Here is a 268,640-nt window from a genome sequence, read left to right as displayed (position 1 = left end):
TCAGGAAATAAGTCACACAAATGATCAGATTAGATATCAGATAAGATTATAGTATGTTTTATCTAAAACCTAAAATATAAATCTCATGATGTCACAAGGGGATCAGCAAAAACAGCAGGATTCACTTGTGGCTGTCATGAATGTCTCCATCAATGTTCTAGGCCATGAATCTAGATAACCAAAGCTTTATATGTACAGCATTTCTATGCCATCCAACAGCTGTTGAGATATTTTAGTCATATCCAATCTCCCCACCTGGCTCTGGGTTTTAAATGTTTTCTACTCAGACAAATACAAATTGTTGCCTTAACCTGCAAGCTCCAATGCTAATAATACATTTCAGCAATCATAGAGTCGTATTAAATGTGTTCCCGGTTGGCCACTGGACAAGCTCCAGAAAATCACTATGAAAACATCATGCCCAATTGCACATAAGCTAAATTGATTCAAAACATGACATTGATAAGGAAGACCACATCCGATGCAGACTACTGTACATGCCCCTTTTGTTTACCTTAAGAAATCCATCCCCCATCTGCTGTAGAGGATAACTACATTCTCATAATGTAGTTACAGTAGATGGAGATACCAGTGAAAGGCCAGTCTGGGTATCTGAAAAGCACCATGTTGAGGAGACAACTCAGTGACCCTCTGGCCAAACCAAGTGACCATGAAGTGAAAGTCTGCCAGCAGGAGGTGACTCCACCGGTTGAAAAAAATTAGTCCAAAAATCTATAGAAGTCAATGAGAAAATGAATATTCTCCTCCTTTGATTTGTAACCTGGCCGGCAGGTGCAAACGCGGAACAACGGCCAAAAACGCATACATAAGCAGGAAACAGCTGCAAATAATGAAATGAAAAACAAACAAACCCTGAAAACAAATACAACAAAAAAACGCTGCAATTACAGAACTGATGCAAACTAAATACAACACACAAACCCCGAAAATAAACGCAACAGAAAAACGCTGCAAATACAAAAACGATATACAAAGTCAAAAACACATACAAACCCCAAAACACATACAAACCTCAAAACACACAGTGCTCCAGGCCTCTAGGGGGCGCGTTACGTGGAACAGATTGATGTCTGATCAGACATAGAGAGAACGAACGAGAGTGATGGAAATTGAAGCCGGAGGAAACAAAGTTGATCGAAGTGGACAAAGTCGATATATAAGAAGGTATAGTTTTGTTTTGTTTTTATACAAAGAGCGTCATATTTACGCAGCTAGCATTAGCGTGCCTACAGTAACTACTACACCAGCTGAGGAGAGGAGAGCTTCACGTGAAGAGAAGATAAAGTGAGGGAAGAACATTGTTAAAAGAGATGACAGATCGAGTGCAGGTAAATAACACGGGCCACAGTAAGTTCACTTTTTTTTGTATTGTATCTGTTTCAAATGCAAGAAATAAGGATTCAACACACTACTCTGTTTAGAATACTAATTGGCAGATGCATGTTTATCAGCATGAAGGACACATTTTTTCACTGTCTGTTTATGTGAAATATGTAGAAGCCATCATTAAATTGTAGACCAATGAATGATTCAATACACAAAACAGCTTATATTATACATTAATAATTGTGTATTAGTTCTATCTTTATAGAGAAAATTATATATTTAGAATCAGATTTTGAGACAGTGAGCGGCTGGGAAAGTCACATCGCCATGGGGCACAAACAGTTGCTATGACATGTTTTCTTCGCATTCTCAGGCATTCCATAAGGAGGGTCAGGAATTCACGCTTGGGACCACCAGTGTCCACTCCATCCTCAGTTTGTCCCTCATCATCAGTGAACTTAACTGACATCTCATGAGAGGGGTCGAATGAGGCACCTTTGAGGCCGCGGATTGCTCCATCCCATACATTAGCCGCGTTCACACCTTGCCGTATTTAGTGCCGGCACTCAGAGCCCCGGCGCTTATGACCCCAGGGCATTTAGTACAGATCGCGTTCACACCGGAGTACTTTTCCCTGAGGGAAGATTACGCAAATGAGCCGCTGACGTCACTTCGTCTTCTTCTGCTTTGGGTTTACTGGCAGGCCGCAAACAACTTCACGGCGTATACTGCCACCCGGAGTCCCCGGCCGGAAGTCCCCGGAGTTGGGGAAGGCTTCAGTTGAAGCTGCTGGGACTCCCAGCAGCTTCAACTGAAGCCTTCCGAGTAAATCGCCAGAACGCCGACACCTCCTCATCTCCACCGCTCCCATGTTTTTTTTTGTGTTGCCATAAGTTAGTCTCTCTGCGTTTGTGCGCTGGGCGAATGCTAATAATGCTAATGCGAGGATAATAAAATGGCGGCTCTACAAAACATTTCAGAGTTGTATGGGGCATGGTTTGCAATTTGCCCAGCCAATCAGAACTGGGGCACTTTTTTCCCCCAGGAAAGTACGATCTCTCAGCAGGCACTAAAAATGGGGGTAAAAGTTCCCGAGATTAAGTGCTCTTTTTAGTGTGAACGCGACATAAGGAGTACTAACGGAACTAAACGCGAAAAGTACGGGGAAAAGTACTCCGGTGTGAACGCGGCTATTGGCTCTATTAATATTGAACCTGCTGCAAGATGTATTTGTTATTTTTGCAGAGAGTTCTGCAACAATGTCCTCCGCAGTCAGGTATTCTGTGCTGGGAAAGACACACTGATGTATTGTAATATTAAATGATGAAGCTAGTAATAAGATTTACAGTATAGAATAGAAAAATTAAGTGGTAATAGTAACAATTAATACCTTTCCTCTGCAGTTTGCTCCATTTTGTCATCTGGCTCAGGCTGGCTATCAATAATGATAGGTGCATTGTGTAGTTGCTGCAGTAAGAAGACAGATGAATAATTACTTTCAAATACATAATATATGCATGACAGTCATTGGTTATGTGCGCGTTCGTGTGTGTTGGAGGAGGGGCTCTATAAGGAAGTGGCAGATTTTCTCCGGTTGTGTATTTTCAAATTCTAGCGATCTCGAGCCGGTTTCTCAAACTTACCTACACTACCTTTAATATATAGCACAGGCAATAGAACATTTTTTAAATAAAAATGTTAGGCATGTTAAACGCCGTAATACACACACTTTGTCATGGAACACAAATAACAATTTATCAGCAGTTAGAAGGCAGCTTTTATTTTGAAATGTACTTTGAAAGAGATGGCACTTCCTTTGTGACTATGACCACTTCCTTAAGTTTCAGGAAGTCATTTTTAGTGATGGGAATTATGACTCTTTGAAGGGAGCAGGGTTGCGGTCGAATAGTCCAAAAATCAGCTCCTAAGTTCTAACCCTATCGTCTATTCCTTGACCTCTGAGTGAAACGTCACGGGGTTAAGGGATAGTGGATAGGAGAATTCAAAAGGACTTAGGAGAAGAGACTGCGGTACTTTAGAGAATCCGACTGCACTTTCACTATCTGACGTGTTTATGATGCGCCAGCGGACGTCATAAATGTGCGTCTGCTGCTGTGGGGAAACTATGGAAACTACAGTTTTCTATACAGCGGACTACAACATGGATGTTTAATAAGAACGAGGGACTACTGTAAACTCATCTCGAGACTCTGCACCGTGCTCTGATGCTGTTGTTTTATGCTTTATGAACAGAGAAACATATTCTTCATGACCAAAGTTGGAATTGAAATAAAAAGGAAAGTGAAACTTATGCTCGTCACCCTCTCCCTCCGGTCCACATTAATACAAATGATCCCAATATGTATGATTGTATGAAAAGATCTTAAAATCAATACAAATGTATTTATTATAAACGTTAGTCCTTAACATCTATCACTGTGTATATCACCATTCAAACATCTTTTAAATGTTGAACAAACCCCACACAGCTCAGTAAACACTGTGAAATGTTGACTTTATTTGATCATTTCAGTAAAAACTAACGTTCATATTTCTCTTTTTGATTATAATACGGATGAACGTTCAAAACAAAGCACTTTGGCAACTTACCACATACGTTGTAAAATGCTTAATAAGCACCGTAACTTTCATGATATCATTTGTCGTTCATAATCGGTTGTTTCCGTGAACGGCCGAATGTTGTGTGACGGCAAATGCCGCGGCCGCAAGGCATTGTGGGGCAGCATTTTCTCCTCTCCTTTCGGCTAGGGAGGTCCAGTGGTTCCTAAGCTAAAGGAGGTTATAAAGGAAGTTTGAAACCTCCTTTCCTTTCATCTAGAGAATTCGAACGGCACTTATCATGGCTGCCACTGAGGGACTTTCGGGTCATTTCACTCCGTTAGGAAGGTTCCTAAGCTAAATGGACTATTCGACCGCAACCCAGGATCTTATGGCTCCATTCCATTGCGAGAGCCGTTCAAAAGAGCCGTTTTTTTTTAAGGGGGCGGGGTTAATAGGTTTATCTGCGAAATATACCTTTTATAATTCAATCAAATGTAGCCCTGTTTTGACTAATGATTTATATGTGTACACATATATCACTTAAATTATTCAATACATCCTTTGTACTGAAGTATTCAAAAGTAAAAATTACATTTTTAATATAAATGATTTGCTGTGGCCAATTGTTTTCATTGCATTTACAGAGCCTTGTAACTCTCTGCCTCTGATTTTAGAACCACGCTAAAAAAAAACAGATAGCAACACCGATACAAACTGACAACAAATCTTTGCTGAGCCTAAAAATAATCATAAATAAATAACATAATGAAAATAAATATATTGCAATGCTCAAAACAGCAGCATCCAACAGTCTCTAATCCTTGGATATTATGTCACCCTTGTACCCGTAGCGCGGAGATCATCATATCATTCTGTCTTGTATTACTTTTTTTTTAAACTTTTTTTTTTAAATGGCTTGTTCGCGGGCGCGAGCCGGCTCCCGTCGTTCACTTAAAAGAGCCGGCTCTTTGAGCCGACACATCACTAGTCCTTTTACACATGGACACTAATGCAATAAGCATGTAATGGGAGCACTCGCTGCAGAATCCCCATCCATCCTTCGTTCTAATGCTGCGTTCACACCGGACGCGATGCGACTATTCGCTTCGCTCTAATCGCACCTATCGCATCGCTCTGAACGCTGGAGTTTCACCGCGGCTGCCAGCTGTGTTTACTCGCATCATTCAAACAAGACGCGCTGGCTCGGGAGCTACAACTACAACAAATGAACATATTTTACCGTGATTAAATTGTAATACACGTTTCTAAATGATGCCGAAGTAACAACATACTGATACCGGTTAGTAACAACCATGAATTAATGCTTTGACAAGTCTGCAGACAAGACGGCAGGCAAAACACCTTTTAAAATGCTTGTTTTCTGAATGAAGATCGGGTCAACCAGGCTAAACTAACGTTGTATATGCTCATTCCACACTCATAACAACGGCCTACAGACATAAATAAGCAGCGACTGTATTCACCATGGCACAGACAGTCTGTGGTTTGTACTTGTTTAACTTTTGTCCAGTTTCTGAACGGATATGAGGAGCTGTGAGCTCTGTGTGCTAACTGCTAACAGCTAACGGCTGATGTTGTGTGGTTGAACGTAAGTGACGGCAGGCTGAGATCCTCACCGCTGATTGGCTTCCGCGAGAACGCGTCATGTGAATTTGACGCTCGAGTTGAAAAAATTGAACTCTCGCGTTTAACGCGGCACCGTTCAATCGCCTCAATCGTGTGATTCGCGCCGCGTCCACCGCTTCATGCGCACCGTCGGAGCGAATTCGCGTCTGTCCACGTCTCTGCATTGACTTTACATGTAATCGCGCCGCCCCCAAACGTCGCATCGCGTCTGGTGTGAACGCAGCATAAGCCCTAAACGTGGCATTATCAGTAAGTCAAGTTACTAATTATTATCTTAGCTACCATATTATTTGTGGTAATATAATTTTGTAGTAAGGATAATTATTATTTTTGTAAGAACTTGTTGCTGTGTTATAGTGTGTTACGTAATGCTGTGTAATGTTGCATTGCATATTTACCTGCAATAACCTGCTCTTTTAAAAAGTACATTTATTCTGTAAATGTTAAGAACATATCATTGTTTTATGTGTACTCATGGAGAAATGTATTCTGTTTCAGTTTCACACTTCGTATCATTAAAATCCCTGCCAAATACAACACCTGCCTGTTCCTTGGAGGAATGATGCTGAGGAGAGTTAAGCTGGCTGTTAAATTCAATATCCATACGTTGAAACGAGAACAGTACACACTTGGTAATGGGACCTTTTCAATGCGGCTCTCTAATTTTAATATGTTACCTCCAGTATGCACAGCTGCTCATTCGAGCCGAACTTGAACTAATTCTCGCTCCATCAATGTCAATTAGAACTTCAAATTTGGAAATTAGGCCACGCTAAGTGTACGTGGGTAGAGTGAGAGACGTGTTCAGGAGTGAGGTATTTTTAAGCCTAAGTGTTGATCAATGCTTGGAGTGTTTTTCTGTTGCTTTCAGCAAGACAGCTTTTTGTCTCTTGTCCTTTTGTGGTGAAGAAAACGCAGTGTGAGTGGTATTAGTCTTTTGTGCTAGTCTCAAGGTGTTAGATTAGCAGTAATAAGTCCTTTCTTCATGAGAAGGAAATAAAGAAGCATTATGTGTTAGATGGCTAAAGAACCATGAAATGAAATGAAGTGTTACTCAGGTGTTCTTCCCAATTGTACTTCTTTTAAAATAGCAGAATCAGTTCATTAGTTTTTAATTAATTGACAGTTGTGAAATTGTTTTTTTCTTGCAGTTTTAGTGTGTGAAATCTGAATCATTAAGATCCTTTTTACTGTTGCAAGAATCGACGGTATTTAAAGGCCAATTTAAAAGTCGAATAAGAAATTTAGGAGAAAAAAACTAAGAAATTGCCATTCCCTCTGCTTGTTTTATTAAAGCTAATGTAGGAAGACCCTTTGACTTTCGATCATACCAGCCAGTGTCAATGGTTCTTTGGTCATCACATAAAAACAAAAGAGAAAACTCTTTGGAGTAATTCCACAACCCCACTCTCAGCAGCTCAAGACAACAAAACACATATTTAAATGACTTTCTGACATGTCAACAAATGGAGTAAACCACAACTAATTTAAAACAAACCATGTTCTCATAGATATCTCTAAATGTATCCCTAACCCTAGCAGCATTGCCAAATTGGAAATGTCAAACTATCATACTAGAATCTTAAAATGATCAGATTTGGGGAGAATTATCTTACGCAATTCTAAACCATCCATATTGGGTCTTACCCAGGTGTGCTGAATGATGAATCCACTTGTAAAATTGAGGGGAATTGCTTATTTCTTATTATAAGCATCTGCCCTAAAGGTGTTGTGCTGTGTTCTAATAGAGTGGTATAGCAATGATTCCTAAAACCCAGAAATGACTTGGCATTTCACCACTTCCCTTGTCATGAAATCAACGGTTTCTTGAATGTGTATGTGGTCAGAAGCCTAATATAAGCTTTTTTAACGTTTTGTTGACATATAACACTCAGGAAAGTTTGAGGCTTTTGTGTCCAAAAAACTGCTGTTGCTTACAAGTGACAGAATAAATTACCAAACCTCATCACACCACCACGAGTACGCCTTTAGCTTAGCAGTGGTGACGTGCAGTAATGCGACCGGGATGTAGTTCGTTTATAGCCTAATGCTAGCTTTGTATTTCTGCTGATTTCATTTATGACCCAAAAAACTAAAAGTGGTGTTAAAATGTCGAGATTATCCTGCTGAACAGAACATAGTAAGTATCACAAACATGTGTTGGCCACAAAGATTATCCCAAACTGCTCAAATAGTTGGCGGTTCAACATATCACGTCTAGAGAGTCGACATCCAAAAATATCACCATCAGTATTTTGGAAAATAGCTAAAGCAGCTCTTAAGGGACATATCAAATTCAACATAGGAACACAGAAGATCATGGGAAAAACTAGAACCTAGACTGAAACATCTACGCTCCCAACATTCCCACCCCCCCAATGAGCAAATCCAAATTAACGACACGAAAGGAAAACACAGCTTGAAAATATTATCGGCCAATAGACCCAGTTCCTCAAGAGTTAGATTTTACAAACAAAAACAAAAAAGTAAATTCCTTTCTAATCTACTGCAGGGACAAAAAAGATCAGCTTTTGCAGCATCAGTATGTAACAATTGTGCTTCTATTGGCTAGCGCTTCAACACAATGTATGTGATTGGCTAAGGGGCGGGACATCTCTAAGCGATTAACCAATCTGAACAGAGCCGGCCAGCTAACCAATCAGAGCAGACTGGGCTCTGGTTTCAGACAGAGGGTGAAAAGAGGAGCTGCATCACAGGCAGTATGAGAAAAATAAATACCTTTCTGAACATTAAAGCATGGAAACATGTCACAGTAGAGGCACAAAATACAAATATGAACCTGAACATTTGCAGAATAGGGCCCCTTTAAAAACCACTTGCTGGCCAAATGGTTGCTCCTCCCCCTCACCAATGGCAGACCACGCTCGATAGTTTACAATGGAGACAACTTCACAAGCAACAACCTATTGACAGCAATAGCAAAATGGCTTGCTTTAGGCCAATTAACATTGTGAAGGACGAGGGTCTGCTTGAAATAATGTGGCGCTTTCACACCAAGTACTTTTCCCAGGAATAGTTCCCGGAACTTAGTTCCCCGGAACTATCTAGTAGATCGCGTTCACACCGGAATAAGTCCCTGAGGGAGCCACTGACGTCACTTCTTCTTCTGCTTTGGGTTTACTGGCAGGCCGCAAACAACTTCATGGCGTATACTGCCACCCGAAGTCCCCGGAGTTGGGGACTGGCTTCAGTAGAAGCTGCTGGGAGTCTTCCCGAGTAAATCGCCAGAAGCGCCAACACCTCCTCATCACTCCACCGCTCCCATGTTTTCTTTTGTGTTGCCATAAGTTAGTCTCTCTCCATTAGTGCGCTGGGCTAATGCTAATGCTAATAATGCTAATGCCAGCAAATAAAATGGCGGCTTCAAAAAAAGTTTTCAGAGTTTTACGGGGCGTGGTTTGCAATTCGCCCAGCCAATCAGAAATTGGAACCTTTTTCTCCCCAGGAAAGTCCCTGGAACTATCCCTGGGAAAAGTACTCCAGTGTGAAAGCGCCTATTCACATCACATCCAATGACTGCGCTTATGAACTGCCTATGAGGGCGACCCTTGCGAACAAGATACAGAACGCGTATGAAGACAAAATTGCTGAAGTAGGGGGGAGGACAGACAAAGATTAATCTTCTATAAAGCAAGCATATTTATCCACTCCCATGTTTAAAAGGGTATTACAAACAAAAAATATCCCTTAAATGTCCATTTACAAAACAAATAATTAATCGTGACAATGGAGAATCAAAAACATTTTTTGGGATTACATTTTTTAATCGATTGGCAACCCTAATAAACATGCATGCCATATTTAAGGTACACATTATACACCATATCCTTTATTTTCTAGTCCCTTGTGTTTTTTTATTTCAGTGGAGGATGTGCATACCACCGCTGTGTCTATGAACCAAAGCATCATATATGCTTTGGTTCATATCTTTCCCATGTAAAAATAATCTAATCTTTATAATCCATTCTTTGCTAATTTAATTGAAAAAGACCCCTTGTTGCTATAGATATTTACAGTACAAGGCACCATGGGACATGCTGTTTCCTCAGGCCTCTTAGATCATTGGGTTGACTTGATGCCAGGAAATGTAATACACAAAAACTCAGAGGGGAACCCAACTGGTGGGAACCTACCGTGCTATTTTCTTTCTTTTTTCACATCCCACTGTGAGAGTGAGGGAGGTGAGGATTGATGTGTCAGTGAGGCTGAAGAAAAGCTCCTTTTATAGAAGTGAAAGCCTCAATTAGACATAAATTGTATTTTGAGATTTTCATTCGTGAGAAAATAGAGGAATTAATAAAAAGGCAGATAGTGACAAAGAAATAAAATATTTTCTTTCAAGAAAATGCAAGACAGGTTAATATAATCATTTAATATCAGTAGCACTGCATAAAGACACAATCAATCGCCTTGATATATTTAAAAATACCATCCAGAGCCTTCAAAGTTTTTTACATGTTGCATTTTCAAGCATAGACAGATTAAACATCTGGTAAATAATTTGATTTAGACGACACACTGAATCAATACAGGAAAGACGTTTGAAAAGACACACCAGGACCACCTCAGTAAAACACATAAAGCACTGAACGCTGTACAAATATTTTCCTCTTAGTCGATAAATGAATAAAAACTAGACAAATGTAAATCGTTCAAGCTTTATGGAGGGCATGCTCAATGTGTGTCTGTATTCACAAAGTCTATTTACTGTAAATATTAAAAAAGAAATATTTTCACCCAAAGTCAAATGATGTCGTGAAAGTTGCACTGGAAAAGTTTAAATTAACACTTTGGAATTAAGGGCACTGAAGAATATATCTGTATTTGTTATTAAGAGATTTTTACATTTGAACATACTGTATTTTCTTTTTTGTTTCACTATAGGCTTATTGTTTGGGTGTCAGTAAGAACAAAAATGATTTAAAAAATCTGAAAGTTCAAAGATGCATATATATTAGGATTATAAAACCAATGATAACCAAACAAACATTGAAAATGGGTAATCCATTACTACATTAAAAGGAACTAAAGAAAACTGTCATTTTTTAGCCTTGTGAAAAAAACATTTTTTCACCTGTCCTTACTGTAGAGAAGTCCTTACACCAAGAGAAGAAAAAAGTCCTTACTGTAGAGAAGAAACATAATTTTTTGTTTATTTCCAGAGATATGGTTGACAGGATTTTCTTTTCTCTCTTTCCTCTGTAGGCTTCCATATAAAGTGTTTTATTAATGTAATAGTGTTATTTATTTCTAAGTCCCTCTAAAAGAGCTGAAACTTGTCCTCCTCCCCTATATGTACATATTATACTGATACCTCTTATGGTTAATAAATTACATTAATCTGTGAGATGTAATTGAAAGTGTTCTGCTAACAAAAAATATGTTGTTCATGTGCTCTTTAAGTGGTTATATCTCAGAACACAACCCTTAATTTGTGTTTCACACCATTCAGCAGCAATAATTAAAAAACGAATTATGGATGCGGCACATTCCTTCAAGTCCACAACTTCCAAAATATGTGACACTGTAGGTCCAGGTTAAAGGCCTCACATAGTTATAATGATGTTGTGAAACTGAGGTAAAGCTGCTGGGTGGAGGCTTGGCACATCACATACACAAAGCAACATCAGAATTATTTATTTCCACAAGATCTCTTTTTTTATGGTCGGAAAGATGGCTACCAGAAAGGGTGCAAAACAAGCATGGAGCCTTACAGTATATGCCCAACATTCCGGCTCATACAGCACAACACAATCTGAAAACTGTTAACATAGCATAGTGAAGCTTTTACAGGCATATGTGAAAATCTGCTTCGTTGGTTCTCAGTATTGACAACCAAATGTAAAATACAGGCTTTAATGCAATGGCAATGGTATGGTGTTTTTTCTCCATATTTACAGATGCAACCTTTTTTAGCAGTGTTGGGCAATTAACATAAAACTTTTTATTTATTTAACATTTTATCCATTAGTCTATACATTACTGTCATTACCATTATACTTTTTGACAACACCAAAACTCCACACATACACGTAGTATTTTCTGTACTTGTGTAGAAATAAAAAAGTGTGTTGTTGTAGTTTAACAAGGGGCCAACCTACAGTTTGGAGGGGTTCCATAAGGCATGTATCTATTGTAGATTGGTTAGATGGCCATGGCGAGTTGTTTTGTTCCAATGTGCACATTACTTCATCTACTCTGTTTATGGGCCAAGTGCAAAGTCCGACAATATCTGACAAAACTACAATTTGCAAAGTAATTTGATAAAAACGCACTTCAATCGCATTTGAGAATGGAATAGAAACATGACTTCTTATTGATAAGTTAGCTAAATAACCTAGCCCTTGTCTTGCCAGCCAGTCGTGTTACTGGTCACATTGAGATTTCATCCTACTAAAGCAAGGAGGGCTAGGCAGTTTGACAAATGTGTATACTTCCCTTAATACACTGCATGTCGTACACTGTAAACACTAATGCAGTGCATGAATTTGTAATATATAGTGTGTTCTTAAATGGCTTAAATGGCTGCTGGTCCCTCACCAGTAGTGGCGATTTTCTCTGTTAACGATCGTCTCTGTTAACTTGGAAATCTAGCTAGCTAGCTAGATATCCAAGTTATTTTTCACGGTACCAAACTATTTCAGACTGTACTAACCCTATGGAATTAACAATGGCTTCTGTTTGGCACAAGTAAAGTGGTACATTACTTAATAATAATAATAGTAATAATAGTTATTATTATTATATTATCATTATTATTATTATTACTTAAACAATAAAAAATATGTAGGCCCATTACTTTTATTTGTATAGTGCTGTTTTTTACTGGAGCAACCCCAATCGTGGCGGGTCTAGTAACTTCCGTTACAAAGCCAAGATGGAGATTGTTGTCGAGAAGTGTCCAGCGTTCCACACTAACAACATTTTAACATTCCAGGTACTCATAGTAAACTGCATTTTGCCATACTTTGCATTGGGACGCACCTATACAAAACAGCAATTGTAAGTACAGAAGTATGCGATTTGAGACACAGCAATGGTTTCTCGGGCAGCTATGTTTTTAAGTCTTAATTAATCCAGAGTTGATGGAAAGTCGATAGTGGCCTTTTTAAAAGAGTCAACAACTAAACAGCTTTATCCAAGGGATGAATTTAGACACCTACCTGATGTCCAACTACTAGTTATATCTATAGTCATAACTCTGTGAAACCAGCGTCTGTAGTCCTGTTCAAACACAATTTTGTTACTGGGTTTAGTAAATGTATTTTCTGAATTTCAAGTTGTAATCTCTTACTCATACCTCAAAGAACACAATTCTGTAAAAGCTCACTGAGTAGAACAAGAACAAGAACAATAAGAAGAATTGGGAGGGATGAAACCCTCTTTAATGGTCACACATGCAGAGCACACAGCACACACAGTGAAATTTGGCCTCTGCATTTAACCCATCCTAGTACCAGGAGTCTAGTAGTAGGAGCAGTGCCCTAGTGTAATGCCCAAAATGCTGTTCTTCACACAGAAAAGACCAACAACAGTTGTACTTCAGCAGATGATGATGCTACACAATGCAATAATAATCTTGAAAGAAGACTGCCAATTTACATTTTCAATATGTTTGAAGTCCGAAAGTAAAACAACCTCATAGGTATTGTATTTTGACCTTTAGTAAATTCTGTCTCCAATCAAAGTCAGTTTTATTTAGAGAGAGGGTTATTTTGTGGGTGAAGGACTCCGCAGTTTATTATGAAAGAGAGACACAGACACTGATCAAAGACGGAGTAATCATGCCCTGCAGCTACAGTGGCTTCATCTCCTCTGGTACAATAATGAACAGCGCTTATGTGGAACAATATAGCTGCAGCAATATCCAAGCAACCACACTTACCTAGAGCAAAAAGTCCACACACCAACTCATGTCCTATGGCTCTTTCATTATGACTTTACATTGAGTTTCAGTGGGATGGTAGGTATTCAATTTGAGCCAACCATCCCCACCTCCTATGTCAGACGTTGGTGCAGTTAGTCGAGGGTGGGGTGTCCGCCTTGCTGCGAATCTCTTTGAGGTCGTTGAGCGGGGAGTCACTGGTGCCGATCTGGCATTTGAACACCTGCTTGTAGGCCTTCCTGAAGTTCTCCGACAGGAAGGCATAGATGACCGGGTTCACAGAGGAGTTGCTGTACGCCAGGCAGTGGGCGGCCACGCGAAACACGAAGGAGGCCTGGTTCAGCGGGAATTCCCCAAACTCCGCCCACAGGTGGACGATGTGGTGAGGGAGCCAAGAGATGCAGAACACCACCACCACCACCAGGACCGTCTGAGCAGTCTGGGAGACACAAATGGGGGATACAGAGAGAGATTTAGTCAGGTAACACTGCAACAACATTACTCAGAGAATCAACATTTGTACTTAGGTTTAAATGAAAATCTAAATGACCACTTGTTTGTTCATTTCTCAGTGTTAGCTTGTTACCTTTTTATCTTTTTTGCTCTATGGGATGCCCTTGCATGTTGAGATATTTCCATAAAAATGGCAATAGTTGTACCTGGGTAGTAAATTATCCAAACATTTACGAATGTCTTATGCTTTGATACGAGTCCTAGTTTAAATTTCATCACAGGTCATTTTTTGATTTCAGACAGTTTGGTAAATGTAGGTCCGATATTGTCTCTTCTTTTAGCTCTATTTACCAACTTCTGAAAAACATATCCAGCTTTTTAGAAACTAAATCAACCACCATGTTCACTTGCTAGAAACTAACTGATAATAATGAGAACAAATGAATAAAACATTGAGCAGAAATATACGAAAATGCACCATTAAAGGGCCCATGTCATGCTTTTCCGGTTATTACCCGTCCCCTTGTGTGTTATGAAGGTTTTTATGCATGTAAACGGTCTGCAGTCAAAAACCCTCAAAGTACACCCTGTAGCGAGTAAAACTCTAACACAGAAAAGACCTGTCTATGCTGCCCCAAAACGCCTCGTTGGAGATTTCTCATTTTCCATTGTTTACTTCCTGGGTACTGTGACGTGTGAACACCCAGAGGCCACACCCTCTGCCAGCAGAACATATAATACTGTTGGAAGCTCAGGTTCAGTTCAAAACTGTATCCAGTCATGCCAACGAGGGTCTGTGTCCTGTATTGTGAGGGGAAATCTTCATGCCTTACCGAGGGCAGAACCACGACATCCTTCAGATGTTCGAGCCGGTATTGTACTGTGTGTGCGGCATTTCACGAAACAAAGCTTCACAAACCTTTCAGAGATTCATGCCGGATATGTACAGCGTAGGGCACTGAAGAACGATACTGTTCCTACTTTGTTCGGACCAGCGGGAGATTCGGGTACACAACTTGTAAGTATTCATTGTTGTTTGTGTATTTATGATGTTTAAAACAAACAAGGTATCTACCACGACTGTTTAAATGGGTAAACGTTTTTCGGGCTGCTAATTGCCATTGACAGTGCTAACTGGGCTAACTAAGTTGCTAGCGTTTCCATATATCAACTCCAATGTCAGCAGATGGCCTTACATGTATCTCATAGCAGGAGAATGTCTGCATTCACACACGAAATACTCACAGACAGTATACTCCGGGTGATTTACCGTACGGTCAGTCGCGAAACTTAAAGGTCCCATGTCATGCTTTTCCGGTTATTACCCGTCCCCTTGTGTGTTATGAAGGTTTTTATGCATGTAAACGGTCTGCAGAGTCAAAAACCCTAAAAATACACCCTGTAGCAAGTAAAACTCTAACACAGTAAATACCTCCCCAAAACGCCTCATTGGAGATTTCTCATTTTCCATTGTTTACTTCCTGGGTATCGTGACGTAGGGATGGCCAGTAGCCACGCCCAGAGCTATGGCCGCACCCTCTGCCAGCCTTTCACGTAACAAAGCTTCCCAAAACCTTTCAGGATTCATGCCGGATATGTACAGCGTAGGGCACTGAAGAACGATGCTGTTCCTACTTTGTTTGGACCAGCGGGAGTTCGGGTACACAACCTGTAAGTATTCATTGTTGTTTGTGTATTTATGATCTTTAAAACAAACAAGGTCTCTACCACGACTGTTTAAATGGGTAAACGTTTTTCGGACTATTACGTTGTACTGTAAATGCTCTCCGCAGACCCATGCTCACAGCGTTATAAACCTTTTTCTTACTCAATATCAAGCCACACTTATTGTTTTTACTTCGGCTGTGAGTGTTTGTGTGTGCTCAGGATGAGTTTCGCTTGTTCTAGCTTTATCGCCAAGCCTGTCTGCTCCTCCAGCAGTGTGTGTGTCTGTGTGTGTGCGAGCAATGCTAACTGGGCTAACTAAGTTGCTAGCGTTTCCATATATCAACTCCAATGTTAGCAGATGGCCTTACATGTATCTCATAGCTGGAGAATGTCTGCAATCACACACGAAATACTCATAGACAGTATACTCCGGGTGATTTACCGTACGGTCAGTACATTATAGTTGGCGTTCCTGGCATGTATGCTACCGAGCTACCGTTCATAGCGTGTATGCTACATAGCGAAACAACAAGGCTACCTAGAGCTAGACAAAACATTGTTTTCATGCCAGCTACAATGAATGACCGAACGTAGCAGACTACCCGTATAAGATTGCAATTGTAAACATGTTCTTGCTAGCCTAGACTAGCTGTTGTTCATAGTAGATTGGCATATTACACTGAACAACTAGCAAACGTAGGTTAGCATATTAGCTGGCAAGCTAACTGTGTTGATTAGATAGATAGATTAGATAGATACACACTCCTACCACAACTACTACTAACAAATCTAAAACAACTAAGTTTATCTAATATTTTGTGATTTGCATTTGATTTCATCCAGCCAGATCAGGAAACTCCTGGCGTATCTGGCGGACAACACACACACGGGATGACCACTCTGATGCCTCATCCGAAAAAGCCCCGGCAGCCGCTTACAAAGCTGCGATAGGCAAGATGCCGAAAACGCCTATAAGGGGAGGAATGGATGATATACAGTGTATATATGTATATTTACACATGTTCATTTTGTACATTTCTAAAAATAAAGTTTGATGGAAATACTTAGTATCCTTTCTTCCGTGAATTATTTGCTCCTATAACATATCATTCATATATAGCAAACCATGATTTGATTTCTCATCAAACAGTAGTAGTTTATTACAGGTACAAATAACTTACTCTTCTATAACAACAGTTGTAGGTACAGTTCGGTTAGTTAGCGTATAAAATATACGGCTGTACCGAGGCCATTATAAGACTGATGTTCCGCTGAGAGCGAGCCGAAAAAAGCACTGTTAGACATGGGCGGAGCCTCTCTGGTGGTTGACTAATCAGAACAGAGTGGCCGAGCTGACCAATCGGAGCACACTAGGCTCACAGGGAGGGGGGAGCAAGAGCTGCAACGAGCTGTTTAGTGGAGAGAGTGAATACTGCTGAATACACACACTTTACAGAGATGCTGTATGCGAAACCAATGTGAGTTTGGAAAAATGCACAGTATAAATCTATTTTAGTATACCTCAACAATGGAATTATGATCAGTGGAAATGGCCATGACATGGGACCTTTAATTACATTATAGTTGGCGTTCCTAGCGTGTATGCTACCGAGCTAAAAAAGAAGGCTACCAAGAGCTAGACATGAGTTTGCTAGGGAAAACATTGTTTTTATGCCAGCTACAATGAATGACCGTATAAGATTGCAATTATAAACATGTTCTTGCTAGCCTAATCCGGCAGTGGCTCAGTCAGTAGGGGCTTGGACTGTGAGCCGTAGGGTCGCCGGTTCAAGTCCCCGACCAGACCTAAATAAGGAGTGTGGACTTCTACTTGGAGAGGTCCCAGTTCACCTCCTGCCCTGCCGTGGTGCCCTTGAGCAAGGCACCGGACACCTTACAAAGCTGCGATAGGCAAGATGCCGAAAACGCCTATAAGGGGAGGAATGGATGATATACAGTGTATATATGTACATTTTGTACATTTCTAAAAATAAAGTTTGATGGAAATACTTAGTAGCCTTTCTTCCCTGAATTATTTGCTCCTATAACATATCATTCATATATAGCAAACCATGATTTGATTTTTCATCAAACACAGTAGTAGTTTATTACAGGTAAGAATAACTTACTCTTCTTCCGTTCTACGCCTCAAAGGTCCATAATCGAATCTGTACATGTTATGGAGGTTCTGCAGGGTGTATGGGTTGAGACAGTTTGGCTCTAGTCCTGGGTGGTGTACCATGCACATAATAGGAGCTGGGACTTGGCTCATTCGTGTTACAACCTATAGGAAGGTAAGATATTTGTAAAATAACACGTTTAGCAATTAAACCAACTATGGCAAGGTTTACAAAATAAACATTCAATGCTAGGGAAGAAATAAAAGGGCATATAATAGTCTATTGACTTGACAAATATGTATGGTGTATATCTTGGCATATAATGTTGTGTGCTACTGTTGGTGTTTTCAGCTAGCTACATAATGTTGTAACTGTCAGCTAGGCTACCTTTCTAATTTCTTTGCAACAGACGTTTTCCACTTCGGTACACTGTAAAAAAAAATGTTTTTTTACAGTTTTTCCCCCAAAAACATTACAGTTTTTTATTGTATTTCATAATTACAGGAAATCATATTCAATTTACAAGAATAAACGGTTTATTGAAATGTGTCATGTATTTTAACAAAAAAAAAACTGTAGAAATGGAATACATTATTTATCTGTTTTTTAGCCGTTTTTAAATGTGAATTTAACAAAACTAACCGTACAAATAAATGATTTTCTGTTGGCAAAATTAGCTGCATTTTCTGTAATTTTACTAAAAAATACTTTTGTTATGGCTATATATAACTGTCAAATACATAACAAATACTGTTAATACTCATTTAAAAAATGTATAATTGCAAGAATATATATGAGTAAAGAAAGAAATATTTTGTAATTTTGCTTAATTTAACCACTACTTTACATTGATTTTAATCGATTTTTTTTCTTTCTTTTTTTCTTGTGTGTCAGTCATCCACACCAATCAGAAGTGCTGTGCTCCACATGTACCAGCCATTGTTAACCAATCAGAAGTGGCCCATGATAGAAGGTGATAGACAGATTGATCCAATCACCTGCCAAGTATTTTTTAAATACTTTTGCAAATGGCTTCCAATGGAGCTTTCCTAGATGGTTTGGTGAAACAAACCATCTGAGTCAGGTTAGTAATGCTCCATCACATGTTTTACATCTATTACAGGGTCAATCTTAAACTGAAGCTTGACTTTAAAGCAACCCAACGGAAGTTTCATGTAAGTTTAGTTCTTTCACTCGTAGCTCGGGCTGCGGGCATACTTGCCAACCTTGAGACCTCAGAAATCGGGAGCATTTCCAAAACCACCGCGGGGGGCGGGATCGCCGGAGCTGTATTAGATTAACATTAACATGCTTATTGTAGTTGTAAGTGCACTGCCTTGCGGCCTGTAGCACCATCCTTGATGGAGCATATGTGTGGGCAGGAAAGGAGTGAGCAGAGGGTAGAATTGTCGATTCTTGTTCTGTTTGCTGTGACTATCTTCCTCACCCTCTCAGACTTTCAGTTGCGCGCGCTACTAAAGAGACGCGCTACCATGGAAACCAAACAATGGTGTAGCTGTTTTAAAGTCCGAGTTACTCAGTCCTGAGTAAATCTGATTTTGTCAGAAATCGGGAGAAATGCGGGAGAAATATGACCTCGGGAGGAAACCGGGAGAGGACAATGAAATCGGGAGTCTCCTGCGAAAATCGGGAGGGTTGGCAAGTATGGCTGCGGGGGTGCTAGAGACGGGAGCAAATTGATACGACCTTCCTAGCCAGAGATATGGCCGCATTTTACAATAAACTTCCGTTGGGTCGCTTAAAAACAAATATCGCAAATCGAATCGCAATCACAATATCTGTCAGAAAAATCGCAATTAGATTATTTCCCCAAATCGTACAGCCCTACAGGCTGTTAGACTCAAGACTCAAAATGAGTGTTAATGTTGCGCTGGATCTGTAAATATTGCCAGTATAAAAAAAATTGTATTTAAAGCTTGTTGTGCTGCCCCAAAGTTGCCACAAAAAGCGAAAGAGAGAGGGGGGAAAGAAACCCCTCAGAGATCCTAAATTAAACTGGTTAATTTATTGGAAAACATTCAATGTTCTCTTAGATTTTTGTCAAGGGACCACATCTCTTCCTGTTGAAAGCTTGCATCAATGTTGTTTCAATGTAGGGATATCTAATTTATTTTTATAGCACCTAAACTAAAATACACCATTGTGAAAGGTGAATTTAAACAATCATAAAAATGATTGTAGCAGAACGAACACAGAAGAATGGTGACTCCCCAAAGCCAACAGAATGCAGCGTCGATCTGTTTTACATATTGATCATATGAGAAATAAATGTCTCTGAGTGGATCATGGACAAATCGAAAAGAAAGGTAAATATTGGCCAGAGATATCAGCCAGACCATTATACACACAAACGCATACAAATAGACACATTAACCAAACAGAGGTTCCCAAAGAGCAGATTGTTAATAACTGCCTTGTTTGGATAGCCTCCATAACATATTCATGTCTTCAGCTCAACCCCCAGAGAGCCGTCAGAGGCTAATATAAACAGCAGCATCATCACAGGAAGACACAACTACTCAAATATTCTCCTGCCACGCTGGTTTAGCTGCTCCCTGAAAAGCATCCAACCATTGATTAAAACCTGTCAATATGTATTTTTGACATTCCTATTTTATATTTGCAATGATCCATCTTTGTGTCTATAATGAAAGGCAAAGCAGGATATCAGGACACAAGACAGACAGAAAAAGTACATACTAACAACACATTTAGGCAAACATGGTTATCATGATATGATGTTCTCTGCAATTCAAGGTGCCTTTTCATCCATACATTCCATAATAAATGGCAACAGCAAATCTTGTGGAGGTATTACCAGTTCACCTGAATTGAAAACTGTTGCAGGAAATACGTCAGCCATGTAAAGCGTCATTGGTAATCATCAGGTTTTGATATCAGAATGAAAGGGGAAGAAATGCATCACGGGAACAAGGTGCCAATTTTCTTCAAGGTTGGTTTGTATTGACAACATTTTCAATAGACCAGAATGCATTGTAGGCATAAGAGTGATTTGGTTTGGAGGTTCAGCTGCAGACCTCATATCTGAGTTAGAAGGCTGAAAGTCAATATAGAAGTAATATTGTTCGATATAAAAAGCCTGTGAGACACACTGGGATAATATAACAAAAACGTTGTTGTGTCTGAATGCTTGATGTGCGTGCATGGTCTTAGCTATTGCAAATGTGTGCTTGTTTATGGACAAAATGAAATTGTTCATTACAACGGGTAAATGGTAACACACTTATTGACGTCCTCAGATAGATTTATATTTTATTCCAGATATAACAATCATTTGTACATGGTCTTTATACTGCTAGCTTCTCAAACAGGCTAACACTACCTGCCCTTTACATAGTATCAGCCAGGATGTACTTTGTGTTATTTAGCTGAAACGCTTTTACAGTTTACATACTACAAAACTATATTTAGCTAACTTCTACAACATTATCTTCAAGATACTTAATTTCTAATGTGGAGTTTACTCTAAGAATGATTTCAAATTCTGTTTTAAAAATTGGCCTTGGGGTTCCATATCTTGACATTTTTTAGTATTTAATACACTATTAGGCAAATACAGTTCTAAATGTTTCTTTAATATTCCTCTAAATAACAATTAAAGCCACTGAAATGTGACTCAGTGATGTTGAGTGTGTCATAACAACACTCAGTTCAGGATGGTAATGAGCATCTCCGTCACATGTGAGAGGTTGGGTAGTTAGCTGTGCCTGTTTTACTTTACAGATGCTCTTAAAATCATTTCAAGACGACTTGGCTAAATATTCATATTCCTAATTATCCATAACCATCTGTGTGTGCTCAGTCTGGATGCCTGACTGACTCATATCCCAAAGAAATAAAATCCTTAACCTACATTGTTAATTACTACATTTTAACCTCTGAGAAGCCATTAAAAGCATTATTGTTTGCCAAGTCAAATACACTCTGGTATTCATTCCCGAGACCATAAAACTGAGCCATAAATAAACATATTCAGCTTTTCTTTATCTGAACACGACATAAAAACCAGAGGGGAGAAAGAGATTTATTAAAAGCGGATTTGTCATGCTCACAGGACTTGTGGAAAGATTACGAAAGATGTACTGCTAGGTTGATGTTGTTTTTTGAGATTTGGCTTTTGTGCGTGTCTGCATGACTTTAACAGGCTGTCTGATGCCTACTGAGGGTGATAAGATGTTTGTCGGAACAGCAGTGGGAATAACCTTGCTCTTCACAGCTGTCGCTGACATTATATTCACAGGCCTGGTGTTAAGCTGCAGACCCAAGTAAACCACACAGTATTGATTAAACACTTATTTGTACAAATTATCCCCTTTTTCTCCAAGGGCACTCTGTAACCCTCTGCAATCTCCTGATTTGTCTCACCTGATGTTTTGTGAGAAGCACCCATGCTCCTGTGACATATCAGTTGCTTTACGAGAGCACATGATATGCACATTGACCCCAACAAACATGACTCCAACCTTTGAGACACTTTAGTTAAAGGTGGGGTAGGTAAGTTTGAGAAACCGGCTCGAGATACACTTTTTGTTATATTCCATGGAATGCTCTTAACATCCCGATAGCAATGAATATCTTAAGTGCTTTGACAAAAAATCCATAAAAAAATGTCATCTGTGGAAGCCGTAATACTGTAAAAAGCACGACCAATCATTTTAGCCGGCCCGGCTAAAATAACTGGATGGCCTACCTGCCTGTCAGCCTTCCATCTGTGCACAAACTTATCTTGTGCCCTCATTGGTCATGTGCGCGTTCGTGTGTGTTGGAGGAGGGGCTCTATAAGGAAGTGGCAGATTTTCTCCGGTTGTGTATTTTCAAATTCTAGCGATCTCGAGCCGGTTTCTCAAACTTACCTACCCTACTTTTAAGGCTTAAATTAATAGTTTGACATAGTGGGAGATCTGGTTATTCATTTTTGGCCAAGAGTTAGATGAAAGTTTGATTTCCCTCTCATATCTGTACGATAAATATGAACCTACAACCAGATAAAAGTTAGCATAGCTTGGCAAGACTGGAGGCAGGGGTAAATGGCAAGTTTGGCTCTGTCCAAATGTTGAAAAAGGTAGCTTACCTCACATTCTATAAAACAAACCCTCTTTTATCATCTGCTTGATAAAGAAATGGGAACTAAATGTATAAAATAAATATGGTGCTGTATATATGAAGACTTGAAACTAGTGATTGAGACCATAACCATGGTAACTGAGGTAAAAAATAAGTGAGAATAAAGGTAATTTTCTCATATGGGGTTCAAACCCCACTGCAGTCAGCATGTCGTTGTGTCCCTGGGCAAGACACTTCACCCCAAATTGCTCCTGTGGGGATTGCCCACAGTATTGAGTATGTAAGTCGCTTTGGATAAAAGCGTCTAACAAGTAACATGCAATGTAATGTAATGTAATATACTTCTATAGAATTGGACCTCTTATTCATACCAGCCTAGTCACCTTCGGCTGGCCATTAGAAAGAATGTCAATGTGTACATCGAGCAACTGCTAGCTGTCTAAAAGCATCTTAGGCAAGGCAAGGCAAGGCAAGTTTATTTATATAGCACCTTTCAACACAAGGTAATTCAAAGTGCTTTACAAAAATGGAAGACATTTTAAAAATGGCATTTAAAATCAGTCATTAAAAAGGAAAGATAATAAAATAAACATTAAAAGAAAAAATACATGGATAAAAGTTAAAAGTTACAGTGCAGTTTAAGATGTGAATAGTTCAATTAAAAGCAGCGGCAAAAAGAAAAGTCTTCAGCCTGGATTTAAAAGTAGTAAGAGTTGCAGCGGACCTGCAGGTTTCTGGGAGTTTGTTCCAGATATTTGGAGCATAATAACTGAATGCTGCTTTACCATGTTTAGTTCTGACTCTGGGGACAGAAAGCTGACCAGTCCCTGAAGACCTGAGGGTTCTGGATGGTTCATAATTTAGCAGTAGGTCAGACATGTATTTTGGGCCTAAACCATTCAAAGCTTTATAAACCAGCAACAATATTTTGAAATCTATTCTTTGACACACAGGAAGCCAGTGTAAAGACTTCAGAACAGGAGTGATGTGATCCACTTTCTTAGTGTTAGTGAGGACTCGAGCAGCGGCGTTCTGAATTAGCTGCAGCTTTCTAATAGATTTTTTAGTGAGGCCTGTAAAGACACCATTGCAGTAGTCGAGTCTACTGAAGATAAAAGCATGGACAAGTTTTTCCAAATCCTGCTGTGACATTAGTCCTTTAATCCTAGATATGTTCTTTAGGTGATAGTAGGCTGATTTAGTAACTGTTTTAATGTGACTGTTGAAACTCAGGTCAGAGTCCATGACTACACCTAGATTTCTGGCTTTATCTGTTGTTTTGAACATTGCAGACTGAAGTTCAGCGCTAACTTTTATACGTTCTGCCTTGGCTCCAAAAACCATTACCTCAGTTTTATCTTTGTTTAATTGGAGAAAGTTCTGACACATCCAGTCATTGATTTGTTCAATGCACTTACTCAGTGTTTGAATTGGAGCATAATCTCCTGGTGAAATTGTTACGTAAATTTGTGTGTCATCCGCATAGCTATGGTAACTTATTTTGTTGTTTTTCATTATCTGAGCCAGTGGTAGCATGTAGATGTTAAAGAGAAGAGGCCCCAAGATGGAGCCTTGAGGTACCCCACATGTCATATTTGTCAACTCAGATGTGTATTTACCTATAGAAACAAAGTTTTTTCTGTCCTTTAAGTAGGACTCAAACCAATTTAGAACTGTTGCCGAAAGTCCCACCCAGTTTTCTAGTCGGTCTAGTAATATGTTGTGGTCAACAGTGTCAAATGCAGCACTGAGATCTAATAATACTAACACTGAAGTTCTGCCACTGTCTGTGTTTAAGTGGATGTCATTGAAGACCTTTACAAGAGCAGTCTCAGTGCTGTGGTTTGGACGAAATCCTGACTGGAACACATCCAAACAGTTATTTAAATGCAAGAAGTTACTCAACTGTTGAAATACTACTTTTTCAATGATTTTACCTAGAAATGGCAGGTTTGATATTGGCCTGTAATTGTTCATTACTGAGGCATCTAGATTATTCTTTTTTAAGAGCGGTTTAATGACTGCAGTTTTCAGGGCCTCTGGAAAAAATCTTAAGCCAACTAATTAACATTTTGTACCAAGGCTGCCCGATATGACCAAAATATGCGATAAGGTTGTTTATAATAAGATAACGATATTTATTAGACATATTGAACATTGAACTAAACCCAAAGTACAAAGATAAAAGGTGTACATTGGTTTCCAAAGTCCTGTTTATTCCACTTTTTAAACTATTACAAAAAATGTGAGTGCAATAGCGCAATGTGTTTATCGCGATGGTTGAGGTTTATCGCGCCAGGGTTAAAAGAAACGGTATAGTTTAGCCATATGTCACATATTTGTTCCCTCTTAGTTGAAGTGTAGCATTTACTTCCATATCTTATCATTATCATTAGATTACCAGGCAACCAGCCAAGTCAATACTCCCGGTCAAAAGATACCCTTACATAACTGTCTGTAAACCAACAAAATACATGTTGTTGTTACATTGAATGTTTTCCATTATTATCCATCCATTATCTGTCACAACTTATTATTTAAAGGGTTGCCATTCACTCACAGAACATGAGTAAAATAAGAAGATGTAATGTCCAATATTATGAGATTGAGATGTGTTAAGATGTGTTGGTTATTTGTGGTGAGAGTCTGTTAAAATATTGTAAAACATACTCAAAAGACAGCATTTATGTTGCACTTTTATCTCTTTTTTTTTGTAATACAATTGACACACACACACACACACACACACACACATCAATGTCAGTAGGCCACCATGCAAAGCACCAGCCTGACATCTGGAGCAATTGAGGTTAAGTGTCTTGTTGAGGACACTTCACAATGTGGACACGGTAATTAGGGAATAATCTGCTGAGCCACAGCCTTCCTGTCCTGTTATCTTTGGACAGAGCCAGGCTAGCAGTGGTTTAGTTTGTAATGCTACGCTAACCTGCTACTGGCTGTAGCTTCATATTTACAGTACAGATGTAAGAGTGTATTGATCTCCTAGTCTAACAATGGGCAAAAAAGCTTAGTTGAAAAACTGTTGGACTACTCATTTAAATATAAGCTTTACTGAATGAAAGACAGATTTAGGACTGCTTGACATTGGTGACAGCTGCTAGAACACACTGTAGCGTCTTTGACAGCTCCTGCCGGGTTACAATGGAAGTCATTAAAAGCAGTTTTGAGAATAGCTTTTTAAGTGCAGTTTATGGCTAATAATTTCAAAGCTCTCTAAGTGGTTAGAATTGTACATGTTCCCTGTATATTATTCCCTCATTTTGTAATCGTGTTTTTCAGTGACTCTATCCAGTAGTTAATTTACCTAGCACATTTATTATCCTCTAATTATACAAGCGACATACTGCACAGTGCTTGGCTGCACATTAGTCTTCTTTCCATTCCAACATTCTCCTTGAAACACACTGTACGAAACGGACACACTGCCAAGAAATTAGATTTTGGCAATGGCTCCATGCTTGTATATTAATAGAGAAGTCAGCGTCCAATATGAAATGAATCCCTGAAGTTGTTGATACCTCACTCAGATTTAATATGTGTGTGCAGACAGTCCGTTGTTGTGACATTAGAGTTTAACAGTAGGCTTCCTGCCAGGGTAATTTATGTCTCAGCCCCGGCTTTAATGCACTGTTAGTCACAAAGCTGTCAGTGTAACATTCCCTGTGTGTATTCTGGACCAGTACTCTGCACAGTGAGCGCAGTAAATCATCAGGATATGTGGAAGTTTCCTTTCTAAGCCTAGTGCAACAAAACATGCATGTAGAGAGGTGCACATTAACGCATCAATTCCTCACATCCTGGTGTCATTGCACAATGCCGTTATCAGAGGGTTTGCTACTGAAACCTGCCCGATGTTAGGGACAATGAAGAGGCCGACAGACAGATAGACAATCAAGCGGGCGACAGCAGATAACTGGCTCTCAGGGAATCGGAATTACAGCAATAATTAAGGCTGAATGGGGGTTTGATTGCACATAGCCCTTTCGGCGACTTTGCTCGAGTGTGCCATTACCAGTTAGCATTAGAACATTAATATTCATCTCAATCATTTTGGCCCTAAGGAACAGCAGAAACCAGGGAAATTGTTTTCTCTGATGGTGTATTTGGTGCAGAGGGATTTTTGCCCCTCGCTGAATAATGTGAGGGTCCTTGAAGTTGTGGTTTATATCTTCCTTAAGGCAAAGAACCCTGACCCCTGCTTTGAATGGAACAAAGTGTCGACAGACGAAAAGGCTCCTGCTTTAGCATGAAATGCACAGATCCAGAAATATTGAGGGCATTTCATTAATTATGTGGGTGTTTCTTCTCTTGAAAAGGGCATTTTGTAAAGGGTGACATAGTTTAACCTTCATTATCATAATTTGCTAAATGGCAACAGGGGCCGGTTGGAAAACGGACATTTTTCATTTTCTTTGAAGGTCACAGAAACAAAAATGGAACATCAGAAATGTTCGTTTTACTGACCTGCAATCATCTATGTTAAAGCATGAATCAAAGTCAAGATTCTTTATGGCTTTCCTTTAAGTGGAAAGGGGGTCCGTGGACAAAACATATAACAAACATAAAAAATGATACTTCTAGGTATTAGCCATAGGAATCTGCTACATTTCGATGTAAGATTTAAAGTCTGACATGAGTGCTATAAGCTATAATTTCAACACTAAATTGGGTCAATTGTGATTAGGGTTTGCACTGGGAATGTTTAATTTTGCTGTGGTATTTTATTCCTTAAAGATTGGCAGTTTTTTTATCATATCTTTTGTTTTTTTAACTCGTGTTTGCTGGCAAATATGCACAACATTCATGGACTCACTAATCAACTTATTTTAGAAGTTGGTTTTATCCATGCACATTGATGTACTTATAGCTGAGATTTTAACCCTCTATTTGCTACTGGAGACTTGGTGAACATATTACATTGGCTATTAATATATGATTTTTAGACAAACTATGAACCTAATACATGACCATATCTCTGTCATAATGTTTATTGAATTCACGCAAGTAATGCAACACTCAGTAAGTCAACACCCCATATTTGTATCTGCAATCCAGTGTTTATACGTTTTTGGTTTGTGATTACAATCAGAAACATATGGCTGTAATCAATGACACCCCAGACCCCTAAAAAACAGGTGTGAATACATACCTTTTTCTTTGATGCCTCTGACTTTTTGGACATATTTCTCAGTTTTTTGTGCAAGTGATTTAAAACCTGCAAGCAAGAAAATAGAGGTGAACTGTATGTCTTTAAAATAAAGTCCATAATTATTAAACGACCGGTTTGGAAAGCTTTTCCTTACCTTTGCATAACAGAAGGAAATCAGCAGCAGAGGCAACACATAACCAAAAATAAACGTGCACACCACATATACTTTCTTCAGAGTTTTTGGCCAATCTTCCCAGCAGTAGGTTTGATTATCCCCCATGCGGAAGATTTTCTGGTAGTACATGACGGGCGCAGCCATGACCAGGGAGAGTATCCAAATCACCATCACCCCAATCAGCGCGTGCCTCGCCACCCGGATAGAGGAGGACTTCCTGGAGTGCACAATGGCAATGTATCGGTCCACGGACATGGCAGACAGGGTGAAGATGCTCACCAGCATGGACACGGTGAAAATATAGTGGCTGAATTTGCAAATGAATGCGCCCAGGACCCAGGACTGCATCATGTAGACGACGGACTGGAAAGGGATGCAGAAGAGCAGGTAGGACAGGTCTGCGATGCTCAGGTTGAGGATGAAGATGTTGGTGGTGCTCCGTGGCTTCCCCGGTTTGCTCCGGGCCAGCACGGTGATCACCATGGAGTTGCCCAGCACACCGAGCATAAAGATGAGTCCAAACACCAGCAGCGTTATGAAAATATCCGCGCCGATGCCGAAAAGTTTCTCCCCTTCTTCCTCCGCTCTGCTGCGGTTCCACTGCTCCCCCAAGAGCCACCCAGACTCCGAGTCGTTCATGATGTATTCTTCCTCCTATATATTAACTTGAAAATGATCTCAATGAGGTCTGTGCAGAGGTTTTAGGGGAAAAGGTTTGTTGTCCGGTGCGTCTCCATGCGCGCTCCTCAACACACTTGTCTTTCTTGCGTCTTACTCAAGATTTCGCTATATCCCTTTACTTTTTCTTACGCCTCACATTAGTAACACTTCTAAACAACAGTACTTTCTTCGCTGTAAAGCATGCATTGTCTCGCTGCTGCGCGTCTTGGAGTCTCTCCTGGTGCGCACCTGATGCGTCTGCGCGCCGTCCGCGCTGATCCGCTCTGAAGCCTTGCCTCTTTGTGTGTGGACTTTTCCCCTTCACATTATAGCAAGGGGCCGGGCTGAGGCGTTCACGTCAGCACCCAGTACACCACCCTCCCAAGGAATAGGGAAAAGTAATCAAATGGATACATTTTGTCATTCAGCCTGTTTGCATTCGTGTGCAACTGTAATTGGCAACATTGTGTGCCAACAACAATCTAGTTTGACTGTCTTGCGGTTGCCTTATTTGAGTTTCATGATTGTTTTATCCCAAAGCAGAAGTAAGCAAAAAAAAATGTATAACTGGAAAAGTATATAAAGCAAGTACTTCTGTTGTGTGTGTCGTTGTGAAATAAGTATTCTACCACAGTGTAGAAAAAAAGTCCTACATTTTATATACTTTATTTCTCAAGTAAAAGTTATCAGGTATTAACATCCAAATATATTCAAGTGGCCTCTATTATGGGTTTCCCCTTCCTGTAGTGCTCTATAGGTTTTGGTGCATGTAAATGGTCTTCAAAGGCTAAAATCCCAACACTTGCGCTTCCATTGGCTAGTGTTCCAATACATTGTACGTGATAGGCTAAGGTTATCTGTTACCAGTTGATCAGAGCAGAATGGGCTTCCATTTCAGACCAAGACAGTTTATTTTAATATGATTTTATGCTACCGAATAGCATAACCTATAATAATATATTCAAATGTTCTTATTTAAATGTGATAATAATAAAACCTAGTAAGTATTAAATGCTTTCAAATAAATGTAGTGGAGTAAAATGCACAATAATTGCCTTTTAAATGTTATGTTTAAAGTAGCATTCTCGAGTCCAACAAAATTGTACTCAAGCAAATGTACTTAGTTACTTTCCATCACTCCAAGCTGTCAATAGTAGCAGTGTAATAATGTGGAAAATACATTTTAATCTCATGCAACTTAAACACTTGTAAACAGTGCTGGAGTCTGCTTTGTTTCTAGAGATAAAGCCATGAGAGTTGTGTGCACTCTCATGCTCACTTTGTAAACAGGTCTAATTTCCATAGCCCATCCATTACAATTTGCTCTCATTAAAAACCAAGACTTGCAAATAGGTTTAAAGACTCTGAACAAGCACTGTATCATATCTGATTTGATTCATCTTTGGCTCCATCTTGGGGCTCATTTCTGTGTTGTTTGATTGCCAAGTAATGATTCAACGGTAAACCAGGATGTTTCAATTCTGCAACCTGCAATGACTGATGGTGTGTGACTCTTGGAATAAGTGGTTGATCACTTGTGAACACAATGTTGACATATTCTCACTGTTTAGGTTGCTATGGTGGACTTATTAACAAACAGTGGCTCATTTATGAATCTAGCAGGCATGTAGTAACAAGATCCTTTAATCTTTTAGTTGTTTCTGCGACATCGTTGTGAATATAAATCCAATATTCAAACTCTTTTAGCTCTGTTTTTGGTCTCCATCAACAGATTTCTGGGTCCTAACCTGCTTTTGGTGCTGCTGTGTTTTTTTGTGTCGGTTCAGTGGTTATCACTGCTTTTTCTGCTTCAAACCTTCTAGTTCTTTTTTGTTCCGACCAATCTTGAAATGGTAAACAAAGCACTCCCTGTGTGCTAGACGGGACTTCTGTCAGGAGGAAAAACAGTACACAGAGAGGGTTAACAACAGAAAATCCTAAAGCTTTTTTTAAATGCATACGTTGTGTTGTATTTATCATATCATTGGTTTCATACTATCATGTGCAAAAGTTTAAAATGCAGAGCTATGATTGTAATTGTTTTTTTATGCACTGATCTTGAGGTTGAGGATTTGGCTTTGTTGCTTTCATAACATTTCTTAGAAAGAAAACAACCGCAATTCACATTTCTGTGTTTATTTTTCTTACATTGTTGTTTAGCATGTTTAGATCCCGCCTAAATTCTCCAAAAGTAAGCATGAATCAATGTCTCATTTGCATATTTTAACATACATAACATTTCAGAAATAATTGTGGTTAATAGGATCACTGTTCAATTGTGGTGCCTTGCAAAATATATAAATCAAGCTTTTATTCTCATACTCCAAAATTCTCCTATTCAGTATGAACACACATTTTTACAGTTTGATTTCTACTGTATATCTATATTCTGATGTTTTTTACAGAGGCATGTTCATATGTCATTAATAGTCTGATTTATATAACATTTACTCCAAACACATATATACACATAATAGACTTTTTTTGTAGTTGCTGACATATTTTCAAATGCATTAAGTGATACAAAGAGATATCCAAAAGTCCCTCCGTAAAAATACAGGTACAAATATTTGACTCTGATGTGCCAAAGCTATGCCAAGTTTTATCCAATGTTCAGAATTCAGTTTCAGAAATGTAATGTGTGCAAAATAGCAAATAAATAAAGACTTTTCTAACATTCAAACATATTTGCCTGTAGTACTGGCTTACATCTAGCTATTCAGCAAACTGCTATAACACCTTTGGATGTGAACTCTCTTCATCCATTTTTCATTTTATGTTCCTGCCTGATCTCTCATGGCACAGGCAATTTTTTTTCTCGCATCAGAGAGAAGCACTGGGGGCATTTCCTTGTGACTGGACAGTGAATGCTTCCATGTCAGAAAGCACGCTCCTTTTCGCTGTCCATTGTTTGCCTTTCTACTCCTCCACTGACATCTTTTGTATTGGGTTGTGTCCCATTAGATTCTAGCTGAGTTAGAAGAAAAGAGTGCAGGCAGTGATGGCCACTAAGCTGAAAGGCGGAGGTGAGGAATGGCCAGTATAGAATAATATACTGCTAAAGCAAAAAGAAACCGTATACTGACAGAAGGCGAGGCCGAGTGGAGAAAACACACACCACAAGATCCATCTATCCATCTGGACATGATTAGATTGAATGTAGTTTAGAAATGGTCAATTTAATTGTCATTCAAAGGTCAGACGCACAACAACAACAACCAATACAAAGCTACATTAATAAAAGGTTATTCTACAATAATAAGATAGAACATAATGTATACTATTGACTTTTTAAACAACTCCACTTACAGTATAGTAGAGGAAAAAGCCAAAAAAAGCTTTAGTTGTTGAGATACCCCAACGTTGAGTAGTGAGCATTTTCGATAACTCTTATTTGTCTATTGTTTTCCCAATAGATGGTTGTAAAAAACATTTTACTTCAAATGAAATAGTGAAAAAATCTTCTTTATAACATGTATCTCCAAAACCGTCTATATTTTGTTGTCTTTTATGTATGAAAACTGTTATCATTTTATATAGAAAGTTGACATTGTTGGGGGATTAGTCTCCTCACTTTAATAATGACATAATACTAAATATAAATACCTTTTGGATATTGAATAATGATGGAGTAGCAGCTGCGCAGTGTTTTGCAGTTGTACGTGTTTTCATCGTAGTTCTTTAAACCTCTCACAGTGTTGTGGTCACCTGAAATGTCTTGTTCATTTGTACTTAGATCGTCCCTTTCGTGTCAGTTTTGGCTCCAAAAAAACAAAATGGCGAAAGACACTTAATCGTAATCCACAAAACCATTGGGGGACGAATTGGTTAGTCCACTTATTTTACTTTGTCCATAGCAAATACTCATGTCCATTAAACTCCATGACCAAATTGGTGCAGGCTTTCTCTAAGAAAATCTGTAGTGACATCAGGGTTAAATCTCAGACTTAAGAAAGCTCACTAAGACTCTACACAACTGGTTCCATAGGCTGTGCTCCTTTAAAATGGTATTGTATATATCGTCTCTAACAAAATAACGTCATCGCATTGACTGTAACACCAACCAGCAGCCTTTTACAATAGCCTGTTATCTTCTCTTTTTTTATTTCTACGCATAGTTTATGTATATCTTCCACTAGATGGGGCTAATTTGTATAAAGGACATTGATTTAGGAACTCAAATGCAGATGTGATGGGAGTCTATTGTTAGCCAAATGTGCATTTTCGAGTGTCCTGGCCCAGCTGAACGACTGTCTCTGGCACTAATTCCCTCTTTGTATGTTTGGTGGGTCATCAGTGGAAATAATGAGAACAGGCCAATTTGATTTAGCAAAGTCAAGCAGCTCTGTGGTTCCAAATAACAATTGCAGATACAGCTCCAATATTTGAGGATGCATAATCACATTGGGAATATGCCCTTACAAGGTCGTCGTAAATGTAGGGATTTGCACCACAGAGCAGCAATTTGAATGGATTTCTTCCAGCACGATATGCTATTCTCTGAATAATATGCTGTCTTTGTTTTGTGAGTATCGCATAACTGAATCGGACTTGCTTTATTGCACATTCTCTGTCACAAAGATAAAGCAGGTCAGTTCTAGCCATTAGTGCACTGCTTTGCCAGATAAAGTCAAAAATGAAAAGGCTGTTTAATAATGTATTTGTATTGCTTCCATGTGTCACCATTATCAGTAAGAGTAAACAGTGATAGAGGAAATTCAGAGGATCTACATTTTCTATTTTGTAGAGCTAATTTGTTATATTCTGGGGTGAAATGTGTAGCCATCCTGGGCATCAGCACGACAAATCCATTGTGCCTTACCATACTGTCATATCTATCAGCCTTACCAGTCAAATCCAGTGGGAGATGAGAGTCTTTGTGAATGATTTGTATGTATTGCTCTGTCTGCCAGTGCTCGTGGCTTCGCTCGGTGTTTGCGATGTTATCTCTGCTTTTCCCCCCTTTTACGCGATTAAACCGTGAAAAGTGAAACCAGGCGATGTTTAATATCCAGGTCCCTTGTAGGTCATTAGCTAAATGTGCAGAGATAAGGTGCAACTGCTCCAACAACATCCCAAAGTACCTTTTTGTCAGTATAACCCTGAACATTAAGACTGAATTTGTAAACTGAGAAATCATTTTGAAGTAAAATAACTGGTATTTATGCATGTTCACTGAGGTCACTGTCTAAATTACCTTTCCAATTTTCCAATTCCTTTCCCTGCGTCATGTTTGGTAACTATTGCCGTTGCTTGAGGTGTTTACTTGAGTCTCTTTCGTAAAGAAAATTCAGAGCAATTCCTCGGTTCAACATTGTTTCATAACCTTGTTTTGCATTTTATACATTTTAACACGTAAAGCTATTTCTAGGTATGGGTTGTTTATAGGAAGGCCAACAAGCCAACATTACTTCAAAGCAGGACTGAAGCTGAATTCATTGATGAATTGATGCCATTCAATTGATGGCCAAAAAACAAACTTCACAGCCATAGTCAACAAACAAATGGGAGCCACATCCACTTTTAGTATTAGTGCAAAAGCAAGAGTACAATGTGTTGATTACAAGATGAGGCCCTTGTGTGTTTCAGAGTAATTTCACATCATTATCTCTATTTGTTAGAAATCTTACCCGAAAATTCAATAATTGCTAAGCAACTCTGAGGTAGTGTATGGATGTGCGCTAAGTTAATTAAGAAATGTTAAGAAATGTTCGCTTAATGAAGTTCACATTTAGCTTTCTAATTTAGAGGCTTATTATGTACAAATTGTCAAAGTATAGTTGGTTATTATTATATACCTATTATGTCCTTATTGCCCAATATAGTTCATACATGAGAGCTTTTTAGAATGAAGATAAACATTTAACAGTGAGGCCATTTCTCCCTGACAACTATAGGCCTATTGGTGGTTCTGTTATAAACAAACCAGAAGAAAATGAGATTGTACAATCTAAACATATAGCTGAAACATCTTCTAACAAAATAACCCTTTAGTTGAGGATGAGAGGAAATCCATACTGCTGCTGTATGCATGAGGACTTTCAATCAAGCTAATTACATTTGGAAACAAAACGGTCGAGAGCAAGACACCTGGATATATTTCCAGCATGTAATCAAGCAAAACATCCAGTCATACATGAAAACATGAAATCAGGACGATGCGTCTGTTGCAGGCCCGCTACATCACCATCTGTCCTCGTCTGCCTTGAACACCCTGTGATCAATGGGGGATTTTGAAACAATAACTGAGGATATCATGGTTTCTAGTTTTGAGTAGAGGAAATATGAGCATGCACGTTTTGCTAGGTAATACCCACTTGCGCCCTTCAACACAGATACATAGACGACAAACAACCACAACCCCCCTTCCCCTGAGTTACTGTGATGGATAATCCATGCTGTTTTAGGCCCATTACCTCAACTGAGGTCTGGCCATTTCCATGACAACTAGTTACTGTATCTCTGTCTAAAATCAGTCCAGGCTCAAAGCTAATGGGTTATTATTATATGACTGACAACGTGTCATTTTTTCCTGCCTTTGTCTTATCTCCCTTGATTCTGTAACCCTTTCAAGAACCCCAATGCTACCCCTCACTCCCTGGTGCCAAACTCCCTCAAAGCCTGACCTCTGCAGTCACAAACACCATCAGGAGGTCTGAGTCAGGACGGATTGGAACCATTGCTCATGTCTTATTATCACAGGCCATTTGATTTTGCTATACACAAATGCTATGACTCAATAAATTATTTTGTGAAAAACTATGACCCATTCCTAATGTCCACACTCATGGGCTTTCAGGCGCATTTCCGCAGAGTCAACTAAGGCAGCGGTCCCCAACCTTTTTTGTGCCACGGACCGGTTTCATGTAAGAAAATATTTCCGCGGACCGGCCTTCAAGTTGTGGGGGGATGAATATGACGAAATAAAATAATACGACCTGTGTTCCTGTTTAACTGGTTATTGTGTTAACTGGTTAGCTATTTTCCATTGGGTTGAATGTTGCAATCAAACACACCACAAAGGCATATAATTGCAACAACAACAAAAAAACGTGTCTCCGGCACCGCGGCACAGACGATTAGATAACATGCAAGTAAAGTAGTTACTTTTTCAAAGCATGGGTTCAGACCTTAATTGCCTCGGCTATAGTTCAATCGATTTGATTTATTTATTGCAGGCTTCATTTATATGCTGCAGTTTACAGACAATCTGCCCATTCAAACACTGACTCAACACAGTTCGCTGTCTCAAAGTCTCTCGCACATCTGCAAAAGAAAGAGGTAATCAAAGTAAATGAGTAAGCAGATCTAACCAGTTAACACAATAACCAGTTGAACACCGGCATAAAAACAAATATAAAGTGCATAAAAATACAACTCACCGTTACGCTGAATTAGTGGAAGCCCTGAGCTTGTGTCTCTGCAACAAGCCGGTCCAATCTAGGGGTAATTGGAGACAATGACACCCGGAGTGTGTTCCTTATGTCCAGTCTACTCCGTAAGCTCTTTAAAAAGCAGTTGAGCCCCGAGCCTGTTTTTCAGGCCTAAGGCTCGAAAATGACATTCCCAGAACAAATGACTATATCTTCCCTTCTAAAAGGGGTAAATTAATAATCTTTTTTCTCAAAGCAATGATAAACCTGTGAGCGGGATGTAGAAAAGTCAGAATCAATATAGAATTGTTTTATTCAGATTGAACATAGTAACAAAATGTAAATTATAGTGTCCGTCCAAAGAAAACCATTACTTATAGTGAAAACCACCCTTGAATGATGGGATAGTAGACTAAAAGCTTTATGAATCCAAACTATAACATATAATAAGTACCCTGTATCAAGATTGATGCAAAACCTGTGACATTTGACCTTTTTAGAGAGATTTTGAAAAAGAAACCCACTTCTGGGGTCATTTGGGTGCATTTTCTATGGCCCCCCTCAGTTGATTTTGATGATTGACACCTCTTTTTAACTGTTAGAGCCAATAGAATCGAGGGGAAGTTCCTAAACATTACCCATTGGTGAATGAGTGATGCGTAGCCAGAATGCCCAACACCGGAAGCTGTCATACACTCTCGTAGCAGCTGATATGAAATCTCCGTTATTGACATAAATATGAAGATGGATTATCAGTAATCATTTCAAAGTGACACAGACACATTGGATTAACCTATGGATTAACCTTCAGCAGCGTTTTTATCGTTTTAATGCCATTGAACCAAGCGGCAAACTCTGGGGAAGAGCCGGGACGCCAATACGGAAGTGCCACAAACTGCAGTTCATATATTGGCCGATAGGCGCTGACTGCAGAAAGGAGCAATTTCCATAGACCCCCATGTTAAAATGCCCAATTTCACAGCCTAAAAAAACATGTTTCTACCCATGGATCCAATAAATATTATTATAGATATAGTTAGATTCCACCTTCATGATTATGAATCTGTGAGTGAATTGTTTTCTAACGCGACCCTTTTATTTATATTAGGTCTTAAAGTTTTTTGCATAAATTAGGGCATGGTCACATTGAGTGACAGCTCTGTCAAGTGACTGCTGCTGTTAGCTTCTTGTCTCTCTGCTAGCTGCTCCGTCTCCGTGAAGCTACAGGGACTCTGCCTGCTCAGTTCATCCATGGAACACAACTTGACCCCGGCCGTGTTTGTTTGTTCTTCATGCTTATATATCGGACTATTGTGACTCGCTCTGCGGTTAAAACAGACGGTGCATGAATGCCGTTTTGCGGTAAGTGAAATTCGAGTACTTTATTTATGTGTTTATGATTTCAATCAGCTACGTAATGAATGTTAAGGCTTGGGTTAGCGTGTAAGCGAGTGGTAGCTACATCGGTGCTAACGATGCTATTCGTAGCCTCCAAGTTAAAACCATAGACCGTATATATAAAGGTTAAAACGAAATAGACAAGTGTTAAGCGTTAACGGCTTCTGTTTGAGGTTGATAAAATAAGGTCATCCTTGTAACTTAGAGAGATATTTTATTATGTAAGTAGGAACTGTATGCATCGCTAAGTTTAATTTAAATTGGCTATGCTCAAGTATGTAGACAAGCTAACGTTGAAGTAGTGTATGTGAAATCAACCTCACAATAAGATGTGTGTATATTACAATTATTAATGTCATATTTCAAGATGATTACTTCGATATTACAATATGGTTGGTTGAGCTGGAGTTCATTATTGAGCTTACACGTTAACATCACAGTCATCTGAAGAACGAACCCAAACCTTGTTGTTTTTATTAATTGCATTACCAAATTGGTATCAAATAAATAGTAAGCATTGGTAACACAACTTCCAAAGTTACAGTAAAATAAAAAAGACCCTGACTCGGACAATACACAATCCAACATGTTCAACAGAAGAGAATAAGTTATATTGTTTGTACACATGGTTCTTTACATATATATCTGTTTGTTTAAAGTGTCCAGGTGATGCAGACAGGCTGGACCAGAGAGTGAGAGACAGAACTGGACTCCTCACAGCAGTGAACTTCAGCACAGGTACAAATACTCTTTTTTCATACTGTACAAAGAATCAAGAAACATATTGGTTTAAATAAATGAAGTATTGACTTTAATACACTGCTATACATTCCATTAAACAATACTAAATACTAGATCACCTACACATCAGTGAAGTTGAGGGTTTTTTCCATGCAAAAGGTTACATTTAGATGTTAACAAGCAATATGACTTGTCAGCTTTCTAATTTAATGTATTGAAGGCAAAGATATTTAACACATAGTGAGAACTGCTATTTATCTCTCAATATTGTCTGTAAAAACGTGGTAAAAGTTATTCTTTCAGTGAGACAACAGAGCAAGCTTCTACAGTTGCACTACGTTTTGATAACAGTTCAATATTATTTTGATAATAAAATATATTTCAATGTTGATGAATTTAATACTGTTCATTCATAATCTGATTGTCTTTGTAGCTCAACATATAAAATAATTATATCTACAGCCCCTAAACACACAAACACACCGCTTTCATAAATAACACAATAATAATATGTTTTATGTTTCCTGTAATTTTTGTTAGGAAAGGACATGCCTGAAAGACACGACTCAGAATCTCCTCTTTCTCTGAGGGTCAAGAAGAACATCCAAGAGGAAAATTAAAAGCTGATGTTATGAGATGTTAAGACCAGTACAGGACATTCACTAAGAAACTACTTTTATTGTGAAAACACAGTCAGCTGATCGAATGCACCTATTTCCACATCTACACTCCATCAGCTGATTAATTCTATTTGCCTCACTTTATGAGCTTCACATCACTTGTGCCTTGTACCGCAGAGTTTGCAACGTCACAAATAAATGGGGCCAATCTTCAGTCGGATGTGAATGTGTAATCTAACATTTTCAGTAAGAATAATGGACAAAAGGAGTGCAAATACAAATTCAATTTATTGAAATGTGAACCAAAAGTTAATCAAACATGTTTTAACCTGTTAAGCCCTGAGCCTGTTTTTCAGCTTTCAGGCTCGAAAATGCCACTTACACAACAAAGACTATATCTTCACTTCTAAAAGGGGGAAATTAATAATCTTTTTTCTCAAAGCAAGGTTACATCTGTGAGTTGGATGAAGAAGTGTCAGAAATCAATATAGATGTTTTTATTTTAAAATAAATTCATATGGAACATAGTAAAAACATGTAAATTCTATCTCCGCCTAAAAAAAACCCATTACAGATAGTGAAAACCACCCTTGGATGATGGGTTAGTAGACTAAAAGCTTTAGGAATCCAAAGTACAAAATATAATAAGTACCCTGTATCAAGATTGATGCAAAACAAGATAAATTTGACCTTTTTAGAGAGATTTAGAAAAATAAAGTCCAGGCGGACTCACCTCTGGGTAATTTGGGAACCATCAGTTCCATTTGACCTTTTTCACTGTAAAAATCATTTTATTACTTTGAATTATCACTATAGGTATTCATTCCATCCAAATACAACTGTTGTAAAAAAAAATAAAAAAATAAAAAAAATATACAAAATGAAGTTTGACTCCAACTGGAGCAGATTTATTTAAAACTTTACAATTTAGCATGCCATTCCTCGTAAAAATTTTTTTTGGAAGTGAAGCACAGAGGGACCTCACACTTTCTGCAGTACACAGCTGTCTTCACCTTCTTTTTGCCAGCATCATGGCAGTTCCTGCAGTTCTTCCTGATCCGGACATCTTTCCCATAAAACTTGGGCCCGCATGTGAGTGGTGGTGGGGGTGGTGGGGTTCCAAATTCCAACATTTCTGCAGCAAGCTGCTCCCTGAAAGTCTACTGTGTGTGTGGCTTTGTCCTGCTGGGGTCACTCGTCATCTTGTGCAGCTCCTTGTGGAATCACCTGGGAAATTGAAGTTATATGCCATTTCTTCCTCCAGTAGTCCGATCGGTTGGGAACGGTGACGAGGCCGGAGAAAATTATAATGGACAGGAAAACATAGAAATCCCTCACAGTCAGCATTTTCCAAACATGCTTCTTTCCAGCCTGCAGTCTTTTCAGGGCGTTGGCGTTCGTGTTGGAAATGATTGTATGAACCACTGAAGCGCTAAAAAAAAGTCTGAAAATGGAGAGGGGAGACCATGCTACAGTGGGGTCGAGCGCTGGGCCTGGGACCCTGGCTGGTATGAAATTCAGTGGCTCTGGTGTTTGGTCATTCTCCTCTCTGTTGTGCCACCCGAGTTCTTCTTCTGTCATTCTGGAAGAGGAAGAACCTTGGCCACGCTTCCTGCGTTTTACACATTTATCTGATGCTTTTCCTTTTCCTGGCTGAGGAGCGGGAGCCCCACCTCGGCCACGCTTCCTTTGGTTTACAGATGCATCTGATGCTGCAGAAAGCTGGTAGAAACCAGACGATGGTAAGTGAGTGCTTTTTGGATGCAGGCTGAGTGGCCAATACTGGTGCAGATCTCTTTCTGGAGGAATGTGATGGTGATGCAGGTGTGGCAGGTGTGGTCTGGGTGAAAGTAGGCAGTGGTGAAGCCATTGCATCCTCATCTCCATCACTATGAAAAGAAATGTGGAAAAACAAAGAGATTAGATTAATTCCTGTAATTCCTGTTTCCTTGGCAGTAAACATGCCATTTTGAGTGTGTGAATGAAACACATTTAGTGACTATAGAGCCATTTCATCCCCATCACTTTGAAAAGAAACACTTTTTTTTTTTTAGATAATGTCTCAGGGCTTCTTAAATTTATGAAACTATTAATGTGTAGCACCAGATTAACGGTAATAATCTCAGCTAACTGAAGATGTGAACCATTTTTAGCTAAAAGAAACACAAGAGTAATACCAAGCCTTAGAATTAGCATTTTGCGAAAAAATGCTAACTAATGCTAACGGAGTTTTGCACAGCACTCACTCTCAAAATGCCCTTATTACTTATCGTAACTGCACAAACAAGATATCCGATTAAAGCTGAGACTCCACATATTCCATACATGTAGTGTCATCACTGTACAACCCCGAATTTGCGGAGCTTTCAGCCAGAAAAGAGAAAGTAAACAACATCCGGTTTCAAAAATATTACAATAATTACATCTTACCTTTTTTGATTTGTGATCAAAAGTTGTGTTCAACGGAATAAAAACGCTGCTCAAGGTTAATCCAATGTGTCTGTGTCACGTAGAATTTTTTACTGATAATACATCATCATATTTATGGCAATAAACTGGGTATAAAGTTTTGCAGTCAAGGCTTGTACTTTCAGATGTGCTTCGTTTGTTTCTCTATTACCTCTTAATTATTTATTAACTATATGAATAATCGTACACCAAATAACTAAGTAATAGATAAAAACAGAGAGATTACATACCTTTCCCGTGGTGGAATTTCATCATCAGAGTCACAACGCTCCGGGTTCCGTTCTGGCTGCAAGAGGTCCTCGTCGTCTGACTCAGAATCAACAGGTAACATGTCTGCATCGCTGTCAGCATTAGTCACCATTTCCATTGCCTGTAAAGTCGTAAGCATCTCTTTCCTGCAAGCCATTATTACAAGTATAGAGCAAGTATAGCAAAAGTCCTAAACGCCAATCTTGTAGTCTGCTCCGTTATCTGCTGTCCGCTCTGCGCTCTGGGTGCTGCTGCAATTCCTCTTCTTTACGTAGTAAACACTGCGTAGAGTCTGCTGCGTAATGTGTGTGCCGCTGGGATTCACAATTTATACTTTACGCAGGACCATATCTATGGAACCCATTGGTCGATTTGAGTGATTTACACCTTTTTCTTAACCATTAGATCCAATAGAATCCGATGGGCAGTTCCAAAATCTACGTAAACATTACCATTGCGGAGGTAATAGAGAAACAAAGGAAGCACATCTGAAAGTACAAGCCTTGACTGCAAAACTTTATACCCAGTTTATTGCCATAAATATGATGATGTATTATCAGTAAAAAATTCTACGTGACACAGACACATTGGATTAACCTTGAGCGGCGTTTTTATTCCGTTGAACACAACTTTTGATCACAAATCAAAAAAGGTAAGATGTAATTATTGTAATATCTTTGAAACCGGATGTTGTTTACTTTCTCTTTTCTGGCTGAAAGCTCCGCAAATTCGGGGTCGTACAGTGATGACACTACATGTATGGAATATGTGGAGTCTCAGCTTTAATCGGATATCTTGTTTGTGCAGTTACGATAAGTAATAAGGGCATTTTGAGAGTGAGTGCTGTGCAAAACTCCGTTAGCATTAGTTAGCATTTTTTCGCAAAATGCTAATTCTAAGGCTTGGTATTACTGTTGTGTTTCTTTTAGCTAAAAATGGTTCATATCTTCAGTTAGCTGAGATTATTATTATTATGAGAGTGCTACACATTAATAGTTTCATAAATTTAAGAAGCCCTGAAACATTATCTAAAAAAAAAAAAGTGGGAGGGGTCCAATGGGGGGATCGCCGGGCTTAAGAGGTTAAATAAAAAAGCACATATGGACAGAAGGTGTAAACCTATTAAATGTATAAGTAAACACATTTAGTCAAATAAAGTGACAGACTAGGCCTGATCAGGTGGTATCAGCTATGCATGGGCTCCTCCATCAGGCCTGGTCCTCCTCGCTGAGGAAAGACCCTCAGTCCTCTCCGGCCAAACCAACAGACAGGACGTCCATCACACGGAGGTTTCTCCCTGAAGTCTCTGCAGCTCTCTGGACACCACGCTGTCTCAATCCGTCCACACTGAATATGAGAGGGGAAAAATGAAAATAATAAATGCTTTAGACAATAAGAAATATAAAGTTGACTGTTGAGTTGCTCAGCTTTTTTAGATTGTCAATACTATTACTGTATAACTAATATCTCAGGTTAAGAGGCACCTTCAAATAAAGATTGGTCTTTAAATACATTTTGTCTTTTGAATTGTTTGTCTAAAGTCAAGGATCTAGAACTGGTACTTATAGTTTTAATGATACAGTCTGGTTATAATGCTGTTTGGAGGAGGCCTCACAGGTAAGAGCACTTACTAGCTACCATCACATGTACCTTAGCTTGACTTAAATGTATTAAACGTATAATTAAGTGAGGGCAAAATATAAATAACTAATGTCATGCAAACATATTAATATTTGCTTGATTCCAGTGTTGCATTTAGCACATTGCATACAAACGTTAAGGGATTTTAAGATTCTGAAGTATTATGCTAAAAACTCAATAACTTAGATTATTATTTATAGTTTTGCTGAATAGTTTCATGTCCGCTTACCTTAGAAACGTAAAATGTGACGGCAGTGTGCAGATGGGGAGCATGTTAGCTTAGCTTCTTAGCTTGAGCTAGCTGTGTTACTTCTAGCTTGGAGGCAGCAGGTCCCGCCTCGGCTCCGCCTCTTTGCCCTTATTTGGAGCAGGCGGGAGTTAGACTCTGACGTCACTGTCGAGCCGTTAGTGGCCGACTCCGCCTACTAAGGGCTTCTCGGCAACTCTGCAGAATCCTATGGGTGACGTCACGGACCCTACGTCCATTTATATATACAGTCTATGCATTGAACACAACTTTTGATCAGAACAGCATAGGTAAGAATTTCTCCCGTGTTTGCTCCGTAATGCTACGTTGTGTAATGTCTGTGTTTGCTTCCCATGCCGCGAGTTCTGATCGCTCAGTGATGATACTTATATGTCTGGAATCTGTGGAATCTCAGCTTGCTAATCAATATCTTTGTTTGTGCAGATTTGATAAGTAATAAGGGTATTTTGGCTTGAGTTCTGTGCTAATTGCGTTAGCATTTTTTCGCTCAGGGCTAATTCAGAGCCTTTATTATTACCCCTTTGTTTCGTTTAGCTAAACATGGTCAATATTGCCTGAAAGCTGAGTTTCTTCCCGTTAAGTGAGTATGACCCATTCATCGTTTATTAAATGTTAGGAAGCCCTCAGACGCTGTTTCTTGCAAGATGTTGCGTTTTGCCCCCGCCCACGGCCACACAAGTTTGTGTTGCACTCATTTTTTCCAGCTTGTTTTTAGCGGGGCTTTTTGTGGGTTTAATATTAACCGCTCTATCGAAATCAGTCGGAAGTTGCAACAGCTCATTTCAAAATAAACTTGGATTTGCGTAAAAAAATTGTTTCTCAGGGTTCGGGTGTTTTGTTTGATTTTAAATAAACAAAGTATTGGCTTTCAAAATATGAAACTTTTATTTCCAAAATCACACGATAAATACATGTTTGAAGCTTGTAGGGAAGATGACAGGCACCTCTCACTCGCACTGGGCTCTTCCGCAGCGCCGCTTCCCCTCTCTCCCGCTGACATTATGAATGCAAGGCGTATAGTAATCATACTAACACGGCAGGTTCCGTGACAGTTTGTTTTAATCTGATTTCAAATAAACAAAGTCTTGGCTTTCAGAATATTAAACTTGTTTCGGCAAATTCAGATGATAAATACAACTTTGAAGCTTGTAACGGCACAATTACAAGCGGAGAACTGAGTAACTTAACGTCACAGCAGGCAGCCAACGCAAAAATACACAAACACACAGACACACACACACACACACACACAAACACACACACACAAACACAAAAAAAAAATTGTATTCAATCTTTCTCTGCGGCCCGGTACCAAATGACCGGTGGTTGGGGACCACTGCACCAAGGCATGGGGCCGCTCTTTCCGTAAATCCAACTTAATGAGGAGGACTGGATCAAGAATTGGACAATAGATCTGCACACTGTATTAAAGGTTCCCAGATATTTTAACTGTGCAATGGCTCAATCTTACAGAGATCTTTGTCACATTTGAAATATTTTAATACAGTGTGCAGATACTTTGTCAAATTTTTGCGAGAGTTAGATTTTTGATCAAGCATCTGTGAGATGTTTGGGATGTGTGAGAGAGAGGATATATGGCATCTGGGGGTTCAGCCTTGTACATACAGTACAGTATATTGGGTGTGCAAGGAATTCTTAATTTTACAATGAGACACTGTACAGTTTAAAGGATTTAAGATGGTACATCAAGAAATAAGTGAAATTCGTGCTTAACATTAGCATGTTTGCGTTGTAAGTAAGAGCCTGTTAGCATGCTGACGTTAGCATTTAGCTCAAAGCCGTGCCTACAGACATAAAGAACCACATGGTTGCCAACTCTTGTTTAGGGTTTTATTGATTCCTGTCTGACTGATTGGAAATGTCCAGAGGTGGGAGTAAGTCCTACATGTGCAAGTCATGAGCAAGTCTCAAGTCTTGACCTACAAGTATCAAGCAAGTCCCAAGTCACTGTGGTGAGAGTCAAGCAAGTCAAGTCAAGTCATTGCTCAGGTCAAGCAAGTAAAGTCAAGTCATACGAAATTCTGATGAATAAGCCCAGTTTCCGCATTTAAATCAGTTAAAAGACAGTGGTTATGAAAATGGATTTAACCCACACTATGATCTTCATTACATACACAGTTAATCATTTGAAATCTAATTTAGACCGATGACAATCATATTAGATTCATATTAACCCCAGAACTGCAGACAATATAGCTAGGACTCAGTCAAAAAGTCTGTTCAAAAAGGCAGAATTCCAGGTAAGAAAATCATATATGGCATTTGCCATTACACATATTTAATTTACATCTCTGTTAACACTAGAACCGCCAACAGCGTCAGCACCTACATAGATATCATTTTCAAATCATTTAATTTGTTCCTCTTCATAATTTCCTTATAAACTAAGTAGGACGATTTAAAACTCAGTTAATTGGGTTAATTTAGAAATTGCTTTAGTTTATCATCATAACAGATCAAAAAGTTCAGATTCATTTTTACAATAAATCAAGGAATGATGCACTTCTACAAACAAAAACAACATAATTAAAACATTTAAACAAACTACTAAAAGTAGATGAACTACATTATTCAAAAGTTTACAGTAACTTCTGAGAATAACACAGGGGAAATAAACGAGGCATCTCTTTTCCTCTCTCTCTCCCTCTCCTGACAGCCCGTCAGTATCGGGGTTAGTCCAAATGAATCCCTTGGTGGTTCTAGTGTTCATTTACCGTTTTGTCTTCTCTTTGCAATGCTTAATCGATTTGAAACCAAGTCTAACGTAGCTTAAACTTAACGTTAGCTTTCTAGCTAACACAACACATTCACGCACCTTTCTCTGTGGGTTTTTTTGTAGTGACGAATGAAGTTGGATGTGGTCGTGTCACTGATCTTTATGCTGCAGACCCTGCATACCGCTGTTCTCTTCTTATTAGCGTCATCGACAACATAATCCTTGAATCCAAACTTCACTATTTTTGGAGTAACGCTAGCCGCTGCCATGTTAACTGACGCTCCTGCGGTCTAGTGGGTTGCCAGGTTTGCGCGCATGGTGCTATAATCACCCAATCACGTTTTTCGAAAAAACTAAACGTAATATCTCACTACAAAAACAAACGCAAATATTTCATTTTAAACAGACAAGTCCTTTCAAGTCATCTGTCTCAAGCTTAAGTCAAGTCTCAAGTCATGAATACCAAGTCAAAGTCAAGTCAAGTCTTTTATCAATGTTAGTCAAGCAAGTCTCAAGTCAAAAAATATGCGACTCGAGTCTGACTCGAGTCAAGTCATGTGACTCGAGTCCCCACCTCTGGAAATGTCACATTGTATATTGTATGCTTTTCCGGTTATTACCCGTCCCCTTGTGTGTTATGAAGGTTTTTATGCATGTAAACAGTGAGCAGAGTCAAAACCCTCAAAGTACACCCTGTAGCGAGTAAAACTCTAACACAGAAAATACCTCCCCAAAACGCCTCGTTGGAGATACGTCACTGTCCATTTGATTCTTCCATTTCGTTCCAGGTACGGCATGACATCATGCTCCACGGACCAATCCGTGGAGCCGTTACGTTACGTCCGCGGAGCCGTTACGTTAAGCCCCCGCTGATTAATCCAAATTGACCAATCCACGGACTTCCTCACACACACACACTCTATGTGCAGGCAGCTCTGATGTGCTGATTTCTCCTCCCTGGCTGCAGGCTGATAACAGACAGTTGGGATCGCGGCAAAATTCTCTCTGCAGACCCATTCTCACAGCGTTTATCAACCCTTTTCTTACTCAATATCAAGCCACACTTATTGTTTTTACTTCGGCTGTGACTTTGTGTGTGCTCAGGATGAGTTTGGCTGTGTTTCGCTGTGTAACCTAAACAAGGAAACAACACCTCCACGGAGCTCAGCGCGATTCACAACGTCCCGACCAATCAGAGCACACTGTGCTCACAGGGAGGGTGGGGGCTGGAGCTATTGGAGCTCCAACGAGCCGTTAAAGGCAGAGAGTGAAATTCAGTGAATACAAGTAGTTTACAGAGATGCTGTATGAGAAACCAATGTGAGTTTGGAAAATTGCACAATATAAATCTATTCTAGTAGACCTCAACAATGGAATTATGATCAGTGGAAATGGCCATGACATGGGCCCTTTAACAATAATGTCTCCAATCGGGAAGAGCAAAACCAATTTTGATTCTCCTTTGAGTCATTCTGAAAGAAAAGCGTACTCATTGTATTTCTAAAATAAAAATAATTCTCCAACAATTAATCAAAGTCAGTTATGGAAACTTATAAAAAAAAACAGATTTTAGGCAAACAAGGAATGACAACAATGGGATGCCTTTGTAGTTTTGGCAATGTTCTATTATAACCTTGTCAATCACAGCCTGACATAAAACATCTGAGAGTGCAAGGAGACTGAACAAAAAGTAAATAAAAATACAATAAAATATAGATCAAAATGGAGTTTCAACTTTGACATCTGCTCAGAGTTGGACTTTCAAAGTCATGGAAGTTTTAGCATTTTTGCTTTGGTGCTCTGAGAAGATAAAAGTCTGTACCTTCGGGCCTTTACGTGGTGAAGTACAACTAAGGATTCTTTGATCATTAAACAGCACCATAAAATGCAATTTTCACATCACAAAAAGACACTTTCATGGTGTGGAAATGATTTATGTTAATATTACTTGGGAACATGTTTCTCAAGGACGACAAAGAAAATAACAATAAGCAAATCAATACAAGGCCCATGGGATATTTACATGAGTACACACAATACAAATACCACTCGTTTTAAATTGCATTCCTACTAGGAGCACTTTGGTGCAATGTTTGCTGACATTATCAGTATATATATATTAATTGCATTCCACTCAAATACAAAAATGAAGTCTTGCCTCAAGGGGTATTTTAGGGGCCCCTGCTGCCTTGTTCCCTTGGCATGTGTCTTGTTGGCCCGTCCAGTAGATTTTCCAAAAATGCATTAACAAAGGCATTGTTTTAATTTTTTTTGCTGGTTTTGAAAAATGAATCCAATTACTTTTTTTTTTTATCTTGCTAGGAAGTTGAACCTATGCTTTGTCTTCTTAAAATAATTTCCTGTTGAAAGTATTTTAATAACGAAAGGTGCAGATTCAAATTATTCCAAGACTCTGATTGGGATCAGGAAGCAATATTGAATAATTGGGACACTCCTACTTTTAATAAGCTCTGTTACTATAACTCAATAAATATGACTAACCACTTTTCACTGCTGCCTTGGCACCTGGGCATGTGCGTAGAAGGCCTGATTATCCAACGATGCATCATCATAAACAGTGATTAACAGTGTTTGCATCATATTTTGAAATATAATATCAAAGTTGAGGAAATGTACCTAACTACATCAGCCATAGAGCAGGTCAAGCCAAATACAAATATAGCCTAGCCTCCATTGTGTAGGTGTACCAATAAGGGAGGAGGAGCAGTACACTCTAAAAAACTATTCATGGGGTTAGTAGATTCCACTTAAAATGAAATACTTTTTCAACATAATTTTTTTTTGTTTTTTACCTCAACTTATTTGAGTTAGTTTACAACTCATTTTAATAAGTTGGTCAAACTGAAAAAGAACAAAAAAAATGTAACTTACAAATGTAATGATTTGGAAAAAAATATGTCTGCGTTCACTGAACTATAGGGATATACTAAGTTAGAGTAACTCATATCTATTGAGTTTCAATGGTTTAGTTTCAAAACTGAACACACGCCTGGACTTGCCCGGACTTTGTGACCGCATGTTGAGTTGGAGCAATCTGCATTCATCCTGTAAGCAGAACTCTATATATCAGTGCAACAACAGGATTTTAACCTAATAATCTATCAAGTTACCTGGTAAGTAGCCATTTTTGTTCAGCTTCATTTACAACAGCTGCTTACTGCATATACAGTGTAACACAAGCTGTAAGGTAGTCATCAGCTACTTGTTTTAAGCTACTGTAGCATGCATAGCATACTGATTATATAACATTTGTTATAAAAAGTTCATTGTGTAAAGAACATTTTAAAATAAACTGTTAAAAAGTAGAACTTAAATGCGTATATTCTTTTTGACTGAAATAAATTTGTTTCTAATACTCAAACAAATGAAGGTAACAATTTGCATGGACATTTTTGAGTAGTGTGGACTTAAATAAATAAATTACAATAGCTTACATTAAACAAAATGCAACTTAATATCACTCCATCTTTACGATTAAAATTAAGTTGGTTCAACTTAATTTAGATTTTAAAGGTGAAAGCAATTATGTTTGTAGTACTGAACTATTTGAGTTAATCAGATTATAAATGGGTACTCGGATTCACTTAAAGTGGACCTATCATGCTATATTTGAATAATATATTGTAGGGCCATACCTATATAAAACATGTCTGCGAAGTTTTTTTTTCAAAATACCAAACAGATCATGCATTTTAGCCATGCCTCATTTCGCTCTATTTGCTCTTTTTTAGCCCTGTTTTTGCAAGGGCTGATTCTGTGAGAAGTGTTCTTCGCTGCTTTTGTGGCAGACTACAGCGCCACCTACAGGCCTGGCATATGTACTACAGCGTCTCCAGCGCTTTCGAACGGCAATGGCCGTGGCTGTCTCCTCCTGATAGGTGGAGAGTTGCCCATATAGGCGGAGCTCCTCGTTTCTGACGTCAGAGATATTTCAAATCTGGATCAGTTTTTATCAGATCCGTTGCAGCCCCGTTTTTAGATATTTGGGTATGGAGGAAAAGAGAGAGGGTTGTGTTGTCTGACACTTGGTGAGTTCCCTGACACACCGGGGAAACATATTCATGTATAAAAGACGTACAAAAGTGCATTTTGCATGATAGGTCCCCTTTAATAATCGATCAAATTGGAAATACTTAAAAAGATCAACGCAAATTGTTACCTCAATTTATTTAAGTAGAGCCGGTGTATTTTTTTTAGAGTGTACATTTACAAAAAAGGAAATCACAACATTGCCTTTTGTTATAAAAAAAAAGATACCTCTTATATGCACAGCAATTGCAGAGAAGCGGACGTAGGCTATGCAAATTGTGTTGAAGATATCAGGCTCGCCTTCAACAATGCTCAATATGGGCTATATAAAAAAGAAAACCAAACAAGTAAGAATCTATGACATAAATAGGTGCAAATTAATAGGTATACATACAATAAAATAGTAAACATTTTGGGTAAATATTTTGGGTATACATACAGCCCCAATGTAACCTAACAAATGGCATTTAGAAAGGGGACCTCTGAACAGTTTGATGCCTCTAAATCTATTCCTATAGTGGAAGTAGTGAAAGGATGCTGTAGTAGTATTAAATCCCTGCACTGGGTGAAATATGACTGCAGCGATTGCCACACCTCTTCCTCAACAGCGGTACCCTTGAGCAATGCACTGCCCCCAGTGAACATGGAGACAAATGGTGCAGGAAATAACAAGACGTCTTTAGCTCACTGTCTCTGCTATCCTGCAGCTGTTTGAGTCACGTTCTGTATTTCAAAATCACGTCTCTGTTTCGCGCGTTAATTGAACCCTCCCCAGTCCCTACCATGAAGCACGAGCTACTAATCATGCACAGACGTGCACCAACGTGCTTTTTAGCCCGACATTTCTTGGCGGACTCGAGCTGCATACCGCCCCACCCCTTACAAACAACATCATCCCCACTGTACCTAAATCAGGAAGCACCACCGAGACACGTTTTTTTTCTCGTTTTTGTGTTACGGAGGCACTTTGGTGAACAAGGCAACGGCGAACCATAAAGGGTGAAAAGGCGTTATTGTTGATGCTGTTGACGACCACCGTCGAAAGAAGACTGACAGTTGGTTACATCCAGTACAAGGCTCAGCTGTGGATGCATTTGACACAGACTAACCGGAGAAGGGTATGTGCACTGTAACATTAACCAAAAAGCAAATGAAAGTCTATAAAGCCCGTGTAAAGACAGTTTCCCACATGTAGTGGACACATTACTATCGCATTAGTGGGGTTTTTTCTGCCGCAGGATACGCGGTGTAGCGATAGTAAACATGTTATCCACGTCGACTTGTTTACAACCGCTCGTTTCGAAACCTGCAAGGAAAATATGCACGGCATGTCATATTGTTTTGCCCGTCCAAGTCTACCTAAACCCTGTGTGACTAACACGCTTAACACGCCGTTCTAAAAACGACTTAAGGCATTATGTCAATATCTAGAGTGTTCTCTTCAATTCGGCATGTAAACCTAAGGCCAACCTGGACTTTAACCCAATACAATTTAGAGTTTTTGTAATTGCCCCTTACTATTTACCACCGGAAAACCCGGTTTGTTTTCGTAGCATTCTACCGTCGGTGCAAGAGTGAAACCCATTGTTTAGTTTAAACTGGATTAAATGCAGATGTCATATATATGCCGAATTGACCACACGATCACACGTATTTCTGTTAAGTGTTTTTTATTTTTCACGAGTCATGGAAAATATGCACCAAACCATTTCTTCTTAAAAGTGTACGTTTTTTTTAACGGAGTTTTGCGCGTTTATGAGATTACCTGACAGTACAGTAATTGCTGTATCACAAGGGAATATGTCAGAGACTATGGTTTCAATATATTGTAGGTTTTCCTTTGCTTGTAGAAATATTAGTAGCCAGCCTTGAGGAGCTGAAAACATGCACTGGAAAGCCTTGAGGACACTAGTATTACATAATTCTTCATCCTAAGCAGGGCCTGGTAAGCAGCAAGCTCCACTTGTTACTCTACTTTACATCAAAACACTAAAGTCCCTAACAGAAACCCTTCAGGCTCTATTGGTCTTACTGAAGAGAACTGACCTATGCACTGAGAAATTCCAGGATGTAACAGCAGCATAGGACCCAATATGACATGATGCAGAGTGTCATTTTTACACATAGTAAGTTTCATGAAAAAAAAAAGAAAGAGAGTGAGTCCAAGCGTTTATATGCTTATTTAATGCTGCTGCTATGCACGGTCTATAAATAAATAACTCACACACATGAGTGGCTGCTTACGTCTGAACTGCACTGATTTATTGAAGCACGCAGCATTGGATGTCCTCTAGCCAGGGAACACTCAACAAAGGTAACCTTTGGCTCCATTTGATAAAACACTACATGCAGGTTTAACCCTTAACTTTTTCCTCCACCTTGAGTTGAGAAAAAGATAACACAAAATAGACCGTGTTAGTTGAAACACTGAGTGTGATATCTCATTTTCAATATATCAGGTGCACACGGTCACACTAACATGATTGAATTTGTTTTATTTGACACAGACCTTTGTTACAGTGATAGACATCTGTTTGGGTTGATGTTGTGGCATGTCAAGTATTGGTTTGTTGTACGTAGTGGTATGCCAGCAGTTGTAACCGCCGCATAGTTTGAGGAGAAGCCTCTGCTTGCCTTGACTACCTGAGCTGGGAAGGCTGCAGGAATGCATTCCTTTACATTTTCATTGGATTTGCCTTGGCTCAGCCAAGAGAGAAAATACCAGGAGGTATGCTCAGCCGTCACGTGTGTCACTCTGCATTCCTTTGTATTCATGTACAAGACACGCTTAAACCAGCCGGCTTCAAATATACAGTTCTCCCTAAAAATGTAAAATACATATTTGCTATTTATCGAACTGAATTGTTTCGGTTTTAGTTACAGAGAGTGTCGAACTACACCCCCCTTCCCAAGGAAACGTGCATCTAGTCAAGAGGGTCATCATTACTTGTTGTGTGTGTAGTTCAGTAGAAAGATATAGTTTATAGTTCCTTTATGAAACTGCTCACAACAAGGTCTGTTGACTATCTTGAGTAACTAGGTCTGAAAAAAGACATTGCTTTTGAGTTTTTCAAATGTTTATTGACACTTTGAGCACCACAAGCCAAGTGCAATCTCGTTTTATTATATACGAGGAGGCAAACATCTCGATCTCTCTACAACTCACACCAAAACATGTAGATTTAGTCCCTATAAGTGTAATTTGGCAGAGAAACAGCAAGGGGTTTTGATTGAAGTCCTTAGTTATTCAATACAAAGTAAGGTTTTCCACCCTGCTTAAGAAATGTGTGTGCAACTGTAAACTATATCCGTGTTGTGCAGGTGATACACTGAGGTTAGTCAACTTCCGTCGTCACAAACTAACACACTTCCTCCCTTATCACACTTCCCCTCCTGTCTGCGCCTGTTCTTGGCAGACAGGTTGAGTCACATGCATTACCTGCTTCACTATCAACAGCCCTTCTACAGCAACGCAAGAGATTTGTCAGAGTTCTCCAAGGCGTGGTGCTGCCAGTCAACTCCAAGTGCTACCCCGTCATCCGTGGTGTCATTCCCTGCCTGCAGTGTGTTCTCACAGTGATCACAGCAGATGGTGGAGCTGAATATTTTTGAGAGGTTGTAGCTTGGATTATTGGATAGGAAACCCCAGGTGGCTGTGGGTTGTGTCATCTCTATTGAGGAGTATTGAGATTAAGCCTCAGTCCTGGGGCTATATCACTAGAACGCCCCAGGGATTGACAGGAGGTGCCCATGCATAACAAAGCAAAACAAATATAATTAACCAAGCAAATATCTATACACAGCTTTGGACCCATGGGAGTATTGTTTTTCCAGTAATTTTCTTTCAGAGCCATATGTGCTTGTTCAAGAGAGAAGTCCCACAGCGGTCCTCTCAAAAATGTAGAGAAGTTGTGAAGAATAACAGCTGAATATTTGTCTGTACACCAACCCCTCCTCCTCCTGCAAAACAACATCTGAGTATGTGCGCAAGAATGACATGGGAAGCATAACTAACTCATGTTATGAGAGAGGAAGCTACAGTTAGATAGCAGCAGCCCTGGTTGTTCAGACGGGCAGCTGGAGCCCACAGGCAAACAGACCTTCACGGCTGAACGGTCACTGAGCTGACAAAACTCTGACTTCTCTTCTAGCCTGGTCCCAAATATGACTGTCCTCACTTATTTACATTGTTGACTTCAAACCAGACTGGCATTGTTATCTAAGAGTTTTCACGATTGTGTCATAATAGCAGTGATGATGTAAATGCAGGGCTTGATCTGTCGGTGATTAGACAAATATTTCTGAGATGACTCAATTGAAAAAGTCCTTAACAATCTGCAGATACCTTTAGTACCACAGCTGTTTTTGTCTTTCCTGTTTAGTTGTTTTTGTCACTTTCCTGCCTGTTGGTACAAACATCCCCTTCTAAGAAAAATGTTGACGCATCAAAAGTCACCAGCCGTTAGCGAAGTCCCTCTCTCTTAAGTTACTGATGCTTGGCCTGAAAAGCTTTCTGTTCTCTGTTCTTAAAACCAGAATTCTGAGGGACAAAAGAATGGTGGACAGACAAAGGCTTCTCATTTCCAGGCAGATAATGACAACAGTCTCAGATGTATGCACTAGCTATACCCTATTAATCTACCCTTGGTTGAAAAGTCTGTCAATGGCTAACTTTTGGCGCGTTTCCACTACAGCGCGGAGCACGGTTTAAGAGGGCTGTGACGTCAGCGGCCCGTTTTTGGTTGCGTTTCCACTTGGCCTAGTACCGGCCGGCGGGTCCTAATTCACAGTTTTTCTGGCCTCATAAAATCGTGGGTCTAGGGCCAGAGACAACGAGGCTGAGTCGGGCTGAGTATGCTAAACTAGAGAGTGAATCGCTGGCAAGGGGGCTACAACTACAACAAGATGGACATATTTGACCGTAATTTAATTGTAATACACGTTTCAAAATGATGCCGAAGTAACAACATACTGATACCGGTTAGTAAAAACCATGAATTAATGCTTTGACAAGTCTGCAGACAGACGGCAGGCGAAAAACCTTTTAAAATGCGTGTTTTCTAAATGGAGATTGGCTAAGCTAACGCAGTATATGCTCCGACCGTCCACACTCACAACAACGGCCTATACAGACATAAATAAAGCAGCGACTGTATTCACCATGACACAGGCAGTCTGTGGTTTGTACTTGTTTAACTTTTGTCTAGTTTCTGAACATATATGAGGAGCTGTGAGCTCTGAGTGCTAACAGCTAACGGCTGTGTTGTTTTTCTGGGGTTCTCATTGAAGATGACGTCACGGCTCCGCCTACACTGCGTTACTATAGATACTACCCCAGTTCCTAAACTGTAATGGAAATGCGCCATAAAATGAGCCAGTCCTAACGAGGCCTAGCCATACCGAGCGAGGCCGTGTAGTGGAAATGCGCCATGGTAATGGTTTCATTTGACAAAAAAGGGACTCTAATATACATTTGATAGCTGCAGAAATAATACTTTGCTAGAAGACTGGTAAAGTTAATCACGTTTAAACAGGCTTCAATTGCATGCAGATAATCAATCAATTTTGAGAGCGGTGAGAATTGGCCAAATCAAATCTTCTTCCCTCTTTCATCTGAAAATTATTACATTTTGTATTACTCTATAAAAACAGATATCTGTGTATGAATGAAGAGAATAGACGTACAATACTGTGGTATGCATTGTCTCTATTCTAATTCCATTGTCAAGTCTCAAGTGTCTAATTGCACTGTACCCAATGACCGGCACTCGAAAGAGGGAATCTAGGCCCATTAAAAGAAAAAACCTGGAATATTGTCCAATTGCCCATGAGGTTATATTGTCATCTGACTGATAGCAGATGGGTTCAATGATTATTTTCCTGGCACTGCAATTCATGTTAAATATAGAAGACAAAGGAGAAAAGATACAGCATTGTTCTTGAATTACAGGGTACTGTTAGATACTCTTAGCTTTAGAATGTTTATAAGGTCAAATGTAAGGCCACGTTTAGACCAATAGCAACTCTGCTTCAAAAACGCAGCCCTCTCATTCATCTGAATGGTTGTCTCATGCAGCAAGGATGCCAACATATTGGGGAACCAGCAAAACAAAGCAAGGTGGTCAGGAAACATGTTTAATTTAATCTGGCTGCAACATGGATGTTGGCCATCACATGTGTAATTCCTGGAGGATTACTTTGTACGTAAACGCTGTATTTCTGGTGTTAATCTAGGCGTCGTCTCAACCCAAGACAAATAAATTGCCACTGTGACAACGTGAACACAAATTGGTGTATGTCTTTAAACACAATGCTAACAATAGCAAGGTGGATAAATACACCATTCAATGAATTCCTTACACTTTTGCTTTTGTGTTTTTGCTTCTGGAAAGGCTAGTAAAAGACACTACAAACTCTTTACATCTATCACTCTTACCCTTTCACCTTTACCTCGATCAAGGCAGGCCTATTCTGGCAACATCCCAGAAGGAAGTCAAAGAAAGAGAAAGGAAGAGAGGCTTCCTGCAGCGAGCACTCATCACTGCTAGAGCTGATGTCTTCCCTCAGGGACAGATGTTGACCTTTGACCTCAAATCTCTTGTCCAGAGGAGAGTACTTTCCCTGTTAGGCAGCGTGTTACTCTATCACTATTTCTCATCTCATCACTCTCTCTTGTGCCCCCCTCGATTCCAATCCACTCTCACACACTCGCACACATGCTCTGTATTTATTACGTAATTGACTCTCAGTAGAGTGCAACACGGTGCAGTCACTGAGGGCAGCCCGAGGGTTAAAGACAAGTTGTTGCATTGTGCGAACAAGAGAAAACTTAAAGCGAAACAAAGGAATCAGACATCGACAAACAGAGGCACATTTGTTCCAGCCAATTACACTTTTAGTGGTAGACTGAGAAATGGTTTTGTCAGCATGTTGTGCAGTGTAATGCCAGGCAGGCTTCTTAGCAAATCAAATATGCATGCCGTGGTTACAGTGAAGTACATCTATTGTGTGTTAAGTGCTTCATTGACCAGTGTTGGGAGGGCTATAATGTAAATCCATTCAAATACAATTTGTTTTTTACAAAAAAAATGACAAGTAAGACAAATTAACTTTCATGCTGAAACCTTTTGTTGCTTGAAAGAAAAAAAAACATTACTAATTTTCAGAAGAGGTCTACCCAATAGAACATAACTTACTATGATTTATGGGCTGGGAGACAATTAGTTTTTGATGCTATTGCAGGCTCTGCTTGCACATTGAACCACCAATCACAACATTTTTCTAACAACCAAAGCTAGCCCTGCTAGTCGATAATTGCTACATCCAATAAGCGAAGAACAGGATAAAAAATACATTAAAACAAAAATTGGTTGCGATAAGAAACACAGCCACACTAGTACAGTATAGAAAAGATTAGGGCTATGTAAAGGATGATGCTGAACATAAACAAAAACAAAAATATATATCACAATATGAGTTTTTGCCAACATCAAGCAGCAAAAGTGTATTGATCTACTGGAAGTTATTCTTTTAATTTGTAATAGTTGCCTGCTAATAATTCCACATTTTACCAAACGCTCCCTAATTACTTACTTTAGTTCAATATACTAGTTTTGATGCTTTCTTTTGTGGGAAAGTAGTTCTTGAATGTGTTTACTGTTGCTTATGACACTTTGATGTACTAACAAGCTAAACACAAAGAAACACAGCACATTGTTCACTCGGCTGCTTACATCCATCTTCTCTGTGAGTCATAGTCCTATAAAAGTCTATTTTATGCTCTGCGATCCTTGCTTTGAGGAAGAATCCTTCAGACAGCGTGTTCCCGGTGGTGTGAAATCCATTTGTTGTTTTTGCTGTAATTGTTTCTCCAAAAATGAAAGCAAAAATGCACTTACTGCAGGTTGACAAAGCAAGCCTCATTGTGGAGAAAGATATTGTGTCCAATGCTGATTGCTCCCAAGGGTTTTATTGCCGTGCTTGTCATTGTTTCTCTTTTTTTATCAGCAGTTGCACAGGACAGGAAGATTTATGTTGCAAAAAGGTAATATCCCTTTCATATTCACAGACTTACAGTCAGTGAAATAAACAGCAACTCTATCCCCACTAAGAAAATTGTCATTTTTATCAGTTACTAAAATGATACTAACCAAATTGTTGGCAGGTATGATTCAGTTTGTACTGCAAACAAATATTTCGTAGGAGGTTTGTTTAAATGCCAAGTTCCTTTAAACTAATGAGCTCCTTTTGTTATCTGCGTTAAAGCCATGTAAAACATCAGCTGCTAACGAGGATGTAATAGCCTCAGGTGATGGACAGATCCGACACATAATTGCTCATATGTGCTGCAGACTCTGCTAAGTGGTAATGGTTTATTCCAGGTGCTGGCCTATCATAAGAGCTTTTTCCATCCTAATGGTATATTTAAAAGGCAAACAGAAATGTTTTCAACAGATGCACTCAGAACACCTGGCAATTAACAGCGACTTATACGGGTTAATTTGTGTAGGAGTGATAACATTTTCTCACTGCACGTTTCCACCGCCTTCCTATCGCTGTAAATTACAGGGCGATGTGTGAGGAAAAAGTAAAGGCCAGGCAAACAAGTGTGTTTGCAAAAAGTACTGCTGCCGAGTTCTAATTGCAGCCTTGTATCAGCCCCCTCCTCCTCTCTGCAATTCACACTCTATTATGCAACAGTCTTTTGCAAGTCCTCGCAGGATCTGATTGTGTAACATGGAGAGCGAAACTGGCTGCAAGGCCTCACGTTCGGTCGCACAGAATCCTGGTGGCGTCTCCCCACGTGCCAACAAAGTGGATATCGGCTTTTACGCTCAACTGAACGCACATCAACCGGCACTATAAGTGTTTAATTTTGTTTAATCAAAGGGGAGTTTCTGCTTACTTGTGTAGCTACTTGGTTATGCTCTCTCTGACTGTTATGGATCAGCCACCAGCACAATCCAATAAGATTCAACACATTCACAAAAGCAGTTTAAAAGGAAGTTGGGAGTTTTTCAGTCCCAAACTTAGTCTCCATCTATCTCATTCTACAGCGCTAATGTATTTCAAAGGTGAATGGGAATGATTTGCCGGATGTGGTTTATGAAGACAATCTAAAGTTAGCCCTGCCTGCTGAACTAAACTATAGTTTCATTGCGATAACGATCCTATACTTAGTTTTTTTAAAGAGGTCCTATTATTCTTATTTTCAGGTTTATGTTTTGTATTTGTGCTTCTGCTGTGACTTGTTTTTATTGTTATCATACTACCTGTGCTGCAGCACCTCTTTTCACCCTCTGTCTGAAACCAGAGCATAGTCTTCTCTGATTGGTTGGTTAGCTCGCTGGCTCTGTTGTGATTGGTAAATCCCTTGGAGATGTCCCGCCCCTTAGCCTATGACGTACAATGTGTTGGAGTGCTAGCCAATAGATGTGTGAGTGTATACATATCGATGTCACTATGTTACAGAAGTAAACAAAGTCCAATGGAGGCATTTCAGGCAGGAGGGAGTGTGTTGGAGAGAAACTTCCTCTGGAGGGAACTTTGGGATTTTAGCCAGCGCAGACCATTTACATGCACACAAACATATAACATATAACATATAACACACTTATGGGAAAGGGAAAACCCCCAAAAGTATAATAGGGCCTCTTTGTGGAAAATCCCATTTACCGCAATTGCCAACGTATAGAAAAGTAGCTCAAAATGGTGTCACTAATCTCATGGCTGGATTTATGATGGAAGTCCAGTGGAGAATAAAGTTGTGTTCAGATGTCTGTTGTTTATGTATTTATTTGAACAAGGACCATGCATACAGACACATTAATCTCAGAAAAGAGATGAGATGATTTATGCCAGATTTGAGATAATAGCTCATTAGTGGAATGCTGTGCAACAGCAGTCGAATAACTTCAGCCTACTTTTTCTTACAGCATTCCACTATAGTTCTTCAAATCTTTAATCATCTTCAACTTCTTCTTCTTTTTCTTATTTCACCAAATAGTTTGGCTCTCAATAACTTCAGCCTACTTTCAGCTACAGAAACCATTCAATATCAAAAATATTCAGCCTTTTCAGCACATGATGAGAAACGTTCACATTTTTCAAAATATTTTATACTTTTTGAAATATTCAGCTTTTTAAACTCTTTTTTTAACATGTAACTCCATTGAGTTACATGTTAAAAAAAGAGTTTAAAAAGCTGAATTTGAATTTGAAGGAGGAACCTTCAAATCTTCTTTTACCTACACCGTGCGCCAAATGCTACTCCTTCCACATACTTTCAACTAGAGACTTCATTCCAACTTTAAAATGATCACAAGACATTCAGCTATTAAAATTGTATTCAGATTCTTTATATCTTTTACACTTTTTGAGATATTTAACTTAGTTTGGAGCTTGGTAAAGAGATTTTAACATTAGTGTGTATTGCGCAGCTCGTTAAGGCTAGAGTGCGTGATGTCACTCCTAGGGTGTTTCTCAATCGCGAGTAAAGCTGCTTCAGAGCCACTATTTCAAGCATACTACGTCATCGAGTGCCGCCGAAGTACTGTTCCAATCTCCAGCATACTTGGAAATCTACCGAGCCCAGCGTACTCCGTTTGGAGAAATATCGAGGCTGCACATGAGTAGACTCCGCGGTCTTAAAATCCCCACAATGCTTTGCGCACGGACCAATTTCCCCAAATCTGTGGCGGAAGATGTAAGGCGGGGCCTCTCATATGACGCACACCTGCACACTTGCTAGCGTGTTCCACACTTCGTTTTCCGAATGCCAGGAAGTATTCTTGACTCGCTTCTGAAGCAAGATGCTCGGCAGACATGTGCTACCAAGCAAGCGTACTCGCGATTGAGAAACACCCCTAGAGTGGAGGAGAGCTTGAAATTCGCCTTCATTTTTATTTTTAAACCTGCCATAATTCCCAAAGCCCTACACTCCTTGGACATCATTTTTCATGAAAAACTTAGGAAAACCTCTCCTACGTTGAAAAATAAAAAAAGAATTAAGCAAAAAAATTAAACAAAATGCCTCTTGAGGGCATGAAGTGACAAAAACGTTCAACATGTCTCCATTAAAGGTAGGGTAGGTAATTCACTTCAGAAACACTTTTTGTTATATTCCATGGAATGCTCTTAACATCCCGATAGCAATGAATACATTAAATGCTTTGACAATAAATACATAAAAAAATGTCATCTGTGGAAGCCGTAATACTGTAAAAAGCACGACCAATTATTTTAGCCGGCCCGGCTAAAATAACTGGATGGCCTACCTGCCTGTCAGCCTTCCATCTCGTGCACAAACTTATCTCGTGCCCTCATTGGTCATGTGCGCGTTTGTGTGTGTTGGAGGAGGGGCTCTGTAAGGAAGTCTGAAGGAAGGGGCAGATTTTCTTCAGCTGCGTACTTTCAAATTCTAGCGCATTTGAGCTGGTTTCTCCATTCTTACTTACCTTTAAGGCCCATTGTAAATTCAGCCTGATCTTTCGTCAGAGCAGCAGCTGCACAACTTTAGTAAATCTGCCAAAAATGCCACATTTTTTAACCGAAAGTACACAAACAGCAGACTCAGACGCTCGTCAGGGTCCTGACATGCTGCAGGCGTTGACATTTTACCGATATCAGCTACCGTTTTTAAACTATAGTTAGAAATGTAAGAGGTTTATCTCTCATTCAGATCAATGGAAAGGCTCTCCTTTCACTGCACATCTCCATGGTAACCTTTGATATCTGCACACAGGTGTTTGATAACCTCGTCACCATGGTAACCTTTGATCTCTGGGCTTACACACACAGGTGTTTGATAACGTCGTCACCTCAAACACAAACACACAGACTGTCTCAGCCTAATATTTTCTGTCTGATGGAGACTTCATACTGACTTCAACATGTTCCACATATTTTATACATTATTGGTGACGTTTGGTTTTTAGTTCAAACATTTGCAGTTAACATTCTGCTGCTTTTCAAAGCGTTTTTTACTTTCTTTTCTCTTCTTAATACACATTCATTCACTACTACTTACATTTAATATCTAACTCCGTCAGCCTACTTTCAGCTACAGAAACCATTCAACTATTACATTATTCAGCTATTTCAGGACATTGAGGCTATACATGTGTTGTTTATACCTTTTTTAAACCTTTTCTTTAAAATATTAAGCTTCTTCACTATTTTTCCTACTCTTCCAGTTTAACATTTCACCTTCAAGTTTTCAACAAAGTCATTGCAATGCATTTGAGCTGTAACAATTTTGATTTAAATCATTTAACTTTTCTGCATTTCTCCGCTAAGTTCAGCAACACACTTACTTGGTTTTTGTAGCTAAAAGCAGCTACAGAGACCATTCAGCTAATAACATATTCAGCTTTTTCTGCATTTTCAGCTAAATTCAGCAACAAATGCACACAGTTTACAGCATTCGCATGCATTTTCAGCAGGAAATGCATTTTCTAGTTTCCATCTGCACTCCTTAGGCAAACATTGCATAATCTCTATCAGTCAATCCTATTCTTTCCTTTAACATTTTACCACTTGTAGTAAATTTGATTTATTAATACTATTCACTTTTGTCACTTGGAGATTTCATAGTTTTTGTTTTGCTGTTTAAGTACTTAACTGCTGTGGTAATAGCCACTGTCTGACGCACAGCTTGTGAATCGTGAAGCGTTTACATTTTTAGGTGAATGACGACTGAATGGATGCTAATGTTGCTCTGTGTCTGCTGAATGCGTAATCAGGCAACTGATACAACATGTCAGCTTTATACTGTGATCTACAGGTAGCTCTTGTATTGCAAGTAGCTAGACAAATTGCCTAGGGTTGTTAAATGTCCCTCATTAATGAACTTATTTTCAGATATAGCTCCTCCTCTCCTTTGAGATATATCAGGGCCGTAATGAGAATGATTTTCAAAGGACAAACTCTTTTGTGCAAGTGTTTTCCAGTCCCTAGGAGAATATCTAATTGCTTAAGGTGCTCTTTTAGTTTCTTTTTTTTGTTGCAAATTCTGTTCCTTTGGGTGCAGAGCTTTTTACCTCGAGTTATATTATCGTGATAAAACATCTTGAACTCAAGCTGATTAGAAGATTCTAATTGCATTCCTCCCTGAGAGCAATAATAAAACTGCTGCTAATGGTAAACACTGCTCCCCTGGGCACCTTGTTCAGAGGACAATGGATGTATTGCACTTCTCAAGGCTTTATATGAATTAGATAATAAGATGTGTATGATTGCTGACTTGGCTGGATGTTTTGTTTTTGGATCGTTATTGCTCAAAGGTTGTATTAACATATATTTAAATCTTTGGACTGATTGACCTGAGAATAGGGAATGTTTTGAATAATAATGCTAAATTAAGCCACTTTTAAACATTGTGTTGGCATTGGTAGAGTTTCCTTCATTGTTGGCTGTGCAGTCGGCCAAAATGTTAGCAGGCTTTGCCAACATCAGTTTGGACCATCAATGGACCCTCTAATGAACACATCAGCAACATTTTTTAAAGCACAAAATGTAGCCTAAAAAATGTTGTGTTTGTCTTGTTATAACATTGGAAAAGTCCAGAAAAGGAATTATTCAAATTCCCAAGGGTTATGGAAGCCTTTTTTGAGGGTTACGACATTTTTCTTAAAGCCAAAAATACATGCGTTGAGAATTTGAAAGTACAGAAGAAAGGTCCTTCAGAGGAAATACGTTTTTATCTTTGAGTGATGGGGGCTGGCTAAGGTTTTTTTATTCAAACCATATTCAGCACTGCTGTATGATAAACACTGTTTACACATTGTCTCACTCACACCTCAAATAGTCGAGTGAATGGCAGTTCTCATTTGCTTCAGATCAAATGTTTCATTTCTCGTGTCTTTATGAGTATGACAGTTTTTAGTTGTAGTTTGTGATCTTTGAGCTAGCATACCTCTCCTTATTGCACTGACATTTGTCACATGTGGAGCTCTGCCTTCTTCTCCTTTTCCCTTGAGGGGAATAAACCTTTCAGCACATGTTTGTTCTTTTCAGACACTTTGTAGTACACCTGTTGGCGTTTTTTTTTTAGTTATTGCTGCTGCACCTTATTTGACATTTACTGTTGTCAACAGCATTGAGACACATTGACACAGAACACACTGACATTCTATTTTGTGCCACTCACTTTTTGATGCTGCACAACAACCAAGGATATTGTGTTTTGAATCACTCTAATCATAAAAGCTGGTAACTGAGCAGCATTTTAAATAAAAAGCCGCACTGATATTGTTCTCTTTTGTTATGACCATTACACATTTAAGCCGATGGCATAGTAGCAGATAATGGAAAGGTTGCGAGATTAATTAAACATAATAAGTTATTAAAAAGGAGAGTCACATTCAAGGGGGATGACACTAATGACGTAGCAACTGATCCCTGGAAGGCTGTGCTTTTACACCAGTGTTTCATCACCACAGGACATCAGAATATTGAACTGAAAGGAAATTCAGTTGCATTTGCCCATTTTGTTGGATTTGTTTGGGCTCTTGGGAAAGGTTATAATCGAAATTCAGTGCAAACCAAGCTACTGGACCAATGCAGCTCCAAAAGGAGAGTCTGTTTTTTATAGACTCTGTTTGACCCTGTGATTAGCAGCCAACTAGTGGGCTCCAAGTTATAGAGCAATATTGTAGGAAAAGCAAAAGACAAGGGGATGTATGGCATGCCACTCAATCAACACCTAAAGTGCCATTTCCTGCAGTATAGAGACGTTACTCATACCCACCCTTATAAAGCTTAATACTTCAAAACATACAGTATAATAGTGTTTCCCACAGGATTTAGTTGGAACATCTAGGTTGGTACGGGGGCAAACACTATTTGAAAAAAATGTGTGTACATTTTGAGGTTAATACTTAAATCGAGAGAACAAAATTAAAATGCCAAATGCATGAACAATGTTGCACTCTGGTAAACAAGTTTATATTACTGCATATGAAATGGCAAGTTATAATATTTTTGACCAAAACCAACTCAAATGTTTAAAAAAATGGCTTGACGTTAAAAAAGTGGGAATGCATTGAACACCTGTTTGCCCTCCCAAGTCTCATACTAGAGGTGCAACTGCTACATTGCTCAGGATGTCCACGACCACTTCGTGTTATCGCCTGTCGCCTGGCAGTTTAATAATGCGAATAATTAGTTGTCTCTTCTGACACCAGAGTGACCCGTTTTTTGGTGCGCGCTACAGCCCGATCCATAGTTTTCACACCAGCCCAAACACAGCGTGCTACACTTGTGGACAAACCAGTGTTTTTATAGCTGCGTGTGTGTGATGATGATGATGATACGAGGTAGCCCGCCTTGCTTTGGACAAGGACGAGAGCATCATCTTCAGATAAATATGCTGTTTACGGTCTCCTGCTGGTGTAAACTCATTTCTCTCTGTTTTTCTTCCAGTCTCTGTCAGCAGCATGGGCCAGCATCTAGGAAAGAGAGAGGCTCCCACCGACAGCAAGGTAAGAGTCTTGTTTCGTGCCTGTGGAATAACAATATCTTGAAAATGTATTCAGGCTTTTTTGCCAAATGTGATCAAAGCAATGAAGCATGTGTTGGATTATTTTCTCCAACGGCACCTGTGTGAACACTGGCCTTTATCAGCAGGACTTTGGACTCTGTTAAGTCATTCTGATTTATCCCCTTCAGCTTTGCAGTGCACAAGTCTATCTGTTATTCCTCAGGATGTGGATTTATCTCTATGATTGATGCATAGAATGTGTTTTTATCTTTATAAGTGATTTGTGAGCTGCCTAGTTTTTCTATAATGGCACTGCCACAGCCAACCCCTCATAATCATATCTCAAATGTAGTGAGACGCAGTGATATGAATAATGCACCATCTCGTTGCTTCATATGCAGATTTTTGTTGCAAAGAGTAGTGGAGAGATGAGGTGGAGATGACTTTGCACATTTTGAGTTGATGTTCATTTATATCCTTTAATAACCTATGCAGTACTTTGACTTTAAAGCAGTGGTTCTCAAATGGTGGGTCGCGACCCAAAAGTTGAAAACTTCTGTCACGATCATCTTCTCAATAAAATATCTTTGCTGATGTTTTTTTCGAGTCTTCTGGCCAATCAGAATCAAGACTGTTGCCAGTAGTCCCCACGGAGAATAACTTTGCGGTAGAACTCTTCTTTATACATCCATGGGTACAACTTCAGATAAAAATGAACTCATAATTAAATATGACCCCCGGTTTGATGATTGACAGGTCACAGAACAATGGGAGCTATCTACCCTACCCACAATTTAAAGTAATTCACACAGACTATCTCCTCTTTACTCTTCTCGCTGCAAGATGTCAGAACAAAGTGAAAAACAAACAATGGCATAAAATATTATTAATATGTCGGGTAGTAATAGATTTATTTATTTTTTTCTCAGAGTGTACCAGAATGCGTAGTTTGTTAGTATTTCTAAAAATCTCCTGGGGGACAATCCCCCCAGACCCCCCTGCTGGGGTTGGGTTTTCAGCATGTGTGCCTTTTTATATAGTTCAGCTTTGATTCCATCATCTCATTAAACCTTGTTTAAAAGCATACTTTAGTTCTGTGAAGGGATATAAGGGATATATGCACTGTACTTCACTTTTATTAATATTGTATGCTCAAAAGCGTATATATTACAGCACGATTTTTTGTTGAATAGATTTGAGTGCTTCAAAATGTTGGGTCGCGAAATATTAAACTTAGTTTTCTTTTCTAAAAATTTAAATTTTTCATCCTCATGTAGAATGCTATTATGAAACACACATTTGGTTGTTTATAGCATAAAGAACATCTGATTTAATGTGAGGTAGGGAAATAATCATTTGAGTATAAGTATGTTTATATAAATATGTAATTTACAACAGCTGTAAGATGCTTGAAAAGCTTGAAAATGCACCTTGAAAATGCTTGAAAAGTGCTTGAATTTGACTTTGGAAAAGGTGTAAGAACCCTGAATATTGTATGCTCAAAAGCGTATATATTACAGCACAATTTTTTGTTGAATAGATTTGAGTGCTTCAAAATGTTGGGTCGCGATGTATTGACCAAGTAAAAAGTGGGTCCCGAGGCCTGACCAACCACTGCTTTAAAGGATAGTTCGGATGTTTGGAGGTGGGGTTGTAGGTTCACTGTAAAAAATGTCTCACTGGTTTATGGAAACAGCTGTGGTTGCCATAACAATTCTGTAAAAAATACAATACAAATGTAAATTAATTTACAGGACAACATGTACATGTTACAAGTGTATGCTTCATTAAACATAATTTCATTGCTTTACCTTTTCTTGATCCATCTATAAGTTGGATTTTTCTAACAGGAAACTCTTTTTGCTCTCTTCAAACACAACAGACTTCATTGACAAAATCACACATTTTACCTTATTTTTACCAAAATACAAATGGACTGTTTAATGGACTGTATTTATTTAGCGCTTCATCCAGTCTTTATGACGCTTCAGTTTACATTTAAAAGTCATCATTCACACCTCATTCATACAGAGTATTGTGCCCCTTGCTCAAAGAACAGCTAACATGCACACACATTCAACTTGGGGTTAAGTATCTTACCCACGGATGCATCGACATGTTGACTGCATCGAACCCTCAACTTTCAATTGAAAGAAAACCAAACTAACTCACAGCCGCAATCGCGCCAATACAAGGTGCTCGTCTGCTTAAATCTTTAGATCCTTTGTGATATGTGTCTTTGGTAAATCCAAACTAACCTTATTTTTGAATACTCAGCCTTTTCAAAATACTTCTGCGTAGATGGGATTGCTGGGAAACTCTTTCAGAGGTATTCTTTTGCACACTGCTTTCTAGACAGTCATGTATTCTGTGTCCCACTCTTAATAGAGCCTTATTGCCATGGCCATATCCAAAGCATGATGGCTCTTGTATTGCCCTATAATAACCCCCTGGAAACCATGAGCCCTCATTTTAACAACGATGCGAAAGAGAACCTGTTTGAACCGGAGAAAGTAAATAGATGATTGTGGCCATCAAGGCTGACACTAAAACCTCTCCAGGTACACATCTCATTTAACCATTAGCTTTGGCTCGGTGATCATCGGGACTCTGTTTGGCAACGTTCACAAAGTTCAGCTGTCTGACATTGATAATTGACCATCCATATAGCAGCACCCTATCATTATCCCCACAGCATCAACAATGTCACCCTCAGAGTCCATTTAGAAATAACTGGATTTTCTATTCAAGCAGAACTGATAGGTGTGAAATGTTGTACGACTCCGTTCTGTCAACAAGTTGGCAGGAGTGATAATTATAATTGTAAAACATCTGCATGGATCAGTGGGTTAGGTCGACATAATAGTTCTTTTAAATCAGCGCTATAGTATAATCGCAAAATATGAAAGAAGCTTGAATGTTCTAGCAACTAATTAAGTGCAATTTTAGCCTTTTTCTTTTCTAACAAAGTTGTTGAGCACCTCCCAATGATTATTTCTAATTGGTGGCGCTATGCTGGGTTACCACATGATGAAAAATGTCCACCTCTAATAGGCTGTAATTAAATATAGCATATATGTTTGACAGATTTTCTATTTTTGGTCTCGTCTTTTTACTCTTTTCAGTACTGTGAGTGCAGAAATTACCGGCCAGATGCTGTTCTCATACAGTATGCCAAGTGTGGAAGAGGATCAGCATTAAACTGGGACAGTAATGTAATTTAATGAATACAAGTTATTAACCTTGGCTTTTGCTTAAGTCCCTTTTTGTCACAGCTTTTTTTAAATGACATCACATGTAATGACTTTGGGGCTGGGATGAGATTTGAAGAGGTTGCGTGGGCCCGACGTAAGTAAGTAGGTGTTGAAAGATTAGTAGCATTTGGTTTCCATGGGCAGCAGTGTAAAGACCTGAGGTCTGCCATTGTTTTTGGCTTACCGCCTAATACCTGGCTGGTGCCTGTAATGGGCGGAGTGAGACCGAACCAGCAGGGAAGGCCAATGTCTCAACCCACAGATGATTTGTTTCCTTAGCTGCTAAGCACACTCTAGAGAGAGAAGAAGCAGGAGCAAGAGAGGGGGATTACATTTGCAAGTGAAGCTGTCAAAGAGAGGTGTTAGGGCAGCATGTTGCACCAAAGCCATTACTCCATTGTTGTTGTTTTTTGGGTTGTATGTCTTCGAACACCGCAGGCGCTATATTGTGCATTAATCCTAAATCCATTTAATTTTTCGAACTGTTGTCCATGTCATGAACTCTTTCAAAACAGATCTATTACGCAATGAGAAAACAATGTGATTCTGTCGTAACAATGTGAGCTTTTGCGCTGCAAAAACAAAAGCATCAACCAATCAAGTTGTGCAAAAAGGATATTTCAAAATGTAAATTATGAAGATTATGACAACAACATTAAAGAGGACATATTATGCTCATTTTCAGGACCATAATTGTAATCTGTACTTCCACTGTGACATGTTAACATGCTCTAATGTTCAAAAGGTGCTTTATTTTTCACATACTGCCTGTGCTGCAGCATCTCTTTTCACCCTCTGTGATTGGCCAACCGCTAAGAGATGTCCTGCCCCTTAGGCAATCACATGCAATTGGTTGAAGCACTAGCCAATAGAAGCTTGAATGTTACATAGCGATGTCACTATGTTGCACAAGTAAACAAAGGAGTCCAGTAGAGGTGTTTCAGACAGGGGGGGTGTGGGAGACTATCTACATGCACAAAACCTATAACACACTACAGGAAAGGGAAAACCTCAAAAAGCATGATAGGGCCCCTTTAAAGAGGAACCGTTGTCTAAAAAAAGGCAGCAAACTTTATTACACCTCTAAATCATTCAGATCTATTCCTTCCTTACTTTCTTTCACAATAAAAGCATCAAAGAATCTCAAAGTTCGTAAAAGACACATGAAAAACAAACACTATGAGGATAATAACATTAAAATAGTAGTCTCCGTAGTCGGGACAAATAACAATAAATCCCCTTTTTTATTTTCCTTTCACAATAAGAGCCTTAGACACGTCCCTGGTGTGTTGTGGCCTTTTTGTATATCTGTCTATCTCCATAAATTGTTTGCCTCCCTTGCTTAAGGCACGATAATCATGACATCAAAGTCAATTTCTGACAAAAGAGCCAGTTGTCATAGCGACATTTAAGCAGGCACAGAGTGTAACAGAGTAACGCTGGTTGTGTTAAGATGCTGTTGTCTGGCAGTTGGGAACAGCACTAGTTAAAGCAATAGCAATGGTGTAGCAAGAGCCAGAAAGAGTAACTTTTTCTTTTTAAAAGCTTAGTAAAATCCACAACCTGCATTGCATTCGGGTGTTTTCAGGTTATTGACAGTTGAGAAACTTTGATCCATGTGTTTGGTGTGATAGATTTCACTTTGATTATTCAGTATCACTAGAAAATATTATGGCGGGAAATGTGCATCTACAAATATGAGGTCTTGACACCATCTGGTGATGTTCACTGTGGATGTCTGGGATATGTGAAACATTTATTTTTCTTACTTTAGCTGCGGAGTAAATATCTTATCATGAGGAACCTATACTGTTCACATAATAAGGTGGAAGAATGGAAAGGTATTAGGTTGCATGCTATTTATCTTACACAATACAGAAATAACCTGTTGAAGAAAAGTTAGGTAAGGTGCATTGAGTAAAAGGTGGGTGCCACCCAAGGAAAAGATACTTCCAGTCTGCATTACATACTCAAATGCATTAAGAAATAACTGATGGGAGGGAACAATATCTCAACTGTAAGATCAGACTGTTATTCCTTTGGCTTTGGACATAAACATAAAGGAAGAAACACACACTGTTTATTCCACTTCTCACACTTGTATTCCCTCAAACTCCTTTACATACCAAGGATTGACAACTACTGTGTTGTCCTTACCATCGCAGTAAGAACTGAAGGAACAGGTGTTTTTACTTGTTCTGGGTAACAGTATTTAAGCACTTGATTGTCTTTCCAGCTCTTGCTATGGAAAACATTTTAAATCATTATTTTGCATTGAATAAGGGCCACGTGTACTCGAGTGTGAATTGGTTTAGAAACTGGATTATCCTACCCTTTATGGCTACACTGGAAAAGAAAACCAAACATACTGAATATATGGAGAGGGAAATCAATGACTACTGCAATAAACTGCAGCAGACCAATTAAAATCTATTGAAAAGGGGTTCTATATTTGAAACACTAAGTAATTGTGCCTTTCAGTAAAGAGGGTTGATGATGTTACCCCTTCTTTGTGCCTGGCCGTGTTACATTCCAATTACTGAAATACTGAATTGACAACCAGAAGTCTCCAGATGAGGGAGCTTGTGGCTCATCAGGATGGTTGTACCCAATTAGAGCTCTCTGTGTTGTGACAGGCCCAGCAGTCTTGTCCTTGTCTTTTCTGTTCCTCTGTGTGAGATCAGCCCACATCGGAATTACAACGACAATTCTCCCACCTCAAGTCTTATCTGTTCCACCCACAGTCTGATCTGTTTCAACCACCAAAGTAAAACTGGGATACATTTTAGGGTGAAAGGGTTGTATTATCCTCAAGTTAAGATGACAGATGTCCTCTTATTGATCATGCTTGTACTATAAAGACGTTGTTTTACTTGTGTACTATTGTTGTGTGGCACTGTACCTTTTATTTGAGTTACAGTATATTTGCTTCATAATATGAATATTGTTTTTCAGTTTTCTTGTTCTCAATGAAAAGGTATCCCTTAAATAACACGTTTTTTCTTTTTTCTTTTTTGTCAGTGACTGTAAAACCAAGACTTGCCAAATCTTAGCAAAACAACGTTGTATACCATGTGGTACATTGTGTAGACTCTGATACTTTGCATATGAAAGGTGTTTCGCAGTGAAGACTATGTAAGGCAGTTTCACATAGCGTTTCTTTGCAGAATCTCCCCTACAGTGGGGGGCTACTATCTTCAGTTGAAAACTAAATAGAGAAAATCAATTGGTACCAAAAGCCAGTTTTGATAAGAGTCCAGCCCAACTGTGTAATGTCAATAAAGCATTGTTGTCCTAAAGAAGTTTGGCCCTCATCAGGAACATTTAAATACTGCTGAATTTCATTAAAGTCTATATCCGACCTTCTGAAGGTAGAGCCACACTGTCGAGAGCCGCCCTGCGCTTTTTTTTTATCTAAGTGAAAAGGTCAGATGATTAATCTCCAAGGTGTGAACAGGATGAAACTCTGAAGGACAAAGCTATCACAGAGGCCCAGATGAGAAAAGGTTTCTTTGAAAGTCTCAAATCAGCCCAGACCTGGAAGGTGTTGAAATGGCTGCACTCTCCTTCCCCTCTCACTACTGGATTGAATGAGAGTGGTCCTTTGAACCGCATACGGTTCCCTACTGCTGAACCAAGATCATATATCACGCTATCTCAGTGAGCTTTTTGAAAATGCTACCAGCAGCCAACTTTTTTATGTTCCATGTGGCTCATTTTAAAACCAGAATCTTAACTAACTACTAACTACTACTACTACTACTACTACTACTACTACTACTACTACCATAGTTAAGATTCTGATTGTCTTATCCAAATGTCAAGGGGTTCCAAAATATGCATTTGATGGCCTACATGCATCATATTGAAGAAGGACTCAATTCAAGTGAGATTATTATCTACCAGTTATTAGAAGAACTGCATCTTTAGATACTTAGACACTGGTTTCAACTTTTTATTGTGGGGGTTGTTGACAGGTGTAAGAGCTCTACACCCCCTTATTGGCCGGGGAGGAATGGGTAAATAGTGCTCAGCTAAAAGGTGAAGGCTAACAGGAAGCCACTTGGAAGACATAGGTAAATGGAATAAAAGCTTTAACCTAATTGAGCTCTTTTCCTGATCTCCTTTATATGCCCCAGGGTCAGGTGATGCTTCACTTTCTCCTATACACAAACTCCACTTAACAAGACCTTCTGTATTTTTAATGAGACACTAGTGGTGAGTAGGTGTCAGGTCAGGCTGACAGCAGCTGCCCACGACCAGCTTTAATCCTCTGCATAGGTCCACTGCCCACATATTCTTTTTCTTCCACTTTTCTCCCAACACCCCATGTGTGAGGGCCAGATAAGATCACTTGAGATATAACTTTGATAATTCCAAAAGGAAATTATTTTTGCCAGACAAATAATACAACAACTTGACAATAAAAAAACACAAATGCTGAGGTTATATCCTGGATTGCACCGGTTCGTTATCTTGATGAATTCCTTTGCATCTGCTAATAAAATTATTGATTTAACTTACATCTCAATCTTTTAAGTTACTTGATACATTTTGTCTTATTGCTTGTTCTTTATAGTGCTTGTAAGTTTAATTCTTAAAGATTTTAGAGCCCATACTGCTCATTATCAAATGTAGGTATTTAAAATGTACTTAAAGGTGGGGTAGGTAATTTTGGAGAAACCAGCTCGAGATCGCTAGAATTTGAAAATACACAGCCGGAAAAAATCTGCCACTTCCTTACAGAGCCCCTCCTCCAACACACACGAACGCGCACATGACCAATGAGGGCACGAGATAAGTCTGTGCACAGATGGAAGGCTGACAGGCAGGTAGGCCATCCGTGCTTTTTACAGTATTACGGCTTCCACAGATGACATTTTTTTATGGATTTTTCATTGCTATCGGGATGTTAAGAGCATTCCATGGAATATAACAAAAAGTGTATCTCGAGCCGGTTTCTCAAACTTACCGACCCCACCTTTAACTTTGCAAATATCTCTTTGTATCGTTAGGTTTTCATGACTGAATAACAACCAATCAAAATACACATTGATGTATTATTTATTGAGAGTTTCACATAAAAAAGCATATTTTCAGCTTGATCAAGACAAATTGTATTCACACATTTTGACATCAAAACAGTGAAAAGACTTCAGAGAAAACAAGAAATACAGTACATCTGAAAGGAAATGAGTAAAAGGTTGGCAGAAAAGTGTGTACCTAAAGGACGCCAACAGTCAAGACAAAATGGTTTTCTGGGTCTTTTATAAACCTCTAGAGTTCTCCTAAATGTAACATCATATTTCAGTCACATATGAATATGTATGTACAGTATTAGTAGGAATCATGGTATGAGGACAGTGCCCACTTGATACGATAACCAACAGCCTTTATCTACAGTAGAACTACTTATGCAGATTCATCATCAAGCTCTTTGAAGGCAGGACTTTGTTTGAATGTAATTAAATCCATTATGGAGCCTTCTCATGAAATCTGTATCTCTTCATCCCAAAACAAGTTTATATAATTAGTTTGTACATAATTTAGCAGACAAATGAAACATAAAAATGCAAGGCTGTTTGCTGACATTTACGTGATTTGCATCGGTGAGTGTTTGCTCACCGCACTCATCCACCTCCAGCTCACAGGACTGTGGTACAGTTGCTCATGCAATGGTGATGGTTGGCAGTGCATGGGGCCAAGAGTTTTTGAACGCCTGTGTTGATTTCCCATGTTGGCAAGCCTACTCGGAAGTGCAAGCTGGGGATATGAGTGCACATTGTCATCAGGGAGGAGGAGGGAATCGGTAAGAGGATTTATAATATGCGAGGATTAGCGAACGCAGTTATTCAGTTCTCTTGGAGACACAAAATAGTAACAAGAAACTTTACTTGTTGTGAATAGCAATATAAAAATAAATGAACATGACTAAGCCTTTTTTTTAGATTAATTTGTCGCCCCCAATGACTCAAAAGTACCCGTTCAGTGGGTATAGTCATTGAGCTTGCATAATCTTAACCTTATACTCAAACATCCCGAATCAGACGAGATGTCAGGCAGCTGAGTACTTTGATATATCTGGAAAGCCTAATAACAAACATTAAATGGTAACATTTAGTCTTTATATTGCCTTAATGTAAGCTTCTCTGAGGTAATGTAGACGTAGAGCTGCAGTAATTCATCTTTTAATTGACAGACAGAAACACTGTGAGCTTTTGTTTGTATAATTGATTAATCGCCGAGTAGTTTTAAATGGAAGAATCTGGGTTTTGGGCTGACAAAACAAAACATTTAAAAACATTGCCTTGGACTTTGAGAAACTGGGATTGAAATATTTCACAAGTTTTTACATTTGTTGATCTCAAATAATTGGTAAATGTAATGACAAAGAAATAAATACGAGTTGTTAGTTCCTGGTTTTCTATGGGTTGTCATTTTTGATTACCAGATTCTTTTGAAATAATAAATCAAATAAATCATAAAAATATGTTATAGTATTAGTTATATTATAGTTAATACGTCCATTGCTTTGTTTGAAAATATCTTTGTTTTTACATCTTTGATCATTAAAAGATCACCTTTAGGGCCAAATTGGAGATATTTTCAAACAAGGCAATGGTTTTAGGAACTATAATATAACTATTACTATAAAATATATTTTTATGTTTTATTTGATTCATTATTTCAACAAGATCTTAAATTCAGATAGCAAGTGTAGTTAAGCTAAAAGGAGGATTATATCAAGTATTTTGTTAGAATTGTTAAGGAGTCCGGCTTTGGCATTTTGAATAAACTTGAGTCTGGAAAGATCTGCTGTGTGTGACACCTGCTGGAAATAGTTATTTTTTTCGAAGCAATTATTGGGACTTTGAACAGATGTGATCACGATGCAAAACATTTTAATTGAATCACAGGCTTTGTATTAAGATCCGTATCAAATTGGTTTCTGAAGGAGAGATAACATGCTCTTATGCCAGCTTACACAAGGGACTTGTTTGTCACAGTATCACAGCTTTCCTCTGTAACCATTGCAACAGCTTCTCTGTACATACTCGCAGTAGCCTATTAACCTCAAGGATATAAGATGGCAGATTTAAATATGGATTTACTTGTTGATATTGATAAACTGCCTCATTTTAACACGGTGCATTTGAGACTTACAAAAGTACATTTCGAACAAATCTAAAATACTGTTGGACATCACGTATTATGTGCTCTTGGAAAACCCTCACCCTAAACTCCAGGAGATATTTAAGAAAATAACACAAACGGACATAAGCATAGAATTCAGAATTATAATATATTAAGATGAATCCTATAATCATAATATTATGGCAATTAAATGTTGAATGCTGAAAAGGTTTAGACCACAATGATCATCCATAAGTACAGTTAAATGTATGTATACAAAATGATCAATGATATATCACTTTTTGCATTTAATAACAAATGATTTTGTCTAACCCACTTGTTACAGACTGTTTCCTGCCTTATATCCAAAAGAAGATTAATGACATTTATATTTCTCTAGAATTGGCATCAAAGAGGGCGAACCTTAATATCTATGCCATTGTGCCACCCTAATTTGAATGATAAATGAATGAATCTGAGAATAATTCTGCTTTAATTATAAAGCCTAAAAGCCTTAATAGGTGTAGGCCTATCTATCCCTGTCATCCTCTTTCTCTGTCTCTCCTTCTGTTGGTCTCTGTCTTTGCTCTGTTGCCATGGCACCTCAGCGTCTCACCTCTTCAATCTGTTTTTGTGTTCCCATTAAAGGCTCCGTCACCTGAACCTGAAGCAGAGCTGACAACAACAGCAGTAGCAGCAGAAGTAGTAGCAGCAGCAGAAACAGTAGCAGCAGCAGAACCTGAACCTGAACCAGAACCAGAACCTCAACCTGAACCAGAACCTGAACCAGAACCACAAGATGAAGTCTTTGGTAAGAGGATCAAACACATCTTTCATTTCAATACATAACCCAACTCTCTACTCTTAGACCCTGTTTACACGGAAACAAAAACGAACAGAATTCGATATCAAAAAAGTCTTCCGTCCACACGCAATCGGGTCAATAAACGTGTCCGTTCACACGAGACCGCTCGACCCGCTGGAGACGCTGTAGTACATATGCCGGGCCTGTAAGTGGCGCTGTACTTCCGCCTCAAAATACACCAAAAGCAGCGAAGAAGACCTCCCGCGCATGGTTGCCATGGTTGCCTGGTTGCCCTTCTGTTTATTCTCCGCGGTGGATTTAGCAACATGTAGTTCATGTAGTTCTCCATGTCCACTTGTTGCTGATGGTTGTGGTAGAGGAGCTGTAGATTTGAAGCGGGGGTGAGCAGCAGAGGTGGGGAGAGGCAGGGCTCTGGCTGTTTCGGCGGCCTCTGTTTCTCGCGTGTGCTCCTGCTTTAAAAGGCAGGTGCACCGCACCCACTGCCACTAACTCTGAGCCTGGCTCCCGAGCAGGACGTTCAATCTCCCCAGTAGTCCACCAGCAGATGAAAAACACCCACCTCTCCGCCTCTTCCAAGGGACGAGGGAACCGTGCGGCAAAGTTTCCGCCAGTCAACATGTCCGTTAAAGTTGAAATCTTCCGGACAAAATTTGAAAAGTGCCGGTCAAAGGTCTTCTTTGTTATTTATTGAGCTTTAAAACGATAACGACTCTATATAATAATATAATCATAATACACGGAGCCTCTCTTTTCCTCCACTTCTCCTGACAGCCCGTCAGTATCCGTCTCATGCAGCTGGCTGATCCAGTAATGAGTGACCCGACAGTAAGGCTGTCCCGAATACCATTTTTCGGGCTCCGGATATTCGGTAGTAATCAGTGCGGGGGGGGTGCGTAGTAATCAGCAGCGAACCGCTTCAACACGTGTATTTCGGTTTATTCACGGCATTCATTTTGTTATTCTACAGTAGTGTTGTTTTATAGTTATTTGTTAATGTATATAACCCAATTTGTGTTCTTTGAAATTGAAAAGGATATTGCATTGTGTTTGTTACTTTCGTTGCAGTTGTATATGTCTTAAGTGTAATTTGGCTTGGCTTCCTATTTTGTATGGACATGCTTTTATTTTGAAGGAGGGTTAGCGCTGTTGACAGGAAGTTGTTGTTGCTATGGAAACAACGTGACGGAGATTAACGGAGAAAAAGTCATATCTACATATAAAGACGGAGAAAGTAAACGATAACGTTTATGGTTAAGTGTTAACACCCCCCAAAGAGGCACAAGCTCTTACGTTGATATTGGAGATTTCAATAAATTCAATTTGGCAGCTGCAGTGCAGCGCGGCTGCCAAAAAACCCAGAAAAAAACTGAATATCCGAATAACGAAATTGAAACCCGAATAGTACTCCAACGAACGAATATTCGGATATTCGGGTACAGCCCTACCCAACAGTAAGAATAAACATATATATAACTAGTTTAGGTAGTTTGAGAGGTAATTAACATAGCTAAGTGTGATGATCTAACTTGAAGTGTGTGTTTTGCTCCGCTCACCGCTCCATCACATCGGGCGGAGCTGCAGGTGATCTCTGATCTCTCTCTCCTGTCCGATTAGACTTCACTTGCGTTTATGTCCATATTGATCAAATCTAGCTAGTTCTAGCTAATGATATGACTGCCTGCGTGTCAAAGGACACCTAAACAATAAGCGAGAGGTAGGGAGAGGCGGTGCTATGGCGTATCGGGCGTACACACGGAGCCGTTTGGCCCCCCAGAGCGTTCCGTCCGCAGATCTACCCACCTTGGGACCCGTTATCGTTTGAGGGCTCCGTTTCCGCGGCTCCGTTACGGCCTCGTGTGAACGAACCGTCCATACGATAGAGAACTGTAGCGGATAACACCCGTTCCGTCTCCGTGTAAACGGGGCCTTAAACCATCAATAAAAACAATTGGACTGCAATTGTATGCTCAATGCAAAGGAGCATTGGTGCTAAGTGAATATATAACAATGCGATCACACACATCTTAATTTGCAATTGCCAAATCTGGCTGTAAGATTGTGAGAACGAACTGTGTAAAAGGCAAGGCAAGGCAAGTTTATTTATATAGCACCTTTCAACACAAGGCAATTCAAAGTGCTTTACAAAAATGGAAGACATTAAGAAAATGGCATTTAAAATCAGTCATTAAAAAGAAAAGATAATAAAATAAACATTAAAAGAAAAAAAATACATGGATAAAAGTTACAGTGCAGTTTAAGATGTGAATAGTTCAATTAAAAGCAGCGGCAAAAAGAAAAGTCTTCAGCCTGGATTTAAAAGTAGTAAGAGTTGCAGCGGACCTGCAGGTTTCTGGGAGTTTGTTCCAGATATTTGGAGCATAATAACTGAACGCTGCTTCTCCATGTTTAGTTCTGACTCTGGGGACAGAAAGCTGACCAGTCCCTGAAGACCTGAGAGTTCTGGATGGTTCATAATTTAGCAGGAGGTCAGAAATGTATTTTGAAAAGGTTCATTTTGAATTTGAGAGCACATCTTATCAGCTAAGGATAGTTTTCTGTTCAAAATCTTGAGAATGAAATTAAATGTAGATTATCATTAGTAGTTTATGAGGCCTTAGCCATAAAGCACAGGGGGAAGCACTGAATTATTTAAAGAAACCTGTAGAACCTGGAAAATCAGCCTTCAATCCCTAATTTACAATGGAGCTCCTTTTACTCCGCTATCTCGACTTAATATCCATTTTCTTTTTTTTGGCAACAATGTAAGGCTTTTGCTTTGCAACACCAACCCAGAAGCTGCTAATCCTGCGGCGTGACATTTGTGGAAATTATGCAGCGTGTCTGGTGATAAGTTCCAACTGTTCTTCATAAAATGTCACAAGAGTTCCAGGCTCCAAAGTTTTACTTTTTCTTTTTTTTACAGTTTAGTCCTTAGAGAAGTTCTCCATCTGTATCGTGCATTGGGACATGTGGGGGATTAAAAAAAAGTATTTGTAATACTGCAGCTCAGCAGATGAGGGCAGAGTTTGTTGGCTCTAGGTCGATTGATTTCAATGATATTACAAATGAGGATAAAGTGAATTAAGCGGAGGCCAGAAGAAAATTGAAGTTGTAGGTCTATTCAAAAGAAAAATATTTCCATAAAAGAAGAAAAGTTTTTCCATGAAATCATCCCCAATGACATTTGTCTAAGGCTTCCCATTGCCTCTTGTCAACGTTGGAAATTGGAGCTGAGAGAAGATGCAACCTCCCTGGGTGAAGGGAATATAATTTTTTTCTCACATACAATATGTACTGCAGCAAATGCCTAGAGCCAATCTTCACTGAATCACAGTGTGTTGGCTTCTCAAAAGATGCCTGCTGTGACTTGTTGGTATGCCAAAAAAGTAATCGCAAAGCAACAAGGAGAGGTACACGTTTTGGGAGAGGGCAAGTTGGTTGTTCATTCCGCAAGAGAACAAAACTTCAAGACATTGACCGATTTGTGTGGGAAGAGTGTTCAAGATGGGAAGACAGCAGAAGACAAGTGTGGCCTGTTTTCTCCCTTCTGTGTCATTCTCGATTGTTTCCAGGGTGAGCTGAGGTGAAATGCTAGAGGGGAAGGATTTGGCCATGTGTTCTGACTAATGTAGCCAACGCAAAATACATAATACTAAGCTTGTAACTGCTTATTTGGAGGTTTTTCTTGTCAAAGGGTTGTACATCCAATTGTATTTCCCAGTATTTTGTATCTCTAAATAGCCATTTTTAGGGCTTAAAGTCCAAAATATTACAATCATTCCCTTTTTCCAGAATGTTCTCCTTCACAGCGACTCTCAACCATCACTGGCAGATAGAATCTAATCCCAAGAGATATTAAATATTACTTTCTAGTAGTAGTTTGAAAGGATAGTCCAAAGAGCTTGAAGTGCTTTTGTTTGAGGTGCTTATGGATAGTTAGTTTATTACTTCAAGTAGATTGCGGTCGGCATGTTGCATGGCATAGGACAAAAGCAATGTACCTCTATGGACAGAGGAAGTGCTGAAACATTTTAAGCGTCTAAAAGAAAGACTCGACCAAAAAAATCAATAACAGTTTAAGTTTTCACTCTTATACAACAGCGCTTTGCGATGGGGAAATTAAGCTATTATTTCTGCTCTTTTAAAGGCCACCAGACTCCTTTGACAAAAAACTGTAATTCTACCTCTCGGAAAACAGGGGTTGCTGGTCCACTGCTGCATCGATCGGTTAGATTGTGTGTGTTATTATGTTTCATCTGCATTTTGAAGGGTTAGTCCAGTGGCGAGCCGTCAGGGCCCTCTAGGCCCTCTCTGAGGGCCTAAGATATTCTACAAAATCATATTTAAAAACATTAAAAATATATTTATCTTTTTAAAATATTTTTTTAGTTTCATTAGTTTTATCAAAATAACTTGATTTAAATGTATTTAAAATAACATTTCCAAATAAATCCTTCTGCCTATTCAGTTTCTGTTTGAATGTGAAGGGTTAAATGAAAGAAGCTCGTCTCTGCGAGTTACTGTGAAGAGAGGAGCTGATTGGTGGTCCTGCTGTAAATTCACAGAGGGCCCGCTATAGTAACTGAACGAGAGAGTAATGTAAAATGACAGTACAAAGTCACGGCTCGCCACTGGGTTAGTCTGAATTCACACAATAACACATGCAAACTTACGAAGCAGGTATAGGTAGAATGAATCAGAAGGCATATTTCACTACTTTACCAAAAAAACATATTACTGATAAATAAATCAAATGCCAAGAGTCATATCGAGGAATCTGATCCGAAGTGTGTTTTGCATCAGTTTAAGTCCTATTTTTCACAGTCAACATAGTTATGCTAAACCAATTTCTCAGCCTGAACTGTGTGTCCACGTGCATGCATGCATGATTGGATTTGTGTGCTGCTATATTGATGTCATGTCAGGGCATCTTGTTTGAGTATGCAGTCTTCTTATGCATAGGGAAACTACCAGATAGCCAGGAAAGTAATACCTTGCAGAGGCCTCATAGGATTGATCTGTTAGCCACTTGATACACTCCTGTTCTCTGCAGTTAATTAATGTGCCTTTTGTTTAACACCTGCCATTGATCAGCATGGAGCAGACATGGAGGATCCACCACTGAGACAAGTGATACGTCAATGAAGCCTCCCACGCAACACAACATTACTTTTAGCTTTTGTAGACTACATGGTTACCAAGCAAAGACATTAAATGAATCGACATGTATGTCAGATAGGTTACTGTATGACCAGGCTTTCTACTTCAGTTACATGTTGCTTTGTTGCTATTATCTCCCACACTAGACTCTTGATGGACCTCAGTTTCTGCTTCTGGCAGCTCATAATCAGAACACGTATAATAATGATCAAGTAACCACAGCTTTAAACAGGAGGTATGAAGAGAGCTGCAAATAAACCTCCGTCTTGCATGATGAAAGTCTAGCTCGGAAAACCTCCAAATAAAGTATATCGTTTTTCATCAAGCAATCCGTGTCACTCAAACCTCCACTATATATGAAATGCATTAAAAGAAATGCAATTCAGGTTGTTGGTAACCATTGAAGAAAGTGTTACTTGTAAAATAAAATCCTTCTTAAACTTGATACCACAATCTTGTAGGCAAACCATTTTTTGATTTACTTACAGAGCAACATTAGCATTCAATAACAGTCCTGCTTACATCCGTCTGTTAATTGTCAGTTCTATATTTACTCCCTTTTAGTTCTGTTTTCGTCACCAGGTACTCTCTTTTCTTGCCCGATGAAGGTCTAGCACAACAACAAAAAACATTGTCTCTGTAAATAGAGGTGCATAGTGTCCTTTGGATAAGAAGAAGACTAAGACTACTGATCTGAATGCAGTGTCTGCCACGCTCCTTTAGGTTTAAGATTGATTCATTTGGTAAATGAAGACGTGAGCAAAAGCTTAGAGGCTAAACTTAAAGAGCAGTTTGTCTTGATTTAGGTTTGTTATAGAGGTAAGTGGAAATCAGAGGTCTATCATAGTGTGTATTTAGTTTGATAGCCATTGGTCAACAAACTACTTGAGAGCACTGCGGTATAGATTCCACTTTGATGCTTAATGTTTAACCGGTTATTTGCTCAGTCAGCACTGCTTTCTAATAGTATTTAAAAATCCCATTTTCTTATCAGTTTATAACTCTTGCTAAGGGGAAAATAGCTATTAGGATGCATTTAAAACCGCCCTCTTACCTGTGCACCCAGGCTGAACTAATTTAGAGCCATTAGAGTTGATTCAGGTTGCAGGCAAAAAAAGAAAAAGACACATTTTTGGCACAAATTAGCCTATAGTTTAAGTGGTTTATGGCGGGCATGTTAGCTTTGCTTTATTGGAGGCTATTTTGGTAAAGTTGTCATCAGCAGGCGTCATGACTCATCCCGGCCTGTCCAGCGTCTGGGGATGTCTCCATGCGACACTTCCTGTTTGCACTGCTTTTCCACTGAAGGGCAAACACCACCATCAGCTGTGTGGCTCTTAAAAGCCCATTACGGCCCCATTACCTGACCGAGGCTGCGAGCAGGCCCCCGCTCAGCAAAACAGACCCCCTCTATCTGCCTGTCTGCCTGTTCTGTCCTGACTCTGTCTGGGTCACTGTTTTCACCAGCATCACAGGGTGAAGTGAAGAGAAATGAACAGCAGTTGAGGATAGAAACCCAGAGGCTTGTGTTGATGAATGTCTGATTTTACATATGAAAGATTGGTTTCTACCAATACATTATTATGCACATGTATACCTCTAATAACATTCAAAAATTGTGCTAGAAACGGCTATATGGAATGTGTAGAAACAGCAATATGAAGGGTTAGAAACAATTGTATGTGTTGCGTAGAAACGGCTTTATACGCTGGTAGAAATAAGCAGTTTGCAAGCCTTAATAAAGGCTATATGCGGCACTTTGAAATAGTTATGTGTGTTGTGTAGATAAGGCTGTATGAGGTGCTGGAAAAAAGCTGTATGGGCTTAATACAGCTTTGTGCAGCACAAAGAAACAGCTATATGCACTGCGTGGTATGCAGTGCTAGAAAACAGTTGTTTATAAGGTTTTTAAAAACTCTGCCTCACAAAAGTAAAGCATTATGCTGGGCTTAAAAAGGCTATATGCGCCAAAAAGGAACAGCTCTTTGCACGCTTGAAAGTGGCCGTTTGCAAGGCTAGAAAGGGCTATATGTGGGGCATAAAAACGGCTCTCTGGAAAAAGAATAAGGTCTGAAGTCTATTTACAACCAAAGCAACAGGCTTAGAAACCTTGTTCTCTCTGCACGTATATAGATCCCTTCAGTACGACGAACAGCACCATCAATGACCAACAAAAAACAGTTAAAAGCAGGATTGATTGATTCCTAGTGATGGTTTTTGAGCAACACAAAATAAAAAGTACTACCTGTTTTTTTTAGGATCAAATTGTCAAAGCCTGTTTCCCAGTCCCTTAACCCAGGGGTTCCCAACCCCCGGTGTTACTGCCGGGCCGCGAAATAGCTGTGAGTTTATCGTAATATTTGCAGAATTATAAATTAGGGCTGTCAAGTTAACGCGTTAATAACGCGTTAACGCAAAAAAAAATTAACGCCACTAATTATTTTAACGCGATTAACGCATGTGTATTTTTTGTCCTCGGCCGCCGTAGTTTCAGAGCGCATCGAGTTTAAAATACCATCTACAAGCTGATGCTGTCAGCCCCGCTCCTGCCGCCCGCTTGTGGCAGACCACACTTCCACGCTCACCGGGAGGCCCGGACTGGCCATCGGGAGGACCGGGAGGGAGTGTGTATGTGTGGCGCGACTCGCGCGAGCGAGGCACACCTTACGTGTTGTTGTTAGCATCTGGTGCTAGCTAGCTGCGCTAACGGATATAAGGAGCTGTTTCAATGACATTTCGCCGACAACTGCGCCGAGCACTTGACTTTATGCAGGTAGCCAGACAGTGGGACATTGTACGAAAAGTCAGCACACTCAGCACAGATAGTACGCCAACATGATTGCAGCGTCCAGGCAGCTCCCATTCGAGCATATATGCCTTGAGCTGCACATAGCTCCAACGATCCATCACAGTGTCTCCACACACACACACACACACACACACACACACACACACACACACACACACACACACACACACACACACACACACACACACACACACAAACTGTATTATTGTATGAGGTTCCAGGTTGAATTGAGGCGAATATTTGTAATGTTCAGAGGTTGTTGTGTTTAATATTCATGAGAATATTTGTCATTGTTCAAATGATAAAACAAACATATAAAGCATATTTGTCCACTCATATGTTGATAAGAGTATTAAAAACTTGAAAGATATCCCTCTAAGGTACATTTAGAACAGATAAAAAATGTGCGATTAATTTGCGATTAATTGCGATTAACTATGGACAATCATGCGATTAATCGCGATTAAATATTTTAATCGACTGACAGCCCTGTTATAAATATATAAAAATATTTTATCATAATATTTTTTTCAAAAAGTGTTTAATTTTCGCACCTATGCCACCAGTCATATTATTTCATCCAGTAGCTAGTTAATCTTTCACCAGAAAACCGTTGAAAATGGCTTTTATGATGTTCCGAGGGATTCGGCGGCTCAGCCTAAGGTCTCAGCCTCTTGTGCGCACGAGCATGTTACCGGTGCGCCAAGTAGGAAGAGGAGCGCACAGGAGACAACCGTTTGATTGCAGACTGTTATGTTTATGTGGGGAAATGGTGGTGCATATATTATTTGAGATATATTTCAAACTCGGACTTCATTTTAAGGACATGTCGACCAGGAGTGTGGAGCTATTTGTTTAAGCACCGGATTGGCAAAACAGGAGAGTAAACCAGTCTGCCTTGATCTATGAATTAATGTGCGGGACTCTCACGGTATCTGCTGTAGAGATGGGCGAGTCCTGATTCATCCGGATCATTAACCCGGATCCTAGAAATGAGCTGGTCGTGACGAGTCTCCCCTCTCCATTAACCCGAGTCCTTGAGTCCCACACTTGGTGTGACGTACAAATTAAAACTATAAATTGCGTCACTCGCTACTCTCTTTATAACATGTAAAATCACATTACAACGTACCCCAGTCCATCTACCTACCCTTTAGCAAGTATACAGGATAGCTGCCTGCCAGAAGTTATCGTTTGGCTCAGGGGAGGGGACGCGGATCAGTGAAACTTCCTGCAGACTCGTGGGGACTCAGAGGAGCCGACGGCTCCTAACCGTAATAGCATAGCAGATCCAGCGATCCATACTCGTCATGTGCACGAGCATAGCCCCTCCTCCAGCACCCGGCTCCCGCGCGAGTCAACAGCAGACTCGCAGATTCGCAAATCCTGACTCGCTGTGCAACACACAGCGGATCAGACTCGTGCGGACTCGGAGCCGTAACCATATAGCAGCAGATCCAGAGATCCAGCAGACTCGTCGTCATGCACGAGTCAACAGCAGACTCAGATTCGCAAATCCTGACTCACTGTGCAACACACAGCAGAGCAGACTCGTGCGGACTCGGAGCCGTATATAGCAGCAGATCCAGAGATCCAGCAGACTCGTCCTCATGCACGAGTCTACAGCAGACTCAGATTTGCCAAATCGCAAAATAACCCTTTTTTTTGTGATCAACATTTTTTATTAAAGCAAAATACACTGTGTAGCGGAGGTTAATATAACGTCAGTTTAATAGATAGATAGATAGATTGTACTTTATTGATCCCAAATTGGGAAATTGTTGTTACAGCAGCATAAAAGGCATTTTACAATAAAACAAAACTACAAAATATACAAGAATAGAAAGAAAAATAAAATATAAAATATACATGTCGAAATAGAAAATATACATGCAGATATTATATATATATATATATATATATATATATATATATATATATATATATATATATATATATATATATATATATATATATATATATATATATATATATATATGGAATAATAATATGCTCGTGAAATGCATCAACTTTTCGGTTTCACCGATAGGATTTCTACGGTCTTGGTGATGCTGACTCGTATGACTCAAATGACTCGTATGATCCGGATCTCTTCAATGACTGACTCAGAAGACCCTGAGTCCGTAAAAGGATCCGGATTTGCCATCTCTAATCTGCTGCCCGCAGCTGTTTTATAGAAGGAAACCCTCCTTCACTTCATGAAATGGCTGAAGCATCAGGAGGCAGCGGGACGTATACTCGACTCGGTAAAGAGCTGTGCCTTTTTACGCACCGCCTTCGCTGTGTTTAATTTAACCAGAACAGTTTAAGAGTGACTGCAGGCTGCTACGTGTTACCACACACACATCTACACACATCGAACTGCCCGATTACTCCCCCTTTTATTAGTTTTATGAAGGAGATGTCCAGTCAGTCACCAAGGCGCATGATGTGTGTGTATGTGCTCTGCTCAGCTCAGCTCTGTGTGTTCGGTGTGTTTGTGTCTGTCCGACACCGGCATATATGCGGCTGTTCCCAAAATAAATTAGTTTAATCTTAATCTCGATGTAGTGCTAAATGCTGTCGGGAGTGCACCGGAACGAACGACACTATCATAATATCTTCTGAAAACAAATTCCAGTGACACACACACACACACACACACACACACACACAGGCGACAGGACATCTCCTTTATAATGCGCCTTCTCCTCGTTTTCCCAGCATTCACTGGATTATCCGTAAATCATACAAACAAAACCAAAACGTTGATTTATCTGTTTTCCCGTTTTGGTTTAAAAACTGAATAACGTCGGTTTTTTGGTTTTCCAAAAAACAACACCGGTTCTTTTTAAAACTTTGTTAATATGTTTTGGATGCATATTGTTCTAGTAGGCTGTTACATACAATTTGCCTCTGTTGCTACCTGCTGGTGGTGAGTAAATATTAAAATCAGTTAAAATTGACAACCGGTCCGCGATTTTTTTTTAAATGTATCTACCGGTCCTTGGCACAATAAAGGTTGGGAACCCCTGCCTTAACCCATTGTCTGGGGTAGCTGCAAATTGCTGGGCTCAACTACTGGATGAAAAACATCCTTTGAATGTTAACAAAACAACAATATATCTACCTGGTATCCTCTCTGATATGTTTTCTTACCGAATGAAATGTGTACTTTCTATGGGATTAGTTTTGTTTCATAAAGATAAAGCAACACTTTCTCAGAATCAAGCAAAACTAAGAGTTTAAGAGAAAACAAAACCGAGTCAAGCAAAATAAATGTAATTTCAAAAATAAAACTATAAGTTGCAAAAAAATCATTTGTGTAATTATGTAAACTATAAGTATTTTTTCTTTATTTTAACATGTCTTTTTGTTTGCAGTTCTCTTTGCTTCTTTCTCAATGATCAGACTTTTGATCTCGCTGCAGCTCTCTCGTTTGCGCTCCCTCATTTTTTGTTTTCGGTTCTGACACAAACGTCCCAGGTAGGCGGGACTTTCAGGGTTGCGTCCCCATTGGCTACTCAGTTTTTAATTGACAGCCCACTACACCACAGATCATACAGTGCAACTCATGCAGCAAACTCCGGAGTCCACTCGGCCACGTTTGTGTTGGTGTCTCCTGGGGAGTTTTCATGAAAATATCGGACTTATCTTATGGATTGCTGTGCATTATACTTGTGTTGTGTAGTTTATACTTTATTCCAACTTTAAATATTTTAATACCTGTACACACTGCTGCTGTAAAATAATTTCCCAATTTGGGATCGATAAAGTGTCTGTCTGTCTATTTATTTATTTATTTTATAGATAAAAAAAAACACATCTATGTATTTTCAAGCTAAAGGAGATACACAATATAAACTGTATACTGTTATTTTTTCAAAGACATGTTACATTTCAAAAGCATATATGGCTATGTTTAGGACAAACAATTAAAGACTGCTTTCATCTATCAAATTCTACAATATAAGAGTGGCAGATTTGCTTTATTAAACAGACCAGAGGTTGCATACCACATCTTACTATGTTGGTCTGAAGAGCTGAAGCATTCATACACAATGGATAAAAACTGTGTTGTCTCATTCTATATCCTGTGAGAAAATGATATACATTTAGCATTAAAAATTCGACATACTATTCCAAGCCTGAGGAAGATATTAATAATCAACGGATTTGAATGGAATCTCTAACATTTTCATGTAGAATAAAGACTGAGTGATTATACAAATTACATTTATTGAAATTTGAACCAGAAGAAGAAGTCTCAAAGAATGTTTTAAATAAAAGGACATAAAACAAAAAGGTGGATAATAATAAAATCTATTAAATGTATATGTAAAGGCATTTGGTCAAATGAAATGACACTGCGCAAGTTATAACGGCAACGCCCAGCGTGGATGAAGATGGTGCAGGTCTTTCTTCATGCCCCCCCTCCGTGCTGTCCCCTCAGAGGAAGTGGGAAAACGGGATGAGACCTCTGGACACCACGCTGTCTCAATAGCCGCGTTCACACCAAGTACTTTCCTGTACTTAGTTCCGGCACTAAGAGCCCTGGCGCTTTTAACCCCAGGGTACTTAGTACAGATCGCGTTCACACCGGAGTACTTTTCCCTGAGGGAAGATTACAAGTACAGTAGGTGGCGGTAAGCACCTTAAAGTTGTTTGCAACCCGCTACAAAACAAGAGAAGAAGAAGAAAAACTGATACAGGATCTGTTTAATCGCCATGTCGGTTTTCTTTATTGCACTCTCAAGACATAACATTAAATAGAAATATTTTAAATGTAACTAAAGTGTCAGTTGTACATGTCAGTAAACATTGTCAATATAAAATAAAGTGTCAGTTGTACTATATAATAACAGTAATAACAATATAATATAAACTCCCAGGTGTAGGGAGTCTCAGCAGCAAACCCACCTTTATTATATATCTTCCTGAGACCCACTGCATCCGTCTGCCATAAACACTATGCAAACATACATGTTAGTTTTGGCCCATAGTGGACTCCATGTTGTGTTGTGTGAAATGGGGGGGAATTAAAAGTTTAGGTCAAATAATATTTAAAATTATATAAATTGTCATATTTGTGTATGTGCCCCTGCCATTCCCCCACAAGGTTGCAACATTGATGATAAATAAATTACAAATAAAGCTTTGCCAGTTTATAACCGATGAAACATGATGGTATCAGAATAATCACTCACATGTGATGTATAGGATGCTACACAGGTCACAAAAGATAAAGTGTCAGGAGAAATAAGCTTAATCGCCATGTCGGTTTTCTTTATTGCACTCTCAAGACATAACATTAAATAGAACAATTTTAAATGTAAATAAAGTGTCAGTTGTACATGTCAGTAAACATTATATATAAAATAAAGTCATAACAGTAATAACAATATAAAATAAACTGTCCCAGGTGTAGGGATAGTCTCAGCAGCATACACACCTTAGTGCAACGTTGTGTGTCGTGTGTCAGTATTTACAAAAACTATACCAAATAAACTGTTATTAAATGCAGTTTGTCGCTCATCCTGCCGCTGCGCCGACGCTTCCTCATGCCGCTGCGCCGACGCTTCCTCATGGCGCAGCGCCCACACTTCATCCTGGTGCTGCTGGCGCTCCATCTGCTGCTTGAACACTTCTGCCTGGCGCTCCATCGAGGTGAGCATCTTGTCCTCCATTTCCTGGGCCTTGGTGAACAGCACCATCTGATCTCCACGCAGCGACTCATTCACCACGGCACGCCGGTCCTCCAACGCCTGGGCGGTGTCAAAGAAATTCGCATCCCGTGTCCGCTTTCCTAAGAGGGGAAAATAAGCAATATACAAGATCTTAGTCGCCATGTAGTTTTACAACATACTAGGAATGTGTTTTTTGTATTTTCACAAATAGAATTAAGGTTTCACAAATCTGAAACTGTGTTATAAAAAATCTTTTGACTCTCTGGGATAATCCAGTCCAGATTTGATGAGTGTAGGTATAGTGGTTTTAGATCAGGACCTGGTCTAATGTGGTCTACATGTAAAAAAAGCACTGAAATCTCCCTTTTTTGTATTTTCACAAATCTGAAACTGTGTTATAAAGAATGTTTGGCCTCTGGGATAATCCAGTCCAAATAAATCGGCTATGCAGCGATTCAAGAGGTTCAAACACGGAGGATTGTTCCTTTTTGAAGAGTGCTTCATGTATGCTTGAACTTTGTTTAATGTTGTTGAGGCAAGTTAAACATAAAATATGATGAATATTATGAAATAAACATGATTGTGAACATCAGTTCGATGCGTAACGTTCTTTCAAGACAAAGTTACAGTGTGTGTACCTTTGCGTTTGGTTGCTGGTAAGGAGGACGACAAAGCGCTGTGATCTAGAATGCAAAGCTCACTTGTTTCCAATCCCGAGAGTTGTCCATCCTCGCCTGAAACAGACGATTAGTGCCATGAGTTAGTGAAGCAAATTACAGAAACACTGCACAGTTATTCACAAGTCAAAACGTTTTCATACAGCGGAGAATATCTAGCTAGCTAGATGTAGCTAGCCGGGGCCGGTGTTAGCCTATTATGGCTAGCTTGATCTACTGAGCAAATAAAAGTACATCTGAGACCATTATTGTGCAGATTAAAACCCCAGTGCATGTAGTTGATTTTACCTTCATCGTGGTAGTCATCGTTGGCCACTGAATCCGCCGTTTGTAGTCCTGAGTTTCTTTATATTTAGCCGGCTGTGCACAATTCCCAGGTCGAGTGAAAGCTACCGAACTGGCTTCAGTAGCATTCCCTGGGTCGCGTCCTCGGCGTAGATCTCCAGAAGCGCCGACACCTCCTCATCATTTCTTGATGCTTGCCATAACTGCTTTCAAAAACAAACACAACGCACGGAGCGTTGTGTTTTTGTAGCGAGGAAAAACAATGGCGTCTCCACACAACATTTTCAGAGTTGTACGGGCGTGGTTTGCAATTCGCCCAGCCAATCAGCACTGGGGAACTTTTGGAGCACTTTTCACCCACAGAAAAGTACGCTCTCTGAGCTGGCTCTAAAAATGGGGGTAAAAGTACCCGAGATTAAGTACGATTTTTGGTGTGAACGCGACATAAGGGGTACTCACGGAACTAAAACGCGAAAAGTACGGTGAAAGTACTCCGGTGTGAACGCGGCTATTGATCCACACTGTTAAGGAAAATAAATGTTTTAGGAAATGAAAAATATGAAGTTAACAAATAAAACACAGCTCAGGGGCAGTCATGGACGGTAGGTTTTCCTACAAAGTTAACTCAGCCTCCATTGATTTTCATATCAAATTAGCGTGTTAATAAAATAAGCTATCATGGCTTATACTTGCATATCTAAACAGAATCATGAAAGCCTGTTGGTAGAGTCAGGCACACGAGTCCGTTTGAGTGTCTCTACCAACATGCTTACGAACTGCTAGCTAAGTAGCTAACTGTCCCAGCTGTTAGGCTACTCAGCTAGCATTGGTATGGATCTAAAGCAGGGGTCTCAAACTCAAGGCCCGGGGGCCAAATCCGGCCCGCGACTTCATTTTATGTGGCCCCGCAAGAGCTTGCAAAGAATATAATACGTTTATTATACGGTTACAGAAGCAGGTTGCCCATAAACTACATGTCCCACAATGCATCTCGTTTTGTGACATGCGCACTGAAGAGACTTGCAATTATTTGCCCTGGACTTCTGCTTTCAGACGTAGTTAATTACTAAGTTATTATCCTATCCGATAATAATCCAATTCAGAGGCAATAATGTAATATAATACATTATTTTATATATATATTATCAAATCAAATCTAATCAAGTTTTATTTATAAAGCACATTTAAAAGCGATTTTTGGTCGAGCCAAAGTGCTGTCCATGTAATAAAAACACATTACTACAATCACAATAAAAGACAATAAATTACAACAGATATATATAAAAAAAAACACACAAGGAAAAGTCAGGAGTCGTGCTCCGCTCTAACTAGAAGGCCAGAGAGAAGAAGTGTGTTTTTAGTGTAGATTTAAAAACCCCTAGGGTCTGGGCCGACCTCACATGGAGGGGCAGAGTGTTCCAGAGCCTAGGGCCAGCTGCTGCGAAGGCTCAGTGCCCTCGGGTTTTAAGCCTGGTCTTGGGCACTACCAGCAGCAGCTGGTCAGCAGACCTTAAAGCTCTGGCTGGGGTGTAGCGCTGGAGGAGTTCGGCTATATATCTATATAGTTACAACCGGCCCTTTGAGTGCAACCTTTATGCGAATGTGGCCCGCGATGAAATTGAGTTTGACACCCCTGATCTAAAGGTAGCAAAAGCTAACTTTCATAGCACAGCTTTTCTTCACTTCTCACTTAACACAATAAAGAAACAGACCGTATAGTACAGCACAAACAACACAAATGATCAATACTTACATATATTTTCACTTGTAGTATTATAATAATTGAAATGCTGGTTCTTCTGGGGGTTTTCTATCCACGCTCAGCTACCGCACCGCAGCTGCACTGTACAATCGCTCATTATCGCTGGAGGACTGGGCTGTCACTCAAAAACTGAGTAGCCAATGGGGACGCACCCCTGAAAGTCCCGCCTACCTGGGACGTTTGTGTCAGAATCGAAAACAAAAAATTAGGGAGCGCAAACGAGAGAGCTGCAGCGAGATCAAAAGTCTGATCATTGAGAAAGAAGCAAAGAGAACTGCAAACAAAAATATATGTTAAAACAAAGAAAAAACACGAATCAATAGATTACATTTATTCTGGGACTCCCAGCTGCTTCTACTGAAGCCTTCCGAGTAAATCGCCAGAACGCCGACACCTCCTCATCTCCACCGCTCCCATGTTTATGTTTATTTTGTGTTGCCATAAGTTAGTCTCTCTGCGTTTGTGCGCTGGGCGAATGCTAATGCTAATGCGAGGATAATAAAATGGCGGCTCTACAAAACATTTCAGAGTTTTACGGGGCGTGGTTTGCAATTCGCCCAGCCAATCAGAACTGGGGCACTTTTTTCCCCCAGGAAAGTACCATCTCTCAGCAGGCACTAAAAATGGGGGTAGAAGTTCCCGGCACTAAGTACTCTTTTTGGTGTGAACGCGACATAAGGGGTACTAACGGAACTAAACGCGAAAAGTACGGGGAAAAGTACTCCGGTGTGAACGCCAATATTGTTATACACTGTATACAATATGTTATTTTTATTAAAGTCTGTAGTACACAAACCATTTCAACATAACCATTTAACTATAATAATATAAATTGTGTGCTGTATGCTCCATATAAACCCTGACTATGTTCGAAAGAGCAACTGGATGAATGCACGGTTGTTGTCAATATTGCAACAATGGAAGCATTTAATTACCGACGGAAAAAGGAAATGACTATACAGCAGCATTGAAAAGTTTCATATGCGATAGAGAGGTAATTATAGAATGCAAATATATTGAATGGCTTACGCTGAAAGATTGATTTCATAGAGCGTATTATAAATGGCTTGCAATGAGAATCTTAAAGGTCTCATGTCATGGCCATTTCTACTGATCATAATTCCATTGTTGAGGTATACTAGTATAGATTTATATTGTGCAATTTTCCAAACTCACATTGGTTTCTCATACAGCATCTCTGTATAGAATGTGTATTCACTCTCTGTCCTACACGGCTTGTTGGAGCTCCTGCCCCCTCCCTGTGAGCCCCCTGTGCTCTGATTGGTCAGCTCGCCCACTCTGTTCTGATGAGACCACCACCATTACAGCAGAACATCAGTGATTATGTGTTACAATGGCGTTAGCAACCAGAAAATGACACCAGTAAGGACAAACAGATGAGAATGCTGCGTGGGGTCTGGGTGCCGTGTTGGCGGGACGTTGCGCGGCTCGCTGCTGCGAGGAGCGGACAGTGTGAGCTGGGTTCATTTCCTGCTTGCTGCGTGGGATCTGCGAGACAGCAAGACATCGCGAATGGACGCAGGAAGGGGGGGGGTGCTGAGGGGGCTGCAGCACCACCATCTGCGAGGCTCCACTAGCACCCGCACCCCCCCAGCGCGTCACAGTTTCGCTGCTGAGAGAGTGTGTGTGTGTGTGTGTGAGGAGCTCCACGGTCCATTTGGGTATGGTCACGTCACTTCTGTGTTAGAGTTTTACTCGCTACAGGGTGTACTTTGAGGGTTTGTGACTTTGCAGACCGTTTACATGCATAAAAACCTTCATAACACACAAGGGGACGGGTAATAACCGGAAAAGCATGACATGGGACCTTTAAGAATTGTTTATTAGTGCGAATGCTGTGCCACAGCATTCCACTATAGTACTTCAAATCTTTATTCTTCCCCTTATTATTTCAGCCAATACTTTGGCACTCCATAACTTCAGCTTATTTTCAGCTACAGAAACCATTCAAATATTAAACTATTCAGCCTGTTCAGGAATCGATGGGAAACCTTCAACTTTTTAAAAATATTTTATACTTTTGAAATATTCAGCTTTTTAAACTCTTTTTTTAACATGGAAGTCAATGGGAGATGCCTTCAAATCCTCTTTTCCTACACCTTGCGCCAAATGCTACTCCTTCCACATACTTTCAGCTAGACACTTCATTCCAACTTTCAAATGATCACAACACCTTCAGCTATTCAAACTTGACTTTTATCTTTGATATCTTTTACACTTCTTGAGATAATTAACTTTGTTTGGAGCTTGGTAAAGAGGCTTTCTTCAGATTTTAACATTAGTGTGGATGGAGCAGCTCGTTAAGTCTAGAGTGCTTTGATCTCAAAACAGAGTGCAGCAGTGCTCCCCAAAAAATGTTTTAAACCTGCCATAATTCCCAAACCCTACACTCCTTAGACATATTTTTTCATGAAAAACGTAGGAAAACCTCTCCTAGGTTGGAAAATTAAAAGAAATTTAGAAGAAATATTAAACAAAATGCCTCTTGAGGGCATGAAGAGACAAAAAGTCCACCTAGCTCCCAATTGATTCCCATGTTAAATCTTTCCGGAACTTTCTTCAGAACAGAGAGAAGTACACTTTAGACAAACTGCTCCCATCTCCACATTTTACACACAAAACCAAAAAAAACAACGTATATCAGTTCATTGGGGTTCCCTGATGCTCACGGTCTGGTAATTTTTTGATAGGAGCCATAGTTTTTGAACAGGTGACACAATTGTCAGATATAATCCTCAATGCATTCTTAATGGACTGCAGTGGGAAAATCGTCATAAGTCATCACCATGGTAACCTTTCATCTCTGGGTTTACACACACAGGTGTTTGTAAACATTCTCTCTCTCTCTCTCTCTCTCTCTCCTCCTCTCATCTCTCTCTCTCTCTCATCTATCTCTCTCTCTCCTCTCTCTCCTCTCTCTCTCTCTCTCTCTCTCTCTCTCTCTCCTCTCTCTTCTCTCCTGGCTCTCTCTCTCTCTCTCTCTCTCTCTCTCTCTCTCTCTCTCTCGTTCTCGTTGACCGGCGAAAAACTCTGCCCGGTTCCCTTGGCCCCCACCACGGTGATTAAACAGAAAGGGAACCATGACAACCATTCTTCTTCGCTGCTTTTGTGGAGGAAGTTACAGCGCCACGTACAGGCTCGGCATATGTACTGCAGCTTTTCCAGCGGTTGGATCTAAATGGAGCTGTCTCGTGTGGGCAGACACTATCCGGTGTATATTGCGTGTGGACGGAAGCTTTTTGGCGATTGCGTTTGCATTAATCCTATGCGTTTTGCCGTATGCTTTCCCGTGGGGCCGGGGCCACAGACAGACAGACAGACGTAAACAGGTATTTTGATAATGTCGTCACCATGGTAACCTTTGATCTCTGGGCTTACACACACAGGTGTTTGTAAACATTCCTTCACTACTACTTACATGTAATATCTTTATTTAACTCCTTCAGCCTAATTCCAGCTGCAGGAACCATTCAAATATCAAACTTTTCAGCACATGATGGGAAACTTTCAACTTTTTCAAAATATGTTATACTTTTTAAAATATTCAGCTTTTTAAAGTCTTTTTTTTAACATGGAAGTCATTGCAATGCATTTGAGCTGTAACAATTTGATTCAAATCATTTATCTTTTCTGCATTTCTCTGCTAAGTTCAGCAACACACTGACTTGGTCTCTGTAGCTAAAAGCAGCTACCATTCAGCTAATAACATATTCAGCTTTTTCTGCATTTTCAGCTAAATTCAGCCACAAATGTTCACAGTTTACAGCATTCGCACGCATTTTCTGCAGGAAATGCATTTTCTAGTTTTCCTTATTATCCCTTATTATCAGATTGTGCTACCTTTCCCTATTTATGGGAAAAGAATACCAAGGCAAGGCAAGTTTATTTATATAGCACCTTTCAACACAAGGCAATTCAAAGTGCTTTACACAAATGAAAGACATTAAGAGCATTAAGAAACATATTATAAAATGAAATCTAGAAACACTCATTTAAAAGCAATAATATAAAATGACATTTAAAAACACTAATTTAAAAGCAAAGATAAAAAGCAAAGTTAATAAAAGTTACAGCGCCGTGTGAGATATAAATATATCAATTAAAAGCAGCGGCAAAAAGAAAAGTCTTCAGCCTGGATTTAAAAGTAGTAAGAGTTGCAGCGGACCTGCATGTTTCTGGTAGTTTGTTCCAGATATTTGGAGCATAATAACTGAATGCTGCTTTACCATGTTTAGTTCTGACTCTGGGGACAGAAAGCTGACCAGTCCCTGAAGACCTGAGCGTTCTGGATGGTTCATAATTTAGCAGGAGGTCAGAAATGTATTTTGGGCCTAAACCATTCAGTGCTTTATAAACCAGCAGCAGTATTTTGAAATCAATTATTTGACACACAGGAAGCCAGTGTAAAGATTTCAGAACAGGAGTGATGTGATCCACTTTCTTAGTGTTGGTAAGGACTCGAGCAGCAGCGTTCTGAATTAGCTGCAGATTTCTAATAGATCTTTTAGTGAGACCTGTAAAGACACCATTACAGTAGTCCAGTCTACTGAAGATAAAAGCATGGACAAGTTTTTCCAAATCCTGCTGTCACATTAGTCTTTTAATCCTAGATATATTCTTTAGGTGATAGTAGGCTGATTTAGTAACTGTTTTAATCTGACTGTTGAAACTCAGGTCAGAGTCCATGACTACACCTAGATTTCTGGCTTTGTCTGTTGTTTTGAACATTGCAGACTGAATCTCAGCACTAACTTTTATACGTTCTGCCTTGGCTCCAAAAACCATTACCTCAGTTTTATCTTTGTTTAATTGGAGAAAGTTCTGAGACATCCAGTCATTGATTTGTTCAATGCACTTACTCAGTGTTTGAATTGGAGCATAGTCTCCTGGTGAAATGGTTATGTAAATGTAGGTGTCATCCGCATAGCAATGGAAACTTATTTTGTAGTTTTTCATTATCTTAGCCAGTGGTAGCATGTAGATGTTAAAGAGAAGAGGCCCCAAGATGGAACCTTGAGGAACCCCACGTGTCATATTTGTCAACTCAGATGTGTATTTACCTATAGAAACAAAGTTATTTCTGTCCTTTAAGTAGGATTCAAACCAATTCACAACTGTTGCCGAAAGTCCCATCCAGTTTTCCAGTCGGTCTAGTAATATGTTGTGGTCAACAGTGTCAAACGCAGCACTGAGATATAATAATACTAACACTGAAGTTCTGCCACTGTCTGTGTTTAAGTAGATGTGATTGAAGACCTTTACAAGAGCAGTCTCAGTGCTGTGGTTTGGACGAAAGCCTGATGGGAACACATCGAAACAGTTATTTAAAAGCAAGAAATTACTCAACTGTTGAAAAACTACTTTTTCAATGATTTAATTATGGCTGAAACCCTTCATCTATTTACGAAGAATAACTGTCCCAGTGATAAATTAATGTCCAGCAGCCGTTGCTCGAAGTTTTCAGAAAAGAAAAGTAGGAAAATCAGCATAAAAAGTAAGCAGAGGCAAGAGCAAGCAGAAAAGCGTCTGCACTGTAAGAAAGCAGGAATACGCATTTATACAGCATTTGCATTATACAACATCTGGAAAATGTTGCACTACACAACTCCAGCACCTAATAGCTTTGGCTAAAACCAGCGTTATATCAAAATAATTCAGAAAATGTTCTGCACATAGGGCTACAGTAGTGTCACTTCACAACCCCTGGGAAGTGCACTTAACAAAGTTAATTGGATTCTCTTCCCCGTCTTTCAAAATCAAAAGAGCTTCAACATTTCTGAACGTAACAGCAGTTGATGGAAAATCTGAAAAAGCAAGCGACTTGCAGAGCCATACAACACGATAGGACTCTGTTCTCTCGAGACCATATTCCACTTTCATTTTTTCAGGCCACCCTTGAGCTTCTATCAGTGATATTGAACGATATTGGTGTGAGCCACTTATCACTTATTTCATACACTATCTGCTTCTCTTGAAATTGCTTTAGAGACCTACAGGCTAACCTCGTAATCTTAAGGGCCGGTCAGGCTTCATCAGGCTGCATTGATTTGGTCAGAACCTGCTGGGGTTAGTCACAGTTCAATTCCTTGATACTGGCCGAGAATTAGCAGTTAGAGGATCTAAAGACTCCATCTCTCTGTTACTAACTCTTTAGAGAAGCTTCTGAAAACTGAATTCGATCTTGCTCTTGGGAAATTAGATTTGTCTTAATGAAGTGTGTGTGTGTGTGTGTGTGTGTGTGTGTGTGTGTGTGTGTGTGTGTGTGTGTGTGTGTGTGTGTGTGTGTGTGTGTGTGTGTGTGTGTGTGTGTGTGTGTGTGTGTGTGTGTGTGTGTGTGTGTGTGTGTGTGTGTGTGTGTGTGTGTGTGTGTGTGTGTGTGTGTGTGTGTGTGTGTGTGTGTGTGTGTGTGTGTGTGTGTGTGTGTGTGTGTGTGTGTGTGTGTGTGTGTGTGTGTGTGTGTGTGTGTGTGTGTGTCATATTTTCTCAGTGGATAACAAATTAGTTTTATGAATTTTGGCTTAATCAGACACAAAAGCCCTAAGGCTCCAGGCATAGTCTCACAGATTAGCTATTTCTATTAAAAATGGAACAGTTAAATACTGTATGTTACAAGGTCTTTTATACTTTCATAAAACCAAAATATAAAAAGATAATTTTCTTAAACTGGCCTATAACTCATTCACACTCTTAACTAATTCATGATTAGAAGGCAGCAGATCTTCAACAACAGGGAGTTGTTTTTTAAATATATTCAAAACATACAGGCAAATCAAAGTGCTTTAAACATTGCATTAAAAAAAGGAAATACATTAGGGGACCCATTTAATGCTTGGAAATGCAAATTAGAACATTAAGTCCAGGCAGTGGAGCATTGAGTCCGGATTTAAAGGTAGTGAAAATCAGGTCAAGCTTTTTATCATATACAAGTGGGTAGTGTCAAACTGCTCTTTTTACATGACAAACCAGTTCTATCCCTGCACCTCCTTAGAGAAAGAGAAGTGTTTACAGCAGCAGTTTAGACCTGTAGATGAATTTGGTGATTTCACGCAAAACAAAATAGCTACTGCAATCTTATGCCCTGGAACGCTCTCCCTGCGGAGATCCGCAACATCCCCACGCTTGACGCCTTCAAAAGGCCCCTCAAGTCCCATCTGTTTGCTAAGGCCTTTGGCCCCTAATCTATTTGTTGTTTTGTCTGTCTGACTGTTTGTCTGACTGCCTTTTGTTTTTGTTATGTTTGTTTCTAAATCCAAGCTATTATGCGCTTTGTCACCTAAGGGCAATAACTCTTTCCATCAAAAACGCAATTCTCGTGGGTGATCATCGTAGATGCCTCAGTTGTCATTTCAGAGACATATTATCACATTTTAAAGCTTGAAACATTAGAATTAATTAGGATTCCTACTTACAGATGTAGCACCTCATTTAGGACAGTTTGAAACGCGAGGGCCGTGGTCGGCACGGGGTCTGCCCTCAATCAAGAGACAACCTCCAGCTTGACTTGAGACCGCCCCCGTGATAAATAAATGTAATTATAATGAAGCCAGCTGCAATGGATCATTGATCCACCAGGGGGTGCAGTGGGGTTCCACACTGGAGCTCATGTGAAATCAACTTTGATACAGTACGCTGGATGTACAGTATGTCTGGTACTACTGTATAGCGGATCTTTGTTAAGATCCATATGTCACGGATAGGATCATAGTCTGTGCTAAATAAGAGACATGTAATCATTTACAAAACATCACCATGTTGTTAACAAAATAATGTTGTTTAGTCGAAAAAAACGAACGAGAGGAAATGCAGCCGGCTCTCGATTTTTAATCCTAATTTCATCATCATCTTCACCACGATCATTTATGTTTATGTTCGCCGAATTGACATGAAGGCACTGACAAATATGAATATACTGTATTCAACTTCATTAAAACGTTATTAACGTGCCTAAACTCAGTAATTCACAAAAAATATTTATATTTCAATGGAGCCTCGTCAGGCAGATCAGGATCCCGAGGTGTTATTTTCCCCATAATGACCAAGTCGCTGCACATTATCCCGCTTATTACATGGCCACATTCTCAACAAAGTAACGACATGACTCCCAATATTAATTGAAATGCTTTAATGGATTTAGAAAATGTTTTTATTGATTTAAAAAATAGTATGTATTGATTTAAATTGACATGCATCCGCTAAGAAAAATAGTCCGTTGTTACCGTTTTTTAAACAGTCAGAATGAAACGGCAGCTCTCAGCTGTGTGTTTACACACCTAATGGCCCATCAGCCACAGCTCTCTCCCCCCCCTGATCTTTCTTCTCCAGCAGTTAAGTTAACTGTAGGTTACTCTGAGTGACAAGCTTACAGTTAGTGAAGTAACACTTTTTTTTTTGTGAGTCACGACCTGGCTGTTTCATTCTAACATAACGCTCCAAATGCTACTGTTTCCACTCGGACTTCAATACAGCTACACCATTGTTTGGTTTCCATGGTAGCGCGTCTCTTTAGTAGTGCACACTCCTTTCCTGTAAATTACAGGTCCAGCCAGGCAAAACAGTGCACTTCTCTTTCCCGCACTACTGTGACAGACCATGGGGCTGGGTCAGCCACTAACATATTCATATTTCTCTTCTCAAAAGAGAAATATGAACGTTAGTTTTTAACTGAAATGATCAAATAAAGTCAACATTTCACAGTGTTTACAAACATTGACCATACCGTTCACCAGCCCCCACCCCCCCTATGCCTACTGTATGTTGAGTATACTCTTTGTTTAAAACTAATTGGCCATCGGAATGTGTGTGTCCCAACCCCCCCCCTGTGATATCTCTTCTCCAGCAGTCTGTAGGTTTGTGTTCGCATATTTATGCTGTCGCAGTTCCTGTTGTTTCTATCGCGCATTGCCGGTATGAAAGGGTCTGTGCCGGAAATATCAAACATTTAATAAAAGTGAAAAACAATGAACAAGACTTAACGTATTAATAATAATTAATTATATTTATTCCGTTTGGATGTAGACTTCTTTCCAATATTAAACATTTCATCACTATGGGAAAACCTGTGTAAGGTTTTGCACAGAACTGTCCCACATTAGGAAATGCAGATTGTCTGAGACAACTTGGCACTAAGAGTACTGATATGTCTACCATTTCTTTTCTGAGTGTAATATATGCATTTTCTCTTTTGAAAACTGGCCACTCATTTTTAATCACACACGTCTCCCCATCCCATTCAAATTCTTGACTGGAAGAGCAGTGCAGCCTACATGTAAATGGATGGCATAGCCTATATGCATTTGAAAATAAATAGTACCCCCCTCTGAGTGACTATCTGTTGACTTCACATCTTGTCACAAACCAGGGGACTTTACTTCCTGATTTTTGGAAGACAAGACTGACCGAAGATACCTGTACATAGTGGAAAGTGAAATTGACATTGTCAAATTTAATAAAAATACAAAATAATGTATCTGTGTACATGTTTTACTGTACTGTGATCTGCATGCACTTATCAAACATTTAATTAAAGAATGGTGATATACACAGTATATGCTGTGATGCAGCGGGAGGAGCAAAACACACACTTCAAGTCAGATCATCACCCTTAGCTATTTTAATTACCTCTCAAACTACCTAAACTAGTTATAAATGTTTATTTTTACTGTCGGCCGGGTCACTCATTACTGGATCAGCTGCTGCATGAGAGACACTGAAAAGTATTATCATCTGAAATTAATCATTATGTTATTAGTAGGGATGCCAGCGATTATTCGATTATTCGAATATTCGTTACAGTCTCCATAATCGAAGATTATTTTTAAAATTCGATTTTATTTATATATTTTTTTATTAATATTTATGTTTTTCTTTTTTTCCCTGGTTTGGTTTCAACCAAAATATAGACTAATGCTAATAATAGTAATAATATTAATAATTGTAAATGACCATTGATCACACCACCAGTTTGTTTTACTGTAAACTTGGAGGAAGCCAGCAGCGCAGAGTGCAGCCTGCTACACACCGACCCCGCCCCCCCCCCCCCCCCCCCCCCCCCCCTCCCTCTCCGTCACACGTGCGATTGATTTATTGGCGACAGAACAGTGAGAACACAACTAAAGATGAACAGAGCGGCACGTCCACAGAAGAGTTCCTCGTGGAACTACTTCCAGAGAAAAACCCACATTTCAAAGGGAAAAATGGGAGAAACCTCGGGGAGAGCAACAGAGGAGGGATCCCTCTCCCAGGATGGACAGAAGTGCAATAGATGCCGTGTGTAAATCGAAGAGATAATACATTTTACAGCGTAGGTAGACCGCATGACAAATAAAGAAGTGTAATGTAAACATTTACATTATTATTATGATTATTTAATATATAAAGACTATATATTATTGAATTACAAGATTAGATATACTTTATTTGATCTAAAATATTGATGTGTTCAAATGCTCTTCTAAACACAACTGAAAGTCCATGAAAAGTTGTCTTTCTGTATTTGTGAATGAAGCGCCATCTCCTGGTTAAATCCTGAAATTGAAAATCTGGCAACGCCCTCTTGGAAAATAGTGGGTGGGCTGAACATTCCCAGATGCTGGTCTTAGGCAGGAAGCTGTACGCTGGAGTCCTATCTGGAGTGCTACATCTGTACATCCACCCCGTAGAATATACTCGAAGTCCTGTATTTATTCCCCTTTGAGTTCTGTTTTGGTCTTCACCAACTGCGTCTTTAGCAGTTACGCTCAATGCTACACTACGTTCACCAGCTAGTTGCTATTATCCCTGGTCTCTTGACTGGACAGGTCTCGTAAACGGTAATGACCAGAGCGGGTAGATTGAGCTGTAAAGGTGCAGGTAGTAAAAACAAAAAGATTAGCTTAAAAACAATAAAACGCTCCATAGAGCTGAAGGTAATTGTAGAGTCTTGTAAGTTTAAACAACAGGGTATGTTAATGATTAAAATACTCCTATAATAAAATATGGTTTATTTATATTGAGCATATAGTTCATACTTATATAGTCAGCAATGAGTTGGCCCTTATTGCTAAAACTGTCAAAGTCAACTTTATTGTCAATCTTCCAGTTTGTGTGTACAGACAGAGAGATTGAAATACTGTTTCCCACAATCCCGAATATAAAAACAAATGTATATAAAATATAAATATATGTGTGTGCAAATATGTATATACACACAGTCAAAGACACATTGTTACATGTGCACACATTAAGACCTAAATAAAAACACAACAATCAATATATACAAAAAAACTGACTGGTATTGAATTGAAATATCCCATTTAAAAGCTTTCGGACTGACACAAGTATTTGTTTGACTTCTAATAAACCCTCAAAATCCATTGGTCATTTGAACCCACACTAAAAAAGTTGTTGATTTGCATCTATGTAAATGTGCTCTAAATTCTGAATGGGATTGTGTAATCAATGCTGACAGTGCATATAAACCAGTAATGAGAATATGTATGAGTGTGTTCCTCTGCTGTGCAATTGTCTATCAGCTGTTCACAAATATAAGTGCAGTGGCTCAGTCATTTGTCTCTGTGGCCGAGGCTTACACTTGCTGGTACGGGCCCTGGCACTGCCAACACGAAGCACCTCCTCTCCTTCCTCTCAAAAGCCCTGATTGTTAACGGGCAGCTTCCATCACTGGACCACACCATTGTTCGGATTCCCCCCTCTCACCTCTTACTCTCGCCTATTATCTATTTCCCTTTCTTACTGGCTTTTGCTCTAACTCGCAAATGGATGGATCATTCTCAAGATTCCAGAAAACATGTACTGCATGCACGTTTTTATTTATTTATGCTATGCTAGATAAACAGGCATATGCATTGCCTATGGTCTGCATCTTATTGATTTTATGACAAACCGACACCATGTATCTGGGCATTCTGCGCCTGCGTGTCTTAGTGCCATGTTGTAAGAGATTGTGCCTCGATGTTGCCATGAGTTCAGGAGGCCACGTCATCTTGCTTCAGCCATCTGGCAGCACAATCACTGAGTGTGTATGTGTGTTAGCAGCTGCGTCCGTGGATACAGGGGTCCAAGGGGAGGGGATGATTGGTAACCAACAGAGTACAAAAGTATTACCCTAGCCATTGCATCCCATATGTCAAGTTTATTTTATTTATTGTCAGACAAGATGAACTGGAGTCCTTTCCCTTCGGAAGAGAACAACAACTTAAAGTGGCATCTGTTGAGACCCCATGTGTTCTATCCAGAAACATACAGATTATGAAGATCCAGTTGAGAAGGATTACATTTCACACCTGGCATTAGATTATTTCTCAAGTGGCTCCCAAACTTTGCTTCACTGCTCACGTTTGGTTTTATCTGTGGGAACACTCTGACAGAGGCCAAACATCAACTGCTTATTCAACACAGCTGGGAGAGACCACTGTGACTATTGACTATAATACACTATAATGCTTGAATGAGCACAGTTGACCAAGTGGGCCTTCTGTGCAATTAGGGATGCATTTGTATTCCTAATTTCACCAGACACAAGTATGTGATCACCTACAGCCTTGACCACTGCCAAATGTTGCCTGAGCAATTCATCTCAATTACCTTATTTACATTGAGCCAATATATGCATTTGAGTGGATCGGATATGTATTGATTATCAGAAAAGTGTGAATTTGGGTCTTTTTGTGTTGGAAAAGTAAGACTGTAATATATATATATATTTTTTGTATATATTTATATATTCCATTATCAGCAGGTGTCTAAAGCTGTGATGTAGTTGCTATCATCCACAAAGATAGTGAGCGAAATCTGTGCCTCTGTAGAGTAAATGGATATGATAAAGTGATATCAGCCCGGTACATTGACTTGCATAATCACAGATACCCTATCCAGCATTTAGACTTGGAAGCATTTCTGATACTCACGGATGCAAACTTGTCACCTTTCGGCGAAATTCGCCATTTTGAATCCAAAATAGGTCGTTTGTGTGATTCATGTAGATCTGCAATAAAAATATTTTTGGGGTATGGGTCTGGGACCCGGAGTAATCTGCGGCCGCGAGCTGTTATGTGCCATCATGACACGCATGGTGTTCTTTTTTTATATATTATAATGAAGCGAGAGCTGTGTGCTCGAGTCTTCCTGCCTGTCGGCTCTGCTCATCGATGTATAATAAGGCTCTGCTGCTCCGCGATGATGGTCTAGCTTCATTAGCTACATTACCTACGGGTGCGTTCGTTAATATTAACTGTGTGGTCCGGAGTCACTGTGGCACATACCAGGGTTGCCAACTCTCACGCATCTGGCGTGTGACACACGCTTTCACTCTCAATCTCACGCTCTCACGCTGCCCAAACTATTCTCACGCCAAAAACAAGATGAACCGGCGATCGTTTTTGGCTGGTTATTTACAATGTTGAGTTGACAGCATTATTTGTAGTACTTCCATTTACTGACGATGGGGGCGCTGCATAACTACGTAGCCTCGATTAAAGCAAACAGAAGAAGACGACATATATCAACAAACCACCGCAGCCCGGACTTGTATCGGAGCAGCGGAGGAGTGATGAGGTATCTAGAGATCTGAGTCCAGCGGGCTGCTTGTGTTTCTGTTCATCAGGACATCATATGACCAGCAGATCCTGTGTGAACGCATTACGTTAGTCAGTGGACGTCCGACAACATGCACACTAACTTATATTGCAGCCATAGGCTATACTTTGGTTTAAATTGCGTGAATAAACTAGCTAGAGAGCTAAAGTTAATTTCATTCATCCAATGTCAGAAGGATTACCTTTTAACAAACGTTGTAATGCTTTTCTTTCATTTCAATTTGAGTAAAACATTGAAGATATAACATTGTATTGTTTTTATTTTTACACTGACTCAGATATAATGAAAAGACTACGTCAGTCGAAGCTCAGCTTTGGTAATGAAGAGACAGGACAGGCAGAGAGAAAGAGAGAGAGAAAGAGATGGAAGTCAGGGAGGAACTGCAGGTACTGTACAGTCACACAAAATACTGTAGGCTTAATAACTCTATCTATCTATCTATCTCTTAGTCTTCATTTACAATATAGACAATATGCATCTTTTTTAAAACAACTTACATCTATTGCAGTTATGATGTCATAACATACAATTGTATAAAACACAATTTGCTTACATCTTTGTTCTCTTTTGAGAATCAAACAAAACAGATTTAAAAAAAGAAAAATGCAAACAAACAAGTGAAATGAACTAAATTGCTGAATTGCTTTTAATTCACTGGCAGGAGCGACAGGAGTGAGCAAAAAGTGAACAACGAGGGAGAGATTGAACAAAGAGAAAGATTAGAGGACAGAGAGACTAAAGAAGATGGAAGAGAGGGGGCAGGTTATGGAAAGGAGAGAGACATGGAAAATGAATGTTGACAATGTTTTGTGATCATTCTAGCCTCTTCTGCATGTCCAGATCATTCATAGTAACAATTAACTGATTCAAAATAATTTATGCTGCAGCCCACTGACATGGTTTGAAATCGATATATTATCCAATTTGTGACCCCCTACAGGACTTAAAAAGCACCTAACTAGATCATGAAAATCCCGGAAATCTCGGGGGAGTATACCCCGAACCCCCCTAGCATGTTTGGACCTCGGTATTTAGGAAATCCTGGATACAGCCCTGGTTCTACTAGGCCAAAATAGAGTCAAAGAGTATATCAGAGTGAGAGTGTGTTAATTAATATATTTGGCAGTTTGGAGTAAGTCTGTAGATTTGTTTGTGTGTGTGTGTTTCATGTATAGGCCTCTCACGATAATTAATTTTGTTGGATATATTTTCCCGGAAATTATTGCGATAAACGATAATATTGTCGGCACCGTTGTATGACCATTTTAGACCACTGACATAATGATAATATATAATATAACTATAACTGCTAGTCACATCCTCATGTAAATGGCAATTTATCGAGTTCATTTTTATTTATCGAACGATAAGTCAATTATTTGCTTATCGCGACAGGCACACAATAAAACAGTGGAAACTACTTTCATTAGTGAATGAAACTGTGTGCCCTTTATAGTCTGTGTCCAATATTGTGTATTTGTATATATTGTATATGTATCCTATATATATGCTAAGGTCCCGCTACTGACACGATAGCAGTCATTTAGTGCGCATATGTGTAATTAAACCCATGATATCAAAATCTCACTCCAGCCAGGTACCCAAAGTTGGCAACCCTGACATACTGGACCGCTGGTGAACAGCTGTTGGAACGGGCCGTTCAGGTGTTCAGAGCAGAGCTCCCTGTCGGAGCGGCAGAGCGTGATGTACACTGAAAAGTTTTTCTGTCGCAATATTATTTAATGAATCGTTGAGCTAGCTAACTAGCATACATTGTCACTATCTGCTAACGTTAGCTTTAGCCTTCGTTTTCTAATAGTTTTTTTCATAGGCTATAAACGGAGGTGGTATAAGTATAGATATTGTACTTGATTAAAAGTAGAAGTACTCAAATCTTGTACTTGAGTAAAAGTAGAAGTACTCAGGTTTGAGTAAAAGTAGAAGTACCAGAGTGTAGGAACAATCCTGCAATCAAAATGTTCCTCAAATAAAAGTACAAAAGTATTATCATCAAAATATAGTTAAAGTAGCGACAGTAAAAGTAGATGTACTCAGGTCTTGTACTTAGTAAAAGTAGAAGTACCAGAGTGTAGGAATACTCTGTTACAGTAAAAGTACTGCATTCAAAATGTTCCTCAAGTAAAAGTATAAAAGTATTATCATCAAAATATAATTAAAGTAGCGACAGTAAAAGTAGTGATTGTGCAGATTGGTCCATTTCAGAATAATATATATGATATGTTTTATAATGATTGATCATGAAAGTGTTCTCAAAGCTGGTAAAGGTGCAGCTAGTTTGAATGACTTTGTATACTGCAGGGTAGCTTGTGAATTTACTCCAGGTGGAACTAAAGTCTGATTTAACACTTGATTATATTTCACATCATTAATCCACATCTGTAAAGTAACTAAAGGTATTAAATACATGTAGTGGAGTCAAAGTACACAATTTACCTCTGAACTGTAGTGGAGTAGAAGAACAAAGTACCAAAACATTGAAATACTTAAGTAAAGTACAAGTATCTCAAAATTGTACCCAAGTATAGTACTTGTTGAGTTTATGAACTTAGTTACTTTACACCACTGGCTATACAGATAGAAAGACTAAGCCTTGCACAGAGGCATGAAAATACATTTTCATAATGCTCAACAGTGCTGCCAAAATTATAAACTGACTGCTACACAATTCAAATAAATGCTTTTATATATTTCTATTGGATGTGACTCTTTGGCGTTTCTGTTATTATTAACACTGCTGCTTTAGTTGTTCTGACTGCTAAAATCCTCTGTTATTCCTCATTTTAAAGCCGATATCCCGTGGGGTCGGGGGGCTCGGATCCTTGTCACCTTTTTCATACCTGATGAGTTTGCATCCCTGGATACTGGTGTTGGAACAAAATGCCTTCTCAGTGCTTTTTCTGTGCACCTGTTATCTCTGTTTGTCATCATATTGGCCACGATTATTTCCAGTGCCAATGTGAACAACCCAGCAGTATCAGAATCCACCTCAGTCCATTTCCACCAGCAAATGGTATCCCACAGCAATACTTTATTCACATGTGCTCCAATACTCTGTTAGATCTTGTTCAGAGAGCTGCTCAGAGCTTTGTAGGCTTGTACCATCCTGTTTTATTTAGACTCTACTGATTTACCAACATCATCTAAGTACAATCCTTCTGAGAAACCTTCTTAAGGTCTTGGTAGCCTGACAGAGCAGAATGTTTCAGATAGTGTTGGGACTCATGCTCCCAGGATGATACGTTTCCTGTGCCAGTGGTCACGCAGAATAAAACAAAGTGTAATGTCTCAGTTAGAGCCTTTGACACAAGCATCCGGCTGGCTTACATCATGTCCACTGCCATGTTGAAGTGTGTATAAATGTGTTTCGGCCTCTCGTGTCTTCATGGGTGAGGAAACATCCCACTACACAGATAGCATCGACCCATGTTGAGCTCTATTCTTCTTCTGTGCTGTCCCACTTGGGACCCCCCATTCATACAGCTGCCAATAAATACCTCATCCTCTTCCACAAACACTTCTGTCATTACAGAGATATAGTACTGTACAAATAAAGCAGACTGAACTGAGGTTTAGATTCATTAGTGAGCTTGGAGAAAAGTATTAATCTCAAATCACAGTAAAATGTATTACTGCCATTAATCCATAAATCACAGTGAGACTAGTCATTTGTCAAGTTGTGCTGCCCCCTTCGTCGATTAGTTGACTAATTGGTCATTTTGACTTAGATTCCTTTAGTTCATTAGTCTGTTTTTAATGTTTTCTTTATACAGAATGACTGATTTTCAAGAAATGTAAAAGCCCATCTTTGGTAAACAAGGTTTAAAGTGCTGCTCTTGCACAGATATGCCGAATAATCAACACATTGATAAGTAGACAAAACTATATGAGTGTCAGTCACCTATGGAATAATTCAATAATTTTAATGATGCTTAATATCAACCAAAAACATTAAAAAGATAATGGACCCTACCTATAAAATGTGAAATGTGGCTCCCCATCCCTGTTTTATATTATTTGTATTTGAATATCTGAGGTTTTGACCATTGGTAGAACATAGCAAGCTGTTTCAACATATGAACTTTCTGTGTATATGGAAAAGGCTTTCCTCACTATTTTCTGTTAGTTTTAAACAGAATAAAGCAGATGTTTTATTCAGTGTGCTACTAGTTAGACCTGCTCATATTATCTATAGAAACTACAACAAGCCAATATGGCACATCATATGGAACTCTCTTGTCAAGTATTTTGTAATATAGAAATAGGGGTAAAATATCAAGAGTGAAACCGCTGATGTTTGGTGTTGAAAAAAATTGAATACAAAAAGGGATAAGAAATACAAAACAAAAAAGCTTTGCCTGTACATGAATCAAATCTAAGAGCTGTTGGTGGTGAGATGCCAGGGCTTTTTCTTAAATACAGTAGCAGTGTCAGAGCTGCTTTACAGCTCTTGCTCTGCTGTGTATCTGATGGAGCCTCCATCACTCAAAGAATACTAATTGAGGCAATTCTCAGCATGCTGCTTGAGAAATCCACATTGTTTTGTTTTTGACATGTCAAATAAGAGATATTGAGCTAAATCACGTGTAGACTCCTCTTGAATCAGCACAACAGAGGTAGAGTGGTGTTTTTTCCTTGGAATACAAGTGGCAAGTTTCAGTTTTGCAAAGAAAAGCTAATGCCAAAGTGTTATTCTTTTAAATGGCTTTGAAAACACTTTAGGCGACTCCTCTGGTTGCAAAAATGGGTCTGAGTGTATAGAAGTCTATGAAAAAAATGTTTATAACCTCAGTAAACATTAATACATGTACGGTCACAATGGATACACAACCTTTTTGTCACCTAAAAAGTATGTTATTCAGCCTCTGGTCCCTGAAAAACAAGGTGGCATTGTCCAAAATGACAAAGTTGACCTCTTCCTTTGGTTAAGGTCAAGATGTAAATGTCCATTCCTGATATACATTCTGTGAGGACTAAAGGTCATGACCATGGCCGGGGTTACAAGAAGGGAGTGGCTCTTATCTTGTCCAGAACAATCTGTGGAGGACTAACGTCCTGAATGCCAGTTGTGATTCCAAAAACAGAGAGAGGCTTTTTCCTCAAGGCTTGTGGGTGCTTTAGATCCACCATGAATGCAGCAGCAGAAGGATTCTCGCCCCCAGCTGGGAGGTTTGGTACAAAGCCACATAGCGATGGATGTTTTTTCAGAGGAATGCTTTCTGTCCCTCTGTCCCACCACAGGCCTTGTTGTTGTCACAAAAGCTAGCTACACATTCTCTTCACAACAAGGAAGAGGAGGAAGTATGAGGAGATCAAGTCCCACTCCCTGCATACCTCTTCCTATGTGGAGGCTGATCTTTCCCCTCTTGCAGGGCGCTGAATATCTCTGCTGAACACATCAGTTTTTACTGTCTGCACCTTACAATTTAACCCAGGAGACATCTGTGGTTATGGTCATTTTTGCAGAACCAATGATCCTATTTATTTATCCCATCATCGGCCCATGTTGCTGCTATATTTGTCATTTGAATATCTTCGACTTGTTATGTTGAATGAATCATAATGAGGCAACAGGCTCTTTTCTTGTCACCCTCAGATTGAAATATAATCTTTGCTACATTATAAGAAGCACTGAAAACATATTTTGAATGAGGCCAGTATGTTTTGTTGCTAATAAAGACAGGCGATGTGGTTGACTGAGCGAGCGCAGCAGATTCTGACCTTACTGTCTTCTCTTCTGGTGGCTTAAGGACTCCTCTGCTATAACCAGTGATGGACAGGCTTTATCTAGGGATTTCAACTCATGAATACATCTATTATGTAAAGGAGGCATACTGTAACAAAGAGAATGCAACGTGCTCTCAGCTGAACCCTGCTTGTCTCTACAGCGTTATGAGTCAGACTACTGGGTAATTGGCCATTAGTGTTGTTTACAAGTTTTCTTTTCATAACCTAATGTATTATAAGACTATACAGAAGAAAAGGATACATGCAGCGTCATGTTTTGCCTTTTAACCAAACTGTATTCTGCGCATCTTACCAAGCACTAAAATTATGACATTAAAAGCTTATCCCTTCTTTTTTTTAATATTCTAAACCTATTTGTAAATATCATTCATAACTAATGTTATCGGAACAAATTTTAGTGAAAGGTTAAAGCTATCCATATAGTATAAGTAAATTGTACTCTGCACTGTAGGGGGCTCTAAATCACACAAAATACCGATTAAATTGTATCGCTATTAAAGGAGAGGTGTCATGGCCATTTCCACTGATCATAATTCCATTGTTGAGGTATACTAAAATAGATTTATATTGTGCATTTTTCCAAACTCACATTGGTTTCTCATACAGCATCTCTGTAAACTACTTGTATTCACTGAATTTCACTCTCTGCCTTTAACGGCTCGTTGTAGCTCCAATAGCTCCAGCCAGTGTTGTTTCCTTGTTTAGGATACATAGCGAAACACAGCCAAACTCATCCTGAGCACACACAAAGTCACAGCCGAAGTAAAAACAATAAGTGTGGCTTGATATTGAGTAAGAAAAAGGTTGATAAACGCTGTGAGAATGGGTCTGCAGAGAGAATTTCGCCGCGATCCCAACTGTCTGTTATCAGCCTGCAGCCAGGGAGGAGAAATCAGCAGAGCTGCCTGCTCCCTGCACACAGGTGTGTGTGTGAGGAAGTCCGTGGATTGGTCAATTTGGACCAATCAGCGGGGGCTTAACGTAACGGCTCCGCGGACGTAACGTAACGGCTCCACGGATTGGTCCATTTGGTTCCGGGTACTGCATGACCGTATCGCGTCATAGCTCTGGTCGTGGCTACTGGGTATCCCTACGTAGCGATACCCAGGAAGTAAACAATGGACAATGACGTATCTCCAACGAGGCGTTTTGGGGAGGTATTTTCTGTGTTAGAGTTTTACTCGCTACAGGGTGTACTTTGAGGGTTTTTGACTCTGCACACCGTTTACATGCATAAAAACCTTCATAACACACAAGGGGACGGGTAATAACCGGAAAAGCATGACACCTCTCCTTTAAGCATTTTTTTCCTTTTTATAATTCCAATATCTTAACATAAACTATTAATAAAAGTGATCTTATATCAAGGTTGCTTTCTACGATACATCCTCCAAAGTATGTCTGTGCCAGATTTCAAGAATACATTTGTTTTTGCATTTTCACACATAATGTTAGATATTGGCTTTTGGCACAAATTGGTTTGTTCCCAACCAATTTCCATTGGAAACAAATCAATCCAATCTAATGTCAACAAAACAACACTCAACCATATGCCTCCACATTGAAATTGGTAATTTTCACCTTTCCAATGACTTCACATCATACTATAAATATTTAACACACGGTCTGAAGCCCAAATTATTTTGTTATTAAACCAAAGGCGAAATGCAGTCATGACAGTAACTAGTCACTGTGCGATCGACTGTAATTTAGACATTGAGTAGCGGCCCAACAGGAGCAGAGATTCTTAGGGAACATATTTTATAGAAAGGCAGCACTCAAATGTTGCATCTGAGGCTATTTTCTTTGTAGGTACATCCTCTCTAGCTGCAACATTGTGTTGTAATAAAACATTTAGTTTTGCATGACATTGTTGTATCTGAAAAATTGTATTACCTGCCCTCAATATCCAGATATTAAAAAGTACTCAGCTCTGCCTTTCTGCTGCGTTCAGTACACTGCTAAAATGTCACAAATTGCTGTGAGCAAAATTGCTTGTTGCATAAGAGAAAGGAAAGCACATTTTCGACCGTCTTTTGTTAAATATATTGAATTGAACATTGAATTAAAAAAAACAACAATAAAAAAAGGCAAGTTCATTAATAAAACTTTCAAACAAGGCAAATTCAAAGTGCTTCATAAAATATTAAACAAAGAACAAAAGAAACACATTATACAACAGTTGAATACAATTATTGACAGAGGCAAGATAAAAGTACCATACGACAGACAATACATTAATTAAATTCACAGCATTTTAATAGAAAATAATAATGATTTGATTTAATAAAAGGCAACTGCAAGCAGAAAAGTCTCCTGCCTTGATTTACAAGAGGAGAGATTTGCAGCAGACATGTTACATTATGCATACAAACTGTTTTTATTGCCCAAGCTGACATTTTGATGACGATAAAAGAACAACTTTGGGCATCTTCTATCACTTTTCATGAGCATAAACTATCATACTTAAAACTCCCTGTCGTACTTCTGGTGGATAGACCATAACTTTACTGAATATCAATCTCTCGATCTATGCAGATATCCATAAGGCAATGAGAACCCCGACTAACACAATCATCTTTTCCTCCCAGCTCCAGTGTTAAGTATTCTGAGCTTGCCATATAACACTTATTACAGTTCCACAGGCTTCTCTCTTGCAAGTTATTGTACACCAGGACACTGTGGCAATTGTCCAGCTCCCTCCAATGGGAACTAGACATTAGAATGCTTCCATCGCAGTTTGCTCATGTAGCCACATATTAAATAATCATGCCTCAAATATACATCATTCTCCAAGTGAAGTTTATATTGACGCTCCTTTGTCCATTTTTACAAACAATATATTTTCCTAATGGAGGATTGTTTTTGCATATACTAGAAAAAACAGCTGAAGACAATCACAAGCAGCAATAACAGGATCATTACCAAGTCTTCTTCTTGTTAATGGACGTTTATTGGCAACCACAGTATATCAACAACACCGGGCGCTATCTGATCCAGTGTGCAGGTGGGGGGGGGTAATGGATACCAATCAGTCAGTCTTATCTCTACTATACAGATGAGTATGCAATCGTATCCAAGCAGAGATCCAATGAAATCACTACAAAGTCAAATAACACAATAAATCCCAGAATAATAAGACCACAGTGTTGTGTGCAATACATGGGGATTGAGTCACTTGGTTCGTCCACCATCCTTCCTTTTAAGGCAGTACGGAAACGTTTGGGTGAGGTTTTTTTGTGTTTTCCCACGAACGAGTATGGATCCGAGCGTGTGCCAGAATTGTAAACTCATTCATAGCGGAGTCATTGCCATTGATCATCAGTCCCATCAATCACCCACACACCTTCTGATCAGATTGTGCAATGGAAAGCTAAAACCCTTACTCACTGCGCCATTAATAACTTATCTCCCACCTTATACAGTAAGAGGGAGTCACTCATCAGCATATAACCTTTTGAATAGCCACATTTGGTGGACGTGCACTCAGTATTATGCTGCAGTGTTGTGGACTTGGGAGGGCTGTAAAAGTTCAACCATGTCAAGATGTCCTTTTCTCTCATTTGTATTTTATTGATATTCTAGCGATGGATGCTAGCCCCGCTGGGCTCAGAAAAGCGAGCAACAGGTGATGGATGAATAGACATTATTTAAGAGGAGTCATGGCAGGCGACTAAAAGGCCGAAAAACAACAGCTCTATTATTTGTTCTACGTTTTTCTGTAACAAAAACAGCCACAGCCTCTTGAGAGGCGACAACATTGTGATTAAACATATTTACTGTTGACAAAGAAGTTTGATGCGCTATTTGTCAGACTCTTTACATTGTTTAATGAGGCTGTGGTCATTTGAGGAAGGCTATATATATATACACCTTCACAGTTTAAACAAATAAGCTATCCCTGTAGAGATGCCATATAATTATATACCAATAGGCCAATAAAGTCATAAAATGCAACCTGCTGACGTAATAAACAAACTATGCAAAAGGGAATATATTATCGAGAAATGTCTGCTTCCTGCTGAACCCAGAGCCACTTACTGTTATTGCATCTCAGCTTTAGGAGTTTTGGAAACCCAGGGGAGAGCATATAGACTTTCTTAATGCGGATATGTGCTTGGATCATCATATGGTTCGTAGAGATGTGTTCTGCAGTGCTCAACGGCTATAAGGCTATTTCAGGACCTACAGTAGTATTAGATTAGTATCAAATCTTGAAGGGAAAATGTGCCACCTGTCATGTGGATGTCTCATCAGAGGTGATGGTAAGTGTAGTCCTTCTCGCATGCATTTGTTCTGTATAATCTTGCTTGAATAAATACAGATGAAAATTATGGGATGCAATTTTCACCTTTGTGCACATAAATAGTTTGCATTATAAACCAAGGGAACAAGGAGGTTCTGTTTTTGAGCTGCGTCTAGAACACGTCAATGTGCTGCAGAATTCATTTATTCTTCTTTTTTTATTTGCTTGATGCGTTCAGGACCTTGGAAAAACATAGTTGTCCAACATCTTCACTGATTAGACATCCACAGAAAAATGGGTGAATTTCTCTTTTTAAGCTCTGATCCCCTAAACCCCTATATATTTGACTCGGGCAAATGGAAACAAAAGGTTGAAAGGTTGTCACGTTCTATGATGTACACATTACATATCCGCTGTAAGTTTTGCTTTTGAGAAATGAAGCACAGAGAAAGTCTTTGATGCATATAGCTTAAAGCAGATGTTAACCCTGTGAGGATTTTATTAGTTTTCAGTGAGGACTTTAAGTGTCGGAAAATTGCCTGTAAAATAGCTTTTTCCCTTGACAAGGGTGAAATGATGAGGAAATGAGACACACTGAGCGAGACAACTTCACTAAGTACTTTTGACAGAAGTGCGGTGTGTGTGGCCAGGATGCAGCAGCCGTGTAGGTGATGGGGTTATGGACGTGCTAAAGAGACCACCCCGATAACAGCCTTCTAATAACCATGTCTTATTACAGAAGTTGTTCAAACAGACACATATCATATGCGATGATATGAGCATTTGATGTCTAAATAATTGTGATACAACCATATTAAGATGTGGTTAAACATCTTTAAAGAGTTGCTCATTTTTATGATTATATGTCAGCCTTTGCAGACCATTTGCATGCACAGAGACACACTGCAGGAAAAGAAAACCACAAAAAGCATAATAGGGCCTCTTTGCAGCAGGTCACCCTTGAAAAAGAGATCAATGATCTCAATGGGATTCACCTGCATAAATAAAGATTTGAAATGAAATGACTTTCACTTACCTTACACTTATATTGCCGATATGCCACAAATCTTTTTTAAGCAGGCGTTTCTTTTTTACATTATTATTCCTGTAATACATTTAAATCAAGCTTTATTTGCACTTTTCTACCACAATAGCCAACTAGCGACCTTTTTAAGTCACTCATACGGATATTGACAATTATCCCAATAATGGAAATTCCCCCCAATTTACTTATTGTGTTTTTTACCACAGTCCACTAAGACAATCCTAGATCTGCTCATTTCCTTACATCTTCAAACTGTGTTGGAGACAACGTTTGAAAATGAAGAAAACACATTTCTCATGCTGTTTGTAACCAAGCAGCTTATGACATTTTGGTTGATAAGACATTACTCACAGTAACACTTTAGAATGATGACAAACCATTCAACATTTGTATCTACTGAAAGCTGAAGAAAGTGCAGGTATCTGCCTGGCAGGAGACAGTTAATCACCCGTCAGTCTGGCTTCGTGAGAAACGGTGAAGATAACACCGTGAGCAATGATGTGTGTATGAAACATACTGTAGTGGCTCCTCGGGGCTTCCTTCCTCAAAGAACAGAAATGTATCTGATGCATCATTTGATACATGACTTTCAAATCCGCCTGAAGGAAATCAAGCTGAAGAACTCATTAGACCAAATAATACGATATTATTTTGCTGGTGTTGCTGCTAAAGATGCATATTTTAAGGAACATTTTCATATGAAACCGTAAGGAATCTGCATCTCCCCCGTGCAAAGCTCTGCCCGCAGAGACAGCGACCGTGCAGCTCTCGGTCCAGAATCAGATAAGTGTCAACGTGCATTGGGCTGAAAATCCATACTTATAGGAGTTATTTTAGTGACACTGGGCCCATTGTTCCTCTGTAATAACTATGCAGCTCCCACAACAGGCCTCTGTTCGGGCCATTATTAGCATGCAGATTCTCTGGTGTAGTGCTACACCATTTCTGCCAGTACAGTGTGGATATTGTTTTCGGAGGCAGGAATGCACTGGATGTCCTCCGCTGTGGGAGCGGGGCTAACTTAATGGATAGCTGTCAAAGTGGACATTAGAGAAGCAGCTGTATTTCCATCCCGCTGGAACTGATAGGAACATTGCTTTTTCATGGGCGAAGTGAGAAATGAGCCGTGATAATGCAGGGAGATAAGAGCTAATGCGCTCCGCAGGGTTCACTCTGTAGCAAGGTGGTGAAGCATTTCACAGAGAGATTCCATTCTTTTTAAACCTAATCCTGCAAACGCACTTTTTTTGTCATATCTCAAAGGTTCTTTATTCTATCTTTTCCATTTGTAATGACATTGATATCCAATTACCTCCTTATGACTTCATATAATTGTTTGAAAAAGTGCTTTTTAATGATACCAACTTATTAGGGAACCTAGCCAAAAGTTATTCAACCTATGGTGTTTAAATACATGGAACCTTTTATGTGCTCATGTTTGCCACGGGTCCTAATTTAAAGTCACACACTCTCAGGGGGGTAGGGGTACGCTGTAACTCTTTCTTTTTACACATTTTGCAAATAAGCTATACGTTTCCCAAAATCTGAATAATATGCCATTTTATTCCAGACATTAATTGAACAACTTAAAAAACCTGAGAAGAAAAAATTAAGTTTTGCTATGACGGTTGATTGTATACTGTAGTTTACTCTTGGGGAACCCAGTCTGTAGTTTTTTCTATTAAATATGTTGGAAAGATGATGGTTAATTGTTCAAATTGTATGAACCCACTTTTAAACTGTTTTGCTGTCATACATTCGGAAAGGCTTTGTGCAAGCTCTCTAATGAACCTGGGAACACCTGCTTACATTGTTTTGACCCAAAGTCAAAACAGTGCTTAGGAATCAAATTAACCCTTTATAGTTGCTCTGATCTACAATTATACAATTTCCTGTTGGTCAGGTAAGATATTCCAAGTTAATAAGTGAACTGTAATTGGTCTGTGGTGCAGCAGGAAGGGCTCTGGTGAAAAGAGCCCATTGTGCTGCTGCTGCTGCTGCTTGTTGTGTGAGCCCATAGTTGACCCTTGTTGTTTCTGCGCAGGCCTGGGTGAGGCAGATGCGGACCAGAACAATGGCTGCGTCTCGGAGAAGCCGGCGGTGACTGACTCCACGGGTGCTGAGGGCCCCCCCCAGCCCTGGCCCGACGCCAGCACAGCTGACCCTGACGCCGCCACGCCCCGCCCCCACCTGGCCCGCCTCTTCTCCCGAGATGCCCCGGGCCGAGAGGATAACACCTTCAAAGAGCGACCCTCTGAATCGGACGAGCTACAGACCATCCAGGAACACAGCGGAGCTTCAGAGTGCGGCTCAGACTACCCCGAACAGGACTTAGACTAGGCTAGCTTTTTTTTGTTCCCTCCCTCCTTCTGTTTTTTCTCTCTTCTCCCGCCTCTATTTTTTCAGTCTCTCATTTAAGAGAGCAACACAAACCCTACTTTTTGACACATACCGACCACTACTACAAACATAACATGGCATCCGCAAGCCAGAAGAAGAAGGCCCCCGGACTCATGGATCAGATCGGAACCTTCTTCGGAGGGGACAAGAAGAGGAAGAGCAAGGTGAGGAAGCAGGGAGAGGCGAGATGAAAACTCGAGCCCTTCTCGTGTAAATGTTCATTCTGCTGATGCATTCCCAGAACTTTTTACTTCTGATTCTTTTACCAGATCCTGTCAGAATCCATCGCAACATAGAGTGTCATATAGTTGATTTTACCGTTGTTTTTTGTTGGTGAACCAAAGTCTGGCTTTGTCCTATGATTCACTTTGGCTTGAGTCGACACTGGATAGTGACTTTGGGTGGGGTTGGTTTTATTTCTTATTACAAGGAGCTGTCATTTTTTGAATCATTTAAGGATACATTTCTATATAATTATGTGTATTTTCTTTCATTTGAATGGTACTGACATTGGTAGCATTTTTTCTCTTCAGTTAAATTTAATATATCTGTTGTGTACGTGATTTGGTGGAATTGCTTGCTGTTTGTTTGTGAGGACGTCAAACAGGAACAGCCGTGTTTCTAGGTACTTTCCGTAATGATGATGTTGTAAGAGACGGGCCTGTATCATTTAGATATAATAGCCGACATTATTTTAGATGTTTTTTACTCAGCAGAGTACATAATGCTTCTTTGATGTCTCTGTCTCCGTGGTACTTTTACAGATCTGTGATCAGGGAGGGACTTCTCCTGTTTGCACGGTACAGCAAGCCGCTAAGTCACTTTCAAAGTAAACGGATCACATTATGCTATAAATGATCAAAGAGATATACGATGTATATTATCATCAAATATATATAATAGAGTAGGAGCATATTATCATCCCCTGCTTGGGAATATATACAAGAGCCTGCATTGTATAAAGTAAGAACAGGCTTGTGGTATATTGCGGGTAAGTGATAATACAGAATTATCGCTTTAGAATGACTTGTACCTGCATGGCTTTGTTTGTTTCTTTGGTATACAGGCATTTTGACCCAAAGTCAATCTGAACACCACAATGATCCGGTTTAGTTGGAGTGTCAGTTTAGTTCCATTAGTGCTCCTGGCACCAGTTTGGGCACACTGCCTGGAGGCAGGAAGGAAATGGATTTCAAGCTTCAGCACCAAATGTGGTGAAAATATTGAGCATTGATATTTTGGTTGATCACTACTGACAACACGCTGAAGCCAAATCCCAAAAAGCTGAAAGGGAACATTTTCTCTTTTCAATATCAACTTTCTGCTCATTCTGATTTAAAACATGGAGAGTTTCCCTACAGCTAACTAAATCCTGAAGGACAAAAAAAATATATATATATATAAATATATATTTTTTTCTGTCCCGCTGTTCAAACTCTTATCAGCAGCTTTAGCAACGTCATTGCAAATAAATCACTGCAGCAGCATGAAATATGCATCTCAATATGCATCTCCCCTCGCCTTATGTCCGCTATGAAAAGGTGTCCAGTGTAGGATTCAGGATCAAAAACATATTTTATATATACTGTATGCTACAAATCTTTCTGCTGATCAGACGTTTGTTTTGCTTTTGGAAAATGTTACTCGTGAAATGTTCAGGGAATAATGTCAACAGAAGAAATTGTGAAGCTTTCATTCAACGTTAGGCTAGTGAACAATTTACCGCAGTATTTGTTTGATTTTTCGTATTCTTTATGCCATAAAATTGTACATTGCTCTGCATTGATGACAGGTTTGCTAAAACAAAGTTGTACAAATATATATATTTATGTATATTCACCAAGGGTTTGCCTTCAAATGATGAGTGTTCATGACAGACAGGTTCGCCCCACCTCCGTTGCCTCTAGCAAAAGATCAAGCTGCGCTATCTTTCTGCTGCAAATGCTTCTTTTTCCAGCAAGAGAACATCATGAAGATATTTTCAAAGCTTTGTTTCTGATCTGCCCGGCCTGTCAGTGCGCACAGAATCTCCTTTTAACGTAAACTTTGCGGCAGTAGTTTTGGAAAAGATTGCATCAGTGTTTTCTGTTCAATATGCATGTTTACCTGCGTAAGGCTGAGTTGTTTTCAGCTGAGGCAGCTGTGGAGACATTTTCAAACTGATCCCTTCTACTATTCATGTCCTTTTATCAGATTTTACTTTTATCCAAGCCCCAATCAGGGCTTTGAGAAAATGCTAATACGTCAGCAGGAGGTGTTTCATAAACAGTTGTGATGACGCCAACACCCCAGTCTCAGGACATGAAACAACTCCCAAAAACAAATCGGCATTTGAATGCTTTCTGAAGTTGATTATTTCAAATGACTGGGATGATGATGTACTAATTAGAGGGGAATTAACTTTGCATCAGCTATTCTAGCAGAAATGTAGACTCATAAAGAACAGAACATGTGTTTTATTATTATTCATTGAGTTTAAAATGCAGTGCAGCATTACTGTGTACAGATCAGGCTTCAGCTCACAGTGAAGTGTCTTGTGATGCTGTCCTCTACCCCCAGTGTCTTGGATGCAGAGGGGGAGTTAGCACCCCCTCCTCTTCCCCTCACATCAGTTTGCTCACCTCAGGTTCACATGTCCCGACCTGTCAGAGAGTTGGTCTGAACCAGCAGTGGATCTGTGCTGATCCCTGTTTTATAACGCCTTCAACTTTGCAGTGTTTGTATCTGTTGTGAACTGTTGTGACTGGCGACCTGTTCCTAACCCAATCCTGTTTTAAAGCTTTTTGGATTACTGCTTGATTAAAACTCTTTAACAACAACCCTCAGTGCTCTCTTTGTTTTTGTTTTAATGCTCCATGTCTCTTTTGGTTCTTTTTCTGTTTGTTAAAGTGAAATATATTGTTTTAACAAAATTGTCTTTTCCAAAAAAGTAGCTAATAGAGTGCTGCAGTGATGATGAATTGTCTGTAGGAAAACCCAGATGTTAGCATCGTCAGGGTTCCCTGGACTAAAGTAAAGGGATTTTTGAATAGTGCAGAAAATAAGATCTTAGGAAAACAATAGTTTATGATACTTACATGTTATGTCCAGCAAAATAATCTCCACATATTAACACGGATTTTAAGATTTTTGAAGCGTAAATGCAATCGGCTGAAGTAAAAAGCTAACCATATTGACGTTTGTTGTTAGAGAGCGACCTTTAGTGGCCACAGTAATTATGGCCGAAGCAAAGGAGGAAGTCAGTTTTCTACAGAGTGGGGAAGTCCACAAAGCATTTTGGGTAAAAAAAGAAACACAGAACATCACCCACGAGACCAGTGTTCATATCTAGTTTGAAACAAAGATTGTTAGTTTAAATTACGTACGGAACAACATTACTACTAACGTTGCGTAGCTACTACATCACCATGTTACAACATACTCTCGGTACATAACTATGTCACTTAGCCTACATACTCAATTTAGCCCTAACCAGGATCTTTTTATTAACCAAGTGATTTTGTGTCTAAAAACAACACACTAGTTATATTTCTCAACGTATGATGTGTTTTTATACTGCTTTGCTAACAACTGGTTACAGCCAGCCACTGGTTTGTTTGAACTTTGAAAAGTGACCAAGAATGTAAAACACATTTTTTCAACAAATGGGTTTTTCCACCCTTTAAGACTATATAACCAATCTATATATCCCAGAGTACAGTCTATGTCATACATACTTGAAAACAAGGTTTAAAGGAAAGCAGAGTTACTGTTAATATTCAGTACTATGGTTGTGCACTAAAGAATGAAATCTAATGTACTGTATGACTGGCTGAACTTGTTTGTGAGAGCCTGTGAAAAGGTAAGAAGAGAAAAATAAATTACCTTTTACTCTTTTCACTCACAGTTTGCCCACTACAGGGCTTTGTAATCGCCACAAGACCAATGTTCTTGTTTCCTGGAGTATGTGAATTGAAAAAGTAGCAGCATGTTCAATTGGATTACAAAAGCAAAAACATCAGAAGTTCAGTCGATACAGGCTTATTTTTATTTCTATTTAAGCATAAAAAATGTGTTTGTGTTCCCTTGGTCAGATGAACCCAGAAGCCCAGCAAAGAAAATTGTTGCAAAATGAAAAACAGTCTGGGATACAATTGTATTTGATGTAAAAAAACAGGCTGTAAATGATTAACCCTGAATATTGAAACCAGGCCTGCCTTATCAGTCATACATGAAAGAGACTTTGTGTATAGCCTCAGAGTTAAAGAAATGTACGCACAAATATTGCTCAAGTATTTCATTTTTAAACTGGGTTATGTGCTGCAAAGCAAACAAGATGTAATTAGGCTTTAAAGGACGAAAGTTTTTTCAGGGGAGGTTGGCTGAGCAATATAATAGGATATCATTATATATGTTTGGACCTTCTCCTTGACTTGAAAAAATTACAATTGACTCCCAACAAATCCTTCAAAATAAAGAGTTCAGCTACCACGATAGAAGCACAACAAAATAGTACAATATAAACGTTATATTTGTTTATTCTAATTGGAATTAGCAATTGCCATACTACTTTCCATTTACCAAAATATAACATAATCCTCCCCTTCCCTAAACTCCGCCCTCCCATAATATATCTTTTGACGCTCCCTAAGAAAATGTATTTTTTTCCCCACAATTTTCCTCACAATTATGGCTCAATCATCCTCCTTTTTAATCTTTCAAGACACAGGACCTGATTCGGAGGGGAACAGCGAGCTGCAGCTGTTTGTGTATTGACATTTCCAGAATTTCAGAAACCTTTCCTCTCTTTCAGTGCTACAGGGTGCAGATTTCTAGTGTTTAGCTACAAAATCTCATCGCAAATCTTCCCAGTCTCCTATTGACGCTGGTTGGGACTATTTTTTAAATATCTTGAGAGAAAGGATCTTAAGCCTTGTCCTCTGAGGATGAATTATTAAACATCATCCATAATAACGTAGATCCCTGGCCAGGCTGCGGCCTCTAACCTCAGAGGAGACAGTTGTGATCATTAACCAGTCCTTTGGGATGAGCCCCAGCCCATGAATAATGTGCAGCTCTACCTGTGTTCTGAATCATGATTTCTCACTTTCCCTTATTTCCAGCATGTCACTTGAAGAAACATGTGACAGCTTAAGCATTTGAGATATCATAATAATTAAACAAATTTTAGGAAACACGCTTATTAGTTGTATTTCTAAGATCCTGGATACTTCTTTATTGCTTATGCGATTATTTTGAAGCTGGAGAGCAGAGATGTTTAGCTTAGGTTAGTTTAGCATTAAGTCTGGAACCAGGAAAAACCGCCAGCCTGTCACTGATAAATGTCTTTTAGATTCATTCAAACTTGTAATATTATTCTGCGAACTTTATGGCTGTAGTGATAGCAATATTCATCAGTTGGAACTTCTTGATTCAGACTAACATATCTCAACAACAAATGGATGCATTCGGATGGATTTGTATAAAAATATTCATGGTCCCCAGAGGGTGATCAGTTTAATTTGACTAGTTTTCTGTGTTGTTTTATGACAACATACCAACAAAACTGACTCAGATTTACCGTGTGCTTAGTGCTAATTTAAACCTAAACATTTAGACACATTGTAAGCATGTTGCTATGCTAGCGTTAGCATGTAGCTTAAAGCACCGCTTTGCTAAAGTACAGCGTTACAAAGACACTAGCATGGGTAATACTGTTAGATTTGTTTTAACTTGGTGCTCTGTCTTCATTTTAAGCTAAGTTCTCCTTCTCCTAGTTTAATAGCTTCATCAAAACAAGTGTATTTCCATAAAATACACAAGGTCTAATTCATCAGGAAACTACGAGAGTTTCAGCAATGTTTCTTCTGCAATATTTCTTGTTATAATGCTAGACAATGGTTGTAGCCATGATTAAAGAAAAACAGAAATGGTACCAACTAGAAAACTCCAAAGCAAAGGAGTCACACACACACACACACACACACACACACACTGTATCTGAACTCAGACATCAAACTAAGATCATCGATTGAGTTTTTTAAAGACCCTGCAGTGAGAGTTTGAGAGGAAGTCAAAGAGCTGAACAACTTTTGCTTTAGCAACAGAAACCTTTGATAACAGCTCAGGCTTGGAAGAAGCCTCTGTGTCATTTACAGAATTCCAGGAGCTAATGGAAACTGCATTTGCATTAGGACACAGGAAATGACCTCATGAGTTCACTTGCACAAGGGATTAGATAGCTCTCTTTTTTTACGCTATGAAATGGAAAATATAAAGATAGAGGAAGCTTTTTTTAACACGACATGAGAAGAGAAAAATACTGAAAAGGGACAACTGGCGGTAATTGAGTCAGTACCAGCAGAATTCATCCAGCGTTATTTGATCTCCCAAACCTTTTCCTTTTCCCAAACAAAGGCACGACAGCGACCACAAAGGCTGCTCTATTTTCTCCCCTCCCTCTCATTTCTGCCTCCGTTTCCCATCACTTACATCATGACAGATTCAAGAACACACGCAGAGACACGCACCTATTCAACGGGACATCACAGGGTCACTGTTGACGCACGGTGGTAGCCATAGAGCTGAAATGCACAAAATGACGTCAAATAAAAAGGGTATCTTTTCCTCTGTCTCCTACACGGTGGTCCATTTTCACAAAACCCATAAAAGACAGTAACGGTGACAACACCATATCTATCATATTGGGTACATTTCCCTTTTTTTGTAAGCTTAAGGTTCTTTGATGTGAGATAATGGATTAAAACCATAATAGCTAACCCCCCCCTCTGTCCCACAAACCATTTCCTGTTACATTAACAGGGTCAGAGAAAGGGATGAATGAGGTTACATTATCTAAAAAATACTAAACATACTAAGTGGGTGGAAATTACAATGTTCTCCCATGGGCTGCAGGTTGTTGTTGCAGTATTCAAATAATTACACTTTTCACCTTTTTAATGTCAGTGCTAAAGTAAGTTAATAAGGGATTCTGGGCAGGCTAGGGTGGGTGAATTAATTGTGTTGTATTTGCTAAAATACTTTTTACATCCGGACAGCAATTAATACATCAAATGCTGTTAAAAAATATATATATATCCTGTATCTGTGGCTTTTGCAGTACAATAATAAGTCAGTCAGGATCTCTAGCTTCTAGCTAGCTTCTTTAATTTGAAAAGGGTTTGCCTTGGTTTTTTAATTGAATAATTTGAATAATATTGTACTTCTAGGCAATTTTTGTTTAGGATAATTACGTTTTTAAACACTCACACACTTTGTCAAGTCAATTTTAATTAGTTTTTAAACGACTCGTGGCCAAAGGTTTTTACGGGTTAGGGATGAGGATTATGAGATGTGAGTGGTATGGGATGTGAGGCTACTGTTAATGCTTCCAATTCAATAAATATCTGAGGCAGACTTTCCACTTAAAGTAGTCAGACTGAAAATAAGCACATTTTTAAAAGAAATCTGCACCTGAGCAGCCACTTCTGACTGCAGTTTATAGGGGAAAAAAAGTTCTGAAATGTTCTGTGCCAACACTGGCATCAACTTTCATGAGTGATAGTAGGCCAAATGAATTAAATATAACTATGAAGCTGTTACATAAGCTACAGATTCATTATTCAACTCAACTCTGATTATTAATATTCCAGGTAAGTGACCGAGCTACAATTTTGAAACCATTTTGTACAGTATTTTATTGTCAACAATTCTATTAAAAGTGAATCATTTTGATATCATCTTTGAACAGGTAAGTTAGACAAGCAACAGGATGACCTTCACACATTTCTGTATAATTTGATGCATTTATTCTTACAAGCGGAAAAACTCATTTCTAAAGAATTCAGATGCTATCTTAAGCTAATATTAGCATTAACACGTATGGGCTGTTGTTTCTTTCCCTTCCCCTCCCCCTTCCCAGGGATCTTTCCGAGGAGCCCTCTCTCCAGCCCCTCAGAAAGCCGCCGCCGCCCCACGTAAGCGCGGACCAGAGAACGCTGTGGTCAGCTTCTTCCGCACGATCGTAAGTAATAATACACTATAGCTTTCACAGGAGGAGTCCCCCCCCCCCCCCAGTCTCTCCTTTTGCACCCTCCATGTTTGTTTCTTCACTTTCTCTGATCTATGTCAAACTCTGTCAAATCTCTTTCCTCCCTGTGGTTAACTCCTCTCAGGTGTCCCCTGCCCCTCCCAAGTCTAGGGTGAGTCTGCTTCATGTCGCTACTATTGAAGTCCAAATGTTCTCTTAAACGTGAATTAGGCTAAAGACCAGTATTTTCAATACTAACATTAAATGTGTAAAGGAACAAAAGTCAAGGATTTTAGCTTAAGTGTAATCTGAACTTCCAGGATTTTGTGTTATAGAAAGTTAAAATGTCTACATTTGTATTTAATTTCTTTTTTATAAACCTTATATAATTAAGCATTTATAGCACTGAAACTCCTTAATTCCTTTGAACAGCAACCTATCCTATTCCATGCTAAATTATGTTTGGATATAGGACTAAAAGTCTAATTATTATCATATTGCAGGTCTAGGACAGTAACTGTGATTTGAGTATATTATTAAGTAATGAGACTTTTTATTTGAAACCCATCTACTGTAAATGTGCAAACAAAATAACACATTTGGATAAAGTTTGACGAATGCAAATACCATTCAAATTCAAACATTTAACCCGAATGTTTGAACACAATGCATTTAAAACTTTTGACTGGTATTAAATAAATTCTTGATGTGCTACGTCTGCAGAATGTCACTAAATGTGTGCTCTTTTCAATGTGAGCCTCGCTCCTCTCTCCTCCCCCCCACATCATTCCCTTTGTTCCTCATCTGCTCCTGCCCCCCTGTGACCCTGTGACCCTGTGACCTCCCCCCCCCTGGATGGACCCTCCTCTCCATCCCATCCTGCCTTTGCGCTGAGTAAGACACTCATTTCTATTTGTCTCCTCTCCCTTTTACCTTTTGTTCTTGTCTCTTGCTTCACATCCAGTGGAGAGGACTAGTTGCCAAGATGGGCCTGGTAGGTGTTTTAAAAAGAAACACATATCATGCCTAATTAAACCGAGGGGGCAAGTGAGGTCACCCTCGAACAACAGCCTTCGAGTGTAACGCCTGTGGCTCTATTCTCATTTAGTCTCCATCAAGCACTTCAGCCGCTGTAATCAGTCCATACATCAGCGATAACGACCTCATTTCCTTCCGACTTCAGTCCATTTCCAAATAAACCATACCCATTTTGTAGCTTTGCAGCCTGACTTATCATATCATGTGCTTGTATTGTATATTTTCTGATAAAACAGGCATTGTCCGGCTCTTAATTAGCCTAGTTTTATTTTAAAAAATCCTCTGTGGCTGACTAAAGTGAAGCTGCCTTGTGCTTCATTAGGCAACGTTATCAGCTCTTCATTTAGGGCCCTCATGCATGTGTGTGCAAGTGTGATTATGCTCAGAAAAAGAGACCGTGTGGAAATGATTTGGGCAGGACAAAATGTAAAAAAGAAAAATCTGTATATTTTTATGTTTTTTTTCCTATTTCTGGTAATTAATATTTGATTTCAGCCTTCCTTCGCAAAAGCTAATACAAAAGCAATAACTTTTAAGTGCGCCATAGTTCATATAAATTGGCATTCCCAAAAGACAACAGCTCTGTCTTTGCATTTGAGTTTTATTAATCTGTGCATTGGTGGCCCAGATACGAAGTCCCATGAATATATTATAGTTTAAATTAGGCCACTATTTGAAGATAGAATTGTGCCAATTTCTATTATTTCGATATTCATAGGTTTCAAGTCAAATATGCTGAAGTTGTTTTTTGTTTTTTATGGGTATCAACCTAAAACCAGATTTAAAAAGTCAATGGTTACGCATGAAATTACCCACTGGTGGTTTCTAAATTCTCAACAAAAATGCAAGCAGAGAACTTTTCTTTTTTATATTTTATATAAAGTTTGCTGAGCTAGATATTTTTTCCAACTAAAAATGTGGCAAATTGGATTGCACCGTAATCAATAGCTGGTTTCCTCCAATATTCTGGGTTTCTGTCAAGCCTGCCGCTCCGTCACTCCCGAGTACACCCTGGAGTAAGAGGTCTGATATTTGATCTTCTCATGTCTCCTTGCTCTCTATAATGAGAATCTGGGGATCTCTGAAGAAAGGTCAGTCCCATGTTAATCCCCTGCTGAACATCTCTAACACTGCTTCCTTCTCTCCCTCTGGCAGGGCGACCAGAAGTCACAGTCTGCTAAAGCCAAGAAGGCCAGTGCAGGGGACGGCAAAGGCACCCTGACTAGGATCTTCAAAATGGTAAAAGAAATGCATGTCAAACACTTTTCATTCCCACTGGTTTCTTTACACTACTTCTCTCTTCTGGAACTCAAATCGAATAGAACAAGTTGTATTTCCCTAATCACTTTCTTGCCCCTCTTTCTTTCTTCCTTCTGCCTCAGTGATGATATCAGCAGCAGAGTGAGTAACTTCTTGGTCATGGAGGGATACTTGAGTTTAACTCACTTTTTGTTCAACATTGATATGCTGAGAAGACATCCTAATCTCATTAGTCCTGCAGCAGCGGCAGCAGCAGAATAATAAGAGACTTTTAGAGACGAGATTGATTATTGTGCATGCTTCAAGCGTTGTGCCCGCTCTGATATAATCACGCCGAAGATGTTAGATCCAGCTGTGATGAGCGTCCGGTGGGGCTTTGGCTAACATTCTTCATCTGCTTTACAGGGGGGGTGGGGGAATGGTTGTGCGTTATATAATATAACATTATTATGCAATATCGCCAATAACTTATCAAGCATGACTGACTTCTAGGATTGCTTTGGAGAACTCACACAAATGCTGGCAGAATATACAACTTGCCATCAGGCACACATAACAATGCCATCAATCCATATCATCCATAGCAGCATCATATCTATGAATAATACCTAAATACAATATTTTAATACTTAATAATATCCTGGTACTGATGTATGTGTTACACACTACATATTGCATTTAAAGCCTGTGTAATCAATACTTTCAAAATATCATTGCCTACAATTACTTTGTCTAGTGTGAAACTTGAGGCTTATAGTGACTAACGCATAGAGTATCACTCCCAACTCTGCATTTCCTTTTAGTGCTACCTAGCATTTTAGCATCTTTCTGGAGCAGTAGTATACACTTAGCAGCATAGGCTTTTTTTTCAACAACAGCTCTGATAACTTCACTTGCTACCTGCCCAGCATTAATTCTGAATAATTTAATGGGTACACACATTTTCCGAGTTGGTGGAGGCTAAAACAGAGCCAAAAGTAGAATGAATGCTACCTTCATCGTGTGTTCAGAGACAAGACGTCAAACGACAGGTCTTTATCGATGTTCAAAATGTAAATAGGCAACCTATAAGGAGCTTAAATACAATCACAGCTATGTTATTGCATGTTTCAAGCATCCATAACCATTTACCGAAGTTTAACTTATATTTGCTAACTGTTACCTTGACAAAAATGTGAATACTTTCTTATATTCATTGAGAACAACTGTTCCAAAAGTGTGCCATTTTGTACTTATTAATTACTTATAAATGCTGTATAGTCACAACTTTGGGAATTCTGATATTTTACATATATGTTAATATCATTTTGTATGCTAATGCTAGCTTACATAATGTTCGCTAGCGTGGAAATGTCACCATAAGAGAGTCAAAGTAAACTGGCTAGCATCCATCAGCTGTAGCGGTGTTGAAATAATGGGTTCCCTGTTTAAAGCATACTAGTGTGTGAAAAATAAACCCTGGAATCATTGAGGTTTGGGACAAAAGAATGAAGTACACATCTTTTTTTTGCAGTTTACTGAAGTACCTCTCACTCTCGCAAAAAACAATTTTGCTGGCCAAAAAAGCCTCCAAACATTTCATGTCAAACCTTCTCAGAGCAGAGGTGGTATGACTCAGTGTAATGAGGTGTTCAAACTCCCACTCAGAAAATGTAATCTGATACCGTTTAGCATCCTCCCAGTTCCTCACACACTCATCAGCACTTACTTGAGACTGCAGTTTTCACAACTTCTTGACTTTCCTCTTCTTAGTTGATTTGTTTTCTGTCATGAAAAAGAGTGTTGCATTTTATGCTCTGCCCGTTTTAATTAGCCAGCCTCTCAATGTACCTTAGATTACTTAGTTTAGCAATTACTGATGCTGAAAAAGAAATTCAAATTTCCCTGGGGTTGCATCCTCCTCGGTAAGTTGTTGTCACTAAACTCTGGGATGTTATATTCAGGTCTTTCTGATACAGCTAATTCGCATTGAAATGATGCCATCACCCTATCACTCTATCCGCGTCTACCAAACATAACAGGGCTATTCAGTCCAAACGGAAGTGAGCATAAATCCATGTTAACTTTTAAATAATGTTTCATGCTTTGTTTCTTCCCATTTGTCAGCTTTCATATTCAGATATTGCTGTATATTGAGTTTTGTCGTTCATGACAGATTAGGAATTTCATCTGAAATGTCTGATAGAACAGTTTAGAACAAAGGCTCAGTCTCAAGCCTTTGTTTTCTAAAAAGGGGTGAATCGTTTCTCACAATAGGGCTCATCTTCCTGAAGCAATCCATCAAGATTTGTCTCATTTGTATAATCTGTGTGCCTCTAGCCCCCTTTACTTCTGTCACTTTTCAATGTGAATAAAAGTGAGGGGTGGAAAAAGTATAATATAATCACAATCTGTTGAAACAGATTGGAAATGGACCGAGTTTCCTAGCCAACTTTCAAATTATTTTCTTCTCTTTACTTTGGGTAAAAACATTGAATTCATATCAATTAGGGACCATTTGTCTGTACATGAAAACAAAGCTCCCTATGAGCAACATATGGAAGCCCATTTCTGCCAAGACAAAACAACGATGTAAGCAACGAAATGCTAACAAAGTTAGAAGTTTTAAATCACGATTATGATTTCATAAGACAACATTATGAAGTTTAATGTCATAATGATGAAAGAAAATAAGTAAAAAGTTACTTTTTAAGACAAAATGAGTTTGCATTTCAGACGAAGGATGAATATGTATTAAAGCAGACAGTATTATAAACATCATCTTTTTTACAAACATGAGAGCATACAAACATGTTCTAGTGGTGACCCTTTTTAAAAAACCCCAGAGTGGTCCTTAAATGCCAGGGTCTTTCATTTCCACATATTAATTAAATATGTCTTGTGTGTCAACAGGGAAGCAGGAGTGCTTCTCCAGTGAAACGCTGAAGCCCCCCTCTAGGACCCCTTCCAACAGCAGCAGGGCACGTTCAAGATCACGGCACTAAAGAGGGGGAAAAGAGGAAGAAAAGGAGGAAATCTTGTCACACCGTAAACTCACCTTCCCCTCCACCTCTGATAACACTCTAACATTCGCTAACCCCCTCATCTCATGTCCCCCTTCCCATCTTGGCTGGTAGATAGCGACACAATCTGTTGCCCATCCCCCCCCCCCCCCCCCCCCTGCATGCGTTGTGCTGAGTCTGTGAAGTCATCATCCTTAGCGTGAACTTTTTGCTGATCCTGCTCACATGTGCAGCCCGAATGACCCCCCCCACATCTGCAATGGCTCTCTATACTTGTGCTTGAGTTTATTGTGGACGTCTTGTATGGTTTCTTTAACAAATAAGGTGGATAAACTGAAGCAAACCCAGAGCAGTTGAAGGATTATGGCCGGTGCAAGTCCGACTGACTTGACCGTTATTGCCGCTTTCTGCTTGTCGAAAAGTCTGGGGTGTTTTCGTTTTTTAAGAGCGGTTTTATGTCTCGTCACACTGTCTTTGTCATTCTCTCAAACCTTTTCTGTGAACCCGAACTGATTAATCAATTCTTATGGAGAGCCATGTGTTTTCATTCAAACCATTGTGTCTTAGCTGTAGTTAAGTGTCCTGTCTTAAATGTGATGTCGATCTATGTTTGTCTTTAGGGCCTAAGATTGGCTTTGGTTAAATGTTAAAAACTTTCTAATGTATTTCTTTTTCAGTCCATGAGATAATAATACACTAATTCTCCTCTTCATATATAACCACAATGTCATGTCCACCTAGCCAGACTCTTATTCTGAAAGGTGATGTTGTTCCTAGAGCATGATGTCAGATTCAGAACCTTTTATTTGAGCTTCAGTGTCGTCTAGTCTCTCCTTTGTTGTCGCTGTTTTTTTCTGACACTCAAACTGTAAATTAAATCAACAAAAACCCTTGTGCCTGTCCTCCTGACTACCAACAAAATGTGCTGTGTTGCCTTCCTGTGTAAAATAAAAGAACACCATTTCAAAAAGGTGCTCTGTAACTAACTTTGGAGTGACACAAGATAAAGTGTTTTTTGGGAATGTGTAAGTTGCAAGTTTTCTCAGAAATAAAAGCTCAGCACTACCACTTGTGCTGTTCAAAGCATCCATTGTCCATATGTCTTGTAAAGCATCTCTTCCACTGTGTGTGTGCTTGAGCCTCCTGAGTGCTATGTAGTGTTGTGTCTGAATGGATCCTGTGGATGAATGTAAAGATCCTCTTCATTACTGTATGTGTAATTAAACATGACCAGCCACTAAACTGAGAATAAAAAATTAAAAAAATGATAAAACCAACGTTATTCATGTTGTGTATGTGTTTAGTCATGGGGGTCAAAGGAATTAGCTTAATACACGGAAGGGGAGGAACATGATATTATTGCTTCAGCATCACAGCAGGCACATGTAGTTTCTCTCACAAAGCCCCAATTCATGACTCATTGGGTCATTGTTCATGCAGCGCTATAAGAGCGACTCGTGACTGGAACAGTTGGAGCACCATGCATGCTGACGTACAATCACATAAAGGATATGCACTTTCATGGCATGTGGAAATGAAAAAGAAGGCTAGCTGATAATGAAACACAAACAACGATCCCTTTAAATACATTTGTTTTATTCCTTTCAAATATATAAATGTTTTCTCACACAACAGAGGATGTATTGAGGAATAAAACATGAATCAGAGGGAAGGCAGTATACTGTCTTCCTTGCTAATTAAGCACAGGGAGGTCAACTTAACAGACAGTTTGAGAAACATCACAATGTTCTAATACTGAGACATGATTGAATTACTGTGTAAAGTTATAAGATCAATATAAGATGTTTGGGCTTCACATTTTGATTAGGCTCCCATACAATACCTTGCGAAAGTATTCACCCCTTTGGCTTTTATGCAGTAAAACCTGACATTTTAGTTGATTTTTGGAGAGATTGTAGTATTTGATATGCACAACATGCCTACAACGTTGAGGACATAAAAAACTATACTGTCATTCTTTTCATATTTTCGTCATATTTTTGCATATTTACGAATATATGAAAATATGCAAAAATGTATGTCGATATTTTTTGAAAAAATGACTAAGTATAGTAAGTTCAACATATTAAAAAAATGACATAGTATAGTATAGTAAAATATATTAATAAATGTTTCATTTATAAAGAACGAGTTTATGTGTTTGTGTGCGTAAATCAGCCTCTGTTCACCGAGCCGACTCCGATGTTCAGACTATGAGACTACAATAATTCATTATGCTATCATATTTTCTCTCTTAGTAGAGAGTGGTGCCCCAACCTTATTAAACGTTATATTAACTACGTAAATAATTAATAATTAAATCTGCACGAGCAATATATACTACATATGTTGCCCACGTGCGAGGCCCATACATGCTACAAATACTATGTCGTTTTTTGCATATTTTCTACATACTATATACTATGTCGTTTTATAAAAAAATATTGACATAATATACAATGACCTTTTTGCATATTTTAGACTTACTATACTATTTATATTATGTAAAATATCTTTACACGATTACAACATGGTAGAGCAAGGGAGAGTATCGACTCGAGAAAGAAAGGCTGTTTCAGAGTGATTTCATGTGCCGAGTCAGGGTCGCAGTTTCTCCTTACTTCCAGGCTGGAATTAAAAATAAAAATATATAATAAAATATAATAAAAACCAATGCAAGTTGAAATTAGTAGAAAAATTACTTTAATCTTCTTAATTTATTATGGACAATAGAAAATTCAACTGCAAAAACAAGAAGGGAAAAAAAGCGTCTGTACATTGGCTTCAATACAAATGCAACATTATGTTCAAATTACATACTTCCAAACACTCCATGTTATGGCAGTTCATCCAAAAATATAAACAATCTAAATACACTTTTTACAGAATGAACAACAGCAAAAGAAAATATCAGTGCTGTGAGTTGTCAAGATATGAACAAGACACCCAAAACTGACATCAAGTCAAAAAACCTCGTATAAGATCCAGGGAACCTCGACCAACATGTGCAACAACGACGTAACAAACGGCAAATGACCTTTTACTTCAAATATAAATATGTACAGCACAAATATGTAAAAAAAGTGACTCAATTCTTGTAGACGTAGCTGTTTGTAGCTTTGTTTGTTCCTGTGGGCACATACAAAATGAAAAAAACAATTGTCCATGGGGAGCTTTTCCTCCAAATCGAATTTCCCCTCCGTCCAATAGGGTCAGCTCGATAGGGACCTGCTTCTTCTGGAGAATTCTCAGTTTGTTGAGCTAAAGCTCTCCGGAGGTTATCATATTGATGACAATCAGAGCAAAACAGATAAAAGTCATTAAGCCCATCACAGGGAACCAGACTCCCCCCACTCCACTGCTAATTTGGACAAACAGAACGGGGGCAGCTACCCGGGTAAAAGCCCTCGGTAAACAGTGGAGTCTTCAATCTTTTTCTAACCGAATAAGCCTTTTGGTAGGAGGACAATGTTTGGCAAGGCTTTTCTCTTTGAACAGTGCTTTCTGAATGGGGGGGGGGGGGGTTGTCACGGGAAGACATGGTGCCAGTCTCCGGATGATTCAGGAACCACCTCCAGGTCGAGGTCGGGCGTCACCTCCACCTGAGACGCTGATTCTTCTTCGCCCAGGGTCACATCATGGATCTGACCTGGAGGGAGGAAGAGGAAGAATTGAAGAATGAGAAGGGAGAGAGTGCACTCCTTGAGATATGTAATAAAAGTGCTTTGTAAACCAGAAGGAACAATTCCATTAAAATGCATTTACAGTGCAGCGCCTGCAGCTCGGATTCTGTATTTCAATTTGCCAGTGGCTGTCACCCAAATGAGAACATTATTCAGAAAGCAATTCCGCCTCCTGTTTTAATTTCTCGCATTTTCCGTTCTCTGAAAATGACATATCTGTTACACAAACTACATAATAGGACGTTATAGTTGTGGAATATGCTCGTTGTGAGTTTAAAATATAATGTGTGCTTATTAAGTTGACAATATTGAGAGAACAAACTACAATTAGTCACTTTGGGAAAGGCTGAGAGATTCAGACATCTTTTTCTGCTGCTCCAGGCCAAGCACTGAATAGAGTTTTACAGAGGGAGTGTTTTAATGATCTCCCTCTACTGTTGCTGTTTATATCTGAAACCCGTCCAACACACGTTCATTACGGTGCAAGCACATGAGTGTGTGAGAAATAGCTGTAAGCGGAACAGCCACGCAACATAGACAAATACAACTAATGTGAAGGATTACTTTCAATGTTTTTTACTAAATCCTACATTGCAAACGGGGCTGGAATCATGAGCAGTCTACAGGGAAATCTTAGATCCTGGTTTCCCAGGAATTCCTGTCAAAACATAATTGAGTTTCTCAGGAAAAATTCCTCCACGATCCCTCGAGTTTTAGCATGTGTGTGCTTGTGTAAATTCTTGCACAGAAGAATATTGCATGATCTGAAAGATGACTATGATTGTAGATAAAGTCCAACCTTAAAGGGGCCTTATTATGCAAATGTTGAGGTTCATATTTGTGTTGCAGTGACATGTCTCCATGTTTTAATGTTCAAAGAGTTCTTTCTTTTTCTCATACTCTCTTTTCACCCTCTGTCTGAAACCAGAGCCCAGTCTGCTCTGATAGCTGGCTGGCTCTGTTGTGATCGGTCAACCGCATAGAGATGTCCCGCCCCTTACTGTATCACATACAATGTGTTGGAGCGCTAGCCAATAGAAGTTTGATGTCACTATGTTACGGAAGTGAACAAAGGATTAAAATGGATGTGTTTCAGGCAGTGGAGGGAACTTTTGCAGACCATTTACATGCACCAGAACCTTTAGAACACCCTCCAGGAAAGCCTATAAAAGCATAATAGGGCCTCTTTAACGTGCTACATCTTATTAATATAACAGGAATCCTCTGCAGTGTTTTTCTCGACTTTTGTACAGTTCAGCCGTGCGTAAGAATATTTCTTTGTTTGAGGTAAAGAAAAGCGTTCAAACTATAAAAATAAACAATGCAGACGGTTTAGTCGCTGCAGTTTCATTAATGACCAACTTTCCCTTCCTTTCTACGTTTAATCATGCTAATCTGAGGTACTCGGCTGTAAAACCTGTAAGAAAAGTGGAGAATTTTCCATCTAGCGTGTTATCATGCAAAGATGTTCTAATTAGTTCTTGATTGTGGTGTTTTTTTCCAGGACTTTAGAAACCCTGAAAAAGTGTCTAAAACTCTCTAAATCTGGGCATTATTCCCATCGAGTTTACAGAAGCTGATGTTCCAGACATGCCTTTTCAAATGTAAGTACTCCAATCCAGTGGGGGAGGGGGGCTGAGTGTTGAATAAATACAACAGTGCCTGGCAGCCTCGAGGCTGGGTGTTAGAATGGAATCAATAACAATATGTGTGTGTGTTGGACGCACCATGAGAGAGCCTAATCATAACAGATTCAACCTGAATCATAGCACTCAGAAATGATTTTGCATTCATGATTAGCCTCTGCAGACATCAAAAAGGAAGACGTTCAGGGCGATCAAAGTCGATGTCATCATCTTTTTCAACAATATCATCGAGATGGAGAGTGTGTGTGTGCATGCACATTAGTGGCGAGTGTGTGGGTGACTGGCATTCTCAGCAGATAATGGAAAGGATCATCAAGTGAAAAGCAGTAAGAGACTTAAGACAGAGAGATAGTTAACGTTCAACACCGCCTCTCAGCAGTGCTCAGGGCCACTCTTTAATGTGCATGGACTGTGTAATGAGGGATGTGTGATGGCCCCTCGAGACCTCAACAAACTCCTGCACAAACACAACAAGGTGGACTTCATTATAAAAGGCTTATCCATCCTGAGACCTTTGGAATCAAGTGGACTCAGTTGACTGAGAGACAAGTACGGAAGAGGATTAGAGCAATGTGATTTTTCTTTTTTATAATCTGACCAAAAGCCATGTTCATTTTTATGGGAGACATTTTTGAGAAAAAGGAAGAATTCTAAGATTTATTCTGCAAATCCGTATAGGATTATTCTCAGAATCTTGACTTTTTTTCTCCGAATCCTGACTTGATGTCCCTAATTTAGACTTTTTTCTCAGAACTAAAAAAAGAACAAAAAACGTTTGGTCATATCTAAAAAACAAACAAATGGGCCTAATCCCATTCCGTAGACAAGAGAGGGATGACTACTGTTTTTTGTTTTTGGAGTATTTCTAGTCGTTTGAGTGACGATGCCAGTCAAGTTGCTCACCGAAGCCGTGGGATCTCTTCATGTGGTGTTTCATGTTGCTCTTCTGGGTGAATCTGATGCTGCACACCTCACACTTGAAGGGCTTCTTTCCAGTGTGTTTGACCATGTGGACCTGCAGAGCACTCTTCTGGTTGAAGGCCTTGTCGCACTGACTGCACTTGAAGGGCCGCTCGCCTGCAACAAAAAGAAAAAAAGTAATTTTCTTATGCAAGGATATGTCACCAAAACCACTACTATTTGCTCTAACATTATGATTTAGATAAACCAGGAAGGCAAGGGATCCTATTCAAAAGTAATCCTTGGCTGCACAGCTAAAGGCCATTTGTATTCAATGCACATTCATTGGGCTACAGATAAAGGTGGGAAAATGCCTGGAAAAAAAATCTGAATGAAAGGGGTATGAAATGTTGCTTCTTGAGATAAAATACAAAAAGGTATCTTAACGGTTTTTAAATGGAGAAGTTATAATGGTCCATTTATTTACATTGAAACCTGATAATAAGTATGACTGGGTGCTTAGGATTTCACAGAGATATGAGGTATTTCAGGAATGCTTATTTTCCGTCTCTAGTACAACTCAGGGAAAGCTATAAAAAACCCTTATGTGTTCATGTTTTCACATTCTGTTCATTTTACTCTGTTTTCCATAACTCTTTGATTTGAACACAGTTATTTGTTTTCACTAGTCGATCACTACTTTATGGGTAGTTGGTCCCCGAGTGCAGAAGAATTGCAATTCTTTCCAAACCAGCAACACATATTATCATAAGCATGTTAATGTAGTCATTCACTGTGGTATGTCTGACACAGTATACAGTTCCTACAGCAAGTTACATACACCCCTGATACAACACATGTACACAGCAGTGTTAAACATATTGTAGATTTAACCAACATGTTTCCATGGTGCTCAAATGTTTCTCTCCATTCACTTCCCCAAATCTCACAGATGCATGAAACCAGCTTTTATAACAGCAATAACACAGCAAGCTAGAAAGTGATGGGGCCCCATGGTTAATATTAAATTAATAAAAAATACATTATGAAAAAAAATACGTATTTGAATAACTTATATAAGATGTCCAATAAATAAACAAATACATTGTGAAATAATCAGTCCGTAAAGCTTGCTTTCATAACATTTTATTTAAGATTTAGAAATTAATTAATTAAATTATAGAAACATAATATGTTATTATTATATGACAGTGTGTCACAATTTACTAATATCTATTTATCAGTGTGTAACATTGAATTGTTATGCATTTATTTATGTAGATTTTGAGTGTGTCACATTGTATTTATTTATGGGGTCCCAATCACTGCCCCTTAACATTTCAAGCAATAGAGTGCCACAGTGACGCGTCCTAAAACCCGGAAGTAAACTCCTTCCGGTTCCTTCGACAAAAAAGCAATGCAATTTCTCCATAGGATTTTGGAAAATAGCTCGAAATAAGGTCTGTGGTTGACACACATTTAAGAGACGGATCACGTTTTGTTCAGTCGGATAATCTCCACATGTCTACCCTACTTTTATAATTTTCCAATCATAAATCTAGTCACCAGAAGCAAAATGCTAACGTTATGCTATAAACGAACTACAGCAGGGTCGCTGCTTCAACGTCACGCCAACTTAAGATCCATATTCAAAAATACAGATTCAAAATTGTACAAGTTGAAGCGTTTGTTTTAACAGTTTGCAAGAGGCAGGGACTTGCTTTCAAGCAGAACACGGGGAAAAACAAACTGTTTACACCGAACACGTAAACACCGGGAGTGTTTAAGTGTTCGGTGTAATGACGTACAACGGCCTCGACAACTTCTGTAGCAACCCAGTCTCACGGCATTTCGTGTTATAGTCACGAAATTAATTGAATCTATTGATTCGTGTTCACCAACACGATTTTCCCATTTTTCTCGTGTCACACAAAAGCAATGTATTTCTATTGGTAGTATGTTTCGTGCCTGCACCACGTCTTTTTGTCTGGTCGGGTCTTGGAATACCAGAAGCTGTGTCGTTCATAAAAAAAAATGTCTTACTCAATATCTTACCCTAAGCCTAACCCTATCCCTTTTATTTGAAATTGTATAATGTCGGAGTTTTTTTGCCGTCAACGAGGAAAAGAAATGGGGCTCAGAGACTCAGAATACTGAAATCTGTATTCTTTGTCATCTTTTTTTCCTTCTAATTTGTTATTATTTGGTGCAGGCACGAAACATACTACCAATAGAAATACATTGCTTCTAAAATCGTTCTGTGTCAGAATACTGAAATCTGTATTTTTTTTTTATCTGTTTTTCCTTCTAATTTGTTATTATTTACATTGCTTTTAAAATCGTTCTGTGTGACACGAAAGAAATGGCGAAATCGTGTTGGTGAACATGAATCAATAGATTAATTTCGTGACTATAACACGAAATGCCGTGAGACTGTGTTGTCTGTAGTCCTATTCAGCCACATGTTAACAACTATCCTTTTTCAGACATGTAAACTCTTCAAAAATCACCAGTGGGGTCACTGCTGATGTATTTAATGTCGTAGAACAAAACGTGATCTGTCTCTTCAATTTGTGTCAACCACAGACCTTATTTCGAGCTATTTTCCAAAATCCTATGGAGAAATGACATTGCTTTTTGGCGAAGGAACCGGAAGTGGTAAAATGCTAACTTACTTCCGGGTTTTAGGACGCGTCACTGTGGCACTCTATACCATGTCACCAGTCTTTCTTGCGCAAGCTAGCTTTACTTTTCACAAATTGTAGCAATTTAGTCCTTGTTAGCTAAAGCAACACAAATGTAAAGTAATTCCTAATCAGGCTAGCTGTTTCTGTAAATAAATACAGCATATAACTAACTTAACCATTGTTTAACTTACCAAGGCTGCTGGTAAGTGCTACTCACCCAGCTGACTAACTTGCTAGTACGCGTGGTCAGTTCACCCATTTAAGAGCTAGTGTTAGCATTGTTAGCTAGCTTCTAGTAACAACAGAAAAAGAGTTGCATTTCACAGAGTTGTGTCACCTCTTAGAAATTACATGAAATGCTGTCAAATTTAATATTTAGTTGAGCAGCGAGCTGTTGCTGCTGCTAACACTAGCTCAGATATAACCATGTTTACAATGAAACCTAGCGAGTTAGCCAGCTAAAAAGGTTGCATGTTCTAAGTTATGTGTCTGTGGGCTAATTGCTAAAAAAGAAGCTAACTACATAATTTTGGATACATGTTGATTTTATTTGCCTCACTGTGATTGACAGATAAAATAGGTGGCCAAATATTTGGAATGCACCTACGGCCTGCTTGTAAAGTTCCTACATTACTAGAAATTACGTTACGTTTAATTTGTATATTTTATGATGTCATCATGCAACTATTTACATACACCATATTGTATAAAAAACATTAAAAAATGAAGACAAGTCTATCTTAACTGACTCTAATTACCTTTATCATTAACTATTTTTAAAGTGGAAACTATCTCATCAATAAGCATTTAAATCAATTTTATTAAAAATCTTTCTATGAAGGCTGATTTAATGACTATGGAACTGAAGAGACATCACTATCCATATTAAACTCAACATTAAAACAGAAGGGGACAGTAAGATAATCATATAATCAAATACAATTTAGATGTTGGTAATGAATATGCACCGTGCAAATGTGTTCCCTTAGCCTCTTACCTGTGTGTGTTCGGTTGTGTCTCTCCAGCTGGCTGCGCTTGGCGAAGGCCTTCACGCAGGAAGAGCAGTTAAAGACTCTGGGTTTCTGGGAGCTGGGTGAGGGGCCCGGCTGGTGCACTCGTTCATGTTCCTGTAGACAGATCCAAAAATTAATTTCACAGTTTAAAGTCTGGCACACAAAGTCCTTCTACTGCATAGGATAGAACAGAGATGTTTTCCTGGCAGAAAATCACAGGTTCTTTGAACCACAGAGACATATTCTGGAAGGTCTGGACGCAATCATTCCTAAAGAGACATTGAATTTTTTTCTGTCGTGTTTCCTAATTGTTTCAGGCTTAAGATTGTAATTGTTGGGATACCTAGCATATCTTTGTGGATCAAGAGGTCAGAACAGGTAAAACTGCTATACACTTTGGTACTGTGTTGTAAAACTAAAATGGTTATATAACTATATTGACACTTGAATTTAACTGAACAAGCGAAACAGCAAATATTTGCCAGACCCAGCATCTAAAAAAATGCAAGCAATGATGCTTATTTCAGCCATGTATGATAGGTAACTTAATATATTTGATGTTTTGGACAATTGGATATTACAATGTGTTGTCATTTTCTGAAATGATATGCACAAAAAAACGGATTGATATAATCAGCAGATCAGTAGTTTTTGAGACTGATACATACTACATAAAAAACTGGCATTGGTACTACCTTCTAATAGTTACATTAAGAAGATGCCAGGTCTAAACCCATTAATGGTCATTTTTTCTCAAGGACTATAAAAAACTGAGAATCCGGCAGTAGTTGTTCAGACCCTCGGAACGGTCTTTCAGTGAATAAACTGGTCCTTTTCAATCGGAGAATTATTCAGAAAAAATAATATCTTGGTTCACACTGAATTATGAAATTCATGAAGGACTGAAAGAGAAGAGACGTTCCCAGAATATTTATGTTAAGACTGAACCACAGCGTTGGTCTGTATTCAGCACTGATACTTTGCAACACAAAGCCACCGTAAATTGGAAATATGGCAAGTGTATGAGGAGATAAGAAAGTCTAGAAGGAGAGTGGCTCATTACAGAGGGGTGTTTGTTTAAAGTGCCCCTGGTTAGTTCAGGAAAAACATTAGGACAACAAAAAAAAGAGAAGTTTCTATTGCAAAGTAAGGCTAATCCTCATTCTTCATACTCACAGAAAATTGGTATTTCAGGGTCATAGACTGAATAAAACAAGCTTTGCCATTGATTTGTGGATTATGGCTTTGAACCTGTCTATCACCTGCAGCATACCCTGCTTTATCGTCTATTTCACTCTAAATGGGAAAATAATTTACAAAAAAACATCATTCTGTATAGAAGATGACTTCTTATCATAATGTCATTTGGAAAACCTTTTTTCAAAGTAATAAATAGAGTGGGAAGTAGGGTGATTTTCTTCATTGTCTTTTCTTTGCAACCAGCGTCGCCGCCCCATGCTGGCAACTAGATGAGTTGTGGAAGAGGTTGCTTTTTGGTCAAGTAGTCATTTTAAAGCAATACTTCAACAATTTATTTACTTTATATTGCTTTCCTGGACAGAAATAATTGAGAGGAGGAAAACAACCTGTCTGTATGTTAAACATAAAGCTAAAGCAGCCGCTGTATAGCTTAGCTTAGCATAAACCACGGAGCAAGCCAGGATAGCAGTCTCCCACTGCTTCCAGTTGTATGCTATAATACTCTTCTCATCTCATCAAGAAAAAGTTTCAAAATGTTAAACTATTCCTTTAAAACGTAAAATGGAACATAAAAAAGTTTCATACCTAAAATAAACTGTACATGTCATCGACAAATAACAAAGATAGTATTTTTAAGTTACTAATTAATTGTGAAAGTCTCTTTACTTTACATTATGTTATTTATCAAAGTAGCTGATGGCCCAACCCTCCATTTATCTGGCTGTGAAGGCTGTATGGGGGAAATAATACATTTCCTTCCCTGCGCAAGTCTACTGATTCTCCCAACCAATCTAGTGATGGGCCTATCAGTCAATTATAAAAACGTTATCATTAAATATTTATCCCGTGTTCTCAAAATTATAAAGCCAGAGTTTTGGGTTGTCTGGCTATAATTAAATGGCAAATTGTTATACACAGACCAACAAAATGTAAAATAACAGCACTACCAATTTGGCTTTCTCACCTCTGGGCTTTTATAAAAAGCCGAATTCAGCATCTGAGTTCTTGTTGAGACTAATGAGCAGCCTGGGGATCTGGAGAGGATATAGCTCGGTCACTCTGACACCCACATAATGTCTGTGTCATTACTTTCAGAAAAGATAATTACTGTTCAGCATGCAGAGGCACATTTACAGAAGTGAAAGCCTTAGGCTCAATGGCCTTTAGTTAGAAATATTACTTATGGTAAGCAAAGGCTTGTGAAAGAAGTCCCATCCTCTTTCTCCCTTTTTCCTCCTGATCTGAGAGCGCCGTCATTTATGTGCATGAGTGTCTCAAACACAGATGCAAGAGGATCGTCAGAAAAGAGAAGCACACATGCTCCTCTTCCTAACTCCGCTGCTAAGCACCTCTCAGTTTAAGTGTTTTGTTTTGACATTGAGAGTGGAAGACTATCTGAAATGCTACTCAACAAATAACTATTTTTTTCCCCTTCATATTGTGAGATAGCACTCATTTTCCAGCCTGAAATGGAAGCGCTGACTAACATTCAAAGGTGATTTCCCCACCAATGAAATCTGCAGTTGTATTTATTCATACAAAAAGCTGAAATATTGAATAAGTAGCGACTATCATTTAGACATACAAATTGTTTTTACCTTCAGGTGCGTAGCTCGCTTGAAGGCCTTGTTACAGAGAGTGCAGACGTGACAGCGGTCCTTGCCGTGAGCTTGTCTGCAGTGCCGCCGCAGTGTGTTGGCATTCTGGAAAACCTCATTGCAGTAGTAACATTGGTTCCGAGTATCAGCCTCCATCTGGCCATCCTTCCCACCCTTATGGCCATCGTCAGTAATCTGGATCAACGCACAAAGATTAGTGAATAACATATTTACAATTACTCTGAAAACTCACAACTACACAAGCATTGTGAAAGTATCTATTAGCATTTTACAGTTTTTAAGAGAGTACCTCTCTTCTCATACACCAGGTTCCTTTGACAAAAACTGTGATTTTATCTTGCAGAACATAGGAGCTGCTGGTCTACTGCTGCCTTAGTCTGTTTGTGGTACTGTGTGACTTTGGTGTTTCAAAGGGTACAGACTCAAAGTCACACAGTAACACAAATAAATAAACAATTGATGCAGCAGTAGACCAGATACTTCTGGCTGTTTTCTTTAGCAGGAGGGGGCTTTGAAAAGAGCATAGATGGATTTAACTGCTTCAGTTCCCTCTCTGAAAGGTTAGGAGGCCAACCTATTTCAAATATAGTGTACATTAAAATTATTATTATTATTTTGTTAGGTGGCACTTTCTTTAATGTGACTAAAATATGTTTTGCTGTTGCCATTTTCCACAGCATTACATTGCTTAGTTTTCTTGCTGGTACTCCTTTGGGTTTACCGACATCGATCCACTGACTACATATAAGTATCTCATACCAACTATCCCTTTTACAACCTTAAACTAATGGTGCATACTTCACTTGGAAAGTTTGTGAGATTGATTCATGTGTTTTTTATATCTTCGAGGCAGCCCTTGATTCATGTAAGTAATAACAATCTACTGGTAGAAACTTGCATAAGATAGTGATCCATCATAGTAAATTATCGTGTTGCCCTTTTAAGCATTTGCTCAATTCATCTACCTACTTCCAACTTAGTTTGACAGTTTCTCCCTGGGTAGCAAACTACACAAAAGACAAACACACTCACATTGTATCCATTGTCAGACGCTCCGTTTGTGGATTGGGAATGGTGGCTGACCAGTATAACCTGCTGGCCTGAGCTGGTTGGCTGTCCTGGGTCATTCAGCACTGAAGGAAAGGTCTGACCCTAAAGTTCAAAAGGTATTCTAGTAAGGCAACTGACAAACTACATGATGAAAGTTTGGTGATGACACATTAGTGTTGTGCATTGTTCATGTGTCCACATTTACCTGCGTATTAAGGTTTAGAGTGACACCTTCCAGCATACCCTGAGCATCTGCCAGGGTCAGGGTAACGCTGTCATCACCTGCCACGCCTCCTGGTGACATCACTAGGCTCTGGGACACGGCACTATGCGATAGGGTGGTGCTACATGGCAGGCTAGAGACTGATAAGTGAGAGATAGACAGCATAATTAGAGTTCAAAGACAGAACAGTGGGTGTGTTTTTGAATGTGAAGCAGCAGCACATCAGTTTAATTATTCCAATAATTGTTGGTAGTACATTGTATTTGTTGAAGCCAGATGGGTACCAAAACCCTTAGCTAACTGACTGAAAATAATAAAGACATATTCATAATGTTGAGCCAGGGAGGCAGTTACCGGTGAATATATCTAGTCGATATTGGATTTTATAGGAAGGCCACTATGTGCCCCATATACAGTTTATCAGTCAGAGCAAAGGTTGAAATACATTAACATACAGAGTGACTGGAATGCTCGAGTCTAATCAACAAAAGCAGAGATGCTCTCTGTGTCTCTGCGGAGCGGTGAGAACATTTTCCACTTGAGTTGAGAGGGGAGGGTAATGAAGAGGTATGAGAGACCAGAAATGTGATTAAGCTTCCAGGTGAAAAGCAATCAAGTAAACAGAACAATCAGGAGGCCATCTCTGAGAAAACAAATCATATTCGCTCACTTCAGAGCACACAATCGCTTTACTTTCATATCACACATTGGTTTGCAACATTTGCATAAGTGACTATTATTCACATATAGTTTTCAAACTCTGAATGCACATCTTCTTGATTAATGCCTATACATTATACCTATATTTGTACTTCATCATACTAGTTTTATAGCACTAAAATTGTGCATGCAACACAGATTATGGTCCAAATAAAAAATCAGGGTGTGTTGTTTATAGGCTTCTATGCCCACAGCAAGTCATTAATTATCTTCCATCTGTCGTTCCACGAACAACTGATTTTCCAAGTGTTTCTTTTAGTATACAAAAATCATCTTTTAGGGTTGTATTGTTTTCTAGCAGTTTTTACAATTGTGATTTATAGAGAAAACAATGTGTGCGGCTGCTTTAAAATGAAGTGAAAACGTTAGCATGCAATTCATTCTGAATAACAGATTCTTTCCTGGAAAATGTAGCTTAATCCTCTGTCATTTTATATTTGTGTTATGTATGTAGCCACAATATATATGTATTACAGGGTTCAAATACAAAAACAGTCCGCATGAAACAATAAATTATTAACTAGAGAGGTTATCTAACTCAATTGTTAGTGTCAATTAGTTAGCTTGCTAACACTGGTGCTGGCCAATGGTAGGGTTTTTGGCTGACAAAATCGACGCTTGCCAGCTAGAAATGAGAGGACTTTTTGTCTCGTTACTGTGTTAACTAATATACCCAGAAATGGTATGAAAATGAATATGAATTTCGAGTGGTAAATGTACCACAATTGTATACAGCTGTTGCGTACAAGTTAGAAAGCTTTACAAGCTAAACAACAGCCGCTAAGCTGGTCGTAAATATGTGAAAAATCAAGTTTAAGTACCAATACATAATCACTGAATTAACTTTTAATCTGACATTTTGTGTCAATTTTCCATTTAAGCGGTTGTGACATTTCTGTGAAATTTGCGGACCAGGACGAGCCTTACTGAACCTTCTGACATACACTTTGATGACTCCACCATGGGAGGTCACGCCATGCCATTTCATCAAAAGGGCATTCATCTGGAGACTGTTTGAGCTTCTCCATCAATGCTTTAGTATTATTCTGGGATCTATCACTAGGACTTGGACTACAGTTACCCTTATGTTGGTGCTATTCAGTTCAGTGGTTATATGTCCTTTGTAGTTGAAGCAGCGACAGATTCTGTGATCTCTACTCTTTACCTGTAATATCTGACAGACAGAAAAGGCTTGTGCTGAATTAGATGTATAAGGTTAGCAGTACTTGGGCTATTGCAATCCATTGTTTGTTTTTCAATCCAGCAAGAGTGGACTGGAGACTGGGGGCGATTGCAATAGGGGTAAATACACAAAGATGTCCTCTCACTGGGGTACAATTCAACCATTTCTGCTCAAGTGGCTTATCTTGGTGATATCTGCACAACAGCTAGCAGGGAATATCCTATTTTGTTGCCATGTTTCTGACTTAAAGGGGTGTCCCTGAGTCAAGTGGTGTTATGAGTGAGTAGAGCAGGTTACTAACGATGGCTTGATGCAGGTCAAAGATGGATTTGTGGGCATTTATAAAACTCAAAGAGGAGTGAAAGTTTGTGGAACAAAGTGAACTAAAAGAGATTGGTTTCTTTGTAACCATGGACGGCATATCAAACAAATGTTGCCTTGAGGAGATGAAGTATAATATTTTAAGGGAAGGGATGCCATCAGATGGTAATTAAATTAAATTATAACTTAATTAATATACCCCTGGGACGAAGCAAAATTCTTCAGGTAGTGGCAGGCATATTTCACTCCTGATTCATTATAAGGGAGATGGTGTTGCACATTGTTTTAAAAATTCAAGCACAGTAACTAAACCAAAAACTGGCCAACCCTATATCAGCTTCTATCATCCCATCAACATGTTTATTATTATTATATTAATGCAGTTGCAGAGTACAAAACTCCTTAACAGCAATCGATGTACATTGTCACTATGTTTATTTAATCATTTGTTCATTTTAACTTTGACAATACGCTCATGGAAGTAGCTATTGTTTGTTTCCTTGTGTGTATGTAATTGCAACGGCAAAATAATACAAGCAACAGAATAGAAGGGATGGTGCATGGTGCATGGTTGACAGTGAATTCCAAGATAGGGACAAAAGGGAAGAACATTTATCAATGTGTGTGTTATTGGAAGCCTACCAGTCCTGTTAGCGCCAGCAACTTATGTTACCATTGAAACCTACTGTCAGAAAATGAAGTCCTTTGATACACTGACTAATTAACTAAGTTGAGATGTAGTTACACCTAATCACACGACAAACACGTAGAGGTCCTAACCTGCCATTCCAGAGTTGGCGGGGATCTGAGGTAGGAGGTGTTCATTGATGATAGTCAGGGTTGTGCTGTTGGGCTGGCTGTTGAGTGGCGATGAGAGCCTGATGCTGCCGTTCATCTCCACTCCATTACAGTGGCTGTGTTGGGAGAGCAGATCCTGGCCTGCATAAATACGGAGAAGAAAATGTTTTAGTATTTTTTTCTATATCAGGTTAGGATAGGATGTGGATTTTTTTACAGTAAATTTGTGGAAGAAGCTTATTGTTGTTAAGTATAGTTCCCACAGATGATAACAAAACAGACATTTCTAATACAGAGGGAAAAGCACATGAAACATTTTGCATTGTGATCTTCTTTTCCACTGCCTCTATGTGCTGAAAAAACGCTCCCCTCATTGTTTTCAGGAAGAAAAAATAATACTATAAATAACAATGGTTTGCTATCTCCTTAATCTGTGAACCCAATCCAGTAAATATATCAGAATGCTGAATGAAACACAGTCCAAGTAATAACTGAGAGGAAATACTCGGACTGTACCACCATGCTGGCAGGAAATGATCTACAGTGACTCTGGAGAGGCTCAGAAAAACAATGTACAGCCACAACTAATATCAACGCTGTGGATACAATGTATATCCCCGGCTGATATACGAGAGGCTTTGTACTAGAGATGATGTACAGGAAGAAATTGGTTTGTGAAGAGCCTCTATCGCTCATAACTCCTAACATTGTTGCTTTTAATCTGATCTGGGAATCGGGGTCGGCTGTGAGTTATTATTGCGCTTGCTATATGTCTCTCCTGCGTGCAAGAGTATGGCCTGAGTGAGGAAATCAATAAATGCATTACACCTCAAAGGGATTTCTATCTCATCTGTTGGTTTGTTATGGATAGCATGTTTCTGCACTAGCTTACTGAACACAGAATGTTTTTCGACCATACCTGATATGGTGAGCGTGATCTCCTGAGGGTTTCCTGCTGCATTGCTGGAGCTGGAAGCTGAAGCGTGGGCATGAACCTGTGCCAGGGCTTGAGACAGGCTGGAGTTGTTGATGGTCAGCGTGATCTCCTGACCGCCGGGGCCTCCGGATACCAGCCCCGAGCTGCTTATGACATGGCTAAGTTCCTGAGAACCTGTAGAAACCATAACAAGGTCAGTTATACAGGTCCAAACAGAGAGCTACTTGTTCTGTTTCCAGGCTGCCAAACAAACCTGTAGCATCATGCTCAGAGAGGCTGGCCTGTGAGAGGGTGGAGGGCTGCAGGGCCAGGCTGGTCAGTGGGTGGAGGACCACATTGGCAGACACCGAGGGGTCGGAGGTAGACATGAGCTGGCTGCCAGAGTGGGAGATGAGGCTTGCGTCAACACTCAGGGGTTGAGAGAGGAGACCGCCTTGTTGAAAGGTCTGCTGCAGGAGGGCATGGTCGATCTGAAATAGAAAGTATTACTTTCGATCAGATGGAAAGAGAACAGAGTAGCAGGTAGAAATGTATATCAAACAGACACAGCGAAAACACAAGAGGGTTGCTTTTTGAAAACTGTTTCGGGGTTATTAAGTAAAGTTTCCTCCCTTTGATATTTTTTCACAACTTTAATCTGTGATCTGAAACATACTCCAAGAATGAAGATGAAAATGTGTAATAAAATGCTTAGCCTGCGTACTTCTTCTGACCCCTCCTATGCATATATATTTTTAGGGAGGGTACTTTGAATCTTTTCTAGGGTGAATGTTTGTACGGAAGGCATGAGGTAAGTGAGAAAACTAAATTCTCTTCCCACAGTTGAAAACATAAAAAAAATGTATATGACACACGACAGAAAAGTATAAAAGGGCCCCTTTAAGGCATGAGGGTAGAATTGTTTCAGATTTAGAGAATTAACCACCATTTTCCCCCCCTTGCCTCAAGTTTCTGAGAGAAAAAAAACGTTGTTTCACCATTTAGATGGAGCCCATGAGAAACAACACTATCTGACACAGAATCCAATATCAACATTCAGCTAGCCATAAAAAAACGAATTGGATTGGAACCCTAGTGTGCACATCAGGTGTGTCAATACTACATTTTCTATTACTTTTACAGCAAAATGGACAACTCATCATGGGCTTTATGTAAAGAAGCTCTGTTGAATCTTATTTGGTGCTCATTTGGGATTGCACGATCCTACGCTAGATTGCTTATACCCTCACTATCAACTTTATGGACTTCTAGAATGGTGAAGCTAAGCCCTGGACAAACCATCATTAGCAAATACATTATATTGCAAAACAGCTGCAGAAAAAAGCAACTCACTTATGGTTGTTGAAATCCTCCTAACACATCATTGCTGTATACGTTTAGTGAATACATTCCCACACAAAACAAACACTGTTGGTAATGACTAATTAATTGTGAATTTAAGTGAATTTTTTTTTAGGATGACTTTCAACATCTGTCCAGGGACTACAGATGAAAAATAGCCTGTTGGCTAACTCTGGCGCATTTACAGTAATGTCAATCAATGTGCACTGTCCCTGTCAAATAAATAAATAAATACATTTAAAAAGGGTGGTTTGACATATCTAATTGTGTAATGAAATGAACAAATACTCTAGCCCAAAAATATAGCTGATGAATAAACACGTCCAAAAACCATTTTTGCAAACACTATGTAATTAATGAAATGGTTGGTACAAAATGATATTGCGCCCCAAGTCGACTGCTGAAATTGTGCTCGGCTCATTTAAAGGAAATTAAGAAAAGGCAAGGTTTGATGTAGAAGGCGTATAATTAAAATGAGTTTAGCACTCAAAATGAAATCATGCAGTAAATTCCATATTTGATTAATTAAAAACAAAAGTAAGAATAATGAGGCAGGATGTGTCCATAGAATAACATGTACTTAAAACTTTTCTGACCTATAAACTGTTTCTTTATCAATATTATGTAACTATTACACAATTTATTTTTGGTTCATAAAAGCATGTATTTTAGAAAAATTCTATGACAAGGAGACTACTACTCGTAGTTGCTCCTCTGGGATATTTGATTCCCCTCAATAGGAAATAACTGCAGGGTAAAATGTTCTCAATCAACATGTATAACATCTTCCTAAGCATCAAGGGGATGACCCACATGGAAAATTACACATGCTATTCAGTAGTATTTGTGTGTAACCTGTAGTGTGATGTTGTTGATGTTGCTGGCGTCGATGCCAGAGATCTGCACGTTGGGGCACACCAGGTTGGCAGGCGTCAGCTGCAGGTGGATGCCATCCAGCGTGGTGAGGCCATCTGGGAGGGACACCGTCAGGTCTCCTGCAGCTACACACACACACACACACACACACACACACACACACACACACACACACACACACACACACACACACACACACACACACACACACACACACACACACACACACACACACACACACACACACACACACACACACCACACACACACACACACACACACACACACACACACACACACACACACACACACACACACACACACACACACACACACACACACACACACACACACACACACACACACACACACACACACACACACACACACACACACACACACATTTTTGTCATTCTATTTGACTGATACAACTGCTTCATTTATTTTAATATTTCTTATCCGTGTTTATAGGATTTCCTGTTGTTTTTTAACTCAGCTATATTGTCAACAAGGTATATTCCTCTATATATTTCCAAGCTTGAGAAAACTATGGTATGTAAATATGCACATTTTTCAATAAATGTTGGCTGAACCTTCCACTAAAGGAATAGATAGAAATCAATAATCTGGAATTCTGAAAATCCTTTTTCTACAATGCTTTATCTAATTTCCTTCAACAATTTTATATTCCTTAACATCCAGACCATTTTATCAACATTTTACAGAGGACACAAAGCCAGACTTATAGTGTGAACTCATGTTTCAAAACCCTAAGTACTGTACTTGAATGTTGTTATTCTTATAGCATGGATGTTTTATCTGCCTCAATAAATGCAGCTAAGATGAATATAAACATCATAAACATCCTCTTTGGAAAAAAACATGGTTACACTGAAAGTGATAAAGCACCTTTCATCTCCCAACACTGGCCATGTCATTCATCTTGGCCGGAGCAAATGGCAAATGATTACAAAGCAAGCATTTCAAGTAAAGCGTTTCATCTACACGCACAAACCTTGGTATCATCAGCGTGACATTACGATTAGAGTAAGTGCCAAATGTCAATAAAATGTGTTGTTGGGTCATCCATTACACATAGTGACTAATACAATTCAGTGACTCCACTTTTATGGTGTTGGGTCATTCTATCCCCACAAAATGATGCCTGCAGACCATGGTTTGCTTTGAGTAAATAAAATAAATTCTCTGTAAAAAACAGACAGCTGATTTCCAGACTACTTCTTACTCTGCTCTAAACTATTGCAGTAAAACGATGCATTTGGTCTTCATATCTACAACTCTGCATGATTATGTAAAGTACTATATTTAACAATGTATAGTTGTCAATCGCTTTGTGTTGCCAATATTTGATCATATTTGAACAGATTCCAAACTTTCTTGGTTGCCTATTACAGCCTGTAGGCTAATTTCAATGTAGGAGACTCGTGACTCGGGACGCCTCTCTAACCCACGGTTCGAGCTAATGTAGCAAAATACTGTCTTGAGTGGACACAAACTAATTTATCCACACTCTTGGGTATCTGTTGGTAAATTAGTAAGCTTTCCATTAGCAAATTACCTTATCAGTTAAGGTTACAAAACAATCTATGCAAGGTTGTGCAGCTAGCTGGGTAGATTAAGCTTACTTGTTAGCTAACGTTATCGCTAGCACCACACTTTCTGAGTTGATATGTTAGTTGGCCAGCGAAATTACTTAACAAGATAACGTGATTCATCATACTAACAAAGCAAAGCTCATAACTAATCATTTATTTGTACTAGCCAAGCGCAATGCATGGCAGGGGTGGCCAACTAGCTAACTGTAACCTAAGCTAAGGTTAGCAGTATAGCTGTACCTTAGCTATACATTATGAATCTGGCATTTGCAATTTATAAGGTCAAAGGTCATAAGACATGCAGCTAATGGTCCAAGACAAAATATAGGAACATGACATATGATATTAATCCTATTACAATTAAAATATATGGTTACAACATCATGTCACTGTTTTGGCTCATGATAAACCCAAGCCCAAAGATTGCCATCCTGCAAATAACAGAACGACTGCAGTCTACTTAAATACTGATGTCTATTATACGATTTTTTTTAGAAAATTCTTAATAGCTTCTTTAATTTCATTGTATTTCTTGTTCTGTGCGATCCTTTCAAAGGGCTTACCTGACATAGAGGCAGGTAAAATGGCCTGTCCCACCAGTCCCTGTTGCAGTAGATTCTGGTCAAACTGCCCTGTCAGGACTTGGCTGGCAGGGAGGTACATGTTGGGGTCAGAGTTGCCAGTTTGCAGCAGACCCACAGGTTGAAGAGCATCTAAAGCGGCTGACTGCTGGCTCAGGCCCTGCCCCAGAGCCTGCCCAGTCCCTGGGTCTTGACCATGACCAGAGGACAAGGCTGACCGCTTGGATCTGCGACTTTCTAGGCTTGGACGGAAATGGCACTGGATGTGGGTTTTGCGGTGGCCTGAAGTTCTGAATCGTAGTTCACAGAAGGGACATTTGAAGGGCTTGGAGCCTGTGTGGAGGCGCATATGCACCTTCAAGCTGCCCTTTGTAGAGAAGGAGGTGTTGCACATGTGACAGCTGAATAGTTTCTGACCTGCAAAGATAAAGTAAAAAAAGTGAAAGTTACTTGAGGGTTCTTCTACTTCTATTCTCTGTGAATTTTGGATTTTGTAAGAAGGCAGTGATATAACCGTCCTAAAATATCAAACAGCTTTGAAATTTCAAGGAAAGCGCCTAAAGAGTCTGCAATCAGGTCAGGGAGTTTTTGTAAACTTTTTCTTCTTCCTCTCTTCCTACAGCTAAAAAACTAATTAATAAGAAAAAGTTAGTTGTTTAAAACAACAGTGGATACAGTAGACTATTCTTCAATTATTCATAACAAAGTTCCAATAAAGTTGTTATCCTAGTTTTGGGAAATAATTTTGCCAGAACCTTGTTTAAAAGACACTAATCCAAATACCCCAATGTTTCAAAAATTCCACTAACAGTAGAATCCCCCTCAACAATTTTAACCTCAACATCAATAAGCAACCAAATATAGTGATCAAAAATGAACCTGTATGTGTTTTCACGTGGCAGTCCAGGGTAGATTTCACTGTAAAACTCTTCCCACATTCATCACACTTGTAAGGTCTTTCTCCCGTATGGATCCGAATATGCCTAGAAATTGAAGCAGATCAACATAGGCACATTTGAAAGAGGACACATGAGAGATTTAGTGTGAAAAAAGACAGCACACAATCAAGCATTGACAGGGTTTTCTGCCCAAGAGCACTCTTCCATCTCATGCCTTTGGTGCCCAGTGCCGTTGTAACACGAGCTTGCAAAAAATTGCAAATGCACTGTGACTCCAAATATGAAAACTTAAATAATAAATGTGCCTCACTTGTTTGTCAAAACAACAGTCAAAAATCACTTTCAAAAACATGGGCCAGCTTCTAGAGATTTTAAACATTGTATTTCTGATGTCTGTCATTTCACACTTTAATCAAGAAGTCTGACACATAATTGCACGTGCAAATTGAATGGGGAATTTGGAGAACCTACTGACCTTTGATCAAGGAGGTTTATATGTTATTTATACTGCTACATTGATGTTAAAAGTATAGCCTAAGGGTGTGGGGGAAAAGCAAGATTGACATAAATGACATCCGAGTAGTTTTATAGTATCATGTACAGCGATAAGGACTAATATAGGTGGAATAAAATAAGACAAATATGAAATATAGTTTAATAAATTAATTTGTGGGACAAGAAAACTATTCCAAATAATATCATCAATGAAATATACATTATATTACATATTTGGATGAAAATAAGTGTTAATTGATGTCGGCCGATCAGCTTCGAGAGAATGGTTGCCAACCCCTGACCCTGAGAGAGTGACCATGAGACTGAATTATTATTGTATTTATATTCTTGCTGTTATGGTACCATTACTTGGAGCAACCAAAAAGGATTATCGTTAAGTAAAAACAAACAACAATAATAACAAAAAATTGAAAAAATTGAAAAAAATGAAGGGTATCTTAAACTTTGACAGAACAGCTAAGATAAAAAAAGACCCAATTTAAAGCAATGGTTTTAAAATACGTAGCGTTTTCATTCCATTTAATTTTTGCTTCATGATGAGAACGTGAGAATCGGACATGTTTCTCCTAAAGACCAATAAACAGGAGTGATATTTACCTAACGAGGTCACTGGGCTTCTTGAAGCTCTTGGGGCAGAAATTGCAGCAGTTGGCAAACTTTGGTTCTGTCTCCAGCTCTACGGCCTTGTCTTTGATCTCGCTGATGCGATCCCTCTCCGCAGCCGACTGGGCGAGGATCCGCTCCGACACCGAGGCCTCCTCGCCGGGATCTTTCGCCAGCTCGGCCGTCTGCTCCTCTGTGAATGTGATGATTTCTAAACCCTTCCTCTTTAACTTCAGCTCCCCGTCCTCATCCTCTTCTTCTTCTTCATCCTCCTCCTCCTCTTCCTCAATGTCTTCTCCATCCAGACGCATAACTGAGAGCATTCGGCAAAGGGAAATGTAAACTTTCTAGACAGTGATGTACAAAACAGCTTCTTTCAAATATTTGAAATACAACAATCGATCTGTTAGCATTTTAGCATTTCCCCCTAAGTTTCATCTTTTTAGAATATTTTGTTTTCAAACTTTTCAAACAGCATTTCTAAGTAATGGGATGTAAGTTTTCAATGACCCCCTGTATGAAAAAGTGTTATGTTTAAAGTTGTCTCGGCCTCCTTACTCTGATCCTCCACAGCGTGCTCCTTCTTCATATGCTTTTTACACAGCAGGCTGGTCCTGAAGTTGTCGTCACACACGGAGCATTTGAAAGACTTGATGTGGATGATCATGTGGCGGTTCAGGCTGCCGTTGGTGGTGAATGAGGCGTCGCAGACATTACACTTAAAGGGCTTCACTCCTATCAGGGAGAGAGGAGAGGCAGGGGTTTCAGGACGTTGCATTTGAAACATTTTATACGATTTTACTAAAGAATAAGGTATTACTAAAACTTTCCATATATTTTTGTGATACTGCCAATTCATTTGTTGGTCTTGCTCCAAGTTCCTAAAACACCTATTCCTGCTTTTACTTACATAAATTACATGTTGTAATTTGTTCTCATCCCGGACTCAGGATGGTTTTAGTATCGTGGGGATACAGTCATTTGGCAGGCTGTGTCCATGTGGTAAATGGGTGTAATTAACATACGCTGTAATATGGATGTAATATGAGTCTAATAACACTGTAATATAGGTGTAAAAAGAGTGTAATACGGATGTAATGCGGGTGTAACAACAGTGTAATTACGGTGTTATATAGGTGTTACATGTGTGTGATATGGGTCTTACATGGGTAAAAGAAGGTTGTTATAAGGGTGTCATAATGGTGTAACATGGGTAGGATAACAGTGTAAGTTGGGTGCAATGTGGAAAAGAGAAATCAATTTCATTTCGTATTCATTTATACGTGATTTGAGGGTTAAGACATTGAGATACTTCATAAATCGTTTTACTCCTAAGCCTATTTTGTTCCCATGGCACCATGGGTATTTAAATATCTTGAATTACTAAGTCATTTGTAATCGTGGTGTGAATAAAATGCATGACCAGGTTTTGGGAGATAAGGTAATAAAAGGAAATCACAATGTACCCCTAGCATCTTAATCATTTGATGAAAAAATTAATTAAATGCAATAGAATAGGACATATTTAATGAAGGCAATGACCTACAAAGGCTTTGGGTTTTTAAAAGCTAATTCATTTAGGAGGTCGTTGCTAAGCTTACCTGTGTGCGTGTTGAGGTGGGACTTTAGCACTCCGGCTGATACAAAGGCTCGTCCACAGAGATTACATCTGTAGGGTTTCTCCCCGGTGTGGGAGCGCACGTGCTGCTTCAGATGGCTTGACTTTTTGAAGCCCTTATTACACCAATTGCACCTGAAAAGAGCAAAAGAAAGGCCCATTATTGTTGTTGAATTCAGACGAAACAAATGTAATGATAAACAGCTAAGTAGTCTGTAGAGTCAGATGAGACATTTGGTCATGTGAATGCAGCTTTAAGCTGATGTCACAGAGAAAAACAGCCTGGGAGAATTATTTAAATTCTTTATGCGCTTTGTCTCCAAGGTCCCTTCTTATTAAAGAGATAAATCCTGACTGCAAGGAAAATGTGTAAATGATGGATGATACAGAGGACTTAAGGTTATCTTTTAAGCCAAATTGGTTTCTACTTTTGACAAACGTTTTGAGTAGGTTCGACCTGATACCTTGGCAAACCTGAGAGTATCCCTGGGCAGTGGCGGTTCTAGAACATTTTACATGGGGTGGCAAAGGGGGGGGGCAAGAGGTCATGCCAAGGTGGCATGGGAGGGCGGACCGTACGTGGTATTTTATACTGTATATATAACCTATTTATTGTTAAATCATGCCCTAAGTGTTCTTAATGCACAAGAGAAACAAGGTGTTTAGATAAACAAACTAAAATATAGTATAAAACAGCAGAAAATACTCATGATACCCTAGAATTCTGTTTACTGTAAGTACGGTAAAAGTACTTAGTTATAATGAAGTACACAAATGACGTCACCCATCTCTTAAGAGAGCTAAAGGTGACCTGTGCAGTAACACATTTCAATACATATTTGATCTTTATATTTGTCAATACTAAGAGCCGCTAGATTGTACTGCTGTAATGTGGAGAATAAAAACATACGATGTGGTCCAGCTGGAGTCTCATCTGCCTCCTGATCCCTGGCCCTCTTTCTGACACTTCATCTTTATTCCTCACATACATTTCTTCTTCTTCACTAATGTCTTCATCTCCTCCTGGCTTCCTCCTGCTCTGACCCTCCTGGTCTCTTCAGTGTACTCTCTTTTCCTTTTCCTCTTTCTGATCACTTCTCAGATATGTCTTTTTGTTGTTGTTGAATCAGTCCAGCTACTCTGGCCTGCAAGAGTCTACTTGTGAAAAGCACTGGTACAAATGTTTGTATAACTTTACACGTTAGGGCCATGTAGCTGATAAGTAGCATAGCCTATAATAAATATAAAATCAGAAAGTATTTATCAAACGCACAGGCAGCTGTGTTTAGACCCAGTTTGACGGTAAAGGATGTATCCTGTTTGAATCTGGCCTCATTGCTGTGATGTGTAATTTACGTGGATTTAATAGTACTGCATAGTTTAGCAAATAAAGTGATCGATCTCCCAGCTAGCGCTGTCTGTGTAGTATTGTGTAACGTAACGTCCCAAACCGCGACCGTCTGTTAAATGCTATCGATTCAAACGGCAGCGTTTTATTAATATTTTGTTTCAAGCTCTCGTCCTTGGTAAAAACAAAACTAGTGGAAGGGGAAATGCTCCAAGGGGAAGCTGATCCACCCTCAGGTGCTGGGACAGCTCGGTCTCTCTGCAGCGGTGTGAGCCGCGGTCTGTGTGAACGCCGCTCCACAGTTTAATGCAGGGCCGTAGCTACGTTTTTTACGGGCCTAAGATGATATTTAAAATGATTCACTTTTAATGAATGTACTGCTTGTTTCGTTGCTTGAGAAGCTTGTGGACATAGTGTAGGTTTGTTTCTACAAGTACAGTTTTAGGGACACAAAGGTTAGGGGCAGCTGGGGGGGGCAAGGCTCTACAGTGGGGGGGCAGCTGCCCGTAGATCCGCCCCTGTCCCTGGGGCATGTATATGAAGGCAATTGCTTACTGATAATAAAGTTATTAAAGGCAGTCATTGTGAATGCTGTAAACATTGCCTTTCATTTCCCGTGGCTCAGTCTTTATGATGTCGCTGATCAATAATCTGCTTTAAGCCCTGGAAAAATGATTTGTTTTGATTGGAGAAAGCTCACAAAAACAATGCAGCTCTGTAATCAGGGAAAACTAACAACAGCCATTGGGTTACTGAGTTCTTTGGTGTATCTTAGATAGAGTTTATAAGGGTCAGATCTGCTATCATCAAAACAAAATGAGAACATCAACAAACAGTACTTGTGCGTAACTGTCCAAGTTTCATTATTTAGATACTGTTTGGACCCGTTATGACAATTAGGTTGACCAATGATCACAGAGTAATTCTCATAGGTGTTTGAGCTATAATATAACTTTACATTAGACGGTGCTTCTATCCAAAGCAACTCACAATACGTGCAATTAACCATGAAGATACATAACAGCAAGAATACTGCAAGTACCTTCAAATAAGCCAAACTTTTATTAAAGATTTGAATGGCCAAGGTGCAGTGGAAACAGGTGGGTTTTACATCTCCGACGAAAGATGTGTAGACATTCTGCAGTTTTGATATCAATGGGGAATATGACTAGCAAATGCCAACCAACTAGCAAAAAGGATTGTTTGGTCGTGACCAAGGTAAAAAATAAAAGAACAGATTCTATGTCCAGATTTGGGACCTGTCGGACAGAATACAATTGCAGTGCAATCAGGCTTAAATGGTGGAATGAGTGCCTCTCCTGAGTAACCTGGAGTTTACCGAACTGCTCTCAAAGTAGTCTGAGAGCATGTTGAAAAATATGTTCTGGATTGGAGAGACATAATTGAACTCTTTGGGCCTGAATGGCAAGCGCTTTGGTGAAAACCAGGTACTTTTGCATGGCATGGTTGCATCACGTAGGAAAGACAGCATCAAGGCATAAGGAGGTTTTAGGATCTGTGAGAATCAGGGGACTCTGAGGGAAGCGTAAACACGATCAGAATAGGCAGAGATTCTCTTTTCAGTACAACCAGAATCCATCAGGCAAGAACAGAGCAGAAGCAGATTTCGCAAAGTCACAGAGTGTTCTTCAATGGCGCAGTAAATGCTGGAAATATGCTTGCTTTTTTAACCACGGGTTCACATAAAAGCTGACATCCTAAGCGGAAATGTCCACATAGATGCGGATGAACATGTCTTACTGGAGGATTCCACTGAATGACACCAGAAAACTTGTACCTTGCATAACTTCCAGTTTTGCATGATTTAAACAATAAACATAAAGTATTATTTTGCGAAAAATGTGTCTCAGTGAACTGGGGATTGATACAAAAATAAATGCCTAGCTAAGTAAGGTACCTTATCCTGTGACTGGTGGGGAAAACACACTATCGGCGCCGCCCACATTCCATTTCCCCCAAACTTTGCTTAGATTTTACGTCCTTTATGTCAAATTATAAAATGTTATTTATCATACTGTCAACAGCTTTTTTGATTAGCATTAGCAGTAGCAGCTATTAGCGTTTCTTCCAAAATGTCCATTGTTGTCGTTGATGATGTGCCTACTGACCCCTGATCCTGTCACATCACCATAATGCACTACAGATTATGTGTGATTATCTGTAGTGTTCATTTCTGAGGATGTAAAAACCAACGCTCCGATCAGACGCAAGCAGACATCATGCATATGCGTAGTGAAAGCAAGTATATCACTGGCTTAAGGATCACAGTTTAATAATGTAATGCATCTATTCTAAAAGAATCTGTAAGCAAATAAGATAACAGTTCTGTTGAGAAATGAAGGTGGCCATAGATGGCAGAGGAATCTCTTTTTATCTTTTTCTCCTTACTGTTGCTTTTACAAAAGGTTGGGAATAAAAATTTGAAGAGGTTTTAGCAAGAAGTAAGTCAGAAGTAAACCTGTAGGCTCTCTTGCTGTTGTCCTCGCTGTCATCCTGGTAGTCCTGTGTTTCAGTGCTCAGCTGAAGCTCATCCTGAGTGCTCTGCTGAAGAAGTCCATTCGTCTAGATTTCACAAGATAAATCAACAAAATCACCTTATTGCAGAAATAAATATATTTAGGAGGCATTATTAGTTCCAAGTGTCTCATGTCTGCTTAAGATATGTCTTCAAAGGGTTATTTCAACATTTTGGGAAATCCTACCTATATGCAGTTTAGAATATTAAGTTAGAGTTGAAGTTTGGTCAGTTTTAGCTAGGTGAACCATAATATGAATGCACATTACATTGAGAAACAATTAAACCATTTCAGGGGGTATTTCATTATTAAGGCGTATTTTTAATCATTTGAGAGAGCCGGATGCACTTTTTCCCAGTTGCAAGTTTGTATGCTAATCTAGGCTAACTAATCCCTATCTCCAGTAGTGTACTTAACCCACATATATGAGAGTGGTATCAATCTTCTTGTCCTAATGAAGCATGCATACAAACAAATAAGTCCAACATGTCTTTATCAATAGTTGTGTACTGCTCAGCTACTAATCAGCTTTCTAAGTCCAGGTGAGTGTAAGGGCTTATTGGGTGTAGTCCCAGGACTCACCACTTCAGCACTGGAAACGTGGAGCAGGTTGGGGGGGGTGATAGCTGGAGGACAGGGCCTGGGACTCCAGGGTGCTGGAGTCCTGCAGCTGCTGGACGCTGGAGAACTGGGCCTGACTGTAGCTAGATTCAGTGATGGTGAAGCCTGAGGGGAGAAGACAACGAGAAATCAGTATCTTCAGCTATTCATCACATCTCAAAGAAGAATTTATTGAAGAATAAAATGGCAAATGGCAAATAATAATTCAAAAGTGTTTAGCTTTTAAACTTTGCAATTCCACATATGTGAATACTAGACACTATGCACATGAAACCCAAGGGGTTGATATAACCAATTAGGCCACAAACTATGGAAGGCCATAGGGGACTTTCTTGAAATGATAATGCAGACTTGAAAATTAAAGGTAACTCCACAAAAGTATAATCTTCAACATAGGTATGCATTGTTAAAGTAGATACAATTTCCTTTTCACATACTTTTGATGGGCCTTTTATGACCATACTAAATTAAATTGAAATTGCTTTATGAGATTGCGTTTTCAAATGCAATCTTAACCAATGCTTAGAAAACTGCATTTCAAATTGTGACAATTTCTTTCTATGCAAAAATGGAGAAAAAAAGCTGCATTAATTACACTGCATTTTAATATTCAAATTGATTCAACATTATAATGTTGAACCCTGTACTGACTCAACATTAAGAGTTAAACAGCTTTTTAAATATACATTTCATTATTGTCATAGAACGCCAATGCTTTAAAAATGCTAATAGGATTATTGCATTTGATTTATAACTCAACTAACACATTCATTTTAAGAAATGATGATGGTACTGTGGAACAAAATGTTGATTTTCAAGTATAAATTTACATTTTAATAATGTCTCCTAAAGGCTTCCATACCTAAAAACGACATACTAATGCTTTATACAAGGCAGTGGTAAACCGGGGGTTAAAAATTGATTAGCAGCTCAAGAGCCCTCCTGCCCAGGCACATGTGCTTTGTTCCCTTGAATATTTGGTAGCACTCGAGGCAATATGAGAGTGATGAAATACCCGGTCTGCTCTGGACAGATAACAAGGTTGTTGAGCCCCAGGAGAGAGCATCTGCCAGACAGATGTTTGCTGTCAGAGTGCGATGATGCCCACTGCTCTCATCCACAGAATCCAGGCTGCCAAAACAGTCAGTTGGCATGATGGGAACTCTGTGAGTTAGTCATTTGAGTGAAAGTAGTAACCATATATTTGAGAGCCCTACACTGGATTTAGAGTTACACAATGGAAAGGGAAGAAAGAACATAAAACATCAGGGAAAGTGCCTCTATATCTCTTGTTTATCTCAGATTAGATTAGATTTGATTTAATTGTCATTGCACTAGAGTACAACAAATGGCTATTAGCATCTAACTCTTTTACAACATTAACTGTATAGTAATGTTCTCCTTTGATTATTGAGTGAAACTGACAGTAAATGTAATCCATCAATCATTTTTGATGTCTTTCTAATTATAATCTGAATTAAAAAGTGTTATTACTAAGGTCGTTTGTTGAGGCCAACTTCGCACATTGCACAATTAACTTTTAATGGAAGAAAAAACGAAGGGGAAATTACTGGAACGAAAAGGGACCTTCTACAGCTCATTGTCTAGTCGCTTTCCCATCAGAAACCTTTGTTTTACACAATGAGAGATGACAGTGTGCACAGTTCTCCTTAATGGCATTTGTTTCAATGTAGACATCTCACTTAGGCTACCATGAGAACAGGGGTTGCACAAGTAACCAAGTTTTTTACTTCATTGTCCTACATAAACGCATATTTGATTGATTTTTTTCATGCAATACAGACATCATAGATTAAAAATGTAATCTCTGGGGGGAAAAGCATGCATGAGTGAAATCAGTGAGATGTCAGTTTGTACCTTGTGTTAGAGCTTGCTGGTCAAAGGAAGGCTGAGGAAGTGCTGGTGTCTCAAACTGGCTGATGTTTTGAGGCAAAGCATGTTGGGTGGTCACATACGAGTCTGTCAACAGAAGAAGAAAAAAAGATGCAGGTTAGTCTTAAACTCGCAATGTGTAAAATGGATAGGAATGGCATCTTAACTCTGTAAATTCAATTATTCGGGTCATAATTCTCAACCTTGGTGGTGTTTACCCAATTTACTTCCACGGGTCATTATCCATAAAAACAATGTCTCGCATGTAAATAATCGCTTATATTAACTACATAATCCATCATGCATTGTCATGGCAACTGCAAAGTAAAAAGGGGTCTATTATTTAAAACATAATTTATTATAAAGTGAAGGCTTAATTCAGATCTAGATAATGCCATAGGTGCTGCTTTTGTGAACAATATGTAAAAATACCAACCACTCTCCTCTTTTGAACATTTGTATGGAGTGTAAATTGCAGTCTACGTTATTATTTAAAAACCATTAAACATATATATCTGAGGTCAGGAGTACTGACCTGACCACAAGACATGCATTTGAAAACTGATGTCATTTGAGAGGAGCCAATTCCGAACAGGCAACAAAACCATTATTATAAAAACCATGGTGTTTTCTGAAATCAAACGTGGTTCTGAAGGACAATGAAGACTATTTTCAGAGACGTGATATAAGAGAAACCATGGAAAATGAAGCGCGTATGTGCTGCGTTATGAAAGTAACTACTAAAAGTGCTTTATGCAATGCCCCTAAATGCACCTCTGAGCTTAAGAAATAATTGTGAATTCTTGAAAAAGGTCAATGTTAGGGCCACATGAGATGCCTCGTATCTCTTTATGGTCATTAGCATCTTCTACATTTCTACGTAGTAGTTTTTTGCACCTAATTAACTGACATTTTCATCGCTTTGTAGTTGTTTTGCGTCCCTTAACAGTCATTTTGCACATCTATGTACTCGTTTTGGTTTTCCAAAAGGCAAGGTAACAGTTAGTCCATACAGACAGGGATGTGCCACTCCTGGCCAGCCCTTTGGCCCGGTGTCTGCGTACCTTCTCCTTGTACAAGGGTCTGGTCAGTCAGGGGGACCTCCAAGGTCACTTCTTGACTTCCATTCACGACCTCTGTCTGGTCCAGTCCCAGCATACTTTGCTGCTCTTCTGAGGTAGCAGGTGGTTGATGGAGGGAGTCTCCCTCTATTTCCACCTGCATTTCATGGTCCACCGTGCCCCCTCCTAAGTGGTCATCTGATGACTGGGGCTGCAGCTGCTGGGCCAATTCATACCTGGTTTGGCAGAACATAGGTTTTATTTATTGAGGTGTTATTATGTTGTACGTAGACTTCCTTGTCAAGGAATGCTTCTCTATGGGGGGAAAAAGTATAAAAGAACAAACAGCAATACAAAAACTGTGCAGAGAAAGCCCAAACCTGTGTGTCTTCATGTGCTTCCTGCAGTTGGGAGATGACTTGAAGGTCTTCTGGCAGTATGGGCACATGTAGGGTCGCAGGTCACTGTGGGTGGTCATGTGACGTCGCAGGCTGCCGCTGGTGGTGAATGTGGTGTCGCACATCAGGCACTTGTACGCCTTTAAACCAGAGTGGGTCCTGATGTGAGCCTTGAGGACTCCCGAGGAGGCAAAACCCCGACTGCACTGCAGACACTTGTAGGGCCTTTCTCCTGTATGAGACCTGGGATGATAAAAGGATAACATAACGGAGACCATAAGTAGTTTCAAGTGGGACACAAAGTATTAAAAGTAAAGAAATGCCATTTTTATACAGCAATCATTCAATATTATATACAGAATACAATTGAACTGTACCAACTATCATTACTACAACTACGAATTAGAAAAAATACTTGTATTATAAATCCTGTATTGGACAATGTTATTCAAGGAGCTTTACCTGGTATGCTGTTTCAGATGGCTTGATTTCTTGTAGGCCTTATTACAGAACTGGCACTTGTATGGCCGGTCACTGCCCACCACCTCAAGGTATTGTTGAAAGGCCAAGCGGGGGTTTTGGGATGGGATGAGGCCTGTTAAGCAACATGTGAACAAGAAACATGTGTTCCATTTGAAAAAAGAAATGTAGTTAACTGAACAATGGGTTTCACGTCATCTCAAGAACAATTTAGAAGGCGAGTTTGTTCACAATCGTTAACATAACATTTTTTACCAAAGTCAGTGATGAGGATGGGTTCCTGCAGGGGGATGTCGGGCAGAGGTAGGTTACTCTTGGACACTTTGGCTTTGTTGGCTTTGCGAGGAAACTTGTGCTTCTTTTGCTGCAAACTTTTGAAGTGAGACGCAATGTGTGTTTTCCTGTGGCCCGATGTGCGGAAGATCTTGTCACAGTGAGGGCAGGGAAAAGGACGTACACCTGGGAAGAAAGAAAAAGCACTTAGAGAATTAGTATTTAGAGAATTAGACCTGACATGTAGATATAAACTACAATTAACGCAAAATATATTAGAATTTCCTATCCCTAAGAAAATCTAGATAAATAATATAAAACCCAAGCCTTGCAGTTAGCAGGAGACAATATATATGATATATATTTATGAAAAATTACAGCACAAGAAAAAGTGACAATGATATCAAACTGTATACGCACAAGCCTTAGTGAGAAACACAGCTGAGAACATTCAGAAAAGTCTGAGCTTAGAGCTAACACATGACCAAAAGTAAACACCTAACATAGAAAAGTGCCATTACATAGCAATAATAGACAACAACTAATGCACAGATGCACATAATAATTAAAGTGATACCGTTTTTTATTCCACACTAATGCTGACATTTCATGTCCATGGGGACGCTTGTTTAGGTCCAGCTCGCTAAGTAGAGGCAAATTCAGGATAATTGCAAACACATAAGTGCAAATGAGTATAAGTATACAGGTCTAGCAGCTTTTGTCGTTCTCTGCATAATTTATTATACCATATAGCTGATAACTAAATGATAAAAGGCTGCCTGGAAACATTATGTTGAAAGCTCATGTACGTCCTCTTTTCTATTTAAGTGCATACAAATTACGTTTGTCATTCGGATGCAGCAAAGCCAATAAAGTGCAAATGTTGATTTTTGTTAGTTTTGCTTCATGTGTAACCCTTTCATGAAGTGCACCTGCTTCTCACCTGTATGCAGACGCATGTGTACCTTCATGCTGCCAGAAGTGGAAAAGCACTTGAGGCAGCACTGACACTCAAAGGCCTTGACGCCCGTGTGCGTTTTCATGTGTGCTGTGAGGGTACTCTTGACAGCGAACGCTCTGAAGCACTGTTTGCACTTGAAAGGCTTCTCGTGAGTGTGGATGCGGATGTGGCGGACAAGGTCGCTGGGCTTCTTGAACTCCTTGGAGCAGTATGGGCAGCCGTGCCAGCGGACGCCGTTCTCCTCCCTGATGGAGCCTGGAGGGAAGGCAGAGTGAAGCAGACATGTTTTACTGTCGATAGCTTGGGGCTGCAAATTATGATATTATCAATCATCTTTCTCATTGATGTATCACCAAGTTAGTATAAAGTTGGTCAATAAAATGACTGATTTTTCGAGTAAGAAAATGAACAGGGACGATAAAAAATACTTGTTCAGGAACAGGAAATAGACCTAGCCTGAAAACATTAAACCGCAATTAATTTTATTTATGAATTAAAAGCATCTAATATGAATAAATCAATGAATACTATATTTGTATAAAAAGCAAGCTCATTTATATACAACTAATTGCACTGATGTTTCATTTATGCCACGAACTTCATATATATGCAAATAACTTCCAAGGAAAAGGACAGTTTAAATTAAATTTTTGAACGTTAGTAAAATAACTTAATTAAGAGTCCTTAAACAGTCATTTCCTTTTATAATTACATCAAACCCTTATATTGCAACACATCTATCTATCTGCAAATGTTTAACACATTTATTCATAAATAACTGAACTGATTTATTAGTTATCTAACTTAAAATGTCTTAGTTTCAAGTCGTGAATTCATTAATAATTGTACTGAAAGGCAACTACAAACCTACTGAACTTCAACAATATGTCAAAATCTCATTTGAGTTTGTGATAAGATGCTTTTGTGAATGTCGTGTAATACCGCTCCTACCTGGCATTTGTATGGGTTTCTTGAAAATGCTCCTTTTCTTTTCCCTGAATGGTTTGTCGTGAATTTGAACTCTCCTGCTCTCTGCGGTTCTGCCCTCCGTGCTCTGGTTCTCTCTGGATGTGTTGTCGCTCTGCGGCTGGACCACACTCAGCCCACTGTTCTCCAGAGCTTGCTACGAAAGGAACATAAGAAAAACTGCTCAAACACCACAGCTTAAAAACGCCTTCATGTAACACAATCTACATTAAGGGTAATGCGGGTCAAATCCTACAATAGAATGTTTCCTAAATAACATACAACACCTAATCACTTAAAGAATAATAAACTCCGTCAGGCCTATGCCACGCCATTTTACCAGCCTGTAGGGGTTGCAAATTATTTCCTTCATCTTGGCTAAAAACAAGCCTTAACTACAATCAGAAATCATGTATTAGTCCCACAGTGGGGACATGTACATTGTCCTAGCAAAGAGACATTTCCAATAAAAGTAAAAAGAAATAAGAAGTAGATTAACATATTATATGTGAACATATGAAAGTAGTAAAGTAGCAGCCATTAATGACATTAATTCATTGTAAATTGCATCTAGCAGTCATTTCCCAACAGGGTTGTTACAGTGTGAGGTATTAAAGTAGCAGCTCTTGTCTGCATGTGACAAATAAAGCCTTTCAATTTAAATGTGTTATTATAGTCTGTATTTGGGTTCGGCATGCTGCAGTGCACATTAAAGCCTTTGTATAGTGGCTCAGAAAACTGACCATAGAAAAGTTTGTTTTCAGTTTCAAGTAGAACTCCTGCAGAATAATTCCATACCGATGTTATGGCCCACTAAATGTAGGCACAATACCAGGGGGGACAATTGAGTTTATGTATGAGGGGAGAGGGAGACACAGCTGGTTAAGAATATTTTCTTATTCATTATTATAGATTCAACCATTTGAGGTATGGCTTGAAATAATGTTACAAAGCTCAGTCATAATCAAACCATCTTGGGATGAAAGCAAAGGCTCTATTCAACTCTCCAGTAGTGTTCAACTTAAAGGTTCTCTTTCCCCCAGGATGGGAATATTTTTCGACAAGCACCAGAATCCTGCCTCTCATTCTCTAAAAGGAAGGCAACTTGAAAGCACACATCACTTATCTTCAAGCAAATATCTATTCATGGTCTTTTTTGAGAAACTTTTGTATCTTTTCATCTCCCTCTATGTGGCCAAATATTATTCCCACTGTGGGTCCTCCGACTTCCATCCGCATCATTTCCCTATAAATGGCTTCAGTAACCTCTTGAGGTCTTAAGAGGTGCAGCTGCTGGTGTGTGGATCTGAGGGTTTGTATGCTCAGACACACACAGAAAGAAAGACCAGGAGAGATTTCCAATTGAAGGATTTCTTTAATCCATGTTTGTAACCTCAAGAGTGCATGTCGCATTGGAGCTCAAATAGAACACTAGATAAAGAGCTCTTATATAATATAAAATAATAATTGAATCATATGCTGTAGACGATAATTATATGGGATTAGATGAGTGCCACATGTGCATTTTTTTTTTTATCTTACCAAAAGTTATTATTTATTTGTTTAGATCTTAGATTAAAGACAGAATTCTGAGACTTAAGTCAGAGTTTATAGAAAGAAAGTCAGAATCTCAGGATCCTGACTTTTTCTCAGATTTCAAGATTATTGTCCTAATTCCAATTTAATTGTATTATGGACTGGTACCCTAGAGACTGCCTAAGTCCAAGTTAATTAAATCTGGGGGCCTTGGTGCGCCGATTTATTGGAAAAAATGTATATTAGCTGTTAGGGACATGGTTCAAGAAAATGTTTTTGGCTCTTCTCAATATGAAATTATAGGTGTTTGATTTAAATCTTTGAGGAGATTTTCATTCGGTGCAGCAGTTTTGATTAAAAAGCAGTGGACAAACACTTGTAACATGCATTATTGTAATACTGTAGAGCAGGGGTTCCCAACCCCCGGTCCGCGGACCGGTACCGGGCCGCGGAGGTGTTACTGCCGGGCCGCGAAATAGCTGTGAGTTTATCGTAATATTTGCAGAATTATAAATATATAAAAATATTTTATCATAATATTTTTTTTAAAGTGTTTAATTTCCGCACCGATGCCACCAGTCATATTATTTCATCCAGTAGCTAATCTTTCACCAGAAAACCGTTGAAAATGGCTTTTATGATGTTCCGAGGGATTCGGCGGCTCAGCCTCTTGTGCGCACGAGAATGTTACCGGTGCGCCAAGTAGGAAGAGGAGCGCACAGGAGACAACCGTTTGATTGCAGACTGTTATGTTTATGTGGGGAAATTGTGGTGCATACATTATTTGAGATATATTTCAAACTCGGACTTCATTTTAAGGACATGTCGGCCAGGGGTGTAGAGCTATTTGTTTAAGCACCGGATACGCAAAACAGGAGAGTAAACCAGTCTGCCTTGATCTATGAATTAATGTCCGGGACTCTCACGGTATCTGCTGCCCACAGCTGTTTTATAGAAGGAAACCCTCCTTCACTTCATCAAATGGCTGCAGCATCAGGAGGCAGCGGGACACACACACACCTCTCTACACACATCGAACTGCCCGATTACTCCCCCTTTTATTAGTTTTATGAAGGAGATGTCCAGTCAGTCACCAAGGCGCATGATGTGTGTGTGTATGTTCTCTGCTCAGCTCAGCTCTGTGTGTTCGGTGTGTTTGTGTCTGTCCGACACTGGCATTTGTTTTCAAATGTTTATGAACAGTAATTTACACACATATGGCTAACTCCATATATGCAGCTGTTCCCAAAATAAATTAGTTTAATCTTAATCTGGATGTAGTTCTAAATACTGTCGGAGTGCACCGGAACGAACGACACTATCATAATATCTTCTGAAAACAAATGCCAGTGATACACACACACACACACACACACAGGCACACACACACACTGCGCCTTCTCCTCGTTTTCCCAGCATTCACTGATTATCCGTAAATCAAACAAAACCAAAACGTTGATTTATCTGTTTTCCCGTTTTGGTTTAAAAACTGAATAACGTGGTTTTTTGGTTTTCCGAAAAACCAAAAAACAACACCGGTTATTTTTTAAACTTTGTTAATATGTTTTGGATGCATATTGTTCTAGTATTTGTTCAGGCTGTTACATACAATTAGCCTCTGTTGCTACCTGCTGCTGATGAGTAAATATTAAAATCAGTTAAAATTGACAACCGGTCCGCGATTTTTTTTTTATGTATCTACCGGTCCTTGGCACAATAAAGGTTGGGAACCCCTGCTGTAGAGTAATCGGAATCATAGATGTTAAAAACTAAAATAATTTGTCTACTCGCCCTAAAAGTGGTAAAGGAAATAAAGTATTTGTTTGTATTTTTGCAGACATATTCAATTTACTTTGGATAGCGGACAGTCTATCATTACACCCAAGTATGAAGATGAGAAGTACGATCTTGATATCTATTTAGTTTTGTGTTATGTTTTAGTTTTGTAGGTCAGCTTTAAGACCTGATTACTATGTGTTTGTCCTTGTTATCACCCAATTGATGTAGTGTGGTTGAATGTGCTTTGCTCACCTGCAGGATGTCCTGGTTAATGGCAGTTTCCATGGCGATAGCTGGCTCCGAAGGCTGGGGCTGCGCTGCGTCCCCGCTGACCTGCTCAGACAGCTCCAGGAGTTGCTGGATGACATCTGTCACCCCCTCGCCGGCCTCCGACCCCCCGGGACCCTGACCTGTGCTTTCTGTCTCCTGAGGGGGGAGGAGGAGAGGAATAGAGTGAGGTTTGGGCAAAAAGACAAAATTGCTCCTGTGGGGATTGCCCACAGTACTGAATGTATGTAAGTCGCTTTGGATAAAAGCGCCTAACAAATGACATGTCATGTAATGTAATGTAATGTAGTGTCTACACCAGTCTGAATCATTGATACTTTCATTAATCTTGCATCAAGGATAATTAAATAAATCAAAATGCGGCTATGTGTATATAAAGAGTCTTGCAATGTTCTTTTATTGATTATTACATAACCATTATACACCAAGAACATTCCTTGTATGGTTACACCTACTTGGCAAATACCCTGATTCTGGTTTTCGATTCAGTTTTCAACTGGACTTGTCTAAAGTGTACCTGTATTAAATGTATTAAAAAGGGGTGAGATTAAATAAGTTATACTTCTTCTCACTCCTTTTCGAACACTAGATGTGGCACTGTTTATGTTGCTAATGCTGTTGTTGTTGTTGTAAATGTCATTTTTTGTTTTTGATTTCTCTTACATGACTATGCACTGCAACATTTGTTTTGTTTTGTAATTATTTATTTTACTTGTTCGAAATAAAAATGTATCAATCAATTAACCTTATTCACCAGGGTCAAAATAATGAACATTAACTTGAATATACTAAAGTAAAGCAGGGCTCATTCAGTGTCTTACTGGAGTGCCCGAGGGAACCTCAATCACAGAGATGTGCATCTTGCTGATGTGGGCATTCAGACTGCCCAGCTTCTTGAACACACAGCTGCAGTCCATGCATGGGAACAGCGGTACACCTTTAGTCTGTAAGAGAATATAAAACACATCAAATACATTACCCCTGGCTGCTGAGTAGGCTATTTTGCTGCTAAAGCTCCCCTAAAGTGACGCAACCTAGTCACTGAAATGATTCCATTTCACAATTAAATGTATGCTGATATTTTCCCCGCCTGTCACAGTCCCGGGGAAATTGAGTAAGAGGTGTTCATCTATTAATGTATTTTGACGGGGATGCTGATTTCAGCTGCTAGAAGTCTAGAATAATGTATTCAGTGAGCATATCCCTGATTTGCTCACTGAATAAATTATTTGCTTGCCAAACCTCGGAAATAATATATAAAGATTACGGAGCACCATTTCACACGGTGATGAGTTTAAATTATAATTTCAGAATGAAGATGGAAAGATACTGCATTTGGTGTTCTTTACTTTTGTTTGTTGTGTAATGATACAAGCTGCTTATGTATTGTTTATATATTTGAATACATTTTTAAAGAAATAAAGGTTTTGTGGATGTATTGCCTTTTCTCTTGTGTTCTGTTTAACAATAATCCAATACGACTGGTATGTCTGACTTCAATAAGTCATAAGCATGATCCTGCTGTTTATTTTGGAACTGCTTAAGTGTGTGCCCTTCATAGGTATAAATCTAGAGTACTTACACCCATTAGGGGGTCTCTTTTACTATGATCTATAATAACATATGTAGGAGTAAGAAAGTGTTCTCTTGTGAATGTCACTACCTCATAGCTCCTGATTTATTACAGCACAAATTGGATAATGCAAAGCAGGCATGGCCTTATAAATGCCATGTAGAGTTGTATTTTTTTTTTCAATCTCAAGTACAATAACATTTTGATAATCAGGGGTTCAAAACTAATTATTGTAGAGGCTAAGCCAACGCGTTAAGCCACTGAGGTGCTGCTTTGATGACGTAATGGACGTACACTTTAGCTCGTCTGGTGAATAAAAGTCAGATAGCATTTTTTCTAGTTGAACCCTTAGTCCATTTATTTTCCACTTTTTTTGCCCATTAAACTTGAATCAGCTTCCGTCACCATACAAAATGACATTTCAAAAACGTTTTGGCCATCCAGTGGAACCAGAGTGATTAAACATTGGTTCCTACTTTTAAATCCAGAGCGCCAACAATTATTCTCCAACTCCAATCTAAGTAATAAGTTCCAGTAGTGTACAGTGCTGCAGCCACTGAATGTTACTCTGTTTCTTGACATTAGCAATATTTTGCTTTCTGTTTGATGTATTTAATGATTATGTGGACAGCTGACTTGGCAATAAACCTTCATTTGATTCAGAATCCGAAATGGGAAGAAGGTTGTGTTGACTTTTAATTTAGAAAGTGTGGAGTTTGTTGTCTTTGGGGGATGCAAATATCAAGATCAGGTGCAGGGATAATATGATCAAGTTTGGCTCATTTTTGTAGTTATTTGGAGTACATTTTAAAATGATGTTCACAGAACCCTAGAAATTAAGCAGGGATGAGTAAGATGCTGAACTTATAGAGGGAGAATTAACTTGACAATTGAACCACTGACATAAAATATTGAAAAGCCAGCAAGTGGGTGGAAAACAAAGTTTTAAGTGACGATACTTGAAAAACTGATTAGAACTGTAGGAGCAGAGAGAAATCCATACGAGCAAGTGAGACTGTTGAGTGCGGAGCCTAAAATAAATCACGATTTATGGTGATTGCTTTTCCATGAGAGGCTAACCACCGGTGAAGTGGAAGATGTCAGTATCAGTGGGCAGAAGAGGAAGTAAGAGAAAGGTGGCTGAAATAGAAAAGGATGCCTTTCAAGTTTGTGAGGGGTGTCTGGGCATATCAAAAAACTCCAGTAATCACCATCAGGATGGTACATGTATGTGGCAACAGGGTAAAGAATGAGTGTGTATGGGAAAGCGTGTGGGGTGAACAGAAGGTCATTTCTTGTGGGGCAAAGACGTGTGTTTTTACTGAAGGGGTAATCGTAACAAAAAGTTCAAGACAGAAATGATGGCTACGGTCCACTAGTAAAACAAATCAATCATATGTCTTTTTCTAACCAGTTTTCCTTTTGAATATGTGATTAGGAAAAGACCACTACAGTGTGAAGAGAATCCAATTATGCTCAGACAATGTCCTGTAATTTATTTTTGCTTATTCTGCTTAGGCAGGTTCCTAACGGAGCAAAATGACCCAGAAGAACCTAAGTGGATGAATGATAAGGGCTAAAGGAAAAGTGGTGAGGGAAAGACATAGGACCAGAATTGTTTTTGGACAATTTGACCGCAGCCATGGAGTTTAGCGATGGCATTAATTCCTTTACTTTGGTAAAGGATTGTCCAGTGTATCATATGCTAGGAAAGATAAGAGCACTGAAGCATATGTCCTTTGCACTTAGATACTTCCTGGTAATTTAACTTAGTTAGAAACCTTTTTAAACAAAAAATATGAGAGGGAAATTATGGAAATCATAAATAGGTAGAAGAGTTTTGTATATAAGGTTCTGATGTCCTTGATTGTGCAAGTCAGTTTGAAACATATTTGGTGGTTGACGGAGCAAGGGATATTTGTGGGTATTAAAAAAGTGGTGAAATATATTTTCTTTCAAAGAAAGTCAAAGGCAGAATGTATAGTATATTTAAGTTAATGGGCGTTTTGAAAGGGTGATGTTAAATTAAAAACGTTCTTTGGTGAACACAAGCTTAAGTGATTCAAGTTGTGTTCTGCAAAATAAAATACAAAAAGCATGAAAGTGCTGTTTACCTGTGAAGATTAACTTGCTTTAAAAAATGTGTCAGTATATAAAATGTACGTTTGCCTAAAGGCATATTTTAGGCAATAATCCAACACTGTTACAATACTTTTAGATATACAGGAGTCCTCATTGAATTTCAAATAACTGAAAGCACATGAAATCATTTGAGGTGTTTTTAGATTTTGATTCTGGAACTCATTTGTGTAATTCTTGAGCAGACAGTGTTGCTGTCTCAACACGCCTACAGACACCTAAAACCCTTCATTAAAGTGGACCTATCATGCTATATTTTAATAATATAGTGTAGGACCATACCTATATAAGGCATATTTATACTTTTTTTTTTTTCAAAATACCAAACAGATCATGCATTTTAGCCATGCCTCATTTTGCTCTATTTGCACTTTTTTAGCCCTGTTTTTGCAAGGGCTGATTCTGTGAGAACAGCACCATCTACAGGCCTGGCATATGTACTACAGCGTCTCCAGTGCTTTCGAACGGCAATGCCGTGGCTGTCTCCTCCTGATTGGTGGAGAGTTGGCCCAATAGCCGTAGCGCCACTGTCCTGACGTCAGGACAGTGTTCAAATCTGGATCAGTCTGTATCAGATCCGTTGCAGCCCCTTTTTTAGAGATTTGGGTATGGAGGAAAATAGAGAGGGTTGTGTTTTCTGACACTTGGTGAGTTCCCTGGAACACCGGGGACACATATTCATGTATAAAAGACGTACAAAAGTGCATTTTGCATGATAGGTCCCCTTTAAATTAGCACCTTGGGATTGCTGCTAGCAATGAAAGGTGCTTTATAAATTGAATTTATTATTATTATTATTATAAATTGGAAACAAGTTGATTTTACTCCCCTGGCTACCGAGTACACATCTGCTCATGAAATCTGTTGTGAATAACGCGTGACCATAATTTATTCATAAAGTCAGTCAAACCATGAGGACTAACTCTATCTGGAACAGAAAGCTGAAGGACACTTGTCAAAATTAGATGCATTATTCAAATGGCCCTGCTGTTTGGCTTTCCAGAAGTAATTTAATCAACCGGCCCCATCATGGGCTTTTAGTATGGAATACACAATGATGTGAGAAGTTGAGGAGAATACAAATAAAATTCCATGTTTCAATTTAGTTTGTAAAATAAGGGGAAGCGAACCCATAAGAGAACATGAATATCTATCAACACACATTGTTTCCAGGTGGATGGGGCAAACCAGCCATCCAATAAGTTCTCATAAGCATGACTACTCATAACAGTGAGGTGCGAGAGTATTTTTATTCAGTCAGTTTGTTTAAAAAAAACGCTTTTTAAGCGCGCACTGCGGAAATGATAAGAATGTGTGAATATTGTTTGTACGGTTGCACTAATTTCCTGTGTCTTTTTTGTACATTATTGTTGTCAGGGCTTATAAAACCAAATCCAAAGTCTCTGAGGGGCGGGACATCTCTGAGCAGTTGACCAATCACAACAGAGCCGGCCAGCTAACCAATCAGAGCAGACTGGGCTCTGGTTTCAGACAGAGGGTGAAAAGAGGTGCTGCAGCACAGGCAGTATGAGAAAAATAAAGAGCTTTTTGAAAATTAAAGCATGTAAACATGTCACAGTATAGAGGCAGAAAATACAAATATGAAGCTGAAAATAATAGGGCCCTTTCAAAACAAACTTCGGTGGATGAGGCCCATTTTTTTCTACTAAAAGTTATATTTCAGTTATAATGTAGCCTCTAGCGGAGATGAGCCTTTACATCCCCAGATTATTTTAATTTGTTTAAATTGTAGCCTTAACACAGCTCCCATAACTTCCTCTGGAGCCACAAAAGGCTTTATAACTTTATTTTTCCCCACAAATGCAGTAAGACTCCAAAGACACGTCAAATCTGAGGATTTGTGTAGTGATGGGTGTATCAAACCTGTCTTACCATATCGGAGAGTTATGAAAATGTATCATGTGCAATTTATCTATTTTATAATCACTTTAATTCCTCACTGTTCGATCTACACACTGGTGCTAAACCCATTGTTTAATTAAAAAATTCACACAATTTTGCATTAAAGGAAAACTCTTTTACACTCTTAAAATAAAATAAAAGCACTGTTTTGTAGTTTATTTTATTACTGCAATACTCAACATGCTCATTAAATAGGGTGTCTCATTACACAGAGATATCTCCCTATACAGTGTCTGAGGTGTGAGTGTTTCTCTGTGCTCTTACCTCGGAGTGAACTCTCTGGACGTGGGAGTGCAGGTTTCCTTTCTGGGAGAAGGAGGCCGGGCAGAACATGCAGAGGTGAGGTTTCTCTCCGGTGTGCCGCACCATGTGAGTCTGCAGCACCACCTTCTGGTTGAAAGCCTTCCCGCAATGTGAGCACTTATAGGGTCTCTCACCTGAAAGGAAAGGGTAAAGTCAGGGCAAAGAGACGGAAACACCTGTGATCATTTTACTAAGGTATTTTCCGGAATCAATATGAATGACTTGGAAAAAGGGTAAATAGTAAAGACTATGGATGGCTACTTAAACCCATCATCATCTAACTCTACTCATATTCATTAAAGCAGGTTTTAAAGCAGGTTACAGCTTTAGACCAGTAAGTAATTGTGACTCTTTTTGATTAAAAAAACTAAACCCTTTTCTTCATTATTTAAACTGGATAAATAAACAATAACTTACTGTAAATATTATATTTTACACATATCAGAATTAAATCATTTTGTTCTATTGCAGTTTCATAGTGGTTGTATTTTTAGCAATGTAATATAAATAGTAAAATGATTACACATGAAACCTAGGGCAATATATCTATATTTTATCGACATTGTTTTTAGATACAGATATATACTTATATGGCATACATGTTTTTTAAGGCTGCATTACAATTAAGTCATGTGATGTTTTAATTATCATTATGTGTGTTTATATATTTTATTAAAGTTCTCATAGTCATCCCTACAATATTTTTGCGATATTGAGCTATTTGGTCTAACAAATTGAGATATTTCAAATACTCCATATCGCCAGACCCTTACGACACCCACATGACATCTTTAATACTTTTACTCATCAAATCAATCTAAATGTTGTGTTCATGGATTTAGCCTAAATAAAGACGAGTCGTATTCACTGATGGGAGTGTGCGTCAGAGAGAGTGAGAGAATGAGGCATTGTGTGTGTGTGTGTGTGTGTGTGTGTGTGTGTGTGTGTGTGTGTGTGTGTGTGTGTGTGTGTGTGTGTGTGTGTGTGTGTGTGTGTGTGTGTGTGCGCACGTGCGTGTGTCCCAAAGCGCCTCTTAACCTCATCAGCTTGAGGGCTGTTTGAGATTCGCAGCACAGAGGAATAAACTCCATCCGTCATTAGTCATGCAGCCAGCCAGGCTACCAAACAAATTAACAAGTGGATGATGTGTAAACAACATGTGGGTGGAAGCTTCGGGCTATATAACCTGAACCCAGAAGGCTTACCAGAACAAGCGCTTAGTTTTATTAATACAGAATTGTTTTACCCATAGTCTGGGTAGAGCTGAGTGGGGGCGTACTGTCCCTCGGAAATGAAGGATTTGCCTGGGAGTGTGAACTGAGTTTGAACCAGGAGGATAACTGGTGAGATGCTGCTCTTTACAAAATTCCCACAGCCTCTGGGCCATTTGAACGGACTGTTTAAAGTGGTCCTATTATACTCATTTCCATCTTCATATTTGAATGTTACGTCTATTGTGACATGTTTACATGCTTTAATGTTCAAAAAGCTCTTTTTCATTTCTCTCATACTGCCTGTGCTGCAGCACCTCTTTTCACCCTCTGTCTGAAACCAGAGCCCAGTCTGCTCTGATTGGTTAGCTGGCCGGCTCTGTTGTGATTGGCCAACCACTTTGAGATGTAGTGCTAGCCAATAGAAGCATGATTGTTAGATAATGATGTCTGCTTTCATACTATGACAGAATTATTCTGACTAACTATAAATGTCTCTCCCTATATTGCCTCATTTTGATTTCCAGTAGAGTACAACCATAGTTATGTATTCACTCGGTGGATCAGTGCTAAAATGTCCTTTCTAAAGCTAGAGAACATTTAAATTCTTATCTTCTTGATTAGACCTTTTTTTCCATTTTGCTTTGTTTTGTTTTGAACTTTGATGAGTATGATTGATTACGCCTTTGAAATGCAGAAAGTATGGCGTGTTGCTCTTTGGATCGATTCAGATGCACAGTACTTCATTATATTGTTGTTTTCTTTCTATATTTTAATTATGAGACTTAACGTTAAACGGGTATTTGCTCTTTTCATGTGCACTGATCAATATTAAAGGTATTAAACAAAAAAAAGGAAAGAAAGGGAGGGTGAAGTAAGAGGTGATTTGTTATGTAGACAGCTAATCGAGGAAAATGTAATCAGGGTAAGTCCATTTCAGAAAGACAAATGTGAGACTCTAGTTATATAATACTTAATTATTACATCAATTACATTTTTGAGAAGCAGAACCCCCAACTCTTCTGTTTGTGCCCCTACATTACCAAAATGTGTCACCCCTCTCTGAGCTCCTCACTCACCTGTGTGTATTCGTACGTGCCTAACCAGCTGACTGGGTTTTTTGAACGCTTTTCCGCAGTGATGGCAGCTGTTCTGGAAGGCGCTGCGGTCGATGTTCTTCTTGTAGTTTCTGGAACTACAGCTGAGCGGCCTGTGGAAAGAGGAAACACACAACAGAAGTCAAGTTGGTTTTACATACAAGTACAGATGATCACATACACACCACATAGACACTATGAATTGCACATCATGTGAGAAGATTTTGTTAATTTAAATATTGTGAGCCCTGCGTATCACTCTGAATATCTGCACATTATTGGAGAACATTGAAAATGTTATATACTGTATTTTTCACATTTCCATTGTACTTTTTTTATGGCTTTTTGTATATTTATATTCCGGGCAAATAGTTATCTTTATTCTTTTAATATTAAGTAGAAGAAATATTGCTTTTTTCTTTTTATATTTTCTTTTTATAATAGTTATATTTCTGCTCTTTTTCTTACAACTTGTTTCCTTATACAATGTTTGTGTAAGTACCACCATACACTCTAGCATGTTCCTTGTATGTGTACATCTACTTGGCAATAAACCTGATTCTGATGATAGTTTCACAATTTGTTTGTAATTAATTTCATAATGTTTTTTTTTTATTACTAATACTCTATTCCTGTAGTTTTTTTTAATAGTCTCTTTTATAGTTGAGTTTGTTATCATCTACTGTCTTTTGGTTTTATAATTGTTTTGGCTATTCATCCTTGTTTTATTACTAATATTATTATCAATATTAATTAAAATAAAATAAAAACATAAGTTATGAAAGAGCAAGAAAAACATAGTTATTTCTCCCTAGACACAGTGTTTTTATAATATTTTCAGTATTCTTCCTTGTGGATTTGAACAAAAGTGAAGGTACACAATGTATTTTAACTTTTACATTGCACATAATAGAGGTACTGTATTGCAGGATTGCAGTACAATGGTTACATTGTATGTACCAGAGACATCCTCCCAAACTGTGTGTTATTTCTGCTGTTGTTTCTCGGATCTTTCTGTACCTTAGTTCTAATGTCAACCTTCAACTATTAATACTCTATAGAGAGTTTGCACACGGCACTGAAGACTGTGGCCCTTGTAAAAGTCGTATAACTGCCTCTTAATGTGCGTTTAACTTATCAAAATCAATGAAAATGTAGAAGAAATCCAACTCTGTTGAATGGCAAATTAATTTATCCTTTTTGATTGAAGTTCATTCTAGCTTGTAAGTATATTTCACAGCCAAAATTACCAGAAAAACAATTCATGTGGAATGAATAATTGTAATATTATCTTCTCCCCTACAAAATAGCTGTTTTTATATTTTTTATTGGCAGAATGATTGTCTCTTGCTGGTCTAACTGCTGTTTCTTGGTGACTCACATACACTGCCTCTTTGTTATTAATTTGGCATATCAATTGGAAAATAATATGATATGTTTGTGGGTACAGCAGCTACACACCCCAATATCAATATTAGAGTGGTAAATTGCCTACAACAAGAGGCCGACAGTTACTTTTGATAGCTGTTAGACTCATGTTTCCCTTTGAGTCCATTTTTCCACCTGACAGAGTTTAATGATCTAAATGGGCATCTTGCAGCCCTGTCTGACCTCATCTTGACGTGGCTCTTCATGTGCTCCTTGAGGTGTGCGGACGTTTTGAATTCTTTGTCGCAGCTCTTGCAGGTGTAGACCTTGACGCCCGACAGCTCTTTGCGGTGCTCCTCCAAGTGCAAGGTCAGCTGGCTCTGAAGAATGAACTCATCTCCGCACTCCACACAGATCAAATTCTGAAAAAACAAAAAATGTATTCTTTCTTTGTAACTGGTTGTGAATTCAAATCAAAGATGGTGTTATGTTGGAAGGGTCAGGTCACTAACCTCCTCCTTCTCGTGCAGCATGATATGAGACTTGAGGCTGGCGATGCGGGAGAATCTTTTAGTGCAAACGGGGCATGTGAAGTCAGAGGTTGTGTGCGTGGACCTGTGCAGTGTGAGGTTGAACTCCACGTTGAATGTCTGCGGGCACTGGTCACATCGATGAGGCTGCAAGAGAGAGAGGAAAAGTTCAATGAAAGGAAGGGAATGTTAAGGATGTAAAGGATTTCAAATGTGTCCCTCTGCATCATGTGCTTTTTGTTGGCAATTCTGTTTCTTTGGTGGAGATGGGAATCCTTGTATATTAAAGTGCAACCTTCGCTGACTTGAGCACAAGGATGAATTACTGAACATGCCAAAGGGGCCTAACTGTGTGGGGTACTACTTACATTCACCTTCAAAAAAATGTATACAAATAGGCATGTTTAATCCTGAAAGAGACTCTAAATGACTCACAAAGGAACATAAAACAACTATAAAGAGACCAATTAAACTTTGAAACCTGCAAAGAGACATAAAACAACTAAAAAGAGATGAAAAGCAGGTGCAAAGAGACACAATACAACTTTAAAGCGGTGCAAAAAAGCTGCAAAGAGACACAAAACAACTACAAGGAGATGAAAAGCAGGTGCAAAGAGACACAAAACAACTACAAAGAGATGAAAAGCAGGTGCAAAGAGACACAAAACAACTACAAAGAGATGAAACGCAGCTTAGAAGAGATGCAAAGAGGATCAAAACAACTACGAAAAGACGCAAAACTGGCAGCAGAATGCTCAGTGGTTACAGCTGACGGCCCATATGCGGTATCTGCTGCCAAGTACGTGTGTTTGACACCCGAGCCCGTGGAAGTATAAGGCAATATCATACCATTTTGAACACTGTATCATTAATAAAGGCTCTCTCTGGCCCGCATCATATCTGTAAAGAAAAATGATGCAAACAAATGGACTTCAAAAAGACCAAAACAATTAACAAGAGATGCAAACGTAGCTTCAAAGAATCTACAAAGAGATTTGGAACCACTATTAAGAGGGGCTTAACAACCACAAAATTACAAATAAAGGAACACAAAACAACTACAAAGACACTCAGAGTGACTACAGGGACACAGAATGACCACAAAAAGACACAAAGCAACTACAAAGAGATGCAACACGACTACAAAGGGAAAAACAACCAAAGACAAAAAACAACTATGATAAGACCAAAACATGTACCAAGAGATTCAACATGACCTATACACTATTAATTATGTGGATAAGTAACTGAGTACTTTTTGTCTGCAATGAAGGCCTGGAGCAATACAGATACCAGTGAGTCTGACTCAGAGTGGCAGACCTCCAGGCGGCTGCTCTTCAGCCTGGAGAGAGTGCGTATTTAAGTGAATGTAGATTGAACCACTACCACAGGTGCAGCTGTAAATTAGGTAACGGAGGGTCCCGTTATCGCCTGCTAATGCTCCAAGAGACTGTTGAGAGGGGATCAAATGACCAAAGTTTTCCTTACTCTTACATTCCTGCTAATAGAACAGAGTGGACACCCATTACTTCAGTGTGTAATGTGTGTGTGAGAGTGGGTAAGAGAGGGAGAGGCAGAGAGACAGAAAGGGAGTGTAAATGGATCTTAAAAGGGGGAATAGGGCAAAGACGTGTGTTGCAATCGTTTTTGCAGCTGGTGAGCGGAAAGAGGAGGGCGCACTTAGGACACTCAGGGGTGACAAGACCAATATCAAAACTCATCAATTAGGCCTAATAACTTCAGAAATCTGCATTACTCAACATGAATTAAAACACAATTATTTTGTACGTATACCTGTCATACGAAAATGTATATTTCCCCAAAGTGGCTCACAGCAAGTCCAATCGAATATATATACAGAGGCAAAGTACGGTACTCAACTTTTTCAAGAAAGTCGCTGTTTGCCATAACCCATTTAGTTTTTCTGTGAATACACTACATCTCTCGTCTCGCACAATGTCAACACCAACGTGGCATTTACCGTGGCACGTTTCACATTGTTCTCCAAGGACTATTAAAAGAGATCAATATCCCTATAAGTCTGCGCTAAAATAGTCTAGCAAGCCGCTTTTGTTGTGTGAGTACATCCCGGTGCGAAACACACATGCATCGTTATAAGCGAGAGAAAGTGATTTAAGATAAAGGATTTCATTTTTTGGGTGAAATATTTCTGCAGACTTATAATTCAACTGTATCCCCTTTCTTTCTTGAGTTGCATAGTTATCTTTTCACATCGTATTCATGGCACAATTCAGAAGGGATTTAAACATTATTCATTTCTTGCTGTAAGCTATCTCAGGTATTTTTCCAGAAACATGGTCTTATGACTGAAGCAGCCATTCATACACACTGATTTATCATTCATCCGGAATGGAGTCTTGACAATAGTTTCCACTGTTCAAAGTTCAGGAGCAGACGATGTTTAGTGCTTTTTTGCTCAGTTAAACAGCCCAGCATCAAGCCCCATTTCCCGTGCAGTTTATTTAATCAGCTCAACCGAAGCTGTGCTCATTTACATCTTCGGAATTAACAAAAACCCTGTTAATTGAGCATGTCTAGGGCTCTAATGCAAAGTCGCATATGGATAAGTAAATAACGCCAGCTGTGTTTTGTATTTAGAAATCCAGGAGGATGTCTAACAATGCTGCTGGTAATAGCACATTGCAGACGCTCTGGAAGCAGCTGCCACCAAATAATGTGATTGGTAGACCTGTGCTGAGCTTTTCAAATAAACAATGTCCTCTACCAGCAGCTTCCACATTGTGAAAAATCTGAGCTGAAAATCTAGGACGCCTCGAGCTTTGACGGTAAGGCACTTGCTTGGCCCAATTCCAACCTGTAGCTGGGTCATTGTTATACAAATCATCTGCACCAAACTGCAATAATATGAAACTGCTTTTTGACAGCAATAATACAAATGTATGGTTCTAATGAACTCGTTATACTTGCCACATATGTGTGTAATGTAAGAATACAAATATAAGCCTATGATAGAGAGAAAACATACTCTACTGATGTTGTTTTGGATGAATTAGGTTAATAGCTGTGTTCACTGTCTCTTAACCAGGTGCCGGAACGTACCTTATCGTTGATTTCATGTTCGCGGAGATGCTTCTGAAGTTGGCTCTCCGTGGTAAAGATCTGGGCGCATATTGTACACTTCTTGTTCTTGAGCTCTCCATCTTCCCCAAAATGATCCGCCTTAGCGCCACTGGGATCTGCATCTGATCGAGTACAAGAAAGAACAATAAAGTATCTTCATTCGGTTAAAGAAGTTTTACTGTGCAATTATAGAATAAATATATGGTGCATTTTCTACTATTTCTGTAAAAAAAATTCTAAAACCAAAGACTTTCATCCTGACTGTATTTTTATATACAGGTGCCCGGAGTTGCCAAAAAGTAACCGCAAATTTTAATATGGAAGTCTCTGTGTGTCGGACAGTATAACTTTAACTTTCTTCAACAAGCATTCATCAAACTTGGGGGGGCATGCATATTATAGGCCTTTGACTTTATTGAAGCTTAAAAATATTCATGGAAGATTTTGCCCATATGATGGGTAGACAGTAGGATATAAATGTGTGAATAAACTCCCTTTAAAACTAAGAAAGTTCGGCATTAGAACATACCAAAGAAGAATAGTACTAGTCTATACAAATGTTACGCTGTTTTGAAAATTGCAAACATTTTATTTTGATTTCCACTATGTACTACAGCTGCCCTTACAAAGTACTGAATGTACTATTAGATGCAGCATGCATACAATTGGGACATACTACTCAGTCATTGCACTCGTTGAACTATGACCCTCTTGCTCATTATATCGACTGTGAAAAGGATTTTGGGTCAGATTAGCCAGAACAGCATGTGGACTTCTGCAAAATGCTACTGTATTTTTGGCATACTCAATTAGATATGCAATACTTATTTGTACATGTATTGCATATCATGTACATATACAAAATATGTTTGTTCTGGTATAGTAGAATGGTTTGTCATTGTGGGGGATAGGCAGGCTATTTCAGAAGTGTTTAACTATGAAGAAATAGTGCCAAAGAATGCATGAAAAGGTGTTTTCATTTTTATCACTTTTACTTATAGTGTTGTTGTTTATTACAATCATTGGGTGTACATAAAGGATTAATAACATATTACAGAACAATGAACGTACTAGTTTATAATTTGGACTGCTGTCATTTTTCCTATAAGCCTAATTAGTATTTTAAATGTGACTATTAAAATAGTGATAACCCTCAAATGTAAGCTAACTTGGGACCAACAAAGCCCCTAACTTACTCTTAAATAGTACTTTATATAATACTTTATTAGTCTTAAAATGTATCCATAATAATGCAATAAAGTTTGTTTCACTGTAGTTGTCTCACTAGAAGATACATGAAGACAATGTATGTATTCAATAATTTGGTTTCACTCTCGTAGCTCGTGCTTTTGCAGTGATACGTAAATAAAGTGTATATTAAATATTGTTCGTGTGAACATGTTAGCCTGACTGTTGATATTCAACAGTTTGGTTCCACACATCCATCTTGGCTGTCACACTCGTAGGCATTCCTACAGTATGTGACTGACTGATATTAACCCACTATGAAATACAAACGTAACGTTACCGCTATTTTAAAGCAAATGTTTTGTTTTAGTTGCCGAATTGTAGTTGCTCAAATATATCTGTGGAAGATTTTGAATAGTGTACCATTTAAGTTATCCAGCTAACATGTCACAAAAACAGTACCTCGGCTATATTATCGTGGTTTTCAAAAGATAATACCAAAATGCCAGCACATGAATGCGTTCCGACACCACATTTCGACACTTCATGTCTACACGTGAAAATGACGACTTGTTTTGGTCATGCAGCACGGAATGCCACGGATCCATCAGTAGCAGGAGAGCCTCGCTACGCTTCACAGTATCAAAAATAACAATGGCAAAAAGGTTGGCGTGTTAGCATTGACGCTAGCAGTAGCAGAGCGAGCTAGTTAGCAACAACATGCTAACGACGAATTACTATTAAACAAATAATAAGTGACAACAGTGTACGTTTACTATCACTACAAAAGAGACCGCGGTTCTTCCCCTCGCGGACACCAATTTAGACTGGAAGCCAATAAGAAGAGCCACCGAAACCTTATTAATATCATTCCGCCTCAATCACTCCTTCGCCGCACAAAGCAAAGCCCACCCGCAATACTATATCCGGGGACTATATACACTGCATTGAAGTGTTATTATATAAGATACAGAGATGCCTATCTAAATAATAGCCGGTTATTTGGATAGGCCATTATCTGTATTTTTTATTCGTTGCATTTTGGTACTTATTACCTGTTTCGTCGTTGCTTTTAACTCTCAGTTTGCGAGGCCGGCCCCGCGGCATAGTTCCAGTACTCAGGGCGGGTGTGCTGTGAACGGTTTGCCTTTCAAAATGGCGACTCGGTCATCTGTAGACAGCATCGTACCCATGAAGACACACAGCTGCACGGAGTAGGGAGACATCTACCGTTAGGTACATTGTACATGCATCTTCAGGTTCACACAAAAAACACAATTTTCCAGTTTTACTGATAAGGGAATAGGTTACTTCATAATTATGATAAAACTATTAGGCAAACAGTTAATATTTAGGCCTACACCGTCAAAGCTAGTTTAGCTGTATTACTTTTAACTTGTGTTTGTTGTCAGTTATTGTAAATTAATATAGGAAATTATGGGTCATTCCTAGAATTCGGTGTTCAGCTAGGGTATTCAAAAATAAAAAAAGAATTGAATTAATTTAATTGAATCTGAATGATGGCTTGTTAAAGTATAAGAAAAGTATTTTGGTCAAGCTCAGGATATTATGTTTAAAACATTTTTTTTTTACCATCCCCAGTTACTGTGTGTCCACCCTGTTACTGTGAAAAATAGTAACAGGGTGGACGTAACAGGGTGGACATTTTATGCTAAACTTGGCTATTGCTACATGTGTGATGATAATCAAGCTAGCACTTGGTGACAACAGAAACATATATTTGATAGATATATTCACTATATTTTCTAAATGTAAAACAAATGATCAGTTCCACTAAAAATTAGCATAACAGGGTGGACATGTTATGCTTTACCGCAACAGTTAAGTTCTTAAAACATTAAAAAAACGTTGAAAGAAGAACGCATTCACTCTGCTTCTTGAAGATGATTTTCCCACTCAAAATGTATCCTTCTTCTTCTTGAGATACAAATAGTACAATAGTAAAGGGGCGTGTCCAGAGGGATTCAAATCAGAGTAACAGGGGGGACATTCAAACAGGGGACACACACTTTATTTTCAATAAAAATGAATTAATAACAACAATTTCAATTTGGTGAGGAATATTAGCAAAAGGGTTATACAACAGTGACAAAAATGTAGAATTTGTTTGTATTTCTTTGATTTATTTTTGTATATGTTACAGAAGTTGAGCAAACATAATTGGGGACACAGCAATTTGGCCTACTTGTGCTCAAATCAGAGTAATTATTTAGAATTTGGAATATCCTGGCTAAATAACATTGTTGTTTTATGGTAGAGGGTATAAACATTTAAAACCAAGCTTTTAAAAAATAAGCATTAGACCTTTAAAATACAAAATATATGATATAATGTGGTGGGGACCTAATTGGCACCGAATGCTAGGAACGACCCATATAGCCTACATTATTATTTAGAATAGTTTTACAATTCAGTGTAATATTATGTGGCCTGTATGTTGTCACAAGAATCCCTGAAATAAATTGTTTTGTCTTTAGTTTTGAGGTATTAAAAAGGGAATAGTTGAACAACCTGCACAACTCAAGCACATTAATAACTAAAATAACAAGGCCCCAGAGATGATTGCTGCATATTCACCTGCTCTATCTAATATACATTAAAATAATGTGCACATTCATAAATCATTTTATGTTTAACCAGGAAATTATAACCGATAGCATATTTTACTTTGCAACCCAGTTGGTAAATCTAGCACAATAGGCCTACTAAATAAACTGACAAAAGTAAACGTTTGAAAGTGGACATGCAAAAAGCAACACAAAACAGCAAACCGATGATTCCAAAAGTAACAATCTAGCAAACTATTAGCAAACAAAAAAAAGTGATGATATAGCATAGTTTGTTTGCATGGATATTGTTTTTTATTAATTATTTTATACCTTCTTTTACCACTGTCCCAGACCACACACACACACACAAAAACAAACAAACAAACCCCAACATTCAATAAACCAGATTATATATTATTACAAACACACTATACTGAAATTCATCAAGATCATTTGTTGTAACATCCTCTGGATACTATAGAAAATAAAAAAACCTATATGAAACTCAGTATTGATTGCCAGTGACTCACAAAGTACCTTTAGAGATATTCATGCGATATAACAGATAGGCCTACCAGGATAATAAAAAAATATCATGAAATACTGTATCATAAAGTGACTATAAACTTCTGCAAACCATAATTTAAGTCAGACATAAACATATCATGCATACATTTTATATGTTAGTCTTGCACCCACAACGGAGAGACATAGACAGTATATTATATAATACATTTTATGCAATATATTGATTTTTCAAGAGGGTATGAAGAACGTTTTAAAAGGATTTTACTCTCCATTAACACCAGCAGAGGGAGGCAATGAGTTATGAATAGCTCAGGTCATTTATGGGCCAATATTCCTGGTGATGGCAACAAGCTGAGCTGTGCTGGTGTCCATGTTTAGGATTGTGCTTCTCATCTCTACTTCCTGAACCATTTACTCTTCACTGGAAACTGATCTTACATTCCAAGTGAAAGACACACAGGCAGCTCACACGCCCACACAGAAAGAAACACAGGATGACTTAGGTAATGTTTGAGATAAGATCCTTGACTCAATTCAAATCATTTTTTGCCTTGGATGTTTATAATGTAATGTGGACACAGTATTGATAATATCTCGTATATTCACAATGACCGGAAGTCAAGAGAATATATTCTTTCAATTGACACAAATAGGCACTCTATATATGGAATGCAGACAACTAGGGAGCAGGGCAGAGTGTTAAAATAAAGATAGAATGAGAGGGTACAGTATGGGCGTCCAGAGTGACACTGAGCATATTCATTTAGTATTGATTGATTGATTCTATTTTGTCAAGTCACTTGTCAAATATTATAATGTTTTTTTAGATTGTGGAAAACTAGAATGTCAGGTAATTTTTAGGAGTGTAACAATACATTGTTCTTAAAAAATATGTTGATCCAAGATAAACGACCCAAATTCATCGACACAGTTAATACATTAATAGACACCATCTTCATCTTTAAGGTGCCTTTATTTAGAAATTCCCATGGCATGTCTTTGTAAGCATTTCTATCTAAGCTCACCTTCTTCCTACATAGCTCAGTAATCATATTGTCAAATTATACACTGGTATAAGTACCTGTACGAGGATGCATAGTAGTATTATCATTGTGTTTGCTAACGATCATAAAATGGAATTGGTTGAAATGTCTTTTTCTGAATGTAAACTATTCATGAAAAGTCAATAGTTTAGATCTCAAACTGTATCACAAAACATAAATCAATATTTTGTTCCCTCCCTTGTTTATACAGTATTTAGTGTAATGCTTTAAGGAATCATCAAGGACAAATCCACACATGTACATTATGTCCAGTTCGACCTTATTGAATGGTTAAATTCAAATACACACAAACACACTTAGGATTATGTGCAATTTAAAGAGTGTTTTGACTTTAAACCTTCCTACCTGGTCACCTACATATAAACCACAGATCTAAGAATTACATTTTTGAAATTTGTCTCAATGGCAAGCAAAATAGTTGGTAAATCCTTAATGGCCTTGAGTCAAATGTTAACAGCTGGACAAGAAGAGTATATCCTGGCAGATAACGCCCATCCTTTATTCAGCCAGTTTGAGCTCTTGAGCTCCGGGCAGTGCTATAGAGTTCTTTTGGCCACTAAAAACATATACCTTTAAGTATAATTTATTTATCTCAAATTTCATCGATACCCTGAGATCTAACCGCAGACATTGACATGCTGTTTTTATATACTGTTGTGTCTTCTGTTTTGTTGAGCCGCAGACATATTTTCACCCTGGATTACATAAGAGATTTATTGTATTGTATTATCATGTCCATAAATAGATGCCTATCATGTATCTTAAGCAGGACATAAATCATATTGAATATGGGCTCCATTGCCTCAGCAACATGTTCGCCTGATAGAGGCACACAGGTAGAAAGCCGTCGCACTTTCCTGTATTTTTCTTTGTTTCAATAAAAGGGGAAGTCAGCCTCTTGACTTCTAGTGAATAAGCAGCCAACCACATTCATGTTCATTGTGTAAGAACATCTGTTCCTGCCAAGCTGCCGGTTACTCCGCGCGTCCCCTCGCGGCTGCACACAGGCCACGGATCTCACCACTGGAAACAAAAGACTGGACATCACTCTGACCTTGTGGGATTGTCCACGCCCCTCTTTCCTCCCTCTCCTTTTCTTTTCTCTCTGTGGTTCGGCTCTCTTCCCTCTCACCGCTGTCAGGAGCAGGGTGATCAATCATTAAAATTGTCCCAGGCTCTGGGAGTGGGATTGTCAGGAAGCCCACCTCCTGAAGGAGCCATGTTGTGGAAAAACATACCGACAGTGAGTGAGAGTTGCTGTCGTTGAGTCACATCTCTAGTCTTGTCATTCATTCTAACAAGCCTCACCAACGGCACTGACATCAATGATACTGGTCGCGCTTTTCCACAGGGCTAGACATGAGTCAGACTTGAAAATGCGGTGCCTGTTTGCAGCACTTTGCTGATGAGGTATCTGGTGAAAAACTGCAATCAGAAGCTTCTGTTGCAGGTTAATGAGTATTCACAGCTACAACAGAAACAACCATTGCCTGGAGGGTGTCCTTGCTGATTTTTGCTTTTACGTTTCCTTTTTAAAAAACAGGACTTTGTTGTCTGTAGTTATAAGTCAGACTCAAACAAAGGATAAATTCAGACACAATATTCTCCATAAGTAGCACAAGTCCGGTATAATTTCTCAATGACGTTGGGGGGAGATGGGTGACAGGTCTTACAATGACCCCATGGAATGACCTTGCTCAGTAACATTTCACATTCTGCCAGTGCTGCTTCTCCCAGGTGTGGCAGAGTCTCCCCCTGCGCTGTCAGAGAGCACCGTCCGGATCCATGAACCCAATCATTCTTCGGCATCACGGAAACAGCTTCTGACAGCCGCGGTCGCCATGGGCGTCCTCCCCTGTGACCAACCTCGACGGGGGACCGGGGAGGTAAGGCCACGCTTGGCAACACTCCCCCGCCTTCCAGGGCTCTGCTTTAGTATGGAAGCTTTTACCCATGCAAAATATTTCATTTTATTGTGAAAATCCAAGACACAATATTCTCAAACCAACCTGATATCATTGTTGATTATGAAATTGTGTCTCCACAAATGAGGAGCCAGAAGAAAAAAAATGCCGCATATTAAAATGTAACATCTCAAAGTCAGTAATTGACACCAGAATGAATAAGAATTGCCAACGCAAATTATTTCTTACGTTTTATTGTGAAAACCCAAGACACAATATACTCAAACTAACATGTAATGCTTGTTGTAATGCAACCTGTAATGCTTGTTGATTATGAAATTGTGTGACTACAAATTAGGAGCCAGAAAAAATAAATTGCCGGCATATGAATATCTTACATCTCAATGTCAGTAATTGACAATAGAATAAATACGAATTAACTGTACAAAAGATTTCTTACTTTTATTGTAAAAATCCAAGACACAATACCCTCAAAACAACCCTGTTATGCTTGTTGATTAGGAAATTGTGAATCTACGAATGGAAGCCAGAAAAAAGATAAAAGATAAATAAGCTAGCCAATGAATATTCAACATCTAACAGTCAGTTATTGACACTAGAACAAATAAGAATTTCAATGAGATATCTTTTGTTTATGCAGGTTGTGCAACATGAGGACAGTGAAACAGAGAAGTTGGAGAGAATGATTTTAAATCTATGCAAACATATGAAATGTTCACGAGGTAAGAACGTACACAGACAGATGCTTGATATGCACTCAAAATGTCTTTGTATGCATGCGTTTATTAATAACTGCCTTACAGAGAAGCTCAAAATAAAGTCAATTAAATGCTTTTAGGTGTGACAGTTGGTGTGATAATCATTAGGTTGTGATTTCAACCTCCCATTGTTCCACATTGGTTTGTCTCTGCCTACCTTTTGTCTTTTGTCTTGTGCAATCCTCTGTCAGCGCTCTGTGTAGTGGGACGTGGCGATAAGGGAGTTGTTTCTGCATATCTACCGTTTAGCCTCCCACTGGACGATATAGGGAATGGAGGTGAGGGTGGGGGTGAGGGGGAAACATTACACAAACAAAACCATGCAGCTTGATTAGGAAAAGGTACGCACACGTATACAAATTAAATCTGAAATAAAGTGAAGCCCAACTCACAGTCAGCTGTGCTTGGAAAGATGAAATAGCATTGTAGGAGTGTTTTGTAATCAATAATGCATGGCTGTCCATCTTCGGGAAAAAGAGAAAGCCCCTCCAAACACACCAGAGGCATCAGACACTTTTCATTTCATGCTGAAGGTCAGCAGAGCAGCATGGACGTCCCTACAGTACATAACACGAGGAGGTAAACAGAAAATCCTTCTTTTTTTTTTTATACATTGGCTCCGTCCACACAGAGGTTTGTGTTTATATGCTGTCACGAAGGGACACTTTTAATCGGCATGAATTTTCTGATTAAGTGCTTGTAATATGATCAGGGTGGCTCCAAGCTAGTGGTGTAATCTGATCGCTAATGTAATCTCATCTCTTTAATAACATGCTTTAGATGACATGATGTGTATTGCTTTAGCCTACATTAGTGTACAGAAGACACCTATGGGCACAAGTGAAGTAAAGGAAACAACACTGGCATTTAGGGGTGTACAATTATTAATTACCAGCACATATTAATTATAGCATATTATAGCATATGTCCTTCCTTTTCAACAGCTATTTCATAAAAAGGCACCAAACTACACCTCACAATTTAACTTTTTGTTATAAACAACAACAAAAATAATTGAATTAAAGTTTTTTAAAAGAGATCCTTAGCTATTTAATCAAGTCAGTCAAACGATATCAAAAGACGCACTATGATGCTGACGTGAAGTAGCATGTGATCGTCGGAGCTGTTGACCACAGGTTTATCAACCACCGAGTTCAATCAATCCAATGTTTCATTGGCAGAAATCATGTTCACGGACAATGTAATGTATAACATTTTTAGTCACGTTACGTTTATTCATTTTCATTCATTTTATGTTATTTTAAAGTTAATGTTAGCTAACATAATGTTAACTTGCATACAAACCATTAGATGGATGAACTTTGCATAGGCTAAAGTTACTCTAGCTAACGCTATGTGGCAGTTCAATCAGGATTAGCCTATGGCTGTTATCCTTGTTCAAAACAATTATACTTAAAATAACTTAATGAGCTTGTTGAACATTGGTGTAAATGTCTAATGTTACATTGCACTTAAAGCTTGGTGGCTTCTCACATTAGCCAATTGTATTGTAGCACACCGAGCTAGCTAAATCTATATTGAATATCCTGCCAATAAATTAGGTCTCTACTGGATACTTTGTTGAAAAAATAGACAGAATAACAGTGCTTCACCAGCAGTGAGCAAACTTTCTTTAATCCTTAACGTATCATCTGGTTTTCTCCTTTGTTTACCCGGAAGTTAAAAGGGTTTAAGGGGATATCACAAAATTAATAGGCGATAGAGTGAAATGCACCTCTAGCTTGATTACAATTAAAACTGTCTAGGCCTAAACCATGTTGGGAAAATGTTTGATAATGTAAGAACACAGCCTCCAAATATATATGATATGGGTCTATTAATTTTAAGACTGCAGAAATGTCACATATTAAACCTTAAAAACATGTTTCAGTGGAATGTACTTCCTTGCCCCACTGAAACACACAACTGTCCCCCCCCCCCCCCCCCCCTATTCTAACCATTTCTCTTCTTTCCTTGCATTTATAATCAGTACCTAATAAGCATTTTAATTATGCCCTAAATAATTTAAGATAACTTTTACAGGCTGTAATCTAAACACTAGTTATAACATTAACTTATATTGATGACTATACAACCAGTTATTATAACCACTTGGCCTGGAAATAAATTCATCCTCGCACTCCTCAACGTTTTTTTCCTCAACGGCCATCTGTTGGCTCCAGATTACTGTTAAATATTAATCCCTCTCCATCCTTACTGCATTATGACAGTATGCTCATCACCTGCTTGGGACTCATCGTCCATATCGATTTCCCTCAAGCTTCTGCACATCTGGATGTTAAAATATTCTGACCGCAGCACTGCCTCTCCTCGCAAACACTCTTAAAAGCACACACATACGCAGTCACCCTTTGTACACACGGCAACACAGTGAATGCTAATCTGTGAGTGCCTGAATGCAATGCACACAAGGATCCCATCCCCCACCTTTTAGCCAAATAAGTGTAGAGCTCATCAGATTTGCAGTTATATTTGCCTACACAGATGCACATAATTACACCTGTATCCACACATGCTTTATCGGACTGTAAAATCCAGAGTGCTGAGGTAATGCTCGTGCACCGAGGATGACACACGAAGATAATCAGCTCTATGCCACAAGAAGCCATGGACTCCGTGACAGCTCAGATCAATTAGACACCATTAAAGGCTTCTCCCAAAACAGCCATGGAGACTTCCTAATGTCTTCTTCTCCCTCTGCAGGGTGCTAACAAAATCCATCTTCCCTCTCTTGCACCAAACCTAATTACAGGTAGGAGATGCACTGTGTGAGATGAAAAGCCGGGAGACGCTTTGATGGATGGTGGGCTCCAACTAAACAGAGCAAACAGGTAATTAACATGACAATGGGGATGAAGCAGGGGTCTCATACAAAGACACAAGGGTGGTGGTGCTGGGGGTGGGAACGGAGGTGTGCATATGTGTATTATGAGTGAGCGTTCGTTGGGACAAAAGACACCAAAGTGGAGAAATAAAGTGAAATGCTTTCACTATGCGTGCTGTGGAAGTATAGCAGTCCTGCAGGGAGCAGACCAGACGCTTAATGGAGGTGTTGAAACCTTGTGCGGAGATAAATAATTTATCCTTTGACAAAGTATACCTCATAAAATGTTCATAGCAGCATATTTATGGGTGAATTATGAAGATGTGATCGCTGGAACAGTTTAAATTGTCAGGTGTAAGAAGTACCGCCCCTCATCAAACGGCGTAAAACATCTGAACAATTTATCTCTTTATTTCCCTGGCAGTTTGCAAGCTGAGCTGACTCATTCTTACACACGAAACATTAGCATTGAGTGTTTATATGTCTCATTAAGATAGAGATAACACTAAAAAGGTGAAGTGAAAGCAACAGCACTGACTTCCCCACTGTATTTTATGGCTCACGAGAATAAAAAGCACGCTTCATGTCCTCGGGGGGTTTCATAGCATAGTAAATGGCTATGTAACATGATTCCTCCACGGACAACGTGTTACACTTCTGTCAAGGTTTCTATGTGAGGATGGCAACAATTGCTTGGCAGCCAATTTGTTAGGTAACCAGTACTACTTCTTGTTATTTCACATACTAATATCGAACAAACAATGAGACATCATTCACATTACAGCATGGGCACATGTGGCCCAACAAAGAAATGCAAAGAATGGGTAGGTCGCATCCATTGTGGCAGACATATATTAATCATTTTGTATTTTTCACAAATAGGTTTTCATTTTAGCTATATCCATCTTGGCACTGTCAAGCACTGCAAACCACAACAATGTATCTAAGAAAGTGTTTGCAACAGAATGCATGACTTCCTGTAAGAGCAGCAACTTAAAAGAACCTCTGACAATAGAGTAGTATGACACATTATTGTAGTCCGAATAAAAACAAACTGATTTTTCAATTGAATTTTGGAATACTGCAGACAAAAAAAGGTCTTTGGCAAACAATTATTTAGGATCCTTACACATTTTGTTCCACTTATTAACACCACTTTTATCAGTTGAAGCATAAATGCAATTGCCAGAAGTAATAAGCTAACCTAATGTACGTATATAAACAAATTACATCACGGTCATGGAAACAGCAATCTAGAGCCGGACTTGTGTTCTGCGTGATGACATTTAGCTGCCACTAGATTTTAAGACACATAAAAGCTTCAGCCATTTACCAGTAGTTTGTTTATTGACATATATTTTGTCCAACAACAAAACATAAAGATTTTGTAAGCTTGTATTAACCACATACCTTATTTCGGGCATTTAACCAAAAAGTTATTCAAAGATCTATTGGTTTCGAGACATGGGAAGTGCTAAAATGATGACTCGTTTCTGGACTTAGATCTTATTCCTGATCCACTCTTTGTTGAGCACTAAAGACCCCACTAATGTGTCTAAGAAAGTATTTGCCACAGAAGGTTGCACAGTAAAATACAACTTCCTGTTAGAGCAACAACCTACTGTAGACAGATATCTAAGGCTTGATCATACACCCAGTGTGTGAGTTCAAATACGAGTAACAAATAAGCACATAGTAGAGGTGATAGGCCAGAAAAACTTAAAAGAGTAAGTCCATCTTTTTGTAGTTTGTCCCGTTTTCTCAGATTACTCAGTGTACTGTCTGTGATGTGATAACTGGCACCAATGTCTTATCTTGTGTCTGTAATAACTGTCTAGTCTGCAGGCAGACAGTCATACATATAGTCAGTGTTGACAGCTAGCATTGTTCTGAAATTGGAGGGTTGAATATTCTTAATCATGTAATTAAATGTGCAAGGCTTGTTGACAAATTGTTGACAAAGGTCTGAGATGATTATTGGGACCAAATACATTCTACATCCCACATTTGTATTAGTTTTAAGACTTATTTTTAGCCCTAGAGGTTATGTCTTAGGTTCGGTTTATTTTTATTGTCTGTTTTTTCAGCATGACGTAAAAACTGTTTTCATGAAAAGTGTTGGAATGGTGTAGCATGGGCTGAGGAAGGACTCATTACATTTTGGGAATGCAGTTTGTAACACTTTTCTTAGTGGAACTGCTAACATCTAATGAGACTTGACATGACCTTAGGCTTTGTACGGTTTTTATATTTAAGGGGTCATAAAAAAAGGTTGCAAACCAAAGGGTTACTCTTTTAATATCTCTTTTAATAAGTGGTTATGTTTTCAGTTGGGTTTGCTGGTTTGTTTGTCAACAGGATTACAAAAAAAGCACAAGCCCTATTTTCATTAAGTAGGTGAAATGGTGTCACGGTCCAAGGAAAATCCTACTCAATTTTGGAGCGGATCCAATAACTGGGCAGATACACACATTGTTTTCCACCTCACAGGTCTACGCTCGCCTGTATTATTAGTTTTTTTCAAAGATCAAATCTTAGCTTGTTCAGTAACCAGTAAAAACTATAGCTGACAAATAGGTGCAGTACATTAAAAGTAGAACAATTGTCATCTGAAATGTGCCGAGTATGGAGTCAAATGGAAATACTCATGGTAAGTACCTCAAAAACTGTACTCGCTTGAATGAATATACTTTTAATTAAAAAGCTAAATATTTTGCCATGTTGATAAATGTTTTTTGGGTGATTCCTTAGTGACCCTTTCAAACTGTTCCCACCTATGGAAAACATTGGTAGAAATAAACTCCCCCTCCCTTTCCCTTTCCCCAAATGTTTTTCTTTAAACGAGATGATCTGTTAACATGCTGCAAAACACTGTTTCATTCAGAACCGGCGTTGTAAAATACGGCTGTGGCGATGTAAATTCCTTGCCACTGGCCATCAGCTTAGACTACATTCAGACCCAAACACACACAAGCAAATGCTGTAACCCCCTGCTTGATGGCCTGTCACATGACTGAAATACACAGTAATTCCGAGTCCACGGCAAAAAAATGTTCCTGTGGGATTAGTGTTGTGGACAAGACTCCTTTGTTTTGGAATTTCAGTCCGACATTCTCTCTGCTCTCATATCATTTCACAACTACAAAACTCCTTTCTGCTCAGTTTGTAATCAGCTAAATCACACGGAACTGCCACCGTCCTGATAACTATTAAGTGACCATAACCATGCGTCTAACGCCAAGCTATATGCCCGGTTAGTACAATACTGAGGAGAGAGTATGAGAAACGCTTTCAGGAGGGACGCTCCGAAACTTCCAATGCACATTTGTCATGCTTTTAAGTGATTTACAAATGAGAGGCATGCTGGCTTTGTGAGGGAGACGGAGAGAGAGGAGTTTCAGTGAGAGGCTTTGTGTGTGACCCTGCCTACCCGCAGCATATAGATGGAGTTTGAAATTGTGTTTGTGCGTCATCAGTAGTCATTAAAACCATGAGATAGACCAGAGCCAACAGTTTGTTTATTACAAGACTGGTCATTTTATAACAATTATGTCTAAAGATGTTACCATCAAGTTAAAATGTAATATTGATACGCTTTTGTGCTAGATGACAAATCTTATATATGCAGTTGGCAAATTTTACAGACATACGGCAAGATTTCTAGGTCCTTCCTAAACTTTGATAATCTATTTCTACATAAAAACATGAACCCTAATGACAAACAAAGGGAACATATCCCCTAATTAAGCGGTATTAACTTTATTTCTGTCGACTTGTTACGTTTAGGTACATCTTTTTTATAGTTAATTCATTGACTTACTCTATTGCACAAAGGGAAAAACAGCAGGTGATGAGGTATTGTAACACATTTCAACATCAGTTTTGCTTTTGTTCAGCAGCGTATTGTTACTATGCCTGAAAAAGTTATTGTTTTAATGTCATAACAAGATATTTCCACGTCGTTTTGACATACACACTTCATGTTATATCAAGAGACTTTCCTTGTAACAATTGACTATTTTTATATAAAGTGAAAGTATTCAGGTGAAAATATCTACTTATGACATGAAAATGGCTTGACATAACCTTAAAAAGCGTATTTTTAATCTAGAATGGCGGCATTAAGCTTCCTTACTTTTGATATAAATCTAAATGTATGAACCTTTTATTTATAAGAAATGTAAGTGGACGTTTATGGGTCATTATTTTATATTAACTTAGCTGCAATTCATTTGACACCATTCCCAATCATTCCCATGCACACACAGACAGACACACACAAACTCTTTCACTCTCAGGCACACAAACACAAGCACATAAACATGTCGCCACCATCAGCAGTCTATAATAATATACAATATCTCCAGTCCAACGGTTCACAGAATTCACGGTTCGGTATGTAGCTCGGTTTGGGGGTCACGGTTCGGTACGGGTTCGGTACAACAAGAAAAAGCAAAAAAAAGTCCCAAATGCATAATTCCAGGTTTGTTTTTTATTTATTTTGAACAGTAGTGCAAGTTTCAGTTTAAAAATAAGGAACTCTAACATTTGTAATAATTAACTTTATTACACAGTTAAAAACAAACCACAAACAGTACCACACACACTCAGATGGCCATATTATCTATAATGGCTGATGTCAAACAAAAAGGTTCAATAAGCTGTAAAATTAAAAAGAATGTCTTGAAAATATAAAAAAATAAATAATAAGATAGTGTTTCAATCACTTTCAATCAAAATCAATAAAAGCCGGGGTCCTCTACTATTGTATAAGGGCGCAGCATAGCCGTTGAAAAACATATGCCAAAAGCTTCCGTTATTTATTTTGGTCTCTCGGCTTTCATGTCTATTGGCAAAAAGGCGTATTCGTCGTGTGACTGCATGCACCGAACCGTGACGTCCGAACCGTGACGTCCGAACCGTGACGGTACGGGACGAATACGGATACGATACGATGGGTGTTTCTCAATGTCGAGTAAAGCTGCTCCAGAGCCACTATTTCAAGCATACTACGTCATCGAGTGCCGCCGAAGTACTGTTCCAATGTCCAGCATACTTGGAATTCTACCGAGCCCGGCGTACTTTGTAGCGAGAAATTTCGAGGCTGCACATGTGTCGACTCCGCGGTCTAAAAATCCCCACCATGCTTTCCGCACGCACCAATTTCCCCAAATCTGTGGCGGAAAATGTAAGGCGGGGCCTCTCATATGACGCAAACCTGCACACTTGCTCGCCTGTTCCACTCTTCGTTTTCCGAATGCCAGGAAGTATTCTTGCCTCGCTTCTGAAGCAAGTGACTCGGAAGACATGTGCTACCATGCAAGCGTACTCGACATTGAGAAACACCCCGTTACACCCCTAATCACCAGTAAACACACCGGTGATAGTGCCTTTGCGACCACTTTTGACTCATTTATTATGACTGTGGCTCAGTGTGCAGGGGCGGCTTGTTTTAGACAGGCAGCCCTTGAACAAAGATGAGAGGGAAGAGAAAAAAGACAGAGGAAGAGGGAGGAGGGACAATCTAAAGAGCCACCCATCCCCCATCTCTCTTTAAAAAAAAAGAAGCCTGCCATGATTTCCTCTCTCACCTTCCTAAAAGAGGCCTGTGTTTTACAACTCAAACTTTCCTGTTTAAGTCTCCAACATAATGCAAAACACTCAAGTGTATCCTGTTTCGTACATCCTTATTGAATCTGACCGAAATGTCTTTTGGCAAGTGTGCTGCTTGAAGCAACAGGTTTCTATGTGTATAGGCAGATTCAATGTGCTATTAGTAGACCTAAATATTTTTTTGTGTGGGATCCATGCAAACATGCTCTCCATGCGTACTCAATTCTTTTGGAATGAGGTCATAAACTAACACTTTTCAATGTCAGCTGTTTTGAACAAGGCTTCTGTGTCGGAGCTATTGTTACTGGCTGGAGGTGTGTGTGTGTGTGTGTGTGTGTGTGTGTGTGTGTGTGTGTGTGTGTGTGTGTGTGTGTGTGTGTGTGTGTGTGTGCGATTCAGGCTCGACTTTGCATAAGGGATATTGGGGGTGGGTAGGGTGTTTGTGAATTTGGATGGTGGTGGTGGTGGCGTTAGTTGGGGGGGGCTTTTGCTCCCCCTAACCCCCCACCCACACACATTCGTCAGTTCTGTAAAGGAAAACATAGATAGAGCTAATTACAAAGTGGGTTTGAGCACTTGCGGCAATACAAACAACAGCTGTCTGTGGCATAAGTAGCAAACACACAGTTGTGTACACACACACACACACACACACATACACACACACACACACACACACACACACACACACACACACATACACACACACACACACACACACACACACACACACACACACACACACACACACACACACACACACACACACACACACACACACACCTTAGATATAATTAGCAAGATCAAGATAAGTGGAGGGTAGCTCAAGACGTCTGTGTGTGTTTTGTGCGCTGCAAAGCTAGTATTTGTTAAGTTTCACAATTGCAGATGAATATGCACCAACTTTGAGGGGAAAGTGTTTTTTTTACCACAAAGCTGGTAAAAGCTGTATGTGAAGTACCGGCACAAGGCTCTGTCACCCTGACAACCACATTTGCATTTGTATATTAGTACTAACTGTCCATTTCACCGTGCCCAATGATGAATGTACAATATAGTGTACAAGGCCGACCATGAATGCATGTGTCTAACCAACAACCAATGAACAGTATGTGATAAACTTTTAAGCATACACACACTTGGCATTATATCACATTTCAACACAGTATTTGTGGTCAGTAAGGAAGAGCTGAGTATGTTCCTACTACTGTTAGAGACTATTTGTTTTTAAAGAGTTGACTACTCTCTCAGGACTACCAACCAATCAGTTTGGTAATCAGTTCTACATAAGCATTTAGAAAACTAATGAACATAAATTAAGTTCCTCTTGGTAGTAGGTGATGTGACTTGACTGATGTGGAACCATTTTTGTCTTCCTCACATTCTTTGAACTGCACATCTCAGATCACTAAGTCTAAAATCCAAAAAGAGCCATCATTCAAGTAGGACATTATTGGTCTTAAAAGTAAGAAATGGAAAGTTAACAGAGAACTTCTGATACTGTAGAAAAGCTCTGGTGTTGAAAGCAAAATGTAATGTTACAAATGGGATAATTTAAGCATTTTAAGAAAGGTTTTAATAATGTTTTAAGATCAGTTTGCCAGAACAAGTTGTTCTGGTTTTGAACCTGTTGTGGCCACCTGTGGAGTGTTCATGTTCTCCTTGTTCTGGCTTGTGTTTTATCAGCTTCTCCATTATATTAATGGTGGACATGTGTCATTTCATCTGCGTTTCTTCACAAGGCAGAACTCACTTTTGGTAGAAAATCATTTTGAGATATGGTTAGGGTTAGTGAAGCTGTCTTCAACGCAACACTCGTTGAAACCTATTATCTGCAACCAGAACAGTGGTTAATTGTGCTGTGTAGTCTTCCGGGCTACCATTCTATTAAATCTGCATCGAGTGAATTAAAAAATGACGGATGCTATTGATGGTAGCTTGGCTATTTATAAGGTTGTAGGTTGAGCTAGCTACAATTCTCTCTGACAATGGAAATGTGGCATTAGCTAGTTCTAACCCTATGCGAAAACTTTGCTAAAGGGTCTTCTGTGGCTTTAGCAAAGCTTTGTCAACGCTGATAAATATAGCTGATTATGACCCAATGATTTAATCAGGGTAACCTTAATTTTGGCTTAAACACTAAAATGATACAGTATAACAGAAAGTCTGTGTTTCAATAAAGTTGATAATTGATATAGGTATTTACTAAGCGCTGTATCTTGAACTGTGCTGATTTTATTTGACCAATCAGTCTTTAAAGTGTCTCTTGCAAGCAGCCCACGTTTCCCATAGTGCAACATTGACCTTGTGAATGATGTTAGTTCTGTCGGTGTAAACATCAACAATTAAACTGCGGTCAGTTTCAACAGTAGTTATAGCAGTAACAGTAGCAGAAGTGCTATTAGTTCTAGTGGCAATATCAATTTCAACCTTCCCAGTACTGACAGGGGAGGGAGGGAGTGCGGGGGTGGGTGAGATATTGAGTGAGTGTTTGAGGCGAGGGGTTAGGTGAGTACTGTAGGTGTGTAAGCAGGTTTTAGATATAGAACTATTTTGGATGTTATAAGTGTCTGCATAGCAGGTAATATCGGGCCTGAGCTGTATAGCTGCCTCAGCTGAAATCACGTTGCATGGAAAGTCAATAGCACTTGGCGTGAAACAGAAAGTAAAAATAAATACTGACACCGGGAGTCACCTAAATTTACTCATGTCTGTGTGCATACTTTAAACTTTTCCCAGGTACTTTTGAAATGTCTACAAAACTATAACCTGCTATGTTTTGGCACATGCTCATCTCCATTCTACACCTGTATTTAAAACCCAACAGTGAACTCTCCATCAGATTATGTAATGGACTGTTACAGTGCCCTTAAAAACCTTTTATTTGGGGATTAGACAAGGTGTAAATAAAGCTTTGATATAACTATTCACTGTTAACTAACATAAACACGTCGAAGATGCTTTTAGTTTTTACGCGCCACACATCTGGAACAAACTTCCAGAAAACCTGAGGTCCTCACCAACCCTAAGTTATTTTAAGTTGAGGTTAAAAATAATGATTTCACTGCTGCTTAACCAGAAGTCATTTAACTTGTTTTATCACTACGCAGCGTGCACACGGCGGCATGCGTTGAAGCTTGCCGGTGGGCGTGTCTGAAACTCGATCAACAACCAATCACATGAAACTCCCGCCCCGGACACACAAGCAAGCGGTTTGATTGGCTAGAGCTTGTACTGGCATATGATTTGATTGGCTGACGCTTCCGTCGAAGCTTCAAAAGTTGAACATTGCTCAACTTTTGAAGCGAGCAACGCGAGCAAAGCGAAGCGACGGAACCACAATGCAGTTCGGCAAAGCGTGACGTCACCCCATTCAAAGTGAATGGACAGAAGCGTTGAAGCTTCAACGCATGCCGCCGTGTGGACGGGCCGTTACACTTCTTGCAGCATCATCTGTATTTACAATGTTGATTTTAAACTTCTTTGTATCTCTTTTATGAATGGTCTTTATGAATCTGTTTTTCCTGTGTGTTTATTTATTGTGTTTATTTTCTTTAGTTTTCTCTCTTAACTATTGTGTGTTAATGTTGATGTAAAGAACTTTGAATTGCCTTTGTGTCTATATAAACGAACTAACCTTAACCATACTGAAATACAATCGTCACTACAGATAGGGATATTAATGTGCAAAAGGTAAATAATATTCCAATGCATTACTAACATGGAATATGGGTGGGTGTACAGGTGTGTATGTATGCATGTATGTATATATTTTTTATATATATTTTAATTGTATTCCTCGGGATTGTGAGAAACAGCATTTCAATCACACAAACAGAAAGATTGACAATAAAGTAGACTTTTTTACTTTGATATTAAAAAGCCTGCTGGCATCACTTAATTCGTAATTTTTAAGGCCTCGATCAGCATCCATAATCCTTTTATATTTACATTTGTATTATTTTAAAAATACAAATATTCTTTAACAAAATGATAATATATATGCATTTTTTTTTAAAGGGTTTTTATAGTATTTGTTCATGTATAATATTATCTTATGACAGTTCTTAAAAAATCTCTGTACCTGTGAATGCACATTAAGCAGGTCATCATTTACCAGTGTCAAAAACGTAAAATCAATTATTTTGGTACTCTCATGGCTTTTGGCAGATGCACTGGTGAGTAAAGTGCATGTTACACTGACAGTGATTATGATTATGATCATGTTTTGTGTGACCTCGGTCACTAGCACAGAGCGTTTCAAAGAAAATGGGTCGCCTGAAAAAAAGAAAGAAAGAAATCTGCTGGCCTCAGTAACGCTTCTTCTCATCACCTCGAAGGCTCACACACGCTCACACACATCAACACTGTGGGAGAGACTCTCGTCTGGCTGAACTCTTGCACTGCATAATGTTATGAAACCCAGCTAAAAGAGGAAGAGAAGGAAATCTAAAAAGACAAGCTACAGACGAAGGCTGTGTGTATCATATTGCTTTTCTGTTCATCATAAATAACCTTATTTTCTGCCCTGACCTCTTCATGCCTTTTATAATAGGTTCAAAACCAAAACAGTGCATATCCAAACTAATGTATATTAATGACTTCCTTGATGATTATTGTTTGGTATGGATAGTGTCAATGAGACGTATTCTGCCTTATATTACAAGTAAGAACATGATCGTTTGTGCAAGTATATTATAATTTGTTTATCTCTTAGTTTCGCACACCTAAATCGAAATCACAAAGAAGAAATATAAAGTATTTGTTAGGGTGTGGTACTAACCTGTAATGGCAAGAAACACACCCAAACATACATACAAAATGTAAGAAAAATAAACATACAAAATCCCTTTTGAATCATATTTTCAGTGTTAAAAGATGTTGCATAAATTAAGTGTAGAATTATATTTAAAAATAAAGGAAACATTTGCATTTTGAACAACATTTTCTAACATTTATTGGGATTATTTTATTAAAGCAGCTAATTTCTTTTGTTTGTACTTTATGAGTACATTATATTATATATACATTTGAATAACGCAGGATAACTTTTTCTTAATTATATAATAATAATAATACTTGTTTTAATTGTATTTTAAGTATAGAGTTATGAATGAAAAATAGGGTATATCTGTATTATTACATCTCAATTTAAAAACATAGTACAGACTTGGAGAAGTTATAATATGATGTCAAAAATAGTCAACAAATACAACATGTAAAAAAGTGGTGCCATTGGTGAAACCCCTTTAGAAAAATGTGCCGTTTTGTATGTAAACACTGACCTACATCTCAACATTCCTTTTGTTTATGTGTTCCCATTATTGGACAAACTCTGGCACATTATTCTCAATGATTAAAGATTATTTTCCTAAAGGTTTGTAGCAATAAACCTGAGCAGCCTCCTCAGAGAGGACACATGTCAGCAGCAGCGCTTCACCACTGGTCAGAGATCTAAATTGGAGTAATGGAGCCTCATGCCAGACAATAATAATGTGAGTTAAGTCCTTTAGGGCAAGGAGCTGCAGAGATAGCCAAACAAAAGATAATCAATATCATATGGTGTGTCGCCTGGAGTCTAGACCAGCCTCTCCCCGCATCCTCATCACATGCCTCTGAGCGTTTGTCTACGCCAGATTCAATGTCAGACACAATGTCAAACAGGAAGCGCGTCCGGGGCGGCGCGTTAATTACGACATCATCACACCAATGAGCACAGCGCTTAAATGACAGCTTTCAAGGGAAGGTATGACTGTGGACAAGTTTTTGAAACAAAACATGGTTCTGATGATGGTAAAGTTGGTTAGAATAAATGTATGACTTTTGTGGAATAAGTCCATTTTGATTCAAATTATGACTGCAAATCATTTCCATTATTGACTAATCTCAGGATTATTTATTATTATTATTTCGTCTATAAAATGTCTGAAAATTCTTTAAATAATCCGTGTGTCTCAAAGTCCAAGGTGATGATTTTAAATGTCTCGTTGTGTCTGTTGAAATTCCAAAGATATTGACTTTAATTTGAAATAAACACTTTTTAATTATTTGACTTGTTATTTTCTAGCTGTGTTTTGCTGATGATTTATTCCCAGGTATTTATTTGAAGATAGTTTCTTATCCAAATGAGACCATCTGATTAAATACACATTTAAAACATTATGTAAATGTATGTCTATGAAACAGAGAAAAACTGTATTTTAATCGATTTGATCAACTAAGTATATGTATGTATGTATGTATGAATGTGTACATACATACAAATGTGAGTCTAAAACTGTATTTGAAAGTCATTTGACAGCATTTTGGAATTTGTTTTGCATGTTAATGTACTGTTAGTTGGTTATCGAATAATCGACTAATCAACGGATTGCTGCAGCTCAAAAATCGATGCTACTAAATCCAAATACACACAATTCTCTCTGCAAATATAGTTCCTGCAGAAAATGGCCAATCACTTTAGTTTTTCTTTTACCTGTAAGAGTCAGTAAGTCAGAAAAAAGGATGTTATACAAGTGTTTTTTTCTTAGCAGCATTGGACACCCTATAGGCTATGCATGAGTAGCAGCAGCAGTAACAAAGCCATTTGGAGAAACAATGCAAAGGAGGCTTCAAATTGCAGGGTGTACCAGAGCAAGGCTAATACACACAGGCATACAGCCTAAACACAACATACACAAGCTTTAGGGACCTCTTCCTGCCCCCCCCCCCCCCCTTCCCCACTGACAGAGACTGCTGTGTGTCTGGATTAAAGGGCTCTACGTTAGGAGTGGATAGTTCCCTTCCTGTGTGACACGTAGCCGCTGTCACTGTTGAGATGGACCATGCAACACCAGCTCCCCACCTGACTTCCTGTTTGCCTTGTGTAAAGTCAGACAACATGGGATCGTTCACACAGTGACATGAGATATGATGATGAAATCCCACGATGTGACAATATACCGTGATGTTCTCTCGCTGAATCCCTGATGGCAGTGTTGTTTGGCTCTGAGCATGCATGGCTGCTTTTCAATGAGCAGGGGACTATGTGTATACTCTATGCAAAAAGGGAGGGGGGGGGGGGGGGTGTTTGCATGTGAGCACTTTTTCCAGTACAGCTGCAATGATTAAATGATTAGTTATCACAAATATTTATCCCAGGGGAAATGGGATACATTTAATGAATTGAAATACAGATGAATTAACTCATTTATATAAGCATTAGAAGTTAAAGTAATAATGTGCCACAAAAAAAGTGAAAAAGAACAGAAATCTAATAAAAGACAACTTTTAAATAAATATAATTTTAAAAAGTTATATTAAAGGTGGGGTAGGTAAGTTTGAGAAACCGGCTCGAGATACACTTTTTGTTATATTCCATGGAATGCTCTTAACATCCCGATAGCAATGAAAATCTTAAGTGCTTTGACAAAAAATCCATAAAAAAATGTCATCTGTGGAAGCCGTAGTACTGTAAAAAGCACGACCAATCATTTTAGCCGGCCCGGCTAAAATAACTGGATGGCCTACCTGCCTGTCAGCCTTCCATCTGTGCACAAACTTATCTCGTGCCCTCATTGGTCATGTGCACGTTCGTGTGTGTTGAAGGAGGGGCTCTGTAAGGAAGTGGCAGATTTTTTGCGGTTGTGTATTTTCAAATTCTAGCGATCTCGAGCTGGTTTCTCCAAAATTACCTACCCCACCTTTAACATAAGAATTTAAAGTACAAAAAAACTGTTGTTACACCTATTAAATTACACCATTATTTTGTTATAAGCAAGAAACTATTGAAAAGAGTCGCTCACTTTATTCTGCTTTTTGGGGTCATCAGTTAGCTTGTTCACTTTTGTCGTGTTATAATGGATTGGTTGTAAGCAATTAAATGATCTACATTATAACATTATTTTGATTAATATTCATTAATTGGGCATCGTAGTATTTTAAGAGAAAACATTTCAAAATGATCTTATTCCAGCGTCTTAGAAAAGACATTTAAGAATGTAATCTATTGGGATTTCTCACCAATTTCTGACATTTAATAAACCAAGCAACTCATTTAGAAGAACATCAACAGATTCATTGATTAAATATCGCCAGTTGCAGCCCTAATGTATAGCTACCATTAATGTGCATTTTTGCATGTGTGCACTTTTGCTCCTTTACTGCAGTCAGCTTGTGCACTTTTTTTCGTGTGTCATGCTCTTTTTATGCAGAGAATCGGTATTATACCTTGCATTTGGCTGCTCCTGCATGCATGTGTGATCAGGGCTAGTGTGTGTGTGTGTGTGTGTGTGTGTGTGTGTGTGTGTGTGTGTGTGTGTGTGTGTGTGTGTGTGTGTGTGTGTGTGTGTTTTAGAGTGATAATTCTGCTGAGAGGCAGGCAGACAGTAGGGGAGGGTGGGAGGAGGAGGAAGAGGAGGAGGACTGAAGACAATGTGAGCGCTGCAGTATGATCCTGTATCCATCAGGCAGTCACTGCCACTTCAAATGCAAGCACCTACACACACACACACACACACACACACACACACACAGGAAATGGCCTCAATCACTGTAGCACACAGTCCACAGTTTCTCATTCCAGATGGGATTATGATGTTATTACTGCGCGATTACACCACGTAACTACATTAGCAACAGAACACAACCTGGGACTTCTCAATCAGTCACCTTCCCTTTTATAACAAGAGGACTTTTCAACAGCCACACACACACACACACACACACACACACACACACACACACACACACACACACACACACACACACACACACACACACACACACACACACACACACACACACACACACACACACACACACACACACACACACACACACACACACACACACACACACACACACCCTGAACCTACAACAGCAGGAGCCCCCCTTCATCCTCTCTGCTGCTGCTGCTGCTGAATTAGCCGTCATAAGCATATTTTAACAATATTTCCCCTGCCTTTTTTGTGTCTCTGATTTCATGTTGTGACACAACAAGATTTGTGTTGTGTCGGGAGCCAGCTGCAGATGGATGTTGCTGGGCCCAGCTGAGAGCAGCGGCGCTAAATAGCATGAATGATTACCGGTGTGGGTGGATCCCGCCTCACTTCCCCCTCCCCACCCAATGGAATTTGACAAGATGTAAAAGGAAAGGTGGTTAAAAGAGTAGAAGAAGAGGGCGGCAATATGAGAGCAAATGTAAAAGAGCAGAGGAGGGGAAGGTAGTGAAACCAGGAAATAGCTAGATCCAAAAGCTGTTTCAGATTGAGTAATCAAGATAGAGAGCGAGGAAGATGCACTTTCCCCGATGATAGAGAAAAAGAACATTCTCTATCATCGGGGAAACCTTTGTGCAAAAAGCAGCCACCATATCACACAGTGATGAGGAGAAAATGTGGATAAAAGTTCTTATTTGTATACGTATGAAGCACTGAATTGGGAAAGGTGTGGCATGAGGGTGTCATCTGTGTTATTCAAAAGAGGTAACGTGATATCACATGAATATTTCACGCTGTATGGCAAGAGGTGGGCTTCCCTCTTTTTGCTGGGAGATGCTGTATTTGCTCATGGGCTGGTGAGGCAACAAAGCACACCAACACTCCCCCCCCCCCCCCAACCCCTCTCCCTGAGGTATCTCCTTGAGGGTTCTCCTTGCACTCCTCCTATGCCAGCTGACAATTAGCATCCGGCCGCTAATGCACTACGAGCTAATTGAGCACAAGGGGGCTGGAGGTGTCAGTCACCGGAGAAGGTTCTGCTGATATCCTATAGTGCCTGACACTGGTGCCATTTTAAGACAAAAGAGGATCAACTTGACATAGTGAGTCACACAAGTACAGTCAAAGAGAGAGTGTACACCCCTTGAAAGAAAGGAAAAATGTTACATAATAAAGGTAATAAAGGTATTCTGATTCTGATTCTCCTTTACCGTGTTTTTATGTAGGTGAAATTTGGAAATAAAACAGGTATTGCATTGCGTTATGGTTGTGGTGAGTTACTACAGGAAAACATGTTTTTCATGCATTGGTTTTTTCGATTTTTGGCTAACCCTTCTTCAGACTAGTGGAAAGGAAAATACATGTGTTTATTTAATTTTTGCCTTTGTTGATTTCTCCTAAATTCACCAAAACTGGGGGGAGAGAAACTCCCTCTGAGGAACTTTGGATTTATGTTAGGCTTTGCAGACCATTAACATGCACAAAAACCTGCAGTATATAACAGGTCAAATCCCAAAAAGCACAATAGGGCTTCTTTAATATTAGTAAGGATGTGCGGAATTTTCAAAAGTTGATATCTATATTTAACATTTTTACACATGTAATATCTTTATTATTTTTAAGCACTAGAGCTCAAATAAATGTATATATGTACAGTATATAGACCTAATTAATGTTCCTTGCTTTATTAAAATGCACCTCAACCTGTAGTCATTAACAAAAAATGTACAAATGTGTCAAACAATGCACATCATTGCGCTGTGCATAGTGGATTGCTTTTATAAGAGCAGCCCCGAGGTGTGTGTTTGTGCCTGACATGCATGCACGCACAAGCAGCTATTCATGCAATACTCAGCACGATACATGCACGTATTGTTGTATGCATTTGCCCTGCCGGTAGAGAGGGAAAGATCCCCCCCGCCACCTCCCTCTACCTCCACCTCCACCACCACCTTTTATGTTTTTTGAAGGTGAAGGTTCACCGTTTTAAAATGCTGAGTATGGGTGACCTGCACACTGAAGGGGCGTTGGACAGAAAGAGAGGAAGAGATTGAGAGGACACCTTGGTGTGTGTGTTTGGCCTGACATTCCCTCTGACTTGGGAGAGGGAGGCTGTTTTAAAGACTGCTCTCTTATAACAGGAAGTATCTGAACAGTGACTCACACACTACAAGGAGAGAGCGGCTCTGTTCATTGTGTTGTATCACTAATGTGCTGTGCGTTTGTTGTCATTAGGGTGTGAGGAGACTTTTTGTTTTCCATGCATAGAATAATGAACGTCAGTGGGTGACGGTGTGTATGTGTGTGTTTCCATGGGAGTGTCACATTTTTAAAGCATGGAATGTTGTATTTTAGCAGCCATTTTAAACATGTGTGTGTGTGTGTGTGTGTGTGTGTGTGTGTGTGTGTGTGTGTGTGTGTGTGTGTGTGTGTGTGTGTGTGTGTGTGTGTGTGTGTGTGTGTGTGTGTGTGTGCGCGCGCGGGGTGTGGGTGTAGATCACATTTCAAGAATGCAGTGCTGCATTTGAGTAGTGTGTATGTGTGTGTGCTTGAGGGGCTATCAGTGTGTTTTCATATATTGTGTGTACAGCTGAGTAGATCATATATCTTGAAGGATGTAAAGATGTACTAAACAGAAGTGTGTGTATGTGTTTGTGTATGTGCGACGTTATGTTTTCAGGAAGTAGCGATGCATTTTAGCGCTCATGACACTCATCGGCCAGCGTGTAAGTGTGTGTATTTCTGTATACAAATGCTCAGGGAGCCCCCATGGCGCTCCGGGGGCTGCATGTATATATATATATAAAGCTCTGCCGTAACAATTCAAGGGCTCTTGGCTGATAAAATGTCTGTGTGTCTTAACTCGCTGCTACATCACCAGTCAGCAACATGGCCTCACTCTCACTGCATGCTGAGTAAACAAGCCTGACCTCTGCACAACACCAGCAACAACAGTGACAATCATTACACATGACTTGGGTTTACAATAAGCTGGAGTTCATTTTAACAGCGGTGTTTTACAAGAAATCTGTGTAGTGTCATGCATTTAATGCCTGGAACACATGTGAAATGTGGGGGGATAACATTAGATGTGGATGTAGACGCCGTGATGTCACACATGTGGAGTTCAGACAGACAAAAGCTTGAAATGCTCTCACGTAGGCAATGATGTTGTGTATGTTTAGTGTTTTAATTTTGAATGGGAGATAGCGACACAGTGGCAGACATACTTACATTATGAATGTGAGGCTTATAGAGTGGTGCAGGAATGAGTCTTAAAACCTGGGAATTAGTTTGCATTTTACCCGGTTGGTTCCCTCTTCTTGATGTCAAATGTTTTTTAAACGTGTTATAAGATATGTGGTTAATATAAGTTTAAGAGATTTTCACGTTTTATTCCACAACATAAAATGCGTCAGTAAACACGCCACTCGTGAACGCCAGAAGTTACTTTGTTTCACAAATACAGTACGGCGTGTGTGACTAAATGAGACTGCTAAACATTCTCACGACAACATTAGCCGTCTTTAGCTTAGCTGTGATGTTGTTCATAGCCTAACCTTAGCTTTTTACTTCTGCCGATTACATTTATACTTGAAAAATCTTTACATTTGTGTTAATTTGTGGAGATATCCTGTTGAACTACGTATAATTATCATCGACGTCACATGTGTTTGCTCTGGTACACCCTGCAAGTATTTTTTTTAATACTCCAACAATCCAATAGAAAGATCCCACTCCATGTTGTTGAGGGAGCCCTTGCATTGCTAACTTCCGGGTCCACCCACAACACGTGCTCACCACTCTATGAGAACCAATGCCAATCCTGTTATTAATTAATGATGTTGAAGCAAAAATGTTATCTATTTCACAGCAAAATGCAAGATAGAAATGAGTGCAGCAGTAATGTTTATGCCTACATCACACATTATATTGAACTGAAAGGGAACATTTCACAGATAACTTTCATCTTTATATCTTAAGTTGACATTTTGCTTTTACTGGTATACATTTCTATATTTTTACGTTTTTAAAATGCCACACTTTCACTTGTAGGAAGTACAGAGCCGGCCCGACCCATTAAGCGACATAAGCGGCCACTTAGGGCCCCGCAGCCACTAAGGGGCCCCCTAGCAAAAAAATGAAAATAAAAAGATCTCAGTAGGCCTACACCGTCGCCGTGATAAGTATGTTTAATTAATTGTGTTAATATGCCTAGATTGCCTACTCTCAAAGTCATGTATTATATTATTGAGTCAATAATATAATACATTAACCGTGCTTTACCTGAACCTCATCATGACACTAGAGAGGACGGCAGGATTGTAATTTCCCGTGTTCAGTGAATGCAACAGAGGCAAGACACCAGACTAACCAGAGAGTTGAATGGAAATAAACATCTGTCTTATTGGCTGACAGGTACCTATCCTGTGAGCTGTGACAATGTTTAAAATAAACTGTCTGTCGGACTCAGAGTTTTTGAAGATGGACATAAGAACATTTTTTCTTAAAAAAGACAAAAATTCTCAAGTGGTGGCTCACACAACAACCCCAGAGCCACTACTTGAGCCAGGTAAACAAGGTATGTAAATGTCAGTAAACTTCCAAGTTATGCGAACATGTAAGCAAAGCATAAATTACAGCTGCGTTGACGTTACTTTGAATCGCGGGGGTAAGCTAAACCGTTAGCAAGTAGCTATAGCTAGCCAGAGATATTAAATAAACACTTTGTCATACAATCGAAATGTAATGTTTTTTAGCGTTACCTGGTGATTTCAAAGAAAGCTCTCTGGGAAATGTTGACTTACTGTTCGACATGAAGCTAGAAGCTACCTTACAGTACACAGTTGATCCGGAGTCCTGTCAGTTAAAGTGTTTCATAGTTAGCTTAGCTAAGTATCAACCTAGCACTGAAATATATGGATGTTATGTGACAGTATTTCTGAGAAAAAGTCAGCTGAAATGGTGGCATAGTTGCCACTGCTTTACGTGTCAACAGCATGTTTGAACATATTTGCAGCAGTAAATGTGGCTGTTTGTGCACGAGATAAGTTTGTGCACAGATGGAAGGCTGACAGGCAGGTAGGCCATCCAGTTATTTTAGCCGGGCCGGCTAAAATTATTGGTCGTGCTTTTTACAGTACTACGGCTTCCAATGATGAATTTTTGTTATGGATTTTTTGTCAAAGCACTTAAGATATTCATTGCTATCGGGATGTTAAGAGCATTCCATGGAATATAACAAAAAGTGTATCTCGAGCCGGTTTCTCAAACTTACCTACCCCACCTTTAACTTCAATATTTAAAATAAAATCTTCCCGGGGGAGCATGCCCCCGGACCCCCCTAGAGGAGGTTAGGTCCACGGTGTTTACATGCTTATTTATACAATATGTGTGCTTATGCTAACATCATAAGACAAAAGTTGGTTCCGTGTTGTGTGTAGTGAGAACACGCTAGAGTGAGGGGGGCCCCCAAGCCAAAGCTCGCTTAGGGCCCCCGAAAGTCTAGGGCCGGCCCTGAGGAAGTATGATCACAGTACATTTGTACTTTTACTGATGTAAATGATCTGAACACTTCTTCACCTACTACTCCCAGTGACGAAACACTCTTCACAAAAGACATTAATCCATAACTATGTAACACATGACCAGATGTATTGGCAGAGTAACCACAGACCAAACATTTGTACACCTTTGGGCTTTCACATTTATCTTTCCATGCCTTTCTAGATTTTCCAGTCCTGCAAGGGAGTTACTTTAACCCTTTTATGGCTGGCATTCAGCTTGTGGGTCCTAATTAATAAAAAAATACCAGCTCAATTATTTTTGTATAGCTTATTTTGGGAGTGAATCCAGTTTAGGGAGTTTGCAGGTCTCCCTTGAAAAAGAGATCTATGATCTCAATGGGACCATCTGGTTAAATAAAGGTTTGAAATTAAATTAAATTAGAGCAATTAGCAGCAACCCAATGTGTCCTAACACTTGTAGAAATTGTTATCATGTCATTGCATTTTGAGTTGAGTTGTTGCTGTTATTTTGTTTGTCATTGTTAAAAGTGTGTGTGTGGAACAGGATTTAGAACCTGCTTGGCTGAAAATAAAGTAGTTAGGCATGCAATAGTCATGCATTCCAGCTGTATTAGAAAAGCAAGGGACATCTGACAAGAAGAGGTGGTAACAATGTAGCATACATGTTTGACTACCATTTAATTTATTTCAGGTATTTCCCATATAAAACACTCATCAGTACCTGTGACAGGACAAAATGAGACAATACGCTGGGAGAATAACAATTAATCCATGTTGGGGGAAAAGAGAGTGGGTTTGTCCATCAACTAGTGAAGAGAGTGAAGGCTCCAATAATATATCTTGTTTCAACCTAAAAAATACATACTGTGTCTATGTGTGTCTGTAGATTTCTCCTAAATTCACCTGAAGTTGGCATTAGAAAATGTCTCATTTGCATATTTAAACATTATATTTCAGAGAAGTTGTTATTAAAAAAAAGGTCTTATTGTAAACAACCACATGAGATGTTTCCCATACTGTGAGCCAATAACTTTACTAACTCACTTTAGAAATTATATAAAAATATTCCTATCTATATTCTGAGTGGTTTATTACAGGGGGGGTTGTCGACCTTATTTATATAACATTGTATCCCTAAACACACACCAGATTTTATAACGTTTCATATACACTAATGTTTCTCTATTTAAATTAGCTTTTGTGTTGCAACAGGGTGGAGAAAGGAGACTAATCCTCAGATCTATATAATAACACTGTGTTGACAAAGAGTACATTAACATTGACTTTCATCATTGAATCGCTTGCTTTTTTCCTTGACATCGTTTAAAATGTAACCATAACTCTGAATAAGTCGTCACAGTGGACATTCTCGATGTCTTTTCGCACTTTGTGTGACTCCCCAGCAGTATCAACAACTTTTCGCTGATAATAGCAGATAGTTCCATTTAATGCGGGAGAATCCATTCAGCCGAGGAAAAGGGGTGTCCGGAAATGAAGAAAATAACTCACGACGGGAATTAGCTTACATTAATATAGAAGTATTTACTCTGATTCAAATCACGCATATAACTCTCTATGTTAATAATCAACACTAAATATATCGGTGATATAACGAAAATCGCCGGTAAGGATAATTGTCCACCCCCGCGGGACAAAGTGGACTCGCCCTACTCAATCATGCACTTCAGCATACACTGCAAAGAGCATGCTTTCACCTTTAGGATTGTCTCTGCTTCTTGAAGTCACCCTGGATTATTCTTTTGGATAAAGCAGGTACGCACATCTATTTTCTCTCTTTATATTCGCATACAGACTCAACCGGAACACCCCGTGTGTTCTGAATGGGCTGTAGGTGGGGGCGATAGTCCGATCTTGATGTATAAATAGGTTTCATGCAGACAAGGGTGTAGTGGTTGACAAATACATCTGTTATCACGTCCTGTCGGCGATCATATCAAGCAGGCACCAGAGCCAGAAGTGTGTAAAGGTAAACATTTGTGATGTCCATGTTTCATCATAGCAGTTTAAGTATGTATATGCGAGTCACCATACTTCATCAAGCTTTAAAAAACTGCCTTAAGTCCGTTTTTAGAATAAGAACATGTAATAATAAAGTGAGAAAAGCTGGAGTCATGTCCTCTCTGGGGTTAAACAAACTTTCCACAAGCTTATCTTCTCCTTGAGGATCTATTGTATTTTTTTATTTTTTGGAAAACCCACTCAATCACCGCATTCACACAGATTTGTGGTGACAATACGAGTGCGAGTAAAATTAAAAGAGAAACGAAAAGAAGACAGATCAGAGTAGAAAACATCCAAGAGATGGATAAACAGTTCCTCTTTTTTTTTTAAAGAATGTTTCATACACACGGAGGCAGACACTCAGGGTGGAGGTGGACGGTAGGGAGGGGGATATCCATATTAGGAGGACGTGTCCTACATAATAGACATGGCACACAACTGCCACTGAGCAAGGCACAGGTGCCAGCAGCAGCCAGCCGGAACTTCTCTCTTCAATGTCAAAGATATGAGGATCTGAAACCACTGGAACATTTATATGTGTGTGTGTGTGTGTGTGTGTGTGTGTGTGTGTGTGTGTGTGTGTGTGTGTGTGTGTACGCGCGTGTATGTGCGCATTTTTCTCTTCCTTTCAATCCCTGTGCCGATTCAAGCTCAAACAGCTAATCTGCATGCGGTGTGTGTGTTTGGAAAGGGGGGGGGGGGGGGCGGGGGGTGGAAACATGTGGCGAGGGATGAGTTGAGTAAATGGTGTTGGTAGTGGTGGTGGTGGGGGGTCGTGTGTGAGGAGGGGGGGGGGGCATGCATGTAACTTTTTTTTTTCCTCCCCAAATGATGATGTACCTACAGGATGTGAGCCGACACAATAGCTGCGACTGGGGGGGGGGGGGGGGCAATCCGAGTGACGTTTTCTCTTTAACTCCACTATCAGACGTGTTGCCTTTACGTGCAGGTGACTGGAACGAAGTGTGTGTGTGTGTGTGTGTGTGTGTGTGTGTGTGTGTGTGTGTGTGTGTGTGTGTGTGTGTGTGTGTGTGTGTCAAAGTAGGCTAGCGCGATCGCAGGCTGTGTGTGGCACCAACACGTCTTTTTGCGCACAGGATATACCATTGCGCATGTATGGTGGTGGGACTGCTCAGGGGTATGGGCCGGGGGCAATTGTTCTTCTGGACACTTTAAACCCACACACACATCAACAAAGCAGCTGATCCTGCTGATAGAACGCAATGGAGACGAAACACATACACACACTGTTAAAATGTGAGATGTGTGTGCACTCAGGTTCAGTGACAAGGACAAACTTTTCTGCTTCTCCTTTTTTTATCCTGTCCACACACACACACACACACGCACACACACAGGGTTTCTTTCCATTTGTGGTGATGCATTCATGGACGGCTATAAACTCCGGCACTTCCACGATTGAATCGCACGAGCAGACATACTGTGACATGTTAGATTATCACATGAGTTTCGTCATAAGACCCTATTTGAGCCTACCTACAGTAGTGCACTTTCTTTTAAGTGAGGGAAGTATGGGAAACTAATGATTGTCAATCAATGTCATTGTGGATTAACTCAGATTTCTCTAAGAAAACATGCAGTATAGGCTAGTTTCAATTTAGGCAACCCTACTATTATATCATAATATTGACACACCCAAATATGTATTTAATGACACATAGGCTAGGCCAATCTGATATGATTATACTGTATGTTTATCGTTATTCCAGTTTGTTCATCATAATCACAGTTATCGTAAAACTTTTTCTATAGAGACTTCATCGATAAACTACAAAAACAACTTAATGTTTATTTTCACTAACGATTACTTTGCCTACTATACATTTCATTCATGTAGTAACAGAGTCGAAAGTGATATCTCAAAATCAATTGAGACGCTCTATGAGAGGAACAATATATAATGTTGGTCATTTTTGTAAATTAAACGAGATTAAAATAGCTGAGCTATCTTTTTTTTAATCGACTAATCTGAATCGCGACATTTCCCGATAACACCTGAAGGCAGCAGCAGTGAAACGACAAGAGACAGGAGAGAGAGAGAGACCGTGAAACAGCGAGGGGAAGAGAGAGAGAGAGAGAGAGAGAGAGAGAGAGAGAGAGAGAGAGAGAGAGAGAGAGAGAGAGTGAGAGAGAGAGAGAGAGAGAGAGAGAGAGAGAGAGAGAGAGAGAGAGAGAGAGATAGAGAGAGAGGAACCTGTACTGCTCTATAACACAAGGAGATAGGAATTCGCCAGAGATAATAATAATAATATTTCCACACGGTTTTTTTTGCCGAGTTGAACTCCGGGTCGCTGTTGTCAGACGCCGCACCGGCACACACCGCGGCTCTCCTCTCTATCTCTGCCGGAGCTGGACTCTTTAATATATGTTAACGTTCCGAGAGCTGCACCGGTCCCTTTTTGAGAGTGTTTGTCAGCGGTGTTTCTAACTGGTAAGGAAGTGACTGTATAATTATCATTGTTTGTTCTTTTGGAGGGTGCGTTCGTCGGGCTGCTGCTATGTAGTCCAATCTTTACCGACTCTTTGGGCTTTAACACAGTAATTTCCTTTAGGAGTGGACTGATTAAGAAACGGGGCAGCAAAAGTACATGTGCTACAATGGAGATAAGGGTATTTTTAAGGAATGTAAGACTGATAACAGAGTGAAACCTTGCGAAAAATATGATAGTATGAACTAAGGAAGGGTAGTATATTAACATGAAGTTATTAAAGGGATATTGAAGGCGGTGTAACATGTCATAAAGTAGCATACGATACGAGCGACATGAACTTACTAACCAGCAGCAGGAGTCCCTAAGTGACAATTAAAGGTGATAATAGGAGCACAACATCCATAAAGGTCAACATAAAAGCTATTAAAGATACCTATTAGTGGTGTATTAAACTAAAGGACGGGATTGTCATAGTGATCCTCCCTCAGGGGCTGAGTGAAGTATCGGAGGAGATAGTTATGTAAAAGCAGTTTGCAGTGGAGTGAGACAGAGAGAGAGAGAAAAGACAGTGCGCGCGTGCACGTGCTTGCGCGCCCACGTGTGTCAAAAAACATGCTCACTTTCGTGTTGTGTATAGTAAAGGAATACAGATAGAGGGGGACAAATGAAATTTAGGCTCACCTGGTGTTGTTTTTGACTTGGAATATTAGGCTACTGTGCTGACACACACACACACACACACACACACACACACACACACACACACACACACACACACACACACACACACACACACACACACACACACACACACACACACACACACACACACACACACACACACACAAACAAACACTATGATTTTCCTGGTGCCATCTGAGTTTTTCATGAACAATTCCAGTATTTTCTAGATTAATCGTTTGTTGTAGGAGTCAGACAACTGTGAAAAATGTCCATCCCAGTTTCTCAAGTCAAAGCTGTTGTCTTTAAACTTCTTTTGTCACACCAAAACCCACCAAAAATTAACAATGAGATGATGTAGAAAAAGAGGAAATTACTTTTGGTCCATATTTAAATAGCTGAAAACGGCATTTTACTCAATTTTTTTTAATGTACATTTAACGATTAATCAATAATCAAAACAAGTGGGGATTCTTTTTCTGTTGACTAATGGCTGCTGCTGTACTTGTGCATAGTTATTGAGGGATTTTTAAAGTATGGGTTATGGTGATAATCTTCCAGTATCCAATAGTATCCAATAGTTATCTTTAAAAAAAAATGTGTGTGCAACAACTGTGAGCTTGCTGTACTTGATGGCTTTCCCCCCTCCGTTGATTTGGCCTTTCTGTGGAGTACTGTTTTTCTCTCTGGTTGTGTACAGTATTTTCTTCTGTGTAAGGTCAGATACAGAAAGACAGATAGGGAGGGAGGAAGGGAGGGAGGGGGGATAGGGAGGGAGGGAGGAAGAGACGGAGCGTTGTTTTGCAGACAGGATTACATTGTCTCCCCTATTTTACATTTCAGACATTATGTTAAGCAATTCTTCTCAACCCTGAACCCCAAACTGTGTGGTTATACTAGTGAACACACCACACAACAATAAATAATGTAACTTCCCCAAATTAACTGTAAGTGGATAAATTGCCCTTAAGAGTGCCACCTGTTCCCCCCATGCATAGAACCAGGAACAGTTGAAGGTTGGTATGTAAATACATGCTTTTCTTTATTGATTTCTGGCAGACTTTAGGTCATACTTGTTTTTCTGTTGAAGGAAGAGCCACATTATGGGAGTATTCTTCTGATGTCACAAGTGTCCAAGCAGTGTCATGTCTGAGATCACTTGTTGAGCACTGTTAACCGAGGCAGAAGAGGAACATGACCTGTGTTTAAATGTGACATATTGTCAGTAATGTGATTCATGTTGGAATAAGCTTCTACCAGTTTCTGCCAGAGCCTGGCGCAGATGCCTCACATTCACACACGGATCCCTCGAGAGCTCACACATGACTCGAGTGGAGTGTTTTGTAATTGCTCTTTACATATAAATGCGCCATACATTGGGCTTCTGTCAATAGGAGTGTTTGTCTTTTGTACGCCTGTGTGTGCTTACTTTTGCGTCCCGGCGCTTATCGTGATTAAACTTTCAACTCGACTGTTTATCTCCTTCAAAGACCTGACTTTTAGTTTTTTTTTGCAAAGTTCACCACCCCTCCCCTCCCATACCTCCTACTTATGTTTTTGTCCTGTACATGTAGGGGTAAAATTAGCAATTTAATTTTCATTATCGTCTCCCTTCAGAATGTGGAAGTGTTTTATTGGTGTGGTGAGAAACAATGAGGACAAGGCAGGGCTTTGTGGTGGCAGAAATGCATTTTTAACCCATGTGAATGAATGGCGCCTCACATTCCACAGCAGCAGGCCCTTCACTGAATGGCAGCACTAACTCGGCTGTTTTCATTACTCATTACTGCCTTGTGCCTTTTCACCATGGACATAGTCATTTACCTTCACCAACTGAGAAGGGGGCGCAACACCATAAAGACTCTGTCATTTTTTTTAATAGGTATAATGACACTGAGCTTGGCAAAACTGTTTTTCTACATTTTCAAAAAAAATCTTCTAATTGATAAGTAACTGGTTCTGTTGCTTTTAATATTAAATATGCGTAATCCCAAAAAGATATTAACAATGGACTTTGTTTGACATGAAACATTTTGCTCAAAGTGATAAATCAAAGCAAATTACTCAACTTGCAATTCATCGCAACACTACAGAGATTTATTGCCACTTATGTTTTGATGTTCTGGCCGGCAACTTTACACTTCTGATTCAAATGCGATTCAAGGTCTACCTACTCAGAACTAAACATCAGAAAGAACAAGTTAGGAGGTAGAAAACAGTGTCAAATTTAGCAGTTAGAGAACCATATATTTCCCTCAGGAGATGGTGTAGACCAAAACAGAGCGAAAAGACGTGGTTTTTCCAATAAGTGAAAAATAATGCGTAATATGTATCCGCCTGTTTTTCCTTCCACCAAGTTTCATTACAACACGGCCATTGGCATACGAATAAATAGAAACACATAACAGAGTTAATGAGAGCTAATGCTGCTTTGTATCTACCAGATGTATAAATGAGCCAAATATGATGACACGTCTGTCATATTGACTGATACTTTGTCATTGTAGCTTGTTTCTGCTGCCCCCAAGTGGCCAACATATAACTTAAAGCAATATCTGCAAATGCTAGAATCATCTTTATGCCATCCTAAATGCAAGGCATTATTAGGACCAGATTTGCATTTACTCTTGTTCAGGTGTATCTCCCGGTTAGTATCTCTTTGTTTAAGTGTGTATATGTCCTGTTTTAGCATTAGCATGGACTGAAGTCTCTGTGTGGTTTCCAGCACCTTGTGGAATTCACGTCTGGCAGAGTTCCAGAGCTAGCTTTGTGCAAATAGGTCTTTGATTGAATCTTTTCAGTACTTTTTGAAGTGTAATTGCTACCCTGCTTTGACTTCTTCATTCCTGCCCCGACTGCTCATGTTGATGTTGTGTGGCTTTGAACAGACCCTGAGTCAGTTCTGCTGAAGTTCTGATCTTCCTTACTATTGTATCAATCACGTCTTTTACGAAAGCAAGGATGTGCCTGCCTTCACAGGTTTTGATCACTGTCGGTGGCATATTACGGTTGGATTATGGAGAGGCTGTTCCTTATTTATTTTGAAAATGAAACAGAAAATGAAAATACTACGATGTCTTGTGTCTGTTCTCTGGTGACGGCATTGATTCCCTGCTGCATGGTGGGGGTTTTTACTCTGAAAGGGCAATCTCTCTGCGTTAGCCTAGAAACACCAAGCTCCTGGATTAAATTATAAATGAGCCCTCCATGGGTAACACATCGCTTCCTGCCTCGGATAATCACAAACAATTTACATTTACTGAGACCATCATCCTAGACATTACCAGTATGTGGATATGAACGTCCATTATTATTTACCTAAACATTCTCGACCATTTTCTTGAAACTTTACCAACAGGTGGGTAGGTAATCCCTCTATTTGGGTCACACCTGCATCCTCCCCACCCATGAGGACCAATAAGATCATAAGATCAAGTCTCTGCCATACCAAGCAGATCTGTCCAGGGAGTGAGTCCTGATAGCTGTCTAAATTAGGCCCAAAGAAAAGGATGTAGTAATCGGAGGATTAAGATAGGAGAGAGGTTAGAGTTGGTGTGGGGTTTAAGGCGGGTGGAGGCAGGGGGGATTAGGGAACAGGGCCTTTTTATCCTTTGCCTATGGTGTTGAGGGTCCGGAGAAGCATCATAGCATGAAAACATTTTAGCCTGGCTCAAACTCTCAAATGATTGACAGCTGTGTCAGTTAACAGTCAAATGCAGGCTTTTTTTCAAATGGCGGTTGATGCCGTCCTGTGAATTGCGAGCGCACGGCCAATCAGAAAATTCAGATCAGTGCCTCAAGCCCCAGCCCGAAGTTCACCAACCTCTAGAAAGTACTACGCCCCCAGACATAGGGAGGGGGGTTGAGAAAACTGGTCCCCATGGTCAAATTGCCATGAGTTCCTTCAAAGGTTCCTAAGGAAAGTTCAAGTGTGTAAAGACATCTTGTGTTTGTGCATGACGTTTTCATCTTCATGTCACACAAGCAGGTGTGTTGCTTTGACAAACTGCATGGTCAAACTACTGCTATCATTTGTACCAATAATTGAATCAGCTTTAGGAATGAAAGGAACTAAATCAGGGGTGGCCCACACTGAGTGAATGAGAGTATGATAATCAAGGTTGGATATCGACCCATTTATCAGAGCAACTGAGGACACTTGCAGGCAGCAGCTCGAGCCTGCAGTGATGCAAGCAGCTTATCAGCTCCTTGACAGAGTCAGTTAAATTGAAAAGGATGTGTGTTTTTTTTATTTACAGAAAGTAGAATGTCAAGAGTTTCAATGTTAGCCCGTTATACGGTACATGCTGCGTTATCCATCACTGGCACTCATGTTGATTTTCCCTCTTACACATTATTGATGATCCAATGAAATAACAATCACAAGCACACAGAGCTGAGGCTGAATGTGCCGGATTCATTAGCAGTGCTTATCAGCTTTTGAGCGGACATAGTGATCATAGTTAATAGATTTCTGCCTGCGTCTATGAACTCACGCTTGGCATTGTTGCTGTGATTGCTGCGGGATTAAAGAAGAGAAATAAGCTTAGCTGGGAGAAATAGCCCAGAGGACCACGTGGCTGTGATCGGGGATTGAGAGGAAGGGAGAAAGAGGGAGGGAGGGAGGAGGGGAGAGCTGCCGGGGGAAGGAACAGCACTCTTTGTCCAGCCCAGATGTCACCGTAGTAGACTGCCATTATCGATCCACTGCTTCACACACACACACACACACACACACACACACACACACACACACACACACACACACACACACACACACACACACACACACACACACACACACACACACACACACACACACACACACACACACACACACACACACACACACACACACACACACACACACACACACACACACACACACAAATGCAGTGATACCCTAATTAGATAGCGTTACAATGGGAATTTAAAAACAAACCTGTCAATGGTGTAACATAAACACCTTAAGGCATTGATTCACGTTTTATTTCAATACATAAATGTCTCCATATGCATAATCAACCAAAAAAAAAATTAAACAAAACACTTTGATTGATGAACAATGAGTTGGACACATAATTAGCATATTTTGACATATTTCAGGGCTGTAACTAATGTCTTCAGAAATATTTTTGAATGAAAAATGATAGATTGATAGTCAAACTATTATTTTTCTGTTGATTTGCTTAGTCAACTAATCATTTTTGAAATATATTTGACAGGTCTGCACGCAGACGTTTCCTTATCATTTGTAAAACCAGCCTTTCTTTCCTCTGCATTCTTTCAACCTCAGTCTATTTATCTCTCTGCAAGACTTCCTTTTGACAGGCCACTCGATGACAAAAACTCTGTATGTTTGGCAGGGGTGACGTCCGGGCCCGGTAGGGAGGGGACGTGGCACCCAAACTTAATCCAAACTCACAGCAGCCCAGAGGGCATTAAGGGTGGGTGGGGGTTGGGTGAGCTGTTTCCCTAAGCAGAGAGGCTCCTTTTTAGCATTCACCATTCTGTTCCAGTTCATAAACACACTCTAAACTGGAATGAAAAGGTTACCAAAAAGTGATGAAGTCTGATACAAAGTTTCCTATTATGTGTGTGTTTAAAGCGATAGGTGGCCAGTGTGGATGTTGGAGTAAGGTGTGTCCGCAAGCTTAAACTTCATAAACATAATTACTCAAAGGTTTGATAAGAGTTTTCTGTGAAGCGGATGTATGACAGCAAAGAACATTTCGTTAGAACTTCATTTTGGAAAACAACAGGACTTTTGGGAATACCCCTTTAAAGATATTTGCAAATATTTGCAATGTGTCATTTCACTTCAGTTTCACTTTGATGCAGATATGTAACTGCTAACTACTCCACCCATGTATACAAACATTCACATTGTTGTCTGATCTCCCTCGAGGAGATACCGTTGTTGCTCCATTTGAGTACGAAAACAACTTTAAACACGACACACTTAAAAACATTTTCCCTATCCACCTCAATTGCCCCACATTCCCTACATTCTTAGCATCGTCTATTAGTCCGTAAAAGTCTTCCCTCTCTTTAGAGTCAGAGAGAATGTACACAGTGTTTAGTTAGAGCAGATTGAAGGCCAGTGATGTTGCATGTCTGACCAACTTAGGGAAACAAGCTGGAAAAGTCTCCAGGCTACTGCAGCTAATCATTCAGCCCACAGAGGAACTGATCGTTAGGCACTGATGTCAGCCTAACCTTGCCACGATGCTTTTTACTGAGTGTGTGTGGGGTGGGGGGTAGATGGATTGAAGTCTGGGGTTAATCCTGTCAAAAACTGCTTTTCTGATCATAATGGAGGAAAAAAGACATGATTCCCTTTTTCCTGAGTTATGGGATAACAGCTAAACACATCATACTCCAACAACAATTACGTTAAATGAGCAGGACTGTTGTTCAACGCTCTCATTGACATGCCTGAAAGTCAGTATTGTTATTTCCTGGGCAGACCCACTCATATGGAAATTCAGAGTGCAGTTTTAGTTCTCCTTTGCTGCCAGTTCTCAAAATGAGTCAAGCGAACATATCTGAGCCTTGTTAAAGATAATAGGAACAGCTAGAAAAGCCAGAAACTACACATTTAGACAACGCTTGAGGTAGGGTTAGGGTTAGGAGTATGACAGTCTTTCCCCCTTTGTTCTACGATACTTTGTAATGGCAGGATGGACAGGAGTTAGGAAACAGGGTATAGGAAGTAATAGTGGAGCTCTGGCAGGGTCAAGCAGGCTTCGGGGTCACTGAGGACAGAGGTGAAGAGGAGGGGGGAGGGTCGCCCAAGGGCTAATGAGCTCACCGCAAATCCACATGTGGATCAGAGATACAGTTCAACTTCACACATGCATGCAAGGTGAACAAATGCAAGAGTCATCTAGTGTGAGGGTTTCTACTCGGCAGGAATAACAAGTACAAGCCTTTTCCATCATGTAGTTAAGTTGTGTTATGACTGAGTGATATACATTACATTACGTTCTTTCAACAAGACCCTCGTTGTAGCCCTTGTTCTGTAAATGTTGGCAAATCAGACTGTAGAGACAATTTTTGCAATTTTAACTAGATGGAATTCCAGTGACACAATGGGTGTTTTACATGGTAATGGAAAGTGCACCATTTGTATGCATCAAAGTTGGTTGGTTCAAATGCATTGCAAATCTGTATAAATACATTTTGGAGCAGACACCGATCCCAGGGTGGGTTCACTGATTTTTGTTCACTTTCATTAACATTTTAAGACATTTGGCCTTGGCGGAGTCATTACATTCTTTCTAGTAGGTCATAAAATGTTAAATGTTTTTCTGATTGTAGGCTGTCAGAGGGGGTTAACCACCCATGATATACAAGTGGGATTGATGTGACTGTGGATGGTGTGTGTAGTTTCAGCTACGCCACCGGGCCTATAGAAAGCACCATAAAAACTGCTCGCGACAGAAGCTAAAAAATGCAAAAATGAAATCAAATAAATCAATCATTTTTTGTTTGTCAATCCATCCGGCCCTTTTAACTCGGTCCGGGGTTCAATCATTTAATGATTCATTTAATTAGGACTTCATTCCTTCATACTTTGCAGACGGTATGATTGTGAAACAGATATTACATTGGATTTCATGTGTTTAAAATGCGTGAAAACGTCTTCAAACTAAATCAGAGTGTTGGTAATTGAGGCGTTCCTTTCGCTCCCATGCTTTGGATCAAAAGTGGAATTCAATCAGTGTATTTGGTGCGTATATAGCAATATAAGGCTGACTGACTGATTGCCTTGTTTTATCAGGTGTATTCACCCAGAAACACCAGATTTGTAACCTTGTCTGGATTTGTGTGTTCTGCTGCTGTTTGCTACTACCTCAGCTCCCAGCTGCCTCTCTGTCTGTCTATTGCTCGGGGCCTTGCAGTCAACTACACAGGGAAGAAGAGACCAAAGACAGGGTGCTTTTTAGTCTCCCCCTACCACCTCCCCACCTTCCCACCTTCCCCCCCACCACCACCACAACACACACAGCCCCAAATCCACTAACAGCAGAACCACCACCACCTTTTTCCATTGGCTCTTGATGTTTTGTAAAGAATCCCCCAGCACACCCACACCCTCCCTTCAGCAATCCCCCTGGCCTCAGTGCCCTGTTCCCACATTGTATCCAGATGTGAGGAGGATAGTTGAGGGGAGGAAGGTATAGGGCCCCCTGGTAGTGCCCCCGTTCCACCCCCAGCCCCCAACCCACCATCCTGGCTAAACACATCCCAACACTGGAGGTGTTCCAGGAAGCTCCAAACTAATGATCTGTTACTATCTGCTATAGCAAATAGTAGATCCTACTATTCTATGTTTTATACCATATAGTACATCTTTTTGAATTTCAAATGTGAAAACAAGAAGTTTAAAGATATCACAAATCGACGTGATATTTTTCAGATATTTTACAAACCAAACAACCAATATGTAGTTGTAGCTCTTTAGGGCAACATACAGCATCATAACCTACTTTACCCTTAAACTAAAAACATGAGAAGAGATACAAATCTGTTGCTCCTGAGGCCAACTGGCCGTGATCGTCTAATCCCCGGGCCGTAGAACTCTATTTAAAGAGCCACTAATCCCATCAGATTAGACCCGACCAACTCCTTGAAATTACCCAATTAATCTGTTTTAATAATGGTCACAAAGCCCATCTCCCCCCAAAAAACAAAACCTAATAAATCCCAAAGTAAAAAACTGACCCATTTTAGCGGTCTTAATTACTAAGTCTGACACAAAAGGTGGGTGGGCTACAGCCTAAACTTGGTCGTGGCTAGTTTTGAACATGATTTATCTGGGTTTTTATGCCAGTAAATGCGTAACTGTGCACTAAAACATAAAGGGTGCTTGTGAATATGGGATGTATATTACCCACACACTACAGATGCAGCACTGTAATGAAGTTATTTGAGGTTGTTGCCGGCTGCTGCACATATTGCGATATGACTTCTCTCAAGCAGTTGGTGTGCTTAGGTTTAAAACCTGGACAGCAGGCTCCACAGGCATCAGTGTCCCAGATAGATCTGAGGCAGAGGTTTTTGCGCTGTACTTCTATGTATTAGGAATCATTTTAAGGACTGTTACTGCCAACTCTTAAACTGAAGCTCCGGGGCGTCAAACACATTTTTATTATATCAATCTTTTAAGTATGTCCAAATAGCCAGTGTGTAAAAGCCCATTCATTAGCAACTCATGCCACCATTATAATAAATCAAGTTTGTTGACACATCCATGTCTATTATGTCCTATAAACATACTTATATTTCTTAATAGCACTGTAATTATATTTATGAGCACTCAATGACAACATATTATACATCTTAAAACGTCACTTTCTGAAAGTGTATTATAATTCTCATAGTAAAAATACATTCTAATGATATAACACTATATCATGTATTACTATCATATGCAGTATAATCATATGTCACAGTATACTTCATTATGGATTTTTAAAATAGGTTGTATAAAAAGTATACATTTCTAAGTATTATGATAGATGACCCTATAAGTCATTTAAAATGATGTATAATGATTATCGTTAAAACTAATTATGAATATTTACTTTTAACTAAAGTTACACATGATATAAGAAGATTATGATTAATTATTATTATTTATATAAATCATTTTGGGCCTCATAGGAAGTTCTTCTTCTAAAAGTGTGGGCCCATTTCAAAATATCTCATTAAATCTGTGTGGTCTTCAATAATTCTGCAATAAATATGTTGTCAATGAGGTTGCCTTATACCAATGACATCAGATACATAACAGTTGGATCTGATTTGAAATAAAGGGCCATTGTCCTCTTGTTGTAACAACCGCTCTCTTGTGTATACTGTATGACACAAGCTGAGCTCATAATTGCTGCTGGATAGTATTTACAGTGAGGCTCCTTATCAAACCACATTTGTTTAAATTACAATATGGATTGCTGTCACCATCTCTGTATGCTTTCTTTGTCAGCTAACCCTTTGAGTTCATCCCCACGGCACTATTCCATTTGCTTATCTTAGATTCATACAAATACCTGAAGGTTAAGTAGGAGACTCACTCTCTTTGTGTCTCAGGAGTGAGCTGTCTCCATTTTTAGTAAACCCATCCTGCAGTGTTTTAGTCTGGGCTCGACACATTTGTGTTGTGTAAAGCTGGTCCACTGGTGCGATGTGGAGAGAATGACAGTGTGCGTAATCCTCTGTCGCTTATTTCTCGTTTCGTTTTCTTTCTTTTTTTTTCCAACGGTGGTCGGATGGCTGGCTTAATGGCTGTTTTGCTGCCTGGCTGATGCAGGTAACTCCCTGTTGGAAGAGTCTGATCTCTCCGGGGAAAAGCTACGCAAACATGACTGCTTGATGCAACATTTGCTTTCTCCTATATCAGTAGCTCCTCTGAGTAAACATCTCAGCATTAGGGGAGTGTAGAGGGGGGCTTGTGTTGTGTGTATTTTGCACTATTTGTAAAAGGAGCAATAATCTCACCACAAATACTTGAAATCTGCTCTTTATTCTCATCAAAATGCAAACGTCTCTTATTTATGGTACTGCTAGCATTACTGCTAAGCAGAGGTCAAAGAAGTACTCATTATTCCCCTAAGTTAAAGTATTCATTTTCAAAATACAGGAAGTACGTAAGGCAGCCACATTTGTTTATGTTTCCTTCATTTACGCAAAAGGCCCTATGATTTATGATCTGCTTGTTTTTTGTATTCTAAACTAAAATACCAAAAGATGTTTCAGTATGATTTAGTTCCATTTGAATAGTTTTACCCACATTTCTAAGATTTTCTGAATATATTTGTGAACCGCAACTGTTATGGCAAGGATAATCGTGGCTTTAACTTTTCATATTGTACACCACCTATTGCTGATACTGCTACGAAAACTGCTACTACTACAAAAGCCTAACGTTGGCCGGATTTCATAGTATTAACTATCACAATTTCCTGTTCCTAATGTGGATTTTTGAAAGAGAGCAGGCATTGCTGTGTCAGATATAACAAACTGCATTTAAAATCCAGGCACATATCTCCTGCCAGATACTCTGCCAGCAGTGTACACACTTTTCAGTTTGTCCTCAATATCAGGGTCAGTCCCAGAATGACCATTAGTGATTGATTATTGGTGCGGATATTAGCTAACGTGAGCCACTACTGCTGTGTACATGTTATAATAAATACACCAACCTAAAACTATTTTACAAAGGTCTCCAAAAACATACACAGTTTTACAAACCCTGACTTGTCTCCTATGGAGGACAGTTTCCTTCATTTCAAGTAAAACCATAGAAAATGGACGGGAGGATTTTTTTTTAACTTGACAGCAATTTGTTACCATTAATATCCCAGTGACATTATGTAGCCAATTAGCAGACAGCTTGTCAGCCTGACATCCATGGCAGTGAGGCTGCTGCATGCTTCCAGATGTGAATCTGGTGAATCCACTACTGTCTAACAACACAGCAACCGGTGCAGATCGGCTTCTGCTGGCCAGTTTATTGCAAACAGGCGGAGGTGAGGAAGGCTGTTTATTTATTTATTGTTTACCGACAAGATGCTGTGATCTGCTTTTCTCAGACCCACCTGCACCAGAAGGCAAAGTGAAGCAAAGGAACTGCTGATTCAGCTACCTAATGGAGATTTTCTTTTAAATTATTTTACAATTTGAAGGATTTATCTATTGTGAGCTATTATTCACCTATCAATGTTTTTTTCTTGCATGCCTTTTCTTTCAAAAAAATGAACATGTCTTTGACGAGTTGAAGTAATTGGGAACCATTAACATGATAACAACTATAACAAAACATCAGTTTACAAACTCTCCCACGTCCTTCGCTCATGACACATGTGTATACAGAAAACAACTAGTGCTAGTGTGAGACTGTCTATGCAGAGGTGTTTTAAATGGTCAGGCTTTACTTAAAATGCACGTTTGGGAAGTAGTAAGCCTACCACTGGACTAATGAGACTTGTATTTTACTAGAAGAGCTGTGTGAGAGTTTGGAAAAACATGTTTTGATATAGATTTGCTGTTGTTGAACATTTTAAATTAACACATATCCTTAGTTTTTTGTGTATTTGATATACAAATGGTAATGTTGTGGGTAAAGCATTCCTCTAAAGTGCGTCATTTATGGGAGTTTGTTGGTTGTTATGTCATATTTTACAAGGAAACATTTCAGACAGCAGCTGATGTCATTTCTAGTAGCTGCTTTCATGAAAATTGGCAAGTCTAATCAAACCTCTGGAGACAGCTGTTCTCTGCCATCAGTGACGTTAGGGCGGCCGTTTTTTTAAATGGCACTTTGGGCGGATTAGGAGATTCAAACTGCCAACCTCGTAGTGGGACATTTCTTAGACTTTTACTGTTTTGAAAAACTGAAACATCTCTCAAGTCACATTTTCGTTTCCCACGCAGCCACCCACCCTTCCACAAACCCAAACCTGATGCACACGCACATGATGTGCATACACACGTTTGCTGTGTTGATTGTGGGGTGGAATGTAACTAAACTAGCAGATTGTCTCAGTAGACTATTGGATAAATGTCGAGAGAGTGGATCCTGGCCAATTTCCTGTGCTGTGGTTACACTGCAGAGAATATCTGTCATAACGAGGCTTATGGGCAAGTGAGTGATTCAATCATGCTTCCTTTAAGAAAATCTGAGTGACTAAACACCAGAAACAGATGATACACAGAAGGTCGCATTGGTTTTTCATCGTCTCAACAGACAGTAGTGATCAATACTTCCCCAAAAAAGTCAAATGACTCCTGCATGATGGGTATTTTCTGCATCCCACTGCCTCTGTGTCTCTCTTCTGTCTGCCTGGATCTCTCACATATCCCTCTCAGTCAGCTCTTATTATCCCAATATATCTCCTGCCGTGCCTTTACATCACTATTTACCACTTATCCTCCCTCTGCTGCCCTCCCTCTCATTATCTGCTCTGCCTTTTCTACTCTCCTTGACATGCTTCTTTCTCCATCTCTCTTCCTCTGCTGCCTTGTTTTCTTCCTCTGTATTAGTTTAGAGTTTTTTTTCCTTCCACTGGGGTGGGTTAACAAGGCGGCATGATTTCATCAATGTGAATCAGTCAGCCTGATAAGACATGACCCAGATGGGATCTCCGGCTCTTTTTTTCATGCAGCCATCCATCACAACCACGGTAGCCACATAAGCTCCGTCTCACGGTAATGCCTGTCAGCCCGCGTATGAAAGAAATGTGTCACGAAGCTTCAGTGTTCTCTTTAGAGAAACTCTGTGTCCTTTATAACAGACTAACAACGTTTGCTATTCTCAGCTAGCAGCCCCGGTTCCTGTTTGGTGCTGAGTTTTCTCTTATTATTTTTGGCTATGAAATCGTGGGCAGATGTTTCCGCAAACAGACAAACTCCTAGAATATTCCTTAAGGGATTTCTGATGGTCAGTGATGAGTTTGAGGTGACCCTAATTCAACTTTGTGGAATGTTATACTTCCAGATGCGTCTCTTTTGTATTCCTATAATAATCCCATGGGAACGTAAATGTGTCTCTTGGACATGATATTGTTTTTAAAGGCCTAGTTTGTGGGATTAAGTGGCATCTAGCAGGGAGTTATCAGATTGCATATGAAAGACAATGCCAGAGTACCTTGAGCCTGCATTATCTCTAATATCCAGCAGGGGGCGACTCCACAGGTTTGATTCCATAGAAGTCTATGAGAAAAGAACCCTACTCATTTTATATATTCAACATTTCCCTGACCATTTTAAGACCTTATAGCTAGTTTAAATTCCTCTCCAATACAGCATGCTGTTCATTTAACAAATGATGTTTCTATTAAGAGTAACATACACAATAAAGCATCAATGCTTTAGGGCATGGCTACATTGTGATTGACAGGTTTTCTGGTTTGAATTGTATCCGTGTTTTTGTCTTTGCGTGTTTCAGTTCATGAAAGTGAATTGCAACATTTGTTGTTCCCTAAAGACGTCAGATTTGTGTTGAATTTAGCCCACCTGGCTTGATTACGGTAGTTGTATCCATGGATGTATAAAGAGATCTGGATACAGCATTGGAGGAGGGTCTTGTTCATTCCCATAAAGGTTGCTCAGTGGCGCATGAAACCAGAATGGCCTGACTCTCGAGAGCAACCGTAACCGTATCTGGGCCCATAGAGACGTGCTCACTGGGAAAAAACTGGATTGGGCTTTTAGCGCATTTTTCAGCTTTTAGACCCTAATGATTTAAAAAAGGTCTATAAAAGTGTTTGTCCTGGGTAATTGATTTAGATTAAAACAATTCCACTGATTTACAGACATCTCTTTCCCAATCTAAGTCAACTGGAGAAAGGATTTGTGGGCCCGATGATGTCAAGGACTGACACGCCAGTTATAATACCAGCGTTGGTTTTATGTCATTACGTTTCCCTTGGATACTTCTATGACAATCCTATAAGGATGTATAGTATATATACCAAAATGTATAGTACATGGTACTGCTTCTTATTTGCAGTGGTATCACACACATTCACACATAAGCTCAGAGACGGTTCAATACTCAATCCAGTGTACTCTGAACAATAACACTTTTTCCAGGGGATTCAATTGGATTTTACCCACAGGTTACTTTTTTTTCGAGTTGAACTTTTTTATAATGTGTGTTTTTTTTTGTGTTGGCGTGTGTGTTTGTACTTTACAGCAGTGTGTGTGAACCACCTCGCAACAACAACAACTGCCTGTTGGAGCCCACACATTCTCTCTGTAGTAGAGCCATCAGGAGATTTCTGTGGAAACCCTCCCATCCTCACTGCCAGTTTGTGTGTGTGTGTGTGTGTGTGTGTGTGTGTGTGTGTGTGTGTGTGTGTGTGTGTGTGTGTGTGTGTGTGTGTGTGTGTGTGTGTGTGTGTGTGTGTGTGTGTGTGTGTGTGTGTGTGTGTGTGTGTGTGTTTGTGCAAGCGGTAAGGAAGAGTCAGAGGCAGATCTGCTGCCCTGTTATGTTCTCATACAGTATCTCTAACAGGATGTGTTCTTCAGTTTTTGCCTCGAGGTAAAGACAGGTTTCAAAGCAAGGCAAACAGCAAGTATCAAACCCAAGTAACCACTTAAATGAGCAGCAAAAGAAAATGCAAACACACATACTGTATTTATGCACAGAAAAAAGAAGCTACCAGAGTGCCAACGTAATACCTTATCATGGATTTGTGTTCCTAAAGCATACATTTGTGGTCAGTGAAGCTATTTGGGAATGAGTTGAGAGAAACCAAAATCCTCTTTGGTTGACCAGTTAGTTCCATTCTAACACATTTTGAATACTGTGCAGAGTAGCAGGTTACTTAAAGAACTGCCAGTGTATCGTTACTCAAGCTACATCTTGGATCTTAAAATGCAGGTCAAAGGTTCATCATTTTGGTATCAGTGTTCTTGGGGTTGAGAGTGCAGGAAGAAATGATGTATTTCATGCAAGGTCGATTAGTGAAAGTTTGCGCTATTCTGCTACAGTAACATAACCAGTGTTTGGTAGACTTTGTCTTTTTGCGTCTGTAGATTTCTCAGAAATTCCCCAAAGTATGGCATTAGATGTTGCCACAATTTGTATATTTATAACGTAAAAAAACCTGAAACTTTTTCTTAATATTGGGAAGTTTTAGGGTGATTTCTTATGGTGAGTTTGGTTTAGCCTACTCATCTATGGTGAACTATACAATACATATCTTTATGACCTTTTCCAAAAATGTGTCTTTTCTCATACTTTAGTAGCACCTACGTACAAACCTTCCAGTTGCATTACTATCTACATTATGAATGTTTTTACTGAAGAGTTTGTATATATATATATCTGTATTTCATGGCCACATGACATTTCATCCATTAAATTGTGAAGGCCGTTTTTGTAATGGTCTGTCAAAAAAACGGCCCATGCCGAAGAACAAATTGGCAGGTCACACTGCAACACCATATCAAATCCATTTCACCATGTTATGTGTTTGTGTGTGTAAACGTGCTCACCACCGGGGCATCTTGTTGCAGCGAGCAGAAAATAGAACGGTCGAATGAGAAAGTGTGACGGTGTGAAAGACTGGCGGCCGGCTTTGAGGTCGCCGGTCTAATTACACTTCAGAGAGACTGATTCAGGTTCAATTGTGGAGGTTGTTCGGGTGGCAGCAGACGGATGGAGGAGCGCAGAGGAAGGGGAGGCAGGAGAAGGGGAGGCAGGAGAAGGGCGGACAGTTGGTCAGAGAGAGAAAAGAGATGGAGGAGTTTCAATTTAGATTTCAATCGAACACTATTACCACGAGTGGCTCTTCTGCTTTCGCCGCTATTACACCAACAAGTTGCGGCGGTGCTGGTTTCACCTCTGCTCCCGCTGTGTTTCTGCTCCATCCTTCTCCCGCCCTCTCCATGTGTTTGATGTCAACGTGAGGGAATGCTTAGAAGGGAGCCGGTTTTGCAGCCATTTGCATGGAATGAAAAGAAAACAATGAAACGTCTTATCTTCGATCAAGCACAATTTTAACTTTACTAATGACTCGTTTAGAAATTCTTAAATGTCAAGGGGAATGAGCAAGTTGCTGTAACATAAGCACATTTTGATCCTGTATTTTAGGATCAAGATAATTGTTTTAGTTGATGGCTAGATCAAGCTCTAGGTCAGGGTAACATTTGCATTTCACAGGTTGTTTTGGAAGACCTGCAGTAAGCTGTGTATTGTTTGTGAACTCTGAGGTAGTTAAGACCATGTAATGATGGTTTGGTCTGCGTTGTGCGCTGACAGCAGATCTGTGTATATGTGTGTGTGAGGAATGCTGCTGTGGTGCAGGAGGAAAGGGAGGCGAGGGGGGGGGGCTCTATGGGCAGGAGCACCCAGGGGTTAACGAGCGGTGTGAGAAAAACAGGCAGAGTTTGAGAAGGAGGGGGGAGGGAATTATGCGCGCACACACACACACACACACACACACACACACACACACACACACACACACACACACACACACACACACACACACACACACACACACACACAACACACACACACACACACACACACACACACACACACACACACACACACACACACACACACACACACACACACACACCCAGAGGAAGCTGAAGATAGTTGAACCCATGAGAGCGGACAGCTCTTGTTGGCTTTAGACGGAGCTAAATGAAAGCAACAGGTATCAGACCTTGTTGATCAGTATTAACATATATCAGTATAAGTAGTAGTAGTTTTCCTAGTATTGGTATAGTATATTTTAAAGTAGTAAACAATGCAAAAAGGAATGCATGCAACAGATATATAGTTCAGAAAATTGTGAATCGTGTTTTAAAAGGTGGCTAATTTAGATTATTTAAAAAAAATAACACAAACGTATTGAGTCCAGTGGTGGACAGTTACTAGTACATCTACTTTGAGGTACTTGAATATGAAATGTTTCCATTTCCTGCTAATTCATTATTCTACACCACTACAATTGAGAGGCAAATATTGTCCTTTTTTTCCATTACATGTATTTGATAACTTTGTAATATGATATTTATTATTCTGAAATGGGCAATTGTGCATAATTATTACTTCTACCGGTACATTTTTAAGCTAATCCTTTTGTACTTTATACTTATTCAAACGCAAGACTTTTAATTGAAACTGAGTATTTGTAGTAGTATTTTTACTACAATACTCCTATTAAGGAGGGTACTTAGTCCACTTCTGAGCAATTTACACACTAGTAGAAAAACCTACAGGTGCACACCAATCATTTTGAAAACTACAGGGACACTTGGAGAGCAGAGACCTCGGCCAAGGCCATTTCCATAAGTGAAATGTGTGTGTATCCGAAACGTGTTTTCAGTTTCATGAGAATTTGGCCTTGACAAACACATATACTAACCAAAATGAAAACACAACGTCCTTGGTGGAATGACCACTCCAAACAGAAAGTTGTTTCAGTAAAATTCCCATCATTTCCTACTAAGTCTTTTCTTCCTGTGCAATGTACTCTGTAGTGTACTCTGTACGTCTGAGAAGCATCCCCTTCTCCTCCTGACCCATCCAGTAATCCCACTAGCATGGGCCGGTCACCAAAATGTAAGATGACAGTATTGACCCAAACACCTGCCACTTCCCACTTCCCACACACACACACACACACACACACACACACACACACACACACACACACACACACACACACACACACACACACACACACACACACACACACACACACACCACACACACACACACACACACACACACACACACACACACACACACACACACACACACACACACACACACACACACACACACACACACACACACACACACACTCTTTTCTATCCAAAGGCCCTTCTCACGCAAATAGAGTAGGCCCGCTCAGCCTATTTATCAGAGAGGGGGGGTTCGAGAAGGGACAGACAGCGCAGACCCCCTCTATTGTTCTGGCTGGGTTTAAGGGATGGGGGGGGGGGCAGGGATGGAACTAGGGATAGGATGGGAATTGGAGACCCCAACAATGCCACAAAACCCCCCACTGCTCCTCGTGCTTATGAGCATGACCTGCTCTGACAGAGGGACAGACCCCGAGATGGAAACTAGACCAAAACTATAACATAACTCAGAACAAAGTGTACTCAAATTGGATGGAACAAACCTAAACTGGTCTTAGATTAAAATCAAAACCAATTATAAATTAATCTCGACAAGAGTCACATCAAGCATACTCAAGCCAGACTACCAATTACATTTGGGATGCCTACATTGTTCTTTTTGAGAAAAAAGACACAACCACATCCTTTGATGAGTTTGCCTCATGTATACTTGTTTCTGTTCCCACCAGAGTCAAACGAAAATGACTCAAATGAGCATCAAGGAGCCAAACTAGACCGAAATCAATCACAGCCCAAAACTGGAGTCATAACTGGACACAATCTCGAGTCAGAATAGCCCCAAATCAGGGAACATCCTGTACCAAAACCGACTCAAACACACAGCTGCACCACATCCATCTGCATTACGTCTCAAAAGGATCCATCTAGCTTGAATGCACACACGGTCAGATTTGGTTATGTTCAACTATGTGAGCAAGAGGAGGAAACCCTGGAAGGGAACAAGGGCGTCATTACAATGTAGGGCTAATGTACATAGCAGGATCCTCCTTCAACAATACTTCCCTTTACAGAAACATGTATAGTGCACAGTGGCTCTTTTAGGTCTTTTTATAGTTTACAACTTTTATATACGTATGTTTTTCAACTGTAAATGATGCTTTTGATGAATGGGACGTAACTGAATCTACAGTACTTGAAGCGGAAAGTTGTATATCAACTACAAAGTTTGCAAAAAGCCTCTTTTGTGCTCCCCAGCTGACACCCTAAAAATGTCCTAAAACTCCAGTGTGTGTGTGTGTGTGTGTGTGTGTGTGTGTGTGTGTGTGTTTGCATCCAGCTGTGCTTTACTCCATCTCTCTCTTCATCGTGCAGCTTGCAGCAGACCTCTTTGTCTGCCGGTTTAGAGCAGGGTGTGAGGTGAAGAGCAGTTTGTTCATAATGGATTATTGATTGGTCTGAGAATACACTGCCTCTGCACTGTGTGTGTGTGTGTGTGTGTGTGTGTGTGTGTGTGTGTGTGTGTGTGTGTGTCTGTGTGTGTGTGTGTGTGTGTGTGTGTATGTGTGTGTTTAAGACTCTATACCATCCCCTCTGTCCGACTCTGAGCGCTGAATGTCTCCACTTTATGAGCAACTGAACAGAGGATAGCAAGGTTTTTGTAAAGTGCTCTGTGTATAACGCTTCATCAAGCAGTGTGTGTGTGCGTGTGTGAGAGTGTGTGTGAGCAGCCCTCTGTATGGGCCGTTAAGCTCTAAATGCTGCCTGTATGAAACAGTGTTAAAAGCCCACAGTGTGCATATATAGACTTTCAAAAGATGTGTGTGGACAACATTAAAAGCCCCCTCTGTTTTGCTTCTTGATTCCTCAGTTCCCCGGCATGTATGCGTGTGTTTGTGTGTGTGAATTTAAACAAGAGGTCCACTCTCTATTTTTCCCGGCTGTGTATTTTTTCTTAACCTCTAATGCTGAGTGGGAGGGAAAGCAAAGCCCATCCCGGCTGAAGGATGTCCCACATGAGGAAGGACCTACAGTCATTATCAGCGATAAGGTGCCAGTGTGAGTGAGTCAGTGTGTTATGAAAGCCAATCTCCTCACCCTTGGGTGCAGGAGATTTGTGTCATGGCTGCTTCTGAGATGATTGCTATGACGAAGGTGCTTCCTGGCTGGAAGACAGTGTTTTCTATCACAGAGGAGAAAGGCAGTGAGGCTGAGCAGCCTTTACTAAAGCTTTGTATGACTCTTTGTTGAATTTCTCTTTAAGGGAAGTCCTGTTTTGTCACCAATTTGAAAAACCTTTTTTTATAATAGTACCCATCCTGAAGTAATAATAATAATAATACATGGGATTTGTTGTTTTTGACACCTTTGCCATCTTTGCAGTCAGATTAATCGTTTGAGATTTTTTCAGGTAACCAATATTATTTGCAGAGCCACTTTGCTAAGCTTGTTGCTGTCATGACTTCATTTTCAGACGTTCAGGAGGATTTTTCAAATAACCCTCAGAGGTCTCTTACATTGCAAAGTAATCAAACACGGTGATCAAAACCGTTGAAACACTAAACACTGTGTTTCTTCAATGTTGTTTGGTGCCCACTGAACACTAACGTTTGTTAGATTGTTCTTGTGATTAAGAATGTATGATCCGTACGCCCGATGACTTAAATCCTTCATCCAGTTACAGTTCATTCATAGTTAAAAAAAACACCAAGATCTTAAAAGTGTAGTAGAAGTTTGGCTTGAAACTCGATAACAAGCCCATTTAGGACAGCTTCTGGCCGACAACCACAACTGCTGCTGATTGCACAGAAGGGACATGAAACAGATGTTACCATGATTAAAATGATGGATTTCTCTAGGTTTGAAAATTGTAAAAAAAACACTTGGGATTGGTACACAACCCAACGGAATATAGTCGTTTATAGACATTTTAAGGTGTAAAAGTTAACATAACTAAGAACGTTAGAAGTCTTGCTTTTAAAAAGTACTAATTTGTGATTTGAAAAACATTCAGCTGTAAGCAGGTTCTGGCCTTCAGGCACAGTTTGACACTTAGTTTCAAGACTCACTCCAGATGTGAACCTCAGGAGTCTCTAGAACAGAAATAGCCAAACAGCTCTGCGAAGGCTGCGTATGGATGGGAAAACAAGAGTGGATTTCCTCCTCTGGCCCAACTTCAGCTGCTACGGTTCAGTGTTCACAAAGCAGAAGTTGAGATTGCAAGAATTGAGGGGGGAAAAAAGAACAGTTTGTTTTTGTTTGACACAGCAGTCATTATCAGCTGAGCGTAGGCCTCCACTTACTCCCAGTGACTCATTGTGGTGCAGTTTAAGTGTCCATTAATGGCACGTCTAATAGCAGAACAATGACGTTTCCCAACAAGGTTTGGACTGGTCTGAAGTATTTAAAGGTGATCAGAAAAGTGTTTCCACGAGAATACAGCATTTAAATACACTTAGGAAATAAAACACCAATTCTTGCCTGAAACGATCTCCGGTCTTGCGAGAGGTTCATTAGCTGCTAAGTGGACGGTTCTTTCTAGCTTCAGGATGACACGTCATCCATTTAGTGCACCATGTCTGCTCTAAGAACGGCTTTGATGCCTCTTTTCTTTTTTGATGACTTCGATGATTGCTAATCTTGTTCGTCTCTCCTGGACAGTTTCTCCCCCCTTAAGCCAATTTGTCATTTTTCTCTCCCCCCTTTGCCTGTACGGTGAGGAGCCTGCATTGTTTCCCTTCTGGAGGCTAATCTCATTACATTTCAATTTGCACATGCGACTGCCTGGTGGATGACAGGCTTACCGTTGAAGAGTCTCAACCCCCCTCGGCTCTATACTGACCCCCAATCAGCGAGGCCATTTAACAGGAAATAAGATTATTATCCTCTGTTTTTAGCGCCAGAAAATAAACTACTAAGTATTAATGAGTAACATTAGGCTGTGGAGATGGAGAGCAGATGGAACAGATGGAGGGGGAAACTATGGTAGATGGATAAAGTGGGTTGTTACTTATTTAGCTGATTTATGTCTATAGTCACCTGATCACGCCGCATATTGGATATTATTCCCTTAAGCTGTGTTGTTCCTCATTTCAATGATTTGTCAAATGTATCAATACTTTCTTTATTTTCTTATCTTTCTAGTTAAATCCAAGCTCATAAATTCATGAAAATCACTTCGTTGAATTTTATGTTTTTTTATACTTCATAAAATATTTGGAATATGTTATGTCACGTAACCAAAGCACACGAATGAGACCTATAAAGGACGGCAGTTATGTGAATTTAGGGAAGGATGCAAACGTCTACACAAAGAATCAATATGGTGTTATGATGTTCATCAATTCTTCTGCATGTAAGACAAATTATAATGCTTGTAAAAACAATACAAAAAGATAACATCATTCTAGCAGCTCTGTGAGGATCAGTGATGCTTTGAGCTAGATGTTAGTGTCAGTAGATGTTAGTGTCAGTAGATGTTAGTGTCAGTAGATGTTAGTGTAATAAAACGGATGTTGCACAGGCCTCTTGTTAACCATGTTCACCTTCTTAGTTTAGCATGATAGCATGATAGCATTTGCTAAGCACCAAACACTGAATGTTACAAAACATAATTTTGTTTCTACCAAGTCTTACTTATTGGAAAAAAAATAAGGCTTGCAATAAGCCTCTAGAATAAGCTGAAGATCAATCAAGTTATTCTAATTTCCAATCCATTCAAAAGTTGTTGAGACATTTCGCTCAAAATCATGCATATGAACCCCTTAGAAGTGCTATAAAGGATAAGATAGGGATCACTACAGACATAATTCATCATGGGGAATCTGTACATGTCTATGCCAAATTGTACGCCAATCCATCATTGGGATGGTGAGAGTAAAAACGGCTGGTGACACTAGAGGAGACCTAAAGGCAATCTTAAAAGTCATCAAGACTCATCCTCTGGGTAACATGAATGTACATAGAATATTTCATGGCAATCCATCAAGTAGTTTGATCTGGACCAAAGTGGTGCATTTGACCAACAGATCATCACTGCCATCCTTAGAGCTATGTCACTAGCGTGGCTAAAAATGTAAAAGCCCTAATGTTTTGAAAACGCATATGGATATAGTGAGCCTTAATGCTTATCAACATTGAGACTAACCCTAACCCCCAATTCTAATCCTAACATTTAGACAGAAAAAGGTATGGCTCTTGGAGATACGTTTTGTAACTAACTAATGTCAGCCACAGCTGCAATGCTGGCTGGAGCAGCACTGTTCTTGTCAGCTGGAAGCCTAAGCTTACTAAGCACTCCAGGAGGAAGGATGGCAAACCATTGAGGGCGCTCTGATTTCAATAGCATAAATCATTCTAGATAGATAGGTGGCTTTGGCGCAGGGTAGTCATTTTCAGCGCGAGAGTTTAAGACATATGATTGTTCTGGTGCTAACTTCCCTCCTCCACCATCTTATCCTCTTATGATTATGATCAATTATCCACTTATAATTAGAGCCTGGCAGTAACTCAACTCATGGGCCCTGTCACTTGATATAATAGCCTATAATAATGCTGTCAGTCGCATTTCATTCAGTCCACACTCTCAGGATCTAGCATCGGCTGAAATGTACTGTATACTCCAGTAAGAAATATGTCAGTTTAATCAACAAAGCTGTAACAGAAAATGGCTCTTTTGTAATGATAGTATCGATGAGCTGAGACGGAGAAAAGAATAAAGATGTGATTAACTTTGAGTGATTCTTGTGAGAATATTGGGACTTTGCTGCAAGAAATAATAATAGGTCATAAAAAGGAAATGTGGTGAAAACATCTGACACATTTGGCAGATGTATAACATTATACAACTTAATAGGTCAATTGAAATGACAACAGTTTTTTTTTTAAATTAGTCAACACTGCTTAATTTCTTCTTTTCTTTCTCTTTCTGTTTGTCTCCCCCACCCCATTGAACTCCAGTTTGAGAAATAGAGCAAAGCAAACTGTCTGAAGAGCCACTTCCTGTTGTGTACTTAAGATCCCTGTCATGTGATAGCGTCAGTTGAGGCGGGTGCGTGAGGCCAGTATGGGGAGGGAATATGGTGGCACTGCTGATCTTGCTGATGTGAACACAGCCCCTCACCCCCCCTCCCCCCCCCCACACCCTGATTGTGTAAAGTGTCGACTCAGCCAGTGTGGCGTCAGAGCCCCGAGCCCAGCACAGCTCTTCACAACCACACATGCACGTGCACAGTGGTGGTGCACAATGTCAGCCACAGATACATGGTGGACTTACATGATAATAGCCCATCCATAATGTATACTGATGTAAATCTTTATAAACTCATATAAGTAACAATAGATGCGGGGTCTAAATATGTTGGTCAATACAAAGGGGTAAATGTAATTGTAGTGTAAATCATAAGTTGATTGTGTGTTAGGTGTTTCTAAAGAGGTCATGCACTGTTTTTTGTTATATTTGTAGCTGTGTAGTTAGTGTAGATGTGCATGCAAAAACTAAATGTGTCTGAAAATGGATTACCTTTGGTATATTTCTTTTTTACTTACACATTCTTTGTCTGTTTTCTCACCCCCCCTCCCCACCCCTCTTTCTTCTGTGTTGCTTTTGCAGGTGAAGGATATGCAGTGTGATTGAAGAGAATGGAGAGAAGACAATAAAATGAAGAACACAAGTGTGGCGGAAAAGTACTCAAAACCTCTTTCCACTGACACAATGATGACCTGGAATTAAGAAAGACATTTGTTTGTTCGGACAAAGAGACCATAAGCACGTGTCAAAAATAAATGATTAAGCTACACGCATTGCTTTCTATGGTGCCTGTGGCATGTAGATAGTTTGAACTACTGATTCATTGACAGTGCCAGATGAAGATGGATAGATGGTGTTGCATCCAGTAACTGGAGAGTGCTAAATGAGCTGCTGTGTAAGCAGCTTGATCCCTGGATGATTGAAGGCAGATAACAATTTAACTTAAGCACGCTAGACTTCCCTAGATGTGCAAAAGCAGATCGCAGTAGTTTCAGTTTTTTTTGGACTTTGTGAAAGACCAGGTAGTACAGATTAGTTGGGATTGTACAATGAATCCTAGAGACAGTGTGGAGGTGATGGAGACCCGGGCAGCAGGGAAGGAGAAGCTGGTTGGAGACAAGGTCAGCCATAGAAATGACATTGATGGGGAGGAAGACAAAACCCCAGGGGCTTTTGACTGCAACGTCTGCGGACGCAGCTTCCCGTTCCTCAGCTCTTTGTCACAGCACATGAGACGACACACTGGTGCTCGCCCTTACAAATGCCCCTACTGTGACCACAGAGCCTCTCAGAAGGGCAACCTCAAAGTTCACATCCGCAGCCACAAACTGGGCACCCTCTCCAGCCACCACTCCAATGAGGATGAAGAGGGTGGAGCCGAGGAGGAGGAGATGAGTGTTTCAGAGGGCCTTGATGGAGGTACGAGTCCAACTAAGAGCAGCTCAGCCTGTAACCGGATGATTAATGGGGATAGTGGAGAGGAGAGTCGCAGGAAAGTGCCTGGTAGGAGCCTGAAAAGAGAAAAGCCCGTTACTGACCAGAGGCCTTTCTGTTGCCGTCTCTGTGGCTATGAGGCCTTTCGAGAAGATCAGCTCCTCAGCCATATTGAAAAGGTCCACATAACAGCAGATGCAGATGATGATACCACTGTGAAGGAAGAGGTTGTGCCCGAACCTGATATCGTCCAACCTCAGGGTGATGGGACCTTCCCCTGTGAGACCTGTGGCCAGGTGTTTACCCAGGCCTGGTTTCTGAAGTCACACATGAAGAAACATGCAGGGATCCTGGACCACTGCTGTCGCATCTGTGGACGGCGGTTCCGTGAAGCCTGGTTCCTAAAGTCGCACATGAAAACACACAACACCAAATCCAGGGCACGGTCAAAAGGGGAATCTGCTGAGCCTCCAGCCACCATCAATGACGTAGCTCAGAATCCCGAAGTTGTCACTAGCCACATTTCATGCATCTATCAAGTGTGTTCCAAATGTGGGAACCTGTTCCACAACAAAGAGAGCCTGAGGGCACATGAGAAAATCCACAGTGTCAGCTATGGCAGGAAATCCCCGAGCCAATGCCAACTCAGTGATGATGAGGACTCACCAGCTGCTAAGAGACGTTTCCTTGACTGCTTAAACCTCCAGCCTGTTGAGAAAAAAACTCTGGATGAAGAGGAGAATGAAAAGCTAGGTCAAAGAATCCCAGAGCTAGATCCATTTTGCAGCTACCAGGCCTGGCAATTAGCTACAAAAGGAAGGGTTGTTGAGCCAGTGGAGGCAAGTTCCAAGGGCTCCTATGGGGTAGGAAGTATGGGGGAGGAAGCCCTTGCCGGGGCCGCTGTGGTTTTTGAGAAGGAGAGCAGCCGTTATGTCCTTCAAAGTCAAGGGAAACGTAACTCAGGGCGACGCAGCAGCTCTGGTTTTGGAAGCCATGCTTCTTCAGGGGACCGGACACCAGAGAGCCTCAGCGATTCCGAGTACCGGCCTTCGTCTCGCCAGGAGCGGCGGCGACCATCTGCCTCCAAGTCCAACGAATGCTTTGAGTGCGGGAAGGTGTTCCGCAGTCGTCACCAGATGATCGTCCACCAGCGGGTACACAGGAAGGACGGAGGCAGGGCATCTGTGGGCTACAAGGAAAGAGCTTCAAGAGACGAGCGATGGGGCTCCACCAGTGATCCCGAGTCAGGCTCCCCCAGCCGGCCCAGCACCCCGGGGTATGGGGACTCTCCACCAGCCTCCACCCTCGTGAACCAGGCCTCAGAGATGGGTACGGCAAACTCTGGAGAGACTACAGGTTGGTCTTCTTTTATCTTGTGCTTTTGTTTTGAAACTAAAATCTTTAATCAAAGGCAATTTAAGGGAGCTGAACCTAAATATTACTCATTTGGGAATTGCAGCTTAGTTTCAATCTGTCAGTCACATATTCGGTATGAAATCAATAATTGGAGGCTATAGTGCTGAAGATTCCCTTGATGTTTCATTTTTTGCTTATGACCACCATTGCCAAGTCAATATTCAATCTGTCTTTGTAAGGTACTGACTCAACTTTCTAGCATAAAACAGGTACATGAAGTATACACAGCAGTTTACTAATAGAAGCACACTCTGCAGTCATTTTAGAAATGACTGTAGCCCTTTCCAAGCCTCCCACTGGAGGCCTCTGACTCTGTCACTGTAGTAAACATCTGTTGATGAAATGTGCTTTGTGTAGATGGAGCTCCTCATAACATCAGTGTGTATGGAGAGGGAGCTGGAGCCACCATGTGGCAACATCTTGAAATTACATCAGACTTCAGCTGTTAAGAGAACTACACACAAACACACACATATGGTGAAAACATTTGAACTGCCTCTGAACATTATGTTAACAGCAATCCAATTTGTCAGTATGAAACTAGAGGGTTAACTGAAAGTGCAAGCCTTTCAGTTGCATGTCAGTAGATGAGAGGGCATTTTTGGAATGCCTATCATTTTTTTCACCTTCGCAACCAATAAACACTGCAGAGCAAAAAAAGAAAACCTACCCATGCAAGGAAAAAACACCCATAAACATGGCTTAAATATCTTAAAGGAAGGAATCCTGTGTATACAACGCACCAGAGCTTTCTGGCTTTTGTCTTTTAACTTTCAAACTCACTGAAATCACAGTTAGAACCGGTTAGGATAGTGGATCGCAAACTGAAGGGATAGCTACCATTCCTCCCTGTTAGTACAGACATTCAAAAATAGCTGCAACATTTCTTCAGGCCTGATTGAGCTGTATGCTATTTCAGGTCTTCCTGTGTCAGGAAACCCCCCTCACCCCCCTCATCTGTGTGTGAATTTGTCTTTTGCTCTCTTTTTTATGCCATGAAAATCTGTCTGCACGTTTCCTTGTTCTCTTTGCTGAGCTTGTTTATTGTAAAACAACCAATTATTTGTTATGACACACAATTACAGTCCTGTTCTCCAGCAGTGAAAGGTTTGGTGAACATCCTGGGGTCTAGTTTGAGGAATTAAATTCATAGCAAATAATCGTATTAACTTAATATATACACGATATACAAATCTATCTAATATACTGTATTGGATACAAAACCTGCAATAGCAAGAGAGAAAGAGATATCATCTGATTTTTTTTAAAAGCCATTTCATGTAAAAATGGTTACAGATTCTGTGCATACCAAATGAATATCCTTGTCACGACGGCTTCAGCCCGTCCATCCCTTTTCTCCCTGTCCCCTCTGACTCTTTCCTAATCTCTAAGGTTACCTCCTGTGGCAATTCCACTGTCACTCATCCACTCTTCTTACCATTGAGCCATCCAGGCTGCCCGATGTCTGAGGGATTGGTTATTTATAGAGTCACCTCCCGATGGAGAGGATGCAGGCAATGGGGAAAGAGACACTCAGAGGACGCTCTAGTGGCGAATACTCTGATGTCCCTCACAGACACAGTGCTACTTTTGAGGAATGCTAATGAGAAGTGACAGTATACATGCACACTGAGATTATGGGCATTTAGACAGATCAGTAACAATGTGTTATTGATGTGTTATTATCATTCTCAGTTTAATTCTTAAATAATCAGGATTTTCAATTTGCTTGAAACACTACATACAGGTTTTATGAACTGCTTAATTTGGAAAGTTTAGGGATATTTTGAGTCCAAAACATGTCTTTTTATGAAAAGGAAGACCTCTAATTCACATTTGACCAATTTTGACAATAGCTAATTAAAATGCCTAATGCATATTTAAAAAAACGTTTTCCGAATACTTGTAGCTTAAACAAAATGGTTGCCAAATGTAATACTGCCTCAGTAATCAACTGGGGAAGTTTCATGGTGATAGCTATTGCAATTGATTGTAGTGTCTTGTAGCTTTTTATATTACTCGCTTACATGTAATACACATTTTAGTTTAATTTATTTTTCTATATATTCTGAAGGTATTCCCTGAGGGGTTTGTTGATATAATATACATGGCCTGATTTATATAACATTTACTCCTAAAAACATGGAGAAGAACACTGTTGACAGTGTTTCCTGATTTGTGAAGTTTTCAAAAAGATATCCAAAAATCCCTCTGGAATAATCTTTGCATCACATTTGTCAACAAAATGAAAATACATGTTGAGCCTGGCTTTATCCAATGCTCAGATTTCCTTTACCAAAATGTATCTAAATAAGCACATCCTTAATAAGATAATAGCATCATAATGTGTGTTGCAAAAAAATTGGGAAGATTCATGTCTTTTTCTTTTGTTAAATGACCAATATCAGCCTGATAAACAGGACACATCAGTCCAAGCACCTTCCCATCTAACACCGCCCAGCCCCGGGCGACACCTTGGCAGAGTCTGAGTGTGTGTGTGTTGGCCAGTGTTGCCAACAGGAAGCCAAACGAAAAACAGATGGCAGGTTACTGGTGTTATTGTGAAGAAGAGGGGGGGGAGCCGGGAGTACTACAGCATCTGATCTGTTGGATCATAGGATATTGAAGTGTGTGCATGTATATACTGTACATTCTGGACAATTACATGGTTTTATATTCTAAACCTTTGTAAGCTTTGTCATGTTTTTGATGAAATGTAATGTTAGTATATCAATTATAATGATACATGACATTTATATAGCGCTTTTCCTGGTGCTCAAAGCGCTTATTATTAACTACTTCTAGTACCAACATTCATTGGTTTATTTATATTCTTATTTTTCGAATTACAATCTAGGAGATCTAAAGTGTGTTTGTAACAGCAGTTAAATTCATTCGTAAGAAAGAATTGTTCACAAACGCCATCTTGTGGGGAATTTAGGAAGCTGCATTTCAGGATGAAGTACTACTGTCTTCATAAAGAGAACATATCTGCAATACAATGCAATTCCAGTACAATATTCTTAAGATCTATATACTACTTTTATCAACTTTATCATTTCCAATTTGTGTTATTTATCACAATGTGTTTATTAAGCTATATTGTAATATGATTGTGTAGTTGTTTCACAATTATTATTTTGTTAGCGTTGATTTGCTCACCGTCCTTGTAATAGCCAAAGTACACATTTTATTTCAGAATATATTCACTCGTGAAACTTGAAGGGCATGTGGAGAGCACAGAGCTCCGCCAAGGACGTTTCCATAAGAGAAACATGATGTTTCTGCCCTGAGATTTGCATATGTTCCAAAATTGAATGGTTTATTTCTTGGCCTTTGCCTTTTCGCCAAGATTCATACAAATCAAAGCAGTACTATTTATGTAATAATGCTGACAAACAGACAGTGGTAATGAAAGAGATACATTGCAAAACTGGCCTATACTGCAGCCTGGTGGCTGTTCAACCAAACTACATCTGGATGGAACAATGTAAACCTGGCACAGTAGTAGTAGAAGTACAATATATATCAAGAATATTTCCTTTGCAGTCATTAACCTTTATGTTATCATTCTTTCCTCTACAGATGAGAAGCCTTACGTCTGCAGCCTTTGTGACTTTGTCACCAGAGAGCTGCAGGTCTACTTGACTCATGTTCGTGTCCAACACCCCGCTGCCCCCGGAGAGAGACCCAGCCCTATTCCCAGCCCCTGCTCAGGCAGAGGCACCCCAAGTGGTTACCCCAAGCTGAAGAAAGCTCTCCTCCAGGGGATGAACAACTCAGCATCTCCTCCTGCTTACCTCTCAGCTCGATCCTCCCCGCTCGATCCCAGCATGACCCCTGTTGATCTGTGCATGAGGGCCAATAGCTGCAGGGGCATAGCCTCCCTAACCCAGGACAGGAAAGGCCTCCCAAACCACAAGTGCTCCTTCTGCTCCCACTCCACCCGCTACCCCCGAGGTGCTCTGGATGCACCAGACTGTGGCTCACCGCATCAACAGCAGTAGCTCCAATCTTGCTCCGAAAATGGGCCCTGAAAAATTGTTCCAAGGGCTCCAGGGACAACTTATTATCCCCCAGGAGACGCACTGGTCCCCCGCCAATGCTGGAGGGGAAGGAATGCCCATCGCTGCCTCCACTGATGCGTGCCCAACGCACCCAGCCTCCAACCAACTCTATCGAGGTTCCAAAGAAGAGCAAGCCAGCCAGTCAAGCAGCCATGCCATTATCCTCCTCCTCCTCAACCCCCTCTTCCTCGACCTCCAGAGTCTCCTCATCCACCTCGGGGACCCAAGCAGTGAGAGTCCCCGTCCGGCCTGGCAGCAGCAGCAAAACCAGCAGCAGTGTCAGACACATGGAGGACCAGAGTCATCAGTCTCGCTTCAGACCCAAAGTGGATATATACCCTCGGGGCGGCTCGTCGTCTTCCTCCAGCTCTTTGGAGAAAAGCACCGGTGCCGCCTCACGCTCCCCAGCCCCGAGCCCCAGCGCAGCTGCTGCATCCCGGATCTCTGAGCGCTATGTGATGCCTCAAGAGGGCCTCGGTTTCATGCTGTCCAGCAAACATGGCCTCGCAGAGTACAGCCGGGCTAGAGGTTCCCCTCATCAGCCGCTTCCCAACGCCCACGGCCAGAGCCGGGTTAAAGCTACGAGGCCCAGCACCATCACCCATAGCACCGCTGCAGGACACAACTACGGAGCCTACCAGGCACATGGGGGCACTTTGCTGAACTCTTCCTCCTCCTCCTCCTCCTCCTCCTCCTCTTCTTTGCCTTCAGAGGCTCGTGGAGATGTCAAGCAGGAGCCAATGGCAGAGACGCCAGAGACGCCAACAGACATTCTCGGCTTCCTCAATAACTACAGCCCCCATGAACTGGCTTCTCTCTACCACCGCTGGGGGGCGGCTAATGCACTGATGGATCCCACTGGTGAGGAACTACTTTACTACTGCCATTTTTGTTCAATCTGTTGACTTGTTGACATTTATTTTGTTAGTTTAAAAAGTGTTTGGTAACTATATATATAAAACAATTTTTTGTTTTCATATGTTCTTCTTTCACTATATCCTGACAGTTCTGTATTAGACAGATCAAGAAGATGATGTTTCTCGTCCTCAAAGCAAAGGAGTCTCTAGAACTCCGATCAATCTGTCAAACTTAACACTTTGATAAACAGTAACTAAAATGTCTGGTACTGTTTGGCTGTAAAACCACAGGTTTGTTCAAAAAGGCGGAGCCAAAACCAAGCATTGCCCATTGTTTGGAGCAGACTGTTATTTTACCACCATACAGTTCAATAAAATATCTTTCTAAAAGGTCAAACACAGGCATTGCAGTACCAGAAATGTGATTCATCACCTCCGCCTAGTTTGACAGTTTGATTGGAGTTCACATGCAGTGCTAGAGACTCCTTGGCTCTGATTGGTCGTGCTATTTTGGTGCAGATGAACCTTGCAAATGCCATTAGGGGAACTTGGGTTAGAAAGGAATATGATTTTTTGTTTAAATCATTCACCACTGTCAGGATATAGTGACAGTTTCACCAAATACGACAGAACGTTATTTTGTTATAAAGTTACCAACTGTAGCTTTAAATGCATGTAGTACCACCATTAGGAACAAGCCTTCTTGGTTAGCGTTCTGTGGCATCCCTCATCACCAGCTGATATACCAAATGCCCAGAGGGTCTTAGCTTTGGAGGAAATGCCAAATGTCAAGAGTTGTAGAGAAATGTTTTCCAGTGACGGAGTATTTTAGTTTTGAGCTGTCTTGAGTAGAATGCCCAAACTTCAAAGGCTAAAAAACACGATGGCCGCAATCACGTAGTTCCACACCTAAAGTATCTTCAATGAAGTATACACATTTATCCTCTCCAACACAGGCCAACGCTGCCTCTCACACTAACTCGCCATCTGGCAGAAAGTGATTGACAGACACACGTGGTGCTTGGTTCTGACAAGGTTTTGAATAATGAAGAGGTTATCCATTAAATGAGCACATGTGTGTGCTTGCATGTTTGTCAGACATGATAAGAGGCTATATCTGGGGCAGCGTGTGTTTGTGCATGTCTGTCCATACAGTATGTGCTTGGGTTTTTTAGATGCAAGTGTGTATCTCTTCTTCTTTTTTTTGTATGTGAGAGACGTGAGAGAACCTTTGCTACTCTCAGGTCTGCGAGGCATGCCTAGTCTCCAGCTCCACTCTCCCAGAAAGCTGTCACAAACTGTTTAGGTCACGGCTCTGCCTGACGAGAGACTCGCACAGATGCGAATGGAGGGAGGGCGAAATGAAGAGAGAGGGAAAATAAGAGGCAGGGAGAGAGATGAGACAGAATAATTACCCCACCAGCTGCTTTGGAAATGGTCATTACCGAACATGCGTATTATTTTCCCATTTTCAGTTGTGTCTCTAAGGTCAAGTGGGGCTGTGCGGAGCCAGGGGTCAAAGACAACAGCCCGAGAGCCGACGCATGACATCGCTGTCACCCGTCCAGGCGCATATCGTCACCACCCGCCTTAGCCCTTTGAGTCACATGCTATAAAGTGACCTTTTTTGAAGTCTTTCTCCCGTTTTCTCTTTGTAATACGCGTACGAATGTGTGTCCGCTTGCGTTTTCCATCCAGCACTGTCTTGTCTTTCATTAGTGCATCAGTGAGAAGGGCTGGCGGCCCGCAGTAGGAGTAGAGTATCCAGAGGCCAGCAGTCGGGCTGCCAGAGACACTCTCTGTCACCTCCTCTGCCTCCCTGTCCTGCTGGGTCCCTCCATCCACACGCAAACATACACACAACCAGCGGGCACTGCCCAGGTATATGCCAGGCTGAATGCTAACGGTGCTGATGCATCTGCCAGGGGTCTGTGCAGTAGGCGTCCCCCTCACAGAGAGCACTCACTGACCTCCAGGTCTTTCATCTGTCAGCAGGAGAGGTCACAGGAGAGCATTAGTATGTGTGTTGCAGTCTCAAATGAAATGCACATTTAGGTGCCCACCAGAAAGCTTTATTATATGAAAGCTGACAGGTCCTTATCAATCATACCTCAAGTCAAGAATTGTAATTTCTTAAATACAGTTATTTCCTCAACAGTTTTCTTTATGCTCAATGGCAACACTGTATGCATGTTGTCTGCTTTACCAAACAAAATCAGGCTTCATGCCCCATGACTTTCTTGTGGTCACTTTCTTATACTGCCTCATTTTAGTTTAAAATGATCATTTGAGAAATCACATGGTTTTGCCGTAGTTTTTTAATGTTTTTATTTACCCTTAATGCAAAATCAATGTAGCATTAAAAAAATATAACCTACTCATACTTAATAAACTAAACTAAACTAAAAAACACTTATTTTGTTTTGTATGTTGACCAAATATTGGGACCAAGATACATAGTCTACTGAGCAGGGTAATCAACAATTGATAGATCAAGTGCTGGTTCATTGTGAATTACATTTCATTAGCCGCCGCAAATATCCTTTACATAGGCCAAATGTTATCCAGGTAATCTCACCCCTAGGTTGGCATTTCAATAATTCAATAAAGAAATGTGCACACATGCTGATATACATCTGCAGTAAACTGAGTGTGGCTCTTTTAGAACATTTTAAATCAAAAGTTGTTACCGGCAAGTAACGCAATGATGTCTTGTTTGGATATGTGTTATAGCATTAAAACATGGTTAGCTGTCTTATATTTGTCATATATACTTGTGGAAATGTTAATATTATATGAGGTTCTTGACTTGAATGTAACATTTCTGAAGTTTTCCTTAACTCAATGTTTATCTGTATCAGATAAGAAAACTGTAGAGCAAGCTTCAAGATTGTTTTAAAGTTTTGCATAAATACTGACACTGCAAAAAGTTGGCTTTCACTAGCTTCTAAAAGACACAAACTGAGAGAAGAATTTCCTAATTTCTCATGTACTCACGCCATGTCTCGCGAGTCAATTCATCAAAATTCAACAAGTTTCTTTCCGCATTTAAGGCCATTATCGTGTTAATCTGACGTGCGCATGTAATGGGAGTGTTCTGTCATTCTGTGTGTGTGCAGCCAGTCTGTGCCTCTCTTTCCTCTTTTGGACCAAACACACATATACAACTCTTGAAACACACACACACACACATGCAGACATACACACCTGACATGTGACACACGGGCAGCGGAGCGGGCACATCACAGCCGGGGCGTTTTAATTGCCTGTAATTTATGCGGTGTGTGTGTGTGCTATGTGTGTCTGGCTGTCAGACTCTGAGATGATGCTGTGTGACAGCTGCAGTCCAGCCCCTGGAGCTAGCCGCTCATAATGACACATTAGACATACTAATGATGCCTGAGCAAGTCCACTACCACTGACGCTACCTAGCTCCACCGCTGCTGGGAGCCAGGCTCTGTGCTCATGTTCACCCACTCCCTTCTCTCTGCCCGACGCTGACCTTTACGTCGTCATTCAATTTGAAAATGTATTCTGCCTCGAAATAAACTGATGCTGAAAGTTCACGTTTTCCATCCCTCAGAAGAAAGAAAAGTCACACATAAATGCTCACATTCATGTACTTTTTTTTTTTAAGCGGCAAAACGGCTCTGCGCTGACTTTGTGTTTTTTATTGAGAACGCTACCTGCTCTAAATTGTCTTAACCCTAAAAGTAACAATTATTTCAACTTTGACCTTGTTCACCTCTGACTTTTCGGTGCAACCACTCAGATGACAGGTGCTAAGCGGCGCAAGCTAGCAAGGGGAGGTAACTATAGAAACAAAACTTTACTGGCTGTTTTCACCGCAAGGCTCTGCGCCCAACGACGCGGTGAGCAAAGAGCTAATCGCAAGAAAATGCAGCACTTAGGTGTTTTAGGATTAGACACTTGTGGGTAATTCACAATCAAACGCATTGTGGCTGCTAAATGCTACATGAATTTTGCATTAATTGCGATCGCAACATGCCTCATCTCAAGGTCCGATCCACAAAAGAGATTACACAAACGATATATCAACACAAACAAAGAAAATATTGCGTGTCCACTGACAGTACAATATATTTGTAAGCATCTACATAATGGGACAAACAGTGTTATTGTTTGCCAACAACAAATAAGAACCACTTTTGTCCCACTCTAATGATTGTTTTGGGCATTATATAGTGCAAAGTTCCCTCGCAGAATTCTGAAACTTTAATCAAATATAAATCGTAAATGTATTAAAGGAAATATCATATATAAATATCTTGTCTTGCCTGTGTCTGCTAACAGTGCATACCATTCATTTGAATCCTATTGTACCTCTGTTTCAACCTCTAACAATTTGAACCTCTGATGTCCTGCGTTTCTCTGTCCTGTGTGTTTTAGGGATGATGAGGTCTCTGATGCGGCAGGGACAGTATTTCTGCCACGAGTGCGGGAAGAGTTTCAGTCAGCCCAGCCACCTGCGTACACATATGAGATCCCATACAGGTAAACACATCCACACTGACAGACACACAAACACAAGAAAGACAGACTGCACGTGAACACGTACTTCAACTGGATCAACAAGATCATGGAAATGCCTCATAATCAATATTTCTTATTCCACGTAAAGCATAACAATTGTATTCCCTGAAACTCCCCCACTGTAGGCTTAAATAAATATCATAATAATGGCAAATTAAACTCTATCAAATGAAAACGTATTTGATTAAGGTGTCAAAATAATAAGGAAATTAGCTTGATACCTTTAGTTTTACAGGGAAATATGAATGGTTTTATATTATATGGGCATTCACATTGGTGAATGTCGGAATCTTCGTAAAAACTGTTAATGAGCCCACTTGGTATGTTGGTATTTTCCATTAAATAGGACCCTAAGTGTAAGGACTACAAACAGAACAATCAAGTCTTTCAACATGAATTTACAAAAGTGTATACGCAGTAACTAAAAGAGGCTTTGGATGAGAACTGGTTGAGTTAGGGTTTGTAGGGACCCACTGAAATAGTTCAAAAAGGAAAATGTATGCCGGACAAAAATCTTAGCAAACAAGAAACAGCAAAAACAATGAATCATACAGCATTTAACCTGCCGATCCACCATGTAAGCTACTTGTTATTCATGTATTTCTAGATGTTCCCACTCTTTTGGCCACTCCTTCAACAGTCAATCATTCCCGTGCCACCTGTGAACACACACGTCATCGCCCTCGCAGCTAGTTATCCCCCAAATCAACGCTCACATGAGATATAGAGAATATATGCAAGGAGATTCACATTCCAGACAATATTTCATCATCTGACTCTCCATACGTCAACCACGTTCCTGCATTCCCCGAAATAAATCAAAATGGATCTTTTTGTTCAGTTGAGTGTGACAGGCGGTCTGTGAGTCCTCCCCGCCCTGGGCTGGGCAGCTGTCTCTATTTTTTTAAAGTGAAACATGATGTGCTCCGGATACTGACCTGTGACAAATTGTATACATTATTAATCACATGTCAATTAGAGAGATGGAATTGCGCATTCTAATGAAGCAGAACAGCATTTGTCCACGCCAACCTTATGAATCTATTTGCATGCGTCCCAATGCCATTCACTAAACAGCTTGATTTAGACATTCTGCCTTTTCCTCCACTTCCTCCTTCTCCTCTTTACTTTCCCTCCGTGCACTTACATTTCCTCTCCTCCCGTCCTTTCCTTTCCTCTCGATTTGTCCTCTCCCTTGATTCTTTTGTTCTGTCTTCTTTACACCCATCTTCACTTTGTTTGTCTTCCTCATCATTTCCTCTGTTCTCACCTGTTTTCCTGTCCTCTTTTCCTCCCATGTTTCCTCTCATTTATTCTGCACTCCAGTTCTGTTTTCCTCTCTTGACTCCTCTCCTTTCTTCTCCTTTTGTTTGGTTTGATTCCCCTGATCCTTCCATATGACTTTTTCTTCTCTCTTCTTCCTGTCATTTTTCTACTTTCCTCTTTTGTATCATTTCCACTCCTCTTCCCACCTATAACCTCTGCTCCTCTCTTCCATGTTCCTCTTATCTCCTGTTCCCTTATTTACTTTCCTTCATTCCTTTTCTCGTACCTTTCATCTCCTCTCTTTTCCCATTTGTCTGCCTTCCTCCCTCTCCTGTCCTGTCATGTCCATCAGCCGTACGGGCAGTGATCACAGTAGACAGTGAGATAAGTAGCTTCTTTATAGAGAGTGTGAATGATATGTGGCACAGCCAGTGATTCTAAGTGACAGAGGCCAAATGGTAAGTGATGCAGCGGCTCAGCTTCCCCCCAAGCTTTGCTGTAAACACACACACAGAGCGCATTAACACACACACACACACACAGTCCCATGCATAAGGGTCTGTAAACACTCGCCAAAGCTGTAATTAATGTTGTCACCGACGGTTGTCTTCAGCACGGACGTGCACACGCAGAAAAGGCCAGCCACCCCGAGGCCTCTATTAACATGCGTCATATTAAATCACTGACTTGCCTCCACCAGGTTCCATCACCATCATCACCACCATGATCACCATCACCATCACTGCCAGCCCCCCCCCCCCCCATCTATTAGCAAGGGCGCTGGTGGCTAATGTGTGCGGATGGTGGTGGACGGAGGAAAGAAATTGCTTGTGTGAATCTGGTAGAGCTTTTAACCGAATGCCCTCCTCCTCCCCCTTCCTCCCCTCCTCCCCCTTCCTCCCCTCCTCCTCCTTCTCCCCCCACAGTTGGGTATGATTTTAACGGACTCCACAGAGGTACTGACGCTCACACCACCGCTTCTGAAGCTCCCAAACAAGTATGTGGCACCATGGCTAACCACTGGGCTCCCTCATTGCTTATGCATGTGTATTGTTATTATTGTCTCACATCAGCATGTGTGTCTGTGCACCCTTTTATGTGTTTTGTTTTTTTCATGTGCACCTGGCATTAACACCTGGCATTCTCCCATGCTGCTGGATCACACCTGACAACAGCGTGTGTATCCAGTAAAACACTTTACAGTTGTCTCATTGAAACACTTGGTGGTTATTTTAGTAAGTCAGGAAAAGGTAGCAGATGCTTTTAATGTCACTTAAACAAAAATAATTGTACTTCTTAAGATGGCGATTTTTCAATTAACACCTTAAGTGCTGACATCAGATACTTGCAACTACAGAAGGTCTTAGAGATACACCCATAAATACGTTTTAAAATATATTAAGACATAACCCACTCGCACAAACACACACATGACCCAACACATTATCTCCCCACAAGTTACACCTGTAGATTGACCACACATTTATATAACTGTTAGCCGTCAGAGTGGTGCAGCTTTTACGCTTTCTTGTAGGCCGAACCAGAAGTCAGCATAGCAAGGTCCATCTTTGTCAAGAACCAATGGGATTGTTCCATCGTATTTTGGAATATTGCATAAAGTAAGACCTTTGGCTAACAAACGTTTATGATAATTCTCCACATATTAACACCACTTTTGTTATATTTGAAGCATAATGCAATTGCCAGAACTAAAGAACGTTAGGCTATAAACAGACTGCACCAAGGTCACATCAGCACCGCTACGCTGAAGGCAGACTTGTGTGGGGCGTGATGATGTTAAGCAGCCTCATTTGGTCACTTTGTCAGTAACTGTTTTTATAATCGAAAAAATGTTTGGATATTCATGAGTGGGGTATTTCTCTGACGTCGAACAAAACGTGTCCTAAGCTTGTGTTAGCCACAAACCTTATTTCAGGCATAAACAGTTGACTTTGAGACGAGGGAACTGGAAGTGGTAAGATGCTCACTCAATTATGGGACTCATTCCATCACCACTCAGAAAAAGTATAAATGTCTACAGATACATGTTTCAAACAAAGATGTGCAAACACATTCCCTGCTTTGATGTCTTTAAGGAGTTTTAGAGTCAGTCAACGAGACAGAGGAGGAACAGAGGAATACATCTGTTCTGCTTTGACATTCGAATAGAGCTGGGTTCTACGCGCTGCGCCTCCATCTTAATTAATCACACCCACACCCAACATGGACTCAGATTTACCGCACACTATGAATGATGGGAGCAGGCACGGCGGAGGGGTCCAATTAGATGTAGTGTTGACGCTGCTTTACGGTGACGATAACCTTTATTATAATGTAGTGCAGCGGTCCCGTCAGCCATGTTTCCTCGCAGGACGATGTCGTGGAGGTTCTCGCTTTCTTCTCACGTGTCGCCCTCCCCGTCTCTCCAGCTGTTTTTTTTTTTAGATTTTTGTTTGATTAATTATACCTTTTTTTTTTGTATCTCCACCCCCCCTTTCCTATCTTTCTCCACCGTCTGATGATGTATGATAACAGCTATATTTCCCTGTTTCTTCTTCAGGGAGAAAGGTGCGGGAGGGGCACGGGGAGTCATTTGTTTTCCCGCTTTGATACTCTTCCATTTATCAAAATGATAATTAGGTGCAATTAAATGGCAATCTCATTTGTTTTGTTCAGGTGTGTGTTGCTTATTTTTTTATAATTATTTTTCCTATTTTTTTTCCCGCCGAGGTGTCTGTGCCATTGTAGGTCAGTCTAATTACAAGAGAGTGTACGGGGTGTGTGTGGAGTGTGTTTGAGTGTGTGTGGGGGCATAGGGTGGCCCTGGTGATTGAGAGGAATACAAAAAGACGAAATGACAGACAGGGGAAAGAGAAAGGAAGTCCATCTGGGTCAGGATAGAAAAGCAAAGTTAACTTTCTAAGTGAAATTAGATGTCAAAAATGAACCGTGAATGCTGTTCCTATCCAATAATAAGCCCTATTTCTAGCCAAATGCCTTCATGTCTCTTGGTTTATGTTTGTCTGTGTGTTTTTCCCCCCTTTCTTTTCATTTGCACTACAGCAATACTCATCCGTGTGTTACATCGTTGTCTTGTTTAATCTGTATTCTCAAAAAGTCTCTGTGTTGTGTCCTTTCTGGCTACCATCTGACCTTTCAACTTAAAGTGTGTATTGTGTGTGTTTTCCCCAGGGGAGAGGCCATTCTGCTGCCAGCTCTGCCCATACCGAGCATCTCAGAAAGGGAACCTAAAGACACACGTCCAGAGTGTCCACCATTTGCCTTTTGACAACAGCCAGTACCCCGACACAAGGAGTCTAATACTGAGCCAGGAGGAGCAAGGAGCGCTGGCTGCCAAACACACACCGACGCCACCACCACAACAAGAGTAACCCATCTGGACTGAGGCTAGTCTATAACACCATTCCTAAAAATGAGAGGACTGGAAGCTGGACCCAAGACTCATGATGGACTTTTCAAACCTCTCCTTGCCACCCATCACCCTTTAATGAACTTAGACACATTTTCTACAATGAAGGCTAGTAGTTTTCTTTTTTTAAATTTGAAATAAGAAGGTGGTTAAAGCTGTGCTAGGCAATTTTGAGGAGTGTCTTATCTACTTACAACAAATAATTCAGCAATATCTTCACCAGAAATCGATATTTTGCTTCTTTAAATTGACAACAATTAGCAGGTTGTGTTTAGTTGACATCACCTTAAATGAATTCTGAATATAGAACTCCCTGAAAACACAAAGAGTAACCTCTCGCTGCCATCTCAGAGGTACAAACCGATGTCACCCTGTGCAGCTTTACAAGCAAAGCAAAGTTGTAATAAAACAAAGCGGAGAAACTGAACTTGAATGCAACTGCTAGCTTTCTGAATCAAGGACTATGGCATTGCATGGCTGCTGTAGTTATCTTTCCCTTTCTTTTTCTGCTTCAGCTTTATTGTAGAAGAGGTTGTGCATTCCTCAGGACACCAATCATCAGAGCTGAGAGAGAAGACGCTTCACAATTGATCTACAGTCAATTGACGCATTGCATGTTCTTTCTTCCTCTGGGTTTATGAAGATCTAGACTTGCATCTGTCTGTGTGAATGTGTGTGTGTGTGTGTGTGTGTTAAACTCACTTCCCTCCACTCCAAAGTGTAATGTTAGCAGTGCAGTGACCACTCTAAGGCTGTGTAGCTGATGATTAGAAGGAGAGAGAGAGGTAGGATTAAAGGCAGAAAGAGAACGCTAATGGGGGTGTCTGCTTTAGTGCTCATTAAAAAGAGTGTGCGTTTTTTAATAGCCAATATAAATGAGCGTACCATTTTTTTTATGGCCGTTCAATTATGGTCCATTTAAGAGGAAGGGACTGAGTGGAGGCAGTTTCCCTCCATAACTCCATCAAATTAAGGAGTGTTTCCGACACTTCTGACTTTGAGTTAGACCGACTACAAAACAGTAGGGATGACAGGAAGACGCTCGCTCGCTGTGGATCGCACAGAATAAACTCTTGTGCTATTACAAAAGAGAATATGGTAGTGCTAAGTGTTAGCTAGTGAAGATGCATCTTCATGTCATGCTTCTAAAGGGTAACACAGACCTTTTTGGCTTAAAGCTTTGGTATCAAAAGCAAGCCAGTCTCTCTGGTTAAAAGCCTGTGGCACAGAGTTTTTAGCACCTAAGGGGCAACAAGCTATTTAAATAAATACTTCCCCCTCATTAAGACCATTTGCAGATCAGTTCATCAGCCTGTGTTATCTTCAATACTTTAACAAAATGTTTTCTTTTCATGCCTCATGAAGTTATTTATTTACAAATGCCAGTTTTGCCCATATTGGGAATAATGTATTCCTCTGATTAGGTAGATTATCTTCTACACAAAGTAAAGGTTTATTTCTGTGTATTTTTTACTATTGTAACATAGTGAAAGGTTCTACCTTTACAGGGGTCTCAACATGAGTCAAATGAAACTATTTCAGAAGCAAAATTCATCTTCTCATATCAATCTCGGCAAAAAAAGGAAAGAAGCGTGTTTCCTAAAATATCTCAAACTATTCCTTTTTAAACTTGAAACAACCAGAGAGCAGAGCTTCTTTTGCTACCAAACATTTAAGCAGACTAAACGAGCCGAACTCTCACACTGTCGGCCTCTTGCAGGGTGATGTGAAGATTTGCATTCTAGCAGGAAAAGAGTGATGAGGTTAGATAAAGAGGGAGAGAGCAGCCAGAAGTCAGGAGGTCAGGAGGTCAGGCTTCCAGAGAGTTCAGGTACAGGAGATGGAGACATGTTGAAGTCTATTGAATTGTAGAGCCGTCACAGCCTTAACACTGGTGGGTGTGCATTGGTGTGTGTGTGTGTGTGCATTCTCAGTCCTCTCTGTACTGTATAAGAGGTTGACTTACCACTTCTGTGTACTCCAGCCTTCCTCTAGATGCTTTCTATACTAGCCTACCTCCTCTGCAATAGAAGTGTTTTTAGTTTATTGGCTGGTGGAGTAGGAGGACATGCTCTCTTTATGTCCTGGGCTTGTTTTGTATCTCTGTAAAAGCCATGCATCGACCATATAATGTATAAAATAAGTGTATTTAGCCACCACGAAGTCCCCCCTTCCAAGTTTAAAACCTTGTGTTTGAAATGTAGGCCATGGCAATAAGTTCTTTTGGATCCAGAAGTGATGATACATTTTGGATGATCCATTGCTATATATCCTGATTGACAGGTTGTTGTATCACAAGGTAGCCAAGCCCTAAAGAGTACTCTGTTTTATCTTTTATTTGACTTGAAATGGGAACATACCCTACCCTAAAATAATTAGGGTAGGGTCGTTTTCTCATAGACTTCCATACAATTTGACTTATTTTTGGAGCCAGTGGATTCGCCCCCTGATGGTCTTTACACATAATGCAGGTTTAGGCACTTCTGCATATGCCTGACTTTCCAGACCCTGAGGCTACGTCCACTTCTTTTATACAGTCTATGGTCTTGCCACGATGGGGAAAAGAGATGAAAGCAAGGCAGTTGAAAGCGAAATTACACAGCAAGAGTTGAAATGTGGAGACATTTTGTACGCATAACGTCAAAAATCAAAGCAGTTAAAAGATATCGGAACGTAAACAGTACTATACTTCCCATCTATTTGAAGACCTCAGCAGTTTTTCCCTAATGATGAAATGGTTGCTATTCCAGTGGGTTGTTGAGTTATGCTTACAGCGTTGTGTGCTTGAATATGCCTAATCATACACAAATGTGTGTATTGAGGGTGTGGGTAGTGAAAATACTTGAAACGGACACTCTAGCCTTCGAGGTAGTGTAGTACTAATACCAATGTTGTACAGAATTCCCTTTAAGATTAACTCCTCAGTGATGAATTTGTACTCCGAAGTGTGACTTAGAAAAACTTTGAAGCAGGAGTGAGTGTATGTAATATAAAACTGTCTATCTGTAATCCACTCTTACCAAACCCTTATATACAGCGGTAGAAACCAAATGGCATTACTAGTGCACTTAGACTAGGTTACTGCTTTAACCGTTCTCATTTTGTCCAATACTAGCTAAGGTTTCTTTGAGAATGTCTTTTTAATGGTGCCGGCTAACACACTTCAATGTCACTTGGGGTTTAGAGGCTTTTTTGTTAGGATGTTTCCATAGATTTCTATTGACAAATGATTAGTTCTGTGACGGCTGCGTGGCACTGCTTTTTAGCGTTGTTTCCTCACTGAAAGTTGGATAATTCTAGGTGCAGCAGTGCTTATTTTTTTCATAATAAAGATGTAAGAGTGTGTTTTTAATATTTCTCTTTACTAAACTGTAGGATTTGTTCAGTAGCTAGCCATGGCTGCCCTCCCACAGGGGCTGGCATGTGTTGTTCTTTTTTCTTTGGTTGGGTTTTTATCATGCCTCTTAAGTTGTATTATTTGTGTCCGTATTGCTTTTTTAATTATTATTTGTTATGAACTTCATGATTAATTTACCTTAGAAGAAATTATTATTCCAAGTGTATTTGGTTGATATCTGTATTTATTATCACTTCAAAAAGGATTAGAGGACAGAGGCAGACAGCAGCGTTTGTTTAATTCGATTTTTTTTTTTTCTGGGTTGTTTTTTTGTTTTTATACCGTGTAGTTTTCATGCCAGCAAGCCGGTGTGAAAGCTCTACCTCGTCTGAGCCATTCTCAGTTCTGTTACACTTTTGTACATCATTTCAAAAAGATGTAATGTCATGTCCACAATAAAAGACACACAAAATGGCACCTGTTGGCTCTGTTTCATCTGCCTTTGCTTGTTTCTTTTAAATCTACCTCAGCCACTGTGACTGAACACATCCAAGTTTAGATGAAAAAGCTTCACAGATTTGCAAATGTTATTTTTTCCCTTTTACTCAGACTGCCAATGTGGAATTTACAAAGAAACGTTCAGTGCAACATCTATAAATATTGACAAGATTACTGAGAACTGAGCACATTTTGCATTCTTATGTTTCTCTCACAAGGCTTATTCTCGCCATGGGCGCTCGCTGTCATCATATGTTACTTTCAGCAGTGTGCACACAAGCTGTACTGGTATTTCAATCCTAAATATTCATATCCACTATTTCTTCCTGACTGTAGCTACAGTCCAATGTTTATCCTATGTATCTTTTCTCCTTACCCAGTCCAGACAGAGGCAGATTAGATTAACTGGAAGCTCTTTATGACCCGATTCCGATTTAATGATATTCAAAAATGGTTGCGCAGTGTTAAGAACAAACTAAATATACAATGGCAACTGGCAGGAATGAAGTACAGCAGGAATTACAACGGAAA

General features: G+C 39.6%; 5 protein-coding genes across 9 annotated transcripts; 3 read left to right on the top strand and 2 right to left on the bottom strand.

The window, feature by feature from the left end:
- Positions 1-12,373: 12,373 nt before the first annotated feature.
- Positions 12,374-29,071, bottom strand: LOC117480150 (galanin receptor type 1-like). Its single transcript, XM_034127341.1, has 3 exons — positions 28,134-29,071; positions 27,980-28,045; positions 12,374-13,901 (listed from the first exon to the last, which is right to left on the bottom strand). Exons 1-3 carry the CDS (start codon positions 28,791-28,793, stop codon positions 13,581-13,583), a joined length of 1,047 nt encoding a protein of 348 aa, XP_033983232.1. The 5' UTR covers positions 28,794-29,071; the 3' UTR covers positions 12,374-13,580.
- Positions 29,072-51,216: 22,145 nt separating this feature from the next.
- Positions 51,217-123,325, top strand: LOC117480175 (myelin basic protein-like). Its single transcript, XM_034127378.1, has 4 exons — positions 51,217-51,478; positions 65,784-65,842; positions 76,878-77,040; positions 120,151-123,325. The coding sequence occupies exons 2-4, from the start codon at positions 65,798-65,800 to the stop codon at positions 120,444-120,446; spliced, it is 504 nt and encodes a 167-aa protein (XP_033983269.1). The 5' UTR covers positions 51,217-51,478; positions 65,784-65,797; the 3' UTR covers positions 120,447-123,325.
- On the top strand, positions 120,331-133,957 carry LOC117480176 (myelin basic protein-like). 5 transcript variants are annotated; one of them, XM_034127380.1, is made up of 7 exons: positions 120,333-120,670; positions 128,407-128,508; positions 128,660-128,686; positions 129,479-129,508; positions 130,708-130,791; positions 130,935-130,953; positions 133,705-133,957. In XM_034127380.1, the coding sequence occupies exons 1-6, from the start codon at positions 120,581-120,583 to the stop codon at positions 130,935-130,937; spliced, it is 336 nt and encodes a 111-aa protein (XP_033983271.1). In that variant the 5' UTR covers positions 120,333-120,580; the 3' UTR covers positions 130,938-130,953; positions 133,705-133,957. The 5 variants fall into 5 exon arrangements, with proteins under 5 accessions (XP_033983273.1, XP_033983271.1, XP_033983275.1 ...); XM_034127384.1 differs by lacking the exon at positions 129,479-129,508 and having other exon boundaries at positions 130,717-130,791; XM_034127379.1 differs by lacking the exon at positions 130,935-130,953 and having other exon boundaries at positions 120,368-120,670.
- A 2,564-nt stretch (positions 133,958-136,521) lies between these two features.
- LOC117480627 (zinc finger protein 236-like) lies at positions 136,522-189,578 on the bottom strand. The gene is given in 33 exon segments (XM_034128006.1): positions 136,522-137,463; positions 140,047-140,220; positions 143,728-143,857; positions 146,542-146,736; positions 147,595-147,714; positions 147,818-147,975; positions 150,840-150,998; positions 151,777-151,968; positions 152,048-152,264; positions 153,991-154,136; positions 156,191-156,625; positions 157,088-157,191; positions 158,221-158,539; positions 158,785-158,961; positions 159,828-159,979; positions 163,672-163,775; positions 164,312-164,347; positions 164,349-164,455; positions 166,229-166,330; positions 167,308-167,540; positions 167,685-167,945; positions 168,165-168,297; positions 168,438-168,641; positions 169,399-169,671; positions 170,368-170,539; positions 173,950-174,123; positions 174,807-174,929; positions 179,885-180,057; positions 182,214-182,344; positions 183,843-184,021; positions 184,112-184,276; positions 187,211-187,353; positions 189,475-189,578. Coding segments are annotated over 33 exon segments (5,565 nt in total). The 5' UTR covers positions 189,527-189,578; the 3' UTR covers positions 136,522-137,341.
- A 32,592-nt stretch (positions 189,579-222,170) lies between these two features.
- Positions 222,171-268,088, top strand: LOC117480217 (zinc finger protein 516-like). The gene is given in 8 exon segments (XM_034127448.1): positions 222,171-222,423; positions 247,833-250,040; positions 253,686-254,053; positions 254,055-254,123; positions 254,125-255,028; positions 259,435-259,539; positions 261,771-261,841; positions 264,037-268,088. Coding segments are annotated over 7 exon segments (3,318 nt in total). The 5' UTR covers positions 222,171-222,423; positions 247,833-248,299; the 3' UTR covers positions 264,097-268,088.
- Positions 268,089-268,640: the final 552 nt, after the last annotated feature.

This window comes from Trematomus bernacchii, unplaced genomic scaffold (genome assembly GCF_902827165.1).
Source record: "Trematomus bernacchii unplaced genomic scaffold, fTreBer1.1, whole genome shotgun sequence".
Lineage (NCBI taxonomy): Eukaryota > Metazoa > Chordata > Actinopteri > Perciformes > Nototheniidae > Trematomus > Trematomus bernacchii.
This window is presented reverse-complemented; position numbering and strand designations above follow the sequence as displayed.

Bases quoted from the DNA above. Each gene is read 5' to 3' on its own strand.
- LOC117480175 (XM_034127378.1), top strand. From the start codon at position 65,798: ATGGGCCAGCATCTAGGAAAGAGAGAGGCTCCCACCGACAGCAAG. The intron at 65,843-76,877 runs GTAAGAGTCTTG...TTCCCATTAAAG, and splicing joins AGGCTCCCACCGACAGCAAG to GCTCCGTCACCTGAACCTGA. The intron at 77,041-120,150 runs GTAAGAGGATCA...GTTTCTGCGCAG, and splicing joins ACCACAAGATGAAGTCTTTG to GCCTGGGTGAGGCAGATGCG.
- LOC117480176 (XM_034127379.1), top strand. From the start codon at position 120,581: ATGGCATCCGCAAGCCAGAAGAAGAAGGCCCCCGGACTCATGGATCAG. The intron at 120,671-128,406 runs GTGAGGAAGCAG...CCCCCTTCCCAG, and splicing joins ACAAGAAGAGGAAGAGCAAG to GGATCTTTCCGAGGAGCCCT. The intron at 128,509-128,659 runs GTAAGTAATAAT...AACTCCTCTCAG, and splicing joins TCAGCTTCTTCCGCACGATC to GTGTCCCCTGCCCCTCCCAA.
- LOC117480150 (XM_034127341.1), bottom strand. From the start codon at position 28,793: ATGAACGACTCGGAGTCTGGGTGGCTCTTGGGGGAGCAGTGGAACCGC. The intron at 28,046-28,133 runs GTAAGGAAAAGC...TCTTGCTTGCAG, and splicing joins TTTCCTTCTGTTATGCAAAG to GTTTTAAATCACTTGCACAA. The intron at 13,902-27,979 runs GTATGTATTCAC...TGTGTCTCCCAG, and splicing joins CAGAGGCATCAAAGAAAAAG to ACTGCTCAGACGGTCCTGGT.